The 288,358-nt window shown below is 37.8% G+C and overlaps 1 protein-coding gene and 1 pseudogene across 27 annotated transcripts, besides 5 other annotated features; both read right to left on the minus strand.

Annotated features, from left to right (window-relative positions):
- RUNX1T1 (RUNX1 partner transcriptional co-repressor 1) lies at nt 26,128-174,546 on the minus strand. Of its 27 annotated transcripts, NM_001198625.2 has the most exons (15): nt 166,508-166,639; nt 166,189-166,332; nt 152,395-152,454; nt 147,126-147,298; nt 133,707-133,788; nt 88,387-88,524; nt 85,740-85,981; nt 82,163-82,252; nt 76,277-76,458; nt 62,800-63,050; nt 58,048-58,133; nt 57,285-57,486; nt 47,066-47,134; nt 41,819-42,009; nt 26,133-31,678 (listed from the first exon to the last, which is right to left on the minus strand). In NM_001198625.2, the coding sequence occupies exons 5-15, from the start codon at nt 133,711-133,713 to the stop codon at nt 31,403-31,405; spliced, it is 1,734 nt and encodes a 577-aa protein (NP_001185554.1). In that variant the 5' UTR covers nt 133,714-133,788; nt 147,126-147,298; nt 152,395-152,454; nt 166,189-166,332; nt 166,508-166,639; the 3' UTR covers nt 26,133-31,402. The 27 variants fall into 27 exon arrangements, 26 of the variants coding, with proteins under 26 accessions (XP_011515653.1, XP_047278329.1, XP_024303086.1 ...); NM_001198627.2 differs by lacking the exon at nt 133,707-133,788; XM_011517351.3 differs by lacking the exons at nt 133,707-133,788; nt 166,189-166,332 and having other exon boundaries at nt 26,128-31,678; nt 166,508-166,794.
- Nucleotides 89,301-92,278: an enhancer, noted in NCBI's record as "VISTA enhancer hs1658". NCBI's record gives its function as "enhancer in: somite[6/10] | branchial arch[6/10] | heart[9/10]" and the evidence as "EXISTENCE:transgenic organism evidence [ECO:0001131][PMID:17130149]".
- Nucleotides 129,630-132,328: an enhancer, noted in NCBI's record as "VISTA enhancer hs1599". NCBI's record gives its function as "enhancer in: forebrain[5/7] | limb[3/7] | branchial arch[5/7] | facial mesenchyme[5/7]" and the evidence as "EXISTENCE:transgenic organism evidence [ECO:0001131][PMID:17130149]".
- Nucleotides 142,864-143,363: an enhancer, noted in NCBI's record as "H3K4me1 hESC enhancer chr8:93083931-93084430 (GRCh37/hg19 assembly coordinates)". NCBI's record gives its function as "activates a minimal SCP1, AML or CMV promoter by ChIP-STARR-seq in primed H9 embryonic stem cells {active_cell/tissue: H9 hESC(primed)}" and the evidence as "EXISTENCE:reporter gene assay evidence [ECO:0000049][PMID:30033119]".
- Nucleotides 153,782-154,076: a silencer, noted in NCBI's record as "tiled region #8891; K562 Repressive non-DNase unmatched - State 24:Quies". NCBI's record gives its function as "represses a minimal TATA promoter and a strong SV40 promoter by Sharpr-MPRA in K562 cells {active_cell/tissue: K562}" and the evidence as "EXISTENCE:reporter gene assay evidence [ECO:0000049][PMID:27701403]".
- Nucleotides 202,834-203,378: an enhancer, noted in NCBI's record as "OCT4-NANOG hESC enhancer chr8:93143901-93144445 (GRCh37/hg19 assembly coordinates)". NCBI's record gives its function as "activates a minimal SCP1, AML or CMV promoter by ChIP-STARR-seq in primed H9 embryonic stem cells {active_cell/tissue: H9 hESC(primed)}" and the evidence as "EXISTENCE:reporter gene assay evidence [ECO:0000049][PMID:30033119]".
- RPS26P10 (ribosomal protein S26 pseudogene 10) lies at nt 215,180-215,620 on the minus strand (annotated as a pseudogene).

Below are 288,358 nucleotides of genomic sequence, written 5' to 3' on the forward strand. Positions count from 1 at the left end.
CAGATAATCTCATGATAAATTGGAAATAGAAGGTTAATAATTTTTGTGCCTTTTTGCTTTCTGAACTACATTCAACTGAAGATCTTTCTGCTCAGAAAAATAATCAACTATCCAAAATAACTAGGAATTAAGATGTAAAAAAAAAAAAGACAGATTGAAGCATAAAAGAGACAGGACAAAAGCAAAATATCAAGGAATAGGATTAAATCAATAAAAAGCCTGAGGGAGAAATGTATATTTTTTTCATAACCAACCATGTTAAAGGAAAACTACTAGAACAACATAGTGTCTCGTAGAATCTGTTTAAAGTATGCCCACTGAATCATTACATTTATATGTTGTCATAGATATACATATGATAGATATGTCTATGATAGTCTATGTAGATATATCATAGACTACATATGTAGTCATAGATGTATCTAGTAATCATCACTACAAGTAGCAAATATATCAAACAGATGCTGAATAAGATTTTCCATGGCATTGACATGTTGCTTGGTCAGTTTTCTCATCAAGAATTTCAGAAACACAGATGCTCTAGTTTGTCAGTAGATTTTTCTTTATTTTTTTTCTTTTTACTTGTTTTTTGTTTTTGTTTTTATTTTTTTGTTTTTGTTTTTGTTTGAGGCAGGGTCTCACTCTGTCACCCCAGCTGGAGTGCTGTGGTCTGATCATGGCTCACTGCAGCCTCTACCTCCCTAGATCAAGGGATCCTCCTGCCTCAGCCTCCCAAGCAGCTGGAGCTACAGGCATGTGCCACCATGCCCAGCTGAATTTTTTTTTTTTTTTTTTTTTGTAGAGACATGGGTCCACTCTGTTGCTCAGGCTGGTCTCGAACTCCTGGGCTCAAGTGATCCTTCCGCCTCAGCCTGTAAAGTGCTGGAATAACAGGTCTGAGCTGCTGTATTTGACCTGCCAAGTGCTTTTTTAATATTGCTTAGTCCTGGTTGGGTATAATCAAGAAAAACATCAGAGACCAAAGAAAAAGAGGGTTTCATTGAAGGAAATGTGATAAAAATGCTATAATACATCTCTGTCCTGGAGGCACTTGCTATCTAGATAGGTAGCATAATCATACTCAAAGAAAATACATTATTTAACAAAAATGTACAGCTACAAAATACAAAGTAAATACTTATAATACCATTGGGAGGGAGAGATAAAGAAAATTAATTTATTCACATCAATAGGAATATCAAAATACAAGAACTTTCCACTCATATACTTGTTCACCAAATAATCTTACTTAAATCTGATTTTAATTTAAACATTTTTTCTAATATACATTAATATTAGAGTTTCACCTTGCATTCTTCATTTGCAATGTTAATTATTTATTTTTCACTTATTGGAACACTATGCCCTCATAATCAAGTAATCTGTTGGTAAGTTTCACTATTTATTTCTGAAATCAGTGGATTGGCCTTATGTTTATCAGTTCTTCACGTGAGAAAGAGGAGATTGTTGGCAAAATCAAATAAAATACAGTGGCTCTGAGCCTCTACCTACTTCATTCAGGACCTTAACATTTGCTGTCTCTTCTCTTCCTCATTAACTGTGGAAATCACAAAGGGGAGTGCTTAAAAGTGGTCTTTGAGCTACTGTCACCGCATGGGGTATTTGCGGCAGTTTTTTTCTCTCTTGTTTCAGTTTCTACTTTGTTGTGTCCACTGTATGAAGAGTGGCTTGAGTTATTCCCACCATTGCCAGTGCACCTCCTGTGTGAAGACAAATACCCACACCAGGATTAGAAGGGGGAAATCTACTGAAATGGCAGTGGGGAGGGATGGAAAGAACATACCCAGGAAGGCTGGAGAAGAGGCAGAAGATGAAAGCGGAGCCTGTATCCTGTCTCAAGTGAGGAGACAGGTTTATGAGATGGAGAGAGCACAGAAGGTGTTTTGAGAGAATTGTATTGTGCATGGGAGACCAAGAGTCACTGAAAACAACTCAAATTTTTGTTGTAATTTCTAAAAGAATGTTAAGGGGATACCTATTTTTAACCCATGTCAACATTTCTTAAATTTCTCTTTCTCAGAGCATTTCTTTTTTTTATTGAGGATAACAATCTTTTGTCACATAGATGTTGTAAATATGTTTACATGAGTTTTATATGATATAAGCATACCTTAATTGTATCATATGAAATTGTTTATATTCATAAGTTTTATAATTTTTGATAATCAAACCTTTTAATTTTCTATTATATTTTAGTATGAAGCTTACAAATATGTTCCTTTTGCCAAAATTTATGTAAATATTTGCCCATATATTTCTAGTTCTTCTACTATTTCATGTTTATGCTTAATTCTTTAATCAGTTGATTTTACCCATCTCACAGTCATTCATAAGGTAACCCAATATTTCTTACAATTTTAAAAATTACTTTTATTACATACTAAAGATTTAAACACTCTAAACTGTATTTGGAGGATTATATTCTGCTTCTCTAACCAATCATTTATTTTAGTACATGTATAATATTCGATTAATTTTTGTAGTTTTATAATATGTTATTTGGTGAAATAAACCCTCCTCAATCATTATTATTCCTCTCAACTTTTTCTTGTCCTTTTAAAAACATAGTGGTTAAATAAACATAACATAAAATTTGTAATTAACCGTTCTTGATGTGTACAATTCTGTGGTATTTAAGTACATTCAAAATATTGTGCAGCCATCACTTCTATTGGATTTGGATAAAAATCCAGAATATTTTCATCATCTCGGAAAGAAATCCTGTACCTATGAAGCAGTCACTCCTTTTTTCTGTCTCTCCTTAACCTGTGGCAACCACTAATCTACTTTCTGTCCCTAATGGATTTGCTTATGCAATTCCACTCCTAAAAGAATTGAATACAGGTATTCAAATAGAAAGTCATAGTGTTCATAGAGGCACTAATCACACCTGCCAAAAAGTGGAAACAACCTAAATGTTTATCAACCCATCAACAAATGAACTAAATTTGGTATATTCATACAATGGAATAGTATCCGATTATAGTAATGAAATGCTGATACACACCATTACATGGATGAACCTTGAAAACATTATGCTAAGTGAAATGAGCCAGATACACAGAGAACAAATATTATATGATTCCACTCATAAGCAAATCCATTAGGGACAGAAAAGATGTTGGATAGCAGGTATGAATATAATATCAGCCTCCCCGTACATCTCAATCAGAGCTTTTGGATGACCACATGCTTGTCAATGAGTAGTAATATTTTGAAAGTACTTTTTTTTCTGAGCATTAGGTCTAAACAGTGGGCTAAAAATATCCAGTAAACTATGCTGTAAACAGATGTACCATCATCCAGGCTTTGTTGATCCATTTAGAGAGCACAGGCAGAGTAGTTTAGCATCACTCTGAAAGACCCTAGGGTTTTCAGAATGGTAAATGAGCACAGGCTTCAACTTAAAAGTCATCAACTACATCAGCCCTTCAGAAGAGAGTCAGCCTATCTTTTGAAGCTTTGAAGGCAGGCATTGACTTTTCTCTAGTTATGAGAGTCTTAGATGGCATCTTCTTCCAATATAAAGTTGTTCTGTGAACCCCCGTCTTTACTAAAAATACAAAATTAGTTGAGTGTGGTGGTGCACACCTGTAATTCCAGCTACTCGGGAGGCTAAGGCAGGAGAATCGCATGAACCTGGGAGGCGGAGGTTGCAGTGAGCCAAGATTGCACCATTGCACTCCAGCCTGGGCGACAAGAGCAAAACTCCATCTCAAAAAACAAAACAAAACAAAACAAATAAAACCCCACAATTTGATACCACCTTTACTTCTGCCAGAATGGCCATAATGAAAAAGTGAAAAAACAGTAGATGTTGGTGTGGATGCAGGATCAGGGAACACTTCTACACTGCTGGTGGGAATGTAAGCTAGTAGAGCCACTGTGGCGAACAGTGTGGAGATTCCTTAAATAACTAAAAGTAGAACTACCATTTGATCGAGCAATCCCACTACTATTGGGTATCTATCCAGGGGAAAAGAAGTCATTATACATAAAAGATACTTGCCCACGCATGTTTATAGCAGCACAATTCGCAATTGCAAAATCATGGAATCCACCCAAATGCCCATCAATCAATGAATGGATAAAGAAACTGTAGTATATATATACATATATGATGCACTACTACTCAGCCACAAAAATCAATGAATTAATGGCATTTGCAGCGACCTGGCTGAGATTGGAGACTATTATTCTAAGTGAAGTAACTCAGGAATGGAAAACCAAACATCGTATGTTCTCACTGATAGGTGGGAGCTAAGCTATAAGGATACAAAGGCATAAGAATGATATAGTGGACTTTGGGGACTTGGGGAGAAGCATGGAAAGGGGGTGAAGGATAAAAGACTACAAATATGGTGCAGTGTATACTGCTGGGTGCACCAAAATCTCACAAATCACCACTAAAGGGCTTACTCATATAACCAAATACCACCTGTACCCCAATAACTTATGGAAAAATTTTTAAAAAAGAAATGACTTTTAGAATCTCATCCAGTTTAGATCAGGGAAGTAAATAGATAAGAATGATTGCTTTGGAAGTGGAATCAAGAGAGAAAAAGGGAAGAGAAAATGAGGAGAAAAATCAATAGCACTTGTTTAAAGTGTCCCTTTTTTGTGTGTCTGTATTCACTAACACACATAGGAAGTAATATATTAAGTAGAACTGTAGTAATATGTGTCTTCCAGATTCTTCTGGTGCCATTAGAAGTTGCAAACAACTGGTGCTGTGCCTTTTTATGAGGCATTAAAATACCAAGCCACTGTAACCCTAGACATAGTCAAATATAAAAGGCACACATGATACTAACATTGCAGAGCTCCTGAATTTTGTTCTAGCATGCTCTTTTTTATTGACCAAAATTTTTTCTAATTATTATAGTTGGAAAAATGATTTTTAAATTTTAAATCTGCTATTTAGCTGAATTGTAATTTATGTAAGTATAAATCTTTGGAAGAAGCATAAAGTCAGTACTTCTCTCTGAAATCACTATTATGTATCAAAAGTACTACATAAAAGGTATAATCATAAGAATTTTTCTACCCAATTCAGTGCACCAAAGCAAGCAAAAATATTTATAAATTTAGAACTAAAATTATATTTCCTTAACTCAGATGAAGTAGAACAGTAAACACATCTAAGACAAAAAGATAATTTCTTCTTTTGCATTATCTTTTTTTCTCACTCCTTCTCTCTCATGCACAAACACACACACACAATACATAGACAAACATACTTCCTATTTAAAGATACATTTGCTGATTGTGATGTGTATTCTTTTTCACTACATCCCATATGTAGTTTTTATAAGGCAGCATTCCATCAGGAGATGCTTCATAGGAAGAAACAAAGAATGCTAGAATCACATAAGTTTGACAAGCACTATTTGCCATATCACATTCTTGGAAATTCACAGTGCATGTTAGTGTAGTGAAGCCTTCCAGAGATCCTGAAGAAAAAAAAATTGTTTAAATTGGAATATCCCAAATTTAGTTGACCACAGGCCATTTTTATACCTAATACCTAACACAACACCATAGCAGTCAGGACATGCTTAGTCATGTCATAATAACAAGAAGCCCCAAAACATCAGTGACTTGCATTGTAAAGTTTGTTTCTCACTTAATACTACATATCTAATGTGGTTCTGAGGAAAGTTTTGCTTACTGTATCCACTCAGATAATCAGGTGAGTTGTTTTTTCCTTTCACAATCACTACAACAATGAGAAAGAAATTCAGGAAATCATGCACTACTTTTAAAACTTCCCCCAAGTGACATTACTCTTTTTTTTTTTTTTTTTTTTGTCAATCCCATTGGCCAAGGTGAATAATATTATTGCCATGCTCAACTTCAGTGTCAGAAGGGAAGGCTAATTCTACCATGTGTTCTGAAGAGAGGGAGTCAAATATTTTTGGTGAACAGCAGGACTACCACAAATAACACTTTAGAAAATGCTGGGCTGAAGAAACAGCTTTGGCACCTGTTATTCAATCACTCAGTGAACATACAAAATAAATACTCCTGGCAAGATAATAATCCTGGGCTTTGCCCAGTCGTCAGCATTGCCAACTTGGCTTCTTGGCTTTACCAGCTGCATAATGTGGTCTGTTCCAAGGGAGTTGCCCCATCTGTGACTCAAATACTGCCCTTTGCTGATGTTGCTTCCTGGCAAATAATGGCCATTATACTAACATAAAGCAGTTGTTCACCCATCTCCCTTGATACCAGCATTCCAACATACCTTATCGCCTCTAAACCTATTTTAGTTCTTATCTCATAGTCTCTGTCTTAGTGTATTCAACCTGCTATAGCAAAATATCATAAACTGGGTGACTTATAAACAACGGGAATTTATTTCTCACAGTTCTGGAGGCTGGGAAATCCAAGATCAGGGCACCAGCAGACTTGGCATTTTTGACATTCAGTATAGACCTGGCCCATTTCCTGGTTCATAGATGTCACCTTCCCACTGTGTCCTCACATGGTGAAAGGGGCATGGCAGCTCTCTGGGACCTCTTTTATAAGGGCACTAATCCCATTTATGAGGGCTCTGCCCTCATGATCTAATAATTACTTCCCAAAGACCCCATTTATTAATACCATCACCTTGTGGGTTAGCATTTCAACATATGAATTTTGGGGTACCACGAACATTCAGATCATAGCAATCTCCAAAGTTATTTTCAGAAAGGAGCTATTAATATATTACTTATCAGAGACCAATATATTGTAGTGGCCTCCATCCATGACAAATTAGACATGTACAAAATAATATTAAATAATAAAAGGGACTGCTTCCTTATCTCTAAAATTTTTAGATCTAGGAAAAGACGTTTTCAAAGCAGAGCTTGCTCCAAGAGAGGAAAGGACGCCATGTAGGTGGGGTTTGATTTTGCTTCCCTGGCTTCAACTCCCCTGCTTCTGGATTAATCTCCCTTGCGCACTTGGATTTCTTATATTACTTTGCCTATAATAAAGGTTCTTTGGATAAAAAAATATATTTTACCTATTGACTAAATGTTCCTTAAGGTCCTTTTCAATCTTGACATTTTAACATACTCTGATCACCAATAAGAAGAGATATTTGACATTCAGTATAGACAAGACAAATTGTCAGTTCAGCTGATGTGAGTTGCTTTCCCCAGGTTAACCATGGTTAGCCCAGTTTTAGTATGCCTTTCTGATGACAAAGAGGATAACATGCTCCCAAGAATATGAAACTGTGCTGATTTCTTTACTTTTGTGTCTGCTCTGTGACACTAGTTATTCTCCAAAAATTTGAGGAGCTTAGCTTATACCCCTAAAGAGACATAAACCACTGGAGTCAAACTAAAGACACACAGCTGGTGCAGAATGTGTACAAGGTCCAGACGCGCCATGTGCAGAGGTGACCCCTGAACTCTAGTGCAGTCTTTTCAGCTCCACCTAAGTCTGACTTAGGTGATGACACAAAGAATCTGAAGGATCCTGGGATCAACCCCTTACTGAGGACTGGAGGCTTAAATCCACTTAGTTTGAACAATGAAGCTTGGTATTTGGATGTTCTTCACTTCCCATTCCTCCTAATAGTTCTTTTAAATGAGGCCACCAAAGTTTACTATAAAGATCATGAAAGGGTTTTATCCAAGTGATAATTCTGATATGTTGAGAATACTACTGGAGATTGGATAAGGAAAGGATTCTGAGGTCAAGCACAGACCCAGCAGAAAATAATATGATTATTCATTAGTGATGTCAGCATGGCAGTGTTCATGCCACATATTTGTCATCCTGAGGTCCTTCTGATCCCATCACAAACTTTTGTCATCAAAATAATGACCTTCAAAGCAGTCCCTTTGTGTTTCCTATAACTGGAAGAGAAATGAATGATGTTCAAAGCATTAACACTCAAAATCCAGAGCAATAATAATGGATGTTCAACAAGGTGTCACAAATTGAATCTCATACTACTGTTTTGTGTTATTTTACCTTTGAATGGAGAATACATACTCTGTGTTTTTCACCTTTACTAAAAATATATAACTGGTATCATTTCTGTTGATTTCATGAGAATTCACATTTATTCCTTCAAAGTTAAACAGGAATGCATTGATGTTCTCTTCCCATTATTTTCTTTAATAAGTTTTTATTTTTAGGAATAAAAATTTACAGGATAAAATGTAAGACCATGGTAATATAGTTAGAGATAAATATTATTACTCAATAAATATTGATTATTTAGAGGCCTTCCATCTGCACAATTTACAAGCCCAAAGAGTAATCCCAATCAGAAAGCTGAGATTAAACCAGTTTGCTTCTGTTAGGTTAATCAGTCAATCTACTCTAAAAATGAAACTTCCAGATATGAGGATTTATATTTCTTTTCTTTTTTTGTGGGGGTGGGGGGGATGGAGTCTTGCTCTGTCACCCAGGCTGGAGTGCAGTGGCATGATCTTAACTCATTGAAACCTCCATCTGCAAGGTTCAAGCGATTCTCCTGCCTCAGCCTCCAAGTAGCTGGGACTACAGGCGCAAGTCACCATGCCCAGCTAATTTTTGTATTTTTTTTTTTAGTAAAGTCAGGTTTCACTATGTTGGCCAGGCTGGTCTCAAACTCCTGACCTCAGGTGATCTGCCTGCCTCAGCCTCCCATAGTGTTGGGATTATAGGCATGAGGTACTGTGCCCAGCCAAGAAGATTTATTTCTGATCATTAATATTATTCACACCTACATAAGCAGAATCTGAGTTTCTTTCTGTTCATTTTAACACAAAGATGCTCTCCAGTATGTGACAGCAGCCAAATCCAGCTATCATATTTATTCAGAATGAGCAAGAACTGAGACATATCTCTTCATAAGAGATAATTTTTGGTTGGGATTTACACTCATTGTCTGTATGAAACCCACTAGGAATCTCACAGAAGATTCAGATGGCAAAAAATTCTAAGCAAAATGCTGGATGCCGCTCCATCCCAATTTTGAAACTCAGCTCTATTTATCAAGACCAAAAAAGTGAAATAGGGTGCTGAACATAAGTTAGTTGTTCACTAAATTGTATCTCATTTCTTTCTGGGCGCAAGATTATACAACATATTCAAGCATTCCTTGCACTTAAATACAGCTATATGAGAGCAAATTGCATTCAATAGATTGTGGGCAGAGTGGCACATGCCACTCCCAGGCCTGGCCTCCTACACACAACCATCTGTTCTCCTTTCCCATTCTTGGTCTAAATGGAGGGAACTCCAAGAACCTAAAGAAGGGAAGAGATAAAATGCAGAAGGATCTAGGTCCCTTAGTTGCACATGGATGATAAGTGAGCAAAAATGAGTAGACTGTTTCCTAAGTACTAAATAAACTGTTAATGTGTTAAGCCTACCTCTGAGATTTTAGAGTTCTTTGTTGGATCAGTTATTCTGTCTTGATTAATCCAGCTAGTAAAACACAAGGAATCAATGATGATCTGGATCATATTGCCTCCATTAAGATTCCTGGATAATAAGCCAATACATAATAATTATTAACACATCATAAATATCAATGTGAATACCTATTTGTGGCACCATAAGGACAGCTTACATTTTCTGAGCACTCTTCATATGCCAAAAACGTGTAATTTTGCTATCCCTATTTACCGATCATAAATGAAAAGCCAAATGATTAAATAACTGGATCAAGATCTGTCAGTAAGTGGACCTTTAACTCAATTCCAACCTTTTTTTATTTTAATTCCTGAATCGTTAAGCACCAAGCCACATTGACTCTCAGTTCTCACATTCATCCTGACTCACTTTTCTGACAATCATACAAACAAATTGACCTGTCTGCTTTACCACATCAGAATATGCCTACCGATTGATATGATTCATTGTACTTGATATTCTTAAATTCTAAACCTGTTGAAAATTATAGCTTTGAAGTTTAAATCTATAATCACCAAAGATATTGCTTGCAAGTAGCATAACCCACTTAAGCTAGTTTAAGTAGAAAAAGAGTATATCACAGCATATTAGGAAACTCAGAGGCTTCAGTAGGCTTATCAGATTATATCCAAGAACAATTCCCAAATTGTACACTGAGCCTAACCAGTAGAGGTCCTTCTGGGTACAGGCATGGCTGGTCACACAGTGGCCACTGCATTTGTGCATATCATCACTATCCCAGGGACATCTGCCATTACTGCTTCAAAATGCCTGGTATCTCTCCTCTGTGCTCTGCCACTCTCATGAGAATATGGATTCTATGAAGCAACTGCACCTGTTTCTTCATGTTGTTCCATTCTAAATAAAACAATCTCAGGAGAATAGCTCTGTTGGGCAAAGCCTACATCCTAGCTGGAGGCTGGGAAATCGAGTTCTGGCTTCCATTGAGTAGGTGGATCTTATAGTGGAAAACCCTCCAAACATAAGAAGTCTGTTTGAAAGATTCTTGGTGACCAAAATGTATGTCCACTGAAATGACAACATAAAGTCATATGGAAACCAAAATCATGGGGGAACAGAAACAATGCTTCTTTTAGAGGAAGCAGGTTCAGAGAGAGAATAGAGCAGAGGTTCGTGGGGAAAAGCAGCAGCCTCAGGAAAGACAGGGCTGCTACATGATGACTCCTAAGTTTTGGTGAAGTCTGGCTGTCCTCGCTCTGATTGGCTTCCATGTATTTTTATAATATGAGGTCTCTGCAGTTCTTAAATGGCAAGTTCATAAATACATGCCAGGCTGTAAACACCTTCAAAATATTGACATGAATAAATAAATCTTAGAGTAAGATTCTCAGAGCTAGTGTAAGCAGAAAAATAGCTTATTAAAGGATATTATTATAATAGAAAACTCACAGAAGATTCATGAGGCTTAAAGGAGGGAGCAAGATGGAGAAATTTGTTTCTAAGGGATATAGAAATAACTCTTACATAGTGTTTAAGAGGATCACACTTAGCCCACACAATTGATTTGAATTCTGGCTCCACCCACTGACATCACTTCACTAAGTTGTAAATTCCATGAAATCATGGGTCATGTCTCACTCACATTTGTGCCAGTTATAGTCCCTGCGTTGCCACAGAACTTAGCAGTTAATATTTTGTAATGAATTCTTTCAACTGGTAGTAGCAAAAAGGATTTCATTTATTTAGATTAAATAGAACAAATAAGTGACTAGTTAGTAATTGGGAAGAAAAATACATTGACAATATGGGTTTCCAACAACTACAGAATGCTTGAGTTTATCATTTCTAGTAGGGTTGTTTTAGGGAATCAATTTTGTATCATTTTTAATTGCCACACATGCACAAATTGGCCTCAAAACACCATGTAATGATTATAATGGCTATAAATCACATTGACTGTGACATTGCTTCTTCTAAGTCCAGAAGTTAGTTAACATATAATATTCACTACTCTCTCTTTCCAATGTTTGTGTCCAAACATTGTTTCTTAAGTAGCCATATTGATTGTATTGATTAATACTCCTGGTAGAAATGATGAAAAATATCGATTTGCTCTTGTAAACCTCAGCTAAAACTAAAATATCTAGAGTATTGCTTCCTTGAACTCCATAAGAGCTCTCTTCTCAGGCTTCTTCCATTCTTGCTGATTACATCTACAGATGGAAATCAGGTGTGAAAATCCATTAAGATGCTTCACAACAAGACAAACTTTGACTCTTATTGAACTCTCATGTTCTCTCTTCCTTAATTAAGGCACAAGAACATTTTACCATGGAGAGAGAATGACTTAGATTATGGATCTTATTCCTTCTAAGGGCAATCATTTCACCCAATTGGGGGATAATACATTTCTTACTTCATTGCTTTGCAAAGAGCCTCTTACTCAGGTTTCTTCCAAGGGGAGAATAAAGAGTGTGGTTTTACTTATAGAGAGCTCTCAGTTATCCATGCCACAAAAGAAAAATGAAGCATACGGCTGTTCTCCCAAAATTATAACATATTTTTTCACTAAACATTTTAAAACACAAATAAAGAGTATCATTTAAATGAATTAGTGACATAGAATCTTATTTTAGAGCTGGAATAACCTTTAATGTTTGCAGCACAAAAAAGCAGTTGTGAGCACAGGCTTTGGAGTCAGATGACCTGGGTTAAAACCTCAGCTTCACATTTACCAGCTGTGTGACCTTAGGCAATTTACAAAACATCCTGTGTCTCAATCTTTTCTTCTGTATACTTTTAATTATGACTATACAAATAAATAATAAAATATAATAAGCAAGTTTAAGATAAATAAAAATAATAAAATGTAACAATAACTGTAATAATACCTTTCTCATAGGCTTGTTATGAAGGTTAACTGAGATAATGCAATCCAGCACCTAGCAGTCAATACATGTTCATTATTTTGCCTTTCACACTCTATGCACTTCTGTTCCATAAAGGCATAGCAAGTTAAAAGAAAACAAACAAACAAAAAACAAGTTTCTACAGCCTTTCCTGATCTTTAGTAATTAGATGAATAAGCCTCATAATTTTTGTTTTCTAAAGCTTCACCGACAATGTGAGATGTGAAAAAAATGTCATTGGTCTCTATGGAGAAAAAAAAAGGCAAAATGCAGAATTGACTCAGACTGATAGTTTAGTATAAAGATGCAAACAGGACAGTCTTCATGGTTCACATTTGCCAGTTTATTTTCACCAAACATATTCACAATAGCAGGATCACTAAATGAATATTCAGCCCACGAGTGTTTAGCTTTTGTGGATTCCCAAATTAAAATGATTACTAAGAACAAAAAATCATTATTACTAATATCCATGATAAATACTGGATCTACTTACTTGTACAGAAGTAAACACTGTATAAGCAAAAAGAAGAGCATTAGGAATTTGAAAGCCCAGCAAATGCAAATCAGATTGCATTTTAAAAAATATGGCTGCTATCATCTTCAATAAATTTCCAGGGATTCCAGGGAATCAGAGAAGGAATCAGAGGAATAGCAGAGCCATTTTCACTCCTGAATTATCTTCCTGCCTGTTTTTATATTTAGATTTTTAAAATGCAGTAATAATTATAACAGCTCTCAATTATTGAGTACTTACTATGAGCCAGGCATTCTGCTAAGTACTGTGCATGCATTATTTCATTTGATCCCCACAACATATATATGAGGAAGTCAATATCATTTTTCTATGTTTACAGATGAGGAAACTAAACATAGAAAGGTTGAGTTCCTTGTCTAGGGTCCTAGAGCCAGTAAACGGTTATTGAGTACTTTGGCTAGGTCCAAAGCCAGGTTCATTAGCCACTATGCAAGCTATTAACACTTCTACATAAAGAACACACTAACTGAGCAACCCAAAGACTTCCAACTACCTTGTCTATCCTGGAGCTTTGAGTCCAGTGAATATATAGGGACTGATACCAGCTGGGGGAGCAGATGTGTACATGAACTAACTCCATTCTTTTCCGTACACTCCTTCTCCATTGCCAGATGTGGACCTGAGGCTGTAGTTCTTAGAAGCTATCTTTCTCTCTGGATGCCACCAAAGGATAACAACTTGCTAATGAGGCAGTTGCCTTAGAGGTCCTGATGCTAAGTCCTGGGAAACATGGCTAGGCCATAAGATTACTCAGAGAAAGTAACCCCTTTGAAAACTGCTCCTTTACCTAAGTCTTGAAGCTGCTGTGGATTTTACTGATTTCAAGCAGTTGGAAGGCATTCAACTGAAGAGAGGTATTGTGCTATATAGGAATAAAGCTTCAAAAGCAATCCTGGGACAATATGAGGTTTTTCTGCTGGTTATCATAATGATAAAAAAAAGTAACTTATGAGGTTTTTCTGCTTATTATCATTATAATGACAAGAAAGTAACTTAACTCACCTGAATCTCTCTCTTTTTTTTTGTTTTTAGACAGTCTCACTCTGTCTCCCATGCTGGAGTGCAATGGTGCAATCTCAGCTCACTGCAAACTCTGCCTCCTGGGTTCAAGCGATTCTCATGCCTCAATCTCTCAAGTAGCTAGGATTACAGGTATGCACCACCAGTCCTGGATACTTTTTTTTTTTTTTTTGTATTTTTAGAAGAGACAGGGTTTTGCCATGTTAACTAGGCTGGTCTTGAACTCTTGGCCTCGTGATCCAACTGCATTGGCCTCCCAAAGTGCAGGGATTACAGGCGTGAGCCACCATTCAAGGCCTGAATGAATCTCATTTATAATAATGAAATAGTATATTTCATTTATTATGTGACACATCTTTTGGATTTTAACTTTTGAAATCTGAGGCTTTTTTTTTTATATGGGATCTCACTCTGTTGCCCAGGCTGGAGTACTGTGGTGCAATCACAGCTCACTGCAGCCCCTACCTCCTGGGCTCAAGTGATCCTCCCACTTCAGCCTCCTGCGTAACTGGGACTACAGGTGCCTGCCACCGTGCCTGGCTAATTTTTTTCTGTTTTTTTGTACAGATGAGGTCTCACTATGTTGCTCAGGCTGGTCTCGAACTCCTGACCTTAAGTGATCCTCTTGCCTCAACCTCTGAAAGTGCTGGGATTAAGGTGTGAGCCACCACATCAAGGCTCTGAGGCATCTTATAGCCAATAAATAGCATCGTCCAATGTTTGCTGGCCAGGCAGCAGTGGCGAGGTATTTGTCATGACTTGTGTATGTGCAAAAACAATTTGCAGAATGGGTAGCAATGGAGATGATAGAGCATTTGCTCCTTGAATCCCAAGGCACTATACAGGAAGGTATGGGAAGATGAAAGATAGGAATGCTTACAATGTGGTTAGAGATACAAAGAATAAATACATAAAATGTTTACCATAAATTCATGTTTAATTCATTGTATATTCTCATCTACTCCCAAAAAGGATTTGGGACAAAAAGAGGTTAGGTACTTTTGTCCAAGGTCACACAGTCAGGCAGACTGGAAAATGACCTAATTCCTATCCTATGCTATTCTTAACCACTCTAACTCCTCATTCTCCAACTGCCCACGATGCTGGAAGAAGCAGCACGGCACAATATGAAGAATTCAGAAAATGGGACGATATTGTTTGTGCTGAAGAGGAGGAGGAAGTGGGGTTGTTGAGTCAATGGGGACTCTTCTCACTGGAGCGGACTATCAAAAGCACTCTAATGGTGAAGAAGGTGTGAACAAAGGCCCAAGTAGAAGAAAAATAATTTGTAGGAATTGTAAGTTAGTAAGGCCGACAAGGACGTTTGTAAGGGTAGTAGTGGGACCTAGAGGTGGAAGGAAAGGAGGAGGAATCTTAAATCCAGACAGTGACTTTCAGCCTTTATTCTGAAGAGAGCTGCTATGGCCTGAATGTTTGTGCCCTTTCAAAATTCATGTGTTGAAACCTAATTCCCAATGTGACAGTATTAGGTGATGGGGCCTTGTAAGAAGTAATTAAGTCATGGCCGGGCGCGGAGGTTCACGCCTATAATCCCAGCATTTTGCGGGGCGGAGGCGGGTGGATCGCCTGAGATCAGGGGTTTGAGACCAGCCTGGCCAACATGGTACAACTCCGTCTCTACTAAAATTACAAAAATTAGCTGGGAATGGTGGCGTGTGCCTATAGTCCCAGCTACTCAGGAGGCCAAGGCAGGAGAATTGCTTGAACCTGAGAGGCAGAGGTTTCAGTGAGCTGAAATTGTGCCATTGTACTCCAGCCTTGGCAACAAGAGCGAAACTCCGTCTCAAAAAAAAAAAAAAAGAAAGAAAGAAAGAAAAGAAAAGAAGTAGTAATTAAGTTATGAGGGCTCTGCCCTTGTAAGTGAGATTTGTGCCTTTAGAAAAGGCTGAAGGGAGAGTGTTTGCCCCTTCCAGCATGTGAGGACACACAGAAAGCACCATCTATGAAGCAGAGTGAGCCCTCCCCAGACACTCAACCTGCCGGTGCCTTGATCTTGGACTTTCAAGCCTCCAGAACTGTGGCACAATAAATTTCTGTTTATAAATTACTCAGTATAATGTATTTTGTTATAGCAGATGAAATAAACGAAGACAACTGAGCTGCCAGTGAAGGTTTCTGAATTCATCTACTTTTAAAAGTTTAACTTGGGGAAGACTGGTCTGTCTTACGCGTATGCAGTTGGAGATGATAAAGAGCTAACTTCTGTGCTTTGTAAGTGCAACACAAGGGGAGAGACTGGTGAGATTTCTTTCTATGTGAGGTCTTGGTTGTGATAGATGTGACAGAGGAAAGGAAAAAATATGTTACAGAAATTCATATGAATAAGTGCCTGTGAAAATGTTCAAATAAGTTTGGGAAATGTTAGAATACACAAAACTCCCTGATTATTCCATTGTTAGACTTTTCAGATCCTTTAGGGCAGTGGTCCCCAATCTTTTTGGCACCAGGGACTGGTGTCATGGAAGACAATTTTTCCACAGACCAGGGTAGGGGGATGGTTTTGGGATAATTCAAGCGCATTACATTTATTGTGTACTTTATTTATATTATTATTACATTGTAATATATATGAAATAATTATACAACTCACCATAATGTAGAATCAGTGGGAGCCCTGAACTTATTCTCCTGGAACTCGAAGGTCCCATCTAGGGGTGATGGGAGACAGTGACAGATCAGCAGGCATTAGATTCTCATAAGGAGTGTACAACCTAGATCCCTCATGTACACAGTTCACAACAGGGTTCACGCTCTGTGAGAATCTAATGCTGCCACTGACCTGACAGGAGGCAGAGCTCAGGTGGTAATGCACATAATGGGGAGCGGCTGTAAATACAGATGAAGCTTCGCTTGCTTGCCCCTGCCTACCTCCTGCTTTGCAGCCTGGTTCCCAACAGGCCATGGTATTGGTCTGTGGCCTGGGAATTGGGGATCTCTGCTTTAGGCAATATAAATTATAACATTATCCACATGTTGATCATTGAGCACTTTTACACTTTTTCCCATAGGAAATTGCCTATTAATGACTTCTAGTTCCAAGTTCCAGTGAGCCTGGTTTGAGAAATGCTGAGTTACTAATATCCTAGTTAATGGCCAAGTTGCAGCTCTTTTATTATTTTTTATTCCAGCCTTGGATTATCAGCCTCAGACCTTTTATAAGCATATTTGTATTCGATTTAATATTTTTTACTTAGAATCATAGGTCAACAAGTTACTGAAATCAATTTAGATGACACCGTAAGAACATTTTATGGCCAAGAATAGTGGTGCTTGCCAATAATCCTAGCTACTTGGGAGGCTGAGGCAGGAGTATTATCTTAGCCCAGGAGTTTGAGACTAGCCTGGGCAACATAGCAAGATGCTTTACCAAGAGAAAAGCAAAACAAATAACACTTTATGAAAGTAGGTAGATCATGGACAGGCGTGGTGGCTCACGCTTGTAATTCCAGCACTATGGGAGGCCGAGACGGGTGGATCACGAGGTCAGGAGTTCGAGACCAGCCTAGCCAAGATGGTGAAACCCTGTCTCTTCCACAAATATAAAAATTAGCCAGGTGTGGTGGCAAGTGCCTGTAATTCCAGCTACTCAGGAGGCTGAGGCAGGAGAATCACTCAAACCTGGGAGGCAGAGGTTGCAGTGAGCTGAGATTGTGCCACTGCACTCCAGCCTGGGCAACAAGAGCGAGACTCCATCTCAAAAAAAAAAAAAAAAAAAAGAAAGTAGGTAGATCATAACTAATGTGAATATATATATAGTATATGCATGCATATGTATATATGTATGCTTATATTTATGTATATATATGTATATTTATGTATATATATTATATGTATATATATACATTGGTATATATAAATGTATATGTATTTGTGTGTATATGTGTGTGTGTATTCCTTATATTTAATTCCACAAAACTCAGTGATAGTTATTACCTTACACTTGCTTCATGAATAACATATTACATAGCAGAACAGTAGAAAGTACCTTGCTAACATTTTTAAAAGTCTTTGCTAACAGAGCAAAAAGAATGTATTACTTGCCATTAAAAATTGGTGGTTTGCACTTGCCTTAATTTTACTGCCTGAGACCTTGTCAGCAAAGTGCACAATTGTAATAAGCGGAATTGTAAAAGGCTGCTGTTGGGTTTTTTCAGACTTTCCATCTTTCATCACACCTTTAGAAGACAGGTTTTAAGTAGCAGTATACACCATCTAAAACAAGAGTTTGCAACAAGTTTAATTGGGAATACAGAATTCTTTCTGTCAAAGACAATGTTGACCTCGTTTTCAAGTAAGCAAAGAGTGAATGATTTATTTATTTACTTCTTGCACAGAATAACCAAGTCAAACCACCATCAGTCTTCTAAGAAAGGCTATTCTCGCAGGGTGTGGTGGCTCACGCCTGCTATCCCAGCATTTTGGGAGGCTGAGGCAGGTGGACCACCTGAGGTCAGGAGTTCAAGACCAGCCTGGCCAACATGGTGAAACCCTGTCTCTACTAAAAATACAAAAATTAACCGGGCATGGTGGTGTCTGGGTGTAATCCCAGCTACTCAGGAGGCTGAGGGAGGAGAATCACTTGAACCTGGGAGAGAGGTTGCAGTGAGCCGAGATTGCACCACTGCACTCCAACCTGGACAAGACAGTGAGACTCCTTCTAAAAAAAAAGAAAGAAAGATAGAATGGCTATTCTTATAAAAGTCTCCCTGCCTCTGGAAAAAAAATGCCTTGTCTTATATCTTACGTTTCTGCAAAATTCAGGAGTGTGTTCCTTCCCAGGCATGCCCTGTTGGTTCTGGCACCCGTGTCTGTCCTTGTGGGGTCACCTCAGAGAGGAGTGGTTCTCCCCCTCATTGCCTTGACTTTTTTTTTTTCTTTTGGCATCTCCTTGCCCTCATTCGCATGTTGCTCCTACTGAGAATTTTCCCTGAAGTTCAGAGCCTCCAACAGATGGGTTATTAACTGAACTGATTTGGAAAGCTTTACAGCCACTTCCCTCTGCTCCCTGCTGACTACTTGCCCACCCTAACCCTTTATCAGAAAGACTTAGGTCTCCAATAAGCACAAGGATAAACATGGCTTCACTATCACCATCAGTGGACCCTAAAGTTAGCTGTATGTGTTGCTTAGAAGGAAACAAAAATGTCACAACCTGCCTCCTGCTTAGCGTGATCTCATCCCTACCACCTTTTCTTACGCACACCGCCAACAGCTCCTAACTCCAGCTTGTCCTCACGCCGGCACCTTCACACTTGCTCCTCTCCTGGGATACTGTCTCCTGGGATGTTCATGTGCCCCATTCTACATCATTCAGGTTTCTTCTTAAATGTCACTTCCTTAGAGTGGTCTTCCTGGGCCTCCCAAATTAAATAGTGCTACCCTCAAGTCCATCACTCCTTATTCCCTAATCCTGCTTTAGGTTTCTTTTAGCATTTATCAATAATTTATCAATTATTGAATTACATGTTTATCTTTCTCTCTTATCAGAATATGAGTCTCAGGAGGACAGGGATTGGTCTTGTTCACAAACATCTCCATAGAGATTCTGATTCTGAAAGTCAGTTTTCCCAGGGCCTAAAAATCTTGTTTTAAAAAACAGACCGGCTGACTCTCTTTTCGGACTCAGCCCGCCTGCACCCAGGTGAAATAAACAGCCATGTTGCTCACACAAAGCCTGTTTGGTGGTCTCTTCGCACGGACGCACATGAAATTTGGTGCCGTGACTCGGATCGGGGGACCTCCCTTGGGAGATCAATCCCCCGTCCTCCTGCTCTTTGCTCCGTGAGAAAGATCCACATACGACCTCAGGTCCTCAGACCGACCAGCCCAAGAAACATCTCACCAATTTCAAATCCGGTAAGCGGCCTCTACTCTTCTCCAACCTCCCTCACTATCCCTCAACCTCTTTCTCCTTTCAATCTTGGCGCCACACTTCAATCTCTCCCTTCTCTTAATTTCAATTCCTTTCATTTTCTGGTAGAGACAAAAGAGACATGTTTTATCCGTGAACCCAAAACTCCGGCACCGGTCATGGACTGGGAAGGCAGCCTTCCCTTGGTGTTTAATCATTGCAGGGACGCCTCTCTGATGATACACTCACGTTTCAAGGGTGTCAGACCACGCAGGGACGCCTGCCTTGGTCCTTCACCCTTAGCGGCAAGTCCCGCTTTCCTGGGGCAGGGGCAAGTACCCCTCAACCCCTTCTCCTTTACCCTTAGCGGTAAGTCCCGCTTTCCTGGGGCAGGGGCAAGTACCCCTCAACCCCTTCTTCACCCTGAGTGGCAAGTCCCGCTTTCCTGGGGCAGGGGCAAGTACCCCTCAACCCCTTCTCCTTCACCCTTAGCAGCAAGTCCCACTTTCCTAGGGGGCAAGAACCCCCCAATCGCTTATTTCCGCACCCCAACCTCTTATCTCTGCGCCCCAATCCCTTATTTCCGCACCCTGACCTCTTATTTCCATGCCCCAACCCCTTCTCTGCTTTTCTGGAGGGCAAGAACCCCCCACCCCTTCTCCGTGTCTCTACTCTTTTCTCTGGGCTTGCCTCCTTCACGATGGGTAAGCTTCCACCTTCCATTCCTCCTTCTTCTTCCTTAGCCTGTGTTCTCAAAAACTTAAAACCTCTTCAACTCACACCTGACCTAAAACCTAAGTGCCTTATTTTCTTCTGCAATGCCGCTTGACTCCAATACAAGCTCGACAGTAGTTCCAAATAGCCGGAAAACGGCACTTTCCATTTTTCCATCCTACAAGATCTAAATAATTCTTGTCGTAAAATGGGCAAATGGTCTGAGTTGCCTGAAGTCCAGGCATTCCTTTACACATCAGTCCCTTCCTAGTCTCTGTGCCCAGTGCAACTCGTCCCAAATCTTTCTTCTTTCCCTCCCGCCTGTCCCCTCAGTCCCAACCCCAAGCGTCACTGAGTCTTTCTAATCTTCCCTTTCTACAGACCCATCTGACCTCTCCCCTCCCTGCCAGCCCAAGCTAGGTCCCAATTCTTCCTCAGCCTCTGCTCCTGCACCCTGCAATCTTTTTATCGCCTCCCCTCCTCACACCTGGTCCGGCTTACAGTTTCGTTCCATGACTAGCCCTCCCCCACCTGCCCAGCAATTTACTCTTAAAAAGGTGGCTGGAGCCAAAGGCATAGTCAAGGTTAATGCTCCTTTTTCTTTATCCCAAATCAGATAGCGTTTAGGCTCTTTTTCATCAAATATAACCCTGAGACGCTTTACAGACCTAGACCCTAAAAGGTCAAAAGGCCATCTTATTCTCAATATACATTTTATTACCCAATCTGCTCCCCACATTAAATAAAACTCCAAAAATTAAATTCCGGCCCTCAAACCCCACAACAGGATTTAATTAACCTCGCCTTCAAGGTGTACAATAATAGAAAAAGTTGCAATTCCTTGCCTCCACTGTGAGACAAACCCCAGCCACATCTCCAGCACATAAGAACTTCCAAACACCTGAACCGCAGCAGCCAGGTGTTCCTCCAGAACCTCCTCCCCCAGGAGCTTGCTACAAGTGCCAGAAATCTGACCACCAGGCCAAGGAATGCCTGCAGCCCAGGATTCCTCCTAAGCCGTGTCCCATCTGTGCGGGACCCCACTGGAAACTGGACTGTTCAACTCACCTGGCAGCCACTCCCAGAGCCCCTGGAACTCTGGCCCAAGGCTCTCTGACTGACTCCTTCTCGGCTTAGCGGCTGAAGATTGATGCTGCCCGATCGCCTCGGAAGCCCCGTAGACCATCACGGACGCCGAGCTTCCGGTAACTCTCACAGTGGAAGGTAAGCCCGTCCCCTTCTTAATCAATACGGAGGCTACCCACTCCACATTACCTTCTTTTCAAGGGCCTGTTTCCCTTGCCTCCATAACTGTTGTGGGTATTGACAGCCAGGCTTCTAAACCTCTTAAAACTCCCCCCATTCTGGTGCCAACTTGGACAACACTCTTGTATGCACTCTTTTTTAGTTATCCCCACCTGCCCAGTTCCCTTATTAGGCCAAGATATTTTAACCAAATTATCTGCTTCCCTGACTATTCCTGGAGTACAGCCACATCTCATTGCCGCCCTTCTCCCCAACCCAAAGCCTCCTTTGCGTCTTCCTCTCATATCCCCCCACCTTAACCCACAAATATGGGACATCTCTACTCCTTCCCTGGCAACTGATCACATGCCCATTACCATCCCATTAAAACCTAATCACCCTTAACCCGCTCAACGCCAATATCCCATCCCACAGCATGCTTTAAAAGGATTAAAGCCTGTTATCACTGGCCTGCTACAGCATGGGCTTCTAAAACCTATAAACTCTCCTTACAATTCCCCCATTTTACCTGTCCAAAAACCGGATAAGTCTTACAGATTAGTTCAGGATCTGCGTCTTATCAACCAAATTGTTTTGCCTATCCACCCTGTGGTGCCCAACCCGTACACTCTTTTGTCCTCAATACGTTCCTCCACAACTCACTATTCTGTTCTCCATCTTAAAGATGCTTTTTTCACTATTCCCCTGCACCCCTTGTCCCAGCCTCTCTTTGCTTTCACTTAGACTGACCCTGACACCCATTAGGCTCAGCAAATTACCAAGGCTGTACTGCTGTAAAGCTTCACAGACAGCCCCCATTATTTCAATCAAGCCCAAATTTCTTCCTCATCTGTTACCTATCTCGGCATAATTCTCATAAAAACACACGTGCCTTCCCTGCCAATTGTGTCCGACTGATCTCTCAAACCCCAGCACCTTCTACAAAACAACAACTCTTTTCCTTCCTAGGCATGGTTAGCGTGGTCGGAATTCTTACACAAGAGCCAGGACCACACCCTGTAGCTTTTCTGTCCAAACAACTTGACCTTACTGTTTTAGCCTAGCCCTCATGTCTGCGTGCAGCGGCTGCTGCTGCTTTAATACTTTCAGAGGCCCTCAAAATCACAAACTTTATCAGTCCTCCAGGCCCAAGTTGACTCTTTAGCTGCAGTTGTCCTCCAAAACCGCCGAGGCCTTGACTTACTTACTGCTGAAAAAGGAGGACTCTGCATATTCTTAAATGAGGAGTGTTGTTTTTACCTAAATCAGTCTGGCCTGGTGTATGACAACATAAAAAAACTCAAGGATAGAGCCCAAAAACTTGCCAACCAAGCAAGTAATTACGCTGAACCACCTTGGGCACTCTCTAATTGGATGTCCTGGGTCCTCCCAATTCTTAGTCCTTTAATACCCATTTTTCTCCTCTTTTTATTCTGACCTTGTATCTTCCATTTAGCTTCTCAATTCATTCAAAACCGTCTCCAGGCCATCACCAATCATTCTATACGACAAATGTTTCTTCTAACATCCCCACAATATCACCCCTTACCACAAGACCTCCCTTCAGCTTAATCTTTCCCACTTTAGGTTCCCACGCCGCCCCTAATCCCACTTGAAGCAGCCCTGAGAAACATCGCCCATTCTCTCTCCATATCACCCCCCAAAAATTTTCGCCACCCCTACACTTCAACACTATTTTGTTTTATTTGTCTTATTAATATAAGAAGGCAGGAATGTCAGGCCTCTGAGCCCAGGCCAGGCCATCGCATCCCCTGTGACTTGCACGTATACATCCAGATGGCCTGAAGTAACTGAAGATCCACAAAAGAAGTAAAAACAGCCTTAACTGATGACATTCCACCATTGTGATTTGTTCCTGCTCCACCCTAACTGATCAATGTACTTTGTAATCTCCCCCACCCTTAAGAAGGTACTTTGTAGTCTCCCCCACCCTTAAGAAGGTACTTTGTAGTCTCCCCCACCCTTAAGAAGGTTCTTTGTAATTCTCCCCACCCTTGAGAATGTACTTTGTGAGATCCACCCCTGCCCACCAGAGAAAAACCCCCTTTGACTGTAATTTTCCATTACCTTCCCAAATCCTATAAAATGGCTCCACCCCTATCTCCCTTCGCTGACTCTCTTTTTGGACTCAGCCCGCCTGCACCCAGGTGAAATAAACAGCCATGTTGCTCAACAACAACAACAAAAAAAACAGATGAGGTAATTTCTTTTTTCTTTTTATTGAAACAGGGGTCTCACTCTTTTTCTCAGGCTGGGCTCAAACTCATGATTCTCCCGCCTCAGTCTCCCAAGTAGCTGAGACTACAGGCACCCACCACCGTGCCCGATCAGCCCAGGTAATTTTGAAGCCACTAAGTTGAACAGCACTGGGAAGGCATGAATTGACACTAGACTTTCCCTAAGTCTGAGGTGGGCATTGTCGTTAGAGGCCTATTTTGTTGTTAGAGTCTTATTTTGTTGTTTTTTTTTTTAGTTTTTAAAGAAAGAAACAAAAGAGAAATGGCTTTCCCTTCCAAGTCCAGAAAGCCCGTGACTCAATGTTGTGGTGAATTGCCAGGAATCATTTACACAATAACAATAATAGTGTCAGAGGGAGGTGGAAAGCAGGAACTCCCTAGGTAAATGGTATTATCGCCAAGTAATTGGGAAGTGACTGTATATCAAGGAGAGTATATGCTACTGATTTACTGGACACCAGCACATGAAGTCTTATCATGGTCATATTTTGCCCATTTTTAGCTGCAATCACACAACGTTTACATGGAACATTCCTTCCTTTTCTTTTACCTTCAATGTCTATGTTATCATCACCAATTCCTCTTAAGTGATTTGGTGGGTTAGACTGATGTGTTTGAGGAAAGTACAGTCGAATCTTTAATTATAATGTAAACTGCCTGTGTTCATCTTTTCCAGGTCAGTAGTAGGTCTGGACTGAACCTGTGTCTCCTGCACCTCAGCTGTCCCCAGGTCTGCACTGTTGGAGCAACTAAGCGGTGGCAAGTCACCACCAGACTCACTGGCATCTGGGCCACACATTGCTGTGACTTTGGTTCAGAGAGACCAAGGGGAGCAGGTATCTTGCTCTTGATTTGGGAGAAGCTTCACAGAAGGGCCTTCATGGGATTTTAAGAAGGCAAGTATGACCTGATTAAGAAAGTATTAAGATAAAAAGAGGAAAATAGGGCTGGGCATGGTGGTTCATGCCTATAATCTCAGCACTTTGGGAGGCTGGCAGTTGGAGACCAGCCTGCTTAACATAGCAAGACCCCATCTCTACAATAAATTTAAAAAATAAATCAGCCAGGTGTGGTGGTGCACACCTGTAGTCCCAGCTACTTTGGAGGCTGAGGTGGGAGGATTGCTTGAGCCTAGGAATTTGAAGCTGCAGTGAGCTATAAGAGTGTCACTGCACTCCAGGCTGGGCAAGAGAGTGAGGCCCTCTCTCTTTAAATAAATAACTTTTTAAAAAGGGAAATAGTTACAAATATAAAAAGGCCCACTATTTGTAGAGTAGATGGAGGAAAAGAGAGGGAGGAAGACCTAAAGAGAGTGAAGGAAACTCAAGGTGAACAAACCAGTGAGAAGACGGAGTGGAAATAGGAATCTGGAAGGCAGAAGAGCCCTAAGTGGTCAGGAGAGAGACCATGAGGTCCTGACTGTACCACTGTTTTCACTGTGGGCTGTTAGATGCCTAAAATATTTTCTAATGCCTCATTGGCGGCATCTTATGTGAAGAAATTAACAGAAAACTGTAACAATTAACTATATGTTTCTCACCAGTAACCATCGTCAACCACCACATAATGAACTAGACAGTTCCCTCCCCACTGTGGCATTTATACCCTCTGATATTCGTAAACAGTGGTCACCTTGCCACACCTCATCACCGTCTGATCAAGCTACATATGGTTCCATCTTCCCTTTCTGACCCCTTCCTCCAGCCTGTTAAGTCATTTTCCTCGCTTTCTCTTCCTCCAGCCAATTTGTTCATTTCTGGGTAAAATGACACCACATTATTCTAGCTGCAGACTCATGATTGTATTTACAATTAATATTTATTGAGCGCGGTTGGCTCTGTATTAGGCACTGAAAACGAACACCAGACACCAGAGCGTTAGCACAGGGAACTACAAGCGGATATTCCTTCTTTTACCTGCCCTCTGTTTTCTTCCCCTTCAAATGTTATTTTTTTTATTGTTAAGTTTGATAATCATATTGTCTTGATCTCAAGGCATTCTCATAGGCTCCCCATGTACAATCTCAAAGTTTTCAGCAAATGCTATTTGAATCTGAAAATTTCAAAAGAAAAGAACTTTGGTCCTACCTCCTTGGTTGTGTGGCTGGAGAAGTGGGATGGGAAAATACATGTCTGCATTCCTCTGTTTCCCCAGTGTGACTGAGAATAGACTGACCAAGGACATGATTAGGCAAACACAACTTTATTTATTCACCTTGGAATAAGGGTATAGACACCCATACAGAACAGCACTCCTTTGCTCATTTCTTCCCCATCCATTCCAGGGAAATAGCTCAATGTTCTTTCACGGGAGACACATACTTTTATAATGTTATCAAATACATCATCAACACTTCTAAAAAAATGGCGTCCACCACCTGGAAGTCTCATACTGTTCGCGTAAACTAAAACTGTTTCCTATTTGTCCAACATATCCACTTGAATGAAAACGTCACAGAGGTGTTTGCAAGAACTTCTTATAAGGGAACTAAGTCAACGGGTTCCATTTCTATCTGCTAGTTTCTGGCCTTTTTCACTTTGAAGAGAAAATAAGATGCAGTAACACATTAAAAATAGGCAACTTGGGTCAGGCTGGCCTTTCTTCTGTGGAAAAAAAGAGTAACTATGAAATTAAATATCCAACCCTAACTGTCCAAAGTGTGGGAGTGAGGGTGTTTCCACTATTTAAAAAAAAATCTGTTCTGATACCTAGTTTTTCCTGGTGTGCACTACCAAATTCTTGGAAAAGCTACATTTCCCAGGAAGACAAGTTAGAGAAGCCTGGCCTTGAAACAGGAACCCAGCTGGCACAAGAAGGAAACTAGAGGGCTCCAAGTCACCCTCCCATGTAACCAGCATTCACCTTCATAACCTTTCTCCAGACACGGGCTCATGCACCTGCTGTGCCATCCTTGATTTTTTGCAACGATTATTTTGGTCTATAAAGTCAGAACATTCAGAGGAAACAGGAATTTCTGCTACAACACAGTATATAAGATAATCTGTGTTTTGAAAACTACACATAAAAACTAACAGCATTCACAGGGTAGGGGAGAAGGGTTTGTTTTTCAAACTCTAACAAACTTTGTAACTAGAGAATGAAAAAATATGTGTCAGAGGAGATAACTGGATGTCCCAGCAAGTTGGAGATAGCCACAGTGGATATTAACTACATAACCAAGAGTGACAATGGTAGCGACTTTTAATTAGAGGAGAGGGGACAAGGCAGATAGAGCAGTTCCATGTCATGTCAGCTGATCTGCCATTCGGGTATGCACAAGGCAGCCAAGCAACCTGACAAGAGTCAGAGCCTCATGAGGTTGGCACGAACCTCTCTGAGCAGAGTGATCCAGATTTAGGTACTCATTTCTAATTTTATCAAAACACAGCCAAAAGGGCCTCTGCTATCTATGCAGCAGCTAATCTAGGCAAGCCAAGCTCTCCTTTCCTATGGAAGGTAGTAATTCTCCTCCCACTCTTCCTACTCCTCCTGCCTGAGAAACATCCCCTTATGAATGAGCTCGACTTTTGCAAAGTTCTGACATCATTCCCTACTCAACACGCATGGATAAGCCAACTCCTGTTACAGAGCCACGCTTTGTAGCTGAATAAACTCTACAGATTTGATTCAGCACCATGGAGGATGGACTCCTCAGGCTGGGGTCACTGGTGGGCAACCATGGCACACCGGGGACGAGGGAGACAGAGGATCCAGATTTTTTTCAACTTTTTTATTACACAGTAAAGAATACAACAATACCTGAATCATACTTTAAAGATTCACAGGTTGACAGACCATACATTACAGTCCAACTAAGGAAAAAAGGATAAACAAGAAACCACAGTTCAGACATAGTAGACTTAAAAGCTCAAGAGTATGCTGACAAAAGCATGATGCCTAGACCCCACCCCCCAGTGTTAGTCTACCATTAACTTGTGGTACATGTCTGAATTAAGTATTGCACAACAACTTTAATTTTTCACAATGTCGCAGAACCCAAAATAATATTTTAAAAAAATTACTTCAAATCTGCATTTCAACAGTCTCCAATTTTTTTTCTGTCCCTTGAGGAATTCGGACAACATGGAGTCGCTTTCTTTCCCTAAGTATTCCAGACGTAGGCATGCTTTGCATAAGTAAACCAGCCTTGAAATTTTTAAATCCCCAAGACATGCACCTACACATAAAAAAAAAAAAAATTTAAGAAAAAAAAAAGACAGGTGGCCCTGTCACACACAGTCTCATGACAGAGAAAAAGAGAAAGAGAAAAGAGTAAGAGACAGAGATAAGAGCTAGAGGACGCCCTATTCCTATCAGCGACCACCATTCAATTCTATCCAATGAAGATAACTTTTTCTTAATGTGTTATACCTACAAATTATATTCTCACATAGCCTGTATATAAGTGACAAGCAAAAAAGGAAAGTAACAAAAGTTTTCTTTTCTTTCTCTTCTTTAGGTTTATGAGGTCTGCATTGTTACCAAGAAGTGATATGGTTTGCAGCTGTATGAGCTTAACTTTTGGTATCCTGGTTCTTTTGTGCCCATTTGGTTTGACTAGACCAGTTTTTGTTAGCTACTGGTGCAATATACATGCTGTCAGAGGTAGAGTGAAACTTTTTGCCACTGAGGAGAATGTAGCAAAACAGGAGGAGAGGAAGAGGAGGAAGAGGGGAAGGAGGAAGAGGAATCAGAGATAGAGCTCAGAGTTAGGGATTTTTTTTTGTATTTGTTTTCACTCAGGGTGCCCTGAATTAAAAAGTAATGAGACGTACTGTACTAATCCTTATTTTACACACTAGTGTTAAGAATAACAGTGCTGTTTCACATACATCACAGCTTCTAGAGATAAAGACGTGTGGGTATGACATACCTCATTTTTGGGATTATTTAACCCTTCGTAGCCTAGAACATATAATAGCTCTGTAAGAAAGGACTGTCCAGTGTCACAAGCAGACTAGAAAGCAGAGTGAGGTCAAAGGATTCTGGGAGCACCATGATAAAATATAACCCATTCAGAGCCTGGTTATGTGCTTTCATTTCACTTTAAGCAGGTGTGCTGGCAGATGGACTTCCAACATGTAGATAGATGTATTTATTTGCTCATCAGAACTTTCTAAACTAAAAAGTCATTTAAAAAAAATAACACCACCCAAACAAAATTAAAACCAACTTGTATATGAAAATACAGGGAAGAAATGCTTTTAAAAATGTTAGATTTAAGAGACTTAAAGCAAACCTTAGGATTGCCTCTATGCAGATACTTAAAAGCCACTTAAAACTGTTTCCAAGGCCTACATTTAACCCTCCCCCCACCCCCCGCCCCAAAGCTAATGGATTGTTTTTGATTTTAAAGAAATGCCTGGTGTATATGTATTTGGAGAAGTGTCTTCCCAGCCTTGTAAACTTTGGTTGTCTACACAGCCTGCAGCACTGCTGACTTTCCTAAAGCACACAACCACATCCTGGGCTACTGTTTTCAAAACTAACAAGTAGTTCTGGTCTGGACCCTGGACAACGAAGGGTTAATGGATTCATACTATACCTTGCTGAACATGTTTAACCTGCTGATCATTTGGAAAGTAGTACTGGTGCTTTTCAAAATTCCGATTTTGGTCCATCAGATCAGTCTTTGGCTGACTTCCCTTTTTGTAAGAATACTGTATAACCTGGCATTCAGCAGTGTTAAAGCTGTCAATCTACACCTCAGCATTTGGAGCTCTAATGATTTTTACTTTTGTAAAATTAGAAATACTTAAACGACCTTACAGCAATATGCATGCACTGTCCTTTTTTTTTAAAGTAGGATATCTTGTTATTTTATTTTTTTAAAAAAGTCCCTAATAATGATTTAAAAAAAAAAAAAAGAAAAATTCCACGACTACTCTATGCTACAGCTAAACTTGATGAAATGGCTCTAGCATATTTAAAAAGAATTTGCTCAAAAAAAAAAAAAAAAAAACAAAAAGCATGCCTAGGGAGTCATTGTGACAGTGCAAAATACATTTATGTACATCCCTCTTACAAAAACACCAATATGTTAGCATTCCGTGAAGCATGCTGGTTTTCAGGAAAAAAAAAAATCCTATAAGAGAGTGAAATAGCAGCTCCGAAAGATAGCTTTTCTTCTTTTCTTTTCTTGAGGACAACCAAAAAGAGTCTTTTTTTCCTTTTTTTTTTTTTAACTACTAGAGAAATATCACTAATACATACAGATATAAAAGCAGCATAGAAAGATACAGGTTTCTCACCAACTAGGAATAAAGAGACTAAATGTGGGCATATGGTTAAACTACAATGCATCTTCACATTTGTCCAACACATTTACAAGAAAAACACCATTGGGAAACCTCACAGGACAGAAGTGTTTTAACACCAAGAGAACTACTAGTTTTTAATTAAAAATCCAAACAGGGTGGGGTTGAAAAATTTTGGAAAGGGGCTGGAGCTGAAGCCACCATTTTTAAAATTATTTTTTTCAATATAAAATGAATGAGCTGGAATAGACCCAATGTCTTACTCTGTGGAACCTTGCAAAAGTGAAGAAACGTTGAAGGGTTATTTAGGGCAGCTGGCTGATGTCAAAACTGCCAGAATGCTAATTAACTGCAGGCTGAGTCTCTTACTTGTGTGTGTGTGTGTGTGTGTGTGTGTGTGTGTGTGTGTGTGTGTGTGTGTGTGTATATGTGCGTGTGTGTGTGTGTATATATATATATATATATATATATATGGAGCCTTTTGTATTATGGCATTTTTTTTTCTTGCTGCTGTATTCATACATCCCATTGCAAATCATCTTTCATTTTTCATTCTGTTGACCTGGATATTATTATTTCTTTTCAGAAACAGGAAAAAAACCGAACATCTGTGTCTCCTTCCAATCTGCTGCACATCTGCGCGTTTTGTAGCGGGTCTTCAAAGTTCAGTTAGCAACCCACGGACGCCATTCATCTTCTTGTTAAAATGTCTACTGCTGTATCCAATGCTCATGCCCTTGAGGGTTTTCCTCTTTTTTTTTTTTCCATTATTGTATATAAAGAACATTGTGACTTTTAATATTAGCATTTTTGCTTTCAACAGCAATTAGCAATCTCTTGGTTTGCTGTTTGGTAAAGCATCGGTTAATGAGGTCATCTAGTTTAAAATCCCAGCTACTTGAAAATAACAGGGAGGAGGTCAAATCTATCATTTCATGTTATATTCTCTGCTCTCTTTTCAGTTCTCTAAAGAAAAGATATCTTTGTTATCCACAATAAGTCATTACGACCCGTTACTGGCCCTCTGTGTTTTACTACCACCTCAAGATACAGTTAGGTTCTCTCTTGCTGAAGTACTGAAATAGGATAATTCATCTAATAAACAAACAAACAAAAAAAACAACTTTGAGCATCTGAGGATGAGGAATTGGTTTCGCGTTGGTTGTGTTGTCTTTCCTCCGACAGTTCTGAGTTCACGTCTAGCGAGGGGTTGTCTCTATGGTGGAAGGGGTTCCCGGGGTGGTTGACCTCGGAGTGGCTGCTGGTGGTGTGTCCATCGGGCTCCCAGCCCCGCTGTTGGGCGTGACAGAGGAGCTGACTGCAGGTGTGTCTCCCTGCTGCTGGGCCTGCAGGGTCTGTCCACAGATGTGATGGTGCTTCTCCCAGTCTTTGTGCTGGCAAAATGAGCCACAGTATCGGGCTGTGTTACAGCCACTGCAGGTTTCACTCGCTTTACGGCCACAATTCCAGCAACTCTAAAGGAGAAGGCAGAAGAAAGCAAGATCCCAAGTTAATACACTGTTAAGACAATAGTCTGACAAATATGTTAGGCATCACTGTAGCCTTATTTTCAAGAACTATACAGTCAGGATGAAAAATCCAGGTGTTCACGTATGGATACAAACACTAAACACAGAAGATGCAGGTTTTGATGGGATGGTTGTCCAAACTGCTCTGCCAACAACTACTATGGCATCTGACAAAGCAGTTGAAGACTTTTTAAGTTCTTACTATAACATCCTTTCTTTTTAGGTTTGGTTATCTTTGTATGTAAATTCTCCCTTCACTCATACTGACTAGCAATTACTATTTCCAAATCTTTTCCCAATACCTATACCACAATAGTCAGACACAGAGATATATCTGAGCAGAAGCTTCTTCCTTTTAGATACCAAAAGGAATCACAAAGAAACTACCAGAACCATATCTATATTGGATTCAAATAAATATAATAGAGTAGATAAGGGATTCTATTCCCTGCTCCTTCAGACTAGACAAGGTGAGGCAAAGTCCTTTAACCTCTCTATGTCTTTAGTTCTTTCAGTGCATCCATTCAGTGAACCTTACAACCAAATGCTAGGACTGTGTTAAAACAACCCCCTTTACCTCAGCTCCCTGGAGGACAGGATCCTCAGTTTGTTTTTTCTCCCTGTATCTGAAGCACCCAGAATGGGTGCCTGATAGATAGAAGTGTTCAATAAATATTTGTGAAATGAATGAATTAGACTACGCCTTATTTGGCTTTGAGAAATGAGAAATGCTAAAACCAGCCAAATAACAATTCTATTTGCACACAGTTCTTTCCAGCCAACGGAGCTGCTCTGCTGCTCCTGTGTGCCTCAGCAACTCTGGGAAGTCAGAAAAGCAGAGGGAACTGGGGCTCATTTGGGAGTGATGAGAACAAAACTCAAACCCTAGTAAGTTCACTGCCAGTTGTGGGCAGTGTTTTGCAAGACATGAGAAAAGTGGGACTGAGGCTGCCACCAGGATTTAAACTTTAAGATAAATGCATCACGAATTAGAGCACAAACATACCAGAGACAGAAGAGCACCTTTTGGGGACAGGCCCTAAGCAGGCAAGGAGGAATGAGGAAGAAACTAACCTTCAGGGATCCTCCTATGAGTGTGGTGGGGAGGGGGACCTCACAAAGCTGACTTTAAATGTTTAAATGTTCCTAGTTTCTTTGGCAAGACCGATCCCATTATGCAAAACTGTAGTAAGTAATCTTAGCTTTATGTCATTCAACTTTTTATTCTTTAACTTCATTGGTTTTGATTATGTCCTTGAAAAACAAACTTCTGACTACAATCTGGTAACCCCAAACAGCTGACGCTATGTGCTTGTGTGATAAGAAAGATTTTTAAAGCCCTGACATAGGTATTCACAGGTCTCCCTACTGTGTTCTCTACATTTGCTTTGCTTCCAGCATGCTGGTTGTGTGGCTTAAGGTAAGCTCATGAGCTGCTGACAATACTATACTCCTAGGAAACGTCAGCCCATCACCCTGTGTATGGCTTTACCACTGTGCAAAACGTGCAAGGGAATTTTTAGCAGCCATCCTAACATTGTTAACAAATAAATGGGCTCCCAGAGGCTGGCATGTGCTGAAAGCCTTTGAACTCAAGAACTCCAATTTAAAACTTTTAGAAAGAGCCCAGCTCCACGTTCTTATTTCTTTAACCATCAGACATTGCTATGTTGAGCAGAAAAGCTCAAACAAAAAACAGAAATAAAAAAGAAATTACAATCCAACACGGAAAAACAAAACAAAAACAAAACAAAAACTTAAAATCTCAAACTCTGGCCAATGACAGGTGTTTTAAGTGACTATTGCTGAGGAAATCTAGAAACTTGGTTGATATGTCAAAAAATGTCATAAGTTAAAATTTGAATGAATAGTAGTAGAACAAAACAATTTTTTCCTACTTCAATTAATTTAAGAAACTATCTCAAAAGATGTGAAGCTCTGATCGCAAGTCTCATTACCATAACAAGAAGCCTTTCTCTCTCAAAATTAATTCAACTGCATTGCATGTACAATGGTTCCACAAAGACGTGAGCAAACGTGGGCCTGGCCCACCCTTCAAAGCTGTGAGGTATAATACTCAGTGCTCAGAGTGAAGTTAACTTCCTTGAGGTTTAGGCTTTTAGAATAATGCCAGCTGGATCCTGGAACAAACTCAGCAAATAAGCTATATTCCTAAATTACATCAGAATATTCCAATTAGAGAACAGAGACTCACATCCAAAACAATATTTTAAGGAAATTAAACATCTAATCTGAGTCAAGTGGCTTCTTTAGGAAATACCCTGGTGTGAGTCCTATCCGTTTTTTGGCAGAGGCACGTTTTGGCAGACACAGGGTGGTAACTGTCCAATACTCAATGGCTCCTTCAGATTGAAATCAGATGTATGCAACATTCTCAATTTAAACTGATTAAACACACAGACTAAACCAGGTAATTACAGATGCATGTGCTGGGAAGTGGAAAGGGAGACAGAATGGGGGCTTCTTTATTTTTTAAAGTGTTTTCAAAGATGGGAACAATTTTACAAATAAAAAAGTGGAATTGTGCCAAATACAGAAACAGATGTTTTGGATCGTGAAGCTGCTGGGAATTGAGCCTTCTTGCATAGTATTGTCTGGTTCTGATCCAGGAGTTAAGGGGTCTGGCTAGTTTTACCTCTAGTTTCATTCTCAAGTTGTTTGATACTATTCATTTACCACCCACCACTGGGACAAAAGAAAAAACAACCTTCAGCTGTAGGAAGTTACAAAAAGAGCAATTTTAATGATCTGGTTAAAAAAAAATCTGCAAATTTTTATTTCTCTTGACATTGCATTGCAGTGAATGTGTAGGGAACTTTAGTGAGTGTTCAACTAACAAACGCTCCAATGCGCATATTCATTCTTAAAAGCTCATTAGAAAACTGAAAGAGCAATTTCTATTAATATATTTCTCTTGGATGCTCTAGTGAATTTACTGTTGGCTAATCCATACCTGCAAGACTGATGCCTGATCAGTGGCACTCAGCCCCTGAATAGTCACAATTCTGGAAACAGCGGAAGGTGCAGAATCTTTTGAGTACTCCAATTTGGATCATTCTAAGCTTTCTACTGTTCACAAAGGTGGAAATTGCAAACTGTGTCTAACAGCCACGTGTCTATCCACAAGGGCTGGGATAAAGGCAGTCAATGGCTTAATCTAATTTTACATTTTGCAGTTTGTGCATTTTATATTCAAGATACTATTTCCTGATAATTGTTTTATTTATTTATTTTTAAATGACTGAGCTTCCCTTTCAGGCCTCTAAGGAGTGATGTCACTGAAATTACCATAATAGTGTAGAAAGCTCACGGATATCCATATCACAGCAAATTTCATTCCCAAAGCTCATGGCACTTTATAGTATTCCTTTATTTGTGATAATGTTATTCCCTTTTTGGCATAAAGAATATTTTCCTCCCTATCTGAAAAGTAAGAATAAGTCAATTGACCAAAGTTAGGTTGTGACTCAGATGAAGAATTTGTGGCTGAACACGAACCTCCCCTTTGCTAAATATACTAAATACAAGGCTATATACAGAATCAATGGACTGAAGCTTTTGAATGCCAACACTGCATACTGAAGGTATTCGACACTTTGTTTCAAATCAGCATTTCTCTTTGTCCCTAAGAAAAACATTTAGAGAATGATCTTTCTGTCGTACAGGCATATATCCCTTCTGGTTCTTACTGCAGAAAAATCTTTTTCTGAAGGACAAAATATCTTTTATTTTGTCTCTGAACTGCTTTAAGTCTCTCCAGGTCTTACATATCTATAATTCTTCAGAAAAACTTGCACAAAATCGATGTGTAATAAATTTAAATATAATAGAATGATTGTAATTGAAACTCCTCAAATGTTAAGAATCCTACAGAAGGCAACACATTGACTTAAATTCACATTAAGATTGCATCATCATCTACTTGCATTGCACTTGACAATTTAAAATCATTTTCACATGATTGCAGTTTCAGAAACTGGGACCCTCAAAATAAATAATTTTCACAGTAAAAGGCTTGCCCCAAGTCACAAAAATATAAAATTACATAGCCAAAGTTTGATTCACCCAGATGTTTGGATTACAAATTAAAAATATTCTTTCTAAAATGCCACACTTTGTCAACTTCAGATCTTTTATTAGCTCTCATTGTGGCAAGAACAGGTTAGCAGGCACTTAACTCCCAAAAATGGACAGAAATTGAACCATAAAGTCAGAGGCAGCAAAGACAAGGTGTCAGAGTGTGTAATGAAAATGGCACAGGCTTCAAAAGCCAGGCCAACTTCATTTCATTTCCAACTTCATCACTTTGTGGCTTTAGAACCACAAGCCACTTACTTAACCCTTGGAGCAACAGAACATGTAAAGCAGGAATAATAACTGCAGGATTATTCAGGGTTATGTCAGTGCTAAGCACAGTGCATGATGTTCATAGGTCCTGAATAAATGGCAGGTACTACCACCACTCCCTCCTTTTGGTACTGACTGGAAGAAAGAGAGAGTAGATACAGTCCTTGCTCCAGATCCAGCACCTTACAACCTTTAGAATTAGAAGGCTGATGGTCCCATTCAAATTAAGTGCTATCACCCATGGGCACTGACAGCTACAGGAGAAGAACATTAACTTACTTCTCCTCATACTTCATTAGTGACTAATAATTTCTTCCGCAACTTCATTTGCTGTCCTCAAAATTTCTGAAGATTTACCATTGCTGATTACTTCCCCGTTCTTCCTTATTAAATGCCTCTTGTTGAAATTTCCCCTACTAAAATTCTCTTTCTTATACAATAACTTCTTCTGCTGTTTGTTCTTTTCCCTGTAGTTGACAGTGAGGGAGGGAGGGATGCTGGCATAAAGAAAAGGAATATCTTTTCCTTCTCATGCTGCCCCTTGTGAGATCTTGTGGTTTCAATGATCAGCTGTAAGCAAATTACTCTCAAACCTGTTTCTCCTTGTTATCTTCTTCCTGAGCTTTGTGCTCCTATTTCAACTGCCTGTTCTGTAGGTACCTCCACCAGGATGCTCCTCTAAGTCAGTATTCCCTAAACCCAACTCTGGTGGGTCCATTTCAGTCTTTGGCAACACTCATGCCCAAGACTTTGTCACTTTATTGCAAACCCCTCTTTCTTTAGCCCCTGGAACCATTCAGTGCCAAACCCCACAGACTACTTCTGTGGTCTCTCTCCTTTTCAATCGCATAGTCACTACTCTAATTCTCTCGCCACCCTTCCTGTTAGGATCATTTCTTAACTGTTTTTCTTCTCCGTTTTCCTCTTTCGTTCTTACATAGACACACTGCTCATTTGTAAGGTGACTTTTCTTTTAATAAAATACTTCTCCTCATCTCATTGGCACCTCTCCACCACCTTGCAAAGCAGGCAGATCACAGAAACGTTATCCCAAATTTTGCAGATGAGAAAACCAAAGCTTCAAGAGGTGAGCAACCAAAGGTCAATCCTAGCCCAGTGCCCTGTCTACTATACCATGAACATCTACGGAATCAAACAGCTGGCATATATATATATATTTATAAAATATATATATATAATTGTACATATTGTATATTGTATAACTATATATATATATATATGTAACATAGCATCATAGCTCATGCTCTGAGAGCTCCAAATTTTTCTGGGAATCAACTGGTCTGATGAGATTGTGAAGGCTTTGACAGGACCCATGCTGTGAGGTCCCTATGTTTTATTCAGAGTCTACACAGGTGGCATTTCCAGTTTGGGCCAAACTTCACAGATTCCACTGAGGTTGGTATAACTGTGCAGCTCTGCACCTATATAAGAATGATAAATAAAGGCTGTTTTAATCTGGGGGAAAAACATCACTTTGGTAGTTTAAAACTCTAAACTATTAGAACAATAAAAGTATTTATCTGTTTCTGTGCTCACTTGCAGTTTCTTGCTTCAATCACCTAAGCTAGTATAAGGTATGGATCTCAAAGAAAGCTGTAGAAGTTTCCTTGGAAATAGCTGCAATCTGAGAGCATTCATTGGAAAAAGCTTTATCTGTACACAGATAGGAAATGAAAAATAGAAATAAATATGGAGAAAATAAAAGAATTTAAGATGATCAGATTCAGTAAATTTCTGATTTATGCTAATGTTGGCATTATATTCTGGGTTAAATATATAATCCACTGGGAAAAGAGAAAGTACAGTAAGCATCACATTGCTTAGATATCTGCCGCAAGTCCAGTGTCATTCTAACTGATAGTAATACCAACTATCAGCCTATAAATCCAAGTAAAGTTTGAGAACTAGGTAGAAATAATCATGAAGTCCAGTGAAAAATAGATACAGTACACAATTAGGAAAAAACAAACAAACAAACAAACAAAAACCTCCCACTCCTGCCATGTAGCTACTAAGAAGGTGGCCTGAAAGTCGGGCTACCTGAACTAAGGACCAGCTCACACTTACTGACCATGAGACACTGAGCAAGTGGCCTAATCCCTTCAAGGCACAGCTTTTTATCAGTAAAATGAGGAAAGTAACACTACCTACTTTGTCAGAGCCGATGTGAGAAGTAAACGAGCTAAAGTATAGAAAGCACTTCATACCATGCCTGGTTCAGAGTTAAACACTCATCGTAGGTCGTCTTATTTCATCTCAGGCAAAACAAACTTCATGCAACCTCCGATAACTTGGCTGACTGTGGGTTCCCATGAGCCTGGGATGGCCTGGTTTACCGGACTGGTCTGTCTAAGCAAGAGCAGTCTTTCTTACTCCAAAAGGCATCCCAGTTTGGATGATAAATTTTACACGCCCCCCTCCCCCGCCCACCTACAAATAATATCCATGAGTTATTCATTCCTGCCTCCAAGCCTTCTTTCTGCTGGTCTCCCCAGTCAAATGTTCTCAACTCCTCTCCTCCTTCTGAAACATTTCCACTGCCAATCTTTCAGAACCACTGTTTTTTCTAAGCAGAATGAGCATCATTAGCTCCGTTTTATACATGTGAAAGAAAACTGAGATAGGAAGAGAAAGGGCAAATTCAGAAATTACAGAGAGAAGAATTCAGAGGTATCTAGAGTTAACACAAATAGCGCAGAAGAAACATAAATGGCCAAGCTAGGCCTAGAACTCTGGTCTTCTGATCGCGAATCTTAGATTCCTTCTTACAATCCCTATGAAGGAAAGAGAATAATAATGTGTGTATCTTACCACATATACGTTGTTTTAGATTTGGATTATATAGTTCATACCTGACCTAGGTAAGAGATGGGCAGATGTTTACAATAGGTGGTGGCTTCAAATAAAGAAAGGGAAAGGGAGGAAAGAATATTGTTTCAGTAGGAATACTTTAGTAAATACTGTGATTTTTTAAAAACTGTGGGAAATATGAGCAGATAATAATATATTGTGTTATAGCTTTCAAAAACACTATTTTAAAAATCTTTTAAACAACCTTGTAAGGTAAATGAATATCGTCCCATTCCTTAAGAAGAAATGGAGGCTGACAGGAATAAAATGAATTGCCGAAGGACCTCTGAGACAGTAACTGAGCTGGGGCCATAATTCAGGACTTCTGGGTCCTCCTCTCAGATACTTTCTGCCACACGTATCTGCCTCCGAGCTGTGCTAGCAGAAGACGATCATCTGATCAGATGAACATGGCCTTTAAGAGGTGGGACCATTCAACTTATCAATGAAGACAGGACACCTGACAGTGGAAGGGGGCGCTCGTAATAATTATATTGGGACACTAGGTGTCAATGGACAGCTCCACCCAAAGTGGGAGGTGTGGTTGCCCTGCACCCTAGGTTACAGTGCACTCTCCGGTAAGTTTTGCACATTAAACTTCTAAGAAATGAGAACATTCATTTTTCTTAGAAAACAGAACAATCCATAAAATACTTAAAGCACAAGGCAATATGGGCCTTATTGGGCGTAAAGAGATCTTTTTTTCCATCTTTCTTTCTTCTATTCTTGGGAAATTATTTACAGCATTTTTGGAGAAAAGAGGCTTAATCCTTCTAGAGATGATTCCTCCCCAAGTCTTAAAAGTGGTCCTTGCACTTTAAAGAATAAGAAAACAGACCTAAGCTGCCTGTCTTTATCTGCATACAAAAATTATCTTAATGATCCCTATGAAAAGATCCTTATTTCATTGTTACAAAACAACATAGGGACTGAAAGCATGCTGTGAGATCCTGTTGAGGCTCTGCCATTTCCTAGCTGTGTAACTTTAGCCAGGTAAGTTTCCTCATCCATAGCATGACTCAAGGTTCAAGCCATATACTAGACACTTCCACTCTTCTTCAGATCATGATAAAATTGAAGCTTTTACAGGTTCAGTGGTTTTCTCAAAAATCAAAGAATTGTAAGAATTGGAGCCAGGAATTAAGTTTGACCCTCTGAATTCCAAACCCTTTCCTCTACCATGGTCTGCTTTAAAATTCTTGGGGAAGTGTCACTGAAGACACTGGTAATGCTATATTAAAGATCAGTTCCCCCAAGAGGTCAAAAAAAAAAAGAAAAACAATTATTACAGAAGATCATTCTTACATTAGTAGTAGATATGACTGAATAACCTATCACAGATACTGTTTAACAGGGTTTATTTATAATGCTAAATATTGGTGTCAAGATCACATATTTTCTAAATAGGTTTTAGGAATAAAGACACAAAGCTTATAAATACTGAAGGAATACAGCATGTTACTGCCTGAGTACAAAGACTTAATTGACAATTTCTTCCTAGACATCTGTCTTTAGAATTTGGTGACCTAAAAAGTACTCTTAACATACCTAACAGCCCTAAAATGTTCATGTGAAAGTGACAGTTTTAATGATATGACATCAACTGTGCCTCACGATATTGCTCATTTGAACAGAGAAGGACAAATTCTCCTCAAAAGATGCTAATAATGTTTTTAAAATAAAAAACATAAAGTCCTTATATCTTAGCCACAAGATACCAATAAAACTGAATTTATGTCTAGTTTAATTGAACAATGGAAAAGTCAGCAGTTAAAGGGCAGATAAACTTCCCTTTGTCCCTCTTTTCCTGAGAAACTTTCAAATGTTGAAAATCAATTCCTTTTGTCCCCTTGTTATTCATCTGCTACACATTAAATAGAAACTCTGGGCATTGAGAGATTCCTGCAGAGTCTTTCATCTACAGAAAAGCCTGGTACAAATTAAATACTTACTCTCCCTCACAAATTATAGATATGTATTGTAGTAGACCATTGATTTATCAGTCCATGCCATTGTGAGTTCGGCTTGGTGAGAGCAGCCCATTGTAGTCCTTTATCTAAAGTTACTCTGGGGTTAAGGATCGTGATGCTATATTAATTAACGTGGAGCATTACTATTCTGCTGATTTTGCAGGCAATATTTTAAAAATCATGTTGTTAGATATTGTGTTTTAGTTACTTTGCAGATCTTTGAGCCATTTAGGCTAGCTGTGTGTGTGTGTGTGTGTGTGTGTTGTGTGTGTGTGTGTGAGAATTATTATACTGGAACAATAATATATGTAACATTACCTCTAGCAGCAATGTTATGCTATGAAATGACCATCATATGGGTTACCACAAATAATGTGGAAGTACAGACTGTCTCTAAGATCTCTTAGAAATATTCAGTTGATGCAAACATTGTTTTAGCATTGGACTTTAGGACCAATAGCTAAGGCAGTGATTTCAATCCCAAGCCTGCCAGATGGCTTTGGAGACCACAGCTTACACAGTATCTATTAAATCCCTTCAATTGGAAAGCAAGCATACACATATGCACATGCACACATACACAACAGACACACACAGCCAAGCTATGAGTCTCTAAATAATGCTGCGAAGTTATAAGAATTTCACTTTGATCGGTAACCTACCAAACATTCAAAACCTTTTTTGGCAAAGATTAGGTGTTCAATAAAAAGACAAATGTGATCAGCTCTTGGCAAATTTCATGAATACCTTGACTTTCCCCACACTGTTCTAAATTTTTTTCCAAATATTTATCTAAAGTGATCACCTTGAATGAAGAATGAGCACTCTAATGAATGAAAACTATCTTGTTTATTTGGAGCTTCCCAAGATGCCTCACCTCGCTTGAATCCTCCTGCTGATTGATAACTGCCAGTGCGTCCTCCGCCGCCTGCCGTTTGGCCTCGGCGACCGTGCGCTCCATCTTGGCCCTCTCTGTTGTGATCATGTCGTGGGCTTTCCGCTCCGCCTCAGACACGGCCTTCTGCAGCTCCGTCATCGCCTGGCGCTTCACCTCATTGACGGCCTCCTCTGTGTGCCAGTCAGGCCAAACCAGACAAGAAAACACCTCTCAGTTAGCCGAAGTCATTGGATACGGATTACTTTTCTTTTAATTTTTTTTTTCTTTCCGAGGCTGGTCTCGAACCCCTGGGCTCAAGTTATCCTCTGCATCAATTTCCCCTAGCAGCTGGAATTACAGGAGCCTTCCAGCCACCATGCCCACTATCTGATTACTTTTTTGTAGAATTCTATAGAAGAAGCATGACTCTCATCCAAATTATTGGGCAGTTCCAGCAGTCTAAAAACTAGCAGATCTTTTGACATACATTTAGGAAAACAAAGGGTGAAAATGTTTCTTTAACTTGAATTTATGGAAATATTTTTTGAAACTCCTATATCATTATTATAATTTTTTTAACCAAACTAATGCCTCCAGAAATGATTCTGAGACCAGATAAGAAGTTAAAGGACAAGGTCATTCGCAAGAAACCTGTCTGAATAATTCAGACACATAAAGTCAGTTTTCCACAATGCTATAAGTTAACATGAATATAGGAGGGTCCACAGGTCAAGAGTTCAGAAAAAAAAGAGAGGCCGAGAATGGATTTTACACATAAACAAATAAGTGCAAACTATTAGTTGCTGGCATAATCTACAACACAATAGTGAAAAGGTAACTCAGATAGCAATTAAGTTACTATAGACCTTTTAATGAAAAATCAATGCTATAATGGATGATCCAGTTTTACTTTTGAAAAGTCATTTCCTGAGTAATATAAATATGTGCCTTTATAGGTTAAATGATAGAGGTTTTAAAAAATAATCTCATTTTTACATTTTAAGCTGTTGTCCATTTACTTTACCAAATATATACAGTGGTTTTGCATAACCAACTGTTGCACTAGACAAATATAACTGAATCATACCACAGGCCAAAACAATCAGGCCTGACTATGAGTCTGCAAGGTGTCAAATAAGCTCTTTATTTTTGGCTGAGGAAAGGGTGCAAAGATTCAACTAATGTACAACATAAGACTGACAACTAAAACAAGTAATTTCCATTTTAAAAAATTAACTGTTCTAATTAACAGGGGAAAATATCCTCCCCCTGAATTAGTTTATCTAATTTTCATCTTTATTCAAAGCAAAATGACAATGATTAATTGAAAATTTAATAAGCAGTAATTATTAACTTGGCAAACCTAGTACCAATTAACACTCTATTAAAACTAATTATGACATGTTTCATTCAAGTGTTTGCACTTAATTGTTTCACCCACTTAAAAAGCACCTTAATTAAATGTTCTGTTTAATTAAAAACATAGATTCCTAATAAAAATGTTTTACTGTAGATTAAAAATGTAAGAGATGCAAGTACTCCTATTGTTTCTTCAATTCCTCTGGTTTATTTCACACATCTATTGTCCATGACTTGAGAGTCATCAGAAGCTCTCCACTAGTAATTAACTGTCATGACTTTTGTAGCCTCTGTCATTTTAGCAGCATTATATCTGAAGTACATTTCTTTGCAATTACTGTCTGCTAGGTTTTATAAACTAAAATATAAGTAAAAGATCCATAGTGGAAATATTAACTAAATTATATTAAGCCGTTGTTAGCTGCTTTAAGATATGCATTTAAAATCTGTACAGAATCAGAGTATTGCAAACAGCTTATAGCACCTTCTTCACCAGGAGGTGAAAAGATGCCTTTATTATCCTATCATAAATGACTTGGGGCACAAGGGAAGTACTGCCCTTCTAACTATACAGCCAGGGTCTAATTTAGTTTGAATATTCAAGGTGAATTAAAATTCTATCTAAGTGGTAGTACAGAACAATAATTTTTGCTTACGATCAAAGCTGTAGCTTGACTAATTGTATATGCAAATCAGGCAATTTACATTTAAATTATGCATTCCTATTCTAATCCCACAGGCATATACAGATCAGCAAAGAGAATTGGTAGGACATTTGCAAGGTGCTTGAATATTTATTACCAACTGCAAACATTCTCTGATCATGTAAAAAGAAATATACTGAAGAAAACATTGTTACAATTTTAAAACCATCTTTATGTTAGATTTTTTCCAGTTTCATAAAGACCTTTGTAACTTTTGAGTGCATTTGTTACTTTCGCTTTAAAAAATACTACTTTTAGAGGAGAATATGGCCTTGAACAATTTTTTGGATTTCTAATCTTTAAAAATGTGTGTTGTTATGTTATTATATTGTGTTATTGGGGGCAATGTGAAAGATTTGCATAGGGTCTGTAGATTAAATAATAGTCTTCTATCAGTGATAAAGTCTTGATTTGGTAACTGTACTGAAGTTATGTAGAATATTCTTGTTCTTGGTAAACTGACATTCAAATCATTTAAGGTAAAGAGAAATTATGTCTGCAACTTACTCTCAAATGATTAGAAATATATATATATTTAAGAGAAAGAAGAGGATGAAAGGGAGGAAAAGAGAAAATACTAAAGCAAATATGATAAAATAAGGGAATCTAGGTGAAAGTTATAGAGGAATTTTTTGTACTTTTTTTTTGCAACTTTCCTGCATGTTTGAAATCATTTCAAAATAAAATGATGCAAAAAGCTATATGATGTACTTTCAAGCACAGGGTATACTTGTAATTACAATTTTCTGTGAAAGTGGATGCATTTGTTATGCTACATCAAGTTTTGGGTGTTCTGCCCCTTTTGTATTTTTCAAATACTTTATTCACCTATGTTTTGCAACAAAGATAATGTATAATAATTTCATTGCAAAGACACACTTTATAGATTTTCTTCAAAAAATTTTTTTGCCCATAGCCAATTTTAGAAAGCTAGGATAAAAGCTTTCAAATTGTAACAAGCTGAGTGCAGATGTCACATTCTGCCCTTGGTGTTTTCATCATGTTGGATGCCTTGACACTGAACACTAGAAATGCCATTTAAGAAACCTATAAAGATAAATATTATAAGTAGTTACTGGAGATTTCTAGATGAAACTATCATCCATACTTTGTGGATTTAATATACTCCTTAAAATTTAGCATATATCCATAGAAAACTATTCCCAAACTGTTTTTAAGCAGCAGTTTAGGGATACCACTGTGAGAAGAATACAAATTTAATGTCATATTTTAGATTGAAAACCTACTGTAGATGATAGACACTGTAATAAATAATCTAAACACTTCCTAGATAAGGTTTAACCCTTCTTGGAGAGGGCAAGCACACAACAAAAACAAGTAGTGCTCTTTCTCTACTCTCTTAAGTCCCCAAAACCTAAATTACACCCAGAATTAGGTTTAAAAACCCCCAAAACAGACAGTAAAGAAAAATAATAGTGGAGTCAATAGATAACAATATGCCATGTAGGAAAAAATAAACAACTGATTAAGTGGAAAATACATAGTGCAGTTTTGAATCTGCGTCCAATTGCTTACCACTTATGGTAGGACTTCCTTTGTACATAGCTATTCAAGTTGACTTTCCAACAAAGGTGCTATATTCAGAAAAATCTATTCTCACTTAATAGCAGTCAAACAAAGACTTGAGCAGATAATAGCACAAAAAGAATTCGGATTACACAAGACCTTACTGGTAATTTTTCTCTATGAACTATCAAGAATTTAACTTAAATATACTTAAAAAGGGAAGTGCAGAGAAAAGACTCACTCCTCTGAACATAAAGTCACCCTTCTTCTGTCCAAAATCACAATTATTTGTACCTCTTATTGGAATAAGTTGCACTGACAGCTTAGAAATGGAAGAGAAAAATGGTCAGAAGGAAGATGTTGCCCGTCTTTTCAGGTAGGTGGTACTTGGCATATTTTTAACAGCTTGGGAATACTACATGACTATTACAGTAAATCTGGTAAAACTACACAGTTCAGCAACATATGTATTTTAACCTTTAAGCTAAATGGACCTATCTAATTTGCGTATTGGACGTGCAAGACAGCTTTCTAATTCTTAATCTGGGCTACTAAACCTAGAATGCTATCAGATTTTAAAGCTCATTATCACTCTTACAAAAACAGGTATTTCTTGGAAAATGTATAAAAATACTTGGATAAGATACATGTGACTAGAGAGTCAGCAAGTTACACAGAACTACAAACACAGCTGAGTGAAATCCCAAAGAGAAATCTTCTGTAGAAAAAAACAAAAAATCTGTCCCCTGACTCTTCAATTTGCACTGTTTGTAGAAGTAGCATTTCCCAGTTTCCCAACTCAAAAAGACAAACTGTTTTAAGAGCTGGAGTTACAGCAGCTGAAAGCCACAGTATGTTTTTCATGGCCTCTTTAACTCTTGAAACAGGTTTATGTTTCATCTCCTGAGTTGGTTTTCATAAAGGTTTTTGCTTGCTAGGTGGTTCCACCAAAATTCTCACAGATCTGGACTTCTTTAAGCCCAATAACAAGTCAGTGGGTCATGAGGAGCTTTAAATCTACTATTACAAAATATAGAGCAGCATCTTGTAATGGAAAGCAGATAGTGTATATGAAAAGCAAAAATAAATGTTTAGTAACTTTGTCATTTCACTTAAAGAGTAATTTAGCTCTGATCGTTGAATACTAATTAGTACAGAAGAACAACTTTAAAAGTCGATTGTAACCAAAAAATTATCTGAGTACTTTAACAAGTCAACTAGATTTGATGTTGGTTTCGTTTTTTTTTTTTTTGGATGCAGGAGAAAAGGCTGAAGTATGCAATTTAATTTCTAAGACACTGGAATTTTTTCATCAAAGAAAAAAATGCATGCAAGCTAAGACCTCCTATGCCAAGTTTCAGCCTGAAATCATTATGGCCCTGAAAAAAATGGAGTTTTATAATGGAAATATTGCCAGCTTCTCAATTATAGTGAAACTGGCAGATGTTACTAAAATAAAAATGATTTCATCTTGTAATCAGGCCTGGTTTAAGAATATTAATCAGGTGTTTTGTTTAGTGGTTTTTTTTGTTTTGTTTTGTTTTTGCTGTTGTTGTTGTTAGCAGTAAAGTCCTTTCTTGTCATTCCTCACATCACTACATTAACAACTGCACACAGCTGCCAGAACACGAAACTCATGTTTTTAAACAATTCTTACCAGCTTTCTTCCAGATCTCCTCTGGCACGTATCCAGACGCAGGCCTGTGAAGGAATTCCCGATGCGCGTCTATGAAAAGGATGGGAAGGGGGTGGAGAGAGGAGGAGAGTACTGTAAGCACACTTGTGTCATCGCACAGAGTGAAAGTAAGCAATGCCCATTCTCCTGGCTTCTCTACAAAAACGCAATTTTAAAAGGCTAAACATTTCACTTCTTGAAAACACATAAAAATAGCAAGGCCTGTCATCAGAGCCCAAGGAAAACAGAGGGTCATTGGTCTAAATGCCATGCATGCTCAAAGCCAAAGCAACTTGATTTCATTATACAATATGATGTTTGGGAACACTGTTCTCAGCACTTTCTGACTATGGAGACTTCTATAGATATATTTTGTTAAGGAATATAAATTGTATTTGGTAGTTTTCCTTTCATGAGTCAAACTGGTGGTTAAACAATCAAATGTTCAGGTAATGTAATTTCCACAGAGCTCTGATTCTGCCACCTTTCAATGAATAGCAAGCTCCACTCTATGGCTAACCAGTTCTCATACTTAATTCTTAAAAATCTCAGTGACCATTAAAATTTTTCACACAAATTAGATCATATGGATTTGACATACGTGAAAGCCAGAAAGACTCATCAGAATGGATTCACAGACATTCTGTTGAGCAGAGAGAATTAGCCCATGCTTTCCAGAAAAGGAAATGAAGTTCCACTTTAAATTAAATGCTGTGCTTACTAGGCGTCTCAAATTTTAAAAGTTTAAGAAAACAACTAATAACTTTGATATAGGAATGCTAACTTCTAAAATATGTTCATGGAATTAACACAAAACATTTTATAGTTCTTACATATGCTCAAAAGTAAACAAAGTGTATACCGTCTTCCATAGCTAAAATATGCATTTCATGTCTTCCATATTGGATTTTCAATAAAAGCCTCCTTATATAGAAGAGTTCGGTAAGAAAAAAATCATTTTAACTTTTATAAAACTTAATTAATAAGCCCATGATAAATTCTGAGGAAAACTGAAATTTTCTCTATGTGTACAGTAAATGTTGAGTAGCATATATTTTTAAATGCTTTATCTAATGGTTATGTTGAAGATGAAGACATTTAGTCCAGTCTCCTATATTTTATGGTGCTACACAATGTCAAAAATAAAGAAAAGCACGATGAGTTTAGCTAAGTATATGTTGTTACATTTGAATGCTTTAAATACATTTGAATGCTTTGAATTCTTGCAGGGCACACAGATTATCAACTGGCAAGAACATTAGATTTTCTCAACTATTCTGAATTAGCAAAAATTTACTACAGCTTGGTGAGGAATATATGGAAACTATATCATCTTTGCAATTTTTTAATCTAAAATTATTCCAAATATTTAAAAGTTTATTTTCAAAAGTTTACACTGTGATGTCATGACTACTTAATAATAGGATGGACTGGAAATATCTATGCATTCTCCTGTGTATATTCATTTCTATAAAGTAAATGACAAAAATAAAAACGTTTTTACTGAAGTAACTTTCATTCTTAAGGCGAGATAAAACTGCTGCATAAACAACCTAAAAGGAAATGTGATACAGCTAATTAGATTTATCAAGATTATCTTCCTTACCACTATAACTATTTCCAGAAGAAATAAAGTGCAATCAAGTTCATATTTAGCCATGTGACACAGTACAACACAGAGATTTACTTATGACATTAAAAGACAACTTTTAAGGAGAAAAGACTTGGATTTAAGCATAATTTATTGGATAAGAATAAGAACAGATCTGTAAAGTTTGAAGAAAGAAAAAAACGTGACTTCAAAGTAGCAATTTTTTTTTCATTTATTGTGTTAAGAAGAGACCTGTAGTTAATAAAAACTTATTTTTTTCTTTTTTCTTTTTTTGAGACGGAGTCATGCTCATTGCCCAGGCTGGAGTGCAGTGGCACGATCACAGCTCACTGCAACCTGTGCCTCCCAGGTCAAGAGAATCTCCTGCCTCAGCCTCCCGAGTAGCTCGGATTACAGGTGCATGCCACCAAGCCCAGCTAACCTGTATATTTTTAGTAGAGATGGGGTTTCACCATGTTGGCCAGGCTGGTCTCAAACTTCTGACGTCAGGTCACCTGACCTCCCAAAGTGCTGGAATTACAGGTGTGAGCCACCATGCCCAGCCTATAAACATTTTTTTTTTATTAAATAGTCAATCATTATGATAAAGAACAGGAAAGGTAATGTTTAGGTATCCAAAGTCCATGCATGAAAGATGCTAATTACCAGCCCCAGGCAACATAGGCTGAAGAAAGTTAGTTCTAGCACCCAGTGAAGCTAGCTATTGACCATGGAACACTGGGTATGTTAGTTTGTCCATGTCTCAGATGCCTCATCTATAATAAAGTGAGGACAATACTACTATTATTTGAGAGCACTGCTGTGAAGATTGAAGGAAGTACCTCCTATTACATACACATCCTAAACTCCCATTATCTGGTACTTGCTATTATCCTCATTATTATCATTATTATTACTTACTATGTGGTCTAGTAAGAATGGCTATATAATTATTTCCTTTTAAAGTTTATCTTTTCTCTCAATGTTAAAAATCCAAATACCACAAATTTTGAAGAGAACAAAGCCATTGAAGAAGTTTGGATTAAGCAATATACACCAAGTAATTTTTTAAACTCCCAGAATCTATGTCACTTGGAAATAGAAAATATTTCTATAGTTCACAATTCACTGCCTTTGTCCTTGGAAGCAAAATCTTCAAATTTCTTAGATGACACTTTCAAAAATTTTACTTGAGCCTCACCCATGAATGTTTATAACACCCAAATTGACTCAAATATTAACGTGCCAGGCTCAATTGACCTTCCACCTTCTATGGGCTGCACAGGTGTCTTGGGGGTACATATACCACACTGGAAAGTTGTGCAATGTTTCACTTTGGCTATACCTTCCTAAATTTCTCACTGACATACTGCCATGTCCACATAGGCCCAAACTTTAACTGACATAGAAACCCAATAGAAATGCTAAAGCCAATTATGCAAAAGTTTTCTTAATGCTAACCTACCTTCTAAAAGACAGTTTTTCAAAATAGCAGAATCTAAAGGGAAATAATTATATAAACGTGTTTTACAATATCCTCTCCAGTTCTAAGTTAGTGTACTTGATAAACATCAGGTCTACCAACAGAAAGAACAGAGTGATTGGTAGTAGGTATACTCCTCAGAAATCTATTTGATACCTTGATAAACACTACTTTAATAGATTCAGAAACCAAATGACTAATACATTTAATATCTCCTCTTCTGATTAAGCAGCAGCAATATCAAAATCTATATAGGGAAAACTGAGTTTGAAAAACAAAACAAGGGACAATTCTCTCCTAGGACTTTACTATTTTAGAATACTGGCTAATCTAAACACATCTACCTAAAACATCCTAAGATTCTAAGGCTTAGATTCAAAAGAAGCTAATTCTTACCCGTTAACTCTTAAGTACCTATAAAATATCAATTGCTAGAAAAAGGAATCATCATTCTAAAATGTAGTGGTAGATGCAAAGACAGAAGAACGTCTATGATATGGTCTAAAATGTTAAACGTATATATATATGCAACTACTGAAAGATGAAAACATTATAGAAAAGTCCTTCTAAATTAAGTCTAGCTTGCTTTGGGATGCAAATTGCTTGGGGCGGGGGGTGGTGGTGAGAGTGGATGAGGATGAAGGGAGCCTCTTGAAAATAATTCACATCTATGAAGAGAGGAGACCAGGTCAGAGTGACAGAAAATGGTGTAAGAAATGTGAAAGAACAGAAAGAGCAATCTATGATGTATGAAAGAGATGGAAGATGCACTACACTTACGACAGGATGGAGACCATTGGATACTAGATACTGCAAGGGCCGCCATCAATATACATGAAGGGATGAGCTGATAGCCTTTGGAGAAGCAATGTGACCTCATATGACCCAGGACAGCAATGCTCAAAGCTGGGCAGCACCTAGGTATGGCCTTCATCCTGTAGTGGGCAGAATGAGGCTGTGATCATGATAATATCTATTACAAAAACCATCAAAAGAAAGAAAGAGTTAAGTAATTTTATCTTTACAAATGCCACTTGTTTTTAAGGATAATACATTCAGAAATCTTCACACTAGGTTTCAGAAGCCCAAATCCAACCTAGAAGCTAGCAACTGCTTTAGGATTTCCATCTTTTACAACAAACATACTTAATGCTCCAGGAAGTAACCATCTCCTCTTAATTTTAAAAGATGGACATATTTAACTAATAGTCCCATATTTTTAAACCCAATATAGTTAAGTACAGTAGGCATTTGCATTATGAAGTCAGCTGAATGACTGTGAGATTAATTTCATGATGTGATTTAAAGAAATCAATACAAGGGTACAAAACTCCAAACATTTACATGCAAATATACACAGAATAACTTGTTTGTGGTTTTCATATTTTGAGAGTATAGAAGTTGAAATATTTCATTGGCTGGGAGAAATCTATTTTTCCATAGCCTTGTATTATGAATTAGGGTCCCAAAGGTACAACAGATTTACTACATTTAAGACAGGAATCTTTTCTAATCTCTGTGCCTATTAAAGAAGCCACCTGCTTAGAAGTACTTTGTAGATGAAAAAATACTTATGAATCCACTGTAACTTCACAATCTTGAATGCCAAGGAAAAACTTTACTAGTTTCATTTACCACTATTCTTTAAAGTTCTTTTTGATTTTATGTTTTAAATTTTTTAATTTTATATTTTGAGACAAGGTCTTGCTCTGTTGCCCAGGCTGCGGGGCAGTGGCATAAACGTGGCTCACTGTCACTTTGACCTCCTGGGCTCAAGGAATCCTCCCATCTTAGCCTCCTGAGCAACTGGGACCACAGGCATGCACCATCATGCCCAGCTAATTTTTTGATTTTTGGTAGAGATGGGGTCTCACTATGTTTTCCAGGCTGGTCTCAAACTCCTGGACTCAAGGGATCCTCTCACCTCAGCCTCCCAAAGTGCTGGGATTATAGGCATGAGACACTTCTACTCCCAGCAGAAAGTTCTTTTTGAGAATGCACATCTAAATAACAGCTAAGACATAACACTTCTACTATGTGTCAGGCACTGTCTCATATGTTTTTACCTATTAACTCATTATACAGAAATGCTTATGAAATATATATTACCATCCCCATTTTACACGAGGAAACTGAAGCACAAAGAGATTATGACCTGCCAAAGGCCACAAAACTAATATGAAGAGGAATGAGTAATTCGAATCTAGAAATTCTACTGACTGAGTTTGTGCTTTCAGTCTTCATGCTAGATTTCCCGGGGATTTAGAGAGCAATGAGAAATTCCATAATTCAATCATATGACAATCATAAAACTTGCCAGCTAGCAGTATTTTAAAATACTAATTCCTCTACCAACCCACTTGGGACAGGGGATGGTATTAATTCAACAAACTCCTAAGTTACTAAGCTTTTTTTTTTTTTTTTTTTTTTTTTTTTTTGAGGCAGTCTCGCTCTGTCCTCCAGGCTGGAGTACAGTGGCACAATCTTGGCTCACTGCAACCTCCTCCTCCAGGGTTCAAGCAATACTCCGGCCTCAGCCTCCCGAGTAGCTGGGACTACAGGGGTGCACCACCATTATCTGGCTAATTTTTTTTATTTTTAGCATAGACGGGGTTTCACCGTGTTAGCCAGGATGATCTCGATATCCTGACCTCATGATCTGCCCGCCTCGGCCTCCCCAAGTGCTGGGATTACAGGCGTCAGCCAACACTCCTGGCTCTAAGTTTCTTATAAATGCTAAGCTTGATTTTTCATTACACTTAAACAAACAAAACTTTTTGATATTTCTTTCTCTGGCAAATACTAAACTCTTAACAAAACAGAGTGAAGGTATTTTTCTAAATTTACTACCATGTCATCACAATGTTCATACATGTTTTAAAAGCACAGGGAAAGTGCATTTATATTTCAGAGTTTATGTCCAGCCCCTGACATTAGCCCTAAACCTATCATTAGAAAAAAATTTTGGCCAGGTACAGTGGATCACGCCTGTAATCCTAGCACTTTGGGAGGCCGAGGTAGGCAGATCCCTTGAGCTCAGGAGTTCAAAACCAGACTGGGCAATACGGCAAAACCCCACTCCTACAAAAAATACAAAAAAATTAGCTGGGTGTGGTGGTGGTCTACCTGTAGTCCCAATTACTTAGGGGGCTGAGGTGGGAGCCCAGAAGGTCAAGGCTGCAGTGAGCCGAGATTATGCCACCACACTCCACCCTGAGCAACAAAGTGAGACCCTGTCTCAAAAAAAAAAAAAAAAAAAATTAACCCTAACGATGTGGAAGACTTCTAGAAAACAAAAAGAGCGCACACAGATACAAGACAAACTACAGAAAGATTCTAGAATAGTCAAAAGCCAGTAAAAAGGAAAGTAGTTTAAAAGAAATAAAATGTCAGGAGCCAAGAAAGTGATGTGACAACATTCTGAGAGAAAAAGGAACCAAAGACAAAGAAAGGAAAAAGAGCTACTAAGGAGATTCTGACAAGCACTTCGGAAAACATACAAAGTGCTAACCAGCAACTGCCTTTCTATACATATAAAAGTAATTCTACTTCAATGGTCAAATCTGTCAATTCTGATCACATTATCTTGCTCTTCTGTGGAGCATACCATGTAATAAAACTTAAATGTATAAATAAGTCATACTTTGAAAATAGAGACAGCAGTGTTAAAATTTGCTTTCTAATTTTGTTAAGAGTTGGATACTTGGAGTTTTCCCTGGAAAGTAAATGAGTAACAACAGTAAAAACGATAAATATCTATTATTTCAAGAAAATCTATTTTATGAAAAGTCCTTCAAGATGTCAACTTGCATTTTATTTAAAGAATAGAAATACCATTATGAATTCAGTGTATACTCAGTGTTAAAAATTGTTTCAGTCAGAGGTTATTCAAAAAAGAGATTTTAATATCTTAGGAAAATACTTTTTTTTTTTTTTTTTTTTTTTTTTGGAGACAGAGTCTTGCCCTGTCGTCTAGGCTCGAGTGCAATGGCGTGATCTCGGCTCACTGCAACCTCTGCCTCCCAGGTTCAGGTGACTCTCCTGCCTCAGCCTCCCGAGTAGCTGGGATTACAGGCATGCGCCACCATGCCTGGCTAATTTTTTTTTTTTGTATCTTTAGTAGAGAAGGGGTTTCACCATGTTGGCCAGGCTGGTCTCCAACCCCCGACCTCGTGATCCGTCTGCCTCGGCCTCCCAAAGTGCTTGGATTACAGGTGTGAGCCACTGTGCCCAGCCAGGAAAACTCTTAAAATTCAATTAGTAATAGATTAATCGAGTTATTTTACTAACCCCCTATACTCACTCAATACTACAGATATATTTCAAAAGTGAGAATGGGATTGAGTTTAACAGGTACAACACATCAATCATGAAAGTTACATTCTCCCCTGTGCAGTCCCCAAATATAATTTTAAAATGCTAAGAATGTGTGTATGACTAAACGTTCCCAGTGTTTCCAAGTTAGGGATATAAGTAGGGCAATATTTTGAACCAAAGATATCTTCTATAATATATTCTGAAGATCTCATTTGAGACCAGACAGTAGTTTAAGAAGCAAAATAATTAGGCTAAAAGAAATACATACAACTGTGGGATACGGAGATCTAAATGTATATAAAGATATAGACATATCCATATCTTTATCTGCGCACATGCACTCCATTAAACACTTCCCAGTCACAGAAAATAGATTTATCAGCCAATAATCTCCAATCCTTTCATTACACACATCAATCCATTCAACTCCAAAGCCTGGAAGAGGGACTTAGAAAGCACTTAATGTAAATGATTGTGGCCCATAATTACAAACCACCTGTCCTCTTATTTACAGCCATAGCTCAGTCCCAGAAAATAGTACACAAGGCTGCAAGAATCAGCTAGTAAGGATGCACAGTGAAAAAAAACTGTAAAAGCACTACTGGATGCTAAAACTTGCACACTGCAGAGTTCTACACAGATTTTCTCTAAAGTTATGATAGTGTCTTAATGGCAACTTAGGATTCTGTGACAATAAAGAACATAATGTCTTAATGTTGTCTATAAACAAAGAAATTAAATGCTTGTACCCTTTGACTAATACAACCTACAAAAGCTTAAGGCCAAACAAATATCTCAGGTTTAACAAAAATATAAATCCATTGAACATCACTAAAAAATAGTATAGTTTGTATACTTTTAAAAAGGAGTTTTTTTAAACCAAGTTTATTCTTTTGGTTATGTAGCAGGGACAATGAACCTCTCTTCCTGGAGAACATGATATATACCTATATCACCAGAATCTGTGTGTAGTAGTAGTGACTATACACAAAATGGCCCTTGTTCTATGTGCTGATAACTCGCTTAGGTATGAAGTCTGATCAATTTCGGAGATGTTTCTTTTATAGTGGATGGCAGATAATAGCAATCTGGTCAGTTTGGCCGACTGAATTGAGGTAGCTATCCTATGGCTTGAACACTAGCTATTCCCTTGCCTTCTTCCACTAGACCCAAAGGCCCTCAAAGAAAGAAATGAAGACTTTTTCCTTCATTAGAATGCCTAGCACATTGCCTGGCACATAGTAAGTGCTCAATAAATAAGTACTGACTCAATGAATGTGTTCAATAGAATAAGCCAAACTAGATGTTTTAACTCCCTAAGTTTTATTTACTTTAAAGCTCTCAATTTTTGCCTAGACTGGACGGTTATAAATATCCCCTCTGTCCTAAGCAAATCTCTGATGATTAATCAATTTTTGTTCATAATAAGGAAATAAACACAAGATTTTTTTTTCCACTCTGCTCTAAATAGTTTGGCTTCGACCAATATTGGCTCAAACCAAACGTAATTCTGTTTTCGTTGCTTGCCTTAATGTGACCTGACAAATACAATTTTGTTTTTAAAATATGCTTCAGAATAATGCTTGTTAGGTAAATTAACTGCCTTAGACTCTTTCATTATTTAATACTTATGATAATAGGCATTCGGCATTCAGAGATCAGCAGAAATCTACAAACCTAAGTGCATAGGAAACTACACTGGCTGGGAACAAATTGAAAACAGTAATGTGATCAACAGATAATATACTTCAAGTTTTAAACTTTGGATAATCAGCCATGGTACTAATGAGGCCAAAATTATGAACTTAATCTGCACGTTTTGCAGCATGGACAGTAACTTGAGTTAGCAGATGGGTATGGGGCCAACGCATAAGATAATATGAGAGAACAAGAATCCACAGAAATCCACCTTCGTAAGTTTACTCAAAAAGTATTCACACGTAATGGGTGGCAATGTCAATGACAAAACCGTATTATTAATTTAGGTAAAAGTTCACAGGCCACACAAAAATTCTTTCAGGTTGAAGATTTCTTTCAACATATATGGGATTATATTCTATCTGTAACCCCAACAATTCCCAAATATCAATAAGAAATAGTTACATACTAACATTCCATTTCTAAGGCACAACTATATTATGAGTCCTATTATAAAACTAGATAAAACTAGAATTAATATAATCATGATTAAGTAATCTAAGTTAAGATCAAATCACAGGAAGGGTGCTACATCTTTATCATTAATTTTAAAATAGCTGTAGGCAAAATATATAGCTTCTAGGTCTCTCTTCCTGGAGGCGGGGGGTTGAGAAAAAAGTTTAAAATATAAATATATATATATATGATTCAACTAACAAGATTGTCTTACAGGCTGTTTTCTGAATTAATAATTTGAAACATACATCCCCATGTGCAGTGATAACATTGGTATGCAGTGGCAGAATTCACTAGAGACCTTGACGGAAGTGCCTAAGCCCCAGGCCCACTCCCTGAGATTGTTTTTGCTGTTTTGAGGCATTACGAAGGAGCACAAGTTTTAGTTATGCACATGAAAATCTGGTTCAGTGCTGAAACGCTGCCATCAGCTCAATACACTCACCTGGAAAAGGAATTTAAGTTTTGTGGCTATCTCTGTCTATGCCAATCTGCCCAAATTCCTAACAGATAGACAAGACATATTGGAGGATATGTAAATTGTTTATTGTCTTAAAATTCCTTGCATATCCTTTAATTTTAAAAATAAAAATGAAGTCAGCATTAACAGCATAAGAAATATGTGTTTTCGAGATACTCATCTGAAGAAAAGTTACCTAGTGCAACTGGGTCTGGGTTGACGGGACTCTGCTGCCTAGAGTGGCTGCTGCTACTGCCGCCACCTTTTTTTAAGTCCTCGGCGTCACTGTACCGCCGGATCCAGTAATTCAATTCTTCCCGGTCTGCTTCTTGACACCGCCTTAGTACGGTGAGAGATCGCCTTGTTTTTTCTACCATGTCCATTATGCAGTTTAACAGCTATTTGGGAAAGGGGAGAATAGGGAAGAGCATATAAATCATCACAATTAAAGATTTTGCTGAGTAGTGAAACAAACCATTTCAGGACAATGAAGGAAGCAATTTTATCCCTGAAGGTTTCAGTCTAGTATTTTCTATGACTAGATTTGAAATTCAGAGCCAATAGATGGAAAATTCAATGGGAATGAGAAGATAAGTGTTATGAACACGAGTCAGAAGGGAAATTTCACCTGAAGGCATTATAGCCAGTAAATCCACCTCTCCAAATACTAATCCCATTACTTTATAAATTAAATGACCTTTTCACAATAGAACAGTAGCCCACCGATCTGGCTTTGAGAATTCCTTTCCAAGATCTAAACATTTCTCTCAAGTGACTTTCATATCAATTTAGAAATCAAATCCTATATTCTACTTCAGATATTCTCGCTCATTTTTTTTTCAAGGATAGCAGGAAAAACAATGCCTTCAAAGGATCACCAAGCTTTTATTTTATCACATAACCTCACTCCAGTTGTTTTCCAAACATTTTTTAATCCCAAATGATTACTGATGTCTTACATGGTCAAGATGTTTCCACTCTTCTGCCCATTCTCTGTCTGTTAGTCTGTGATCAATCATTTCTTCTTGACGTGTGCCATGCAACCCTACAAAAATAGAGAAGGCTGAATAACCCTAAAGCATTCAGTACACAACCCATAAACACACAGACTCATAGCAAGGACTATGTGGGCAAACTCGATGTAAAAATACGTTTGATTTTGGATGGAGACATGAGTCATATTTAGATTCAGAATTACCTAACAGATTCCTCATAGAATGATAAAATACTAGAACTAGAAGGAATTTTAGAGGTCACCTGGTCAGAAGCCTTTATTTTACACATAAGGAGACAGTTAAGTGACACCAACTCCACAACTAGTTATCCATGCAACACTCTGTAAGTAAAAATATATTCTAACTCTTAATAAATACAAGAAACCACAAGTAGACATTAAGTGGTTTTTAAAGCATTGCTGTCCTGCATTAAAAATAAAGACAGCATAAGTCATTTTACATAGGAAGGGTTATGCTTTCCCAAAACAAGCATGGTAAATTTTTCTACATGTCAGCCTTGTGTAAATGAATACAATCCTAATACATATACCTCCGTGATAAAATTAGACCATGAAGAAAAGGCTTGTATAATATGGAGCTACATATACTCATTCAGTTTACCAAAAATTAAAAAATAAAAGTAAATTGGATATTCTTCAAAAAAAAATTAATATACCAGATATAATTTGACAAATATCATAAATCCAAGTGAACCAACTGAAAATCCTAATTTGAAGTCCATGAAAAAGTAATACATAAGTGTTTACCAAGTGAGCACCAATATTAATTAAGCGGTTAGCTAGGATGCTCATTAAAATAGGAAGTAAATGTGTCTCACTAAAAAGAGAGGCTGAAAGGCTCCGAACAGAGAAATCTGGAAACGTGTTATTCCTCTTACATATTCACTTTATATTCTACTGTATAGGAAAAGCCCCTGGGCTGTGGCATTATTTTGCATTTTAAATGATCAAAACTATTATTTTTGGTTACCAATTTTCAAAATGTTACTCTGAACAGCAAATAGAGTTTCTTATAGTTTGGTTTCTAGATAACTGGGCTTCCTCTCGTGGAACTTATGTATAAAGTTTCTTATAGTTTGGGTTTCTAGATAACTGAGCTATCTCTCTGTGGAACTTATGTAAGAATTAAATGACCATAGGAGTTATAAGACACTGAATTTTACTTTTTGTGAGATTTAAGTGGTTATAAATCCCTTTTTTTAGCTGATTTACACAAATAAAGATGAGTCACATGACTGTTCAGCCAACCACATAAAACGATTTCATTTACAACTGATGGAAGTGAACAAATTTATGATAGCCCCTTCTCAGACTAAATAAAAAGCTAAATATAAGATGCTTTGTACCATTCCTGTCCAATTAGAACATATTCTGAGATATATTTTAAAAGTTAAAATTGTCAATGCCACCTATTGGTAAAAAAGTAAAAGTGCAAATATGTTTTATTAATTTGCATAATATAAAGACATTGGGAAAGAATAGTATTTAGCTACTGCTCTGTTGTGATTATTTCAAGTTGAAATGTTTGCAAATATGTAATTTTTGTTAACTTATTTGTTGCCTGGGTTTTAGAGAAAAACCACTACTGTTAAAATTAGTCACCATACAAAACAACCAGAAAGTGATAAGGATATAAATGTGACAGTGACTTTCATGTTAGAGGCATCTGAATATTTGCCTTTAAGGACAAGAATTCCAGAGGTCTCAAAAGCTTGAAAAATTCAGCAGAAGAAATCAATAATGACACAAGCTGTAATGCCTGGAGTAATATTAATGAGCAACAGGATATCTGTGGTGGTGGGATTTCAGCATTTGTGAAACAGTACTAAGCTTCATCTCATTTTTAAAAAAATATTAAGTGCATTAGAAACATGTTTGAGCTCAAGTACTTGGTGAAAAAATGTAAGATTCATTTGCCGCTTTTGAACTTTGAAAGTCATTTGTTAGATATAATCAAATCTTTAAAAATAAAAAATAAATCAAGATTTTATGTTTATTAATTTCTCTATTTAAGATACTTAAATATTCAGCAGCACACAATTTTTATTTATAGTCATAATACCAGAGGGATGTACCGGGGGAAATATCTCGTAATCATTAAATAGCTCATAATCACATTTTCATTTGTGGGAAATTTGACACTAATGTTGAGTCTCAACTGATTATTTTGTTTTAGAATATTTTAACTAACTAGGATAAAACTCTAAGCTTACTTATAAACTAATGCTGCTAAGAAGTTACTTTACTGAAGGATTCTCGTGAGTATATGTCCCTACACATAATAGGCATTTATAAATCGTACCAGACTAAGTATATCTTTATGACAATTTTTATATTCTCAAAATGGCAGCCTGATGTAACACCATAATTTGTTGCTCATACATCAAGATTTTATTTTACATTAACACACACTAAACTCTGCCAGACTTTAGGGATGGTTTAGTAGCTGCACATATTTATAGAGATTAGCACTATTGGTTTTATAAGCTAATATAATTAAAAGGTAAGGAACATGGTCTGAAGAAAATCACATAAAACCAATGGATACAGATATAATTCATAAAGGGATATTTTATATTACTTGATGAAAACATAATCATTGCACATAAGTGTAATTACTTCCTTGCTGATTACTGTATAGTGCACTGGAACTAATATTTCACAAAATAGCACCTGCTGCCTAAGAAACAGGCCATTTGCTAACACATCTACAAAATGGGATCCCTTGAACTGGTCTCACCGTGACCTGAAGACTCCACTGCTATTTAAAAACATGCAATCATGGTTTTCAGTCCTTAAGTCATAAATAAGTGGTAAGGCTTTGTGTAGAAGGGAGTTGTTATCACATTTGATTTTGGGGTTAAAATATCAATCCAGATCAAGAAATAGCATAACCACCTTTGAAAGCTCTTCAGAAATGGTACCTGCGAGAACATTAGACAGACTGGCTATTAAGAAAGCACAAATTATATGCATAGCCATTTGTCTGACACACTATATAAACGTAGAAATTACTGTTGTGGAGAACCAGAACTACTAATTTACTGTCTTACAACCAAAGCCTCAATCACCCCTCCTCTCACCCTGACTCTCTTTCTGCTTTCTAAACATTTGGGGAGTTGGGTGTAGAAAGGTAAAAAAGGCCCTACACGTGGAGCCCCTGTTTGCTAGCAATGTAGTTGGAAATTGAATGTAAACTTCTATATATTAGGCTCTCTCTGCCTGTGGCAAAAAAACAAAAAAACAAACAAAAAAACAACCACCATCACTGTAATCAAGTAGTGAATATCTGGCTGGCTGCATTCCCCAGAATTCTGTATCCTCAGCTCCACTTTCTGGTTTTCTACTTGCATTTCATCCCTTGCTCTTTCCAGTGTCCAGGTCACTAAGTCGCCCTCATCAGGAAAGTTTGCCAGCAATTAGTTACAAGGTAGAGATTAAGTCCTGTTAGTGGGTGATGTGGACACAGGAGATGGAAAAAGAAGAGGAGACTGACTATTGCTCTCAGTGAGACTCATCACTAATTAGGAATTGAAGACATCCCAGTAACAGTGTACTTACTGATAACCCTCTGATACACTATCATCTCCACCACTGAACCACTGATCATATGTTTAAAAACTTACCTTGTTCATCTTCTCTCTCATTTTTCATGGTAGACATTTGTTCTATAGAAGGCAATGTCTTCAAAATGCTTTACTACTTTTTTTTTTTTTTCTGAGACAGGGTCTTGCTCTGCCACCCAGGCTGAGGTGCAGTGTGTGGGGTGCAGTGGCATGATCTCATCTAACTGTAACCTCTGCTTCCTGGGCTCAAGCGATCCTCCTGCCTCAGCCCCACAGGTAGCTGGGGCTAGAGGCATGCACCACCATGCCCGGCTAATTTTTGTACTTTTAGTAGAGACGGGATTTTGCCATAATGCCCAGGCTGGTCTCAAACTTCTGAGCTCAAACTCATCTATCTGTGTCAGCCTCCCAAAGTGCTGGGATTATAGGTGTGAGCCACTGCACCCAGACAAAATGCTTTACTTCTAATAGTTTTATGCAAAGAAGGAATGAACACAGGGAAATAGAACACATATTTGCCCAAATTCACTTCTTCTTCAGTATTCTGATCCTTGACCCAAAACTGTCAATATTAACTTTAATCACTGGCATTTTCAAGTAAAAAAAAGTACCAAATCATTCCTTGGGAAACATCTGTTAAGCCACAGATAGCATGCCATATCACACTTTGGAAATATGGAATATCATGGAGGCTCAAAAAAATCAAAATAAACGTAGAGACTATCTGAAACAAAAGATACAACACAAGAAAATCAAGTGATTTTTAAAAATATTTGTGGCAGGCAGACTGCATATGAAGTCTCATGTTGAAAGAGAATTCAAGCTAAAAATTTATTTTGCATTTGTTACCAACACAACAATTGAGGGTCTTGTATTAATCTAGATGCCCTCCTCCAAAGAAATTTAGTGTACTGTCTTAAAGAATACAAGTGATTAGGAGAGAGAAAGTACAGCTGTTAAAAGTCTATTAATACCAATCAAGTTTTTTTCATAAAGGAGACAATATAAAGCAAGATATGAGAATCTTCATCCCTATCACAGATTTCAAGCCTCAAGTTAAGTTCAGAAATAATGGTGCAAGTCTTCAAGCACCCAATCCCGTAAGAAGTGAACAGGTCCTTCAGTCTTACCCATAGGTCTGTTTCTGTCCCTGAGGTCCCTGTGGCTGGGGTGTCGATAGGAGTCCCTGTAGTGGTGGGCAATGGCCATATCATCCAAACGGTAATGCTGAGGTGGAGGTGGGGTAGGGTGAGGCAGGCCATTGGGCTGGTAGGATAAGCCGTTATTTGGACTGTACCGCTGGCCTGGGCTAATAGTGCATGGTCGCTTGCTTGGATGTTCTGAGTGCAAAGGCTCTCTGTCAAAGCCATTTTCTTTGGTTCTAAAGGGGGAAAAAACAAGAGTTTGTTTCATCATCTATTCAGAAACCAGCACAGTTCAGTCACTCATATTTGAGCTTGGAATAAAAACAGAATATTTTTTATTGGCCAGAAACCTTCTAAACTCAGCTTCCCAGAAAACATACGGGAATTCACTGAGACCTGTGTCGAGACCTAAATGATCACAAGCCTGCAGACAGGAAAAAATCCTTCACTTCTCATCAAATTAGCAAATATCTTTTCAGTTGAAGCTCATGTGGTTAAGTCACAAACAAGAGGAAACTCAAGACTCCTGTAGATAACATTTTCATTCAAAAAACAGTGCTTGATTTCTAACAAGTTACCCTAAGACCGACTGTATTTGATGAAGATTCATCAAGGTAAAACATCACTACTCTCTTGATGAACACTTAAGGTACACCTATTCCACTTGGTATCTGACTTCTGTGTCAGAGAATATCTAAGAACTGTGTTGTCCAATACAGTAGCTACATGTGGTTGTTTAACTTAAAATGTAAGTTACTTAAAATTAAATAAAGCTTAAAATTCAGTTCTTCAGTATCACTAGCCACATTTCATGTGCTCAACAGGTACGCTTGGCCAGTGGCTTCAGTAGTGGACTGCACAGATACATAACATTTCCATCATCACAGAAAGTTCTATAGGAAAGTAAGGATCAAACTGAGCAAATACCGTATGCAATGCAATGTCTGGGACCCTGACATTATCTTGAGTCACCAAGGTAATCAATCAGCAGTCATACAGAGCTAGCCTGGCCTAGAAGGAAGATCTAGGTCAACCCCCTTATTTTAAAGTTGAGGAAACACATACCCAGAGAGCTAATGTATCCTGTCTGGGGTTATCAGGTCACATGGCAGGACGGGAACACCCTGACGACACACCATCAGGTGATGCACAGAACTCTAAACTTGGCTTTCAGAAGGAATGCATTCTATAAATAAGACCTGATAACTAGTCACGATTCCTTGATTCTCAAATAAAAGTAGGAGTAAAGCAGTAATTTCTGGCTGTATATATTTCTACTGCATAGAGACTAGCCCCTAATATATTCAATAAGATAGAAACAAACCATATTCAAATTTGACTAATCACTGCTCCCAAACTTACTTTTTACTTACAAGACCAGCACTCTTATCTTTAGACAGGTGGTAACATCTATTTTCCCAGGGACGTTTTCTCATAAGAATTCTACCAGTTCACAGTGGCTGCAGACATCTACATGCCTTCTTTATTTTAGATAGTAAAACAACAGCATAGAGGCACTTCTTCTACTTTCCCGGCATCTAGTGATGGCATCCAGTCTTTGTCTGCTAACACTAGAGCAATTCAGGTGGAAACTGAATCAACAACAGAGATAATCAGGGGCAACAGGATTCTACAATGAACCATCCTTTATGGCCCTTTAGGGTGGGCGCCCCAGTGACAATTCATACACACCAGGTTGAGAAGAATAAAGGACTTAGAGACAGAAGGTATAGGCATAGAAAGAACTGAGGGTAAATCTTCAGAGTTTTATGTTAAAGAACATGCCCACTACATACTAAGAAGGATGCACTATTATGGAGCGGGCAGGGGACCCTTAGGACTCAGCCGTGTGACCTCCAGTTACTTAACTTTCTGGCTTCAATATTCTGCTCAGTAAAATGGGACTGATAGGAAACAACATTTGTAAAAACAAATTAAGAGGCAATCTAATTTATACTTTACCCTATCTCAGGCTTTTTTCCCCCCAGCTCCTCAATAACAGAAGCTGTAAACTATTACAGAAAGAAAATAAATGTCCTTTAAAAACTCTACATGAGGCCAGGTGCAGTGACTCACACCTGTAATCCCAGCACTTTGCGAGGCCGAGGCGGGAGGATCACCTGAGGTCAGGAATTCGAGACTAGCCTGGCCAACACTGTGAAACCTCGCCTCTACTAAATATACAAAAAGTAGCCGGGTGTAGTGGTGCATGCCTGTAGTCTCAGTTGCTCGGGAGGCTGAGGCAGGAGAATCACTTGAACCCCAGAGGCGGAAGATGCAGTGAGCCGAGATTGTGCCACTGCACTACAGCCTGGGCAACAAACTCAAAACTCTTTCTTAAAACAACAACAACAACAACAAAAAAACTGAGGGTAAATCTGCAGAGCTTAATGTTGAAGAACATGCCCACTACATACTAAGAGGGATGCACTATTCTGAATAGACTGGCCAATATTGGAAATGATGGCAAAGCATGGCCCCCAAGGGAGTGGTGGCCAGGAGTCCTAATGCTGCTCCCTTCAAAGTATGTGTCTACACTAAAACATACTGACTCCTTACATATTGATCACTGATATCAGACTAAAATATCCAATGTAGCTCAGACATTACCTAATTGCATTGCTTTAAAATAATTTTTAAAAGTAAACTGAAACATTCTAGATACTGATTTATCATCTAAGAATATACCCATGTGATTCTAATCTGTATTTGCATATCCCACAAATTTCTAAAAAATACACTTCAATATTCAATGCATATTATCAGCATAAATCAGCTGGAAAATACTGAAGACTATTAGTGGCTATGAACGTAATGCTAACACAGCACCTACCTTACTGGCATTGTGGTGTAGTGGAAAGAGCACTGGACTGGGAATCAAGAGACCTGAGATCTAGTCCTGGCTCTTCCATGACTAGCTGTGTGACCTTGGTCAAGTCACTTAACCTCTCTGGACCTCAGTTTATTCATCTGTAAAATGAAAGGGTTGGACTAGATCAGTGGTTTTCAAACTGTGCCACCTGAGGTGCTGAAGGTAGGCAATGAAGAACTTTTCCCCAAAACAATCAAGATTCTCAAGATTTAAAGTGCCAGAGGAACCCACTTCTTATTATTTGTTTCAATCACTGGGGTTCCACCTAAGATTTCATTTTTAAAGGAAAAAGTCTGCGGCTAAAATCAAGTTTGAAAACCACTGGACTAGATGATTTCTGCAGTCCCTTCTAGTTTGCAAACTCTGCAATTCAAGTATTCTATATTTACAACTAAATGCCATAGTTATGCAGATCAAAACACACAGTGCTGATAGTCCTCTGGCCAAACCATAAGTATCTAAGGCAACCACCTTAGCCAAGTTCTCCATTCCTTGGTTTGAACAATTTATTATTTATACCTTATTTTTTGTGCAAAAATTAGAAAATATCCTCTTATCTTAGGGCAGCCCCTGCAGAATTTCTAAATAATGAAACATCTTTGACTGATTTGGGTCAAACCACCCCAACTTACTAGTTTTCTCTCTCCTTGATCAATGAAGGCAAAAACAACAACACTGGAGTAATTTTAATAATTCTTAAATGGTTAGATACACAATTTATCTTCATCCTTAGATAAACCCTTTGTTCAGTGCTATTACTTCAATGACCCAATTAAATGGGAGGTAAAAAGCATTTTTTTTCTAAAGCAAGGGCAGTAATGTCCTAAAAGGCAGGCTAGGGCCTGAGTCTGTTCTCTCACTTCAATCAGGTCTTACTGTCCTATCCTGGGGCCCATCACCCTGCTAGCTACTGAAATAATAAAAGCTCATCACCTCATAAGGATAGTTTACATTCTAACAGTTGTGAAACATTAACACTTGCAGGGGTGTAGTGACTAATACCTGTAGTCCTGGCACTTTGGAAGGCTCAGGAGGAAGGACTGTTTGAGCCCAGGAGTTTAAGACCAGCCTGGGCAACACAGTGAGACCCTGTCTCTACAAAAATCAAAAAGTTGGCTGGACATGGTGACATACACCCATAGTTCTAACTACTCCAGAAGCTGGGGCAGGAGGATCACTTGAGCCCAAGAGATTGAGGCTGCAGTGAGCCATGATCACACCACTGCACTCCAGCCTGAGCAACAGAGTGAGACCCTGTCTCAAAAAAAAGGGGAAAAAAAGAAAACACAAAAACTTTCACTGTCCACAAAAATAAAGCTATGAAGGATCTCTCTGGTGCTTCCTCAAATTACTAATGTCTACTTACAAGGCCAGTTCTATTCAAAGCATGTATGTTCAGAAGGGTAACTCAAACAATTAATTGCCATTTGTCTGTCTGCTTCTTAGAAATGCCTACAACTACCTATATCTCATTTGCTCGGTTGAACTCCATATTTGCATTCTTCATTGCCCTTTTCAGTGTATCAGGCAAAATTAGCGAAGACTTTTCATTGTCCCATACCAGTATACCCTTGAAATAACTCAAATTCTAGTAGAAATCTGAAGTGAGAGGTAACTGTATTATGTCTTAAGGATTTCTGAAAGTTTTATTTTATTTGTTTTTTATTTTTTTTATTTTTATTTTTACTTTTTTTGAGACAGAGTCTCGCTCTGTCGCCCAGCCTGGAGTGCAGTGGTGCAATCTTGGCTCACTGCAAGCTCCACCTCCTGGGTTCACACCATTCTCCTGCCTCAGCCTCCTGAGTAGCTGGGACTACAGGCGCCCGCCACCACGCCTGGCTAACTTTTTGTATTTTTAGTAGAGACGGGGTTTCACCCTGTTAGCCAGGATGGTCTCGATATCCTGACCTCGCGATCCGCCCGCCTCGGCCTCCCAAAGTGCTGGGATTACAGGCGTGAGCCACAGCGCCCGGCTTATTTGTTTTTTAAGTCTACCTGAGGATGTTATATCTCCTTACCAGGAGACATTTTCCTCAACACAATCTAACCACTTCAACATTTAGATCCCAATCACTTCTCTCTCGAGGTTTAATGTTCTAAGCTCAGGGGATCCTTAGGACTCAGCCGTGTGATCTCCAGTTACTTAACTTTCTGGCTTCAGTATTCTGCTCAGTGAAATGGGACTAACAAATTAAGAGACAACCTAATTTATACTTTACCCTATCTCAGGCTCTTTTTTTTTTTCCAGCTCCTCAATAACAGAAACTGTAAACTATTAGGAAAAGAAAATAAATGTCCTTTAAAAACTACATGAGGCTGGACGCAGTGGCTCATGCCTGTAATCTCAGCACTTTGGGAGGGTGAGGTAGGTGGATCACTTGAGGTCAGGAGCTTGAGACCAGCCTGGCCGACATGGTGAAACCCCGTCTCTACTAAGAAAAAAAAAAAAAAATTAGCCAGGCATGGTGGAGCATGCCTGTATTCCCAGCTACTCTGAAGGCTGAAGCAAAAAAATCACTTGAACCTGAGGCACAGAGGTTGCAACGAACCAAGATCGCGCCACTGCACTCCAGCCTAGGTGACAGAGCGAGACTCCATCTCAAGGAAAAAATAAAAATAAATAAAAACAAAAACTCTACATGAAATATTTTTAAGATGATGATTAGCTAGTGTGTGCTGGTAATCCCTTTAGTAACATTTATATAAAACAGTGTATAACATTCAAGGAAACGGGGAAGTATGAAAAAATCCATCATAAAATCATGACATAAGTAGAACAAGAGGACAAATCTACATGGCAGAAGCGGGTGTAAGTTTTTTTCTCTACATTAACATTTTTTTTAATGTGAGGAACTACCACTATAAATATTGTTTTAGGGGAAGGCAAATTGGTAGAGCACAATAAACCTAAGAAAGAAGAAACTTAATTTCTAATATTCATCCTGTCATTTATTTATTTAAATAAATTATGTGCCTTACACACTCACTTATCTGAGTTTCGACAGACATTTCACAAGTCCAAACTGGCCTCATTTCTCTTTTGCTTTCTGTACCATCTTCTACCTAGTCACCCGAGTAGAAACTTGAAGTCACTCTACAACTTTCTTTTCCAAATCCAAGTCCTATTGCTGATCTCAAGCATCTCTATACGGGTCCCTCCTTCTTGCCCCAGGATACCTTTATCTTGGCCCTTGTCACACCATGGTCCCACTTTGCCAGTATCCCCCAGAGCCACAGGCCCCCAGATTTGTTTGCTGTTTGTCTCCACAGCCCAGCCAAGTCCCATCCCTAGACTGTAGCTCCTTGAAAAATGAGTAAGAGTGAGACACTGGGTCTAAAATTCTTTTAAGACCAGGCATTGAAGACTTACTTTATTTTATTCTTATATTTTAGAAGTCTGGAGACTTACTTTATTTTATTCTTATATTTTAGAAGTCTGTATCTAAATCTTAGGAAGGTAGTTCTATTAAACGCAGACCAAAGACATTAATAACATCAAACACATCTTCCTTTCCTTTTCTAACACGTGCAGTTTGTTAAGATTGCCATAGAATGACTAGACATTGAATCAAGGGGGGGAAAATCACTCTCATCATCATTATTTTTAAAACATAATTCAGCAAAAGATCTCTTCAGGAATTGTTAGGAAAGAGGTGACTTTAGATATGAATTTCACGTAACACACTTTTATTGGTATTGAATAAGGTATTGAAACAAAATACATTACAAATTCCCCAGCGTCCTTAAAAAGAAAATCAAACCTAATTCTTCATGACAACCTGCAGTGGTTTCTCTGTTTTGCTATCACTCTAGAGGGAGGGGGACATTTAGATGATGAAGAACAGAGAGCTGAATGCCACAGGACCATCATTATTGGGCCAGGTGGAGAGAAGCACCTTTAATCTCTCCATTGCTAAACAACCACCTAGCAGTGAGAACTTTCTGAGCAGTGTGCTAATACCTTTAGAAGTAAGTAAGAGGCAGATGGATACGTGCCACTCCAGACACACAAACGTGATGCCCAGACCTTCAAGGATTGCAATATGCAGGTTGGGGGAGCCATCTGAGCCTTCCCTCCAGCAGCGAGAAGGTGGAATGCTTCCGTCACGTGTCTGAAGCTGACCATCTGCTCAACAGTTAGGCTGTTACTGGCTGTTTCCCTTGCCTTTTCTAATCTCTGCCACTGCTGAAGCATTCAATTTTTGCTGCTCCTGCTGTTTGGAACTCTGCTTTCTTATTCGAATCTGTCACCTGTATGTTTCTATTGGAGCCCTCCAGTTTTTTCTGGTCAGTGAACCAATCACAGCATTTGGTTCCTGGGCTGTCTGTGGCTGTTTTTATTGTATTTCAGAGATGCATTTTTTAACTAAACAAAAAAATAAAGATGCCTGGAAGAGAGACCATTTAATACACTACTAAAAATGACTGCATTAAGTTTAATTTGAATTATTTGTTCAATAGTGGTTTTTGTTCTGTTTGTAGTGTTTTGCTTTGTTTTAGGTCCCCAGTATGTGTAATGCACTATCCTGCACTTCAGTGGCAGTACAAAGATGAGAGAAACATGGTCCCTCAACCTTCCATAAGATTATTATTTAGGGCAGACTTTAATTCTTTACCATTAAAATGATTTAATTGGAGCTACAAGACTTCTATACTTTCATACAGGACATGTATACAGAAGGTACCATTAAAAACAGAACAAATGTGGTATGTGAGAGCAGAATGAGAGATTACTCCAGAATGTGTACTCATAAGGACAGAGGTTTTGGAGTCACATAGAGATGGCTTCAAATTGTGGCTCTGCTATTTGCTGGCCATATAAACTCAAGAGGCTTAATCCTCTAAGAGCCTCAGTGTTTCTGCCTGCAAAATGGGAAATGATTATCTCAAAGCTATGGAGAGAACTATAGGAAAGAATCTAAGAAAAGAACCTAACATGAATTTGGCATTCAATAAGTTAATCAAAGCATTTTGTTTTCAAGCAGGGGCATTCAGAGGCTGATGATACAGAATCACGGCTATGAGAGCATGGGCATTTGAGTCTGAGAACCCAGGGTTAGAATCCCATTAGGGCTTCTGACAAGCCATGTGACTTCACACACATTATTTGGCCTTCTGGAATCTATGTCATAGGATAGTGAGGAAAGAAGTGCTATATGTTAGTCTGTCAATTATTTAGCACAGGGCCCAGCATATCTGAAGTGTTCAGTAAATAGTAACCATTATTATATTATTTATAATTGGGAAGCTTTCATTCAAATAGTAGATACTGAGTTAGGCCATGAGGTATTAATAGAATTATGGCATATAAGAATTAGGAAAGACAGCAGAAACCATCAGCTGGAATAGAGACTAAGGCGTGAGGAGTATGCAGTAAAGTTAGACCCTAACAAAGCAGCAAGAAATCAGGCTAACAAGTTAAAGTTGAAGCTGGAATGTGGAGAGAACAAAATGCCCCGTACAACTGTGTTATCTTTAACATATAAATGTAATTTTGTGGCTCGGTACAGTGGCTCATGCCTGTAATCCCAGCACTTTGGGAGGCCGAGATGGGTGGATCACCTGAGGTCAGGAGTTTGAGACCGGCCTGGCCAATATGGTGAAACCCCGTCTCTGGTAAAAATACAAAAAATTAGCCGGGCATGGTGGCAGGCATCTGATACCTCTCTACTTGGGAGGCTGAGACAGGAGAATTGCTTGAACCCAGGAGGTGGAGGTTGCAGTGAGCCCAGATCAGTCACTCCAGCCTGGGCAACAAGGGTGAAACTTCATCTCAAAAAAAATAAATAAATAAAAATAAATAAATGTAATTTTGTGCTATTTCACTGAAAGGCCTCCCAATTGATGTGATTAATATTTTTAAAAATCACTCCTTGCAACTGTGGAATACATAATAGATGCAACACAAACTAGAATAAATAAATGTGTCATAAAATCCCTACATTTTTTTCATAGAAAACCGAATGCAGGTTATACAAATTTAATTCTTATTTGCACAACTGACCCTACAATTCCTTGTAAAGTGTATCTATTTTTTCTTTTAGAAAGATAAAAATAGTGAAATCTCTTTCATTTTACAGAAACAAAAAAATGGACCTATTCAGTTTAGTTGGTGTGTACTGTCATAACAAATCTCACAAATACAACCAACATGATTTTAAAATGATTGCCTTTGATCCTCCAACCTTCAGCATTTTCTAACTGACTCATTAAGCCAGGAACACAGGCTAGCTGTGGCTCTTCTGTCGTTAAAAATATATATAAAACCTCAGAATGTTATACTATGGCATCTACCCACTTGAGCAACTATAGAAAATAAATGAGGGAAAGTAAGGTGAAAAAAGAGAAGCTTAAGTCTTAGTTGAGTTTCCTTATTTAAATTCTGCACATTAAAACATATTTTATGCAACTGGAAGATTTCAAGTATGCAAATATGCTTGTTTCTCCACTAAGAAGCTTTGCAACATTAGGCAATTTATTTGGGCCTTAGTTTGTGCAAGAATAAAAAGATGGGGGCCAGCTGGGTGTGGTGGTGCATACCTGTAGTCCTAGCTACTCAGGAGCCTGAGGCAGCAGGTTCACATGGGCCCAGGAGTTTAAGACCAGCCTGGGCAACATAGCGAGACACTGTCTTAAAAAAAAAAATACAGATAACATCCCATGAGCAAATCCATAAATTTAAAATATGTGTGATTTTTTTGTTTTGGTATGAAATGTAAAAAGGCAGGGTGTGGTGGCTCATGCCTATAATCTCAACACTTTGGGAGGCCAAGGTGGGAGGATCACATGAGCCCAGGAGTTTGAGACCAGCTTGGGCAACATTGCAGACCATGCCTAAGGAAAAAAAACATAAAAAGAATGGGGCCTGGTGTATCTATAAGATCCCTCCCAGCTGACAAATTACATAACTCTGAAGTTCAACCAATTATTTTTAGAGAATAATGTTTAACCCTTGGGGGAGGAGGAAATACATATTAATCCAACTACATGGCCTTTGCATTGAAAGTTTAGAAGCGTTAAACTGAGAGTAATGTAAAGCATAATTACATTAAAATAATGGCATATAAGAAGGGGATTCATACTTAACATCCATCATTTGAGATAGTAGGGGGTACAAAATGGGAAACAAAACAACCATGTTACCCACACAAAAGCAAAGATTATTTGGTTTGATTTCTTAAGCAAGAAAAATCCTAAACCAGAAAAGTAGCATAACAGGTGAGAACACAATACTGAAGGCAAATTAGATCGAAAAGCTGTGATATCAAAGCTCTGAGAAAAGAAAGACAGCAATGATAATCATCCTAACACAATTATTTTCTTTAAATCTTAATAATTTTAATCCATTCTGCAGTCTCAAAGAAAGAAAGCATTATCTAACAGTTCTTTTCCCTCTTCCTACACAAAAGTGCTTGTGTCTTTACGAGTCACCACGGTGAGCAGTTTTAAAGAGGGCTCTTAGCTTCTACTCTCTATCTGTAAGAGTGTTCATTTCGTTTACATGGCTCCAAAACAAACGATCACATTCCTTTCTTCAGCATCTCCCACCACAGAATGGTAAAAGAATAAATGTTTACTATAAATGACGTTTACATATTAACAAAGAATAGAAATCAGAATTTTCTACTTACTTTCCCTAATATTTTAGGAAAGAAATAACATAATTTTATAATAAAAATTATCTTTTTCTACTTTGGGTTCTACAATATTCTCTCACAGACCTACAAAATCAGTAACACTTGTTCAGAGACACTCCCCAGAGCTACATTTAAAAGAAAGTAGAAAACATTTCACTGTTCCATACAGGAACAAAAAACAAAAAACAAAAAACAATTTCATAGACTTCCCTAGAGTACTCATTTCTCTGTAAATAACAATAATGTTTAAAGAAAAAAAACATAACCAGTGACAATCATATTTAAGGACAAGAAGAAAGTTAAATTTGCCAAAACCCATCCCTGAAACACATGATGACTGTTTAGTACATTAACTCAGCAATCGTCACAGAATTTAAGCTCCCAAAGTTGTAAACAAAATATAGAGCGCTCTTTTGTTCATGACATGTCATGAACAAATTACCAAAATGTGTTTTCTCCTCAGGTGTCAGTTTTTCCCTCTTTTAGTGACTGATGGCTCCCAGTGTTATTACAGAAACAGATTGATCTTTTTAATGAGCCAGTTTAATAGACTCCAAAATCTCACCGTGGCTGCTCATCCATGTCAGACCATATGCACCAACAAAACATTCAGTAAAACAAAAAAAGCTCTGCTGTCAGACAGCTCCATACTCTATAAAATTTCATATAGTAGATCTGGATATACAGATAAATAACCAGAGAAGAGGAAAATGCATATGCAAACAAGATGCAGAAAATATATGCAAAAAGAAAAAATACTGTAGAGGCCCATATTTTCTTGGCTCTGATCAAATTCCCACAAGATACAAATGTATTTACACAACATATTCTCATTACCCTTCCTCCTAACTCTAAGGAAACCCATTTGCCATCTTTGAGATATAATGTATATTTCAGTGCCCCATTTGATAAAGAATGTTCCATCCAAAGATTAACCATGTGAACTCTGACTCTGGCAACCATCCATGAAAAACCAAAGGGAAAATCAGACCAAAGACTCTTTTTAGGAGAGTTCTACCTGACTGAATGCATACACTGATGCATGCACAGCGACAGAGCATCAAAACAAGAATGCTGAGCCTCTGTGGAATTTAAGATGAAGTTTTCATATCAGTGTTAACATACTGCCCAGCACTTACCTTAAGACTGTGCAAGGATAGTCAAAAGTCACAATACATTCAAATATGAAATACTGGGAAAGAGCTGGTGGGAAAATAGCTGGAAATACAGAGAAATGAATGAAACAGATTTTCATATTCCCTGTTATGGTTATTTAGCAGTTCAGAATGCCAGAGTAAGTTGTGTCCATTTTCAATTTTGCCTGCAGGATCATCTCTACATTTATCTTAGCTATCTAAATCTTTCCCTGTTACACTCTCCTCCACCCCAACAACCCTAAATAAATTTCCTTCTTCCAATTTTCCATCGAGTCTCTCCTTCATTCTTTTACCATGGAGCTAAAACATCTCAGTATCTGTATGTCATACTCATTTTCTGCAGGGTAAATCAGTTCAGGTCAAACAGGAATGCACATGTAAATCACCTATTGTTGAGCCACCTCTTGGTTTTCAGCATCATGTGGACATGCCACTCAGGCATCAGGATTAAGCAGTTCCCTTTAAAAGCTAAAGCACTAAGTGCTCTATTTTACTCTTAAATGTGACCAACAAAATATGATTTGCAAGAATAAGAAAGTAGCTCTGTTTGTAGGTCATATATGAAGGTAGGCCTACAATACGTCAAAAGGGGACTAATATTTAACTGTTTGCTTTAGGAATTTTAAACTATTAAGAGGTTCTATGTCAAGGGGAACAAAATTACAGAGATTGTAGCATAAAAACTGCTTAACAGAGGATTATGTAATAACAGTATGTAAACTGGCTGGCTTTTAAATAACATTCTGATTTGCAAAGCAGCTAATACATTTAAGGATAGCTAAGTCAGTCACAAATAGATGTCTCTGAGCAGCTCCAAAGATCTTAAGCTCCTATGAATGTGGAACATAACTGTGTCAGGGTGTTAACCTCTCAAAGGCTGTTATACCCATGCCTGATGAAATGCAGCAAAAGAGAACAGATAAGCAGAGAAAGAAAGCAAAGTATATGCTAAATAAGTTTTTGAATATAGTTTCATTGTAAAATTCTCCATATTTCAAAAACACTATGCAAAATGATGCTAATAAGACTTTGCATTCCTATATCAGAAGATAATTATAGATGAGGATGAGGTATTCATAAAAATTATTTTACTACGGTAAATGGGAAATTTCATGTGTATGCTTTATTCAACAATTACTCTGTAGGGTTTAATGGAGAAGTGGTTTTATTTTACATTTCTTAGAATTCTTAGTTATGAGAGCACAGTATCTGATAGAACAGTATCTAACAAGTAAAATTTTCAGCAAAAATACCATCTATTGTCTCTACTGTATAACTCTTATCTTCACTCAGTTCATCTAGTGTCCCAGAAGTTTTCTCTTAGTTCATATACAAACCAAAACAAATAACTACTGTACTGTGTTAAGAAATACATACAGACAAGCTTCCAAACCATCACATTTTAAGGAAACTAGGAACAGCCAATTTCAGAATATTGAAGTAAAATATGTGGTTGGGTTAAATTACATAATGAATGAGAATTTTAATATTGATGTGCATCTAAGAGCCATCAGTGGTACTTGGCAAATCAGAAAAATCATTCGTCTTCACCATTTCGCTTTAATACTACAAGCAGAAAAGATTAACCTACACAAAAGCCAAACTGTCCCAGGCCAGAGATTCAAAACTCTGTAAAATCCCAGGCCAGAGCCAGATTCTCAAGATGGCCACAATGGCTTATTGCTATTGTGCAAGAATGACATAGGCCAGCGGTTTAATTGTGACATGAAATGTTTCCTCATGCCACAGGTATGGGAAAAAGGTCATGGTTCATCCAGGCTCCTCCTCCCTCTCACCTGTCTGGAGTTCGCCTCTTCCCGTTTTCGTTCACATCGAGAAGCAGCTCTGAGGAGTCAACAGGTGAGGTGGTGCTGGCATCCAGAAGCAGCTGTTCATGCTGGGCGAGGTACTGGGCAGGGTTCTGTTTGGCCAGTCTTGCGCAGTGGAGGAGCTCACGCTGCAGCAGGGGCAAGTTGGCCTGCAAGGGAATGACAGGAATGAGAGGACGGACTGAAAGTTTTCTTCTGTCCTGTTGACTTACTCTGCTTTTCGAACACTGGAGAAGAGTATGCAATGCAGCTACATCAAAGGTCAAATGCATGCCATGGGCTGGAACCACAGGCACAATTCTCAGCACTGGGCTACCATGTGCGCAGATTGCCCTAAGTGTGAGGTGACTGACCCTTGTACATCACTTTACCTCTCTTTTATTTCTTCACTGATAACATTGCAAGTGGCACATTATTTTTAGGGTCCCTTTATACTTGAATGTATGTTCTACGGTATGTGAGAACCTAGCTCCAATCATAAGAACTTTTGTTCTCCACAGGGAAGATAGAGGGTATAAAAAATATATACACAGTCCAATTAATTTCAGAATAGTTTCCCTGACACACTCAATTTTGTATCTGGTGACTCACAAAGGTCAAGCAGGCTAATCCCAGAAAATATCTTTTGTCAAGTACTAACTTAATGAAAATACACTTAAAAATATAGACATGAACATAGAGATTATTTTCCATAGTCATCAAGTTCAGACAATAGTTAAGTAATGGCCTGGGTACAGTCACATATCCCAGATGGAATTAATGCATAAAGCAGTATATTCTAGTAGTCTACAAAAGTAAACTGCCTTCTTTGTATCAGTCTTATTCTAAGGAATGAATACACACACACACACACACACACACACACATATTTCTTCTAATGTTAGAAGAAATCCTGTATACTGGTCACTCTTCCTCCTCAGCTAGGTCAGCACCTTGAATAAAGAACGGGCTGGTTGATAGGCTGATCGGTAATTCTGGCAATTTCAAATGTAATAAGAGAGAAAGAGGCAATTTCACACATAGTAAAGGCATTAAAATGAAAACCTAAGAAGGCATTTTACTCTGAACTTACTTTGACATTATAAATCCAGATTGTCATTGCTTTCTCTTTCTCTTATTTTTATTATTGTTTGGGGAGGGGCAGTAAGGGAGAGGAAAGGAGAAGATACTGGGAAGAGTGAACAGCACTCATCCCCAATCACACTTAATTCCAGGAAAGATCAATCACATAAATCTCTTTGCAACTTGAAGATTTCATTTGTAGGAACCAGGTGCCATGTACACCGATTAACCCATCAGGTAGAAAAGCATTTCTGAATACAGGAGAGGTCCCAGCTGCCTCAATTTTTGGGCCCAACAGCCTTAAAAAATAGCCTTCTAGAGAATCATGGACAGGAACTACGGCTGGCTACTTGTACCTCAAATTCATTTTTTTTTTCCTTCAGTGCTCTTTATTTCTTTATGTAGAGCCAAGTTTCTGGCCTATATCATTTTCCTTTACTCTGAAGAACTCCTTTTAACTTTTTTTTTTTTTTTGAGTTCCAGGATACAGGTGCAGAGTGTGGAGGTTTGTTACATAAGTAGATGTGTGCCATGGTCGTTTGTTGCACCTATCAACCCATTATCTAGGTTTTAAGCCCCATATATGTTAGCTATTTGTCCTAATGCTTTCTCTCCCCTCACCCACCAACCGCCCTCAAGTCAGTTTTCTAAGAGTATTAATCAAGAAACCATCTCATAATCACACCAAAGCATATTTCTACACAAGATATAAAATACTAGGATATTTGCTAAAGATAAATGCATGCCATACACTGTAACAATGGAAATGACTTCCTACAGGATAACAATGCTAAAATTAAACTCTTTGTAATTAGTAAAGATGAACATGTGGGTAATATATTGTATATATTTTTTAAACTATTTTTTGTCCTCAGTAAAGAGAGAGCTTAGATACCTTGTGTCATAAAATAATAAAGCAAAAATAACATTTCTATGTGAACATTTTTAAAGTTTTTAAAATTCATCCTGGGCTGGGTGTAGTGGCTTGCTCACGCCTGTAATCCCAGCACTTCCAGAGGCTGAGGTGGGTGTATCACTTGAGGTCAGGAGTTCAAGACCAGCCTGGCCAACATGGTGAAACCCCATTCCTACTAAAAACACAAACAATTAGCTGGGTGTGGTGGCACGCACCTGTAATCCCAGCTACGTGGGAGTCTGAGGCAAGAGAATAGCTTGAAACCAGGAGATGGAGGTTGCAGTGAGCCGAGATTATACCACCACACTTGCCTGGGCAACAGAGCGAGACTCAGTCTAATTAAAAAAAAAAAAAATCATTCTGAAGTACAGTCATGCACTGATTAACAATGGGGATGCATTCTGAGAGATGCATTGTTACATGATTTCGTCACGCAAACATCAAAAGCGGGTACTTAAACCTAGTACTACACACCTAGAATATATGGTATAGTCTACGGCTCCTAGGCTATAAACATGTACAGCATGTACTGTACTGAATACTGTAGGCAACTATAGCACAATGACAAGTATTTACATCTCTGACCATAGAAAAACACTTCAGGAGGTCAAGGCAGGCAGGTCACTTAAGCCCAGGAGTTTGAGACCAGCCTGGGCAACATGGTGAAACCTCATCTCTACAAAAAATACAAAATCGGTTGGATGCAGTGGCCCATGCCTATAGTCCCTGCTATTGGGAGGCTAAAGTGAGAGGACTGTTTGAACCCAAGAGGTCGAGGCTCCAATGAGCCATGACCGTGCCACTGCACTCCAGCCTGGGTAACAGAGCGAGACTTTGTTTCAAAAAAAAAAAAAAAAAAAAGAAAGAAAGAAAAAGAAAAGGACACAATAAAAATATGATTTATAATCTTATGGGACTACCATTGTACATGCAGTCCATCATTGTCTGAAACATTATATGTAGCACATGACTGTATATGCATAAGATTTAAATTGTCCAAAACAATACACTGCAAAGCTCTCTGCTCTTGGTTCTTTAGGGATCCCAAAGATAAGAAATCCTAGAACAAGAAATGGAGTAACAAATGAGGAGACAAAAAACAGTATCTTCAGGACTCTATTAGCAGAGCATGATATTCAGAACGATGAGGAAGCGGGGGGGAAGTGAAGACTGTTGCTTGACTTTACTAATACTGTCTCCCACATTCTTCTTATCAAAAAGAATTATTTGGGTGCCACATATCTCTCTCTCTCTCTCTCTCTCACACACACACACACACACACACACACACACACACACACACGAGACTATGTGCCATTCTGTATTAAATAGAGTCAGCTGGGACCTCAGGTAAAGGCTCTATCTGAACATATAGAGACCTTTCTAAAACAATCATATTCCTTCTGTTAAGAATGCCAGCAATATTGAACCAAGCAGGCAAACATAGTTATGCCAGCTCAGAGAGACAAATTCCTGAATGATAATCAGGAGAATTGACTCACAGGCTGGACATCTTGTGTGCAGATGTCTTTTGGCAAAGCATTCGCTGGCTCCCATCCAGAAACAGCCTTAATATATTCAGTACAAGAGTTGATTTTTAAGATACATTAAATAGTACTTCTGGAGAGAAGTTATAAAATGCACATTTATTTGGCTATGTGTTATAGATAGATAGCAATTTCTTAGTTTCAGGATGAAGCAAATATATTTTCACAAAAGAGACTATAGAAATTGGGTGTGGTTAAAGCATAAACTTTTTCATTGATGTCTAAAAATTAAGATACTAATAAGAAAAGATGCTGTATCTATGACTGCTTTCACTGAAGAAGTTTTCTTTAGAATTCATCTTATCTGTGTTTTGGTAGGCTCCTAACCTCATGTTTAATACATTCATTGCCACACAGCTGAGTGACTAATGGGAAACATGCATGCCTCCAGTTTCAAATTTAAACGTATGGATGGTACAAGACAAGAGGCTTCCACACGTGGTACTCAGTTTAATTTAGCGATTCCATAAACATCTTCTTCCAATTTAAAAAATATGGTAATACAAAGCAATTTTGTTTGCTCTAATTCTGGTGCCAGATTAGGTAATTAGAATGGTGTCTAATATCCTTCCAGTAAATGTTTCTCCATAAATGCAAAATGGAATAGAGGGTCTGCGGGTTACATTAGCTTAATGAAAACAAGACTTTAATGCATATTGTTACAGCAGTGTTTGAATGCACTTATTAAGGCCCGAGTTCCCACAACCATATGGTTTTTGTCATTAATGTCTCCTTTGAGGAAAAGCACTAAAATTAGAAAAAAAAGTTATATCTTTGATTCCAATGATCCCAACTAAATGATATGGTAACCATATGGTGTGCAGCAGTGATAGAAGAATCTGGAAGTGTCCTTGTAAGCTTTTTAAATTTTTTTTGGCTGCCAACTTGACCCTGAAAGGAGCCTATTTTTTCTTTCTTCTTCTTCTTTTTTTTTTTTTCTTTTTTAGCACAGAAACCAGTGGTATTTGCACAGGAAATGGCATTCATATGATGAAATCTTTACAGAAAACAACGCTTTCTGAGAAAGGCAAAGATTCTAGTCTCAACAAACTTGTTCAAATTGTTCAACAAACAATTTGCTTTTAAATAAGAATATAGTATTATAGTATAAGCCATTTTGGGAGAAAACACTAACACATTATACCTTTAACCTTAAATGTACAACTTAGAAAAGAACGAAAAGAATATAATTGTAATCTGGGTTTCCACACAAACAGATCTAATTTCTGGTTTGTAGGTACTCACAAAGCAGAATATTTCATTTCACCTTAATAATAACAACAGGAAAGACTAATATCCAGAAAGTTCAGAATTGGGGCTCATTTCAGACAAACCTTTCTAGGCTTCTGGATACTTACTTGAACCTTATGTGTCTGATACAGTTTTAAAAATAGATGAAATTTCACACAGGATCTGATCAGTTATATTTCTGGTGTCTCCCAAACAAAGTTCTAGGAACCAGACAGAAAGGTAAATCCTCCTTGGCAAATAATTAAATCAGAGGCTTCCTTGAGTGCTCATTTTGAAAGTGACCTTCAAAGGGGAGTGCAAATGAAACTTTCACATTTATCAATCTGCTAAGCCCACTGTTAGTATAAACTTATTGAGAATCCACTATGCCCAAGCAATATGCTTACCCAAGTAAAAGGGATCTTAGTAATCTGCTTTTCTACCAAAACTACCAGTTATTTTAGTATCCATCAGTGAATTAACTACCCGCTATGCTGAATAAAAATGTTCCTTCTTTCTCTTGTGAACTTTGTGTTTGTTTGTTTTCCAGTTGCTTTACTGAAGCGGCAGCAGTTGGAGGAGACAGAAAGCTCACAGCAGAGACTTAAAAACCATTTCGAATCCCACACCTCAATCAGTCCTCAGCCAGGCACACCTTGGACATGTCACTTACTCCCAACTTCTTCACTGGCACAAAAGGATGACGGTCTGATCTTCCCGTTAAGTTGTTACAAAGATAAAATTAGGAGGATAAAAAAATCCTGAACAACTACAAAGCTCAACCAATCTTCTGTTCACTCTAAAGACAAGCAAAATGTAAAATAACATATCTCATATGACCAAAAAAATGAACAAAACCTTTATTCAAAGAGACTTCTAAACTCTTCTTCAAACTTTACTTCTTTTCAGGTAATTATTTAAAACACTCCTTGTAATTTTCAGACTACTTAGGAAATGGTCATAAATACAATCGATTCAGATAGTTTTCATCCATTAAATTAAATCAAAGAGCCCCTAAATGTACTAAAAAAGCACACAGTTATGACCTAGCAACAATATGGTTTAAAATACTTTACAGACCAGTGAACTGTGCAATACCTTCAAAAATGGGATGACAAAAGGTCTCAGTGGGAAGTTAGTAGCTTCTTGCAGTTTGGAATGAAATTCTTCAATTGTCAAAGTGGAGTTCTATGGAAGAAAATATGTAGTATAAATACATTAGCCTGTTGGTAAATAGTAAAAACACAAACAAATTAATTATTAAGACTGGTACAACACAGTGTAATAACAAGCAAACATACTGACAGAAACCAGTATTTTCAATAAAACCTATTGACTTTGTAAAAATGATCACACAGTTTATTGCATCACTCACTTCTAAAACCTACATCTGAAAATGAAACACATTATGTATAGTACTTTGAGGATAATGTGCATGATCACTAGCATGGTTTAATTATCAGAGAAGTCTTTGCAATTATGAAGAATCTTCTAATATTGCCTTTATGGAAAACAAACACACTTGGATGTATTTAAAAGCATAACAGATCACTTAAAGGACCGAGGGCAAGTGTCAGAATTCTCAGTCAAGATTTATCCCACGTGTCACATCAGCACTACTGCTGGTGGAAATATTCTTCTCCTCCTCCTGTATTTCCATCTTGTATTCTTTCTTTGTCTGCCAAAGCATCTTTGCTCAGGGTGAACATCAAAGTTGGGTAGTGTGCTATGCCAATAAAGCCAAAGAAAAGGTTTGACCCTTCTGTGAGTCAATGAGTTTTGTAGAAGGTGAAAGAAAAATCCCAATTATCGAAGACATTCCACTTATCCTAGAGGCAACTGCTTGACCCAAACAAGACTAAGCAAAATTAACTCAGATTCACTTCTAACCTACCTTATATAAAAAAACAAGCCCCAAATACTCAGGATTTGTATCCTACAATAGATAATGTGTGTTGGTAAAAGCATCTACTTAATGAACAACAAAGCAATTATAAAGGCATTGAGTAAATTAACCCTCATTTCATTCGTTTTCTTTAGTTTCTCAGGCAGGATCACAACTCATTCTCAACTTCTTCAGTCCCTTCAATAATTCTGATGACTGACAAAATTTGGGAATTTGTGACCTAACGTCATTACAATATTGCTCCACCCACTTTTTTGTGCATGTTTCCTTTTATAACAAAGTACACGAGCACCAAGTTCTAAGTTCTTCATACCCCCACACTCAAAACATCTTCATATGAAACTATGAATAAACAATAACTTCCTATGTGTAACAATAAATGTCAAGGAGCCAATTTTTTAAAATCTATCATTTTGTTTCTATGACTCCTTTTCAAAAGGACAGTACTTCCGGTCCAGTGCAGTGGCTCACGCCTGTAATCCCAGTAGCTTTGGGAGGCCAAGGTGGGAGTGTCACTTGAGCCCAGGAGTTTGAGACCAGCCAGAGCATCAAAGTGAGATGATGTCACAAAAAAATTAGCCAGGTGTGGTGGTGTGTGCCTCTAGTTTCAGGGGAGGCTGGGAAGGGAGGATTGCTTATGCTTGGAAGGTCAAGGCTGCGGTGAGCCTTGCTGGCACCGATGCGAATGCATTGGGTGACAGAGAACGGGTATGGGTGACAGAGAAAGACCCTGTCTCAAAAAAATTACTAAAAAAAAATGTTTAAAAGAAAAAACAAAAAAGACAGTACTTCCTAACATTTTCTTAACTCCACCTAAGCATCAGCATGATTTAGTACCTAGGTTCAAATCTGTCACTACCAGTTGGGTGGCCTTGCATATTTTACTTAACCTCTATAACCTCAGTTTGCCCATGTGTCAAATGTGTATAAAAATCACTCCCTCAAAAAAAAAAAAAATCACTCTCTCAAATGGTAGTCCTGAGAATTATGTAAAATGGCTTGTAAGCCAAATGTTTAACAGAAGTCTGCTACTCAATGAATATTTACTGCCTATTATATGCAAGTTATAATGAATTAATGTCCTCCCCTATTTTCCTCTCTAGGCTTTTAGATTTTAAAAAATATATTTTTTAAAAGTATTTCACGCAAAAGTATGCCACTTGGGAAAAATCTACTTAAAGCTACCAAGTTTTTCTGCATTTTCAATTATGGAACCACTGTTAATAAAGAACATGTCAAATTTATAAGGCAATTTTCAAAAAAAAAAAATTTTGCTAAGAACAACACATTCACCATTTACTTGATACAATTATTACTTTGGATTTACTTTGTGGTTCCTTGGTCTAACTTATTTACATGTTAAAAAAGCTTATTATGCAAATTCAAGAATGAATAAAAAGGAAAAGATAAGTGACTGACAAAAGTATCTGAAGTATGCCAACACACCTTTTGTGAAAATCACCTTCCTGTCTTGGAAGTTTATGAGGTGGAGCTGATGGACTGTGAGAAACATGGAAGTCTTTTGTTCTTGGAGTAGGGAGGAGAGGCAGTTAATGGTTAAAAATTAAATTGCAAAATCTCTGTCAAATGTGGGATATAGTGATTTGAAGCATGTCTTCTGAGCTAGTCTCTTACCCAGACTTCTAATTCTGAAACTTCTTTTGCAAAACACAACTGGTATGGCTTTGCCCCTGATAGGTCCATATAATAAAAATAAATAATCTATTTCAAGAAAGTGGAGACGACCATAACCCTGGACAATGAAAGAACTGCATATACGATTCATAGCTTCTCCGTGACTCAGTTTGATATGGGAGACTAGCCTTCCTAAATACTCGAAAATCCTCCACTTCTACAGAAAATCACAACACATGGAAAAGTGACTTAGAACGCAAAAAAAGATATATGTTCTATTTTCTAGTGTGACAATGTGCAGAACGTAGTGTAATATGCAAAAACCAACAGTTCTCTTCTCAAACTAGTGGTTTCGGTAATTCTACCTATAACAAAGATTTATTTTTTTTAACAAAAAAGAATTAGCGTTTACCAGGAGCTGGGGATAAAAGAGATGAGGAGTTACTGTTTTATGAATACAGAAGGTTTCGGATTGAGGTGATGAAAAAGTTCTGGAGATGGACAGTGGTGGTGGCTATACAGCAATGTGAATATACATAATGCCACCAAACTGTACACTTAAAAATGGTTAAAATGATGAACTGTATGTATATTTTACCACAATAAAAAATTTCAATGTTATTCATCTTAAAAATGACACTAGATAAAAGAAGAATGTGTTGTTACAAATTCTTGTTCATCTGGGCCAATGATAAAAATCCACTAAAGCAATGAAATTAAAATGAGCATCCAATTAGATTGAGTGACTCAACATAACAAAACCATTTTGTCATCATTGAAAACCACTAGGCATGCCAGGAAAGTGTACTTACTGAAATACTGAAATACACGTGCACATACACACACACACACACACACATTTATATATATAACATGTTTATGGCCAATATAACAATAAATTTGTATAACCATATCTTTATTAGTCAAACAGTGAGAAAAAAAACTCTGGTGGGGTCAATATATAATGCAGAATTTAAAAGACTGTCACTATAGCATGAATCAGACTTGCACACAATCTTCAGATGTAGAAACTATTATAACAAAATACTTGCGAGAACGGTGTCTACATGTCTGAGTCTCCCACCCACACTATCCCTTACACCAAGAAAACTGGGTTGGTTTCCATTTGCTTACCACTAGTCCCAGAACGAGGGTGCGAACTCTTTCTCCTATCTCGGGTGAAATGTCATTGCCAAACTGCTGCAGGGTAGTAAGGAACCTTTTCAGCTTGCTGAGTTGCCTGGCACCACAGGCTGGGGGCAGCTGTTGATTAGCCAGAGAGGAGGAGGAAGAAGAGGAAGGCCCATTGCTGAAGCCATTGGGTGGTGAGGGGGCGCCATTCAAGGCTGTAGGAGAATGGCTCGTGCCATTAGTTACTGTCAAGAGCACAAAATCAGAAGGAAGTCATAAACTTACAGAGAACATGCATGAGGAAATTGCCACCAAGTTTCCTACCTTTTACATCTACTAGTTTTATAAGTTTTTAAATGTTGGGACTTTTTAAAAATGCTTGGACTTCACAGGGTTACTACATTCTCAGGTACTCTATAACTAAATGGGTCTACTCCTCATACTGAGTGATGGTATCCTGCACAGAGGCTGACAATAAATGGAGTCTGCTGCAACCCAGGGCCAGCCCTGCCTCCCATGTGCACATATGCCAACCACCTGAAATGTTTCAAAAATAGAACAGACAGCTTCGGATGTCAGCTTTTTGTCGCAGGCTTACATCAATATAACAGGACTATTCCTTTCCAAACTGCTCCCCTAGAGAAAGTGTACATTTGGTGGAGACTAAATTTATCATTGAACATTTTTAATCATGTTTTGTACACACAACTGACAGCTGTGTTTATAGGAATAGGACTTTCAAGTTTTAACCTTCCACCACCCAATTAGAAGGCTATTTTCTCCCCCTCATACTTCTTAACCACTTCTTTAGGAAAAATGCATATTTTATGTACAAAGCCAAAATGGATATGGTGTTTAACAAGGAGTTACTTCAAGAAATCAAAAAGGGACACCTAAATCCAGCCAAGAGCATGGAGTGGTGATAATTCAGTAAATTCATTTCTGATAAAATTTGTTTGAACATCAAGACGATAATCCCTGTCACTCTGTAACCCATTAATATGTACATTAATAAGTACATAAAAAGAAAGCAAAAAGTTGATAATCCATAAGAACTAGAATTAAAAATCTGCATCGTTTGCATTAAAGAAAATGTTGATTTTATCATGTTAAGTCAATTAATTTGATAAGCAGACCTTTATCAAACCCATCTTTTTAATATAATTTTGATATAGTTTGAAAATGTTTTAAAGACCATGTTATGCTTAAAAGTTCAATTTTGACATAATAAAATGGTTCTCTTGTCACAACTGAGTATCATAATAACCTGTCAAGAAATGCCAGCTCACCAGGACATCTCACAGGAGACATATGCTTACCCCTGTGGCTTTGGGTAACAACAAACCAAATATAAGATGACACGGTTACAACTTGGCATTGCACAGTCACCTGCTCCTTACACATTTGGAAAGGTCTTTTAAATGGCAGTGCAACACTGCATAAACAGCCTGAGATGCGTACTTTGCTAATCCCTTATAGTCCCAAAGATCTACTTTTGCCTTTTAGTTATTTTTCATTCATATGGATTTCATGGCACATGGTGTGCAAAATAGCTGCAACCGATAACATTTATTAGTTTCACAATTCCTTGATGACAATTTCAACCAGGACTTTGAGATTTATTAAAACAGTTACTCACTATCCCTAATGAAATACACAGGAAAGAATGGGAAGTTGCAATTCTGTCAGAATTCTCTATCCTTTCCTTTGGACTGTACTGAAAGCAATACACTCTATTGAGAGAACTCAGAACTTGAGCCAAGCAGGAATGGAGTAAAGTTTTAATAAGAGTCTGACAGGTTCAAGACAAGAAAGACACGACCGGGTGCGGTGGCTCACGCCTGTAATCCCAGCACTTTGGGAGGCCGAGGTGGGAGCATCACGAGGTCGGAAGTTCAAGACCAGCCTGACCAACATGGTGAAACCCCGTATCTACTAAAAATATGAAAATTAGCTGGGCTCAGTGGCGCATGACTGTAATCCCAGCTACTCAGGAGGCTGAGGCAGGAGAATCGCTTGAACTTGGGAGGCAGAGGTTGCAGTGAGCTGAGATCGTGCCACTGCACTCCAGCCTGGGTGACAGAGCGAGATTCTGTCCTCCCCCTCCACCCAAAAAAAAGGGCAAGAAAGGCACTTCTCACTTCAGAAAGTTTTCTGTATGATATTGTTGCATATCAATACCCTTTTTAACACAAGGATATTATATTTTAACATTATTTGTAACCACTTGAAATAGATGAAAATGGTGTTAGAAGAAGTAACCTAGAAATAATAATAGCACATTTCCATGTTCCAAGTCATGCTGAACAAACTAAAATAAAGAGCTCCACATTAAGATGAATTAGAAGTTACAGTGGTAACAACTGGAATTACAGACCAAATGCTGCTTCATTTGCTAAAATCATAGCAGACTGCAACTTCGAAGCAATAATGAAAAGGAAGGCAAATATTGGCAGTCACACAAATTAGACCTAAGCTATGATACTTCTGTGCTCAGTACCTACTTACTGGCAAACAAATGATTTTTTTTGGTTCATTTCTGCATAATACATTGATGCTGAATTTTATTTTCCCTTGATTTTTCATTTGCAGAAAAAAATTTAATTTAAACTTTAAAACTGAAACTCAAAAGCCTGAAATGACTACTTACACGTTGTCGGTGTAAATGAACTGGTTCTTGGAGCTCCTTGAGTAGTTGGGGGAGGTGGCATTGTTGGAGGAGTCAGCCTAGATTGCGTCTTCACATCCACAGGTGAGTCTGGCATTGTGGAGTGCTTCTCAGTACGATCTGGAGGATGCCACCAGGAACATATTATTTTACTCCTTAAGCACCTCAGTTTTTCAAGTGGGGTTTATCTTTTTTAAAAGCAAGTGAACAGAAGAAATTCAACATCTTCTATCAATAAAATACACTTATCTACTGACGTTTAAATCAGGATTTTATCATCCAAACCCCACTTAAGAAGGTATAGCACAGATGGCAGGACCTCATTTGTAACTAGGTTATATTATATCCTATTGTTATTTCTGGCTTAGGCAGATGCTACCTTGGTAGTGTTATATGCAGCAGCACAACTGCACTGGAAGCTGAAGCCAATGTTAGCAAGAGGTAGAAAATAGATGAGGAAGTGGGATGATAATGAACCCCTCATGACAGCTCAGAAATAACAAAAACCTGAAGTCTGTTATGCAGGTGAGATACTGGTAGGAGCCAGCTCTTTGTAATGATTTTCTCTTACACCTGCCATCCCTGTGCTGTCCTTAGTTTTCTGGCCTATTAGATGAAATAGGTTATCGTCTTCCAGGCATATTTCGCATTTCAATTTTTCCTGCCCTGTTTTAAAAATCACTGCTACATAGGTGAAATGTGTTATACAATGAAGTGAAACTATTATTTACTTAAAAGGTGTAAATTTATGACCTGCCATTTTAAAAGCATGAAACCAATACTCCAATTAATAATCTCAAACAGAGTTAAGAATGTAAAAGTCCCAAACAGAGAACTAAAAAGAACTAGACACTGCTAATATTTTTTTCATGAGTATGTGGCAGATATGAAGAAATTTCCTGATTACCCAATAATGGACATTCATACTTCAGAACTGCTGTAAGTATACTTTTCCCTTGACATTCTGAACTGTTTTTCTCAATCTAATCTACTTATCAAAGCAACAGACCTTTTGATCTGTTCAAAGCAATTTCTTAACACTTTGGTTATAATAAACATTTAAAAGTTGAAATAATTTTGGTATCATTTTAAGGAAGCTGCAATAAAAGAATAAAAATAATCATCATTCAAATAAGAGCATTTGCACGATGAGCTAGTCAACAGCAGTATCAGAGTCTCTATTTTTGGTTCTTTAGATCTAATTCTTTCACAAATGTGTAGGCACGCACATGAACACACACACACCCAACGTATTTTGAGGCACCTCTTGCAGTTATAGACACAAATATCTCACACTTGGGCTTTTAGAAAAGTGAAGTAACTATTAAGAAAGAACAAGCCTTTAAAAATGTTATAATAACCACAGTGAGAAAATCTCAAAATCACTTAAAGGTCAATTATTGAAAGAAAAAGAAAAACCCAAATTACTACTATAACAATTCCAAATCTACCTCACTTTTGTTCAAAGCAATTGCTTAACACTTGGGTTGCAATAAAACACAACATTTAAAAGTTGAAATAATGTTGATATCACTTTAGGGAAGATGCAATAAGAGAATGAAAATAATCATCATTCTAATAAGAGTATTTGCACAATAAGCTGTTATTATTATTATTGATGAGTTAACAGCAATATCAGGGTCTCCATTTCTGAATCTATACTTCTGGCTGAATAACAACGGATGTCCCTATAGTGAATAAAAGTGTTCTGAGTGAAAGGATGGTAGAGACACACATGAAGAGCATTTTCACCTTTATCTATTGTTAAAAACTTGTCTTCAGATTGCTACAACCAGTAAGTCACTTATTCTAGAAAAATACAGAAGTTAGGCAGGCTTAAAACCGCTTCTTCAACAGTTAAATTCATTTGCACATTCTACTCACCTCAACCAACCTCAGCAACAAGGGAATAAATAGCTTCCCACTTATGTTGCAGCTGAGGGAAGAGGTACAGCAGCAAATACAAGTCTCCCTAAATAAAGGCAAATATTTCTGTCATGCCAAGGAGGGAGGGAAAAAGGGAGGCTTGCCAGAGTCGGCTGGGAGATAACAGTGGGAACTGCTGGTCCATCTGGTTTTCATTCTGCTAACACTCACACGGAACTGTTAGAGAAGGCAGTCCAGATACACAGATTTGAAGCACGTGGTTGCACAGACAGAGAAAGGAAGAGCAGGAGGGGGAGGGGAAGTGGGAGTAACAAAAAAATAAATAAAGCAATAGGAGGAAAAAGAAGAGGAGGAAAAAGAACAAAATAGAGAGACAAGAGCCTGATGGGGGAGTAAGTTACCCTCAACAGCTTCCTTTACCCTCAGTGTCTACAAGCTGGACCTTAATGTGCACAGCCCCCTACCTGACTCAAGTTTATAGAGTTAAGGAGCAATATCTAAACTTAAACATATTTGAAGGCTATTTTTCTTTCCTAAAATAGACCACCCTAAAAAAAATAAACTATAAATTTGACAATAAGTTTCCTCCTCAATTTTAAGTTTGTATTTAAGATAATCTTTGTATTCCTATCTTCTTCCCAATTTTAGAAAGTTTTTGGTATATTCATAATTTTGATTTGAAAACATCTGAATATTGTCTTGGTCCACACTTGTAACGACTCCTATCCAGAACAGCAACATCATCATCCATAGATTATTTTTTTAATTCTTGAAATGTCAACAATAACTACAGAGACAATGTATAGGAAACACCACTACTTCTAATAGGAATATGAACATTCTAGCCAGAATATATGTATATGTGCATATATTCAGGGTTTTTACATTAGCCAAATTTCTGCAATGGTTAGCTTCACTCTGATCAAATGGAGTTCCAGCCCAGAGGTCCTACAAACTGAGACAAAGTGGGACCATATGTAACTCATTCTGTGCTGTTCAGTGCAATCAATCCAGGATGGAGATAGATGGTGAAATAACCAGCCAGGCCTAATCCACATACACATGAACACTCTCTGGAGCACAGAGATTTAAGATAAATGCGGAAAATGTGTTTCAAGTATGCTGAGCCCTGTTGCATTTGTTTTGGATTATTTAAAAACTTTTTTTGAAATATATATTCTTGAAACTTTTATAGCAAACAGCACAAGCAAGCTGATTTAACCACAGAAGCATTTCACTCCATTTCAAATTAGAGGACATGGTAAAACCAATATTAAGTTATAATATTTCTTATATAATTTTTTAAGTTCATGGAAATTATAGTGTCCTGGTATGTAATTTCCATTTTTTAGTTGCAATAGGGGAGTTCTGACATATACTCAAAGACTGACACAAAATGATTAAAAGTCAAAAGAAAAAAGCAAAAGAAAAAACCTCCATCAGATCATGTAGCAAAGGTAAGTAAAATAAAAAAGGGCTGACTTTACTTCTACCTTAGCGATTCATACTACTTCTAAACAAGACGATCTTCCCTCTGTGTAACGTTTCTCTCACATGGCAAATATCCAACACATATGTACCAAAGATGGTTGATGCATGGAAAACAAATGTGGCATATATTAATACATTACCTATATGATTTCAATATCCAGTTCAGTGTCAGGGCCTTCTAGAAGTGGTATGTTTCCCATTTCCTTTTTTTTTTTTTTTTTCAATAAAAAGAAAAGGTATGGCATAATCTGCCATGGCACTTACTTTACTTTTAGTTAGTTCAAATAGCACCAGATGTGTTTCTAAGGTACAAAAAGTAGGTATTCTGCATTTTCCTTGTTTACATAGCATTCTAGAGAGGACCAGTATAAAACAACAACAACAACAACAAAAAGGGAGTTCAAGTATTGGTAGGTGGTACATCTTTTTCTATCAGTTTATCAGGTCAATTATCGAAGTCTCAGAGATGTTATGGATTAGGAGGAACTTCTTGGACAACTAGTAGTTAGTCTGAGTTAGTCATATTTGAATAAGTGTTGGCTAAGCTAGAAGGTATGTACTAGAGAGGATAAGCCAAAGTGAAATGCAAGTCCTGTAACAGGAAACAGGAAAGAAGAAGGAAGCTAGAGAGGCATCAAGGTGGGTATAGAACTTTAATTTTTATTTCACTGGAAAAGATGGCAAATACAGTTCTGAAAATGATGCTATGTAGTGACTCCAATGTCTGGGTGTCAGATGTTACAGGAGACTATCCATGGACCAGAACAATGGTGCTGGTCGCTTCTGCCCTCCATCCAGCCTCCACCCTTCCCTGATGAGCACTGTGGTAATGCCCATTCCTGCTCAGAACCCTTCTGCAATGCCCGAGAATGAAAGTCAAACACTAAGATGCTAAGAATCATGAAATGACACAGTGGGATACTTGGCATAACAGAATAACTTCCTAAGGCAGACTGGCTTCAAATGTTGACTCTCTCCACCATTAGTAGTGAGTTCTCAAGCAAGTTAGTTTTCCCGAGCCTCAGTCCCTCATCAGAAAAAAATGCAAAAATGATCCTCTGTCCCTCATAGGAATGTGGTGAAATTGAATGAGATTGCACGTTTTAAACCCTAGCACTGTGCCTACTTATATTAGGTACCAGCAGGTGTGAGCTTCATTCTCTTGTGTCTTCAACTCCATGATCCATTCCTGACTTTTCTCTCAATCCTAGGCTCTATCAAATACCAGCCACCTTGGTACTCCCTGGCTTTTCTGCCTTTCTTTTACTTGCTGTTTCCCTCATCTAGAATGACCCGTCCCACTTGCACATTCTTCACTGCTCACTGTAGATCACACATCCTCTTTCAGCTTCCCTCAACTGCCCCGAGCAACAGCCATATCACATTACCTCTGCCTTTCTTTTAACATTTATCACAGCCCTTCTGTATGATGGACACATGTATATATTATACACCCAAACATTCCAACCAATGCAAATGGTAAGCACTTGATGGCGATATTTTTTAAAATTCCTCCTGAGGAGGATTCTTAATAAATATGTAGTAATATAATTGTGGATAGTTACATTTCTAACTATTAGAAATCCATTCCCTATATTATTATCCGTTCAAAGATATCAAATTTCATGGTAAAAGACAAACACACACCATCAACAGTATACACAGAGAGAGGATAGAATGTAGATAACAATGGGAAGATGCTGGAGACCTGAAATTTAGTTCAACTTTGCAACTAACTTATATAGAATGACGTCTCACCTCATGTCTTATCACAGGTGCCGTGATCTGAATGTTTCCCAAAATTCATGTGTTGAAACTTAATCACCAATGTGATAATATTAAGAACTGGGGCCTTTGGGAGGCACTCAGCCCATAAGGGCTCTACCATCATGGATGGGATCGGTCTCTTACAAATGGGTTGGAGAGAGCTAAGGAGGCCACTTTTGCCCTTCCATCTCTTCTGCCATGTAAAAAGGCACTATTCTAGCAACAAGCTGCCATCTTGAGAGCAGAGACCAGGCCCTTACCCAACCTGTCAGTACCTTGATTTTGCATTTCCCAGCCTCCAGAAGTATGAGAAATAAATTTATCTTGTTTAAACTACCCAGTCTAAGGTACTGATATAGCAGCACAAATGGACTAAGACCATAGATGTTTTATGAATAGCATTTTTGCTGAAACACAAATAGGATCTTACCTATTCTCTGATCTAAAACCTTCAGGAGAGTCCCATTGTCCATGGAATAAAATATAAGCTCTTTAGCTTAGTCCATGTTGCAGACACTGTTGAGTTCTTAGCAATGCTTGTTGCTTTCTTCCTTGCTGGAGAGCCCTGACTTTGTTCAGGTACTCTTCCTCTTCCCACAATCTTTGGGGGCAAATTCTCCTTGTTGCACATTAGTCAGATTATCACAGTTTCTTTCTCAATAGCAGGCTTCAGAGGTGGGTGATGTGATTCGATTCTGGACAATGGGCCATGAAAGGAGGTCTACTGAAGAGGTTGTGAGAAAGACATCCTCACTTTCTAAACAGGGACCCAGGGAGCAAATAGTCCCTTCTCTTCTAATAGGCACTATTTTATCTGTAAGTAATTACTTCCCTTCACTTTTTTGAATTCTACTTTTCTTATCTATGAATTAAGCATATTAGGTTGTATTCTTTCTAAAGATCTTTTGCAAATACTAATATTCTCTGGTTTCTTTCTATAGATATGGCTTATGATCATTACAAACACAAAGATGACCACCCTGAAAACATATATTTGATAATGAAGTGACCACAAATACAATCACTTTGAAAGTGATGATCATAACTAGCCTTCTTCTGTTCACATAAATTTCCATGTCCACAAGAATGTCTGCATGTCCATTTTTCTCCCATAAACATTAAAATTAATGTCTACCTCCTCTTTTCAGATACATTTTCACTCCTCATCAATGATTTAGTTATAAAATAAGCATTCTAAAGTCCAATTCTCCCTCTTTAGTTGTCACCAAAACAATCACTAGGATTTTCTTTCATAGCCCAGGCTCTTAAAAGAGAATCTATAGTCACTTTCTCTGGTTCTTCATTTCCCACTCCATCTTCCATGCACTAGGAGCAGAAACCTATAAGACTGTCTGTCTAAACATTTCTCTTCCCATGCTGGAAACTGCCATTCCCTCTAATCTCATAACTACCTTGGGAACTACCATGTTCTTTCATGAACTTGTACCCAAGACACCAACAGGCCCAGACATAGCACCTAGTCCAAGATAGGCAGTATCAGTCCTTCTCCAAGATCTTTATATTTAGAGTTGAGGGTAGAAAACTGCACCATCTACTACCCTCCACATCTAGAAAGCAGGTCTACAGCACAAAAGCCAGCAACTAACAGGCAGAAAAAAGCAAAGAGAAGTAATGAGAGATTATCATGGTAGTAGTAAATAAAGTCCCTCATTCTAGTGAATACGAGGGACTTGTCATATCCGTAAAATTCCTACAATTTGGGTCTTCCAAACCTTCTACAGATTCCTAGTCAAACAATCCCTACTTTGCCTAAAACCGAGATTGAGCTGATTTTCACCAAAACCAAGAAATGCTGATAAAATAACCCTGGCATGCAAGGTGGAGTGCGGTAGCTCACGCCTGTAATTCCAGCATTTTGTGAGGTTGAGGTGGGTGGACCACTTGAGTACTGGAGTTCAAGACCACCCTGGCCAACATGGTAAAGCCCTGTCTCTACAAAAAATACAAAAATTAGCCAGGCATGGTGGCACATGCCTGTAGTTCCTGCTATGCAGGAGGTTGAGGCAGGAAAATTTTTTGAGCCTGGGAGGCAGAGGCTGCAGTGAGCCAAGATCCTGCCACTGGGGTAACAGAGTGAAACCCCAACTCAAAAAAAAAAAAAAAAAAAAAAAAAAGCAACCCTGGCATGTAGCATCAAGATATCCTCCTAAACTCCACTGAAATTCTTCTCAATTGTCTCTTTATTCTTAATCCAAGAAACATGTACACTACTTTATCTGACATCTCTGTAGCATCTGACACTTCCCTACTTCCTCCTTGAACCATTTGCATCCCCAGAATTCCATGAGTCTAATACTCTCTTTCTCTGGCTTTCCTCGCTTCTCCTTTTCAGTCTCTTAAGGGCTCCTCTTTTTCCTGCTCTGTGATAACTACTGACATTTTCCCCTAAGTTCCTTCTTAGACCCTTTTCAAATTTTCACTTTATACTCTTCCTTAGTGATTTCATTTGTGTTATCATTGGGCTTCAGAGACAGGACTGGAATTTGCCATCCTCTATGTAAAACTGGCCATGTTTTGCAACCCCTGTATTGTGGGAATAAACTCAAATAATGTGTATTGCATTCTTGGTCAAATGCCTGATACATGGTAAGCACTCCGGAAAGGGTGACTTTATTCACTCCGTGGCCAGTATGAGAATAACTCTAGTCAATATCCCTCCCAAATTCTAGACCCAAACTTCCAGAGGGCTACTCATTTCTACAACCTGAATCATCTACCATCTCTTGCCTGACCTATTCAACAAGTCATTGAATGGACTCCCACCCGTCTCTGATACATTCTCCAAACCACATCCAGTTATTTTTCTATGTATGCCAATGGTGTGACCAGAGATCCTGCCTCTCTCCTCTTGTAATCTTTAAACATCTCTTATAACCTTAAAGTCTGTGCTCCTTAACAGGACATAGAAAGACCTTTGTGACCCATCTGGTTCCTGCAGCTGCTCCAGACACATCTTCATTTCTGCCATCCACCCCATCCCCACCTCTGACCTCCATACTAGACAGCTGCAGTTCTCCAAATGCCCATGGTCACTCTGGCTTTCATACTCACTGCATCCCTTTCCTTGAATACTCTTCACCCCATCACCGCCTAATTAAGTCCATCATTCCTTTAAAACTTCCTTCAGGTGTCACTTCAGCCAGAAACCTTTTGCTGACAACCTTTCTATCCCCAGCTGGCCGGGTTTGTCCCAAGTTCTCATATTAGACTGTCTAGATCCCTCCTGCAGCACTGATCACACAGTATTTAGACCACAATTTACTTAAGAGCAATGATGACATTTTATTTGTTTTTATAGTCCCAGCACTTAGCAGTATCTGACACACAGCTTTAACTCAAGATGAAATCATCTATGTATCTCTTTTTTCCTCTCATCATCCAAAAAGAATTCCAAAAGAATTTTTATATTCTGGAAAAATTAATCACTAAAGATAAATCTAGAAAAATACTACTGGATTATTCAATTCACCAGTTTTCTAACAACTCTCAGTAACCACATATTTCCTGAGACTTTTTAGTATATGATATTAGAAAAAAAGTTTGTAAGGCAATTTATACACATATGATCTATGGCCTCTAAAAACTGTTTTACAATAGTAGTGTCAGTGTAGTCATACATGTACACATTCAAAACAAAGAGAAAAGCATATTGTGAACCAAAGACATACTTTTTTCTACATTCTACAAGTTTTCTGTTGTTTTGTCTGTGGATGGTGGTACAGGTTATGTTTATTTTCTTATTTTTCTCTGTTCTATAATGGGCATATTTTACATTTTACAAGCCAAAGAAATGCCCCAATAAACAACAACAACAACAAAACCCTATTAGGATAAATCAGCTACAATCAGGCTTAGGCATTGTGCCAAATGTTGGGCATGGTTTATCTCACTTTAAACCTCTCTATGAAAAGGTACTATAAATTTGCCCACTTTATAAAAAAGGAACTGAGGCTCAGAGGGATTGAAAAATTTGCCCAAGGTTTTAAGTCAGGTCTTAATCCATGCCTTCTCAAAGTTCATTATCCTCTAAAACTACTGTCATTTTATTCATGATCTGGAAAACTGGGATATGAACTGCACTCAGTAAACGTTAAATCTGTAGCTAGCATTACATTAAAACTGCATCTTCCGGCTGGGCACAGTGGCTCATGCCTGTAATCCCAGTACTTTGGGAGGCTGAGGCAGGCGGATCACGAGGTCAGGAGATTGAGACCATCCTGGCTAACACAGTGAAACCCCGTCTCTACGAAAAATATGAAAAAATTAGCCTGGCCTGGTGGCGGGCGCCTGTAGTCCAAGCTACTCAGGAGGTTGAGGCAGGAGAATGGCGTAAACCCGTGAGGTGGAGCTTGCAGTTAGCCAAGATCGTGCCACTGCACTCCAGCCTGGGCAAGAGAGCGAGACCCAGTCTCAAAAACAAACAAACGGCCGGGCGCGGTGGCTCACGCCTGTAATCCCAGCACTTTGGGAGGCCGAGACGGGCGGATCACGAGGTCAGGAGATCGAGACCATCCTGGCTGACACGGTGAAACCCTGTCTCTACTAAAAATACAAAAATTAGCCGGGCATGGTGGCGCGCGCCTGTAGTCCCAGCTACTCGGGAGGCTGAGGCAGGAGAATGGCGTGAACCCGGGAGGCGGAGCTTGCAGTGAGTCGAGATCGCGCCACTGCGCTCCAGCCTGGGCGACAGAGCGAAACTCCGTCTCAAAAAAAAAAAAAAAAAAAGAAAAACAAACAAACAAAAAAAGCATCTTCCAATACAGTAGCCACTAGCCACATGTGACTATTTAAATTTTAATTAAGATTAAATAAAATTTAAAATTTCGTTTCTCAGTCACACTAGCTGCATACTCAAATTTACATGTGCCTGATGGTTACTATGTTAGAAAGCTCAGTTATAAAACACTTCTGTCATCAGAAAAGGACAATGGCATCCTAGAACAATGACTCTGAAATGTTACCCTAGAAATAACAGCTCTGTGGCAGAAGTCCATGGAGGTGACAAGGCAGCCCAAAGGGATGGGGAGCAGGAGGATTGTCTGGAGCCTCATCCTAAACATCTTCCGCTGCCATTCAGACCTTTCAGTTGCTTTATATGCTGGGTTTCTACATTTGATGATGATGAGATAGGAAAAACAAGTCTGAAGCCCAAAGATATGTAAGCTATGAGCTCTGAAGAAGTGCCGGCACAAGACATTCTCAGTTCAGGTGATCAGTAAACATCAAGGTGACCATGCCAGTGAGGACAAGGCCACAGGCTCACAGTCCTGGGATGAGCCAGTCAGCAGCTGGCCCAGAATCAGAGATGACTGCAGCACATCCCTATGGTCTTTAATGGGAGTGAACTTGGATTAAGAGGGAAACCAGGTAAGAGAATGAGATAAATCTATGGCAATCGATTACTATTTTTGGAAAACTAATTTCAAAAAAATGTTTGGCTCATCTCCATACAGGGACAACAGGAATTCCCCTTCCCTTCCTCTATAGCACTTATCCGGCTAGCTATGCATGGCACATTTATCTTATTTTTGAATGTGTCCCCATCCATAATGTCAGCTTCGTGAACAGAGATTTTTCTCTGTTTTGTTAGCTCTGTAGCATTTAGAAAAGTGCCTGAAATAGTAGGCATTGGATGGACGGACAGATGGACAGACGGATGGAATAAATGGGGGGGGGGGTGGGAAGGAAGGAGGGAAAGAAGGGAGGGAGGAGGGGAGGGAGGGATGGATGAAAGGAAGGAAGAAAGGTTAGTTTCTGCCAAAACAGCTAGAGACATATTAGTAATTCTTTTTTTTTTTTTTTCAATTTTATCACTATTTTAATCAAATAACTTAGCTGTTTGAAACAAATCCTTAAGACAGTTCAATAGAGCAAATGGTGGTTCTGGACAGAAAAATAATACTCATTTCATGAAGTAAGGAAAGATCTGCTGTCATTGGAATACTGGTGGATGCCAGGCATTACTTGTATGTCTAAGTCCTTCAGAAATGTCATCCCTCCCACAGCTGTTACCACCTTTATTCCAGTGACTCTTGCTTCTTATTCTAATCACCACTTCTTGGAGGTACCTAAGGTACCAAATGGATATTAAGTGGCAGCCTGGGATCTAACGACTTCACTTCAAATAGCTTCAAATAGGTGAAGTCAATACACTTCAAATAGGCTAGTTCCAGGTTAATCTGACTTACACCCTGGTGTTCTATTTAAGATCTCATTTAAAAATAAGGGTCCTTGTTTAACAAAGAAAAGTTTAAAGCCCCTGGCACAGGCAAATAGCAAATGTCTACTTAAGGTTAACAATACTTAGGAAGGAAAACTAAGTTGCCCAAATAACAGAAGTCACTCCTCCTTGTCCAAAGAGAAGAGAAAGATGCATGTTATCACAAGGGCCCCAAAACTGAACATAAGCATGTATGTTAACATTTTGTTGTCAAACTGTAGTTCATTCTGGAAAGTAAAAAAAAACAAACAAAAAACAAAAACAAGTCATTAGTGATCCAAACCTTTTATCATCTAAAGAACTGACAATTATTACTCTAATAACATTTGTCTTATTTGACAAGGATAAAGAAGGTTATAGAGAAGGTTCAGAGAGCTGCTGCAGAAAAACGGTAGCACAGACACTCAGTAGAGTCAGTTATGATCATCCAGATAGTAATTAGCAAATCAAGAGAGACAATCAGGAAGGTGCCCAGGGTATGTACCTGTGGCTAAATCGTAGACAAGCAAACAGCAGGAGTTTAAATGAACATTTCTTGATTTTAATTGAATGTACTCTAGGGGGAAAAAAAGTACTGTTAGTTTAGTCTTTACATTATAGGCAATGAAAAGGCACTGAGATTTTAGGCAGCCAAATGAGATGTTCATTTCTATAGTGTATCTGAGAGCACAGTATGAATAGGATAAAAGTGGCAACAGGGCAGGAGTACTGGATAGCAATAGTCTAGGCAAGATAGAACACAGGCATTCAGTATGGAAATGGCTGTAAGACTGGAGAAAAGGGGAAAATTCAGGAGATATTTCAGAAGTATTGCTCAAGTTAACACAGCTCAGTAAGATGCCCTCGAATAAGTAGGAACCGAGAGGTGCATGGTGATGTTAAAAACCAATGCCAAAACCCAGCTGGAAGAAGTATTTGGAAAAAGGACAGGATAAGTTCAACTTCATCAATGGTACTGTGCTGTTCGTGTATAAAATATCCCAAGTAGCTTCGTCTCCCACACTTGCCACTATCAAATTATTCTGCCTCCTCCATGTGCCTCTCCATTTCCACTGCCACCACTAGCATACAAGCCACCACTATCTTCCACTTGGACTTTACAACCTCTCACACCACACTGCAATCTGTTTACATGAAACAACAGATGAAAACTTCTTGTAAAACCAAATGTTTCACTCATTTTTTTTAAAAAAAGCATTCATTCAAAAATATTTACTGAGCTATATAAAATGTGCTAGGTACTGTTAAACACTATGGACAGGTCAGTGAACAAAAATTCTTAAAAATCACTACACTCAAGAACTTTACATTCTAATGATCCGATCAAGTCATTCCCCTATTTAAAGTGTTTCAATGGTTTACCATAACTCTTAGTATAAAATCCAAACCTTCAAATGACCAACAACCTAGATAGATTTAATATGGGCCTCTCTTATCTCATCTCATGCCTCATTGGTTTAATCAGCTGCAAACTTCATCTCACCTCAGGGCCTTTCCCTCTCCCTAGAAAATCCATCTCAGCTCAAATTCACTTACTCAAGGAAGGCGTCCTTGACCTCTCCCCTATCCTACCCACTGTATTATAAGCAATATCGTACTACCTAATCTGTTTTTGTAGAGCTTACCACAACTGTTGTATATAATTGTATAATTATTTGTCTAACACCTCCTGCCAGAGAGTAGTGTCCCATAAGGAAATGGGGACATATCAATTCTTATCATATCAACTCAGTCCCAGAACGTATCACATTGCCAAGTACTTAGTATGAGTAAACAGTGGATATATAAGAAATTTCCTATTTAAAAATATAGATTTGAAGGTACAGGTAGAGCAAAACAATTGGACTCCTTATTCTCTTTAGAAGGGGTTCCGAAGTTTCTTCAGTAATAGAAAGAATAAAATAACAACTGACGATAATAATGAAATCACTTTCTCATATTTCAACCTCATTCCCACTGCAATGGGGCTTCTATCACTACTGTTCCACCTAAACCACCCCGGTGAAAAGACCAACTCTTTTGTGGTTAACCCAAAACATACCTTTCAGTCTTTATCTTACCTGTCCTCTGGGTGCCCTTTGATCTGTTTAGCCACTTCTCATTCTTCTTCTGCAGTGGCATCCTTCTCCTAGCTATCTCTAGGAGTGCAATGGAATTCTCTTGGACCCTGGCCCTTCCTCATCTCCTCATCTTCTGAACTGGCTTCAACCTGTCTGGCGTCTGACACAGGCCTTCACATCTCATGCAACAAATTCTGCCAGGTGTCCATATCTCCAAGGAAGGATACTTTCCTGAGGGCCAGACCAAGAGGTCTCACTGCTTTCTTAACAACTCTAGCTGGATATCCCATTGATAGTTATATGTGGAACCAAACCTAACATAGTCCTTTGGAAATGTGTGCCTCCTCCTATATTTCAATCTCTGGGCATAGCATTATTTTCCACTGAGCTAACCAAGCCAAAATACCACAATCATCCTAAGACTTCCTCTGGCTACAGTCCATCCCAATATTCTGTCAATTCCACTTCTAAATAACCTTTGCGATCCAGGATGCCTTATCTTTTCAATGCTGTATCTCCGGTGTCTAAACATAAGCATCTTGCACATAGTAGGCCCTTAGTTTTTTGTACTAAACCATCTAAAAAAGTTAACATAGTCGGGTGTCCATTCAACCCCTATTGTGTGTGTACTCAAATCATTACAAACAAAATACCAGTAGATTTTTTTCTAGAATTTTACAAATGTTTTAAAAGTTAATCTGAAATAAAAATGAAAATAACCAGGAAACACTTTGAAAATAAAGTGTGACAAGATTTAGCCTAATGTATGTATGTATGTAAGCATGTGTGTTTGTTTATTTGAGACAGGGTCTTGCTCTATTGCTTGGGCGGGAATACAGTGGTGTGAACATAGCTCACTGCAGCCTTGACCTCATGGGCTCTAGCGATCCTCCTTTAGCCTCTGGAGTAGCTGGGACTACAGGTGCATATCACCATACCAGACTAATTTAAATTTTTTTTTGTAGAGGTTTAGTTTCACTACGTTGCCCAGGCTGCTCTCAAACTCCTGGCCTCGAGCAATCCTCCTGCCTCGGCCTTCCAAAATGTTGGGATTATAGGCATAAACCAGTGCCCAGCAGCCTAAAGTTTATTTAAAGCATGACAAGGCCGGGCGTTTATTTAAAGCAAGACATGGCTCACTCCTGTAATCCCAGCACTTTGGGAGGCTGAGGCGGGCGGGTCACTTGAGCCCGGGAGTTCGAGAACAGCCTGGCCAACCTGGTGAAACCCCATCTCTACTAAAAATACAAAATAATTAGCCAGGCACGGGACTCACACCTGTAATCCCAGCTACCTGGGAGGCTGAGGCACGAGAATTTTTTGAACCTGGGAGGCAGAAGTTGCAGTGAGCCAAGATTGCACCACTGCACTCCAGCCTGGGCGGCAGAGCGAGAATCCTGTCTCAAAAAAAAAAAAAAAAAAAAAAAAAGCATGACAAAACTATAATGATTTCAACAGTGTGCTGCTAGTACATGAATAGATGGCCAACACAGCAGAATAAAAAAAAAATAGAAAAAATACTAAGTTCAGAAATGGATATACCTTTAAGAATTTAGTATACAATAATTTCTCATAGTAGTGAGAAAAAGACAAAGTAATTCAATAATTCAGTAATTCCCAAGCAACTACTAGACAGACAACAATTCATAAAAATAAACCCGTCTCATGCCATATATTCAAATTCACTCATTCTGTATGAATAAAAACTGCAGTAAAAAATTAAATATGTAAGTGCATATTTATTTAATCATAGAATGAGAAAAGAGACAATAACCATGATGAGCCAAGACCAATAATGGCACTTACTAATAAACATGAGTACAGCAAAATGTACCATAAATAAAGTAAAAGGAAAGTAAAAAGGCAAGTAACAAATGAAGAAAATATGATTGGTATACGGGCAACAATGGATTGATAGCCTTAATATAGAAATAGTTCCATCAGGCCAGATGCAGTGGCTCAATTCTGTAAACCCAGTGCTCTGCACAGCTAGGAAGGAAGATCACTTGGGCCCAGGAGTTCAAGGCTCCAGTGAGCTATGATCACGCCACTGCCTCCAGCCTGGGTGACAGAGTGAGGCCCTGTCTCTAAAAAATGAAATAGCTCCATCAAGTCAATAATTAAAAGTTCAACAGCCCAACAGAACAAAAATTGTAAAAGAACACAAATAGAAAATGTACAAAATAAATATTAATGACCCATAACCCTATAAGGGAAAGTTTAACCTCTCTAGTATTTTTTTAAATTAAAACAAGATCTTTTTTTCATCCAACAAAATGATAGTTTTTTAATTATAATATGGTATTAGAGTATAAATTGGCACTTCAATTAATATACTTTTCTAAAATAATAATTTTCCTGTAGGACAATTAGGCAATACATATCATCAATTGCCTCTAAATTATACATATCCTTTAATACACAAATTCCACTCTTTGGAAATTATTCCACATAAATAATATCAAGTATACAAAGAAATTCATAATGAGGAAACTGGAAACAGCCTAACTATTCAACAATAGGCATTTGGCAATTCAAATTCTAATACATCCACAGTGGAATACAATGTTGTGTATATTTACTTGGAAAGATCTTTAAAATATACTACTACCACATGGGGGGAAGTTACAAAGCAGTATGTTTTACAAGATCCTGTTTTTTAAGAAAACTATTTTAAGACAATTAGATGGATGTGTATGTGTTTGTAAAAAGACTAGAAGGGTACGTATAATAATGATCTCTATTAGAATACTGAGTAGCTATTTCTTAAGTTCGTGATTCAGAATGGGGCAGAACTTTCAAATATATTGTCAGGCCAGGCACAGTGGCTCATGCCTGTAATCTCGGCACTTTCGGACGGTGAGGCGGGCTGATCACTTGAGCCCAGGAGTTCAAGACCAGCCTGGCCAACATGGCAAAACCCTGTCTCAGCCTCCCAAGTAGCTGGGACTACAGATGTGAACCACCATGCCCAGCTAAATACAAAAATTAAAATTTTTTGGCTGGGTGCGGTGGCTCACGCCTATAATCCGAGAACTTTGGGAGGCTGAAGCGGGCGGATCATGAGGTTAGGAGTTCAAGACCAGCCTGGCCAATATGGTGAAACCCCGTCTCCACTAAAAATACAAAAATTAGCCGGGTGTGGTGGCATGCTCCTGTAGTCCCAGCTACTAGGAGGCTGAGGCAGAAGAATTGTTTGAACCTGGGAGGTGGAGGTTGCAGTGAGCTGAGACTGCACCACCGCACTCCAGCCTGGGCAATAGAGCGAGACTCTGTCTCAAAAAAAAAAAATTTTTTTTTTAAATTTGGAACTCTACCAAGGCTATTCAGCTTTGGAGTGAAGGGGTAAAAAGCAGGATTCAAGACAACCAAAAGGGAAGAGAAGGGGTTAAAGAGGCGGAGTTATCTATAGCGGTTGGAGCACAAGAAAGCCCGTGAACACACACGAGTAGAAAAAGTGCCTTATTCACCTTTGTATCCCATTCATATAACAGTGCCTAGCATCAATGTTCACTGAATAAAAGAATGAATATTATTTTAGTAAGAAAAAGGTCCACAAACACTAGCTGACTGAGAGGAAAAGACTAGAGATCACCTTGGGGAAAAATCCAAAAGTACACTAGAGCACCATAAGAATACAATCCCCCAAAAAATGATCAGATTCTTCAGAAAGCATTTAGTAAGTGCCATGTGACAAAATGGAACCCACCCCATAAAGCAGTTTCACTAAAAGTTGAGGCCTCTGGAAGGGCTCCCAAAGACAAATTTGAACAGCCTGTGACTTATATTAGCAAATTCTTTACATATAATTATATTGATGCATTAATTGAGAACGAAAGATATGCATTTAACGGAGATTTCCTTCTTATATCAAAAAGATACCTGCACTCCTAGTTTATTGCAGCACTATTCACAACAGCAACACAAGGAATCAAACTAAGTATCCATCAACAGACGACTAAAGAAAATGGCATATATATATGTGTGTGTGTGTGTGTGTGTATACATGTATACATATATATACACATATATATACACACGTATACATATATATACACATATATATACACACATATACATATATATACACATATATATATACATATATACACACACACACACACACACACACACACACACACACACACCATGGAATACCACCCAGCCATTAAAAACAATCAAATCATGTATTTTGCAGCAACCCGGATGGAACTGGAGGCTATTATCCTAAGTGAAATACCTTAGAAACAGAAAGTCAAATACTGCATGTTCTCATTTATAAGTAGGAGCTAAATAATGGGTACACATGTAACGAATGGGATAGGCTGGTACAGTGGCTCATGCCCTGTAATCCCAGCACTTTGGGAGGCCAAGGAGGGCGGATCACCTGAGGTCAGGAGTTCGAGACCAGCCTGGCCAACGTGGTGAAACGCCGTCTCTACTAAAAGTATAAAAATTAGCTGGGTGTGATGGCGGGCACCTGTAATCCCAGCTACTTGGGAGGCTGAGGCAGGAGAATCGCTTGAACCCGGGAAGCAGAGGTTGCAGTGAGCCAATATCGCGCCATTGCCCTCCCGTCTGAGCGATAAGAGTGAAATTCCATTTCAAAAAAAAAAAAAAATAAGAGTGGGATAATAGGTATCCCACTGGAGACTCCAAAAAGTGGGAGGGTGGGAGGGAGGTGAGAGTTGAAAAATTACCTTTTAGGTATAATGATCACATTTGGTACACTAAAAGCCTCGGCTTTACCACCACACAATATATGCATGTAAGAAATGCATCTGCACTTGTACACTCTAAATACATAAAAAAAAATTTTAAAGGCGATTTTCTCTTGGCTTAATATGGTCAATATAAAGGGAGATCAACTCCATATATTTTATACGGTTGTTTCAATTTCATATTTATCATTTCTTAATAGAGTTTCTACATCAGTGAATACTTTGCATAATACAACTTTTCATGGAAACCCATGACCTTACTTAATAAAGTAATTCAGAGAAGTTACCCTAAATAATTAATTGCTAATAAATATTCCCTAAGGACAGAAAATCAAGATTGCCTTAGCAGGAAATATCTGCATATATATATATATATATTCAAAAGCATCTAAGTAAGTCTACTTTCACCTTCCATATTTCCAGACAATGTAAAAGCAAGCATACCTTTTAATACCAGGAAAACCATTGGGGAACCTAGAACCATAAAATTCTGGCTAGTTACAATTTGAATGACACATTTTTACAATTCAGACACCACCTTAAGTTCCAGGGAAGTGTCTCAAGTGAACACATACATAAATTTAATGTTAGTAAGTTCTTAATGTAGCCTCATTTCTATTTATACTGTAAATATGGGTATATATGTTATTAAATTAAGATGACAGTCTAAATTCCCATCCACTTACTAGGAATCATTTATATTTCATATAGCACTAGAGATGTCTTCTCTGAGCTTATGAAGAATTATAATGGCGAGAATCAAACCAAACATTGATGGACAACTGCAAAGAGCATTCCACATATAAATGAAAAATGTTGCTTGCTAAAGATCTATAAGGTTGTTTTCAGAAACACAACCTTCTTGATATTATTTGTCAGATAAATTAATTATGAAAGCAATAAATGTCTAAATATACAGGAAAGTGTTCTCAATTTTCTAAGTTCATTGTGTTATTAACTTGTTACTAACAATAACTCAAGTTAGGATATATCCAAAACCATTCCTATGATAATATCACTAGTACTTCCCTAAAAGGCAAAGGGATAGAATTTTTGGAATGTGATCAACACTATCACAGAAGACCACTGTGATCGTCAATGTCAACATTCCTTGAGTGACAGCAAGAAAAACTGTTGGGAACTTCTGTTTTGAGGGATCAACACAGCACCTTTGAATACCTTTCCTTTTCAGGAGAACTTGCCAGGATGCCTCCGGAAGGTTTCTGAAGCCTAATAAACCATTACACAAATTCTACTCTTTATCTCCTTTTTTCTAAAGAACAATAACTTACTTGTACAAGTTTGGGCTTCAAGAAAACACTAGATTTTGCCCTGGAAAATGTGGTTATGTCAACTTATTTGAGCTGACTCTAGACAAAATTATGAGGTCAGCACAGTTAACCTTCAGTGTTTCCTTGTTCTCCTTTGCTTAGCTTCCTTTCAGTACCTCCCTCTAACTCCGATCTCCAAGAAATCTGGAACTCTTATATTGTTCCCTAGCTAAAGATACTAAATAGTGACACCCATCTAGGCTCAATGTCCTGAGCTTCAGATTTGTCCCAAATGTCTACTTCTGGGACTGAAGTTCCAATAGTCATTTCAACTAATTCATATAATGGTGATGGGCTAATGATGGCAACTTCATATACATACCTACACCCTCATCGCCTCATGAAATAAAAATTGATGATTTTCAACTGGGTTGGGAGAATGGGCTACTGAATCAGAATTACCTGAGAAATTCTGAAATAAACTTTCTCATCAATGTGTAAATTTATAACCCCGTGTCCTGTGGATGACCAATGCCTTGAGAAGCCACAGATGCTGATGTTGAGAAGGAGGGAGGGCAGAAACATCATCCAACTAAGTGAAAGAAATGTTCAGGTGCCTTGTTCTTCCCTCTGCCCATAAATACATAGTAGGTATTCAGTAACAGCTGCATTTCCAGTCAATATTTTTTTAAAAATACATAAACAAGTCCTTCTCATCAGGTGCGGTGACTCATGCCTGTAATCCCAGCACTTTGGGAGGCTGAGGCAGGCAGATCACTTGAGGCCAGGAGTTCAAGACCAGCCTGGCCAACATGGCGAAACCCTGTCTCTACAGAAAAATGCAAAAATGAGCCAGGCATGGTGGCATGCATCTGTAGTCCCAGCTACTCAGGTGGCTAATGTGGGAGGACTGCTTGAGACCGGGAGGTCAAGGCTGCAGTGAGCCATAATCACACCACTGCACTCCAGCCTGGGTGACAGAGGGAATCCATCTCAAAAAAAATAAATTTAAAAAGTAAAAAAAATCCTCTGCTTTAAAAGCAGAGGAGTATAATCTGTTACAGGTCTTCTATGGAGCTTTCAGGAACCAAGGAAAGACCAGTAGGGAAGACCCAAGAGTACCACAAACAGCTCCAGGCAGTTAATCCAATACTTATGGAATGTCTATTTATGAAAACAATAAATATTTTTTAAGACTTACTATTTCCCTTCTCCCTTCTGCAAATGGTTAGCTCATTTTCACCTTTATCTTTCAACATCAATGTCACCTTCTCATGGAATCAATCCTCTCCTGACCATCCTATCTCATGGAGAATTTTCACCCCTTTGTTTCCTTCCCAATACTTACACAACTCAAAATTCTTCTTTATTTATTTATTTATTTATTTATGTATTCTGTGAGACAGGGTCTCACTCTGTTGTACAGGCTAGAGAGCCATGGCACAATTTCGGCTCACTGCACCCTCAACCTCAACCTCCCACCTCAGCCTCCCGGGTAGATGGGACTATAGGCATGTGCCACCACACCCAGCTAATCAAAATTCTTTTATATCCTTTTAATTGGAGTTTAATCTCTCTCCCAGAGCACTGTTATATCCCAGTCCTAGTACAGTGTCTGGCATAGAAGTATTAAAAAAAACTGTATAAAAAAGCATAAAAAATCCTGAAGGCAGGATTCTAACTTTTAAAAGGACAATGGAGAGTGAATTGGTTATAAACCCAGTAAGAAAAGAAACAAGGAGATGTCATTAAAAAACAGAAACACAAAGGGAGGGTGAATAGTTACGAGTTCATGCTGTGGTCAAGGTTAGATGTGAGGTGGGATAAAGCAAAGAGGAAAAGCCAAACAGGACACAGGAAATGAAGAACGAAGGCTTTCGAGATTAAATGAGCCCAAGCATATCCAACATGGTACAGCCCCGGACAAGGTGAGGCAAGAAAGTCATCCAGTAAAAAAACCAGGTTGCATTCATCTCAAAGACACTGACTCATCTCAATTCTCCAGCCAAACTCTGCTACTCTCCTCTGCAGATAACCTCATAGTCTACTTAATATAGCAAAGTAAGGTCATGGGTCCTACATCTCTGCAAACTCTGCCCTCGAAACTCCTCTGTATCTGCACCTATGCCTCTAGGCTCAGAAGAGGCACCCTTCTGCCTCTAGGGGCTTCACTCTCCCAGAAATTACTCTCTCTCTTATCTTCAACTTGTTTGGCCCTAACCACTCCTTCTCAAAACCTAGGCTTGCTGGAGTCTCTCTCATCCAGAAAAATTAACACCCCTCCCCTTTATTGTAGACTATACTGGCACATCCTCCATTCTCCCACTGCCTGGCTTCTTAAGGGCAGACCTCAGGGGCTCCATCCACTTTGCAATCCACCACAAAAAAGTTCCAACAAAAGGACAAAGTTACCTGCTACTTTCCTTCCAGGTGGCCAAATCCAAAAGGCAATTTTTGTTGTTGTTTTTTTTTTTTTTTTGAGACAGAGTCTCACTTAGGCTGAAGGGCAGTGATGAGGTTTCACTATGTTGCCCAGGCTGGTCTCGAACTCCTGAGCTCAAGTGATCCAACCGCCTTGGTCTCCCCAAGTGCTGGGATCATAGGCATGAGCCACCACGCCTGGCCCAAAAGGCTATCTTGACCCCTCTTCTGTTCCTGGTCCCTTTGTAGTGCTTCACCCCGTACACCACTCCCTTTGTGAAACTCTTTGTTGTTTTAACAATACCTGACTCTCTCAAAACCTCCATAACAGTTCCTTCTCCTCTCTTCATCTTTTCTGGTGCCCTGGTATTCCCATATTCTTTTCAAGCCTTTCCTCTCTTTATACCACTTGTTTTCTTCCTGAATGAGCAACTCAAAAGGTTTTAGCTATCGCCAGTGACTCCAAATGATGATTTTTCACTGTATACATCTGTACCTCACAAACCTGTGATCCACCTTGCCATTGAGTATCTCTGCACTAATACACCAAATAAAACTGAAAGTTAACATTTCAAAGTGAACTCACTGTCTTCTCTCGATGTATTATTCCCCATTCTGGTTGATGGCAACCAATTGCTCATATCAGAATCCAGAGTCACTCTAGACACCACTGCTCACCATACCTGGCTCCATACCAACTGATCATTGGAGCCCCTCAGTTCTGTTTATTTGGTACTTCTAGAGCCTGTACCTTCCTCCCTTCCCTTCTTGCTCATTGACACTGTGGCCCATCAGGTCCTCATGTTCTCTCACCTAGCGTACTACAAATCTCATCTTCTTCAATCTACCCTTCCCTTCACTCCTAGAGTGATGTTAACGTTCAAACCCAGCAATGTGACTCCTCTGCTTAAAAGCATCCAGTGGCTTCCCTTTCTACCACTTCTACTTATAAGACTTGACATTTCCCTCTGTTACTTTCTCACAGCATATGCTCCAGCCCTGGCAATTCATACCAGGTCATGGTCTTCCCTGATTTTGAAATGTACCTTGACTACAACAAGCTTATGATCTTTCAAGACACAGAACAAGTGCCACCTCTCCCATGAAGGCTTCCCAAATTACCCCTGCCCCATATTCAGAGCAAAGAGTTGATCATTACCTTCTTTGGGCTCTATTTTACATACATTTATTAGCAAACTTAGCATCACTTATTACAACTATTATATTTGCAGGTGTGTGTCCCGTGTGTATACTATATACACATACACACGGACACACATGTTCCTTAAAAGGCCGAGTCTACATCCTATTGATTATTCCATCCCCAGCATTCTGCACAATGCTTAGCACACAGCTAATTCTGAATAAATACACTGTGGCAAACTGCTGTTAAGTCAAAGAACACCAGGATTTAGGGCATCAAATAAGTTATCAAGTTTTAAAAAAACAAAAAAGGTGAAAAGGAAAACAGTGTTGCTGCACCAGAACCTTCCCTGAACCAACTGGGAGTTAGGTCTGGCTCTACTGTGCTTTCAAAGCCCTCCATTTCTTCCCCATCATACAACTCACATCTTATTGTAAAAATCTTTGTACATGCCTTCCTCGTCAGGGTGAAATACAATTACTGCTAGAAATATTTATAATGTAATTTTTTTTAGCCTGTGTAATGGCATGTGCCTACAGTCACAGCTATTTAAGAGGCTGGGGCAGGAGGATCACTTGTGCCCAGGTGTTAAAAGCTGCAGTGAGATATGATCAAAAAAAATAAAATAATATAAATTTTTTTTTCAAATACGAGGTCTTACTCTGTTGCCCAGGCTAGTCTCAAATTCCTGGGTTCAAACAATCCTCCCACTTCAGCCTCCCAAAGTGCTGGGATTACAAGCATTAGCCACTGCACCCAGGCTATTTCTAATTATCTTAATAGCAGTTAATACTCACCGAGCATTTACCAAGTGCCAGTTATCTTGCTAAGTGCTTTACATGAGTTAACTCATTTAATTTTCACTATAAGACAATGCAATAGATCTTATTCATATTACCATTTTCAGGTGAAAAAACTGAGCTTTAAAAAGAATAAATAATTTGTCCATTGTCCCACAGCAAATGAACAGCATGCAAAGCCAAGGGGCATGCATGATTTCACGGCCCATGCTCCGGGTTTAACTACTATACTATTCGACTAACACCTCCCACCAATAACCCACCATCAAATACATGACTAAAGGCCAGCAGGATTTCACAAAGGCCGGGGCTTTGTTTGGCTTACTTGCTACTTGGCACATAGTAGATACTCAGTAAATATTTGATGGTTGATTGGCTGGCTGAATGAAAAACTGTTTAAAACTTTGGGTATGGCTGGGCACTGTGGCTCACGCCTGTAATCCCAACAATTTGGGAGGCTGAGGTGGGCAGATCACTTGAGGCCAGGAGTTCAAGATCAGCCTGGCCAAAGTGGTGAAACCCCATCCCTACTAAAAATGCAAAAAATTAGCTGGGCGTGGTGGCATGCGCCTGTAACCCCAGCTACTCGGGAGACTGAGGCAGAAGAATCACTTGAACCCAGGCAGCAGAGGTTGTAGTAAGCCGAGATCACGCAACTGCACTCCAGCCTGGGTGACAGAGCACTACTCTGTCCCAAATAACAAAACAAAACAAAACAAAAACCTTTGGGCTTATTTATTTTATTTTTTTAAGCTAAAAAATGAAGGGGTGGGTTTTTTTTTTTTTTTAATTGAGATAGTCTCTCTCTGTTGTCCAGGCTGGAATGCAGTGGTGAGATCTCGGCTTACTGCAACCTCTGCCTCCCAGATTCAAGCAATTCCCATGCCTCAGCCTCCTGAATAGCTGGGATTACAGGCAACCACCACCATACACAGCTAATTTTTTTTTGTATTTTTAGTAAAGACAGGGCTTCGCCACCTTGGCCAGGCTGGTCTCCAGCTCCTGACCTCAAGAGGTCCACCTGCCTCAGCCTCCCGAAGTGCTGGGATTACAGGTGTGATCTGTGCCTGGCCTGAAGGGGTGGTTCTTTATCTCTTTCATATGTAAACATTCTCTGGTTTTATTATTTGAAGGTAAAGTGCCTGCTGCCTATGATATCATGATGATACGCAGAAACAGTCCAGATAGGTTGTTAAGAGCATGAGTTTGAGATCACTAAACTTTAAATGGAATCCCAGACCAACTTCTTAAACTGGGCAAATTACTGGATTTCTTTTTTCTTTGTTTGAGACAGGTTCTCACTGTTGCCCAGGCTGGATTGCAATGGTGTCATCATGGCTCACTGTAGCCTCTAATGCCTGGACTCAAGTGATCCTCCCACCTCGGCCTTCTGACCGACTGGCTAGGACTACAGGCGTATGCCACCATGCCCAGCTAATTTTTTAATTTTTCTTTTGTAGAGATGGTGTCTTGTTATGTTGGCCAGGCTGGTTTCGAAGGGCCTCAAGTGATCCTTTGTCCTTGGCTTCCCGAAGTGCTGGAATTACAGGCATGGGGCACCATGCCCACCCACTTGATCTGCTTTCCCTCACCTTAAAGTAAGGGTGGTCCTGGCAACTGCCTCTGTAAGTGATTTCTAAAGATTAAATGAGAGAATATGGATGTGAAAAATTTATGCAACAGCTGGAACATAATAAAGCACTAATAAATGGCAGCTATTACTGTAATCTGAGAATCTGAACAGAAATGATACACGCACACACAAAGGAAAAGATAAGCATCCACTGTTTAAATAAACACAGCTTTTCCTTGGGAAGACTATGTGCCATTTCATTATTTTAGTGCCCTGAGCTGTGTTTGGATTCAAGCATGTCAGTTACCCAAAAAAGACTTGAAAAAACAACCACATTTTTATTCAAGCATGTGAGCTTTCTCACACCTTTCTCCTGTGTCCCTAATTTGTTCATATCCAGACAATTCACCTGGACCTCAGTCTCTCCTATTTCTCATTTCTCTCACATGAAGGCATATGTCTTATTGGTTATAAAGTTAATGGGTGAATGTGGAGAAAGAGGTGTTCTAAGGAAGAATTTCAATCTATACATATTTCTCAGACCTCTTTGCTAGTGACTATATAGCATTCTGCCCCCTCCAAAAAAATAAAGTTTCCACAAAAAGTTAATTTTATTCAATTTAAAAATTATTTTAAGAAAACTGACATCCATTTTCCAAGATTAGATGAGATATCCTCAAGTGTCCCCAAATTAAGTTTGTGAAATCCCTTACCAAAAATGAAACAGAGTTCTTTTCCTCTCTGAGTCCCAGTCTTAACAACCAAAAAAGTATATATACTAAGGAAGGAAAAAAAAACTAACTAGTTCTAGCAAACTATCACAAAAGTAGAGAAAACTTTATTAAAAGTCATTATACATTATCATTTCATAAAATTTAATATAAATTTACATAAAATTTTAAAATAAATGAAATAATAAAAAGTATGATTATTTTATATCTTTTATAGTAACAAACATACAGAGTGTTACACTAAAGATGGTATACATAAAATTTTCAGCTGTAATTTCCTTGGAATTTTGGAGTGACAGTATTAAAATCACAATTTAAAAAATAATTATAATCATAAAAACCTTAGCCGGGTGCGGTGGCTCACACCTGTAATCCCAGCACTCTGGTAGGCTGAGGCGGATGGATCACCTGAGGTCAGAAGTTCGAGACCAGCCTGGCTAACATGGTGAAACCCCATCTCTACTAAAAATACAAAAAATTAGGTGGGCATGTTGACAGGCACCTGTAATCCCAGCTACCTGGGAGGCTGAGGCAGGAGAATCGCTTGAACCCAGGAGGCAGAGGTTGCAGTGAGCTGAGATCAAGCCATTGCACTCCAGCCTGGGCAACAAGAGTGAAACTCCGTCTCAAAAAAAAAAAAAAAAAAACCTTAAGCTGAATTTATGCCAAAGTTTCTAAATTCTTTATCAGATAGTGCTTATTTGGTTTATCTTACTATCCATGATAACAGGAGTCAGGGGAACAGCATAGATGTATGGATAGACAGACAAAACAAAACTCAGAAAAGCCCATGGTAAATAATGCACCTTCGCTACCTGCTCTTAAAAATCCTTGATAAGTAGCTAAAATGAACCAATATGCACTCGCTTACACAAAAATTCAATAGTAGCGATATGGGCAGAAGACAGGCAGCAGGAAAGAAAAAGCCAAAATTTAGTCACTCTGAATAAACAAGCTGTAACTGACAGTTGGCTGTATTCATGTTTTGTGAATGAGTAAACCAATGTGACTTCTGCAAGTTCTCACAGAAAGGTAGGTGTGAAAAAGTCAATTCCAGACTTGGAGGTGCATCTATGGTAAAAAATGAGTGAAGAAGACCAAGAGGGTATAAGTCTGTTGTGTCTCAATCAGTCTATCCAAGAGATGGCAAAAAGAGCACAGAGCACCATGAAGAGGTGGGCTGAGCAACCACTAAACTCATGTTCCATTGCGGGACTCTATTCTACTTCACATCTCCATGCCTGCAATATGCAGAAGCATGGATAAACCTAATGAGTTTTGGAATAAATATTATTACTGTCATTCTCATCACCACTACTGCCTTTCACCAACCACTTATTGAGGACCAACATGTATGGTTTTCCATTATTTCATTTAATCCTCAAGAGAATCAGGTGAGAAAATTCAGGCACAAAAAGCAAGTAAAAGGAGGGAAGATGAGAAAATCATACCTAGTTTTGTTTGACTGCAAAGTCCAACTTCTTAACCACTATATTACCCTCCACCTGGAAACCATGTTGATTCAAGCAAGGATACTCAGGAGTCAATTAATTCCACTATGAGGAAGCTATGCACAAGTAACAGAAAGTAATAAAATAGACCAGGTGCAGGGGCCTAAGCCTGTAATCCTAGCACTTTGGGTGGCCAAGGTGGGAGGATTGCTTGAAGCCAAGAGTTCGAGACCAGCCTGGGCAATATAGTGAGACACTGGCTCTACAAAAAAAAAAAAAAAGATATCGATATATATATTATACATATATTTTATTTTCCATATGGAAAATAAAAGTATAGAACACAAATAGGAAGGATATAAAAGTTAATTACCAAGTGGGAATTTATGCACCGCCAAAATAAACCATAATATAATTGCAATGGAATTTCAAAGCTTCGATAATGAGATTAAGGATAACACCCATTTAGTATTTTCCATTTTCTCAAAATTGTCTATCCATCACATAAATGTACAATTTTTTCCACTTTAGTTTATATCTCAGGACTCAATTCCTCACCCAAACTACCATGATACATTCCCAACTGTAGGCAAGATGGATCCTACTATTGTAAGAGTCTCCAATTCAACCTATCAGTGAGATTATTCTTTCTGCAAAACGAGTTCTTCCTGCTTTCTTATTTCCACTGAGGCAAGACCACTCTGCCAATTACGCAGGCTCAAAATTCAAACAGTACCCTTGATTCCACTCTCACCTTTTCTCCCAAATAATGACACTCATTCAATGAATTTCAATCATGGACTTCAACTCAATGCTTTCAAAATCCTCTCATGTTGATTTGGAACCTGCGCTACCTCTTGTAATTTCTCCCTAATCAGTCTCCACTTTTCTGCCTCTCAATCCTTCAATCTCCTTCTATATCCCCTACTACACTTAAGTTCCTTAAGTGCCAGGACTGTGTCTTCCTCTCTTTAAAACCCCTGCTACGCTTAGTAGAAAGTCGTTCCCAGAATCAGTACTCAAATATTTTTATATTGAATTGAATCCTGTTTATTGTGCAGCCACTAAAACTCAAAAGTTATACTTTGAGAGGATACCTATATAGCCACTTAAGTTCAGTAGATTTTATTTTTTTCAGGTACTTTTAGACGGTGCAGCAACTTCATGGAGGTCAGAAAATTTAAGTGGGTCCAAGGAAATTACTCAAATAATTTAAACTGAACATGCCTGTATTACATAGGAAGCCTACCCCATGGCCTGTGCTCTCCTAAAGAACACAGATATTTCACCCCTACCTGCCGACTCATGTATCATTTCAGACTGTCACCACCTTGAAAGAAAAGAATGATTTGTATCACACATTTGACTTTTAATATGTTCATGGATACTAGTGTAACTTGTACCAGCTTAACTCACTGCAGGGGAATGAGGAAAGCTGACAAGACAAGTCTTCGGTATGTGTGCTGCTTACTAAGAGAAATGTGGAAGCAGATTCTAGATCACGGTTTATAATAAGACTCTCAAATAATGCCCCTTAGTATGAACACATGATTAATACAAAGATTAAAAAAAATTTAAGACAAAATCTCACTATGTCACCCAGGCTACATAGAGCGCAGTGGCACAATCATAGCTTACTGCAACGTCCATCTCCCAGGATCCAGTGATCCTCCCACCTCAGCCTCCCAAGTAACTGGCACTACAGGCCTGTACCACCATGTCCCACCAATTTCTTTATTTTTAGTAGAGACAGGGTTTCACCATTTTGGCCAGGCTGGTCTCAAACTTCTAGGCTCAAGCAATCCGCCTGCCTCAGCCTCCCAAAGTGCTGGAACTACAGGTGTGAGCCACAGTGCCTGGCCAAGATTTTTAATATTACTGCAGCCTGACTGTTAGTTTACCTTCAGCAAATGCCTGTTTTGGGTATCTTATATCTAAAATGAGTTTAAAAGCACTAAAACATAGCAGTCAAAACCAAGAAAGACTTAACATGCAGCCTTGACTAGCACTACATAGAACAGTGTTTAGGTTAAAGAATGCAGCTGCCATACAACAACAAATAAAACAGAAAACACAAATTGGATTGGATGACAGTAAATATCTGGAGGCATGGAATAATAAATGACGGGAGTAACCATGAGGCCCAGTGAGGTCTTCAGAATGATATGATGTTTAAGCATCTGATTTTATGACATTATGCAGGGAAGAATAAGAATATACTCAACCAAGCGCTGGGCAGCGGGTATGTGGGATGGATGTTAAATGGATTGGACAGGGAAGTCCTGACAATGGCCTTCAAGAACCCTCCATGAGCTATCTGCCCCTCACGCTCCCTGCTACTCTCTGGTCTCATCTCCAGGTGTTCTTTCATCCTCATACCAGTCTAACCTGGCCACGTTGTCTTTCTTCCCATTCCTCAAACAATCCACACCACACTCTACCCTCTGCCTGGAAGGTGCTTCTCCCATATATCTCTACATGGCCGCTTCCCTCATCTCCCTCAAATCTCTGCTCAAAAGTCCCTTCTCAAAGAGGTGCATTTCAATTACCCAAATTTAAACTGTAACCTGACCCCTGCTCCAACAGCCCTACAGACCCTCCTTATCCTGATTTTCCATAATTATCACCATCCAACAAACCACAGAACTCACTTATATTTTATGTTTATCATTTATTGTCTGCTCCTGTTCACTCCCACACCCCACCCACCTCACATACACTAGAATGTAAGTTCTATGAGGGCAAAAAATGTTGCCTGTTTTATTCACTGATTCATCCCAGTAACTAGAAAAAAGTATAGCATGTATTAAGAGTTCAATAAATACTTGCTGCATGACTGATTAAATGAATATATGACTTACAGACCTATCATAACTGAGCTACAGGGTATTTTTATGAAACATGCATCATCCATATTATGTGTAAAACACTGTACTAGGCACTATGGATTTAAAAAAAAAAAAAAGATACAAAGGAAGAAAAGACAAGAGTCCTTAACCTCAAACAATTTGCTCCAAAATTGCCTCTTAGGTTATTTTAGGACACCACACCCACTTAATCTTATCTACCCACTTCCTCCAACATCTGCTACAGACCTTTGTAAACTGCACAAGTTTACAATGGAAAGGATGCATGTCAGGGATCTGAGCTTTGAGCAGCTGAGTAGTCCTTTAAGAAAAGTTCTCACATAATTTTTTTACAACTCCATTGCACTGCTTATCAAGAAGGACCACATAAAAAGTATAACTTGTGTATGCTCAATATCTGCTGTTATCAAAATGTTGTCAAACGTTTAGCTCACCAAATGAACTAATTCAAATGATCCATTTTCAATAAACAATTAACTTTAAATGTAAACATTTACAACTGATAGACTGCTTAAATGAACATTCAATACACTTGTTTTAGACGTTTAAGGACTTCTAGTTTCCTCAAAATATAAATGAGGTGTCAGTAAATAACATATAGGCCCTATTTCCTTTCAATTTTATCAAGGAAAAAGTGTGTCAGATCATTATTAAACCCTGTGTATGCAACGTGATTTGACAATGACCAAAGCTTGTTACGGATTTTAATTCCTAAAAATATTACAACTGGCGGGGTATGGTGGCTCATACCTGTAATCTCAACACTTTGAGAACCCAAGGCAGGAGGACTGCTTGAGCCCAGGAGTTCAAGACCAGCCTGGACAACACAGTGAGACCCCATCTCTCTTTTTAAAAAATTTTTAAATATATAGTACAACATCTGTTTTAAAGTTTATTGTGGGAGGAAGAAAGGGAGGGGTGGGGAAAAGTAAGAAGATAGAAAGACAGACAGAACCATATATTTGACACTCAACCTGGTCTTTGGAGGGTGAGATGATGGTCATTTTACTTAAGTACATTGTATCTCGTATATCCTTTAATATCCTAAGAAAGCAAGTTTTGTGAGGGTGACAAAGAGCTCTTTCTATTATTGGAATCTGAAAAACATGTGAGAGAAATGGTCAAAATAAAGGCCACATTGGCCAAGTAACTGAAATTGAAAATAATTACAAATTGGGTATTATACAAGATAATGGTCATTGTCCTTAAGAGACAAGAGAGGAGAAATCTAGCAGTGTAGTTTGCAATATTATAGCGCCTAAGCCAAACAAATTAAAATGAGGAGGTATGGTGGCTACGTCACATGCGACTCTGTATCATGCAGGTCTCTTCTGGAGGCCTGTGGCCCAGCACACCTAGCACAGATTAGCAAAATGTACCTATCTCACCTGATCAGCTGGTTTTTCTTTCCCTCTCTTTCTAGTGGAACACAAATACTACCTAAGTCTCTGTATTTGCGGCATCCTGCAGAAGAGAATGAAAATACATATAAGGTGTGGACAGACAATATCTGTGATGGCCTACAAAGTTTCACAAAGGCTGTTTCTCAGCAAGGCAACTATCTTTTTCGAATTACCCTCAAACCTCACAAGCCTATCACTCTTCTAAGATGGTGTTAAGAATTCAATTGGGGCTTACCTAAAGAAAATGATACATCTTAGGATGTAAAGTCAGATGCCTTATTCTGAACTGTGATGCCCACCTCCCAATCTTCTGTGGCCTTTTTCTGTGGCTTTCCCTCTTTTTCTGACATTCCAGCAAGAATACAGCAGCCATAAATGTGACTTCTCTCACAGAACATGCAGATGTTAACAGCTCTCTACAGTTCTGCAGGACATCAAAAAACATTTCAAGAATCTCATAAGTGCTGACTAAACTTGCCTGAATTACCCACACTACCTCCTCCACATTCCTTAAGCATTATTTGTTTTCCTGAATATCTGTAGGCAAAACACAAAACAATCTACCAACTGAGGAGGGGAAGAACCTCTACCCCAAAACAAATACCAAATAACTTATCCAACCTATATATTCAAAAAATTATGCCTAACACAATAAGTCGAACTCTATTTAGATATTCAATCCCCAACACTATCTGCTCCTACTCATAATCCCACAATCCTTCTACAGAAAGTTTGAGAAGCTAAACATTACCTCATAGACTATGAAAATAGTTGAAGGACTGTTCTTGCTATTAAGTGCATAATTTAGGCAAAAACTAAGAAACTCCTTATTTTGTCCATTACGGTATATTTAAAAAATTATCTTTGAAAGGCTTATGTCTAATAACTATGCAACTAATAAGGTTACTATTTTATGAATTAAAATTCTGCATTGTAACCTTCATATATATAACCACAATTTTCATTCCAATTAATAAGGCAGTTTGGCTTCTTCAATGTTAAACATGTCTTGAGGAAAAAAAAAGAAAATATATTTAAAGTAAATGATAGACTGTTATTCGTAAAAGAAATCAAATTCACTGAAATACATTTTTGTTAAGAAGAAGAAATCAGGGGGAGGAAAATCTAGGTTGTTTCACTGGGCATAGATTTTGCCATATAATTCCTTGAGTATTTTTTCTTAAATAATTCTAGATCAAGAGCAACAAACTACAGATGTTAAGTGCTACTATCATGGTAATATTTGAAGTGTTTTATTAAGAAGATAACAGTACCAGAAACAGATTTCCAACTGGACACTGCCAACTGTTTAAATGTTCCTTGAAACTATCCCAAAAGTTTTATTATGATCCCTATGTCAGTGATAGATCAGGTACCTATTAAAAACTGAGCACTGTGCTGGGTCTCCTAACAAATTATCTCATTTAATTTTCACAATAATGCCATGGCCTTAAGGTATTAATTTTCCCTTTCAACGGATGAGAAACATACGCTAAATAACTGGTTAAATAACTGCTCAAAATCAAACATAAAGCAAATGGCCAGGCCAGAATCCAACAGACATTTTACTGATCTTAAAACTCATGCTAATTCCAATTAAACATGGTGCGTCAATGGATTTAAAGGCTCATCTCATTCTTTCCAGGGTTAGTTAGTGACTACTAAGTGCAAGACACACAACAGCTCAAGTTATCCTTTTAAAGGGGGCAATTTAGATCATGTCACTTCCTAGCTTAACCCTCTGATGGCTTCCAGACATGCTTAGAATAAATCCCCAACTTCTAGCAATGGACTGGCCCCTGAACTTGGCTCAAGCTACCCTGACCTTTGAAAATGGCAATCGTTTTCATCTCAAGGCTTTACGGTTGCTATTCCTCTGTCACTAAATCTTCCCATCACTCAGCTCTCAGCAAAAATCTCACCTATTTAAAGGTGTCTTCCTTGACAATCTAATCTAAATGAGCTCCCCACCTAGTAAGTCACTCTCCAGCCTTTTTTTTTATTGTACTTATCCCTATCTGAAATCATCTTTTTCATTTTTCTGTTTCTTTGTTTACTGTCTGTCTCCTCCCAGTTCCAATACAAATGCCTGGAGAGGAGGGACTCACCAGTCTTGCTCACTATTGATTCCTCAGCATCTATAACAGTGTCAGACCCATAGTGTGAGCTCAATAAATAAATATTTGTTAAATGGATGACTGAACTCTAGGTGCCATGGAGACACAAACATAATTAGGTACCAGCCCAACCCTCGAAAAGTGTTCAATCTATAGGAGGACAACCATACAAATGATTCCACAAGGCAAAATGTTTTAAGTGCCGTACGTGAAATAACAAAGTAGTACATGGTTTCAAATAAGAAAAAAAATTTAAAAATTATATACCAACATAATATTAAAAACTACTTAATTTCATCACAAAAAAGAGAGGAAGATAAATTAATGGAGAGAATACATACACATACATTCTCTCTTGCACATGCTCTCTCTCTCTCACATACACACACTCTCTCTCTCACACACACACACACACTCTCTCTCTCTCTCTCTCTCACTCTCTCTCTCTCTCTCTCAAGTTATTCCTCAGAGCGGAAATGCTCAGTTCAGACGCGGCTTGGAAGATATAAACATCATTGAAATTCAAAAGCAGTTCTGAAAGAGAGGATGCCTCAATTGGTATGCAAGGGATGTTTCCTCCCCCTGAATACATTATGAACTTGCAGCATGCTAATATGCCATGCTATCATAAGCACCAGATGGGGCAGTAGGCAGTACATGTCCCATCAAACCTCAAGAAGATGTATTAATGTTCATGCTCTTTAAAAAAAAAAAAAAATCCTTTGCCTGTGTCCCTAGACTTCCACATTTCTTAGCATTCAGTCACTTTCTCTCAAAGCACAGTCCTCCAGGGCTGCTCCTCTTCACCAGATGGTGCCAGGAATCATTTCAATCTATTTTATCACAGGAGGCAGAGGCCACAAAGCGTGTCAGACTACACTTACTGAAGGCCTACCAAGCACAAAAGAGAACAACAGAAGATATGGGAGACATCAGAAATAAATCTTCTCAAGGCATTACCAATGAAACATTTTTTAATTACATTGAATGCTTATTTATGTTGAACAGAGAAAAATAAAAGAAAATCTTTGTATATCCAAACTTCCAAGACTAACTGATATTACTGTGAAATTGAAGTCTACCTAAATATTCTACTCATTTGTTTACAAGTAACTATCAGAACAAACCAACAAACCAGAATTCAAGTCGAAAAGCACCCTCCCTTGATTCTCAGTCAACTTAGCTGTGTGGGCATCTGAATACACTGTCAGAAACCAAGGCATAATTAAACAAATACATAATTTGTAATCTCTCAAGTATTTTTAAAAATACATCATTTAAAATAAATCATATTTCTCTACACAAGTCCACAAAAATAAAAAGAAAAAATAAGATTAAATGAACAATATTGATTTCCATACTTTTAGGACCTAACCTGGCTTATTTATGACCAAAAAGGGGCATTATCTATAGAATATAAAAGGACACAAAAAATATAATTTACAAAAGTGGTTCTCCACTTGAATATGCTTAAGAATCCTCTGAGGGCTTGTTCAAACACACGTTACTGGGTCTACCCACAGAGTTTCTGACTCAGTAGGCTTGGGAGGGGGCAGAGAATTTGTATTTCCAACAAATTCTCTGGTGAGGCAGACACTGTTGGTCCCCTTGACCCCATGTTGAGAACGTGGCTACACCATCCTGTACCATGCTTCCAAAGTGCTTGACTGACCCTGTGAGAGTCTTTAATCTGTTTAGAAAATCAGCAACATTCTTGTATTAGGAAACTCAACAGATGAGCTAAACTGACCTTCCAAGAATTTTTATAATGCATGAATTAAGAGAAATGCTTACAAAGTATCTGCCGAATTAGCAAAGATTATTCTTTTAAGAGATACTGAAACTCAAAAGTCTTACCCTATTCCTTTCAAATGATCCAATGCAAATGTTGAAAAAATGATAAAAGGGCAGAAACATTCAAAGAGAGCAGCAATTAAAATCATTCAAATTTTTAAAGAAAATATATATTATATATAGAATGAATTATTCTAGCAATCGCTCTAGAGTCTTTAAGATAAATTTTACCTGTCTATCAAATTGTTACTTACCTAGGATTATTGATATAAGAAACTATTGGCTAAATTTATCATGTAAAAGATAAAAATATTTCATTAATACTTCTCTTTGCTAAAATCTTACCCAGTATGCCTGATGGGAGACTGAAACATTATACCCATCCTCCACTAGGTGACAAGAATGAAAAATGGCCAAACTACATGAAAATGCCCAGGTGGAGGGAGAGTCCATTTCCAAAATATCACACACACTGTCAAAAGCCCTTTGTTTCTAATTTTAGTAATTATGCCAGAAAGTTTTAAGTGTTGTATGTTGCATTATACTTTCAGTAAGTATAATCAGGATAAATTACATTGAATTTTAACATGCAGCTAGCCACCAATAAAGTTGTGGGCCACAAAATATATGTATTTTCCTTAACTCTGAAAGAAAATTCTCATTCGTAAAGACCACTTACTGAAAATTTTTATAAGATTCATTTCTTAATTTTTCCCCTTGTTAATTAACATGCTTTGTGTATTATTTCTTTCTTTTGAAATCTCTGTGAGTCCCAGTCTACCTCTCATCCACTCACTTATTCATTAAGCAAATATTTGCTGATTGCATACTCTATGCCAGGCTCACAGGTAGCCTGGAATGGAATTATTAGAACTAGAAAATCAAGATCTGAACATAAATGGCAGCTTTATCAAGGGGAGTTGATGATGTTTAAAATGTCTATTTTAAACAGTGAAGAAAAGAAGCTGTATCTTGGGATAACACAGAAGTGGAGTAAAAGGTTATACAGAATTCAGCTCTCCAGCAAAACCACCTACAAAGAAACATGAAAATCAGTAGGGGTGGGGTGGGGAAGAAGTGGGGGACAGACTCAGTGATGTAAATTGATGCCACAAATTAAAAGTGCCACTTATTAGTACCTGGAAAAAAAAAAAAAAAAGACAGGCTTTTCAGGCTCTCACTTAAGCATGTGTTTTATTATGTGATCACCATTCTAAGTTTGGTTATCTGGTTTCCACATTTGCAAATAACTGGGATGTGTAAAAGGGTGGCACACTGATAGAGAAGGGGTAAACCGCTGACATAAAGATGAGGCAGAAAATCCTATCAAGCATAGGCAAAACTCAGAAAATTTCATCTAACCTAGACAATGTGCATCAAGCATAACACTTGGCACTGTTTTGTGGGGGGTTAAACACTGTCTCCTATTTTTTAACTCCAGACAGCATCGCTGTCTATAAAGAGGTTTAATAACCTCTTTATACAGGTACACAGCATATCTACAATCACTATTGCCATCCTGTGAAAGTTAGCAAGGCAGAATAACTGTTTCTACTTTTAAGACAAAGAGAGTGAAACTCTGGCAGACTGTAAATGGAAGAGCACTGATTCACAATCAGGCATTGACATTCTCGATGCTCTGTGTTTTTGATAGATGGCCTCATAAAATATAATATATTAATTGCTCATAATATAAACCCAAGTCACAAAGCTAAAGATAAAATACATTCAGCACAGGGCCAGGCGCGGCGGCTCATGCCTATAATCCCAGCACTTTGGGAGGCGGGCGGATCACGAGATCAGGAGACTGAGACCATCCTGGCCAACATGGTGAAACCCCCTCTCTACTAAAATACAACAACAACAACAAAAATTAGCCGGGCGTGGTGGCGCTTACCTTTAGCCCCAGCTACTAGGGAGGCTGAAGCAGGGGAACTGCTTGAACCCGGGAGATGGAGGTTGCAGTGAGCCAAGATTGCGCCACTGCACTCCAGCCTGGGCGACAGAGTGAGACTCCGTCTCAAAATAAATAAATAAATTAAAAAAATAAAAAAATACACTCAGCACAAACTGATCAGCTTGTGATTAGTAAGTACAACAATTTTAAACAGTGAATGAAAGTAACTATGGCTTAAAGAGATAATCTTGCTCTTGAGAAACACTACAAAATGATTCAATTCTCCAAGATGTTTTGGGAAAAAGTTTATTAACTTCACAATGACATGGTACCAAATGTTTTACACTCAGAAAATATGATCAAAATATAGATAAAGATAAAAAACCAAATGGAAACACACTCCTCTATGTAGTAAGTAGTTAAACAATGTCAACAACAGGTAACTCTTCCTTTTAAAGATGTTCTTTAGAAAGATTCCTAAATTGTACAAAATAGAAAACATTTTGAAAACCTAGTCATGCCTAGGCTTACCAACTTTGGGAGGCACTTCGCGTTTGTATTAATTTATTAATTTTTTTTTGAGACAGGGTTTCACTGTGTTGCTCAGGCTGGAGTGTCATGGGGCGATCATAGCTCACTGCAAACTTGAACTTCTGGATGCAAGCGATCCTCTTGCCTCAGCCTCCAGAGCGGCTAGGACTACAAGCACGTGCCACCACGCCTGGCTTCCACTTTATGTTTAGCAAGCAAACACTGGTATATAAAGAATGCCTGGATAACTAAAAAGTTGGGTTTTGCCTCTGACTTCTATCATTTTCTATATTTTCTAAATCAACTATGTATTTGGAATATTCTAGGAAGTTAGAAGAAAATAAATATTGAATAGAAAGTTTAACAAGTGTTTTCTATAGACAAAAATATTTGTTTTGATTTCCTCTACGTATTTTGTCTGTAGGCTATACAAATATAATGCTAAAGCAAAAAGAAAGAAAATAAATGTTAACAGGCCTTTCAAATGAAGTGTTACTGTAACTGCTAAGTATATAGGTTCAGATACAACCATAACAACTAAGAAACAATGTCCATTTCACAGGGAAAATGTCAGGATCACAGCCTTTCTTCCTTCCAGTCTTATCCTCATTAGGACATATTTAAATTTCAAATGCAGGAGTATATAAATTGTTACCTCAGGACCCTCAAATTTTACTATGTATTTTCCTCCTAATAACCTGAGAATCATTAAAGCAAACAAGTCCTGAGGAAGGTGGTGAAGTTAAATGAGGGAAAGTTCAAACGTAAAATAACGAGACTCTCAAAAGCACAGCAATTGTCTTTTTTAAAGTTAGCACCCCCATCAAAATCATCCCAGATTGTGAAAAATGCTCAGTTTACTTTGTCAAACTCTTTAAGACTCTTGTTAAAGTCATAAACACATGATAAAGACACCCTCCTACATCCCTTCTTCCTAAAAAGCATTTCACCTAGCTGATTATATAGCTCTTAAAGTGAAACTCTTCCCAGTATCATGTTCTCATAGGTACTTTTAAAATTATTTTCTTCCATGAGTGTCAAGTACTCTGTATAATGTTAATAAACCACATAAAATTAAAAGAATCCCTCTAATAAAGTGAGCCAGACTACACTTATCACTTAGCCTTTAAAAGCGAAATGTGGAAAACAAAATCAAGCCTTCTAGAGAAAGCATCCCACAATTTTAAAAATCAACTGCTTTTTTTTTTTTCTTTGCAGGAGGTGGGGGATGGCAAAAAAAGATATCTGCTTTCTTAAGAATGTACTCATCTACTGGAAACACTGTGCCTGCTTGTCTAGGAGCTCCTGGGGGCAGAGCCATGGATACCCACCAGTCTCACCACCAAAAAACGTGCTTTTTTTTAGCTACACAATTTTTAACAATTTTGTCTGCCAAGGTGTTGAATATATTATTTGCTTTCTAATTTTCTACTAATCCAAAACACAGAAAACCATCCATCTGACCTTCCGATTAACAAAAGATAGCCAGGATGACCACATTCCAAAAGCCAAGAAAGGTGATATTTCAGTTAACCTGTATAGCTCTGTCAGGGAGTAAATTTATGATTTCTTTTTTGTTCCTGTATCTTAATGTGCCCTATGATTTCTATTAGGCTTTTCAAAATAATAACATTAAGTCTCCTGATGCCTATTAATTCCATTGTTCTCTTTCAAGAGGAATAGTAATACACAGAGAAATAACCAGCATGCTAACCTGTTTTATCCAAGATCATTCTTGATGATGAAGGCTAATGCTTTTTCTGTTTTTATTTTTCAGCAAAAAGAACTCTACCTTCTATGCTACTATAATTCAGATTCAAACATTCCCCTTTAAATGTTCCATCTAGCCTTCATTACAAAAGATCCTGCCATCAAGCCACAACATACCCAACCCCTCTCAAAAATAAAATAAGGAAACAAAAAGAGAATTCAAAGTCCAGGGAATCCCATCTCTACCATTTAACTTTACCTATGTCCTTGGGCAAACTGCTTAATTTATCTGATCTTCAGGCTTCAAATAGATCACATGGTAACAGAAACAATTTGCAAAGCTGTAGTGAAAATCAGAAAGTATACACAGTGCCTAGCCCACAGCCTGGCATATATAGGCTTTCAATAAAAGGCTGCTCTTAGTATACTATCAGAGATTTATTCCGTTCAGAGACAGCAGTTATATATTCCCTTTGAGATTAAGAGGATTTTCTGATTCCTTTGATTGGAACTCTATGGGTTGAAAAATATAATTAAGCTAGACCTTCTCAGAAAGTACATTTACATTAATATTAATTAATGCAAACAGCTGTTTGAGAAAGCCAGCACGATAAACCTGTTTCTTGGTCAGGTGTGAAATCCTATTGTTCTCAAGTTATGAGTCATTTAAGTTAATGATTTATTCCTCTAGATATGGTTAGCTATCAAAGAACTGCAACTGTACACAAAGAAATAGCTTTCAAGAAATACTACACCCACTGCCACACACAGAAATTAAAATCTAATAAAAACCAAAATGAATGCCCTATCCTTAGTATAAGAAGAACAAACCAAAAAATGCTAAGTTACATGAACTGAGATCCAATCTGCAGCAAGTAGAAGGAGCCAGGCAAGGCATTCCAATAGGCGTTCGTGTAGCCCATTGTGCATCCTTCCCCTATGTCCCTGACTCCTAATCCAGGTGGGTATCTACCCCTCTGGGCTCCTGCATGATCTACTATGTTCAGGCCCTGTTTACTTCTCTGCTGGGAACACTAGAACTCCAAACTTTTGGAGGGCATGGAGGGACTGAATCATGGTTATCTGGTATCTGGCACATTTTGAGCAACCTACAAATGTCTACTACCCAACTTTCCTCATTACAGTAACTTTCTGTTGTCGTAGCCTTACATTTTTGGTTCTGCTTAATACTCTCTTAATTAACTATATATAGGTTCCCTAATTCCCAAACAATTATAAAATAAATTTAATAGGCACACTTTTGCCATAGGCCAAGTGATTATTGTCACAGAATTTTCTCCCAGGTAGCTCTGCAATCCTAGAGTGGGAGGGGAGAAAGCATACGATGAGAGCGATCCAGGACTGAAGATAAAAGACAACAAAGTAAGACTGACACTAATATGCTAACATGATTTAATGTACATTTGAGATTTACAAACAGCACAGTTAAGAAAATGTCCTCAAAAGATCTTCTTACTTTCATAAACTACCTGAACAAGTCCCTTAATCTCTAGGAGCCTCAGTTTCAACATCTGTAAACTGAAGGTGCTCGCAAGATAAACCTTCAAGCTCTAAAATATATATATCTGTTCCCCTGATGGCTCAGAAGGCTTTTCAGAAAATTATAATTACAGCATCTTCTTTGCAAACATCCATTAACAATGTAGTGATAAGATAGTTAATAAACATTTCTAGGCTATATAATGTCTACTAAGCAAATGTTTACTTTAAGAAATAAAAATAAACAAGTAGTTGTCTTATGAAAGCTTAAGATGTCATAACCATCACCCCCTTCAAGAAAAAGATTAAACAATTATCATTTTCAATAGACCATTAACTGCACAGGAAGATGGCCTGTGAAAGTTTCCAAATATCATTTTACATACACAGAACTAAAAGGCCAAGTACTCTGAAATATTAACAGAAAAGAATGTAAAGAGAAGGGAGAGGGTTTCAGGGTTTGAAGGGAAGCTGGACTGTCTACATTTCTGCTACAAAAAAGTAATGCTGCATAATCTACATTTATAATTGGGTATTTACAACTTACATAGTTTTCTTCTATAGTTGGCACAAGGGTTGTTTGATACAGCAAAGAGCCTAATATAATGGCAAACCAACTTGCAAAGTAAAATAGAGTGTCAGTGAATGGACTGCTGTGAGTGTTTTTATTCTTGCATAATAGCATTTAGATGCATCTATTAAAAAAAAATCCAAGTGCATTATCCAAATGTTCAGTTACTAGGGATACTAACAGTTGTCTGTCCATGGCAATTTCATTTCTGTTTTTTTACACAAATCATCGCTTGCAAGCATTGATGTTAAAAACAGAAAAATAGTCTAGTACACAGTGGCTATAAATGCCAAATCAATTTTCAGCAAATAATAAAGTCCATGTTTTACAATCAGCAATGCACTGTTTTACTACCCAAAAATGTAAGCTAATAATATATAGCTCTACTAAATGGAAAATGCAGATATGCTGTTAAAAAATGGGCCGGCTGTGAGAGGATGGATCATTTCTGCAGGGACCTTCTTAAAGCTATGTGTAAGTGTTTTGAAAATATCACATGATGTGGCCATGTGTTAAAAATTACAGCCAGTTAAGTTCTCTGCTAAGGAAAATATGTGGGCAATTTATGAAATGCACTCCAGGATGGAGATGTCTTAAGTAAAACCAGATTTTGAAAACAAACCTTTTTTTTCTCTCTTTTGGAAACTTGAACTTAAAAAAAAGTTCCAGGCACATCTGGAGAGCAGGACCATTGAGAAAGGGTGGTCTGACCTAATACTAGCCATCTTCTAAAAGAAAAAGCACTATTTCTGGGCTACAGGGACTGTGCTCACTTATTGTCCTTTTAAGGAAATAGTCCTGAAAGCATTTTGTAGGTCAACATATGTTCTTTGATAATATTATACAAAGATTCATAAAAATATAAGTGTTTCAGAAAGCTTGGAGTCACTGCCTCCTGAAACAATATAATGCCCAAGGTCTCCCAGCCTTCTCATAAGAAAACATTTTCCTTTTCTTAAACACAAGGATCTAGTTGTTACAAAAGTGACAGGTAGTAAAATGATATTTCTTTATAATGAGTTAAACAATTTTGAAATAATCTATTTCTTTAAAGCATCCTTAGCCTCTTTTGACTTATATAGTTCATTTTGAAACAATATGCTAGCAACATCTTTAAAAACATGTTTTTTAAAACCAAAATAGTTCTAGAACCCCTTAAACTAAGACTTTTTTACTTACCCACCCCCAAAGATTGGGATGTCTGAATAAGATCAGTTTGTGCACATCTGTTTCCAGGGATCCTCAATTTTATAAAAAAAGGCCCTAGATATGGCAATTGTTACATCATGTCTGAGACAACCAGGAATTAGTTCTGATACTTCAACTACCAAATATATATATATATATATATATATATATATATGTGTGTGTGTGTGTGTGTGTGTGTGTGTGTGTATGTTGATATATAGTCATTTAAGCAGTAGATGATATCAGAGTGCATAGAACACAACCTTTTAATCTTCTACACATAATGTCTTACTTAAAAATATAAAACCTGCCCAAGATGGCTAAAATCATCCATTAAAATGAACCTATATATATGGACTAAAATAAGCTAAAAACATATTTAGAGGTAGTCCATCCAATAGTAGAATTTAAAAACTACAGATGGGTGTCAAAAATAGCCAAGTGTCAAATCTGCTCAAGTATCGCCATTCTGGCACATGCTCATAGTCACAGCTGTTAATATATTCTATGTATCCAAGTACAAGGTTTTCTAACACAGTTGATGAGAGAGAGAGAGAGAGAGAGAGAGAGAAGCAGTGCCCACACTTCAGGCTATTGCTGTAGAACCAGATGTATTAACAACAACACTAAAACAAACTTATCAATGACTCTAAATCCCTAAATATAGTTCAATGCTTTTTAAATAAGGGTGCTTTGAAGCTTAGTTTAAAATGATGCAATTAGCTAGAAGTAGCAAGGGTCCTAACTAATCTCGTTCACCTATTATAATTCACAAATGGCTTTGGTTTATTATGGGGTTTTGTTTTACAAAATTAACATATAGACTCTTCAAAATGCTGATAAATCAGATCATTTAACACGTTTATTAACAGCATAAAAAAGATCTGAATTATGACATAAAAATCAGATAAATGTGCTCAATATTCTGGTGAAATAAAAAACACAGGCACTTTCACACTGATTCTGTATTATATACCCAGGGCACATTACATCTTTAGTTGCATGGTGCATATAAATCAAGATGAAAGCTTAAAGAGTTAAAATGACCTTTCAAAGACCTCAGTCATTGTCTTTTTGTAAATTGATTTTCCCCATAATTCAGCTACATACATTCCTAGTCTACTAATGAAAAAGTGCAATTCTGCCACAAATGCATCCTTTCTGCATATATATCAATAATGATTAGGATGGACGAGACACATCCTAAAGGGAAAAACATTCTTCAAACAACTGGCAATACCTACACACAACTGTGGTTGCAGAAAACTGGCAGATAATGTTTCAAAACACCATCTGTGAGGTGTACAAACTCTGTGACCAAGCACAGCCTCTTCTGCCTGTCCTACCCAAATAATCCACATAAATCGGCCAGCTGGAGGATCTCTATCTGCCCTGTCTTTTTTATCTGAAGATAGGAAGCTCCAAATTAGGCACAGGGCAATTTAGACAGTTCTTGAGAACAGCCGAAACAACCCTTTCCCCGGCCAGCCTTCTCCACAAGCAGAGCCTTCACTGGCAACGATCACAGAAACACTCCAGGCTCCAAAAATAATATTTTTCAGAGGAAACTGACATGCACTAAATTTCCAGGACAAGAGCTTCACTAATTCAGCAGGCTTTTTATTTTAATTAACTGATTTCAATTATTTGTCTGATGACATCTAAGGGCTGTGATTTAGGACAAGACTGAAATTCCTTGTAGTTCCAAAGCTTCCTTCACTTTCTCTGACATAAACAGCTTTTTAAAGAGATCTTATTCCAGGATTCTGCCATAATCTGAAAACTCTCTCCACAGATGAAATTTCCAGGACACCAAGTACAGATGATAGTCACAAAATTCTGAACAGAAACAATACTTCTTACTTGAGCTAAAACCCTCAAGTAAATTACTCCGACAAACATCCGTGGCTGTACGACCCCCTCAACCTTTAAAATACATCTCCCAAATTTTAAAAGCAAGGGCTCCACACCCTGTACCCCTCCATGTATCAAGATCTTTGTGGTTCTCTTTATGCTACCTTCCAATCACACCTCTGTCACCCCCAGCCTCTTCCTGCCCACATCAGATACAACACGCTGTGGGGCAGAAGGTATTTTCCATGCATAATAGAAAGTAAGCTTTCTTCATTGGAAAAACAGAGAGAACACAGAACAGGGCTAACTCACCAGGCATCCTTGAATCCAGCGTACCACACAGAAAGTGGCTGTCTCCTAAAAGCAAGCGCGTTCCGGGCTCATGCCTCCTGTTCTGGAATGAGTGGCAGCAGAGAGGAGGGCCATCAGAGGGGCTGGGGCGGCATCGCCGGAGGCAGGGTGCTGGGCGCGTGCGCCTGCCAGGCAGAGACAGATGGAGAGCTGACACTCCGGATTGCACTTGGAGCAGAAATGTGGAGGATGACAGGAGCACATGTGGCCTTGAACCCAGCCCTGTCTCTTTAGGCAGAACAATGACAGGGATGTGTGTGCAAAGTATCACAACCCCTACCCTCCCCTTAGCACTCCACCTCTCTCTGCAAGTTTCAGAGCACCAAAAAGCAAAAAGTGAAATTCAGAATGATAAGCTAAATGCCGAATAATTTATTCACCACCACCCCCATCCTGTTCAAGGTTAACCCTTATTTTGCCAAAAGATAGAAATGTAGACCTGGCCCCCTACCACCCCTCACAATAAAAGGCTTCCCTTCATCTTCTCATTTTCATAGCCATAATTGGGAACTGTATTAAAAAAAAAAAGGTACAGAACTCAAAGCCTGTTTATTCAACTGGAAATCCCAAACAGCCTACAAACATTTTTATAAGACTTTGTATATTGTGCCAGTTTATCATCCTGCACAAAGTATCAGAATCATTCCTTTTGTCAGCTTCTCAGTAGTATGTGTAAAATAGAACACTTTTTAGAAGCTGAGCCGACCACTTTTATTTTACTCGAGTGCTTTTAACCCCCTGGGATCCCCGGGTTGATATGCTCCAAACATTTTCAGCTTACTTTCCTCTACCTTGCATAGAGATCCATGGGAGATAAAAACAAAATCTTCATTGTAAAGCCTTTTCAAAAGCTGAACAATCATGTCCTCCTGATTCCTGATTTCTTTGCACACCCCTAAATGTTTATCCTTCCCATGAATAACACATACCCAGCCAGGTTCAATGGACTCTTCCCTATTAAGCTTTAATGGACACCATGATATATAAAACTAGAAGCCTTTGTTATAGTGCTTTATCTAAAGCTGGCTATTTTCTTCTCAGCAGTCCCTCTTTAGTCCTTTGTAAAACATCCCTGCCTCATAGGAGAAACACACGCCTGCCTGCCTTGCATGCCTCTTCTAAACACACAACAATGCCAGGCAGAAGGAAAATACTGTTCTCTCCTAAAACTCTTTCTCAGTTTTACACTTGCAAATCTTTCCTAGGTCTGTGTTTGTTTCAACAACAGGGCACATGATGAGGTAGCTGCCTCAGGCTTTACCTTTCCATCGTATGCACAATCCACTATCAACACAGAAACAATTCCACTCAGGGTCCTCTGATCAGCCTGCAAGCTCAATGAACATGATAGACAGGAGCATTCCCGTTAACTCTTGCTATTCCTTCAGTCCTCAACATGTCCTTTACTTACTCTACACTTTCCATATGCTTTTAGCCCTTGTCAGATGGATTTCCACACTACTTGCTATCTCCAAAAATTTCTGAAAACAGAGGCAATAACTCTGACTTCTACCTACTCAATCTTCCTACACCTCTTCCCAAGAGTGCACACAACCTGTTTCAAAGCATACCCACACACACTCTCCGCACAAACTAAAAATATATTCTCTTGATAAACAGTGTCAATCAATAAGAACTTCTACAGCCCCTAAATACTGTACCCAAGAAGGGCTGCTTTATCCAGCGAACCCCTCAAAAATCCATCATTGTCAGAGACAACTTGTAAAAAGACCACAATTCATAACGATTACTCTGTTCTGTCACTAATAGTATACTGCACCCTATTTATGAGGCCAATCTTTTTGTTCATCTTAGTTAGATGTCACTTGTAATGAGGTTCTCTGTAATGGATTTCAGTACAGTTAAGCACCAAGCTCAAACATTCTTATGATAGAAAGCTTTATAGCAGGCATGAGTGTGATAATCAATTAAGTCCTGCTATAAGGGCCTTTATGGAATCCAGCATCCTAAATTAGTAGACTTTCATTTTTAAAGAGAGTATTTTTGAAAAGCCACTTAATGCTACATGCCACTGATTTTTTTTTTAGTACTATACTTATGTTAGAAAGAAAACATTTTCACAGTGGGAAACCCAACCTTTCATCAATATGCATGGTGAATCACTTCTAAAATAGAAAATCATATGACAAAATGCAATACACTTTTGAGAAAACTGGATGATATCCGGCTTTAAAATGGGGTCTTAATATCGGTACACTGCAAGTCCCTAAACCGCAGCTCAGACAATTGAACTTCCATATGCTGTGTGATTATGTATCTTTTCTATGTGTAAAAAGGCTTTTTAAGCTGTTATCTGACTACAGTAATTGCCACTTTAAATTGATCCACATCAACAAAACCTGGATCCCTGGAGATTCTCACCTAGAAGTCTGACTGCAGCGGGGCCTAGCTGAATGTGTGTGCATCTGAGACTAGTTCAGCATTTTCTCAAGAAACCAGTTTCCTCCTCTTATTCTTTAATCCATGGAGGCAAGAAAAGCAGAACCCCATTTGGCAGTTCTCCCTGAATAGGGAAACCTGGATATGTAGTTCTACACAGTTACTCAGACAGAATAACTTTTCGTTCATAAAAATAAATAAATAAATAAATAAAAGGAGGATATGGAGCCAAGATCTCTAACATCCAAATTGTATAATAAAAATAGACAATCAATAACATGATGAATGCATTTATGCAAGTGAATGGAGAAAAACAATACATATTGCAAAAGTTTTCTCCAGTACAAAACACTGTCATAAGGAAACATATTTTATAAAACTAAAATATATCCCAATAACAAAGAATACATTACTCACCAATTAAGTACTTCCTCAGGAGAACCTCATCGGTTAATGTATGTCACTGAATTAAGAACACAGTCCATTTTTAAGGCAATTTTTTAGAGAGAGTCATCTAAATCAACACTTTCCAAACCAGTAAGTTTAGTCAACAACAAAATGCTGGGCTCCCACAAAAGCAAATACATAAGTTGTTTTCTGACAACTTTAGATCATTCATTAGAAAGGCATTATGGTATTGTATGATTCCAAGGTATTTTTCACTTATGTCCACCACAAACCTTTCATGAAATACAAATTTTTCCTCTGTTCAAACCTGACTTAGCAACAGGGACCAGCAGTCTACTGACATGGGCTGCAGTTCAGGAAAGCTCTCTACATTGGTGAAGGGAGAATTTGAGTTAAAGCCTTTCCACAGGTCTTCTCAACTTTCCTCTCGGCTTCTAGCAGGCTGTTGTGATACACTGTGACTTCACACAGTGGGTATTAAGTGAGTTAATTCAAAGGAGCTGAAACCTCATTGATCCTAATTGAAAGCAATACACCCAACCAAATACTTTCCTACCCCATCTGCTCTGGCCTGCCACCAACTATTCAATACAAGAGAATTAATAGTTTCAGATATTCTAACCGACCCAATAAAGGCACTCATTTAAGCAGGGCTGCATTAACAAAGTGAAAAAACAAGGGCAAAATGGGTTCAAATGGAGCATTTTACTCCTAGTTGGCTTTAACAAAGCTGAATAAGGCTTATTCTGACTTTTTATGTGCAAGACTTGATAAACTGAATGAGAAGGCACTCAATGATCACCCAACGAGCATTGATGAATGGTCATTAAGACCCCCCTGCTCTTAGAGGAGACCCTTCCACAAAGTGGCACACCAGCTTGAAAGGGCAGACTCACTCATGTCCAGATTTCTCCGCTTGCTTGTCCCACTTTCAATTTCAGACCACTGGCCACCAAATGAGGCTGACATATTGGAAAATAATGTTTTATGGGCGAGTGGTAAAAAATAAAATGGAGGCATTAGCTCTGCTTTCAAATTCAAATCTGCTAGTTTTGTCAGACCCCAAAGGTTTTGATTTTCCACCCAGCTGGAAGCTATTAGTGTTTTCTAAAGGCATCCCACTGATAAGGCAAACCTACCTAATGTGTGAGTTGTTGGGCTAAGGGAGATGGACCTCTCTTTTGGATGATTTCCTAACTTCTCATCACTTTGACAGTCAATTAAATAGATACAACACCTAATAAAAATGTACATTAATTTGTTTCTGCCACTGAAAGCCATCTGAAACTGTATTAAATAAAAGCCATAATAGATTGTCCCCTGACAAAGATAAATCCAATTATACTTTGTCTGCAAAAAAACACAAATGGTTTATGTTTTAGTTAGGCTACAATGTAAGATACAGCTAACCACAAGAAATAAGTGGGATAGAGGGGGAAAGAAAAAACTAAGTGAAAAAGTTCATTGAAGTATTCCATCAAGGTTAAGAGGTTATCTGTCATTTTAGCTCCCTTACATAAATGTCTGTTGTAAACAACTAAACACATTTACGCTATTCCCTCAAATATTTCCTTTGGGGGAAATGATTGGCAAGCATTTGCACCTCCTCAACTTTCAGCCAGCCCGCAGAACTCACAAGAACTTTGCTTAGATGACAAAAGAACAGGAGACATTATTGCCATCTTAAGAATTTGAAGGGTGTATAAACATCATGAGGTTAAAGGTTTATTTAGGGCTGTCCAAGAGAGCCTAAGTGCTAGCAATGAGATGGAGTCAAGTAAAAGAAAACATGCTGGATAGAGGAAACCTATCTTAATAGGTGATTATACAGACATTACAGACGCGGAAAAGCTTTACTGCCTCAATCACATGCAACTAGTCAGACAAAGCACTATAGAACACAGTGGCCCATGGAGGACATGCTGTAGGTCTGTTTAGAAATCCTCATCTACCAGGGCAAGTGGCAGGCTGAGAGCTAGAAGTCACAACCCCTAGCCTTCACCTATGACTTATGTAAAACTCATGGTCTCAGGTCACTTTGATTTTTGCATCTCCATCAGTTAAAGTAAGTTAATAATGGACTCTACGACTGTACTTTGAAGATTCCAATGTTAAAATATTTTAAATAATGACTTCCTAAACTGATAAACCAAATAGTCTCTATGATATTCTTTTTTCCATCTTCAATGTCTACAGAATAAAATATTAGTGATATCATTCTGACAGTTTTTCAAGCAATATATTTGACTTTTAACTCTGGTTGAAGTACAATGTCCTCTTATACATGAATAAAAAGATGTGTATTAGTATATTTAAGTTGTGTGTGCATTTATGTGTATGTGTACAAAAATGAAGTCTGTTTAAGACAAAATATCACACTGAAAGTAAACAAAATCTATATCTGTAATTATTACAAATTGTTTCTGATAGTGCCAATGCCTTTAAAATATGACAATATATTGTAGTTCATTTCCACCAACTTATTTTCAACGTCTAATATTTTAAAATTTTTTGAAATGCTATAACAGCTTTTAACACTTGCACTGATTAAATTTTATGCTATTTAAACACAAATTTTAAACATACTATAATAATACAGTTAAAGGTAGATTCCTACATAGGCACTAGCAAGGGGTTAAATTATGTTAAAATTTTTTAAGTAAAACACTTCCTTATTAATCCACAAGCTGAACACTAGCTATGTTAACTGCTGTTTTTTTTCAAGTAAAAGCATTTCCCATAAAACAATTCCTAAAAACTATACATTTGCAATGTAAATCTGCAAATAAGTTACCATTTACAGTTTTCTCATATTTTGTACAGCTACAAAAATCACTCAGGTAACATGGAAGACATCCTAACTACCCATCTCTTATTCATTTGACAAGGACTGTAACACTATATAGAAAACCTTTGTTTCAATGTCACCACCTCCTCATCTTGACTAATGGCGAGTTAGTTTTGTTAAAACGCAAGGGTGATGGCATATGCTCCAATGAACTTTCCCTCCTCTCAGCAACAGAGACAAAAACCTGCAGCTCTGCTCTGTGCAGGCAGCCATCTGGACAGCTTTCCCTCAAAGCCCAGCCCACACCACACTGCAGGCAAAATCGGAGGGCTCGAGAGCTCTGTGGGGCTATTCATGACATACCAATTTCACATTTTCTGCTTGTACGCTTGCAACAATAAATGCTAATGAGGACTATGAATGACAATTTTAAAGACAATAAAAAGGTCTCCAAATCCCTTGCATATGGAGACACTGTTTTCAAAACTTCACCTTCTGTTACAGAGCTGTGAGAGACTGCAGGAGAAAAAAAGAATAACCTAAGGAAAACAATAAGATGATCAAAGCACAACTGAATCCTTAAGATTTTCAGAGAAAGCAATCTGTGTGAGCCCAGCAAACAACAGATCTTACCACCGCTATGAACAACCCTATGAATACATGAGATACCTTTAATCTCACTACCTTTGCCTTCTGTAGACATGCAGCTTAATAAAAGCAATTCTTGATGAACTTGATTATATTCATTATTTTGGAGCCTGGGAATTCTAAGGATAGTATTTGTCCAAAAATAATTATAGTAATAATCATCATCATCATACTTTGGCATAATATTTAACATTCCAGATATCTTTAAATAAATTCAAATGCAAACTGGTTCTCTTCTGATAATGTCTATTCTTAAAAATAATGCAATTGTGGGTGGTGAAATTATATACAATATTTATTCCCTATTTTTTTATTTTTCTGTATTTCCCAAATCTTCTAAAATGAGCATGTATTATATTTTGAAAAAAAAAAAAGTTACTTTCAATGCATTGAAAGAACTGAACAAATGACACATAAATGTTTTGACCTAGATAGGAATTAAACTATTTTACACAGCAACAAAAATAAAACAAAAGATTTCCCTATAGTTCAGAGAAATTGTCTAAAGAGTGTTCTTTTCATTAACAAGGATTAAAACACTTTCAACAAAATCCACCAGGTGGAGCAAATACACAGCAATAAAAAAAAAAATCCCAGAATTTTTTTCATCATATTTTCTTTCACAGGACTTTCATCTCTAATAAATTCTCCACTTATATCTCTCCACATTGCAAATTATCAAAATCTATGCACACATACTAATCTGCCACGTTTATAAACAATTCAAAGTTACTCAAAAATGAATTTTAGTTACAATGAATTCTATTACAAATGTTCACTCCAAAACTGCTCTATTTGTTCAAATAATACCCAGCATAGTATATTTGCTTTTATATCAATGTAAATTTTTAAATTAATGTTTTACAGTGACCCTACAGGGTTTTACCAGGCAAAAGAGAATTTAATGCTGTATATGTTGAAATACACTCAAGAATGGTTAAAGCCTATAAATCTCAATGCAATTCCCTTACTCTATATGGAAATTTTTACTCTTACTTTCATTTATTAAAATTCTCCTTAACTGCATATACCATAATCTTATTAAAATTATGGATTATTGTACCTTTTTTACCCATTATACCTAAATGTCCTTTTTTCATTCCTATTGATAAATTGACACAAGTCCACAATTAGTTATATGTTTTCCCTTCACTTTCCAGAGTAATTCACTGCCTCCGATTCTCTTCTCTCACAGATTGTTTTTCTTGCATTTCAGTCCACACTTACTGAGCACCCTCAGTGCAAGTCTCCAAACCCAAATTCTTTCATTTCTGACACCACCTGCAAACCACAATTCTCCCCATTCAGTTTTCAGTCTTCCACATTTTTCTCACATTATACACTCTCTGCTGCCAAAGCTTAAAGCTACACATGGTCCTAATGTTACTATTGTTACCTGCATTTAAGAAGACTCCACGTGGACAGAACTACAAAAAAGTTGGAGCTTGAAAGAAACCTGCCAAGAGTTTGTTGGTGGAGGAGAACACTAGTTAGGAATATTGGCTGTGGCTTAAAATATATTTATATGTTTTCTTTTTTCATATTTATACTGATGTTGAAAAGAGAAATACTCTAAAAGAAATGCAGCAGGCTGATACATAAATAAACACGCACATGCCTGAGGATACACATAACACTTATGGCAGAGCTACTTACGCTGTGCATAATAGATCACGATGATGCCAGCTCCATCACAAGGCGCACCAGGCTAATGCAATTATTTAAATTATTATATATGTTTTACTGGAGTGGTAAACAAATATATAAAATATTGACATTACTTCCATGTGATATGCAAAACAAGTTTTTAAAATAATTCCCACCAAAATCTTCCCTGCAAAGCCCAATCTCTATTCTTTGCAAAGGACAGAATCAATTCCTTGGAGCTGTGCTTATGCACTAGGCAAAGGTATATACTGCTCTCTTTACATGCCCATAACTCCTATTAACATTAATGGGAGGCACATATGTGCATCTAAAGGGTAAATGCCCTTCAGTCTGCATGACAGAATCCTAATGAAGTAGTTGGAAAAACCAAATCACTGCACATGTAGTCACACTTTCCCCTGCCTTTGCAGGAAACACCACCACCACCACCTTTGTTTCCCAACCCACAGCAAAGACATTTCATCAGCCCACTGTGTGGACAGATTTCCTCTTGGTAAGATAAAATCCTCTTATATTCATGGGATCTCCCAAATGGCTCCATCTCCAAGCACTTCTCAGAATATTTATCCCATGTTACCCTCAAATTGGCCACACATTACTGTGCAAATATTATTTCTCACCACCTCCAGCTTCGTCAAAGAGTATGGCCCTTCCCACAGCAAATGTCAAAGACCATATTCCAATTCCAAGAAAAGGAAAAAACATTCAAGTGCAAAAGTTCTATCACCTTTTTTTAAAAGTGGACTATTCTATTTTCATGGGCAGATGAAGATTCCAAAACCGCCTCATAAAAGCAATCTCTGAGCTACTAGCTCCACACCAGACTACTAATGAGTCTGACTGGAAAAGAGCAACACACATAGGACACTATATAATGGGAACTCAGAAAATAAGAACCCAACAAACTAAGGCCAGCCCTCTACTGGTTAACGTCTGTTGCTGCTGAAACAGATTGTTTCATAGCAAGGCCAGAAGTGTAAAATAGAGCCAAATTCTTAGATCTTTTTTTTTTTTAATCAAGCATGTCTGTCAGTGTGGTCCACAAGGGGAGAGCAGGGGACACAGCATTGGCAGGAACCTCAAATTCCTGACCAAACCCTCTTCCACACAATGCCTCCCGAAAGAAAGGAACCCAGGGTTTGAGCCAGCCTGACGCTGGCGGACAGACAGGGCTGGCCTTGCAGGATGTCAGAGCGCCAGGCGGCTGTGAGAGATACTGGGTTTTCACACACTCCCAGCCTGACTGTTTTGCTCTTCAGGTAATTAAACAAGGAAGCAGGGCTGCTGGGTATGAGCCTGACCCCGAAGCTGCGGCTCCATGGTTCTGCATATCAACTTCCGCAAGAACTGCCCGGAGCATCAACAGAACATTCTCCTCTCACTCTCTCTCATTTCCTTCTCCACCTCTTCCTAAAGCTGACCCAGAAACAAGTCCTGCCTATAAAAACATCCAGAGAAAGGTCTGATTTTATTTGTCATAAAAATCTCTATGCTATTCCCAGTCATTACCCTCCAAATTTTAAAAAACAAAAAAGTACCTTAATGGCAGAAACTTCATAAAAATTCATATACAGCAAATCTGTGTAAAACGCTGGTATCTTAATCAAGATGGATCAAAGAAAATTGTACTCAAATAATTATAATTTTTAACATGCTTGATTAAAGTGTAAATCTTCAAATTCAAAGAAGGCTCACCAAGAAATAAATGATTTTGATAGTCCAGTTTACAAATTAAACATTTGTTGTGTTACATAATTAACATTGTTATTTTAAATTTTGATAGTGGTAATTAATGTAAGCAAATACCATCTATGATCTGGTTTATTATGTTTCACCAAAAATTTTATTTAAACAAAACTCTAAAATATTTTGTGTGTGCAAAGTCACCAAACTCAGGAATATCAAACATATCCTTTAAAAGATAAGAAAGTGGTATATTTATATACATATATATAATTAAACAATGATTAGAATCATATAAATGATATACTCTTCTTTCATCTCAAAATCCATACAGTAAAATATTGGCTGAAAGAGACAGAGACCAAAAGAGAGAAGAATACAAAAGCATGCCTGCTTGTCTGTGTTCAACACAAAGAACATTAAATGAAAACAACTGGCATGCTGCCAAATTCCTATAGAGGCAAAGAGATTCAAATAAATTGATTTCACGCATCACACTGACCTGGGATCAGTGTGCAGTGCTACAATAAGCTCAAAGCTCCATGTGGGGTAAAGCCCATTAATGCTATCAGACCCCTCAAACATGACCAAGAAAAACTAAAAATAAGAGCAGATACTCTCTAAAAGCAGCAATTTTACTTAATAAAATAACTTTCCTCTTCCTAACAAAGATACCAATATATAAAGGTGCACAGCATCATCTATATCAGCATTTTAAAAATACCTCTTTTTCAAAATACAAATGTGGCTTTTGAAACCCACACAATATGTAAAAATTGATACTACCTATATATCCCATTCCATGATATGCATGAACATAAACAGGCACTCTTTGCAAAAAAAGTTTCCTGTCATTCTTTCCTCCCAAGCTGCTTCCTCTTACATCTTTTAGAAAACATATGGATCTTTTTAATATGTCAAATACTACACCCTTCTTAGAATTGTCCTCAATGGCTTATGATAGCAAGCTCCTCAGGCCAGACTACCACTCCTAGGTGTCCCAAATCTGTCTGGTCCCTACAATGGCAGGCATTACAGGAGAACGGCTCCAAATGGCATTCTAGAGGACCAAGCACTGTGTGTACCTTGGGTATGCTTTAAAACACCAGGTGGGAAACACAACAGCGTTCTCATTTTACCAGCTTCCACCCAAGCTGGTGGCATACCCCTTTAGTATCATTTCCCACCCTCCTGCCCCCCAGCCTCTGCCCTAACAGAGGCCCATCTCCAGGAGACCCCAGCCTGCTTCAAACTTGCTACGCAGACCAGACTCTCTGGCGCCACCTCAGGCCATTCTCACTCACAATGCCGACTGTTCAGCCATGGATAGTCCTTTGCTTTATCTGCTTCTAAATTACAACTCCAAAACTCTAAGAGCCCAATGGATTCCAGGTGTTCTAAAATGTAAAGTATGTGATTTCTGTTTTCCCAACTTCTTGAGTTTGAACCCCATATTTCTATACACCTAATATTATTACAAAGAGGAAAAAAAAATTAGGAGTAATTATTATTGTTAGTATATTTTTTCATTTATTTAAAAACAGGGCCTTGCTGTTGCCCAGGCAGGAGTAAAACGGTGCAATCATCGCTCACTGCAGCCACGAATTCCTGGGCTCGAGCAATCCTCCCACTTTAGCCTCCCAAGTAGCTGGGACTACAGGCATGTGCCATCACACTCGCCTGAATTTTTAATTTTTTTGTAGAGATGGGGTCTCACTTTGTTGCCCAGACTGGTCTAGAACTCCTGAGTTCAAGCAATCCTCCTGCCTCAGCCCCTCAAAGTGCTGGGATTATAGGTATGAGCCACCATGCCTGGCCTAGAAGTAAATTTTTAATGCCACATGGAAAACAAAGAAAACCCAACAGTTACAAAATAGGTCAATACAAATATGTATATGTGTATACAGACATCATGTTTAAAGTATGTACACACACCACACATACAGGAGAGTAGGAGAGACAGAGAAGAAAAAAAGAAGAAATTGCACATTGTGTTTCTGATACATGATGCTGGGGGTTCCGTACATGAATAACAAATAAATGCATTCCAAATTATATTAAGATATGTGTTCTTGTCATGCATTTTTGCTTTCAATATAGATCTTCCATGCTGCAATGGTTCATTGCCAGCAGGCCACAGATATATTCCACATGACCAGAAAGGAATAGATTGTGATGGAATGCGAGTGGGTAAAGATAGTAACTCTATGTATCTGCAATATGTTCAAGCTTTAAAGTCCAATATCCTTTTTGATTTTTAATCTGCATCTTAGATATCTTTATCATATTAATACAAACTCCACGCAGATACATAAGGCAGAAACCAAGGAGTTCCACAGACACATTAAGCCCAAGCTTAATGTGGAAGCCCAAACTGGTGGAAGATGACAAGAAAACAATTCTAAAGCGGGATGGTTATTATTATTAGATTTTTCCTTTAAGATATTGATACCTTTTCTTTTTCTCTATGCAAGACTTTAGCAGGCTAATCAACCAAGATCTGAGTTCTCAAAAAACCAATGTTTAGTAACAACAGTGCATAAGGTTAAGAAAAGAGAAGTAGTCATGGGAGATGTCTCAACTGCTTAAACAATTGAACTCCTTGCCTTCTCTTTTGAATTGATGTCTCTCATTAATTGTATTAAAAGAACATCATCACAGTATGAAGAAGGAGGAATGAAAAGAAGGGAAATACAGACACAGAAACCAAATCATGATTAAGGCTTCCCCAAAGGAGTGTATCATCCTACAGGGAATTATTTCATTTTCTCTGGTCTTTCAAGAAAAAAAAACAACAACTTTATTTTCCAACACCTTCCTGAGAACTTTAAGAACAAGCCTATAAGCATTTGTAAAAATGGCAAGAGTAGACATTGTGGGGTGGATGCTAGCAGTGATGTTTCCAGAACAGTGGTCACCAAGGGTGAGTATTTCGCTCCCCCTCTTTCTACGTAGTCAGTCAGTCAGTCACAGAACTTAAAATCTCTTCCCAACCACTAGAGTGCCAACCAGTATCACACAACATTTGTGTTGACTCTCAACTTTTTCTTAGCAGTGGATCCTTATGCCCTGGTGCTTCTGCACAAGTCCACTATCCACTAAACCTGGAACAGAGCTGGCTACAGGAGACATGAACTCTCTCCCATAATTCAGGGCTTCCTTGAATTTTCAAATATTGCAGACTTTAAGAAGTCTCTTGCCAAATGGCAATACATTTAGTTTATATTTGCTGTTTTCCTAAATTAAGATATCACCTTTTTTCTTAATGTGTCTATGGAATGAACTCTGCTTAGGAAGTGACATTTGCCTAAAAGTTTTTTAAAAATCCAAATACATCAGAAGAAATAATAAACTGAAAGGCAGTTTTTTGCCTATTTAGTCAACAAACTGTTTCAGAAAACACCATCTCCTCGTTACAATAAACACAGAAATCATGGCATAGTTTTTACTCTTTAACTCCAAGTATTGCTCAGCTTATAACAGATGTATTATGAAACATGGCAAGAAGCACTGCAACAAGAAGAGGGTGAAAAAATTTGGTACTTGATCATTTGATATATTCAGACCCAAAACTATCAAACAGGGTTCCCACCACCAGATTGATCCCCACCCAATCCCCACACCCAAAGATTTCAAAGACAAATGTTTAAAACATACAATAGAACAGGCACTAGAAGAAGGAAGAAAAAAGAAAATCTTTACAATTATAATTTATTGGAAAAAATAGATTGATTTTTCTGGTACGTAAGTAAATTGCAAAATCAAAATATTTGTCTGTTCCTTACCTTGACAATATTCAAAGTTCCCTTTTTTCCGGCAGTCACCTATTACTAAACTCAGTGCTCTCCAAGTGTTTCTTTTGACAGATATCATTCTCCACCAATCGCTCTGCTAATTTCCTCTCTCCTTTTCTGACTGGGACAGAGATTATGTTCACCAGCCCAGAGATCAATCTTTTCTATTGACAACAACAAAGGGAAAAAAAATGCATATATCACAACCAGTCTGAAGTATCATACCCATCTGTTTACATGATAACACTAGGCCAGTTTTGTTATGTTTTGTTTAAAAAAAAAACAGATACAAGCTCTTCTAAATTTTAGAAGAATCCAAAACAATCCCCATTGTCTCAGTTCCTATCATGATGTTTTCTAAAGGACTCTTAATTTTCCAATCATCTGACTCAAAGCTGGATACATTCTCACCCTGAAAGCTCTTCTTTTCTTAAATTGGTTTTAAAGATATGCACATCAATACCCTAAGAGAATGTTACATTTTACCTGTTTCAAAAAAATAAATAATCTGTCAGATATTATGTTTTCTTTAGAAAACAATTTAGACATTATTATTTATGGAATTTTACACACAAGTTAATCCTGTTTCAAAACAAAGTGGTTTGTTTCATTATTCAAATTTTGTTTCGCTGTTCTGAAATTTCAGTATTGCCATTATTAGCACACATAGTTTAAAACAACAGTGAAGAATAATCCTTATGTAATAGAATAGTTAAAAAATATTAATGAAACAAATATTGTTGAATTATTTTACCAAATCAACAAACTTCTACACCTTTTCTTCCTTTTAATAATATAAATTTTCTCATTTTTCCTGCTATATTTGACAAACTTAGAATTTGTTCATTCACAATATTTATTGTCTATTCCTCACCTACTATGATTAAAAATGAGACCACTACTATCACTACTATGAATAGAAAAAGTATTGCTATGTAATTCTTACAAACTAGGAAATATAAGGGTCCAGCACAATCATACACATATAAGGTAGGAACTCAACAAATGCAAGGGAAGAAAGATTTCTAAAAGCAGTCTCAAAAGGAATTACTAAGGCTGTAGCTATTATTTTTTGAGACCAAATTACTTCCTAGAAATTAAAATCGGTGAACATATTCTGATGTAAATAAAACAAGCAGGTTCTATTTTTTAAAAAATCAATGTAGTTTATGTGCCACATTATGATTCTTTTGTGATGCAATCAGTTGTTTCTTGCTCTTTAAGGTTTAAAAATTAAATAAGTACTGATTAATTAAAATACATTACTAGATATTTCTTAGTTGGGAATTGCCTTGCAGTAAGCAAAGATCATTAAAGACAATCAGCTGGATCTTGGAAACATTTAGCTTACTATAAATACTAACAATTTTATTAACAAATGATAAAGCAAAAAATTTCAATGCTATAACCAAGATACATAAATATATGTACACGTATAGGTTGTGTAAGTACTCAAATAGTGGAGTGGGGGAGGGTGCACACAGCGGGGAAGACTGAAAGTAAATACATCTAGATGTTAAATATGATTATTTCTGGAAGATGGCAATGTGAGTAACTTTTCTGCACAATTCTGTTATTTCCAATGTTTCTGTACAAAGGTAAAAAACATTTTATATAGGCTAAACAAATATTGGGAAAAAAGAAAATGTATACTCTTCTTAGATTCAATCATAATATATATTTTGTGCTTCAGCAACCATCAACAAAGGCCATCAGAGAGCCTGACAAAAGTGGATCATGCCCCTATATGAGCCATAGTTAATAATCTCTACTGAGCAAACGAACCAGGCAAAGCATATACAAATCCTCTAGAGTCTAAGTCTATATCTTCCTTCTCATGACTGCTAAATATCAGACCAATGTCTGGGTTTAACAAAAATGGGGTACTTAATCTTGGTTTTGAGGCACATAAAATTACCATGTGATAAACTTTAAGACAAATTTCTCAATTAAAAATGATCTCTCAATTTGGAATATACTGCTTTACTTTTTAACTTCACTTGTATCTATTTTAATCAGAGTTTTTTGAAGTGAATGAAGAAAATTGGCAGGAACATGGTGATAACAAAGTATTTTAAATGTGCATATTTATAAATTCTTAAATGTTAACATAGTGTACAAATACAGTTTCAAACAATATACAATGTAAATCTAAAGTCACCCATGAGGATTTTCACCACTTAACTATTTTATATATGAAACAATATATCACAATCAAAAGGGTAACTAAAAAAAAAAAAAGAGCTAATCTTTGGATTTTTCAAAACAATGACTGGAGTGTCACATTTGTGCTTCATATCTCCAACACATTAAATGCCCTTCCAATATGAAATAATAATAAAATAAGTAATGGTAATAAGCACGATGTTCAGGTATTTCTGAGACCTATTCCGCACTGAAGTCTGTCACATGGAAGTGATAATAAAATCTCTCTATCTTTAATAATTGCTTTGTTCAGATCTGGATGCTCAGCCCTCAAATTTGTAAAACCTCATTACGAGGGGAACATACTGAGAAAAGTTTAAAAGCTAAGCTCCACCAAGAGCAGAATGCCTCAAACAATTTGTAGTTCTACAAGTGTTATTTAAAAGGCTCAACATGTTGTATTACCATGGAAATTGTGGAAAACATACATTCCCAAACAAATATTACTTTTTCTCAATGGTATGAAGTAATGAAAACCACATGTGCAAATCTGCGATCCGTGCAGTAGTTCAAGCTGCAACTAATAGAAAATACAGAAAGTGAACTCTGCTATATAAAGGATTCTTGTTACAGAAATATAATGTGAAAACCAGATGCAGACAGAAAACCTTAATCACAGATGGGAATGTAATCATTGGCATACAGAATACTTTTTTGATCAATCTTAACCATATGCGCAATGTATTTATTTTCTAAGGAATGCAATAACTTGAGAGAACCTTCTATTTGAATTCAGTTAACCTCATATGGCCTTGGCAAATCATTCTTGTATCAGTTTATCTTTCAAAAATTTAATAGGATGTAAAGACTACACACATCAGAATCAACCTCAAAAGAGATCAAGTGCAGTTCCCCATTACTGTATTTCTCAATCACTGCCAGGAATCCTTTCACTGCCTAAACACATTTCTCTAGAGAATTCTATCAACATTTGGGGCACTTTTTCCTTTAGTAAATGATACATGGTTATTCCAAAAATGAGCATTTAAACACACCTCTTTTTATCTATCAACCTGGGTTGAATCAAACCTTAACTCTAACTCTTTTCTTTTCCTTCATAGAAACATTTTATATCATAAAAGCTATTATTTTACATGAACAAATGTACACTTAGTTTTTGTTTCCAAGGGGAATCACCATAAAAGGAACCTGTTATAGCATATCTGACTTAGGAAATATTACCTTGGTAAGTACAGTTTCTGGCACTGGACTGTAGCTTACCTTTGTCAAAGCTTCACCATTTCTTTGTAAGCAATTGTGTGTCCCTCTAATTTGAAGGAGTAGTGAACAGAGCACCATCTATGCCTCACTTCAGGACTATACTCAACTTCCAACAGGAAGTAACTGAGACACTGTGTGATTTGGGTGCCCCTCATCGCAGGTCATGTGAACTAAATGTCATTATCCTAGTTTCACAAGCTTCCTTAAGCTTCCATGCATACACTCATCCAGATTCTCCTTCTCTCTTCTAACTACTCATCTCCTACATTCACACACAGAAACACACAGTCCTTATTCTTGCCTAATCTCACATACAAGACCCTCCATCACTTGGCACTCATCTACAGTTTTCAGCCTCCACTCCAACCACGCCCTTCCAGAGTGCAGCTCTTCTCTGGCTGGATAAACTCCCTGATGGAACACTTCCTCTCATGCTGGTGGCTTCGTTCACTGACTTCACGGCCCTTCCCATAGACTGCTGCACGGCCAGTTCTTCCTCAACCCTCAGGCTTTAGTTCAAGAGTCACCACCTGACAGATGATTTCCCCAACCATTTGAAATAAAGTCTCACTACCATGTCCCCCCACCCTCTGCATCATTCTAACATTGTTTCTTAATTGTCTTAATTATATTTAGCACTACATGAAATAATCTTAGTAACTTCTTTTTTATCTTTCTCCCTCCCCCACCCAAACTGCAAGCTCTGTGAGAGCTAGGGTCTCATCTGGGGGGTGCTCATTACTCTACCCTCCACATTTGGAACTGGACTAGGAACCTAGTTGTAGCCCCAAATGAAAAGAAAAACAAATGAATCCCACTCAATGAAATGCCACAAAAGCCCAATTCAATCCCCATGACTTTGGCAAACCTTTCCGTGGCTACTTCTGTGACCTGTGATCTTTTTCTCTTCTTTATACTATAGTACTTTGGGTCTACATCAGGCTCTGCAACCTTTTACCTGCCAGGTACTGTTCACAGAAGCCCATTCCCACTGGTGCTGTATAGAGATAGGGCAGCATGGAAATCACCCACGACATCCACGGCTATGAAGCCAGCCCTTTGTCCCACACTGAGCAGCAGGACACTGTGACTGGGAACTGCAGCAGAGTCCATACAACCTTTAAGGCATAAGTGCACTCTAGCAGCTTTTTATGCATTGGATTATCTCACAATTGAGCATGTCAGCTGTTGTAGAAATGAGATCCAATCTTAATTTCTTACACCTTTGGACCCTACATTGATGCACTCTATTCATTCCATTGGCAGGGCTGCAAGAGCATGGCCATGTTTATTCAACAATGCCCATACCCAGTGCCTAGCACAGTGCCTGGCACACAAAAGGTGTTCACTAAATACTGACTGAGTAAACAGGGAATAACTGATAATGGAATATGATCTGGTCTTTCTTCAAGCCCCTTTCTCTTGTGATAAGGCATTATTTCAAAATCCTACAAATATTTTTAAGTAACAAATTAATCAGAAGGTAGGCAACCAACTAAGTATCAACAACGCAATATGACCAGTGAGTTAACAAACCAGGCAATTTTAAATGGTAGGAAGCTCTTAAATATCTTCTCTGTTGCAGATATAATTTAATTTTCAAAAAATAAAGTGTTATAAATGACTGTGGCCTACACACGCGGGCCATTTAGAAGCCCACTGTATACGCACTCTGGCTGGATTGGAATCTCAGTTCTTACACTTACTCATCAGCTATTTGACCTTGGACAAGTCACTTAACCTCTCTAAGCTTCAGATTTAAATCTCCAAAGTAAGATAATAACACCTAACTTATCAGGATGATATGAGGAGATAATACTTGTAAAGCGCCTACCTTAGTGCTCCCAGTGCAAGTATTATTTCATCCAGTGTGCTCAGTTCTTATCATTTGATACTAGAAAAGAGGTAGTACCTATTTTAATATAATTAAATATGAAATAAATGAAAGCAAAGGTCACTACTCAAAAATATCAGTACAATCATAATCTTTTTCTTTCTGAAAGTAATTACTGCACTATTAGTGATAAAAACAAAATACCTAGGATCAGTCAACAAAACCAAAATATGTGGAATTAAGCTGCAGGCTCTAAAACATTTTGGTGTGATGAAAAAAAAAACATAAACTGATGTTTGGTAGTTTTTTTTTTTTTTTTTAAATCTAATTTCATCTGGGAAAGACTCTCTCTAGGGAATAAGAGGAGACAGAACCAGAATCATTTACAAAGACTGTTTTCTCCAAATAAAGGCATCTGTTCCATGCCAGCAATTTCCACCTGGAAAAAAAAAAATGGAACTTTGGAAATATCTGCATTCGTGGTTGATGGTCACACATCTCAAGAGGCTATAACAACTGTCCAGTTGCCAGCATGGCCTGGTTGCTGCTGCTCCTATCAACTGATCTCTCTCTCTCTTTTTCCCCCTTTCCTCTCTTCCTCCCTCCCTTTGTCTCTTGTCTCTCAGAAACTTGGAAAGTTGTGGTATTTTATTTATTTATTTATTTATTTGAGATGGAGTCTCACTCTGTCGCCCAGGCTGGAGTGAAGTGGCGCAATCTCCACTCACTGCAAGCTCCGCCTCCCAGGTTCACGCCATTCTCCTGCCTCAGCCTCCCAAGTAGCTGGGACTACAGGCACCTGCCACCACGCCCGGCTAATTTTTTGTATTTTTAGTAGGGACGGGATTTTGCCGTGTTAGCCAGGATGGTCTCGATCTCCTGACCTCGTGATCCGCCCGCCTCAGCCTCCCAAAGTACTGGGATTACAGGCTTGAGCCACCGCGCCTGGCCTAAGTTGTGGTATTTTTGTACTGTAAACAGTAACTTTTCTAAGTGCAGTGAAAGGTTTTGATAGTTTTCCATTTGTACTTTAGTATCATTCCCTGCTGTAATTAGTGTGGCTGACCCTGTTCATGTAGAAAATTCCTACGTGGTAGGGTTTGAAGAATTCCAGGAGAGTAGTAAGCTCTGGAATAGTGAAGTCTTGAAGAAAATCTAGGTTCAGACCTTGCCCCGTCATGTGCACAGGGTCATCTTGGGTAAGAGAGTAGATCTCTAAGAGTGACTTACAAAATTAGCTCACTCACAAGTCGATATTAAGACAATATGAAAACATCATTCCATCAAGTCCTCCCTTGAGGCCCCACACACAGCTGTCTAAAATTGTCCAGTCACTTGCATTAAGAAACTGAAGGCTGCACTGCCGAAACTGTCTCTTTCAATAAAAAGGTTTCCTGAAGAAAAAACAGTGAGACTCTTTACCATTTCCGCATTGTGAGCCACGGCATCTCAGGCTGAGATGGACCTACCTCACTGTTCAGTACCATCTGTGGTTCTGAAGCTGATTCATCAGGCAGTAGAGCAGCTGGAATCCCACACAATGTCAGACAAAAGACCAGACTGGATGGGAAGGAATGTCGGGGGAAGGGTCCTGGAGGAAGAGTACTCAGACTGGGGATCTGTCCAGAAAGCAGATATGGGTATCCAGAGGAAGAGAGGAGGGAGAGAAGGAGGAGGGAGAGAAGGAAGAGGGAGACCGTGGCAACTAAGGGACAACTGGAGGGAATCTGGTAGGGAAAATCTGGAAGCCACTACAATGGTTTTCAGCCTTGTTCGGACCCTTGATCAAAGAAATTGTTCGATCTCATAAAAATGTCCATATACATAAAATTTTGCTTATAATTTCAAGAAGCTTATCCTTTATTAAAGCCCATTTATGAACTTCAGGGTAAGAAAATAAAATAAAAAGTTACAGTGTGCATCTATGAAGATCCAAGTGGCTTGACCACTTCGCAGTTTGCCTAAAGATGGGGTATTTTCCAAAAGCAATGGCAACAAAAGCCAAACTTGACAAATGGGATCTAATTAAACTAAAGAGCTTCTGAACAGCAAAAGAAACTACCATCAGAGTGAACAGGCAACCTACAGAATGGGAGAAAATTTTTGCAATCTACCCATCTGACAAAGGGCTAATATCCAGAATCTACAAGGAACTTAAACAAATTTACAAGAAAAAAACAACCCCATCAAAAAGTGTGTGAAGCATATCAACAGACACTTCTCAAAATAAGACATTTATACAGACAATGAACATGAAAACAAGCTCATCCATCACCACTGGGCATTAAAGAAATGCAAATCAAAACCACAATGAGATACCATCTCACACCAGTTAGAATGGTGATCATTAAAAAGTCAGGAAACAACAGATACTGGAGAGGATGTGGAGAAACAGGAATACTTTTACACTGTTGGTGGGGGTATAAATTAGTTCAACCATTGTGAAAGACAATGTGGCAATTCCTCAAGGGTCTAGAACCAGAAATACCATTTGACCCAGCAATCCCATTGCTGGGTATATACCCAAAGGATTGTAAGTCATTCTACTATAAAGACACATGCACACATATGTTTATTGCAGCACTGTTCACAATAGCAAAGACTTGGAACCAACCCAAACGCCCATCAATGACAGACCGGATAAAGAAAATGTGGCACATATCCACCATGGAATACTACGCAGCCATAAAAAAGAATGAGTTCATGTCCTTTGCAGGGACATGGATGAAGCTGGAAACCATCATTCTCAGCAAACTATCACAAGATCAGAAAGCCAAACAATGCATGTTCTCACTCATAAGTGGGAGTTGAACAATGAGAACACATGGACACAGGGAGGGGAACATCACACACCGGGGCCTGTCGGGGTGGGGGGCTAAGGGAGGGACAGCATTAGGAGAAACACCTCATGTAGATGACAGGTTGATGGTTGCTGCAAACCACCATGGCACATGTATACCTATGTAACAAACCTGCACGTTCTGCACATATATCCCAGAACTTAAAGTATAATAAAAATAAAAATAAAAATAAAAGATGGGGTGTTTTGTTTGGAGTAGGAGGTGGGGGTGGGGGTGGATTTTGCTTTTGTTTTATTGTATGTTTTTTAGTTGCCAAAACTTATAAGCCAAAATATAACAGCAATAAATTGTGCATTCTTTGACAAGAGAACGCAATGAAAGCGACCAAGGTGGAAAGAGGTTGAGAAAAAAAACAACATGCTGTTGGAACCAAAGATTTCACTTTAGTCTCAGCAGTGAAATATTTCAGGACAGTTTCAAGTAAATCACTTGAGTTCAAGGCATGAGCTCTCAATAATTATTTAACAAAGCATTAGAAAGTACCCCAACTGTTCCAGACTCCCACTTTTGAAGGTCTTACAAACCAGCAGAGAAGTCTGAATTGCACGGATGATAGCAGAGTTGGATGTAATAAATTCTATCTTTGGGGAGGAAGGGTCATGAAAGTGTCACCAGAGGCTTAGGAGAGGACAAAGTGAGCCAAGCTTGGCTTCCCTGCAGAAAGAGCTTAGGTGTCCAAACGTGAAGCAACCCAGGGTTTTAGAGAAGGCTGAGAGAGAGAGGTCCAGGAAAGGCCTGGCAAAGCAGGGTGTCATTTGTCTTCAACATCCTCATATCCCCCAGTGTCCATCAGGGCCAGATCGTCTATTAAGCATTTGCTGAATGAAGAAGCAGCCAAAGAGAGACTACTGGGGTTTAGAGAAGGAAGTGATGAACAGTTCCATAGCCATCAAGTCAGATGCCAAGAAAAAGCAACCCTTTACTGAAGGTTGTGCTTCACACATATCACGTCATCCTCATGACCACCCTATGAGGCCATGCCATTATTATCCAGATGAAAATTATTTCTAGATGAAAAGGGTAGCTAAAGGAGATAAATGGTAAAGCACTTGGGAGTTAGGTCTCTTCATCACTATACTCGACTGCCTTCTGGCAGGGAAGAGCAGCATCACTTCCCTCTGGAAGGGCAGAGGCCCAGACCAGTCAACCTGGGCGACACAGGCAAAAGATTTGTAAAATGACTCAGAGTACCAAAGGACATACAGCAAAAAGGCTCCTTCCACCACTACTTCCTGGCCCTGCTTTCTTCCCTAACAGCAAGCACTATTGTCAGATTCTTGTATATACTTGCACAAGTAGAATTCTATGCATTTTTTTGTACAAACACAGCATTCTACAGACATTCTTCTGCTCCTTGCTTTGCTCATTTAATGATATATCTCAGGAACGATTCTGTATCAACACACATAAATGTTTCATTCTTTAAAAAAGATTGATTTCTTTATGCTTAATAATTAGTTCTTATCAAGCATAATTCACTACAGAGGGAGAAGTCTTAAAAAATCCAATTCTGACAGATTTTAGAACAAAACCACAAACTCCAAATATGGTTAAAGTTCAAAAAATAAAAAGAATTGCCAGCATGTTTTTAAATTAAGTGTTATCAGACAAAACAAGATAAAGACCTTGAAATAATATTATCTTAATGAACCATATCCTAAAAGTCCTCACCCAGGTAGATTTTTTTGTTGTTTCTTCCAATAACTAAAATCTCTCACATAGGGGTCAACTAAGAGTGAGCAATAAGGATTGACGGCTCTTTAACATGTTAAAGAAATTCCTTTACTTTTCCAAAACAACTCCTCCATTTAAAAAAAGTATGGCTCAGCACATCATAGTATTTAGTTTACTATCTGTTAATTGTAAAATGGATAGACATTTCTATTAAACTCAGTAGATTTTAATGCATTTTTTGTTCTTTTCATTTAGAGTAGATTTGAAAAATATCATCACATGAAAAAGTATTTGGTCTACAGACAGTGCTTGGGGTACTGAACAAATGAATCTAGATTCAAAAGCACCTTTAAATAACCAAGCTCCCTCTTCCTCCAAGAGCACTGAGCCCAAGTCTGAGGCCTGCTGGTTTACAAGCACTGCTTTCATCAGCTACTCCTTAACTCCATATGCTGTCATCTCTACCTTCTCTCCTTCTTACCATGTTAGAATTCAAAGAAGTTTTATAAATTATTTTACAAACAAAGTCCAATGTTTGAAATTTATAAAGCAGGCTGCACTGGTCAAATGAGAAGTTAAGGGTCCCAGAACCCAGCCCACCTGACCACTTTGCATTCTCCTGCACGGCCTGAGGGCACCTGCAAAAGAGAAACTCAAAGAAGAGTTTGAAATCTGTGGAAAGAGGCAAAACACATGAGGGAGCCAAGTCCTACAGTGGTAAATAACAGATCTTTTATGTAACAACCGCATTTTAAGGAACACCCACCACTTGACAGCCCTGTCACCATCTCCGAAAGGCAGCTGGGACCACCAGAAGCCCTGGGACCGAGGTCTGCAAATGGATTCTGAAGCTCTTCTCTAGAAGCTGTGATTCTATGAGTCTGGGGTAGGGTAACAAAGCTGCCTCTAAACAAACACCTGAAGTGAGTCCCAGCTTCTGGCAAGTTAAGAGCACTTGATAGTAAATCCAGGTTGGTATTAATAACTTCCCCCTCTCTAAATCCACTGCTCTATCCAAGTGCTAATTATTTTTCCTTTGCAATACCTCCTGCCCCTGCCTCTTCCTTCTCATCCCACAAACCCAACGCTGGTCATCCTTCTGCAATATCTAAAACCTAAACTGCAGCAACAAGCTTCTCGCCTGGCCTTGGCCTCCAGTCCATCTGGCCCCTCACATTAGGACCAACTCTTTGCAAACATAACTGTTATTGGATGCAGGGTTTCCTTTTGCCTAGCTCAATTTTTATTTTAACCTTGGTTTTATAAAGATCTATTTTATCACAGACTCCTCTGTTCAAAAGACGCCCAGCTAGAAAATCAAATATATAAAGCAATTTATTATAAAAGCAGAGCTATTCTGCTTTTATGGTGGTTAGGGGATGGAAGACCCTGTGCCCAATCTGGGTACCCTCCATCCCACCTCCCAACCCTGAGGCACTCCACAGGACACAGCTGAAAAATGTCTGGTGAATTCAGAAGTTGAAGCTTAAATCAAAATGCTTGATATTCAAGACATTTATGATCTTTCTGCTCTCATTTCCCACTCAACACCCAAGGGCCCTTTTTGCTGCAGCCACAGTATTAATTTATTCTCTCTCCACCCCTACTCCACCCCAATACTCCTCCAAAGTCTTTTCCACATCTAGGCTTCTGCATTCCCTATTCCTATTGTATAACCTACCACAATCCTATTACAATAACTTTGCCTTGATGAATCCTACCTGTCTCAAGACAAGCTTAAATTCCAATTCACACCTGCCTCTAAAATCTCACTTGCTGCACCATTTAATTGGTAACTGATCAAGCTCCACGATCTATGTAGCTATTTAATTTGTCCTGAGTTTATCATTCAGTGGGAACTGAGCCGACTACCTGCTTGTGTCTACATCTAGCACACAGCTTTACACATAGAAAACATTTACTAAATATTTATCCATGTACTTCAGATTCACTCCCAAGAGTAAACATTTTACTTTTCTATCAGATGCTGTAAAAGGTGTCTTTACCATGGCTACCAAAACAGCATGTGACTTTCTTTATAAGTAGTCAAATCAGGTTTAATGGGTTGTTCACATTTTATTGCTCTTCACCTATATTTTCCTCCAATATTTTATACCTGCTCTCTCGAGCCAACTCAAATCTTAGGCACATCAATGGAGACTGATCACATTAACTCTTCCTTTAGACATGAACTGACCTACCTACCTTTATTTAAACAAAAGGATGAGAATTCATTGTCCACATTTGTTTCTCATCAGAGGTCAAATGCGGAACTCATTTCTAAATAAATCTAGCTGAACCGGAGAATGAAAATGTGTGACAGGTGGGCAAAGGAGCTGTGGAGTAAAGCACACTCCTTGTGTGACACATGATAAAAGTTACAAAAGTTACAGAATCCCAGCAGTCACTTAAAAAGAACACTTTCACAGGAAAGGAGGATTACTATGTCAGTCTGATAAACACCCAGTTCCAATCCCAATATCATCTGCTGTTCTTCCCAGCTGTATTTGCTCATCACTGTGTACATAACATATGCATAGACTCAGAAAATAAGCTATTAGTCTTCCCTGACCTGTCTTACAGTTCACATGCCCCTGTATCTTGAGGTTAGGGAAAGGGGTATAGTACTTCTAGTTTAAGCTAGTCTAATCAACTTCCCAAGACTGCATTTAAAGCGCAGCTTGTACCATGCTTATAACCAGTGGGGATAACTTCCTAATTTCTGATACTCCACTTGTCAATGTGCATTTGAAGTATTTTCCACAATACAGCTGTGCTATTTCCCTGGCACCATGATCTGTGCCAACCCTTTTAGGTACCATTATAGATCTGCTTTCCTAATATTAGGCTCTGGTCTCCTCACTAAGAGTTACTAGGTGGATTCTCCAAAAAGTCTAGTGGAAGAGTCCTCCCAGATACTCTTTATAATAACATCTCACAGCTAGTTCTCTCTCCTAGTGCTCTAATTATCTCATTACGTGGCCATGTCTAGCTCATTACTGCTCTGACACTGTTTCCCTTCATATTATCGGTGGCCACCCATCTCTTGAGCTTCTTTAGACAAATTACCATTACTGCTGCTAATATTTTATCTAATATTTCTCTGACATAATATTCAACCCAGTTAGTACCAACTACGAGTTCACTGTATATATACGCTTAAGACATTCTCCTTTGTGGCAAAGAACTTCAATTTGACTTCCCATTGAACTCTGAATACCAATGCAAAAATTTTCTACAGCCTATGAAGCAACAGTGCTTCCTCTGACATCCATTTCTAATGTCAGATGAAAATATCATTACTTCCAAGCCAAACCAATCCCTGACATCCTAGTAAACAGTAAGCTTCCACTGTCATTTTGGATGATGAGGAAGTGCTCACCTTGATCAAACCAGAAGAATGCCAATAACTCTTAAGTTCAAAAGAAACCCTAGCCTGGGTTTACTATTTATAACCACCCAAATTAGAATCAAATCTCTAATAATGTCTATATTTTAATCACCTACATCAGTTTTACAAACTAAAGTACAAAATCAATAGGTAATAATTGAATTATTTAATTATTTTAGAAGCAATAGCAAACTATTTCTTCAGACAAAAAGAGAATTGTTTAGTCTTTCCTGAGATCTGATTCCTAGCCAGATGATAATGTGCCCATGTTCAATTAAACAAGCTACCAGGTTCTCTCCAAAAAATGGCTTAAAGAGGTCATTTTCTAAATTTCCCAAGTGAAGCGAGTCCAAACTTTGAGACCGGGGGTATGGTGAATGCCTGGCTAAACACAAGCAACCCCATCCACCTCAGCCCCTAGCCCCTCACTCCCACCCCTAGGCGCTGAGTTCATCATCTTGTCCAGTAACTATGAGGCGAAAGCATAAAGGCAATTTTCCTTGGACAAGACCCAGACTCTTTAGTTCCCTCCTCACTACATAAACAGATTTATTCCTACATCATTCACCTCTGAAAAAGGAATCGTAAAAACAAAAATTTCAGATAATCATCTAAGATTTAGGATAGCTATGGAAAGAATGGCTCCCTAGTCCATAATGGCTCTTCTTTATGATGGAGAAGACTGGAATGATAGTAATATTCCACACTGATCCCTTTCCCAGTTAGATGAAGATTTATAGTGTCACCCACCCCAATCCCTGAATTTAAAAAAAAAAAAAAAAAAAAAAAAGCATTTTTTTTTCACTCTCCTAACCCTGGGAAAGCCCCAAAGCCTACTTTCAGTATCACACAGAGACTTGTCCGTATGAGAGTTGGGAAGCCTAAGAATCACCAAGTCTGCCCTTCGCCTTCTGAGAAATTTGCCTGAGGGCTGGAATGCACCCCAGGCCACCCAGCAAGTCAGTGATTGAACTGGAAAGGGAACTTCAGTTTGCCTATTAGTCAAGCGACTGCACACAGACACCAGGTCCTTTTTTTTTTTTTTCTAATACGGAGAAAGCTTTACACTATGAAACTAGTTACAAACTCTTTTTTTCCAGCAGTAAAGGTGGTGTACAAGTCCTCTAACCTTATCTTAAGAGGTAACCAGGAAGTTGAACCTGGCCAACTGGGAAATGCTGAGATCAAGATATAATGGAGTGACCAACTACGAAAGGAACAAGACTCAAGAACTAAGGACTGGGCAGAAAATCACTCCAGCATACTGGATAAGTTCAACAACAACAACAACAAAAACAGATTAAATCCTCATGGCCTCAGTGCAGTGTAGAATGAAGGTATTCTGATGCAGGAACAGAATTTGGTAATAGAGAAGCCTGGATCAGGTGGTACTGAGGAATATAGACTAGCACACACTTGTGAGTATCCAAGGATATGTCAGCTAGAAGCCAACTCTGATTCCTAAGTGGGGGTGAAGAGGGGATAACTGAAAGAAAACAATGGATGAGTAGAAATGGCCACTGAAGAGAATATGCAGCCAATTTTTCAGAGAATAAGGTCCTAAATAATTACTAAAGCTCAGGCACAAAGTAAGTCATTAATTTGGGGAATACGAAGAAACCTCAATTTTCTAAATTGGGGCAAAAGATCAAGCCAGAAGAGTAACTATGGCAAGAGTCTCAGAGCAATGGGCTGGAGTTCTTTGAAATGAAGAAAGTGAAACACTGGTTAATCAATTACTTAAAATCAGTGATGAGAATGTATGTGAAGGTTGGTGAAGGACAGGCTCATAGTAGGTCTCTAGTATTTATCAATTCCTCTCCTCTCTCCCAAGACCAACAACTAAGTAGCAGCCCTCAAGAGCCCTGAGCACACTTAGAAGTGGTCTGTGCCCCAGGTGTTAAAAGATTAATGAACCCAGTCAATCACATTCCCCAAGGCACTTAGAGGTGCTTAGATTGCTGGAGACACAACGGGAAAACTTCACATTTGTGCCCTCTGCATTCCTCTTCTACAAGATCTATATTCTAAAGGCCCTATTCATCCAAATAGTGATTTGCTTTAGAGGCCTTGATCGATATGAAACCGACCAAAACAAATGCCTGCTTTATTCCTTCATGAATTACTTTATAAAGGTAATCACAATTAGAACTATTAAAGGAGATGATTTTAAGTTGGTATCTCTTGGTCCTTGAAAATATTAGTAGTTGTAGGCAACATTGACAGTTTTAAGCTCTTTCAAACAAGCAGGTCTTACACTTTAAACATCAACCATGGGACATTACTTTACCAGTAGTTCTGATGTAAGAGCCTGGACATGATTTCATCAAGTATCAACATTTCAAAAAGAGGCACAGGAATCTCCCCTGTTGGTGTCATGTAAGGTACCGTGGCTTCAAAAACAACTCTCATTAGAAGATCACATCCCAAGTGAAGGGATTATGTCTGTGAATAAACTTTTTGTACACTGATATGTGATTCAGCATCTTTTCTTAAAAGTGTCAGAAACTGGTGCTATATTGGAGGAAATAGCCGCATGATGCCCAGCTCTCTTTAAGATATGCCAGCATGACATGCCATACTGAACTGTTCTTTGGGCTTGAAACTGGAAACTGCATTCCTTAAAAGCATACTTCTTTGGTTGGTTCCATACATGTAATCGCAAATACTCACATTCAACATTGTTCTTCAAACTACCTCTTCTTTTGAGTTGGTGTTTTAGAAGAAACACTGCATTTGTTAATATCAAACATGCTAAGGTGTCACTGTGCCTGCCTTCCCCTTTATACATTCCTGAAATATTTTGAGTTTATCTGTGAAGAGTGTGTCTAGCAATTCACATGTGAAGCCACAAACTCAGCTAATTGATCCTCAGCAGTGATCAGGTCTCACCCCAGACAAATTACTATAGCCACAAGCCCACCAAACTGCAATCCAAGGTTGAGTCAGTATTGAACCTCATCCAAATTTCACCAGTCTTCCTTCCTTCTAGTTTAATTCTCTCTGCCCATGTTTTATATGGATAGCGTTGCCATTCACTTTCTTGTTATAAGGACGCAGTATTATTTTTATTATGATTATTTAAGACATCTTAAGAGTTTCCTTTTTAATTAAAATTAGATAATTTTAAAAGAACATGTCTTTCCTAGCAATGTCACTAGTAAAATGCATCCAATTTTTCTCTATGTGGTGCTTTCCCTGTCCATAAAACTTATTTGATTAGCAGTACTATAGAAGCTAAAGCTTTTGTATGCAGGCACTCAAGCATAATTTAATCATTTTATTTAAGCATGGAAAAGATTATTCTGAAAGCCCTGTTAGTAAAATATCCCTGATTAGTTTAAACTTACATTTGCAGGTATATTAAAGGTAAAATAAATCTCGGAATGCTCAGTATGCAAGAACAGTGTTAACTTTGTTACAACAGTCCGGCAGTAAGTTAAAAATTGTAGTATTAGAGAATGTAAGGAATAACTATCTGATTTTCAATACATGTATTTAAACAGGTTATTTTAAAATAAATTTTGTTTTGTGTGAACCCCTTTTTATTACCAGGATTTTCACCTATGGAAACCTCTTTTATAGTCAAACAAGATGAGGTCTTAATTGCATACTACCATTTATCTGCTGAGGATAAAAGTGCCAACAAATGAAAATGCACATTAGGCAAGAGATTGTCAGAATAGAAAATTTTTTTTTTATTTTTTTGTTTTTTTGTTTTTAAATAACCCACTCACATTAACAAAAGACTGCAGTAGCTTCCAAATTATAGGTTGTTATTTTTAGTGGAAGTAGTTCAATATTCATATTGGAGCAGATGTAGCAGTTTAACAAAACAGCTCTTCAAATCCCGCACAAATTGAAAACAGGAAAACTGATTGCATTTTCTCTTATCACTTTCCTTTTCTGAATTGACACTTTTGGCCTTCTGAAAATTTACACATGGCTTTCATCTCAACAGCACCTGCTGATCAAACAGAAACCTAACATTTTCATGAAAATTGTATAAAGGACTAGTTTTGTTCTAAACACTGTAAAGGGCATCAGTTGCCTACTTGATGGCAACAATTGTCATGTATAAGTCATAGTCAAAATAGATTTATATTTTCATAAATTTCTTTAACATAAAAATATGTTAAGTCCCTTCTGGTTTTTTTTTTCATATTCACTCTCTGTATGGTTCAAATTTCTTTGACTCAATGTCTGCCTAATGCTTAGTTTTGTTATTTAAAGACTATGCAAAATGTGTGAAAGGGTAAATTACACCAAGATAACAAATACTTAGTATTTCTCTGCCTTTGCTTGAAATACACATATTAATCTATATAAGTTATTGTCTATGCATGCACTTGAGTGTAAAATACATACATCTCACTTTGTATTGAACCCATTATCGCTTCTCGGCCTTTTGGCTAAGATCAAGTGTATTCCACCCACTAAAAGAAAACTGGAAACAAAAAGTCAGAGTCAGGCCCTATTTTTGAAGGGAACTTACACATTATTTTATGAGATATAGATTTAGCAGGTGCCTGGCTGTTTCAGTACCCGACTGGAAAAGAATGAATGTCACTCATGCAACAAACTGGTCACCTAAATAGTGACTGACCACTCACTGTAAATAACTCCAGGTAAAGGTAAATCTTGAAAATGGATATCCTTCTATATAAAATATGCAAGATCTATGGCTAGCATGCTTTTCATATTTTTAAACGTGCTCCACCTATTTCTCTGTAACATCCAATTCGGGGTAGAATTAAAGATGTTCCTAAGACATGCTATCTGCTAGTTTCTTAGCCAAAAGAGCTCTACCCTTTCTGAAAGATTCCAGGCTGTCCTTTTCCATTCTGTCTGGGTGATAAGGTAACCTGAAGGCAGAAATGACATACAGTAATATATGTGCCACTCTGGCCAGTTGGTCTGTGAATTTCAGTGTTTCATCATGCTCACTGAGGCAACAGCAAACCTGAAATGTCAATATGTTCAGTCAATGGAAGTAAAATAATGGGACTCTATTGTCTTACCCAATCGATCTGCTGCTGTCAACAAGGAAACATGCCCCCCTGGCTTTAAACAAATTTTAATTAGGCTTTTAGTTACTGGATCATATCTATCTATCTATGAAAACACCTATTTTGACAATGTGTAGAAGGCAAAACAACCATCTTTTCCACTTTTCTTCATTTTAAGAACCTTCTAAAGTTGATATTACAATGTTTCAAATACTTGTGAGTCAATAAGACATGTTTTCTCCTTTTTTTAAACTAGCTCCAACCAAAAGATTTCATGGTTCAAATCCAAAATACAAATCTACCTAACAGACTTGTAGTGATTTTTTTTTCTCCTCTAGGCTGAGTTGAGCCATACTATAAAGTCAACTAATTCCATATTAAAAGTAGGCTTCATTTGCTTTTCTTACTCATTCAAGTACCGTCAGCATCAATTTATCACGCATTTAAAACAAGTCACACAAAACCAAACATTAATGATCAATCCCAAAGCCTTTACCCTCTTTTCTCAGTTCATCAATCCTAAATGCAAGGGGTAAACGAAACTCCTGTTAAATCAGGGAGGTGCATGGTGCTGAGAAGGGTAGGGGGTTGTCGGGAGAGGAAATAAGACATTTTAAGTCATTCAAATTGCACCAAAGTTCTCTAGCCCTTCCTTCCACCAAAAGAGAGACAGTCTCACCTTAAAATAAAAATGAACTAATCAAGTTGTTAAGCAGCTTTGTCTCTCCCTTCTTCATCTAAAGGCTTCAGCGTCCAGTCAATAAATAATCTATTGTTCCCCCTTTATCGAGTCTCTTTAAACCTATTCAGACTGGCAAAACTAAACCCAATTAAAGATAAGGCCCTCCGGTATTCTCACCTCGGTGAGTCCTGTCTGGATAGCAGAGGTGATGGGAGATAGCGTCAAGGCCAGGGGTAGATGCCTCCTCCTCACCCCACACAACAAAAGGCAGATTTCTCTTTCTCACTCTGCTAATCTTTAAATGTAAATTCTCTCCGCCAGCTAAGAGGAGCGACAGATAACATGTTACATCTTCACTTCTCCTGGTCTTATCGACTTCTGAATCATTTGGAAAGGGAGAGAGGGAGAGAGAAAAGCCGCCTCCCCACGCCCCCCTTCCTCCTGGCCACCCCTCCTTCCTCCCTGCTCGCCTCCCTCCCCTGTTCACGGAGATTACCTTCTGGCAAAGGAGCGCGGGAGAGCGGCCGCGGCCGAGGCGGCACCCAGACCGCGGCTTTGTATTCATTAAACACACATTGGAGCTTATCAGAAGTAAAAGCCTTGTCAGGATGGCACATTGTGTGTGAGTGAGTGTGTGAGCGCAGGAGGGAGAGGAGAGAAGCCAACGTGCATCAGGGTGATTACAATATCAGCAGGGCCCAGATGGAGGCAGGAAAATAAACAGAGGGTGCGTGTGAGACGGAGCGGGAGAGGGAGGAAAAGTGGGAGAGAGAGAGAGAAGACAGAAAGGGACAGGCAGGAGGGAAGGAGAGACACAGGCAGGAGGGAAGGAGGGATGGAGGAGGGGGCGGGGGCTCAGACCCCAGGATGGGGCCAGAAAGTGGGGGAGAGCTACCCTAAGGCTATCTGGGAATGAGAGGCAGGCTAGAAGTCGCCTGCATGCCCAAATCTGCCCCTACCACCCAAAGAAGGGAGGAATCCAGCAAACTGTATTTCCCTGCTCCAGGGCTAGGCTGGAACATGTTCGAGATTCTGTCAAGGTCAGAGGAGGATCAAGAGCTCTCTTTTGGCAGAGCCTAAGGAGACAGTCGCCATCTCACCTCCATCCAAACAGCCACATTTTGCAAAACAAACCTACTGAGTCTATAGAGCAGTTAAGCTGCCTTCCAGACCAACCTCAAGTCGGAGTTCTTGTCCCTTTCTTTGCTAACCCCAATACTCCTAAATTCCAGCCCCTGCACATTCACACACTCAGAGATATAAAATAGCTTCTGTCCCTGAACTTTAATGTGTCCCAGCTGAAGACTCCTGCAGCCAGCATCATTGTGATAAGGAGGAACACTTGTGATTGGTAGCCACAGGTGACTCTTAGAGACCTGCTCCACCTCCAGAAATTGTGTTGGGGGAGGAGGCTCCTTATGTGTGCATCTGAGAGTCTATTTTGGAGGTGGGAATCTGAAATTGAGGCAATCAATCTCGGCTTGAGCTGCCTCATGGCTCTTCACCCACCCAGAGCCAGAGAATCAATCAGAGAACAAGCAAGGGCTAATGCTTGTCCGTCAGTCCAGAGTTCATCCCCCTCCCCAGCAGGGTCAGGAAGGAGACACACCTGAGTAGTCCCTTGGGAGTCCCTTTTCACTTTTAAATACACCCATCAGACAATGTGAACATCTGATCAGCTCCTTAATGGAGTGCAGATAATGCAGCAAAGGAGGTTATTTTATTGGGGGAGGGGAAGTATTTGGTTGTGCTGTGTTTCAAGGCACTGAAGCTTGGTTAAGAAGCTCTCACTACAGCATCAAGAGTGAGTTCAGAATGAAGGAGCCAATAAATTACACAATTGTTCATGGTGTGCACTGTAGCCCTAGCTGCTGTGAAACTTCAGGTTATAAAATAGTTTTATGCAGGGGGTCTCCCTAGAAAGGAATAAAATGGGGATGAAGGGTAAGGCTAGTGAGTAGAAAAAAAAACAATAGCAAGAGAACTAGCCCCTGCCTTTTAAGGGAACCATATTTTAAGAGGCCCTTTAGAAAATGAGGAGAAGCATTGTTTAATCAGGCACTCCCCTCCAAATCACTTGGCCAAAAATCGGTTTTATGTATAGTTGAGCACCGCCCCCTCTCCCCCACCCCACCCAAACACACACACACCAATGTTCCAACCCCAAGAATAGAATTAAAAGAAATTTGATAGGTAACACAAAGTGAAAAAAGCTGGGCATAGGTGGGGGAAGGGCATGTGTGAAAATCTTGTCATGCAATGAATGTCAGATAAAAAGGGGTCTGCCACAATCCTCCAGTAATCCAATAACGTGGAAAACCTCATGGTATCACTGAGACGAGAACAAGGTAATATTTCTCCATAAATCTTCAAAAAGTGACCAGGTTCAATAGTTAGAGAAGGGTGCAAGGATAGGAAGTAAAACACTTGGCTGGCTACATTACAAAATCCAGTGAGCTTTAAATGGGTGAAAATCTGTCATTCTTACATGTTTTAAATTTAATAACAGATTTCTAGCGTATCACTTTAGCTCTCATAAAAGGTCACCTTTCACCTTTTCTCTAGCTATTCTAGAAAAATGCATTCAGAGTAACCGAAAGCAACCACACATACCCCCACCCTTTATTGCATTTTAGTTAGATCAGCTTGGACACAGACTACATACAAACACCTAAAAATCCAAGAAAACTCCAGAGGAAGAAAAATACAATTTACAAGTGCCCCCCTGATTTTTCCATTACATGCTCTTTTAAGAAATGCTATTTTTTTAAAAAAAATTGCATTACTATTGCTTTCAAACCCAGAAAAGGTTTGCTTTTTTTAAAAGGGGCATCCCAAATACTAGAGGCATAAAGAAATCTGTTCAAAAGCTAATCTGCCAGTGGTCTTATTTTGTAAATGCACAGTATTTCTATTAGTACCTTGTTTGTTCATTGACTTTTGGCTCACAGTTATAGAAAAGATCAACCAATTCTCAAATGGGAAGAATCCATGACTCTCTTCCAAAGCAAACACTTTGCTGCAAAGCTTTCAATTAAAAGAAAAAAACAGCAATACAATAATCAAGAAGTATAATCACAGAAGTGTAAAACAGAAAGTGGTTTCTATAATCACAGCTGTCTTAAAGTCCAGGCTAGAGACTAGAAATCTTAATTTCAACTAGTTCTTTTCTTAATAATAGGTTACCTTCCTATAAAAGGAAGAAGTCCATCTGCCCCAGGCAGATAAGTTTTGAAGCATTAATTCAGATAAAAATCTAGCATTTTCTTTCTTTCTTTGAGTATGTGAATTCTAGTGTGCTATAATGTGAGAATTCCAACATATGACCATTATGGCATAATATCTCATTGCTCAGCTTGTCATTATTTCATTTGTAATTCTTATGTTAATTATGTTCATAATTACTATAAACAGATGTGGTAGACATTCATGTGACCTTTTATTGCAGAATGCATTCTTCACTCATTTTGCTTTAATTTCTCATGGATACAAAGCTGAAATGCAGGAAAAAGAAAAAGCCTTTCCAATTTTCCAATGTTTTATATGCATAAGCTAAAACAGAACCTACCTTCTACTTCATCTGCATTTCAGAATATCATAATATTCTTAATGTTTAAGCTGCTTTATACAGCACATTTCTAAATTGCACACTGAACCTCACTGCTGCTCACTAAATTGTAGCTATGGATGCCAAACAAAGGCTAACATCCATGTCTAAGTTGTTTGTCTTTTTTTTAATATCAAAGGTTAATGCAGCAGAATTGTGCTTCAAAACCAAGTGCCTAGCAGCTACATAGCGATTTATTCACTCAGAACTCAACCATCACCCTCTTTACATAAAACGCATTTACAATAAAATCAGTATGGATTTCATTAGCTGAAAACCTCCTCGAATTTCATTTCTTTGGCCCTAATCTATAATTAGTTTGGACAGACAGGTGCAAACCCTTCTCTTCTACAGATGGCTACTGGAAATGGTGCAAAGTAGCTCCTTCTGTTTAAACAACACAGAGATAACCTGCTCTGTCTTATCACTTACAATTACCTCCATTAAACTGAACTAATGTTTGCTTTAATAAAATGTTCACTGTTCTTTAAACATTATTTAGGAACTCTTATATTAATGGCTGTGGAAAAAAAGTGAAGTTGGAAGGTGTCTCTAGATAATAATAAATAGCTTATTCTGGATAAAATGTTCCCACTGACAGATAATACTTAGGTTCACAGAGGTGTTTTAGTTGATTGAATATTTGTTATTTTGCATAAATAGAGTCAAATTTGATTTTTAAAAGGCAAACATAATTTAACAAGTTGGGGGAGACAACATTTTTCTTGAATTTAGAAAAAGAATAAATTTTTTTCTTATAGATTTTAAGTTGTTATTAACATGTAGAAATTAAAATCCTTATTTTCAAAGGATATGTTAACTTAGTTTTATGCATTTAACTTCTGATAGATTATTCTCAAAGTTGAATGAGTTCATTCTTTCAAGGCACATCTTAAAAATTAACTATGAATGTAAGTGCACTCTGCAAGCACATGGTTAAAAGCAACTCCATTCCATAATAAATAACTTCTATAAAGCCAGAGCTCACTTCTCCCTGCTTCTGCTATCAATAAAGTCTGTGGATCACTATATGATGAATAAGGTGTCCATAAAACAAAGAACCTTTAAATGCCCAAACAGCAACAAATAAATAGCCTTTCTCACTGAACTTACATAACTTACAGTAATAGACTCCGGCAAAATGCAACTGACTCCGTTTTTTTCACATGCAAATCCTGCAGGTGCCAATTTTTCAGACTGCTTTGCTATGAAGGGCTATGTTGCCTGCATAAAACCTCAGTGAAGAAGGCTTTGCATTCAGTGCCTGTCAGCTGATGTTCATATCAAAGAAGTGAGAAACAGGATTTGACAGTGAAGAATGTCCTAAACTGACAACCACTGACCAGCATTCCTATTGGAAGCATTTCTTTCTTGTGATCCTTTTTCAGTGTTTAAAGAAATGCAAGATTTTTTGGCTACGGTTCGATTTGACAATAAAATAAATTATAATGGCACCTTAAATGTGTGTAGTTCTTTGCAATTTATGAAGTGCTCTTTTATCTACAAATATTTAGACTAACACCTCAATGGGAGAGCACATCATCAAATACTAACATCAAGAGCAATATTTTACTCCTCTCAGGAAAAGAAAATTGTGCAAATATTAAAAAGCTGCAGTCCCATAGCTGCAAAAATACTGTCCTTGCAATTTAATAGTGCAATGTATTGTATTGCACATAGAATGATTTTTATTAGAAAGGACCTTTTAAAGATCATTTTAACACAAATTATTAGCAGGTATTAACGGACCACAGAGACTAAGTCCACAAAGGAAAATATCATTTCAAAGACTTCTAGTCTGCTTTGAGTTGTACAAACATAAAAGAAAAAATAGACTGTTTTCTCCACTGCTTTTATTAGGTATAAACTGGACACTGGAGAAACTGAGTATTGAAATTCTCCCATGCAATATTTAGCTTTTCAAATAAAGTCACTGCTATCTAGTTTATAATAAAATTATTAATGACTGAACAAAAATATTTAATAAAAAGTTAACCTCAGTATTAAAAAAGTCCGTTTTTATGCACCCAGTATAAGACTGATTGGTTGTTTTGTTGGAATTTCATCTTTTAAAATAATAAACCAACAAAATATAAAATGCTGAACACAGCACAAGAAATAATGGACTTCAACTTCTTCAGCATCCATCCTGGCTGCAAAAAAAGCCCGGATCAAACCAAGATTCCCTGATTACTATTGGGTGAGATTGTCAGACTTCTCTGAAACAAACAAAAAAATCAGTAAAGGAAAAAAACGAAAATGAAATCAAATAACCCTATCTTTATTATCTGAAAATCATAATATTACAAACTAGACTTTAAGGATAAAAGAGAGGGAAATCCACAGAATTATAAATTTGCTTCTGTGTATACACATCACAGCTGACATAAACACTCAGGTTGGGGCTATGTTAGTTTAAGAAACAATGGTGTTTGGTGACCTTTTCTAAAGAATTGTGTGACAGGAGAAACTGGGCACAACAGAATACTCACATGGTCAAGGCAAACGCTGCCATAAACTAAAAGGAGGCCCCCAACACTAACAAACCGTTTATCACAGAGAAGCTGGTCAATTTGTATTCTAGGGAGTGTGGACTCACTGGGCACAGACCCAGTTCCACTCCTGTTCTATGCAAAGGAGGGCAATGATAATAAAAGCTACTGAGTGCACTTAAAAATGGTACAGATGTTGAAAAGGAGACTAGGAGAGGGAAAAAAATCCCTGTAAAACACATTTCAGTTCACACAGAAGGTATAAGGAATGCTTTGGTCAGAAACCCGACCTTTATCAGGAGATAAATCAATCTGCAGCAGCTGCGGACAGCCATTTATATACAGGCTCTGGGCAGATTAATTAAGAAAAGCGAAGTTAAAGATTCAAGGGGCCTCAGAGTTACATTAAGCACATGAAGTTTGTCTGGAGTGGCCTCTCCAGCTCTCCTGGTCTTCACTCCCTAGCTCTGGCCTCGGGCACTATTCTGCAGGACCTCCTCCACGGGAATCCTAGCTATTCCTTAAAGCGACCTTCTGCAGATTCCCCCAGGAAGCAGCAGCCAGACTAGGGCACGGTGGAATTTGTGGTGCCCAGTCTTCAAGGGTTTCTCCGTTACGCTTTGCAAGGAATGAGACCATGGGCTGCACGGCCGCCCAGCCAAATCCTCCAAACTGAAAGGCCTTTTGGGGGAGAGGGGGAGGGAAGGCGGCTATTTTTAGTAACAGTTGTGGCTCACATCCTACTTCCCGGAATCATAGTACTCAAACTTTTCCAAGGGTTGACCGCCCTTACAAAAAATAAAAAATAGCACGTTTCAAAAAATGGATCTGAGCGCCTTGTGCTGACCTAGCCGTATTTGCTCAAAGCACCCCAGTCAGCGCCAGGTCCCCCCCGGGAAAGAGGTCTGGGTGCGCCAACCAACCCGGTCCTTTCAGGTTCGCAAAGAGGGCGGTGAGCGGCGGGCCCTGGAGCGCGTCTCCACTGGCCCGGGGGCTTCACCAGAGGGGTTTCTGGAAAACGAAAGGAATTATCCGGACGTGGCTCCAAGTCTGGACCCCTTCGGGCGGGAGCTACAGGGCACAAGGTTGTGCTCCCCACTCAGAAGAAGCGGGCACCGAGTCGGGGCCGCGACGGGAACACCCAGGAGGGCCGGGGCGGCTGAGTCCAGAGCGCGCAGAGGTCGGGCGGGGACGACTCTCCCCATCGGCCCCTGACTGCGAAGCCCGGGACCAGCCTCGGGCGGGAGCCGCCGTCCGCCCGCTCACCCAGGAGCTTCCCAGTCCAGCACCCCAAACGGCCAGGAGTAACAAGGAAAGTTCGCAGGCAGGCGCAGAGCGCCTGGGTACCTCTAAGCAAACCCCCACCCTAGTTGCAGCCGGGTCCCAAAGTTAAGATCCCGCCTCTTTACTCCTTAGGGCTAAGTTTTCCACCATCAAAACAAGTCTTTGCTTCCAGTTTACAGAAAAAGAAAAGAAAAAAAAAAAAAAGAAAGGAAAAGAAAAAAACCCACGATGCGGGCATAGGGCCACCTGCCAAATGCACTGTGGGCACCTCGATCGGTTGTTTTGTCGGGGGAGAAACCCACTCGTCATCTTCCTGCTCGCATACCGTGACTATGGAGAGGGAAGAAAAATTATTTTTAAAAGACACTGTGGGGAATATAATAGTAAAAACTGCATCCTCGGCTGACCCGCGAAGTTCAGTGTCATCGCAGACCGGAGTCACCCGCGATGTTCCTCTTTGCCCTGGTGCGTAGTCCTACCCTAATTGAGCGACAAGTACAGCCTGGAGCCTCGCGGTCGAATAATCCAAACGAAGATGACGGTCATCGGAACAGTAATTAATAACAGTCAGGGGCCCGACCCCGCCGCCCGCCCGCCGGCCAAGCCCTACCGCGGACACTTACACTGCACAGGGCCGGAGAGTCCCACCATCCGCCACAGGCTCCGAGCTGCAAATAAAACTTCCCGTCGTCTCGGCCGGCCCGCGGGGCGACGGGGCGAGGACGCGGCGCGGCTTCCCTCGCGAGGCCAGAGTGTCCGCGGCCACTCGCCCACGCGCGCTCGCCACGAGACCGCGGAGTCGCGCCGCGGAGCGACTACGGCCGCCCGGCGCTGCGCAGAGAGAGCTGCCGTGCAAAAAGCCCGGGGTCGGGGACGCCAGCCAAACGCAACCTCCACGCAGAGCCCAAGACTTGCGGAGCTCTGCTCCCCTCCTCCCGCCTCCCTCCCTCCCTCCGCTTTTCTGTTGTTGCTGCTGTGGCAGACAAATGTGATGTGGGGCGCAGGGAATTGCCACTGTCACAGGCGGCGTCTGCGTCTCCCTCGCCCGCCCTCGCTCACTCTCGAGGAAGGCGACGCATTTATCTGCAGGGCGGCCGGGCGTCCGCCGGGGAGCAGGAGCGCCGCGCGCTGTGCGCCGAGAGCGCCCGCATCAGGCCGGCTCCGGCGCACGCTCGCGCCAGGGGCGCCGCGGCCGGTCGGGAGGGAGGCGGCTGCGCGGCCGCTACCAGGTGCAGGGGGGAGGACCCGCGGCGGGGCGTGGGGGAGGTGGAGGTGGGAGACATCTGTGTTGTGCGGGGGTCACGGAGGTCAAGTATATGTTAACAATGGGCAGGCCCGGCACGCTAGGGCGCGCGGGCTGGCGGGCGGCCTCCCTCCCGGCCTCGCCCTCTCCCATGCAGGCTGGACGTGGGGTTGGCTCCCTAATGATGCCTTCCCGGGCCGCCAGCTCTCAGGCGGCCCGAGTGCCCTGCAGTAACCCAAGACGACCACTTTCCCCGGCCATCTGGAGCGCTCCCGGCTGCCCTGCCTGTGTCTCATCACTGGCTGAAGAGACAGCTCTGCTAGAAATCAAGCCACTCTCAGATCTCCTCTCTAATCCCCTTCTGTTAGCTGATTTCCAGACTGACTATTTGCTTTCGCATTAGATAATAGCCTTAGAGAAAACAATTATCATTTTCTTTTATTCTCTTTGTTTTTCTACTTCTCCCATAGTATACCATTAAGAGGGACGGCTTTCTATCTCAGGTTTTTGTTAGATGTGTCCCCCTCCCCCAGACATTAATATCAATACTTGGGGGCAGTGTGGGGGGTAGTCCCGGAGGAAAAGATAGGGTGAAAGAATTCCAGATATTTCCAGAGTAAATAAATAATCTCGGTGAAGAGGACTGACAATTTGTACAGAGCCAAAAAGGGCTTGAATAATAATGAAAATATTAATATGTAGGTCAAATATGATCAGATAATGGCTTGCAATGATAAGTAAAATGAAATCTTTTAAAATTACTATGGAACGGTACCCTGACTGCAAATGTTATTGTATTTAGTGGAACTATTTGAAATCCTACTCTGAACCATGTTTTCTCCAACTAGCCTAAATCAATGTAAGATGTCCTGAATACGTGTTTTAAAATCTCATTTTTACAAAGGAAAAAAGGCATCAGATAGAGTCTGAGTCGGTCTGATGCAGTTGAGAACTGATGAGACATTTGTGGGTTTTATTTTCTGAAGTGGTGTTTCAAATATTTAATAGTGAGTAAAATCCCTTCCCCCATCCTTTTAAACCCAGCTGGAGCTTCCAATTCTGAAGTCTTTTCAGACTCTACTAATTTTTAGCAATTCATTTCCAGAAAACACTCATTGTACATTCTCCCCTCTCCTTGGGACATTTGTCTAATGAATTATAATAGATTAATGAATTGCAATGTTAAGTCTTGGTATTTGATATTATGATGCTCTTAATTTGAATCTCATTTTATCAAGGTGTACATTCTATAATAATTTCTGTATTACAGTTCTTTATATTTTGCTATAGTCGCAAATCTTAATAGCATGAATAATCTTAAACTATAAAATTTTATGTACACCATACTAATATAACTCCTTTGTGTAGAAAATTATGTCAAAGCTTACTATTGTTCTTAAAAGAATAAAATCATGTTGACATTTTATTATTCTATTACCTGTATTATCTCTTCTGTCCCCCAAATTGAAACCAAATAATTTGGATTCTGGAGGCATATAGTCATCTTTATTTAAAATTTAAAAAGTGATACCTGAATCAGGAATGATTCTTGTGAAATAGTGTTACTTCTAAAATCATAATTTAAAATATAGAAAAAGTAAATCAGCAATAGTTTTATGATATAAAAAAGCAGGGACAGAAATAAAATAGAAATGTTAGCTGCATTTTTCTTCTGTCTGTAAATTGTGCCAGTGTAGGTGTAAAATTATGGTAGAAACTTTGAACTTCTAAATCAATGAAAAGTAACTTGCAGGAAATCAAATCAGAATTGTACACAATCAAGATACATTCATGACACCAAGGCATATTTTGTAAGATGCCACAAACCTTAAAGGATCTTCCTTTTTGCTAGTCATACTTCTGGAAAAATAATGATCATTCTTTAGTTATACTTCTTAAAAATTCTCGATTTGGTTTTATATCAGATAGAATATATCACAACTTGAGTTGTTTTCCAAATTCTGATAAAAGCAGTGGAAGAACCTGTATCCTTGAGTTGATGTATAAAGATTATTCAATATATTCCTTAATCCCACTTGCTACCTCCTTGAAAGGCCTGTGTTCTACAAAATGTAGAACATATTTTCCTGTAGGGTTTATCCTCGTATTATCTCCTAACTCCTTTATTTGGAGCAAATAATAACTATAGGGGCCAACTCAAGCATAGGATGATTCTTGAATTGCAAAATCTAGGAAAATAAAACATATTAAATGAAAAGGGAGGAACTGGTTGATACCGTGTGGTGCGAGAGTATGAATTACCTGAAAACAGTACAGGGCCATAAAATATTTGGCTAACCTTAGACTTGGGGTGGCAGATACACATGACAATGTTCAAAACAAAATAAACTATTAATTGATTTTTTAAAAAATCCAAGGAGACAGGATGAATAATAAGTCTTCATATCTGTACACTCACAGGAAAGATAAGGTTTCTGTACCCTCAAGGCTAGTTTACTAAAAGCAAACAAACAAACAAAAACATGTAAGCACTTACCTACCACAACAAAACCACTAAATTAAAAGAAAAAATACCTAATAATGTCTTAAAATATTTTTAAAAACCCTTGCTAACAACTTTATTTTTTCACACTTTAGAAGATATTTTTCTCACATCATCAAATTTTTATTATTGTAAAAATACTGAGTTCTTTCAATTTACAGGGTGGTTTGCTTTTTTTTTTTTTTTTCAGTAATGCTGCCTAAGGATGCTTTTTGTTTTCCTTTAAACCAATCTTTTAAAAAAGCAGAGCTTTCAATACAAATTTCAGATGAGTGCTTATTACCTTCTTTAGAGATGTGTGATTCACCTTTCACAAAAAGGAATTCCTATACAAAATGTTAACAAGTACTTAATTAGCATGTTTAAAATTCCTCCTTATAGATCTTAAAGTTTAAATGACTCCCAAGCTGTGATTTTCTATTCCTTGAAAAAGTCCTCCTGTTTGCCTAGGTTGAGGAAAATCCTTAATTACCACGTTACTTACTTCTAACAAAATTATTTATTATCGTATTTGTACAAAAAAAGAATATGATAAACATAAAGAATGGCAAGCCATAATTAAGTTTTCATAAATTTAGACTTACCCACTATTTGCAATTTCTCTCCCTTTTGCTGTATAATTTTATATAATTTACTTTTTGAGCTTTACATGAACAAGTTTTATTCCAAATCTTTGCAGTTTTGTTTTTTTTAACTTGTTTAATGTTTCATTTTAGAATGTGGACCAAAAAAAGAATACATTTCAGAGATCTTTTCATTTTATTGTATAGTAGTTGAGCCACATACACTTAGTACATGTTCAATATGCTATACACATACATTAGTTGTTTGTGGACTTTTAACCTAAGCTAATAAACATACTTCATTAAGTAGAAAAATTATAAATTAAAAATAGCTTCCATCATCCCCCCAAATAAACTGATCAATTGGTATGATTTAGCTGCAAACCTGCAGACACTGGGTTGATTTTTGTTTATGATTCCTATGTGTTCAGATAGTCATGTTTTTCTGTACTACTTTAAAACCACTTTGCATCCCCAAAGCCAAAGTTTTAAAATTTCAATTACTTATTTAATTTGAAAAAAAAGACTTTGAAAAGTTTTGAAAAAAATACATATTAGTGTTTCTTTAGAAAATGAGTTTTAATTTTTAAATATTTAAATATTTGTGTTTGTTAGATTTTGACACATTAAACTCTGCAAGAACTCATTTATTGCATAAAATGAAACACACATGCATACTTGTCATACATGTATGTATTTTTATATGTACAACTATCTGTAATCTAGTAATTATCGCATGTGATCTTTTATAGCTAATTCATGAAAAATAACAATGCCAAATAAAATATTTTATTCACGTTCTCATTTAAATTGAATATTTCCCACCCCCATTTTTGAAATTTGATTTTTTAAAATACCATAAACCAGAATAAAATCATACAATATCCCCCCATGGAAATCCAATATTCCACATTTTTCGTTGAATGTGTTTAGTGAAGATCTTTTTCTTTTTTACTATATTTTGTACTGGTTATTCTGTCTATATAATTCTCAATTAGGTGTATATTATTGGGCTGTAACTGCACAAAGACAATGGTCATTGCTCACTGAATGGTGCTTAGCACATACTAGGTGCTCAATAAATAGTTGTTGAATAATGAATGAATAAGAGGTTTAAAAAGTTCCTACTTAGATGTCTTATCTAAATAAATAAAACAAATGCTACCAACTTGACTTCTTTTTGACTGAAGTATTAAGAAACCTAAGATTTTAACATTACCAAGATTTTAAATGAAAAATATGTGGATATCAATTTGTTGTTGTTTTATATGTGCATATAGATACTTTCATGTTGTTTTATATGTGCATATCAATACTTCTTGTAATAATGGTGAATTTGATGTGAAAAAGATATATGCTTATGTGTTTTTGTTTTAACTGTGTATAAAATTCTTTTAGATTTTACAATAAACCACAAATTTTTCTGAAAATTCACTGTACTTTCTACAATAAACTAGAATTTTTTAAAAAAACACTACAAAAAGAACTTCAAGCCAGCAGGATCTTAAAGATAAGTAATTCTTTCCTTCTAGTCTCCTATAGTAGTTAAAACATGTATTCTTCAGCATACACATCAATATGCAGTAAAAATTTGTTTAATTTGTCTGGGGCATGCTCTCATTCTTTCATTTAATTATTATATCGCTGATAGTGTATATAATCCAGATTGTTTAAATGGTTTTAAATGGTGTTTATACTTGGTAAAGAATCATTTTTATTTGGAAATTTATGCCTTTGTTATGCAAGATCAGTATATCTATGTCCATATTAAATCTACTCTTCAAAAGATGCATATGTATTTTAATCATCTCATTTTTCCTAATCCTTTAAAAATATCAATTTACTCCATAGTGCACTCCAGTCTGATGAATCCCATATCACCTCATAAGAGTGTTTTCATGCAGGAATTACCACATCACTGTAGTGCATCCACCTCTGGGGAGAAAACAGAAGCCAACTGGCTCACAGCACAGCAGTGGGAAGGGAAGAAATTTTTGGCCAACAAATCTGTAGCAAATATAGACTGCTGTTAATCATGTTCAGTTCTTTGCTCAGTTCTTACTTTTTTCTTGCTTATATTTTTTTCTCAACAGGCCTAGCCACCAACTGAGCTATCTCTTTGTCCCACTGGAAGACAACATAGTTAGAAAGGGCATAGCCATTGCCCAAGTCCAGTTTAGTTAACCTTCCTAAGGTTTCCCCCCAGACTTCATCTGTGCCTTTGAGAAAATCATTTGATCAGTGTAACCTCTAGATGAGGCACTGGTAAAACCACAGGATTGGTCATGTCAACCACCCAGTTTACCCCACATACCTTGCAATTTGGTCCAATTTCTTTGAAGGAAAAAACATTCTACAAGATAGGAAATTTTGGTTTGTCATGTTTTCTGGAAAAAACAAAACAAAACAAAGCAAAAAACACTTCTAGACTGACATTTGCCCAAAATCTTAAAATTTGTATTATATATATAGCAGTCTTACTACATCTCAAAGAAACTAGGCATTCTTTCTTTTCTTTTTTTTTTTTTTTTTTTTTGAGATGGAGTCTCGCTCTGTCACCCAGGCTGGAGTGCAGTGGCGCGATCTTGGCTCACTGCAACCTCCGCCCCCCAGGTTCAAGCGATTCTCCTGCCTCAGCCTCCCGAGTAGCTGGGGTTACAGGCGCGCTGTAATTTTTGTGCTTTTAGTAGAGACGGGGTTTCACCATCTTGGCCAGGCTGGTCTTGAACTCCTGACCTCATGGTCCACCTGCCTCGGCCTCCCAAAGTCCTGGGATTACAGGCGTGAGCCACCGTGTCCGGCCAAAAGTAGGCATTCTTTCTAATACAGAAGAACAAATATATTACTTAAGAGCTGTGCAGCTAAACTTTAATATGCATACTAACTACTTGGGGATTATATTAAAATGCAAAATCCGAGTCAATGGGTCTGAGCTGGGGCCTGAGATTCTACATATCTAATAAGTTTCCAGATAATGCCTGGAATTCCAGGTAATGCTCCTGATAGTGTGGACCAGTGATGCTGTTCCCCACTATCAGGAACAAGATTTTAAACATTACAAGAAGCATTGAGAACATCATACCTTACCATCCTCCTTCTATATGCAGAGCTCCATTTTCACAGTTTGCATAAAGGCCCACAGCATTCATGCACTCACAAAATATACAGAACACCATAGAGGACACTGCATCCATGACAGGAGAAAACAGGCTCACACATGAATAAGGTCCCTAACGTCCCCACCTGCTGTTCAGGCACCTGCAATCCACAATGGAGGTCCATTATCAGACTAATAAAATAAGCAGTCACAAAGCTGTTTATCTAAACAAGACTGAAAGCTCTTCAAAAGTTGAACTCTGAATGATTACTGCAGAAGAGTTGTGACTCTCATTTAAGAGGTCATTGATAGTTGTCCCTTGCCAGGGACTATATTCGCCTAGTATTTAACTAGGTTCACGGGCCACCTGCAGTGTGTAACTAAGTAAAAGTACTATGTACCAATGAATTCAAGGTGTGCAATTTATTACTACTTCCTGGTGCATAGCCACAGGCCACTCCAACACCCCAGTCCCTTGTAGTAGTGAACAGAGGTCTTCAGTCAGAGATTGTGCACCATCTACTATGCAAGGCAGGGCTCAGCCTCTGGTTAATTCAACTCACCTATTTATGAAATTAGTTTGCTTCATCCTATTGACATCTTATGACAATTATGCATAGTGCACTGGTTTAACTGAAATGCATAGTGCTTTTAAAGTTTAATGACAATTGAAGACTCAGAAGAAAAGAGAAACATATTTTTCATAAAGGCAGTCACGTATACATTTTCACTTTTAAGCATTCTGTTTGGGTCTTAGAGGAGACTTGAATACTGAGAGGAAGACTAAGCCAGGTTTATTTCTTGTAATTGATTTTGAATCTTTTGAGCAGGAGAAGCACCCATTCAAGTCCCTTGCAACTGAAAAAAATTAAGTACATGTGATTTGACGGTAATTCTAACACACTCTCTCTCCCTATCAATAATTGGATATATTTTTGTGCTACAAGCCTCCATTGTTTTCACCTCATTGGGTACCATAATAGCAAACAATTTATGTTCAGTCTACCAAAAATGCTACTTCTTTAGCTTAAAAAAAAAAGTGTTGTAACCAGGAACTCTTAATAACAATTCTTTGCTGCAATCTGATTGAATCCATACTTTTCTCACTTCTTGCTACTGTTTCTAATATTGAAGGAGGATTTATATTTTTTCTGAACAATAGTTTTTAATTAAGAAGATTTATTAAAGACAGTTTTCCTTCTTATGATTACATTTCCAGTTCCAGAGACACCTGCATTTCAAAACGCACCACATATTTTCATAAATATTCCACAATTCCCTTAGAGCTTTTGGTATTTTAATTTCCTCCAACCTCTTCTTAACATCTTCACTTTCACTTGTGGGTTCCATCTATTTGTACACATTCAGAATTAGACATTTCTTCACACAGGTATAAAATAGAATTGCATTAGAAAGAAAATTCAAAGCATTCCTGTTCTTTCTGAATCAAGACTTTTAAAAGGAACAAAGAGAAATTAAGCTCAGTAACAAATGTCTGACAAAATATCTAGATATCTTACAGAAGTACTTAGAGTGGCAGAGTAAACAACCAGGCTGAGTTTGCTTTGAAGTTTCAATCATTGTTATTTTAATAGAGTAGAAAATTCATTTAGATAGTAGAATCTGATAGTTACCCAATTAAAGCCCTTTTTGTCTATGTTAATGTAGTTTCAAATTTTTTGGTTTTGAAACCCACTTTTGCCAGAGAATTATCTAAAGATAGAAGCAGCTCGAGCAGTTGACTTTAGGTGTACCTCATGAGTGACAGTAAATTGTCAATTAGACCTTTTAAGCCTTTAGTATAAAATTGTAAGCCAATGTATTAAGCTTGATCAAGGTGCAAAGAACAGAGATGCACTCAGGTTATCTCACTTAGTTCACGGAGTTGGCTGTAAGGCTATAGAGGAAATGTAGAAGGCAGGAAACCACCAGTATACACCCAGACCTCACTGGAGAGACCACAATAGCAGTGACTCAGTTATCCCTTCTCATCCTTCTTCAGCAGCCTACCTTAATGCCTCACTGGCATTGGGCCTGAATGTCCCAGCCTTATTGCCACCAGTGCTCTCCATGTCTCTGCACCTGCTCCTTCCACTGTCGACTCACTTCTTGGTCCTCTCTGTTTTACAAAATCTGCTCACTCATTGCTTGGACTGTTCTGTGATCTCTAATAACTCATGGCTTATGTTTATTGTCATGTCTGTGTCTTTCTTTTTTATTTTTAATTATCCATTTATTTATTTTTTAGAGATAAGATATGTTGCTTAGGCTGGCCTTGAACTCCAGAACTCAACTGATCCTCCCGCCTCAACCTCCTGAGCAGCTGGGTTTATAGGCACCTGCCACCACACCTGGCTTCATGTCTGTATTTTCCAACTTCTGTTTTTCTACTAACAGACATACATTATTATAAAATAGAAAGACAGAGAGACTGCATCAGTCAACCACCATCTATACTTTGGAACAAGACCATCTCATTGCCTGAAGGCTGGGGTTGGGAGCTCATCTCTGATGAGCTGCCAACTGTGGTCAGAGTAGCCAGGTCCTGTGGACAACTTTCCTTGAAGGAAGCCCCTCCTGAAATACAGTGGTTTTCTCTTCAATACAAAATAACGCTAATGGGCTTTTGAAAAAACTAGGATTGTTTTAAACTGTAGATATGTGATGGAAAGTTTTCCAGTTTTTTTGCTTGTTGATTTGTTTCTTCTCATCATTCATAATGACATGAAGGTTTTTCAGTTTTTATCTTGGTGTTCAGTACCTCCATAAGGACAGGACAGTATGGAGAAAGATCATGGCTAGCATGGGCAACATGACAAGACCTCATCTCTACAAAAAAGTAAAAGATCAGGTGGGTGTGGTGTCACAAGCCTGTAGTCCCAGCTACCAGGGAGGCTAAGACTGGAGGATCACTTGAGCCCAGGAGTTCTAGGTTACAGTGAGCTACGATTACACCACTACAATCCAGCCTGGGCAACAGAGCAAGACCCTGTCAAAGAAAAAAGAAAAGAAAAGAAAAGAAAAGGAAAGAAAAGAAAGGAAAAGAAAAGGAAAAGAAAAGGAAAAGAAAAAAGAGAAGAAAAGAAAAGAAAAGAAGAAAAGAGGGGAGGGGAGGGGAGGAAAGAGGAGGAATCTTAAGCTTTGTGGTCTATGAGACCTGGAATTGAATTCCTTTTCTGCCACTTGTCAGCTGGGTGGCCTTAAGACACTTAACTTTCTTTTAAGTTCCCATTTTTCTCACCTGGAAGTGCTTACTTCACAGGAAGTCTAGCATTCATTAGCATTTGTTTTATATGTCTTCAAAGTAGATGTGAGCTGGTATTCAGCCTTGGTGTGAAGGATAGTGGGCTTTTTAAATAATTTGCTGCTGCTTCTTAGGAAAGGGAAATCTAAATACTTTCCACTTTGGCTTTCTTGCCTAGTAGATAGGATGGGAAATGTGCTCATCACCTCCCTTCCTATGCTTAATTTTTTTGCTCTGTTTCAGCTTGTATTATATCAGGAATCTGGTTTTTTTCTTTCTATGAACTGCAGCTATGATATTGTTATTATTATTATGGACTTTAAAATGGAAAATGTAAAAGACATAGTGGTGAGAGTGGGGGAATGAAGCACAGGTAGCAGATGATACATAGTTTATATGGCCCATTTTTATTACAATTTTCACTTTCTCAGCCATTTACTCCAAAATTTAATGGCACATATAACACACACATCACTGTGCTAACAGTTGGGAAATAAGACAACTAACTGGCTGTCACAGGAGTTAAAATTGAGAGCTATATAATAGGTTTATGGCCATGTTGAATTGTTTTTTTCATAGAGAAACACACGCGCATATATCCACATGCAGAAACACATAAGCAAAAATGTATGTACTTCAATGTATTTTTACACATGTATATACCTAAAATGCCTAAACATATGCATACACCTATAAATACATAGAATATAAATTTTCTTTCATGTCTCCATTTTCTTTAAGTGAAATTATGCCTGTCTCTCTAGTCCCTATCTCACCAATCACTGAAAATCCAATTGAGAGGGTCGTCTCGTACTTCTTGGATTCTGCAGAAGTCTCTGAGTTTCACTCAGAAAACATCTGAAGACACCAGTTCATCTTTCATTCACACTGGTTACTACCGAAGTTCCTCTTGCCTTAGTTATATTGGCCTCATGAAATCAACAACCTGACTCCAATACCTCAGTGAGGGGAAACAAATGTTTGCCAAGGTGGTAAATGCCCTACCTCTCCATAGTTCATACCATGTGCTGGGCTCTGTTCTATGCATCACGTTCCAGGTATTACCTCATGAATTCCTGAAACAATAGTGAGAGAGTGGTACTATTATGTCCAAGGAAAATGAATCCCAGGCTGGGAGTAACCTCCCTAAGGCTTCGCAGCTCATAAATGGCAGATGCAGGATTTGAACCATGGTGGTCTGGGTTAAGATATGTCTGACCCAGTCTCTAAGGACTTGCTACGGCTTCCCCTACTTCTCCAGAAGTCACGGCTCAAGTTTCTGGGGTCCGGGGTTTTTAAACACCAATACGAAAATCTTGTTTTCTTTTCCTAAACTTCTCAGGTCAAGTCCAAGGGTATAGAAAAATGAAAGAACTCAGTTTCACTGATATCTAATTCTAAGAGCAAGCCCTTCTGGAATCAAAAGGCAAACACCACGGCAGTCCTCTGAAATTCGAGTTCTCTCTATGGGGTCACAAATCTCAAAACCTGGAACCTCAGAAACTGCCTCCAGTTCTTAAAAGGGAGCTGGCAGAATGCTAGTAAAACAACCAACTGTTGGCTGCTAATTTGGATGGAGAAAAACTCAACATTGCTCCAAAGAGGGAAGAAGTATCTCCTTTTTCTCAGGGCCTTCTTAAGGAAGGAGATCCTTGAATTAAGAGGGTTTTGTTTATTGATACATAATATTTGCACATATTTATGGCACACACGTGATATTTTGATACACACATAGAATGTGTAATGATCAAATCAGGGTGTTTAGGATCTCCTTCAACATGGCAGTTATCATTTCTTTGTGTTAGGAACATTTCAAGTCTTCTCTTCTAGCTATTTTTGAAATATGCAATATATTGTTGTTAACTATAGTCACCTGTCACCCTACTGTGCTAGCAAACGCTGGAACTTTTTTATTCTAACTCTACCTATCTTGTACCTGCTAACTAACCTTTCTTCACCTGTCTCTCCCTCCCAGTCCCTGGTAACTATCATTCTACTTTCTACCTCCATAAGATTTCACATATGAGTGAGGACATGCGATATTTGCCTTTCTATTCCTGGCTTATTTCACTTAACATAATGACCTCCAGTCCAAACATGTTTGCAAACTTGCAAATGACAGGATTTCATTCTTATTTATGACTGAATAGTATTCCATTGTGTATATACACCACATTTTCTTTATTCATTCGTTGATAGACACTTAAGTTGATTCCATATTTTAGCCATATTGAATAGTGTTGTGGTTAACATGGAGGTGCAGGTGTCCTTTTAATGTAATGATTTCCTTTCCTTTGGATAAATTCCCAGAAGTGGGATTGCTGGATCATAGGTAATTCTATTTTTAGTTTTTTGAGAAACCTTCATACTGTTTTCCTTAATGGCTGTACTAATTTACAATTTCACCACCAGTGTATAAGAGTTCCCTTTTCTCTGCATCCTTGCCAGCATTTGTTATTTTTTTCTTTTTTTCTTTTTTTTTTTTTTTTTAGATGGGATCTTGCTCTCACCCAGGCTGGAGGGCAGTGGCACAATCGATCTCAGCTCACTGCAACCTCTGCCTCCCAGGTTCAAGAGATTCTCTTGCCTCAGCCTCCCGAGTAGCTGGGATTACAGGTGCATGCCACCATACTTAGCTAATTTTTGTATTTTTAGTAGAGACAGGGTTTCACTGTGTCGGCCAGGCTGGTCTCCAACTTGTGACCTCAACTGATGCACCTGCCCTGGCCTCCCAAAGTGCTGGGATTACAGGCATGAGCCACGAAGCCTGGCCTATTTTTTGTCTTTTTGACAATAGTATTTTAATTGGGGTGAGATTATATTTCATTATGGTTTTGATTTGCATTTTTCTGATGATTACTGATGTTGAGCATTTTTTTACATACCTGTTGCCTATTTGTCTGTCTTCTTTTGAGAAATATCTGTTCAGATCTTTTGCCCACTTACTAAAGGTGATTATTTATTTCTTTTGCTATTGAGTTGTTCAAGTCACCTATATTCTGAATATTCATCTCTTGTAGGCTGAATACTCTGAAAATATTTTCTCCCATTTAGCAGGTTGTCTCTTCACTTTTGATTGTTTACTTTGCTGTACAGAAGGTTTTTGGTTTAATATAGTCACACTTGTCTGTTTTTTGACTCTGTTGCCTGTGCTTTTGAGGTCTTAGCCATGAAGTCTGTGCCTAGACCAATGCCCTGTAGCATCCACTCTGTGTTTTCTTCTAGTAGTAGTATACTTTTGGGTCTTATGTTTAAGTGTTGACCCCATTTTGACTTGATTTCTGTTTATGGTAAGAGATGGGTGTCTAGCTTATTCTTCTGAATATGAATATTTAGTTGTGCCAGCACCATTTCTTGAAGAGGGTATCCTTTCCCCAGTATATATTCTTGGTGATTTTGTCAAAGATCACTTGACTATAAATATATGAATTTATTTCTGGGTTCTATATTCTGTTCCATTTGTCTATGTGTCTGTTTTTATACCAGTCACATGTTATTTTGGTTATGGTAGCTTTGTAGGATATTTTAAAATCAGGTAGTGTGATGCCTCCACCTTTATTCTTTTTTCTCAGATTGCTTTGACTATTTAGGCTCTTTTGTGGTTCTACACAAATTTTAGGCTTTTTCTTTTTTCTATTTCTGTGAAGAATGTCATTGGTATTTCAAGAGATTGCATTAAATCTGTAGATTGCTTTGAGTAGTATGATCATTTTAACAATATTATTTTGATAATAACACTTTTAAAAAAGGAGTTGGCAGAATTCTGGTAAAATGTTAACTAGTGGCTGCTAACCTGGGCAGAGAAAAACTCAAGGTTGTTCCAATGAGGGAAGTAGTGTCTACCTCCTTTTTCTCAGGACCTTCCTATGGAAGAAGATTCTTGAGTTACGAGTTTTCAAAATTACTCCTACTCTCAAACAAAAATAAAAAAGAAGGAAAGGTGCAACTGTCTCTGAGATTTTAGGAAAAACTGGCAGGGTATAATGCAAACATGAGTATTGTCTCTAGAGATCTGTAGTCACCGAGTCACTACACTTCCCCAAGGTGAAGGTGTTTCATTCCACTAAGGTGAAGATGTTTCAACTCATCAGCCTTCCTCTCAGTAAAAGGGAATGTACCCTCCAAAACACAGACTTTCCCTCTAGAGGAAGTCTTTCTGATTTTCTTAATCACCTCTCTTTGTTCTCTCTAACTGCCTGAGACAAGTGGGAGGGTCTGGATCCCATTATCCCCTGGGACAGACTTATTCATTCACAACCGTAAGGCTTAGGCCCCTGGAGATGTTCTAACTACTAACTGTATAAATTAGGTAACAGATATGGGTGATTAACACAGAGGATGTACATCCTACATATATGTATACTTTATATACAATTGGATTTTCTGTTTTATCCTTTTTAGTCACTACAATGTTATTGTCCCTAAAGTAACAAGTATTTTCATTTTCTGCGCTATTACTGTTCTAGTTAAAGTGCCCTTTCTAGCTCACCTGTAGTCCCAGCTACTTGGGAGGCTGAGACACAAGAATCACTTGAACCCAGGAGGTGGAGGTTGCACTGAGCCGAGATCGCACCACTGCAATCCAGCCTGGGTGACAGAGCGAAACTCCATCTCAAAATAAATAAATTAATTAATTACTTGATTAAATTAAAAAATAAAGTGCTCTTAGGGGAAAAAAAGATAAGAGACTCAAATATATTCAGAGATGTTACCTAGCATTTAGACTCTTGAAAATGTACATATTAGTACTTGGAAATACATTTTTTAAAAAAAGATTAGCTGCCTAATTACAGATTTCACACATAATCTGTCATTGGTTAAATATGTGCTGACTGTCATTAAGCTGTTCAGTGAAAGATGAGTAGAGGGCTGGCCTGCTGCTCCTCTCAGAAGTACAAGGAGTTGTCTCTTAAAGGAAAAAAAAAAAAATAAGAATACTATCTCTATTCTCATTTTGCAGAGTAGCTAAAATAACCCACAATTTAACTTCCTTTTGAGCCACTAACAAGTTATGATGGCAATTGATTTACTTTAAAAAATACAGATTTACTGGCCTCTTTTCAGATTTATTAAATCAAAATTTACATGAATTGAATCTTGAAACTTTGTATTTTTAACACCTTACCCAGTGAGTCTTATGCCACAAGCATACCATTTCTCCATTTGGAAGCCACTGAAACTTAACCAATGGTCTTCAAGATTTGACTGTCATTGGCCAACAGCGTGACCTCAGTCAAGTCACTTCATCTCTTAGGCTCTTAATTTTTGCATCTGCAAAGTTTGCGCTAAATAATCTTTAAAATGTTCTCCAAATCTGTGTCCTATAATGAGTCTATATAGGACAATTCAAAAGCACATGGCTTTGAATAAGATTGAGAATGTGATAATAATAGCTTACATTTGAGTAGCACTTCAGAATTTTAAGATGCTTCCACTTTATATATCTCATCTGAGCCTGATAGTGTTGAAAGGAGAAAGGCAAGCATTACTATGCTCTTTTTACAGATGAAAAAAAGCCTCTTAAGTTTTGTGTAAAAAAGGAAAGAAAGAAAGGGATGTTTTCAAGGTTAAATAGTAAGTGAGGTGCTAGACTAAAATCCTGGTCTCTAGATAACTACACTTTTCCATATTCACATGCATTTTTACCTGACAATAATCAAAGTAACACTATAAAATCAGTGTCACCGAAATTTCACTTTTGTCTTGTATGTTTCCAGGAAGAAGGTAAAAACACAAGTCTAGAAAGTGGTGATTGAATTTTCAAAATTAATGTATTTAAATTCAAATTATGAACTTTTCTTAACCACTATTCTTCATTCACCTATTCCTTTGCAGCAAAGACAATATCATGCACTACTAAAATAATTTCACATTTTTTTCTCGGAACACAGCTAAACTATTTTCGCCAGCATCCTTGTAGTTAGGATATGGCTCCGGGACTGGCTTCTGGCTAATGAAATATGAGGATAAGTGACATCCATTACTTTCAAAGCTGATCTGTAAAAGTCTCGTGGCGCCCTCGTCCATTCTGTTTCCTGCTTCTGTAGTGACCTTGGAGGCCACAAGTTGAAGATAGCAGAGCCATTAGAAGGAGACAATCTGCCCCCTTTCATGAATTTAAGGAGCAGCAACCAATATTTCCACTCTCAACTCTGTCAACTCCATTGGACTGTATTATCAGTGTGCAATAAACTTCTATGGTGTTAAGCTACTGAGATTTTGAAGTGGCTTGTTACAGCAGTTAAGCTGCCTTGATTAATAATGTCCTTAAATTATGTTCATTGTTTTTCCAATTTTTCCTGCTATTAGTTGGTAATTTATATACTCCATTTACAGTGTTATAAATGATTTCTCTGGAAATTACACATTCATCCTTGACTTACTGATATTTTTGCCCCCTTCACAAACAAAGCAAGTACTTTAGAAAACTTTTTAAGTTCTATTACACTCTATTGTTTTTGAAAATTTTAATAATATTCTCTCTCTCATCATACAGTCCTTGACTTACAATGACTCAGCTTAACAATGATTCAGCTTACAAGTTTTCAACTTTATCATGGGTTTACCAGGGTATTAAATCCATTTTCAACTTGCGATATTTTCTACCTATGTGTATATATATATATATATATATATATATATATATATATATATACACAGATGCCCCTGAGGTTATGTCTCGATAAACCCATCATAGGTAGAAAATGCAAGATTATTACATGTATACGTACATACATAAATATATATACATATAAATACATATATACATATATTTACATATCATATATACATGCACATGTATATACAGTCACGTGTCACTCAATGACAGAGATACCTTCTGAGAAACACATTGTTAGTTTATTTTTGCCATTATGTAAATATCACAGAATGTACTTACACTAACTTGGTGTAGCCTGCTGCATACCCAGGCTATATGTTATAGCCTATTGCTCCTGGGCTAAAAACCTGTATGGCAGGTTACTGTAATAAATATTGTAGGTAAATGTAACACAATGCTATGTATTTGTGTATCTAAATATATCTAAACATAGAAAACATACAGTAAAAATATGCTGTTATAATCTTATGGGACTGTTGTTGTATACGCAGTTGATTATTGACCAAAATATTGTTATGTGGTGCATGAGTTTACACATAATCCCACAAGACATTATTATTGTTTTATATAGTCAATATTCACATAGATTGATCCACGTATTTATTATTTTCATTGATTTTTCATTCTTTTGCAACCATCAATTTTCTCTAGGATAATTTTCCTTCTGCCTAAAGAACATTCTTTAGAATTTTTTAAAAATATAGATCTGCTTCCCTGGAGTCCATGAGGATGTTAGAAAAAAATGTATATTTTATATAGATCTGCTGGTGGCAAAATATATCTGGTATTTGTTTTGTTTTGGTGAGAAAATTTATTTGACCTCTGTTCTTGAAGAATATAGAATTCTAGATTGAAACTTATTTTCTTTAAGCCCATTGAATATATTTCTCATCTTTCAGTTGCTGTTGAGAATCAATTCTCAATCTAACTGTTTTCCTTTGATTTTAATCTGTTCTTTCTCTGTGTCTGCTTTAAAAATTGTTCTCTATTGGGCCTCAGAAATAACACTACACATCTACAACCATCTGATCTTTGACAAACCTGACAAAAACAAGCAATGGGGAAAGGATTCTCTATTTAATAAATGGTGTTGGGAAAACTGGCTAGCCATATGCAGAAAACTGAAACTAGACCCCTTCCTTACACCTTATACAAAAAATAACTCAGGATGGATTAAAGATTTAAACATAAGACCTAAAGCCATAAAAACCCTAGAAGAAAACCTAGGTAATACCATTCAGGACATAGGCATGGGAAAATCTGCGTGACTAAAACACCAAAAGCAATGACAACATAAGCCAAAATTGACAAATGGGATCTAATTAAACTAAAGAACTTCTGCACAGCAAAAGAAACTATCATCAGTGTGAACAGGTAACTTACAGAATGGGAGAAAATTTTTGCAATCTGTCCATCTGTCAAAGGGCTAATATCTAGAATCTACAAAGAACTTAAACAAATTTACAAGAAAAAAAACAACCCCATCAAAAAGTGGGCAAAGGATATGAACAGACACTTTTCAAAAGGAGACATTTATGTGGCCAACAGACATATGAAAAAAAGCTTATCATCACTGGTCATTTAGAGAAATGCAAATCAAAACCACAATGAGATACCATCTCACACCAGTTAGAATGGTGATCATTAAAAAGTCAGGAAACAACAGATGTTGGAGAGGATGTGGAGAAATAGGAATGCTTTTTCACTGTTGGTGGGAGTGTAAATTAGTTCAACCATTGTGGAAAACAGTGTGGCAACTCATTAAGGATCTGGAACTAGAAACACCATTTGACCCAGTGATCCCATTACTGGGTATATCCCAAAGGATTATAAATCATTCTACTATAAAACACATGCACACATATGTTTATTGGAGCACTGTTCAAGATAGAAAAGACTTGAAACCAATCCAAATGCCCATCAATGATAGACTGGATAAAGAAAATGTGGCACATATACACAATGGAATACTATGCAGCCATAAAAAACAATGAGTTCATGTCCTTTGCAGGAACATGGATGAAGCTGGAAACCATCATTCTCAGCAAACTAACACAGGAACAGAAAACCAAACACCACACGTTCTCACTCATAAGTGGGAATTGAACAATGAGAACATATGGGCACAGGAAGGGAACATCACACACCAGGGCCTGTCAGGGGGTGGGGGGCAAGAGAAGGGATAGCATTAGGAGAAATACCTAATGTACATGATAGGTTGATGGGTGCAGCAGACCACCATGGCATGCGTATACTTATGTAACAAACCTGCACGTTCTGCACATGTATCCCAGAATTTAAAGTCTAATTAAAAAAAAAAATTTTCTCTGTTTTTAACTTCTTCCTTCCGTTTACTGTTATTTTTTCTCTTGTTGTTTTTTTTCCTTTGTTTTTTCCCCCTCACATTTCTTCTTTCCTTAATTTTACTTGTGCTTTACTGTGGATTTCTTCTTGTTTATTATACTTGAGATTTGTTGGCCTTCTTGAATCTTTGGTTTAATTTCTCTCATTGGTCTTGGAAAATCCTAAACCATTACTTTTACAATTATTGCTTTTAAAACTTTCTCTCCATTTTGGGGGGGACTCCAACTAAACATGTGTTAAGCCTCTTTATTTTCTTTTGGGACTCCAACTAAGATGCATTAGACCTTTCATGGCATTATTTTTCTGCATTCCCTCATCTATATTTTCCCACTGTTAGACTTTTCATACTTTATTCTGAATAATTTCCCCTTATATTTTATTTTACCAGTTTTCTCTTCAGTTGTTTCTTTTTTGTTTGTTTGTTTTTGTTTTGTTTTTTTTTTTAGACAGAGTCTTGCTCTGTCACCCCAGCTGCAGTGAAGTGGTGCAGTCTCGGCTCACTGCAACCTCTGCCTCGTGGGTTCAAAAAATTCTCCTGTCTTCAGCCTCCCAAGGAGCTGGGATTATAGGTGTGTACCAGCACACTTGGCTAATGTTTGTATTTTTAGTAGAGATGGGGGTTTCCCCATGTTGGCCAGGCTGGTCTCGAACTCCTGTCCTCAGGTGATCTGCCTGCCTGGGCCTCCCAAAGCACTGGGATTACAGATGTGAGTCACCATGCCTGGCCCAGTTGTTTCTTATCTGCTATAAAGCACATTTATTTATTTATTTTCTGTTTGATTCCTTTTCTTTCTTTTTTTTTCTTTTAGATGGAGTCTTGCTCTGTTGCCCAGGCTGGAGTGCAGTGGTGCGATCTTGGCTCACTGCAACCTCCACCTCCCAGATTCAAGCGATTCTCCTGCCTCAGCCTCCTAAGTAGCTAGGACTACAGGCATGTGCCACCATGCCTGGCTGATTTTTTTTTTTGTATTTTCAGTATTTTTCAGTAGAAACAGGGTTTCTCCATGTTGGCCAGGCTGGTCTCAAACTCCTGACCTCAGGTGATCTGCCTGCCTCTGCCTCCCAAATTGCTGGGATTACAAACATGAGCAACTGTACTTGGCTTGATTATTTAAAAAATTGTTATAACACTACAGTTTCTAACTAGATGCCAAAATTCTCATTTGAGCTTTATTTCATAACAAGCATAGTCTGTGGTCTTAGGTTTATAATAAGCACAGCCTTATGGTCTGTGTCTTATAATTCAAAATTAGGGGTTACCATAGGTCTCTTTCTGTTGCTTATTTTTTCTGTTGATTCTTGCTGTCAGTGTTTGCTTTTTTTATGTGACAAGTTATCACTACATGCTGGATGTTATATTTGAATAATTATAAATGGAAGCACATTTGGACCAAGATGTTATCCTTCTCCAGAAGAAATTTTTATGTATTCCTGTCAGGTATCTAGAGACATTTTCCATCTGGGATCACTGTAATCCAGTTTAAGAATTTAGGATTTTTTCATTTTTTGAAAACTGCCCATAGGCTCTCATAGAACTAGTTTATTTCTGACTCACCCTTATGCTAAAGATGTACCCTTTCAGCATTTCACTGTAAAATGAATGGTGGTTTATCAGGATTCCCACCCTTGGTAGGTCCTGGATTTCAGCTACTTCCATGAGACTAACTAAACCTTAGCTTGGACTTTCAGATGACTTTTATTTTTAAAAAATAAACTGTATTGTGTATATTTGAGGTTTATAGCATGATGGTATGGGACACACATAGATAGTAAAATGGTTACCTCAGTGGAGCAGATTAATATACCTATTATCTAATACAGTTACTTTTTTGTGACAAGAGCAGTTAAAATCTACGTATTTAACAAAATCCCTAATACAATATAGTTTTATTAACTATAGCCCTCATGCTGTACATTAGATCTCTAGGCTTGTTCATTCTGCATGTCTGCTACTTTGTCTTTTCTTTTTGTCTTTTGAGATGAAGTCTCACTCTGTTGCCCAAGCTGGAGTGCAGTGAGGAGATCTTGGCTCACTGTAGCCTCAGTCTCCCAGGTTCAGATGATTCTCCTGTCTTAGCCTCCCTAGTAGCTAGAATTATAGGCACGTGTTAACATGCACTGCTAATTTTTGTATTTTTTGTAGAGATGGGGTTTCACCACGTTAGGCTGGTCTTGAACTCCTGACCTCAAGTGATCCACCCGCCTCGTACTTTGTCTTCTCTTAATCAATAAATCCCCATAGGGAAAAAAAAACAACCTCATAGGTTTACCTCTTTGGATTTTCATCTCTCCAAAATTTTAGTCTGACATTTCTTCGCTTTTTTGTGAAAGAATTGATATAATATTATTGATATAACTGATATTATTGATATAATAAGTGGCATGGCCTGGAATGAATGCAGCTCTACCTGACTCCAAACTATGCTGTTAACTATATTTTCATGCTTTCTCCCAAAATTTGTTTCTCATGTAAATTTTTCTGTATATAATTCCAAAACCAATTTCAGGCACTTTTCGTCACCTATATCATAATGTGGATTAAAATACAATGAAATGAAAACCACCATGTAAAGTTAATTTGCAATAAACAATATAAGCCAGAGGTAGAATGCTATAATGATATAGTAAGCTTTGGCATTAGAGAGACATGTGTTTGACCCTTAGCTTGATCTAACTGCTTTTGACCTTGAGCAAGTTGCTTTGTCCTGTCTGAACTGCAGTTTTATCTTTTATAAGGACAGATGAGACCTAACTTGCCAGACTCATACAATGTACCAATGTCGCCAAAGTGTACTTCACTTAAAGTCATAAAGGATGCCTTTTGCTTTTGTGCTCCATCATCTCAGAAAGTATTTCAGAGCAAGAGCTCACAATGTTTCTATCACTACGCAAATACTCTAAATTCAAGTTTTCAGGAAACATCAGATTATCTTTCACAAGATTTATGGATCTAATTTATTGATCTTCTTTTGCAGTTTACACTAGCTTCAGTGGTTAAGAATGTAAGTGAATAAATTACTTAAAAAGAGGCAACAATGTGTTCTACAGAAATAGAAATATCTGTATTCAAAGGGAATTAAATGACTTTAAAAATTTAACTTTATATTTATTTTTCTATTTCTTTTTATTATTTAATCTTTTTTAAAAAAATTATTTACTTCTGGCCTTACTGAATCATATATTTAATTATTTATTCGCTTAAAAAAATTTTTTTTTTTTGAGATGGAGTCTCGCTCTGTCCCTCAGACTGGAGTGCCGTGGCGCAATCTCGGCTCGCTGCAAGCTCCACCTTCCGGGTTCACACCATTCTCCTGCCTCAGCCTCCCGAGTAGCTGGGACTACAGGCTCCCGCCACCATGCCCGGCTAATTTTTTGTATTTTTAGTAGAGACGGGGTTTCACCGTGTTAGCCAGGATGGTCTCGATCTCCTGACCTCATGATCCGCCCGTCTCGGCCTCCCAAAGTGCTGGGATTACAGGAGTGAGCCACTGCGCCAGGCCCATATACTTATTTTTAAAACTAGTCTTTGATTAGCCTCCTTGAGTGAATTTTACAGTAACTTCAAAATGCTCAAAACTAACAGAGAATCTGATTCATGTTATAAGATAGATCTTGTGATAAAAAAGAATAGAAGAACCACAGTTTCTTTCTGAAGTTTTCTGAAGCAAAAACAATGTGAGCATTTATTTTTGCAGAGAGGCTAACAATGTATGTAAGAGAGGAGTTCAGTTTTAGGAGGAAGAATCACTTTCTACTTTCTCATCTTTAGGAACAATTCTTCAACAACAAAATAACTGACAAAAATTTTGGGGAACATTGTTCCTGACTGAAGAACAAATAAGAACTGGAGCTCAGTTTGAGGGAAATAGCATCATAGATCACTGAATGAAAACCATTCTTAGAGGCTGGGTGCGGTGGCTCACGCTTATAATCCCGGCACCTTGGGAGGCTGAGGTGGGAGAATCACTTGAGCCCTGGAGTTCAAGAACAACCTGGACAACTTAGTGAGACCCTGTTTCTAAAAAAAAAAAAAATTTTACGAGGTGTGGTGGTATACGCGCCTGTAGTCCCAGCTTCTCAAGAGGCTGAGGTGGGAGGATAGCTTGAGCCCGGGACGTCAAGGCTATAGGGAGCTGTGATTATTTCACCATTGCTCTCCCAGCCTGGGTGACAGAGCGACACCTTCTCTCAAAAAGAAAAGAAGAGAAAAGAAAAGAAAAGGGAAGGGAAGGGAAAAAAGGGAAGAGAAGAGAAAAAGAGAAGAGAAGAGAAGAGAAAGCCATTCTTAGTAATTTTGTACCTGTGGTCTTTTTGCTGGTGCACCCTTATTTACTTCCTAACTGTCTCTGACTTTAAGAGATCTGAAGAAGACATGAGTTTTACAGTCACTTATCTCCTTTCCACTCTTGCAGATTTAGGAAACCCTGGAGACCTGAATCTAATCTACAAATTCTACAAAATTTCCTAAAACACTTAACTCACACTTATCTACTTGTCATGTCATACTCCATCTCTCTCTTTGTCTCTATGACTCTCTCTCTCTCACACACACACACACACACACACACACACCCTTCCTTCTCCTTTCCCATTTGTCTCAGAAATTCAGGAAGGAAGAATGGTGACAGTGTTAGGTTACTATTTCAGAGCAACTGTAATGGTGAAATTTGGTACTGTTATCTTGGGTGGGAAGAGGCTATGGTTACAGCCATGATTATGGCTATGGTGTGACTTGGGAAGTTGTTTTCTCCTCCTGATTATCCGCCCCCGCCCCCCACCCCCCCACCAAAAAAAAAGCTTCCAGGTCCTCTTGTCCTGCTGGGAATTGAACAACAATTCTAAGGATCTGATTCTTTTAGAGGATCCTCAAACTTAATTTTGATTACAGCCCAAAACAGGAATCAATGCTATTTATTTCTTTTGTCACGACTCCCTCATTTAACAAATTTATTGAGCAACTTCTTTGTTGTAGGCATTGTGCTAGGAGCTTGGAGTATATGAATATGTAGTGTTAAACAAGACGGACTCATATCCTCACGGAATTTAAAGTCCAGAATAGAGGTTGGCAAACTTTTTTTCTTGTTTTTTTTTGTTTTTTTTGTTTTTTTTTTTTGAGAAGGAGTCTCACTCTGTCGCCCAGGCTGGAGTGCAGTGGCGCAATCTCGGCTCACTGCAATCTCCGCCTCCCAGATTCAAGTGATTCTCCTGCCTCAGCCTCCCGAGTAGCTGGGATTACAGGCGCCTGCCACCATGCCTGGCTAATTTTTGTATTTTTAGTAGAGATGGGGTTTCACCATCTTGGCCAGGCTGGTCTCGAACTCTTGACCTCGTGATCCACCCACCTCGGCCTCCCAAAGTGCTGGGATTACAAGCGTGAGCCACCGTGCCCGGCCTTTTTTTTTTTCTGTAAAGAGGCAGATAGTAAATACTTTTGGCTTTGACGTCATATAATCTCTGTTGCAGCTACTCAACTCTGTCATGGTAGCACACAAGTAGCCACAGACAATGCATAAATGGGTAAGTGCAGCCGTGTTCTAACAAAACTTTATTTATGGGCACTGAAATTTGAATTTCACGTAATTTTTACTTGCTACAAAATGTCATTCTTTTGATTTTTTTCAACCTTTTACTTATGTAAAAACCATTCTTAGTTTGCAGGCCATATAAAAACAAGTGGCAGGCCTGATTCGGCCCATGGGCCACAGTTTACCAGCTCCTAATTTAGAAGGAAAGACAGATATTAACAAACAATCCTTTTGACAAATGCATGGTTGCAAACTGTGATAAATGCCATGAATAACAAGTACAGAATGGGAAAGTAGACCAAGGGGCCCAGACTAGATGGGGGGTGATGAACTGATGTTTAGCCTGAGGTCTGAGGCACGAATGGGAATTATTTCACTCATCCAGCCATGCATGGCTTGGAAGCATTTGCCAAGAAATTTTTTGGCAATCTATGATTATCTTAGTGTTTTGATCCACTCTACAATTCATCCAAACTTTTGGCCTTTTGTCTGTGCCTTCCGGAATTTGACTCTCTTTTCTTTGCCAGAAGGCAGCATCAATATGTGAGTGGTTGAGTCACAGTTAGAACTTCAGTACAGCCAGTAATAAATTTACAATATGTTTTGATCAACCACGAGATTATGAGGGTGGTTTGGAAATAGCACCCTTGTAGAATATTGAAGATACTAAATCTGATAATTTTGCTTTGCACTTAGAACACTGGCCTCAGTTGTTTGTTGTTGATTTTGGATTACTTTTGTTTTGTTTTGTCAGTTACTAGACATTAACAAAAGCTAATATTTGAAATAGAGGATTACTCTAAAAGAGATCAAAGAAACAAAACCTACAATAGACCACCTTTAAACCAATAACCAGGGAGAAACATGCTCATCTGTTTTAATTACCACAGTGCCATTGCTATTCCATAGGATTTCCTCCCACCTCAAATGCTGAGCATAATGACTCACTGGGCAGGGAATCAATAGGCTCCATAGTTAACGTGGGTCTGCTGAAATGCCTCTTGTGCCCACCTTTCATAATGGGCTGGCTGCTGTTTGGCAATCAGCAAACTGCAGAAACAATCCTATCCAATATGAGTCACTGCTTCAGTGACCAGAACTGAGACTCTCCCTTGGGAGTCTCCTTTATTTGTTATGCATGTTTCTTGTGGTGGTTGTTCTGAATCCTTTGAAATTATGCTTTTATGCAAAAAAAATGCCACTGATTATTTTAGTCTTCAAATGATGCGAACTAGGCCTGTGTCCTGGAAAACTTAGACAGCTGCCAGGTTAATCTGAAACTTAGCAACGTGAAATAGGTTATTCTGCCAAACAGAACTCCTGGAAAGACCAAGTCAGTAGATACAAACTGCAAATATCTATGTGGAAACAGTATGTCTTAGTTTGTATCAGGTACTATGATTCATATTTACATGTATTATTTAATAAATCTTCAGGACAAAAAATAGTGAGTTATTGAAGTATGATCATGAAGAGCAGAGACTTTGTTCTAAACTACATGGGTTCAAGGACTAACTCTACCTGTTGGTAGTTATGTGACCTTGGACAGTAATGTAATACTCTGTGCCTTAGTTTCTTCATTTATGTAATCAGGATAACCCCTCAGTGGTAGTTGTGATGATTATAGGAGATAATTTTAAAAGTGCTCGGTGCAGAATCTGTTAAATGGTAAGCACTAATTATAAGATATCAGCTATTATCCTCACTTAACAGATGAAGAAACTAAGGTTCAAAGTGTTTATCTGATTTGCCCAAATTCACGTAGCCAGTACGTGGGAGCGCTAAGATTTGAACTCAGTTTGACTCTAGAGTCCTTCAACATAACAACCACGTTATTATCTTCATCACTATTGCCCTCATTATTATTAGCTATAATTAATGGTCTTAGCAACAAGCCAAAGGAAATCCTTGCCAGGCATACAATGCGGGGTGTGTGCACAAGGCTGCAGAGAATTATTTTTAGTCACAATAACAGACAGGAAGAAAAATCACTACAAGTATGAGGAACTTTGAATACAAAGTTATCAAGATCTATAGTCTACACATTTGTTAAGAAAGATTAACCACCATCACCAACCTCTCCTTGTACTATAGGAATAGATAATTAAAATAGATTCATATAAAAGAATTTATTTGTTCACAAAAACTATTCACTGGAGTACAACCACAATTCAGCAACTACAATAACACAACAAAAAACTGCAATTTTTAACGTGAAACTCTTAAACCAGGGCTCTTTGACAACTAGTATACTTTTGAATAGGCTGAAAGGCCATGAACTCCTAGAATTTGTGTACAATATTTAGGAAGTGTAAGTTTAAGTGTGTTTTTCTGGTGAGAGAGGCTATGATCATCATTAGATTCTCGTAGGGGTCTGTGACTCCAAAAATTTTAAGAACCACTGGTTTCTTTTCTTTTCTTTTTTTTTTAAATTATACTTTAAGTTCTAGGGTACATGTGCGCAAAGTGCAGGTTTGTTACATATGTATACATGTGCCATGTTGGTGTGCTGCACCCATTAACTCGTCATTTACTTTAGGTTTATCTCCTAATGCTATCCCTCCCCCCTCTCCCCACCCAAGAACCACTGGTTTCAACTGAAGGCTCTTCTTATAGTCCAGTTACAATGGTGGTTCCTGAAAGCCTGGTCAGCCACTGGTCCAAGAGAGGTTCCACATTCCTTTCTCTGCTACTAGTGACAATTCTCCTGTGCTTTGTCATTCAAGAGAGTACAGGAATTTAACTTACAACAAAAGTATTCAACACAATACTTCATATGTGATAAGCAATTCGTGTTAGTTAAATCTAGACTAACGCAGTTAGGATGCAGTTAGGATGCAGTTCAGGAGTCAGTCAACTGCAGCTTGTGCCTATTTTTGTAAATAAAGTGTTATTGGAACATAGCCATTCTCATTAATTTACATATTGCCTATGCCCAATTTTGAGGTGCAAGGGCAGATTTAAGTGGTTGTGACAGAACATACGAATCTCAAAGTTTAAAATATTTACTCTCTGGCCCTTGACAGAAAACATTTGCTGACCCCTGATGCTGTTGAAAGAATCTTGGGGTTATAGTCAGGGTGAGCTTGAGATCTGTCTCTATTACTACATGTGTGCCATTGCACAAGATGCTTTATTTTGAACTTCAGTTTTTCATGTAAAAAATGGAGATAACTTCCATCTACTTTGCAGACCCTTCATAGTTACTATCAAGATCAAATGTAATAATGTATGCGAAAGTAAAATACACATTATTAGTACTAAGATCATCATCCCTAAATTACCTACATATGGTGACACAGATTGTTTCTCAGAAAAGGATAGAGAAAAATCATTGCAAAGCATTAAACACAATAGCAATTACCTATTATGCCACAAAATTGTTACTCTTTGTGAGATTTGCCTCCCAAGGCAACTAATATTAGGTGTTGCTTTTTAGGGAAGAAAAACAAATATTTCCTGAATAAATTGCCAAATGAAATACTGAATAGAAATAATAAGCCCAAAATACATTTTCTCATTCAAATATGTGTTTAGTTGAGATGTTGCCCTTGATTTTAGGCATTGCTGTTCATCACCAGAGACAGAAAAATGCTGCAATAGTGTAAATTATGAAATATGAGCTCTCCGTACTTTAGGTAGCCTTTGAAGACTTCGCAGCTTCTGCATTTTTAAAAGTCATATATTTTTCAATAACTTTGATAAATCCTTGAAGTTTTAAAAGGAAATGGAATTGCTTATGCACCAATTTTTGTGAAGGAAGTGAATGATTTATCCATAATCTCACATATCCAGTTAAAGTTAATGGGAAGACTCAAAGTCTCCTGAAAAAAAATAGATAATATTTATCCCACCATTTCCCACAATTCAAGCAATACCATAGAAATTGAAAACACATGTTTTTTCTTTCTATTAAATTAATGAATGATATATTCTCTTTCCCCTTTACTGAAATGGGTGGTTGCTATTTCTAAATTATTTAATTGTATCAATGATATTATTTGGTTTGAGACCAAATAATTCTTTGAGTTAACTTCTCCTTCATCTATAGGATGTGGTACAATAAGACAAAATCAGAAAGAAAGAACCAACCTCTGGGCATTAAGGTAGTAATCTGGGAGTTGAAAGGATATATGCAAATTCGAGTGTTTTGAAACATATTCTACTAATACTAGTCAGATTGTAACCCAATTTTCTAAGCAATGAAGCTACAATTTTGGCCACCAGTTTCTACCTTACTATAGAAGGAGTGCCAATAAAGTATTGTATTAGTCCGTTCCTACATTACTATAAACAACTACTTGAGACTGGGTAATTTATAAAGAAAAGAGATTTAATTGGCTCACGATTCCACAGGCTGTACAGGAAGCATGGCTGGGGAGGCCTCAGGAAACTTACAATCATGGCAGAAGATGAAAGGAAAGCAGGCACATTTTTACATGTCTAGAGCAGGAGGAAGAGAGTTAAGGGGGAGGTGCTACACTTTTAAACAACCAGATCTCACTCATTATCACAAGAATAGGAAGGGGAAAATCCACCCCCATGATCCCATCACCTCCCAGCAGGCCCCTCCACCAACATTGGGAATTACAATTCAACCTGAGATTTGGGCCTTGGGCCGGGACCCATATCCAAACTATATCGTTCGGTCTCTGGCCCCTCCCAAATCTCATGTTGTTCTCACATTGCAAAACACAATCATCCCGTCTCAACAGTCCCCCAACTCTTAACTCATTTTAGCATTAACTCAAAAGTCCATAGTCCAAAGTCTTATCTGAGAAAAGTCCCTTCTGTCTATATGCCTGCACAATTAAAAACAAGTTAGTTACTTCCAAGATACAATGGGAGTACAAGCACTGGGTAAATACACCCATTCTAAAAGGGAGAAATAGTGAAAACAAAGGGGCTACAGCCCACATGCAAGTCCAAAACGCAGCAGGGTAGTCATTAAATCTTAAAGCTCCAAAATAATCTCCTTGACTCCATGTCTCACATCCACACCACACTGATGCAAAGGGTGGGCTCCCAAGGCTGTGAGCAACTATATTACAAGGCAACCAGGTCTGGGTCCTGGTTTCATCTTGAGAAATTTACTTATATGAAAATAATCCTATGTGTTAAAGAATTGAAGAGAGAGCTGGGGAACTACTCTCAAACAATGACAGGTGTTAGGTCAGCATTGGAGGTACAGATCATAGTAAACAATTGAGTGTCAGCAGGTCATTGCTGCAGTAATGGACCAGCTTCAGTGGCGTTTTCTAGCGTCATATTACCCCATTTAAGATGCAGGTTCTGGAGAATGCATAGATCTAGCTTAAGTTTCATGTCTATCTGTTGACTAGAGATAAGGTAGAACCCTTTTATTAGGGCTTATGCCCAATCTGAGGCTACATCCAAAGGGAGAAAGCTAGTCACCAAAGAAAATCAGAATTCTGTTAACAAAAGAAGGAGATATATGGACCTTGGGATGCCTGAAACAGTTACAAAGATAATCATGCCTGCCTCTTCAGGTTTTTAAACATATTAAAAGAGGCAACATATTTAAAATATATATCACAGAGATATCCACTTTAGAAAAGTAGCTGAATAGCAACTTCAATCAAGTCTCCTCTAACTTATAGAAAGCAATAAAAACACACATTATCATGGAGAAAAAAGACTTCCTTCAACTCAAAGCATAGCTATATTTTGTTTCACGAAACAGAAATTACCTTAACACAGCTAGAAAGACATTATTTGTCATACTCTATATTTGCCCCATTTCCAATGGTATATACAGCTAGAACACAAGGTAGCCATTCCTCCTCTGCATGAATACTGCTTTTCAGAAGACCACAGTGCTGCTTTCCACTACTACTGCTATCTTTCTGCATTCTTGTGGAAAGAGTCACCTAAAACAACTGGACAGAACAGAGGGGTCATGCAAATCTGGACACAATTCTGAGACAAAAACTGTTTGTTACATTTTGTTGAATTGGGAAGTTGAGATCACATAAATGAGGCATTGCAAGTGTGGGTGTGGAGACAGAAAAAATACTTGTAATCCTACAAATTAGGAACTGTAGAATTTCCTCTCCTCCATCAGTTTGCAACATTAGAGAATCAGCCACTGAAGTTAGAAGAAGAAGTAAGAGTTATCAGAAACCAGGATTTAGAGAACATTAGCCAGTCTATATATACTCCAGCGATAGGCCAATAAAGGTGATTTAACCAACACCAAGCAGAAAGCGCACACCACCAATAATGACTCCATTTCACTTGCATTTACTGAGTCTTGGAAGCTCTCTTTTCACTAACACATATGGATTGAGAAATCTGAGTGGGGCCTGTGAAAAATATTATAGGACAAGGCAAAGTTGCTTTTAGGATTAGTGAGTTGTATTAAAAGTACTTTATGACGGGGGTGAGGGGTGGGGAGGATGTTGAGTACAAACAGGAAAAGAGGCAGAGCACACCTCTGAAAATGACCTATTGAAAGGATCAGAGGACATTTCAGAAAATGGCTTGGCATGAAGAGGAAGCTCTATATCTTATATAAATTGGCATCCAAGGCAATTTATGCTGTTTGCTCTGCGGACTCTGGGCCCTCTGTTGGTTCTTGCCATAGTTCCCAGGCAGGTGCTTTGAGGCCCCTGCTTTACTCATTCTAGCCATGCTTACAGCAGGCTCTGTGTAGGATTTTATTGGGTTGACTATCAGCACCCCTCAAGTGGTTCCATATGCCAACCCTGGCTTTACTACCACTTTCCACTGATCCTTTACTCAGAGTTCCAAGTCTTTTCAGACTTTTAATCTGGGTTCCTGTGGCTTTTCCCCCTTGGCTGCTGGTGGCCTAATAGCCTTTCTTCCTCCTGTGGCTCTGCTTCATAGCCCTGCTCGAAAGCAGATGCTCTGGCTCCTTCCACAACGCATACTGCCAGTTTCATGGCATTTTCTTGCTGCTTTTGGCTGTAACTCTCAACTTCCCAAGGCCCAATTGTAAGACACCATGTGGGACAGACCCAAGAGGAGGGATATGGTGGGTGGGGGAAGGGGATATTGTGTAGAAGATGTGAAATGAGACTGAATTTATTGTCAAGGCATAAGGAACATTTTTCTATCAACTTGGTTTTCACACGATTCAGATGCAAATTGGTTAAAATGAACACTTTTCTTGTGGGATGGGAAAGATATGTTTCAGTGGAGACTGTCCTTTTAAGGAATGAAATTTAGGGGCCTGCTTTTGGCAAATGTCCTGTCTTTAATCTTGGCTTCCGCATGTCCTCTGTTTACCTTCCAGTTGAGAGGCAGTCTGCCATCTCCCTATCTCCCTGTATTATCACCTTTCAGTTGTTTCCAGCTGCCTCCGCAGTGCCCATATTTTGTCCTTGATTTTCCGTTTCGAATATGGATCATTTTACTATTGACACAGGATAAGCTTTTAATCCACTTTTTGCCTTTTCTTTTTGTCTTTCTCTCTTTTATTTCTTTTTTTTTTTTTTTTTTTTTTTGCTTTTTTTTGTTTTTTTGAGACAGAGTCTTGCTCGATCATCTAGGCTGGAGTGCAGTGGCACAATCACCGCTCACTGCAGCCTCCACCTCTGGGCTCAAGCAGTTCTCCGGCTTCAATCTCCCAAGCTTTTTGTTTCATTTCCTTTTCTTCATACTCTCCCTACATAGGCAACTGCCTCTACTATAAAAGGCAATATGGTCCAGCGAGGAGGTCAGCAATTAAAAGAAAATGAACTTCAATTGCCAGCAACAACTCTGAGAAATGATGGTGACTAACCATGGACCCTTTATTATGGAGCAAAATGGAATGAGGGAACAGGAGGTCATCACTGAAAACAATGGGGAGGGCCAAGACAGAGAATGATGATCAGACTTATTGCTGTTAGGCGTACCACTTTCCTGGGCTATATCTTTATATCTGTGGTTCTTGATTTTGCCTCTCAAGGATCATTTGGCAATGTCTGGAGACATCTTCATTTGTTACAGCTGGGGAGGGATATGTTATTGACTATCTGGTAGGTAGAGGCCAGGGATGCTGCCATGCATCCTACGATATACAGGAGAGCCCCTGACTTTAAAAAAGCTATCCAACCCCAAATATCAATAGTGGCAAAGTTGATATACCCCCTGTGCATACAGCTTCTTACAGCCATGGTTAGGTCTTGAGAGATTTTAGCCAGGAGATATGAATGCTAGTCCCTTGGGGGACTTCATCCCTATGCATTAGGTCATTTGTCACTAACCCTGTAAGCATAAAACCAAAACCAAAGTCAATTCCAAAGGGCAAAAAGTAAGTGATTTTTTTTTTATTTATTTCTTTTTGGTGGGGGTGGGTGCATAGTCTCTCTCTGTCACCCAGGCTGGAATGCAGTGGCGTCATCTTGGCTTGCTGCAACCTCTGCCTCCCCAGTTCAGCAATTCTCCCACCTCAGCTTCCCGAGTAGCTGGGATTACAGGCATGTGCCACCACACCCAGCTAATTTTTTTTTTTGCATTTTTAGTAGAGATGGGGTTTCACCATGTTGGCTGGGCTGGTCTCTAACTCCTGACCCAGGTGATCTGCCTGCCTCCACCTCCCAAAGTGCTGAGATTACAGGCATGAGCCACTGAGCCTGGCCAAAAAGTAAGTCATTTAACTCCTTGGTGCCATGATGTCTGAGTCTATTTAGTGTTGCTGTAACAAAATATCTGAGGTTGGGCCCCTTATGAAGAAAAGAGATTTATTTGGCTCATGATTCTGGTGGCTGGAATGTTCAAGATTGGGCATCTGGTGAGGACCTCACACTGCTTCAACTCATGGTGGAAAGTGGAAGGGGAGCTGGGGTGTATGAAGAGATCACATAGTGAGAGAGGAAGCAAGAGAGAGAGAAACTGAGGAAGCCACACAGACAGAGAATCTGTGCTAAAGGGAACTAATCCATTCCCAGTAGAGGGAGCCCTCACTCGCCCCAGTGGGAGGGCATTAATCTACTCATGAGGAAGCTGCCCCCATGACCCTAGCACCTCACACTAGACCCCACCTCCTGACACTGCCACACTGGGGATCAAATTTCAACATGAGTTTTTTCATGAACAAATCACATCCAAATCATAGCATATGATATATTTCTCCTTTCTTTTCTATTACTCCTTGGAGCCTACAATGGCTCATCTTAGTTCCCTGTAGTCAAAAGTGCCTCCTTAGTTGCATCTCAACTCAGATGCAAACTGGAAAACAAATAAAAAGAGAGAGAAAGGCATAGAGACATACATATTTTAGAATTTCTTTGGTGCTGTATCCTGTACGCCCCCTTCCCTGACATCTCCCTGTCTTCACTCCCACCCTGTTTACCTTAGCCCCACTTCACTTTCATCTCCTGTCACTATTCTTCAATATTGCCTTCTGCAGAACAGATAGAACGCCTTCCTTAGGTAGGAAAAAGGGAAAAACCTTTCAAGGAGCCAGCCTATGCTGTTCTGAGTAAGTCAGTCAGTCATCTCAAGTACAGAATCACATAGACTATGTGTTGTTAAGTATTAATATGATTTCATTGTTTTGGTATTTCGAATACCATGGGCATGGTCAGTATTTTACCCTTGTCATCTCAGTTTTTAACTAGAAAGAAATGCTATAAAGATTAGGGGAGATGATATTTATGAATCCCTTAGAGACTTAGATTTTCAAAAGGTGCTATTTAGAAAATAATGTTATTTTAATTATGTTTATGATTTCTACAAATAGGCCTAATTTTCGATGATCTGACACAAGGAAGGGAGGTAATAGGATATTTGCTTTGAGTAAATGAGGCTCTCCTAGCTAAGCTACCCCAGTTATTGATGAGTGACTGACAAAAATCTTCAGGTAGCATGTTCTGCTTTAGCCAGGATTCAGGGGGTGCTATGACATGGGGCAAGATCTACAGACTGAGCACATATGTCCTCTGAAAGCTGCCTTTCCTTTAGTTATTCACCTGTGTCCAATAATTTTTTTATTTTGGTAATTATGAAAACGATTCACTAAGGCTAATTTATATGTGTGAGTTTTAGCTCAAGATTATCTTTTCTTTATTTGATTTTGGAAAGAAGCAAAGTAGCTCTTTGGAATAAAAAACTTGCTGGAGAGTCCTATGCCCTAGGACATATAATATCTTGTCCTCCTCCCCTCCCAAACTCCATTCACCCCCTCCATAACATCCTCCCAAATCAGGTACTATGTAGCCAGGTATGTTAACACTCAACTTTTACCAGATGAATGAAATCAATCCCTATTGTGGCTGAAAAATACGTGCAATTAATTTACACATATAGAAGCTCTGCAGCTTGTGGTCATTATTTTACTTTGTTTTTATTGATCAAGGTAAATCCATTATCTGTTGATCAATACTAACTGAAATGATACAGTGTCAGAGAATTAAGTAATATTAGATGAGGAGATAAGAAATATGTTCCTGTTTTGCCATTATCTAGCCCTGTGTCTTTGGATAAGGCATTTTACTTTGCACCTTAGTTTTCTCATACGTAAAGTGAGGGAGATAGCCTGGAAAACTTCTATGGTGTTTTCAGCTCCAAAATTTTAAATTCTATGACTTTATAGTTGAAATATAAACTTTATAAGGATATGACATATTTACAATTATGGCTTTTTGAGTAGAAGGAAAACTTGAGTAGAAGGAAATCTTCAATTACATAATATATTTAACTTGTACACATAAAAACCCCCCAAACCTTGAGATAATTGATTTTACCTAAATGTTCATCCCTTTCCCTATTTTCAGCCAGCTCTATACCCATATTATGTTTATGACATAGTTTCAAGCTATTTGCCATGTATCCACCAACAGAAATTTACAGAAGAGAGTACTTTCTAGAATTTACCCATTACGGTTACAAAAATAAATTATTTTGTTGTATAAAATGAGGGAAAAATAATGTGAGGTTTTCATGAAAAACTTCAAAGTCTAATGGAAGAATAAGGCAGGATGTGGTTCTATTTATTTAAAACTGTTTAACTTTTTAGGTCCAAGGAGTGATATGAATTCCAAAAGGAATGATTTCCAGGAGGAAGAGAAACTTTTGATGGTTGGCCTAATAAAATAGAACTACACATTAGTGAAACTGAATTCAAAGGCGCTTCCAACGCTGCTGCACACAGATGAGCCCTCTCGCTGGATCCCGTCCAACCCCAACGGCTGCGCGCACTGTAACCACCATGTGTCATCTGCAAACCAGATAGTTTCTGTGCGGGAAAGACCAGCCAGCTTTCTTGGCCAAGCTGCTGCCATAAAACACACTAGTGATTTGGTTTTTCATGTTTTTTTTTTAAGATATGCTTTGATGCACAGGATACGTTTGGTCTCACATTGTCCAGAGCACTATCAGAAATGACTAGTTGATGAATGTTGTACCAGAATCAGGTCACATTTTGACAGGTTGTTTTGTGTCACTGCAAATCATTGCTTTACAATATGGACTTTTTTTCCCCCTTAACTTTTAAATCTTAAGCGTAAGAATATAAAGTGCGGCTAAACACTCTCAAACATTAGGAGTAATCTGCCTTTAACAACTTATATGCATCAGCTGCCTTTTGATATCGTTTGCAAAAAGCAAAGGCATCATGGGATCTCTTAAAAGAACTGGAAAACTAAATGTCAGAACTGCATTTTTACACTCAGCTAGAGAAATTCCTGCCTCGTATAAAACACCTACGTTCTAACACCTCGTGTTTGCTTTGGAGACTTACAAAGAGTTAATACAGCTTGTTTGGCATCAGATATTGGTATAATGGGCTTTTACTGAAGTAATTAAAATTTGTTTATAATTAATACAGATGAATTGGTTTCTGCACAATAATAGTTAGGAGATTAACAAAGGCCACATTTTGGCAACAGGACTACATTCTTTTCCAAGTGCTGTGGGACCTTATCCAATGAATGTCTGTCCAATCCGGCTGATTCTTCAGAGATGCCATATGGCACAGCTATGCATTATGACTTTTTTTTTCAAAAAGGCAGCCATATGACATAACTGATCTTTAAAACGTTGTCAGAAGGCATTACCTGGGTAGGCTTTGAGCTGCTTTCCAAAAACTTAGCAAGCACAGGGGCTATTAATTATGAGCAAAAGAAATGTGCACGCGCACACTGGAAATTTGGCATTCTTTCCTCCCTAGTCACGGCTGATCATCTCTCAAGCCGTTCTACTTGGGGAAGTAAGGAGTCTTTTTAAAAAAAATGTCTAACAGTGAAAAAAGAACATATTCTGCATTAAAATACGTATTCAGCAATTTCACTACAAAATGTCTTTGTACTTGACCCAAACATGCACACATTTTGCTACCTGTACTTTCACCATATTCACTAATTTAAAAAATATATATAATGCTATTTACAACCAAAAGTTTCACAATATTTGAGGTACTAATATGGTGCAGAAAAAGAATTTTTTTTTTTTGAGACGGACTCTTGGAGTGCAGTGGCTCAATCTCTGCTCACTGTAACCTCTGTCTCCCAGGTTTCAAGCGATTCTCCTGCCTCAGCCTCCTGAGTAGCTGGGATTACAGGCAAGTGCCACCACGCCTGGCTAATTTTTGTATTTTTTTTTTTAGTGGAGACGGGGTTTCACCATGTTGGTCAGGCTAGACTCAAACTCCTGACCTCATGATCTGCCCACCTTGGGCTCCCAAAGTGCTGGGATTACAGGAGTGAACCACTGCGCCCGGCAGAGAAAAAGAATTTTTGTGTGTGTTTGTGTGGTGGTAGTAGTTGATTTCTATTTGACATCTTTATTTTCTGCACTCAATTTCAGATAGCAGAAAATATAAATTGCCCAAGTATTTTCTTTCCAATGTCCTCAGAAAATTGGGTTGTGCAGAGGGGGACATTCATTTTAAACTTTCCATTTTTGTATGTGCTTAGAAAGAGTTGATTGCATTAATTTCCATTTTTAAACACTGTATTAAAATTTGGAGAACTCTATACGCTAGGAGAAGGGGAATAGAGAACAAATCAATGGAATCAGTGGACTGGATGCAGCTACAGCCTGGATGAGCAGAGCTACCTCTGCATTATTCTATGCTCACTCCTTCTAGCCTACTGCTGCTCTGTACGTATTCTGATAATGTTTACTGGACTTCTCCATTCCGATCTCAAATTCAATGTATGTCATATAAAACTCCCTCAGGCCAGGTGCAGTGGCTCGTGCCTGTAATCCCAGCACTTGAGGAGGCCGAGGCGGGTGGATCACGAGGTCAGGAGTTCAAGACCAGCCTAACCAATATGGTGAAACCCCGTCTCTACTAAAAATACAAAAATTAGCTGGGCGTGGTGGTGTGCGCCTGTAGATCCAGCTGACTTGGGAGGCTGAGGCAGGAGAATTGCTTGAACCCGGGAGGCAGAGGTTGCAGTGAGCCGAGATTGCGCCACTGCACTGCAGCCTGGACGACAGAGGGAGACTCTGTCTCAAAACAGAGGACAAAAAACTCCCTCAAACTTGTTCCTTTCACCGTCTTCCTTTTCTCTGTTAATGTCCACTCCATCCTTTTAGTAAATCAGTTTTTCAGTCATCTTTGACTTCTCTTTTTTCCCTCATGCCCCATTTCACCCACCATCAGATCCAGTGAACTTTAACCCCCAAAATGCAGTCAGCCCTCCATATCTGTGGGTACTGCATTGCAGATTCAACCAATCACAGATTAAAAAATTTCAGAAAAAATAATAAATACAACACAAATTTAAAAAATACAAATAAAAATAATACAGTATAACAACTATTTACATTGCATTAAGTATTATGAGGTAATCTAGAGATGATTTAAAACATAAGGGAGAATATATGTAGATTATATGCAAATACTACATCATATTATATCGGGGACTTGAGTGTCTGTGAATTTAGTTATCTGCATGGGTCCTGGAACCAATCCCCCATGGACACCAAGGGACAACTGTATACCCTGAATTACTTTACTTCTAGCTACCTTTACTGCTAGGATTCTAGTTGTAAGCACTACCATCTTTCTCTTTTGTTATTATAGTAGCCTTCTGTTTCCCTGTTTCTACCCCTCCTTGCCTAAAAGTTTTCAAGACAGCATTCCCAGTGATCTCATCAAAGTAAATGTTAGATCATGTCTCTTTCCTGATCAAACTTTTCCAATGGCATCCAAGCTCACTTGGAATAAAAGTCAAAGTCCTTACCAGACCTACAGGCCCTACACGGTTGGGTCTCTTGTTACTTTGATAGGCACAGTATGCACCTTCTGCCTCAGGGCTCCTGCATCTACTGCTTATTCTCTCAGTGGTGTTTCGGGGTGCAATCCTACTGACTTGTGGGTGAATTGTTAAATTGTCGGGAATTGTGCTAGCTGGTTGTAAACCAGTGGTAGCTGGAAATCAGCCAAAGTGGGAGCATTTACACCAAGGAAACTGGCAAAATCTAAAAATTAGGTCTCCTCATCCCATGAAGAGCTCGTTGTTAAGCATTTCCCAGAACGCCACTGTATTTTCCCTTCCTGGAATGTTCTCCTATTACAGGAGCACCTCCTCCACTTCTTCAACATTTTTCAGGTCTTTACTTACTGAAGACTATTTAATAGTCAGGTCCCCTGTGACTATCCCATTTAAACTATAACCACCTCTCAACCCCCTCTTCTGTATCCCCTCATTATTTTTCTCCATTAAACTTGTTATTTATATATTTATTTTTAGTTTATTTTGTGTCTTCCTGCAATAGCATATGGAATGAATGCATAATTGAATGAATTAATACTCCATCATATATCTTCCGATGCTGATAACCAGATAATAGCTATCAGAGTTCTACTTCACCATATAGCGCCTGAAGTGCTAATTTTTAAGAACTAATTATTTGGAAATAATTTATTTTATTTGAAATAATTTTGATTTCATAGAAGAGTTGCAAGAACTGTATTTTAAAAAAAATTTTGTATACCCTTCACTCAGATTCAGTAGTTACTAACATTTTGCCACATCTATCTATCTAGGGTTTTTTTTTTTTTTTTTTAAGCAGAACTATTTTAGATGCTTTGTCCACATCACAAACCTTTATTTTAGCTAGAATCTTTTCAGAAAAAGGATATTCTCTTATATAACCACAAAATTATGGTTACCCTTAAGATATTTATCGTTGACAAAATAGTATTATTTAATACGGTTTTCATGTTTAAATTTTGCTACCTGCTCCCAAAATGTCCTTTTTTTTTCTTTTCTTTTTTTTTTGAGATGGAGTCTCACTCTGTCACCCAGGCTGGAGTGCAACTGTGCAATCTTGGCTTACTGCAACCTCCGCCTCCTGGGTTCAAGTGATTCTCCTGCCTCAGCCTCCTGAGTAGCTGGGATCACAGGTGTACACCACCACGTGGGGCCAATTTTTGTATTTTTAGTAGATACGGGGTTTCACCATCTTAGGCTGGTCTCGAACTCCTGACCTCATGATCCGGCCGCCTCAGCTTCCCAAAGTGCTGGGATTACAGGCATGAGCCACTGTGCCCAGCATCTAAAATGTCCTTTTAACACTTTCTTCTCTCCAGCTCAGCATCCAATCCAGCACCATAAATTGCATGTTATGCGTTGTTTCACAGTTCATTGATAATTCTTGCCTGATGGTCATACGATGGTGATTTTAAAAATTCTCTTATTCTTTCTACACTTATTATTTGTCATTCTATTATAAGGAAGAGCTTTTCCTTTTCCCTAATATACTGTCAGTATGAACTAACATAATTCACCTTATTTGATGCCTTACAATCTATTATTGTTATTATTTTGATGTAAAATTGTCCCAGATTTGTTCAGTGAGATCCTCTTTCAATGAATCCTTATGTCCCTTTGAGATTACATGTCCCTGTCTTTCTTTAGAGTACTTCCTCACATTTTTGTATAACAAGATTTTTTAAGGTTAATCTTGTAGTTTTCCTGCCCCAGCGTGAAATCAACCATTTTTCAAAGAAGTGTGACTTTTTCTAGTGAAAAATGGTATTTATAAGCCAACATATGAGCCCTGGATGTTTTCATTGCTACCAAGGTACCATTTCTTCTAGGCCTTTTCAGTAGGCAGAATTGGAAAAAAAAGGCATTGCTTATGAACCATAAATCTATGTGTATGTGTATGTGCATGTATAAAATATGTAAAATAATGTTCCTTTCCCTCCTCCAAGTCACTCTGTCTACATATGTGTATTTGTGTGTGTGTGTGTTTGTGTCTGTGTGTCTTTGTATGTAATCATTAAGATTTTTGGAACACCATATAAATATATGTGTGTAGATGAGCATGTGTATGAATAAAATCATGAGTTAATGATAACTCTAATTCCAAATTAGCAGCAAAGGGTTCTTTCTTATTTTCTACCATTATGTGTTTGTATTTTTCTTCTCTCACAGTAAGAACTCTATCTCCCAAGGATATTAACATACTCATTTGGTCAATTCTATGATACACACAACATAGATTCAGAATCACTATGTCCACACTGCTCTGGAAGCAAGAAACAAACTTTCTAGGTAGAGTTCAAGATGTGTTGGAAATTTCCTTTGCTTTTAAAATGATTTATAATTAAAGTACTATGTTCAAAAGCTACTTGGTTTTTTTTCCTCTTTCCTTCAAAGTGGTTATATTGTTTCTTTTTTTTTTCTTTTTTTTTTTTTTAAGTACAATTTCCATTTTATTTTTCTCCAGAGAATAGTCTGTCTTCAGTCTTTAAGAACTCAGCTCCTTACATGGGCTTTGATGGGGGACGTGGGGCAGCACCCGCAGGTCTAAATCGGGGTGGGGGTGTTCGGTCCTTGCGGGCTTCACGAGATCGATTCCTGACTATTTTGCGGTGAACTGCACAACTCACGCAGTAATGTAGCTTCACATACAGCTTGGGAAGCACACAGGCATCGAAGACGCTAGCTTCAGAAATGTCCCTGACTGCTGCGGCCTCCACTATGTTTCGAATGACGAATTTCTTAATGGCCTTGCCCTTGGGCACACATCGGGCACAGTTAGTGCGGCGAATAGGCTGCGCGTGGTGGCGGCCCTTTTTGGCACGACCGTTGTTCCTTCTTTTCTTTGTCATCTTGGAGGCACGGACCGGAGAGAGATATTATTTCTTTATAATATAGTTAGGGTCTTTTTTTCTGTTTGTATGTAGTTTGACTTTGTCTTCCCATCCTTGTTTATTTAATTTTAAATTTCAAATATGTAAAACATCAAAATAGTTCAAAAATTCAAAACTATGCAAAAACAAAGTTCTCACTCAGAAAAGTGTTGCTCCTTCTGCTGCTGCTTTCATCTCATTCCCAACTACCCCATGTAAGAAATCAGTTTTGTTAGTTTCTGGTTTACCCTTTCTGCCTATTTATGTTTGTTTGCAAAAATAAACAGATAGCATGAGTATTTTAAAATTCTTCCTTCTTCCTTACACAAAAGGTAGAGGCTGGGCATGGTGGCTCATGCCTGTAATTCCAAAACTTTGGTAGGCTGAGGCAAGAAGATTGCCTGAACCCAGGAGTAGGAGACCAGCTGAGCAACATAGTGAGACCTCATCTTTACAAGACACCTAAAAAATTAGCTGGGTGTGGTAGCGCATGCCTGCAGTCCCAGGTGCTTGGGAAGCTGAGGTGGGAGGACTGCTTGAGCCCATGAGGTCAAGGCTGCAGTGAGCTGAGATGGTGCCACTGAATTCCAGCCTGTGTGACAGAGCAAGATCCTGTCTCGAGAAATAAAAATAAAATAATAATAATAATAAGTAGAAGATTATACATTCTTTCTTGTACTTTTTATTTAATTTTTAAACAATATACACTAGAAACCACTTCAAGTCAGTTCACACAGATTTTCCTCACAGAAATTTTCCTCATACCTTTTCCTCAGTCTCCCCGTTTTTATTTTATTTATTTATTAATCTATTTATTTGTTTATTTATTGAGACAGAGTCTTGTTCTGTCACTCAGGATGGAGTGCAGAGGTGTGATCTCGGCTCACTACAGCCTTGACCTCCCAGGCTCAAGTGATCCTTCTACCTCGGCTCCCAAGTGGCTGGATCTACAGGCACACACACCAGTACACCCAGCTAATTTTTAAATTTTTCATAGAAACAAGGCCTCACTGTGTTGCCCAGGCTGGTCTCAAACTCTTGGGCTAAAACAACCCTCCCACCTCAGCCTCCCAAAATTCTGGGATTATAGGCGTGAGCCACCATGCTTGTCCTATTCTTCCCCTTTTAAAAAAGTAACTGCATAGTACCTCATGACCTCATATGGTGTATGAACCATAGTTCATTCAACCTATCTACTACATATGAACATTTACATTGTTTCCACTATTTGGCAATTACAAATAATGCTATAGTGATAAAGTCCTAAATTTTAAGAGTTTAGTTTTCTTAGTTTCAGATTACTGTTAAAATAAGATAAGCCTGGAAACCATGACTATTGAAGTTACTTTCAGTCATTTATGTCACACTGTGAATGCATGATAGGACAGCATTCTTTCATGGTAATGTAAGAAACATGGCAGCACACAAATTCATTGAGTGCGTAGGCAGTGTGTATGTGTGGGAGTGGGCAAGAATCCACTGAGGGGGGATTTAGGGCAGGGAGGGAAAGTGGGTAAAGCAAATTTCTTCTACTGTCAAGTTGGATTGAAGCCTAGTTTGTGCTTGATGTTTTATTTATTTAACAGATACTTATAGAGAACGTGTCCTTTGTTAGGTGCTTTTTAAGACCCCAGGAGAGGTTGGGCACGGTGGCTCACGCCTGTAATCCCAGCGCTTTGGGAGGCCGAGGTGGGCGGATCATTTGAGGTCAGGAGTTCGAGACCAGTCTGACTAACATGGTGAAACCTCGTCTCTACTAGAAATACAAAAAAAAAAAAATAGCCAGGTGTGGTGGCTGGCATCTGTAATCCCAGCTACTCAGGAGGCTGAAGCAGGAGAATTGCTTGAACCCAGGAGGTGGAAGTTGCAATGAGCAGAGATCGCACCACTGCACTCCAGCCTGGGCGACAGAGCGAGACTCCGTCTCGGGAAAAAAAAAAAAAAAAAAAAAAATATATATATATATATATATATATATATATATATATATATATATATATGATGAGGTGCTGGAGAAGACCTTTTGCAGAGGTAAACTTTGAACAGAGACCTAAATAGTGTGTGGGTAAAAAGCCAAAAAAAAAAAAAAAAAAAGGATTTTGGGAAGGATTATTCCAGGCAAAGAAAATAAGTGCGAAGGTAGGCACTGAGGTTGAATTTCTCTTGGTGAATTCTAGGAACTTGAACTAAGTGAAAGAGAAGTGGTCTGTGAGGAGGAGGCTTCTAAAGTGCCATAATCCAGTTTCCTTTTTTTTTTTAGATCACCTTTCCTACCATGTGAAGAAAAAACTGCAAGTGTGCAGAAGTGGAAGCAGGAACTACACACTGAAGCCTAGGTCAGAGAACATGGTGGCTTGAGCTAAGGTGGGCTCAGTATAGATAATGAGAAATAATCATATTTAAGCTAAATTTTAAAACAGGACCCATAGGGCTTTCTAATGGATTGTAGAGGGTGAGGGAGAGAAATCAAAGATAACTCCTAGATTTTATCTTAATCTAGTCTGGGGAATGATACAATTGTGCTCTTTCACAAGCTGTCAGAGATATAGCCTACTTTAATAGCTTTATGTTATCACAACGCTTGTTAGTTAAAGCCCTGTCAACTTATTGCATCCTTGCTATAGATAAAGATTTTCCTAAAAACAAGTGGCATTGTGGGAAGAAGGAAATATATGAACTATGAGAAATGAATGAGAACAAAATTCTGTTAAAAATAATCTATAACAAAAAACAAGTCAGTCCTTAATGATTCAGTAATTGATTCATTCATTGTTTTTCAATTCAAATTTTTAATCCAATGACGATTGAATGCTTGCCCATCCCAGCCACTGTCCTGGGTCTTGGGGATATACTGTAGAACAACACAGATATGGACTCCATTGTTATGGAGCTTACAGTCGAGTGTGGAGACCAACATTAACCTAATCACACCCTCCTCATGGAACCTAGTACTCGATAGACACTATGCTCCATCTTTATTAATTTGAGATTATTTATCACATGACAAAACAGTTGGCTGATCAAATTATACTAATGTGTGAGGCACAAACAGTCTTCTTTATTGGTGATATTTGCTTTAACTGAGAACCAATGAATTTCTGAATACTATTTTATAGAACTCCCTTTTCTGGCAAGGCTCGGGGGCTCAGGCCTGTAATCCCAGCACATTGGGAGGCTGAGGTGGGTGGATCACGAGGTCAAGAAATCCAGATCATTTTGACCAACATGGTGAAACCCCGTCTCTACTAAAATACAAAAAATTAGCTGGGCGTGGTGGTGCACACCTGTAATCCCAGCTACTCAGGAGGCTGAGGAAGGAGAATTGCTTGAATCCGGGAGGCGGAGGTTTCAGTGAGCCGGGATTGCACCGCTGCACTCCAGCTTGGGTGACAGAGCTAGACTCCGTCTCAAAAAAAAAAAAAAAAAAAAAAGAACTTCCTTTTCTGGTGCCCTTTGTAGAGAATAAAAGAACATAAATCTTCAACTAAATAATGTATTTTATGACAGCTGACCATTCCTTTTTCAGAATATGACCAAAAACAAAAGAGCAGGTAAAAAATATTTTTAAAGTTCTTAAAAGGACTTAAATGACAAGTAATCATTCCTGGAAAAAGCTTAGGAAGGTATTAGAATGTCTCCTCCTTTCATGGTAAATATTTAGCATGGTTATACTAACTGAAGATGGTTGCAAGATCACCTTACCTATTTCAAGTATAAAGTGTTATACTCATTGGTGTAGATGTTTACTCCATTGTCGATATTTGGATTGGATGATTTGCAGGACAGGTAATGGTCTAAAACTGATTCTAAAACTGATTCTCAGTGTTGTTCCTATACTAGCCACATGAGCATTAACTGAAAACTTGTTAGAAATGCAAATTTGGGGGCTTTATTACAGACCTAGTAAATCAGAAACTTGGGGAAGGGGTATGTGGAGGGGTAGTAATCTGTCATAACAAACCCTCCAGGTAATTCTGATGCTTAATGAAGTCTGAGGCTATTGGAATAAATAAAGGACATATTTTCCATTCATTCATCCAGCACAGTTTCACTGATTACTTAATGTGCACTTGGCACTCTCCTAGGTACTAGGATGTAGCAGTAAACAAGGCAAGCTGGATTCCAGTCAGAAAGTATATTGTGTCAGTTAGGTCCAATTAGGAAAACCCAAACTGCTTTAAATATTCAAAACAGATGAAGTTTAATTGATTACACAGGAAATGGAATTGCTGTGAAGACAATAGGAAATAGTGAGAAAACTGAGATTAGCAACAGCAAGAAGTCACTACTGCCCCTGGGCTGCAGGGCAAAAGCTAATAGTGCTATCAGAGCTCAGGGGCCAAGGTCACCTGGCAGGTCTGTCTGTAGGTAGCTGGAGGCACAAAGGTGTGGCAAGTGCTGCTTCACACCTGAGGCCACTTGGGCAGAGAGGGATGGGGAGATATATCCTAGCTTCTTTCTTCTTTCTTCCTACCAGTACCTCCCATTGACCAAACCTAGCAGGAAACCTGCTGTTGCAGGGCCTGAGATATTCAGCCGCAGGTAATGATCCACTGTGATACAGAACAGAGCTGAGGAGGCTGGAGAAGCAAGAGGGCAAACAGCTTAGCATTAGCACATGTGCATTCTAGGGGATTCAGAGGATTGCTTGAATGCTCTACGCAGACTCCTCCTTGCACCTGTAATTTGCAGATAAAAGTTGAGAAACATTTGAAACTTGCACAATATATGAGAAGTCTGAGTAAATTAAAAACAAGGGGTATTGCAGGGAAAATAAAAGTTCTAATTTATTTTTTATTCTGTCATTGTAATACATTTGTATTCTCTCCTAAACGAATGAGATATTTAGCATGAAAAGATGTTCATGTGCAAATAGAATAGGTGGATTAATTATACCACATTTACTATCAATTCATTTTTTAATACTGACTACAGTGATTTAAGCTTTCAAAAAGCTAAGCGCTCACACAAATCATGTCTCCAGAGACTTTGTGCTTTGTGCTGATCAATAATTATTCTGTTAATTATGGAGATATAAGCAAAATTAGGCCATTTATAATTCTGCATGCACAAGAACAACTCTTCAAAGCTGAAATTACCTTTCTGTTTAGGTTGGCTTAATACTCTGGAAGATGATTAGACCATATTCTCAATTAATCTTTTGGCAAGTACTATTTTCTTATTTTTCTACCAAATATATTGTGATTTTGAAAGAATAAAAACTAAAAATCACCATCAACCTAAATATATATATTTTTCCTATTGGGTTTATATCTACCCTGAAAACATTTTTTGTGAAGAGATCTTTTATTCATTCAACAAATGTTTAGTGCATGCTTATTTAGTGTAAAATATTGTGGGGGATTAAAATAACTTTAAGAGTAAAGTTTGTGTATAGAGAAAAAACAAGGCTGGGTTTTAAACAACTTTCCAGTCAGAAAGATTTTGATTGTTAGATTTGTGACCTTACTTTAATTAGTTAACTTGTCTGAATTTGTTTTTTCCTCTGCAAAATGGGGACCATCACATCTATCTCACAAAGAGCTGTGAGAATTTAGGAGAACAATATACATTTGTATGGGTCTACTGCTGTGTTTGGAAGACACTGAGGATAGTTGTAACGATAAATGCCAGCCCATTTCCTAAATTCTCTGCATACTTTTCCTCTTCCTAGATAATTTCATTTCTTTGCATTTGTTCTTTAATGCTGCCTAGCTTCCTCTGCACCTTTCTTGTAGCCTTCCTCTATTTTTCACTATTAGAATAATTGACCATCATTGGCGGTTAATCCCAATGGAGAGAAAAGCTCTCTTTCTCATTCACGTCCTACTTTGATATTGGCTTCATCCATTCATTCATTCAAAGATATTTATTGAGGATCTACTATGTTCCAAGTACTCTTCTGAATGAGAGGCCTAAGTTCTACTTAAACTAAACAAGATGTTTTCCTCATTCAATTAAAAAGGGCATTTCAACATCTATTTACTAAGTGTATACCAAGAGCCAGGTTTTGTTCTAAGCACTGGGAGTATAGCAGGGGAAAAAATAAGACTTTGCTCCCATGGAGTGGATGCATTCCAATTAGCAAAGACCAACAACGGTGACTCATGCCTGTAATCCCAGCACTATGGGAGGCTGAGGTGGGCGGATCACCTGAGGTTAGGAGTTCCGGACCAGCCTTGCCAAGATGGTGAAACCCATCTCTACTAAAAATACAAAAAATCAGCTGGGTGTGCTGGCTCATGCCTGTAATCCCTGCTACTTGGGAAGCTGAGGCAGGAGAATCGCTTGAACCCAGGAGGCGGAGGTTGCAGCGAGCTGAGATCATGCCACTGCACTCCAGCCTGGGCAACAGAGTAAGACTCTGTCTGGGGTGGGGGTGGAGGGGGCAGGGGGAAGAAAGAAAGAAAGAAGTGAGGGGGTGAGCACTGTGAAAGTGATCATCTTCAAGAAGAGGGGCTGCAGACAGTGTGGGCACCAAATGTCATGGCCAAGTGCCAGCGCAAGCCTGGAATGCTGCATGGTGGAGGCTGGTGATAAAAGAAAGAACAAAGGTGCAGGATTAGGAGAGGAGAATGAGAGGTATCAGGGTCCATTTGCATGAGCACTATTCTTCCTTCTGTAAGATATGGAAAGTGAAGAGGAACATTTTCGATTTTTGATTGCCAGAGGATCATTCTGGCTACTTGGTAAAAGAAGGTCTGTAGGAGTAAGGAGGCGGTAATCAGGGACAGAGATGATGGCTTCAACTACCTTCAGAGTGCTAAAAATGGTGAAAAGGGGAGCAGATTCAGGATACATTTTCAGGATAGAGCCAATAGAATTTGCTGATAATTGGACATGGGAACTGAGAGAAAGAGAGCAGGCAAGCGTGACTTCAAGGATTTTGATTTGAGTAACTGGAAAAAAATCTCTGGTGGAATATAGACACTGGTGAGGGAGAAAGGCAGCAAACAAATGAGCCCTAATGAATTGCAGTTACTAATTTGATGGGACTTGTGGGGGGTCAGGAGTGATGTAGCCAAAGTGGTATTTAAATTGGAATCTGAAAGATGAGTAAGAGTTAGTTGTGTGAAGTGCGGTGTGTCTTCAGGGGTGGAGTCAGTGGAGGTTATAAATTTTAACATATACAAAGACCCTGAGTCAGGGAAGAGCTTTTTTTTTCCGTTTTTTCTTCTTCTTTTGTTTTTTCTTTCTCTTTTCTTCTTCTTCTTCTTTTTTTTTAGATGGAGTTTTGCTCTTGTTGCCCAGGCTGGAGTGTAATGGCACGATCTCAGCTCACCGCAACCAGAACCTCCTGGGTTCAAGCAATTCTCTTGCCTCAGCCTCCTGAGTAGCTGGGATTACAGGCATGTGCTACCACACCCAGCTACCTTTTTTGTATTATTTTTAGTAGAGATGGGGTTTCTCCATGTTAGTCAGGCTGTTCTCGAACTCCCGACCTCAGGTGATCCGCCCACCTCGGCCTCCCAAAGTGCTGGGATTACAGGCGTGAGCCACTGCGCCCAGCCAGAGTCAGGGAAGAGCCTTAAAGCATGTAAGTTTATAGCATACTGTAGACTCAACAAAATAATCCAACCTACAGTCTTCATTTGTATCTCCTCCACTATTGATGCACTAGTATTGCCCAGGTCCACATATACCAAAATCCTTGTGTTTATTTCTCATTCACCAAAATTCTAGTTATAAGCCCTGGTTATAGAGCTATCTCATTTAAAAAAATATTTTACTTTGGGAAATAAATAAAAAGTTCAAAGGACAATAAAACACTCCTATTCCCACCGCCCAAAATTAATATCTATTTAATCATACCATTTTCCTGTCTTTTCAAAAATAGAAATAAGAAATTACATATGGAGCCAACTTCTCTTAAACCATCATCCACACTATTTCTTTCTTTTTGCCCTCAATGCAAGCAACTATGAATTTGATGCTTTTTCTTCTGGTTGACTTTATATGTTTTTACGTACATGTATATAATCACTTCTGTATGTACACCAATAGAATATTTTTGCTTTTGTCAGTTTTTTAAATAATTTACACAAATATACACTACATTTACTATTAAGCATCTTCTTTTCTATTTTATTGTTTTAGTTTATGTTACTACTTCTTTATTTCCTGGTTTACTCTTTATTTATTGACTTCCTACTATAGAAGTTGAGAATACATATGTTTTTTCTTATTATCGTTGACACACATAGCATCATTTCCATTCTCCTCATAAAAATTTGTATTTAATAATTTTATTATGATGATTATGTAAATGCTATTCACAACTGGCCACAGGGTATACCATATTTATTTATTTTTTCTCCTGTAAACCACTTGCTTTTCCTGGAGTTAATAATTGCCTTTTGTTTGTTTCCCTGTTTTTTTTAAAAATATTTTGTGTACTTAACACTAGTGTAACCACAAACTCTGCATTCTGTTTATCAATCTCATGGTTCAGGCACTTCAGACGTTCTATCCATTTCATTTTCTGTTGGAATCACTTTGGAGAACTTTGACTACTTCAATCCTGGCTGGCAGTTTCTGCATCTATTATAAAACTTATATTCTGGGACCTTCTTTCATCACCAATCCAGGGATTCCTTTCATCTTCCTTCATCTCCCTCTTCCTGCTGTACACCTGTCTCCCTGTATCCTATGTCCTCTTTCTTCTTTTTTCTTTTTCTTTTTTTTTTTTTTTTTTTTTTTACCATTTCCCCATTTGGATGATGCTATTTTTCAGTCGCATTGTGAGAAAGAATGCATAGGAAACACATATTGATACTTTATATGCTTTATTTTAGCTGTACACTTGTTACAAATATTTGTGTGCCTCTGCTTCTATGCTGTATTGGAAATTCTTTGAGGACAGAGACTCTTAGTGATCTTTGTGTCTCCAGAGGGCCAAGTACAACTGAACTATTAAAAATAATAACAATTGGTAAATTGTATAAAATATACGTGGTGTCTATCAAGATCCTGTATTTGGACACAGATTGTGAAATTTAAACTATTATAGAGATATTTCCAAATATCTGTACACGTGGCATCATATTGACTGTGATGGTTAATACTGAGTGTCAACTTGATTGGATTAAAGGATGCAAAGTATTATTCTTGGGTGTGTCTGTGAGGGTGGTGCCAAAGGAGATTAACATTTGAATCAGTGGACTGGGAAAAGCAGACCCACCCTCAATCTGGGTGGGGACAATCTAATCAGCTGCCAGCATGGCCAGAATAAAAGCAGGCAGGAGAACATGGAGAGATTAGACTGGCTTAGCCTCCCAGCCTGCATCTTTCTCCCATGCTGGATGCTTCCTTCCCTCAAACATTGGACCCCAAGTTCTTCAGCTTTGGTACTTGGACTGGCTTCCTTGCTCCTCAGCTTGCAGACAGCCTATTGTGGGAGCTTGTGATCGTGTGAGTTAATGCTCCTTAATAAACTCCCATATATATATTATCCTATTAGTTCTGTCCCTCTAGAGAACCCTGACTAATGACTAACAGTACAGAAATTTGATTGAGATTTTTAGAATTCATATGGATGTTTGATGTTACATAGACATCTAGGCACATTGTTAGATTTTATTTAATGGTTGATAATTTCCACTGAAGAACATTTAATATATATGAGTCAACACCATTTTTGGTTAAAATTTTTACTATATTTTATTGTGGTGAAGATATATAACAACATTTGCATGTAATAATATTTTAAATATTGGTACTTAATATAAAATTTGTGAATCTAAGGCAATTTATATCTCATAGGACCAAAGAAAAGACAAGATTGAAATTCACAGGGCAATAATGATAAAAAGATTTGTGCTCTTGATTTTATTTAGTTATTTTAACAAAAGGTCAGTATGATGTTTGTTGCATGGAAATAATTACAAACAGTCAACATGAGATACTATTAGATAAAAAGTGAAGTAGTAATATATGCATATATTACATATTATACATAAGCAAATTATAATAGTAACCCAAATTTATTGGGCTATTGGTATTTGCTCACACTGTTCTTAGTGCTTTACATATGTTAACTTATTTTTTAATTTTATCCTCATAAAAATGATGAATTAAATATTATTGTTTTTCTCCTTTTTTATATATGAGGCATAGGAAGGTTAGGCAAAAAGTCCAAAGTTACATAGTATTTTGTGGTCTGGCCAGGAATTGAACCAAAGCAGTCTGACTCTACAAACTGGAATCCTAACTGCTAGGCAATACTGCCCAGGTTACAATTCATTTTTATGGTTTTGGAATGAGAAATTGATTTAGATTCAAAAGATTAAGACATAGGTTCAAATCTCAGCCACACCAATTACTATCTTTGTAAACTTGGCTCCAACTCACATAACCTCATTCGAAAGAAATGGAAATAAATAAGATGAATTTCTAGCAAAAATTCACCATGGCAGTAAATAATAGCATTTTTATTGTGACTTCGAAATTCATCTCAATAGATATTGAATAGATATTGCCTTATAATCAAGCACTAGTATATTTTTGAAAACAATATTTTTAACTAACAATCGACAGTCAAAATCAGTTAAGCAACCACGTCCTTTAGAACTAGCATATATTTACTTTCTTGAGGAGTCAAAAGATAGATATGTGATTCACAGACATCCCATTAATAGTTTACCAGGACACGAACAGTCAAAAAAATTAATTACATATGATTATCACACAAAAGGAGGTGACTACATTACTTGAATGACAAAAGGAAAAGTATTCATTGAAGACAAAAAGCACGAGCACTGTAAACTGATAAAAACAAATTTACTCACGGTTAGATTAGAAACAGTGCAGTTTAGTTTCTATTTTCACAGTAATGTTAAAATAATGCATTTTCCATTTCCTTAAGCATTAATGCATCTCTTCAAGAAGCATAGAGTTATTATTAAGCCTTCATTTTTCCCCTCCATTTTAAAAACATCCTTTACTAGAGAAACGTATGAAAGAAACAATCTAGTGGCCTCAAAGGTGATAAATACTAATGGGCAACTGGACCATATTCGAGTCACACATACTATCTTCTTAGTTTCTACTCATCCTTCTAGAGTCAGTTTAAGTACCATTTTCTCTAGACGCTTTGCTTGGCTTCCTAGATTATTAGGTCCGTCATAAAAATATGCTCTGAGAAAACTCTGTTCTACTTTCACAGAACTTAAAATCACATCTGTTTGCTGGTTTAAGAATTTGCCCTCTGGACTGTAAGCTTGCTCGGTAAGGAGAGGGCCATGTTGACTTGGTCAGTGCTCTATCCAGGGCTTGGCACAGTGCCTGGCATTTAGAATGCTCTAAAAAATTAGTTGTTTTGGCCTGGTGGGGTGGCTCATGCCTGTAATCCCAGCACTTTGGGAGACCAAGGCGGGTGGATCACAAGGTCAGGAGTTCAAGACCAGCCAGGCCAAGATGGTGAAACCCCGTCTCTACTAAAAATACAACAATTAGCTGGGTGTGGTGGTGGGCGCATGTAATCCCAGCTACTCGGGAGGCTGAGGCAGAGAATTACTTCCACCCAGGAGGTGGAGGTTACAGTGAGCCGAAGTCCCACCACTGCACTTCAGCCTGGGCAACAGAGTGAGACTCTGTCTCAAAATATATAAATAAATTTAAAAATAATAATAATAATTGTTTATTTGAGACATAATCCCAATTTGATATACATGTTTTCTTGTCTCATTCTCCTTCCTCTCTAATCTCCAGACCACTTCATAGAGTACTCCTAAAATTCTTCAAAAAGGCAGAGGGAGAAAATAAATTATGAAAAACTTTCATCTCTGGACACTGCCTTGTCGCTGTGACACCCCACCATCCTTGAAATCATGTTACCACCAAGCAATTTACTTTTCATTATATCAAATTTACCATGGGGTCAGCCATAATAAGAACTGTAGTGTAGCTGTCAGAGTTTTCTATTTCATCTTATAGTCTGGTATTCCAGAGTTTCTTCTGTAGCATTTTCTTTGCAAATAAAGTACATTGTCATTCAATGTTCCATTGACTTGGTTATTTATTCATTGGGACCTACTGAGTATTAAAAACTGGTCACAAAGATGAATAAAAAAGCTGAAATTCAGGATGCAAAATAACAATTAGACAGGAGGAATAAGTACAGGAGATTTATTGTACAGCTTTGTGATTACAGTTACCGATGAAATATTGTATTCTTGAAAACGCTGGTAGAGTGGATGGTAAGTGTTCTCACCACAAAAATGATAACTTTGTGAGGTAATGCATATGTTAATTAGCTAGATTTAACCATGTCACAATATATATATTCTTCAAAACACCTTATTGTATACAATAAATACATGTAAATTTATCTATCATCTTAAACAAATAAATACATTTAAAAAAATGAAGAGATGTAATTTTCAGGTTTGCTGCAAAGTCAGACAATAAAGAAATAGAAAAAATAGTCAAAATAGGAATACATTTCTTTGCTCCCTATTTACAAGAGAGAAATAAAAGAATTGTCTGTTTGTTCTCTCCATATTCCTCTCATTTTCTCTTGAGCTTGCTTTCATCAGGCTTTTGTCCATATCCAACTAAGGAGCTCTTGCCAAGATTGCTAACGACTTCTCATGTTACTAAATCCAATGGGTAATTCTGAGTGTGCATTTTAGCTGAACTTCTTAGCATTTGGAACAAATAATTTCTGAAATGCTTTCTTGACCTGGTTTCAGGGCCACCACTAAAACGTTATAAACTGATGACCTATTTTAGACCTCACTCTTGTACACTAGACCCATTTGTCCAAGTGCTTCCATAAGTTTTTCACTTGGATAGTATTTCCAAAATGGAACTTATGGTTTTCCTCTTCAAGTCTACTCCTCTGCCACATCCGCCACTTCAGTTAGTGGCCCCCTGATTCATCTTATAACTTATGTCACAAACCTTAGAGTCATCCTTTGCTCTTCTCATTTTTTTCATATATCTTTATCCCAGCAAAATATGTTTTTAATCTAATCTTTTATCACCACCTCCTCTATACTCTTTGGTCCTCGCCAACATCATCACTTTTAGACTACTGCAATAGCTTCCTAACTGGTTTTACTCTCCTTCTCTGTTCCCACTACCCACATACACCCACCCAATTTATTCTTGTAGCAACCAGAGTGATCTTTTAAATGTATTAATCCATTTAACTTACTGGTTCAAAACTCTTTCCATGACTTCCTTAGAATACATTTCAAGTTGTAACAGTGATATAGAACCTGGTCCATAATTGGACATCCATCTACCTGATTTCCACCACTCTCTGTGCTCACTTTGTTTCACCTGCTACCCCTCAAACACACCATGCTCACTCATGTCACGAAGCCTCTGCATTTGTTGTTCTTTCTGCTGCAATGCTCTCCACTCAAATATTCACAGGGCCTACTCTCATTTCGTTTAGATCCCTGTCAAATATCACTTTCCTATTTAAAATAGCATCCACTTATCACTCTGTATCCCCTCAGCAGCTTTAATTGTCTGCATGGTATTTATTACTACTTGACATTGTATTATGTTTTCTGTTTGTTTGATTATTGTTCCTTTCCCTGATTAAACATAAACTCCATGACAGTAAGGATTTTGTTTCGTTCACTGTATCCTCAGTGCCTAGAACAGGGTCTGGCAACAGAGTAGGTGCTAAACAAGTCTGTATTAAATTGATGAAGGAATTTATAGAATCCTAGAAGTGGTGGTGATGGAATATAATTATATTTAAAGTACTAAAGAAAACATAAGTGCCTTCTTTCAACAAACCTATTTGAGTGTCTATTATGTACCTAACATTGCGCTCAGTGCTTGAGATATAAAGACACATAAAAAACAAATTTTGTCTTCAGAGTTCTCGAAGATTCTTGAGGGATAAACATGGCAACTTTCATATTAATCACCAAAGAACCAGGGACATAATGTTCCCATCGGTATTTCTTACACTGACCTTTCAGTTTTGCTCCTTTCTTCATATTGAAATTATGTATCTTCATAATAAATGTATCAATGCACTATCAACCAGGATGAAACCAGGCATTTTATTTTGCCCTCAACCAAAGCAGTGCCACATGGGGCTGTAGATTCTGTGATTGCATTCAGAGTAGAAGCAAAGTTTCAAAAAGTGGAGTAGCTGGATTATTATCTGGGTAGTTTTAACAATTCAGACAATTTTGAGACTTGGTTTATGGATAAAAATTTTCTTTAAAAAGACATTCTTCCACATCTAGCCGGGTGCAGTGGCTCATGCCTGTAATCCCAGCATTTTGGGAGGCTGAGGTTGACGGATCACTTGAGGTCAGGAGTTTGAGATCAGCTTGGTCAACAAGGTGAAACCCCATCTCTGCCAAAAAAAGAAGAAAAAAAAAATTAGCTGGGCATGGTGGCACGCTATGGGAGGCTGAGGTAGGAGAATCACTTGAACCTGGGAGGCAGAGGTTGCAGTGAGTCAAGATGGAGCCACTGTACTCCAGCCTGGGTGACAGAGTGAAATTTCATCTCAAAAAAAAAATAATAATAATAAAATAAAAAGACATTCATTCACACATTGACTAATCAATTCACTTTGCTATTGTAGAGTTAGTAAATATCAAGGTCTTCATCTAAAATAGTGTTCAAATTCCATTGGTTAAACATTAAAACCCAAACAAAAGGCTTTAATATAACATCTATGTGAGGATAGTTTATATAATTGTCATGCCTTCTAACACAATAAATAATGTTTATTATACTAAGTAAGAACTATGAAGTGTGCTAGTTCAGGGATGAAGGAGTAGGAAGACAGGAGAGGAGATTTCTCAAATAACTTAAGACAGTACTACTATTTGACTCAGCAATCCCATTACTGGGTATATACCCAAAAGAATATAAATTTTGCTACCCAAAAGACACATGCATTTATATGTTCATTGAAACACTATTCACAAAAGCAAAGACATGAAATCAACTTACCTGACCATCAATGGTGGACTGGATAAAGAAAATGTGGTACATATATACCGTGGAATACTATGTAGCCATGAAAAAGAACTAAATCTTGTCCTTTGGAACAACATGGGTGCAGATGGAGACTGTATCCTTAGAAAATTAATGCATGAGGAGAAAACCAAATACCACGTTCTTACTTATAAGTGGGAGCTAAACATTGAGTACACATGGACACAAAGAGAGGAAAAATAGACTGGGGCTTACTTGAGAGTGGAGGGTGGGAGGAAGGTGAATGTTGAAAAACTGCCTATAGGATACTATGCTCATTACCTGGGTAACAAAATCATCTGTACACCAAACCCCAGCTACATGCAATTTACCCATGTAACAAACCTGTGCATGAACCTAAAATAAAAGTTGAAAAAGGAAAAAAGATTCTCCCAGAAGAGAAGGGAATCAGGGGTTTTAGTTGACATCAGTGCAGAATTCTCTAGGTTCAGAGCCCTAGATAAGGATTCTTGCAGTAGTCTAGCACAGGAAGCCATAGTAAGTCAGAGCATTAAAATTCAGACTAATAGAAGATAGCAACACAGATGCAAAATAGAGGCTGTGTTTTTTAAATCAAGATAATCAGTATCTCATGTTGCAAATCTTTCATACGTCCTACTCAGAGTCAAGTTAACCTGTTTTCCAAGTGGACAGTTTAATTCCTGAGAGTAGAAACTAGTGAGTCACATGAATGGATTAATGGTAAACTACACTGGCTCAAGTGAGGGTCTGGTAACAGAAGTAAAGGCAAAAATTGACGGTTCTAATCTAGTTTATAGCTTAGTAGATTACAATTTATGTATTGTATTTTTAAGCCACATCTATGCTTTCAGATTCCATCAGCACCTCAAACATCCCAGCCATTAACCCCAAGTCCAAAACGATGTAGTAAGGAAAAACACTATGCTAAAGACCCAGCATCTAGGAGGAGAAAGAGGTTCATGATGCTTCTCTTTTCTTATTTCTATTGACTTATTAATAAACTATAGAGACAACTGGTCTCATCTCTGTTTATTCTACAACTCCTGAAGATTAGGAATATGATTTTAAGCAAACTATTAATTTTTAACACAATTATATTTCAATAATTCTTGATTTCCTATGGAGTTTATTACAGTGGGGGGTTTACTTGAATTAAAAATAGTTTTGTAGCAACACTTGTCACACTTTATATAGACTAAATTATATGACAGGATGCAAACAGTGAGAAAAATCTTAAAAGTAATTTACCCACTCCATGTTTAAATTCCTTTTGGAATATTTTCATCATGGAATCACCCATTCTTGTGCTTGAACACCTTGATAAGGGGGGACTCACTTTATGAAGAGGCAGTTCATTTAATTTTTTGGACAACTCTAAATTTTACAAAGTTCTTTCCTAAACTAAGCCAAAATTCATTTGGAGCTTTTATCTAAAGTAGTACTTCATTTGGTAGAAGGTAGTAGAAGTACTAACATCATCTTATGTACTTTCTGTGATATTTTCTCTTCCTCTGCTTCTTCCTCTAATTTTCTATCTTCTTTTATTTTTTCCTATTTTATATACATGCCTTTTGAGTTAGAAAGAAAAACAATAAAAATTTTAAGTTATTTAGAAATGAATGATAATGATGGTTACATATAAAAAACTATAAATTAGATACTAAGGGCTATTCAGGGGAAAGAAAGTTTTAAATACATCTAGTTTTTAAAAAGCATAAGTTGAAAATAAATTAGTTAAGTATTTCACTCAAGAAGCTAAAATTGACTGGGCTTGCTGGCTCATGCTTATAATCCTAGCCCTTTGGGAGGCTGAGGTGAGAAGGTCGCTGGAAACCAGAAGTTCAAGGATGCAATGAACCATGATAACATCACTGTATTCCAGCCTGGGTAACAGAGAGAGACCTTGTCACACACACACAAAATTCTAAGTGAATAAAAGACAGAAGTGAATGGAGATCAAATAGATACTAATGAAATAGAAGGCAAAATAAATATTAGATTTGCCTAATAGGGTTCCAACTTTTAAAAAGAATACACTGCAATAAAGACAGATTTTGTAAATCTCTTCTAAGATAATGAGAGTATGTGAGAGGCAAGTCACAAAAAACATTAGGATGAGGAAAGGACAAAACTTAAAAAAATTTAAAAATATTATGAGATAATAGCCTGTATATATTTACATGAATACAGTTGTAAAACAAGATGTAATGGACATTCTTTCTAGGAAAATATAAATGACCATGACCAATAAGAGTTGGTAGATAATAGTGGATGAACAATTACATAAGATATTAAGAAGTTAGTAAAATACCTAATTCCTAAATAAATGACAGGTCTTCATAAATTTCACATAACTGTCAGATCAAAAATAAGTGTTATTTAAATTGTAAACACTTAGAAGACAATAGGAAAATATGGATAACTGACTAATATAGTCCATGTGCATTACATAATCCTGATACAAAGTCTGGATAAACATAGCACAACTAAAGACCGATATCGCCTACTATTATAGATGCCAAAATGCTAAATAAAATACTGCAGCAGTGTATTAAAAGAATTACACATTATAACTAAGATATATTTCCAGAATACAAGATCATTGAATGTGTGAAGTAATATTAAACTATCCACATGACACAGTAAAGAATGTCAAAATTATTACGTAAAAGGAAATACGTATTAATCATAAAAGCTCTTCCTGAGCCCTTATCATAACTAAAGATACCCCCAATACCCAAAAGCAAACATTACACTTTAATGATGAATCATTAAATTATTTCTGTTAAAGTAAATTAAATAATACTCTCTTTGTGAGTGTTCTTTTCCTTTTATGGAAGGAGAGGGGCTGGTGCTTTTATCTTAATTTAATTTTACATAAAAATATTAAAATATAGAGACAAAGTCTCAACATGTTGCCCAGGCTGGTCTTGAACTCTTGGGCTCAGGCAGTCCTCCCGCCTTGGCCTCCCAAAGTGTTGAGATTACAGGCGTAAGCCACTGTGCCTGGCTGAGAAGCTGATGTTTTTAAAGAAAGAAAGAATATGGAAGGAAGAAATGAATTGTAAACTTTAAATACTGGAAAGGAAGAGGCAAAACTGTTATTATTTTAGTTTAATTCTTCCTAAAAAAATCTAAGGAATTAGAAAATGTAGAAGGATATATTTATATAAGAATTAGGACATTGAGTATATATTTATATAAGAATTAGGAAATTGAGTAAGCAGTGCTTATTAAAGTGGTAAGATAAATATATGTAACAACAATAGCCTAACTGGATAGTATAATAATAATAATTTTTAAAAATGCCAACTAAAAAATCAGCAAAAATCATAACTACTAGGAAATAATCTATGCAAAAGCATAGAGTAATGATTAAAAGGATGAATTATATTATTACATAATCTTTACAAGTCCAGTCTTTAACCTTTACTAGCTGTGAGTCCTCGGGCAAAATATTTAATTTCTTTGTACCATGTGGTTTTTTGTAAATAAGGATAAAAATAGTACTTATTTCATAGGCTTGTAGGAAGATAAAAAGACAATATATAAAAAGTGCTTAGAATGACATTTAGCACATAGTAACTGCTTGATTAAATATTTTTATTATTGCTATTTTAAAAAGCTAAATAACTTTAAGACATGAAGAAAGAAATGAATAAATTATGGGAATTTTCCACACCTGAATTGGAACAGTGAATATTTTAGATATGTAAATTCAGCAAAATCCTATATAATCTCCAGAGAGTTTTTCAATAAAAACATTTCAAGACATTTTAAAAGGTGACTGAGTAAGAATAAGCTAGAAAGATTTGGAAAGAAGTATAACCACAGGGCGCTTTCCTCAGTACATATTAACATATGCTTTAAAACTAATATTCTTTCTGTATTTGTATACAAATGAATGTATGAAACAGAATAAGGGATTTGTAAAGAGAAAAAAATGGGAAATTAGCATATTATAAAATTTTTATTAATATTAGATGAGGAAGTATAAAATATTTGAAACGGATGCTGAGATATTTAGATATTGATTTAGAAAAAATGGATTTTTAATTCATACTACACCTACAAATAAGTTTGAGGTGGAGCAAAGAGCTAAATGTAAAATAAACACACAACAAAACTCTCCAGAAGTAATATTATTGTGAACTGTGCACAGAGAAAGATCCAACTCTGTAAGGTAGAAAACCCTGTAGACATAAAATTATATTCATATGTGTAAGTAAACACAACTTAGAATCTTCTGTAAGAGGTGAGTAACAGAACAACATAAAGCATTTTTCCAGCATGGATAACAGGCAAAGGTTAGTATCCATAATATATAAAGAAATTTATGACTCCATAAGAAAGCGATAACCAAACTTTGTTAACTGGTAATTTATAGAGACACATAATAAATATGCCTAAAGAACATATAAGATGTTGTTCAAAGCTTACTGGAAATCTAGAAAGTGCAAATTAAAGCAACAATTTTGTAGATTTTTTTTTTCGTCCATCATATTCATGAACTTTACAAAGTTTACCAAAGTTTTAGGATAAGTGATCGTTTATGTGCTATTTGGAAGAGTATATACTGGAACAACTTTAATGTCAGGCGATATAGAACTATCTACTAAGTTTTGAATGCTTATATACTCTTCTTGGCTCAGTAATTCCATCTCTAGAAATCTATTCTGCAAAAATATTTCCCTGTGTGCATAAACATAAATGCCGAAAGGTAATCATTGCAATATTGATTACAGTAGTAAAAAGTTGGGCACAATGTAAAGGAGAACAATAAATAAATAATGATTCTTTCATACTATAGAAAACAATGGAACATTTTAAATAATGAAATAAATCGGACACAAACAAAAATATTGTATAATCTCACTTATATGTGAAATCTTTTTTAAAAAGGTTAAGTTACAGATAGAGAATTAGAATGACATTTAGCACATAGTATAGCATATGTAGCAGTGGTTACCAGGGTCCAGAGTAAGGGAGAAAATGGGGAGTAGGTGAAAGGATTAAAGCAGCAAATATGTAGGATGAGCAAGTTGTATGTACAATGTACGATGTGGGGACTAATAATAGTGTATTGTCTTCAGGATTTTTGCTCAGTAGACTATAACTGCTCTTGGCGGGAGACACAGGGGAATGAGGAGGGAATGCGCAACCATGTAACCATGTGAGATGATGAATATGTTAATTTGTTTCACTGTAGTAACCATTTTGTTATATGTATGTGTATCTTTTTTTTTTTTTTTTGAGATGGAGTTTTGCTCTTGTTGCCCAGGCTGGAGTGCAATGGTGCGATCTCTGCTCACCACAACCTCCACCTCCTGGGTGCAAGCAATTCTCCTGCCTCAGCCTCCTGAGTAGCTGGGATTACAGGTATGCGCCACCACGCCCAGCTAATTTTGTATTTTTAGTGAAGACGGGGTTTCTACATGTTGGCCAGGCTGGTCTCTAACTCCTGACCTCAGGTGATCCGCCCGCCTCGGCCTCCCAGAGTGCTGGGATTACAGGCGTAAGCCACCGCTCCCGGATGTATGTGTATCTTATAACATCATATTGTATACCTTAAGCATACATAATAAAGTATGTTTTTAAAAACCAGCTAGATGGAGAGAGCTGATAGATGGAGTTGTAACAACAAAAAGTCGTAGGATAGTAGGCCCACTATGTTCACATAAATGTTGAATATACATGCAAATATATACAAAATAACTGCAAGGATAGTAGTTAATTTAACAAATATTAGTGAACACCTATATATGCTATCCTAGATGTCAGATTTATGGCTGTGACTAAACAGGCAGATGAACAGTATTAATTTTATTTACCTTTATGGTGTTGGATTGTGATCGTGAAAAGGGACTTTCATTGCTATTCTATATGTGGTTGTATTGGTTGATTTTTTTTTCTTTTTTTCTTTTTCTTTTTTTTTTTTTTTTTGAGACGGAGTCTCTCTCTAGCTCAGGCTGCAGTGCAGTGGCGCAATCTCGGCTCACTGCAACCTCCACCTCCCGGGTTGAAGCAATTCTCTGCCTCAGCCTCCCAAGTAGCTGGGATTACAGGTGTCTGCCACCGCGCCCGGCTAATTTTTGTATTTTTAGTAGAGACTGAGTTTCACCATCTTGGCCAGGCTTCTCTTGAACTCCTGACCTGGTGATCCACCCACCTTGGCTTCCGAAAATGCTGGGATTAGAGGCGTGAGGCATTGTGCCAGGCAATTTTTGTGTGTGTTTTTTTTTTTTTCTTGAGACGGAGTCTCGCTCTGTCGCCCAGGCTGGAGTGCAGTGGCGCAATCTCGGCTCACTGCAAGCTCCGCCTCCCAGGTTCACACCATTCTCCTGCCTCAGCCTCCCGAGTAGCTGGGACTACTGGCACCTGCCACCATGCCCGGCTAATTTTTTGTATTTTTAGTAGAGACGGGGTTTCACCGTGTTAGCCAGGATGGTCTTGATCTCCTGATCCCGTGATTCACCCGCCTCGGCCTTCCAAAGTGCTGGGATTACAGGCGTGAGCCACCGCGCCAGGACAGTTTTTGTGTTTTTAATAGAGACGGGGTTTCACCATGTTGGCCAGGCTGGTCCCGAATTCTTGACCTCAGGTGATCCGCCAGCCTCAGTTTCCCAAGGGTTACAGGCATGAGCCACCGCACCCGTGTACTACTTTTATAAATTTAAAATAAAAGAGAAAAAGAAGAGAAAAGGTAAACCCACATGTAGTCCTTGTCCACTTGAAACTGAGGATTCTATTGGCATGGAACTGAATTTAACTAACCTGATATTTATGTATTTAGATACTTTGGCATTCATGTTTGCTAATTCATCTAACAGCAAGGGACTAAAAGGGTGTTTATGCACCATGAGATACATAGGATTAAAAATGTAGTGTGCAGCCAGGTGCAGCGGCTCACGCCTGTAATCCCAGCACTTTGGGAGGCCGAGGCAGGCGGATCACCAGAGGTCAGGAGTTCGAGACCAGCCTGGCCAACATAGTGAAACCCCGTCTCTACTAAAAATACAAAAATTAGCTGGGCATGGTGGCGTGCACCTGTAGTCCCAGCTACTAGGGAGGCTGAGGCAGGAGGATCGCTTGAACCCAGGAGGTGGAGGCTGCAGTGAGCTGAGATGATCACGCCACTGTACTCCAGCCTGGCGACAGAGCGAGACTTGCCTAAAAAAAAAAAAAAAGAAGTTGAATTATTGAAAAGTTAACATCATCTTGCTTATATTCATCTTCAAATTCCTTTCCTTAGCCTCAGAGTCATTACTCAGATATAAACAGGCTCAAAATGCAAGTGTGTCAATCATACAACTGAATCTCTAAACTTTGTTTATTGATTTTGCTTGAAAATATTTTATAATTTAGTGAATTACCTGTTCAATCTGATTGCAACTGAAAATTTGAGAGTCCTACTAACCTGCAATATTTCTTTTAAAGAAATGTGACAACTTGCAGCAATTATATCTTCTAGCCAAGTGTACTCACTGAATACACATGTCCTTTATAATACAGATCTGTGGTTTATTTGGTTGATATCAAATTTGGTTTGGATATTCACTTCTTTTTTTTTTTTGTCTTTTTTTTTGAGACGGAGTCTTGCTCTGTCACCAGGCTTGAGTGCAGTGGCGCGATCTCAGCTCACTGCAACCTCCGCCTCCTGGGTTCAAGCGATTCTCCTGCCTCAGCCTCCCGAGCAGCTGGGACTACAGGTGTGTGCCACCACGCCCGGCTAATTTTTTTGTATTTTAGTAGAGACGGGGTTTCACCAGGTTGGCCAGGATGGTCTCTATCTCCTTGACCTCGTGAGCTGGCCACCTTGGGCTCTCAAAGTGCTGGGATTACAGGCATGAGCCACCACGCCCAGCCCCAGAGATTCACTTCTTAAGGTGATTTTAAAAATCTTCAACTTTAAATATGTTGTTTACTTTGGTGAAACTAAGTCAATAAAAGCACTACTATTTCTTCTATGCTATGCTGGTTTTTACACCCGAGAAGATTTAGAAATTGTTCAGATAAGCTTCAGAGTAGTTATATTAGTGTTTTTGGAATTATTCAGTTTCTCCCATCCAAGTACTAACCAGGCCCGACCCTGCTTAGCTTCCGAGATCAGACGAGATCGGGCGCGTTCAGGGTGGTATGGCCATAGACAATTATTCAGTTTCTAACAATAAGTTTTTTTTTCCAGAAGGGTGAAGTTATACTTTTTATGAGCTGCCTTATGTGGCTTTACCAATGGAAATGATCAAATAAATCGAGTGCCAAGTTTACTCTTAATTTCTTCATGCTACATAGATTCAGTTAGTCTAAAAAGTTGTTTGGTTGAATTTACACAAGTTTAGCAATGTGTGCATTAAATCTGCATTTCCCCAGAATAAAGAGCTGATTTCTTAGACCCTAAATCACACCAGGAGTTAAATACCACTTATCCAGTCAAATAAGAGGTATTTTTGAAGCACTACAAAAAGAAAGAATAGACAAATATTATGGTCCAGTGATTCTGATAAATACAAATGATCCGAAACCTTCAACCTGGGAATCAAGTGTAAGCAATGCTCAGTTTTTTTTCCTGAACTCCCTGGAGAAGATATCATGGAAATAATTATAATGCTGGAGAAAAGCTTAGCAAATAAGACTCTAGCTAGGTTCCCTTCACAGTCTCTTGCAATGAAAAAAAGAATTTAAAGAGCCTCACACATGATGTAGGTGAGTGTTGGAAGTTCTGATTGCTTATCTGAACTCTCAAACCTTTGGCTGCATGCCCACCTCCAGGGTGAACCCTGTCATCTTTTGCATGAAACAGAATGAGGTGATTTGAACCTCGGAGTCTATTTCTTCCCTAGATGCATGTGTACAATTTCTATTAATTTTAATGAGAATTATGTTTGCACATTGAGGCAGGATAAATCCCTTCGGGAGGAATCTTGCCCTTGGATGCATACTGTAATTTCCATTAAAGGGATAAAACCCCAGGGGATCCATACATGGGCGCCTGAGGGCAAGATCTGACCCTCTGCATAAAAAACACTGCACAAATCACCAGGTCATCCTAGACATGTAGATGCCAAAAATATAAGAGGTTAGCAAGCATTTATTTTAGCCTGTATTCAGGTGATGTGAGTTTCTCAGAGTTACGCCTTTAACCTGCGGTTCCTGTAAGGAAGAAATAACTACCAAGCAATAGAGTCTACTCTTTCAATAAGGATATTGCTAAAGAACAATAACCAATGTAAGATGAACAATATTGTATATATTTTAAAAAGAAATAATACAAGTAAAATAAAAGAGACAATGAAAGTTGTGTTAATTAAGAAAGTGACCTACTTTACTACTCTTGTTTCCACAGGAGACATTGAAGATTATGGACAATTTAAGTCTATTCATCAGTGAATCCTGCGTGAAAACTTTTTAAGTGGCCCTAATACATTATGAATAATCTCAGGGCAGAGATCTGTTTTGAAGGAGATATGATTGATGGTCTATCATTCCTAATTCACTGTTTATACTGGTAGCCAGCCTACTGGGAAAATACCTCATTCATCAGGGTATTAGTGAATTCAACCAACGTATGGCACCTTCATTTTAACAAACTAAAGGAGAAAAGCTAAATGGGGGAAATTGACAACCATCTCTGATTCTATGATAATGCAATTAGGCTGCTCCTCTCCAGAGCTTTTGCTAATTCACAAAACAGCTTCAGTCGGCAGGTCATAAATATATGATCATTTTTCACACTTTGAAAAGTAATGATGCCTTGACATGAATCAATAGATCTTGGTGAAGTCCTTTATACTTTTATGTTCAGCATGCAAGTCAGTTTTAAAACTCGTGTGTATTAAATCTGACTTGCTATCCAGCCTGTGTTTACATAATCTAATTTAACAAAGTCTCAAATAAACGTGTAAATGAAGTGTTTATAGTAAGCACAAGGAAAGTTTCCCTTTCATTGAGAAAGTGTGATATGGTGCATCAAACTATTTTAATTTGCACCCTGAAATACCCATATTTGCAAATGTGCCACATACAGAGAGCTGTTGCTCCTAAAATTTGGTAGTTTCTATATTGAGTTTGCATATTATGCTCAATAGCTGAATTAAAAAAAATTCTACTGCATATGACACAGTGTGTAATGCATTATTTATCTAAAATGGATCTGGTACAAAACATCCAGAAAAGATTAATAACTATCTCCCAGACACCCCTCCAAAAGGGCTTGCTCATCTTTTTAAAACAATTGCATAAAAATACATGGTGAACATAGATACATGTATTAAGTAGCAAAGATACACAGCAGCACAACCTTTTTCTAACAATCATAGTTCCACATGCTCTACAGGGAATAGGAAGATGGACAGGCTAATGAATACAGCAGGTAGCAAGTGGTTGAGGTTTGCTTAAGAATGAATTATCAAACAGCTACAAATTGCCAATTTAAAGAGGTTATACTCTACTGTACATAGCATTTTATTTTTTATTCCTGGAATGGTTGACAATTTTCCTGGATGAAAAGTGAAATGATACTAAATCATAAATGTACCTGCTGTGCTGTCATTCCCATTAACTCCCCCCTTTGTTTTGTTTATTCACTGTTCATGGTTGCAAAAACTGATGTGCTTTATAACAGCATGGACAAAGCCACATTTTCATCAAAGACCTAGATGACAATATATTTTTAAATTAAAACTAAAACAATTGGTGTTTTTCTCCTGAGTCTTTCACAGTCATTTGGAACTGCCGATGAAAATAAATATTGCATAGAAAATTGTTTTTGAAGTGTTCATGTGTTGTGCGTAATCTCCATTATTTGATATTTGCTATGATGAGTAATTGATATGATACACTGTCTATAAATAGATTGTGTCTTCACAATACAACATCAAGGGGGTGATGGAACATCGATACCACTGATTGAAATTTCCATTTTGTCTTGTGCTCTGTAAATCTAGCCTTAAGCATATATATTCCCTAGAGGCGCATGATACTAAGCAAAAGTAGGCAATGGCTAGCACAGGTTCTTAGTAACTTTAATTCTTTAAAATCAGATTATTAAATCACAAACCACCTCCTAGAGGTAATTTGGCAAAGCCATTTTGAGAATGTCCTTCGAATGTTCACAAAGGGATACCAATTGGTACTTGACAGTTAATATTATTTATAGAGGAATTTATAGTCTTCAGATCCATGCACAACACATTGAACCCTCACGCATTTCTTGTTACAGAGGATCCTGGTTCGATTTCCAGGTAAAATATGCAGTTCTCTCCAAAATAACCGCAGTTACTTCAAAACAGGCTGTGAAAAGCCATGTGAAACAACCTCTAACATTATTTTACTGAATCCTCTTTGCCCTCTAATTCTGATCATGAGTCTGTTGGAGGCCTGGCATCTATTTTATGAAGGTTTTTGCAAGGAAAATATTTAGATTAATGATATAATTTAATGATAATTTAGTGACAGTAGATCTAACCTCAGCTGAGTGACAATAGAATTGAAAAAGTAAACCAGTGGGAGAGACGAGACAGTGGCTGTTGGGGCAGCAGCAGGGAGGCTGCAAGGGTCACTCTGATTGGCATTGTCACTTTCCCCATTCATCAAGCGAGGACAGACTTCCCGAATCATTTCCCAGATGGGGCAGCTCATCAGTTTAAACACCTGATATGAAGCCATCCGTCATCTGATAACATGATCCTTGGGCTGCAGCTGGCTGGGTGCTCTGCAGCCCGAGTGCACATGTGATGGACTCAAGCCAGGGAGGCAGGCTTAGTTGGGCTGCCCTCCCTTGATAGGATTTGCAGTCCTCCACTGGACCATGGAACAGGTGGAGGCTGAGAGAGAATGAAAAAATTACCATGTGTTGCAGGGATTAGAGCCTTACACACTCACCACTCCACTTGAATACCAATCAAAGCCAGACAACCAACCTTGGGTGAGACCAACTTCAGGCCTGGCCATAGAACAGAGAAAGAGAAGATATGCAGATCAAGCTGGGAAACCTGGTTTCCTGCAGTAAGAACAACTTTTAACATTCAAAACCTGCCTACGTTTTTTTTTAGAAACCAAAAACCTGAGATGAGATTTTTCTCTGAAATCCAACTTTCTTTTTCTTTCTCTTAAAAAAATAAACAAAGCATCTTGAACATTTTTGAAAGACAGAGGAAAAAAGAGTAATCTCTGGGGAATCATCACAAATCCTGTTATTTTATGCTCACCATGGTGAAAAACTAATGCAACAAAGACAGTCAGACAAAGAGACAAATTATGCGCACTTAAACTGAAAGTGTTTATTGCCATGTGAAATATAATTATGCTGATTTAAAATGTTCACTGCTCAGACAGTCTAGAGCTTATTGGAATAAGGACTAACCTTTCACAGGAGAATGAGGCTTTTGCAGAATTCCATGGTAGCATGATAAACTGGGCTGTGTAAAAGTGTGGCCTCCTTTCTCACTCTGGTGGACCATTGTGTGAAACCATCCTTTTATTTGTAAAAATTAAAATCCCTCAATTGGAGAGTCCATAACTGAGATAACAAGTTAACTAGTAAAGACCTAATCCTCTTATGTCCTTAGTGGAATAATATAGAGAAGTTTATTCTGCTTACCATATGACACACCTTATTGTTATAATTCCTGGTGAGGATCTATTCGGGCTTATTTGCTGTTCTCTGCTAACATTGAGCAAGCTCTCTCTCTTTTTCTCTCTCTGTCTCTCATTCTGTCTTAGATGAATGATTTGGTGTTTTCACCCCAAACGACTTGTGTCTCTAAAAAACCTCTCTATGGACAAGACTCTTGCAGCTGCAAGAGTGTGGAGCCATTTCCGGTGCAGATTCTACATCTCATTTACATCTCTTCTTCTTCACATTTTCTGTTCAGGGCACTATGTTTATCTCCTGGAAATACATATGGTAGTATCTGTCTGCTCCTACTTAGATGAAAACTTTAAATGATCATTCATATGTACACAAAAAACAGATCAGAACTTTCAATCTTCTAAATTGGTGAGCCTTTTTGTCTTCTCTCCCCTTTCTTCTCCCCATAGTTAGAGTTAAATTTTATACCTGGGTAGTTGATCTAGAATGTCACAAAGATGTTACTGAGAAGAAGTAAGGGAAAGATAGGCCAATGGACAAAAAGTTAGGAAGCCAGGCCGGGCACGGTGGCTCACGCCTGTAATCCCAGCACTTTGGGAGGCCGATGAGGGCAGATCATGAGGTCAGGAAATCGAGACCATCCTGGCTAACATGGTGAAACCCTGTCTCTACTAAAAATTCATGAAATTAGCCAGGCATGATGGTGGGCGCCTGTAGTCCCAGCTACTTGGGAGGCTGAGGCAGGAGAATGGCATGAACCCAGGAGGTGGAGCTTGCAGTGAGCCGAGATTGTGCCACTGCACTCTAGCCTGGGTGACAGAGGGAGACTCTGTCTCAAAAAAAAAAAAAAAAAAAAAAAGTTAGGAAGTCATACATGGCACAGAGATTGTGGAGAGGAAGGACAAAGGGTTAGAAGTCAGACCCACCCAGGTTCAGATCTTAGTAATGCTGCGACTTACTAGGTAACTTCAGGTAAGTTATTTAACTTCCCTGAACTGAAAGTTTTTTTATGTATAAAATGTGATTATTTAATATTTTTATTATTAAATACCTTTCTTAATTGTTTAGAACATTAAGCATGATACTGCATTTTAGTAGTTAACATAGTAAGATCTGTGTTAATAGTGATTGTTATTATATTGCTCTATAAATAGTGTGTAGATAACAGCAAGACAACTCATTCATAACAGGCAGGGAACATTTTTGCATTTTGGTTCAATAATATTCATTAAAGCTTACATTGTACCTGTTGCCTTGCCAGGAATTAGAGATAAAAAGATATTTATGACTTAGTTCTACATCAGGAGTCTAGGACAACGTTGCTAAGCTTGTACAAGAATTTTTTTTTTTCATTTTATAAAACTTAAACATGTATCAGAGCAAAATGCTTATCCAAAATTGTGTACACCTAACTATATTCCTTAATAGAATAGATTTGAATTTTCAAGCTTCAAGTTTGTACTTACTATTTTTGCCTTCCTTTCTTTAACTTCCTCCCTAGTTGGTCTTTACCCTAGAAAGGGAATTTAAGGTAATAGGTTAAAATAAGACATCACCTTTTTAGAAACGGTATTTGTTTAAATTCATATAATTCAAAGAAAACCAAGCACATATTTATAACAATATGACTACAACAACCCACTTCTATTATATTTAAAGGTTATATCTGTCATTGTAGAATTTAAATCACAAACTTTTCCCATAATATTGGTGTAACTCATAAAATGGGTCTACCACTGCCTTGATTAATGTAAAATATTTTCACATTGTAGTGCATATGTTAGAGTAGATAAGTTTAGGGATTAAAATAGTGTATTCTCCTGCTCTGTGGTTCATAGCAATTCATTTTACAAATATTTGAGAATACACAAATGCAGTTCATGGTACAAGGTATGAATAATGCCTTATACCATTATAGTTAAAGTGGGGATTCACAATTAGCTACAGTGACAAGCATAAAGATAATTGCTATGTAATATGAAATATGCAATTAAAAAGGTTTTTAATAGGCAAAATGAGGAAATAGAGAGAAAATAATTTTGTGAAGGGGATATGGTCATTAGGTAAATTTTTGTAGGGGAGATAATATTTGAATAATGAATACAATTGAAAAGAGACAAAATTCATTCTAGGTTGAGAGAACAGCACAGGCAAATGCTGGGAGGGACACTTAACAATGCAAAGACCATTTTATTTATTCACTCAACAAATATTTGAAAACAAACATGTATCAACTTTCATCTGAGATTGCCTTGTAAATGCACACTTTGAAGTACCCTTCTGTTCCACACGTACAAACACGATAGATAAATTTTTAAAGCAAAAATTTAGAAAAGATACAGCTGTACTAAAACAGTAAAGTAAAACAAAACAAACATCTCTGTGGAAAAGACATAAAATAGAAGTGTTTGGTGGTTGGTGGAGGTGCAGATGTGGGACTAGGTCTGCCCATCCCTGGGCAGAGAGCCCAGCAGCTCAGGCTTGTGAGAGAAATTGCTCCCTTGGAAGTGATAGGTCAGAGCCAGGCTCACACCTGAAGCCAGGACCTACCTCTCTTCTGAAAGAGAGAGCGAAAAAAAAAGTGGCATATATAAAGCATGGGAGACAGAAAGAAGCACACACAGCCTTGTGACCAGATAGGAACCAAGCCCCAAAATGGTTTTGTGACAGTGTCTGTGAAATTCTTGATATCCATGTTATGCAAGATTTAATCTTCAACGTAAGACATAACTCACGTTATGAGGGAGAGGTTAGGGTAGAAGCCCTACAAAATCAGGTATGGAGGGCTAAACAGAGAAAGAAATCCTGGAGATAATTTCCAAATACATCAGGGAAGTAAATCTAATATAGAGAAAGCAGTCCACAAAACAGAAACTTTGTATATAAATTTGGCCCATAAAAACTCATGTAGTATGATGGATATGCTAATTTATGTATAAAATGTGATTTTATACACCCTGATATGATCACTACATATCATATATATCAAAATATCACTATGTACCTCATAAATATGTATCATTATTATGTGTCCACTAAAAACAGAAAAAATTTATAAATAAGAAAAAAAATTTATGTAATAGAACAACCTGATACATATTTCAAAATAAATATGTTTAGGATATTTAGGGAGATGAATGAAGGAAAAACCTCCATAATGAGCAAATAATTGAACAAAACCCAGCACAAAGTGAAACAAAAGAGATGTGGATATAAAAAATAATTTAAAATTCTAGAAATAAATAATATAGTCAGTGAAATTAAAAACTTTATAGATGAGATATACTCTAGATTAGACGTAGGCAAAAAGGAATTAATAAATTGGAAGAAAGTAATAAATAATTCACCCAGAAGGCAACAGTTAGAGATGAAATATATATGAGAGGGTGTTTAAGGTATTTGGAGAATACACTGACAGACTCCTATAGACATCTAACAGCAGTTCCAGAAGGAAAAAAAATACATTGCCCCAAATGCAAAGGAAGAATAGTTAGGCTGAGAGCAAACCTCTTCTCAGAAACAGAATATGTCAGAGACACATCAATACAGTCAGCTGAAGGAAAATAACTGCCATTAGGTAGAATTTTATACCTAATTAGATTATTATTTAACACTGAGGTTAAAATCAAGACATATCAAGCATACAAAGACTGAGAGGGACTGCAATAATCAGACACTAAACGAACTGCTAAACAGGAAGGGATGGAACACGTGCAAACAATAGTGAGCAAAGAATAATAATATACTACTTGTAACATATAATAAATGTTTTATGTATGTGTGTGTTTCAAACAAAAATAGCGATGGTCATTGGGTAGCTAGAGCAGGCTAAAAGCTTTGTAATTTGAGAAAAATAGAACTTTGAATAATTTTGGACTATTAAGACAATTTTCCATACCTGACAGGAGTATTGGATGCTTATGACTCAAAGCTGAGGTCCTATCAGTAAATTTTCTCCTCATCTAAGGTTATGCTCCCTTCCTAGGGCATATGGGGCAGCCCACATCCAATAACTGGTTGATGTGGGAATATAAAGGCCTGACATTTTTGCCTCAAAACTGGGCAACTGTAAAGGATCATCTCAACTCCATAATGTCTCATAAGATCTGTTGAGGCCTCTGTTGCAACTGCCTCTCAGTTCAACTTTTCTCTCTGTCCAATCCTGTTTCCCTTATTCCTTATAGGATTTCCCAGAACCACTCAGTATGTAAACCTCTGTGTCACAGTCTGTTTCCAGGGAGTCTGACCTAACACAATTGGAAACTGGTCCTAGGAATCCATGTCTAAAATGGGACATTAGAGCTGAGCCGCCCACCAGCCCGCTGGTAGTTAAGAACTCCATCACTGGTGGTAAATGGAATACTGATAACCTCCGAAATGATGTAGCAGTGAAGTATTAAAAGTTTACCAGTGGTGACCTGGGATGGGTTATCAGTGGAAGACAACACATTAGCAAGGATATTATCTTAGGCAGAGGGAGATTTAGGGAAAGTAAGCATATAGACTATAAATGGATGGCTTTTGTCATTAGAAAGAAGGAAGCACAATGCTTAGTAGGTCTCTTTGAGTTCTTGAGGAAGCATATTTCACATTGGAGAATGAAGCTGTTTTCTGCATCTATACTTCATTATAGAAACTGCCTCTGGACCCAGGTTATGGGAACTCAAATAATCCTATGGCCAGAGGTGAGTCATGAGCTGCATTCTATTACAACCACCATGTTATAAAGTTGGGAAGTCCCAGTGCAATCCATTAGTAACACGGAAGTGGGATCAGGCAAGATCGGGACAGGAAGCTTCAAGAAAGTATCAAAGCAGGGGGCTCAGAACACCGTGTTACCCACCACATACAGGAAGGAAGAAAAATGTCTAGTATGATTTGTGAATGAGTTAACTCACTCTGTGGTTTTAGGTTGAAAATGGACTATGCAGAAGTGGCCCTGAAAGAAAGTTGTGAGGAAAAATCTTCTCAATGGGAAGAGATTTGGGTGGTACCTCTGGTCATCTACTTTAAGTGGAAAGTGAAGAAGAACAAGGAAGAATTACATGAACTCATGGATAGTGATGAATAACTTGATGAGTTGGGTAGGGGCCTAGGGAGAGAAAGATTGGAAGATTGAGGAGGTCTAGAGGGGAATGTGGATGAATCCATGGAAGCTGGTATGAGATCTTTACATCACAATTGTATGGAACAGAGACCACCCATATAATGGATGGAAGAGAGGCACAAAACAGTCAAGTAGACTGACTCAGGCATTTGAACTCAGCCAGCTGTTGTCATTGGCTACCCCAGTGTCAGAAAAACGGGCTTGTGAATGGAGTAGCCACAGTGACCAGGGCAGAGTCTGCACACGGGCTGTAAAGAAAGGGTTCCCATTCACCAAGACTGATTAGCCACTGCTGCTGCCAAATGTCCAGCCTACCAGCAACAGAGATCAAGGCTGAACCCCTGTAACAGTACTGTCCCTTGAGGAGACGAATCTGCCACTTGATGGCAAGTTGACTATATGGGACCTTTTCTTTCCTGGAGGGGGCAGCAATTCATTTTGGTCATAATTGACATATATTTTGTATATGGATTTGCCCTTTTTGCCCCTAGAGCCTTAGCCAGTACAGATTGTCTAGTTCAGTGACACAGAGTACGACAAATATCACCTCAGGTCCATGGATCCACTTTATAGCAAGGGAAGTATGGGTGTGGCACATGGCTGTGGGTCCAATCAGACTCCCCCCACATCTCCCAGAAGCTGCTGGCCTGGTAGAGCATGAGCAGTATTACTGAATAGTTTTCCATTTTATGGATATATATTGTGAATTATAATATATCAGGATTATTTCCCATAATTTTGGCTATTACAAATAATAAAGCTTCTATGAATTCTCATGTGGAAGTCTTTGTGTGGATGTAGGTTTGCATTTCTCTGGGGTAGATGTCCACAAGTATAATTGCTGGGTTGCATGGTAGATGAATATTTAACTTCATAAGAAATTGCCAAACTATTTTCCAAATATCATGTTGCATTCCTAAGAGCAATGTATGAATGTTCTAGTTGCTTCACTTCCTTGCTGGAAATTGGTATTGCCAGTTAAAAAAAACCTTAGTCATTCTATTAGATGTATAGTAGTATTTCATTTTGTTTTTATTTTGTACTTCAGTAATGAAGAGTAATGTTGAGTATCATTTTCTGTGCATATTTGCCATCTACTTCTCTTCTTGGGTGAAGTGTCTAAATCTTTTGATTATTTAATTATTTTGCCTACTGATTGAACAATAAGAGTTCCTCATATATTCTTGATTCAAGTATTTGATCAGATACCTGTTTTTCAAGCATTTTATCCCAGTTTGTGGTTTATCTTTTCATTTTCTTAACACTGTGTTTTGAAGACCAGAAGTTTTAAATTTTGATAAAGTGCAATTTATCAGTTTTTCTTTTATAAAAGCACTTTATAAAAGTAAGTAATTATTACCTAAACTAAGGTAACATTTTGTTTTTTTGAGATAGGGTCTCTCTTTGTCACCCAGGCTGGAGTGCAGTGGTGCATGGTCATGGCTCATTGCAGCCTCGGCCTCCCAGACTCAAGCAATTGATCCTCCCACCCCAGTCTCCTGTGTAGCTGATACTGCAGGCATGAACCACTACAACTGGCTAATTTTTAAAAATTTTGTACAGACAGAGTCTCCCTATGTTCTCCAGGCTGCTCTTAAACTCCTGGACTCAAGTGATCCTCCTGCCTTGGCCTCCCAGTGTGTTGGGATTGCAAGTGTTAGCCACCACAAACTAGCCCAGGGGCACAATATTTAAGATTTTTCTTCCATGTTTTTGTCTAGAAGTTTCATAATTTTCAGGTTATACATTTAGGTCTGAGATCTTTTTCAAGTTAAATATTTTATATGGTTCTAGGGAAGGTGGGGCTTTATTTATTTATTTATTTATTTATCTCTGCATATAGATGTTCTAACATCATTTGTTGAAAACAATCTCTCTATTGGTGGGGCATGGTGGCTTAAGCCTGTAATCCCAGCACTTTGGGAGGCTGACACAGGTGGATCACCTGTGGTCAGGAGTTCGAGACCAGCCTGACCAACATGGTGAAACCGTGTCTCTACTAAAAATACAAAAAATTAGCTGGGCCTGGTGGCAGGCACCTGTAATCCTAGCTACTCCGGAGGCTGAAGCAGGAGAATCACTTGAACCCGGGAGGCTGAGGTTGTAGTGAGCCGAGATCGCACCATTGCACTCCAGCCTGGGCAACAAGAGCGAAACTCTGTCTAAAAAAAAAAAAAAAAAAAAAGAAAACAATATCTCTCTATTGAATCAACTTGACACATTTGTCAAAAAGAGATCACATATATGTAGGTGGCCTAAGACAGCTTTACAAAGAATTAATGGATTTTGCTTTCTAGTACAGCTTTAGATTGACAGAATTGAGCAGATAGTACATACAATTCCATACACCTACGCCCTCCCTGCACACAGTTTTCCTTATTATTAACATCTTGCAGCCGGGCGCAGGCGCGGTGGCTCACGCCTGTAATCCCAGCACTTTGGGAGGCCGAGGCGGGCAGATCACAAGTTCAGGAGATTGAGACCATCCTGGCTAACACGGTGAAACTCCATCTGTACTAAAAATACAAAAAATTAGCCGGGCTTGGTGGCGGGTGCCTGTAGTCCCAGCTACTTGGGAGGCTGAGGCAGGAGAATGGAGTGAACCTGGGAGGTGGAGCTTGCAGTGAGCAGAGATCGCGCCACTGCACTCCAACCTGGGCGACTGAGCGAGACTCCGTCTCAAAAACAAACAAACAAACAAAAAAACAACCATCTTGCACTACAGTAGTATACTCATTACAGTAGATAAACTAATTTTGATACTGATGATTCACTATAGTCAATGGTTTACATTAAGCTTTATTCTTGTGGTCCACAGTTCTAGGTTCACTGAACTGCATTGCACAATTCAAAATGCATAATGACATGTATCCACCATTGCAGCAGTTTCATACAGAAAAGTTTCACCACCCTAAAAATCTGTGCTCCAGATATTCATCCACTTCTCCCTTAGGAGAAGCCCACTGATTGCCTAGGATTCAAGGATTCTCCTAGAATCCTTGGCAACTAGTGATTTTTAGACAAGCTAGAATCCTTGGCAACAAGTGATCTTCTTACTATGTCTATAGTTTTGTTTGTTTCAAAATTTCATATAGCTGGAATCATATGGTATGTAGCTTTTTTGGACAGGTTTCATTTACATATCAATATACATTTAAGGTTCACCCATGTCTTTTCATGTCTTGACAGCTTATTTATTTTTGTCACGGAAAAATATTCCATGGTAAGGATGTATCAGTTTGTTTATCCATTCACCTATTGAAGAACATCTGGAAAAATCCCAGTTTTTAGTGATTATGAATAAAGCTGATGTAAATAATCATGTACATGTTTCTGTATAGACATGTTTTTAATTCAATTGGATAATTATTTGCTAGTACAACTGCTATATTGCAAGGTTTAGCTATATTTAGCTTTGGTAGAAACTATCTTCCAAAGTGGCTGTGCCATTTTGCATTTTCACCAGCAATAAATGAGAGTTCCTTTGGCTCCACATTCTTGTCAGCATTTGGTATTGTCAGTTCTTTGAATTTTAGCCATTCTTATAGGCGTGCAGTGTTGTTTAAATTTGCAATTTCCTAATGACATATGGTTCTGGGCATATTTTCATATATTTATTTACCACCCATATATCTTCTTTGATGAAATATCTGTTCAGATATTTTACCCATCTTTAAAATTGGAGTGTTTGTTTTCTTATTGCTAGGCTTTGAAAGTTCTTGTACAGTTTGGATACAAATTCTTTATTGGAAATGTCTTTTGCAAATATTTTCTCCCAATTTGTGGCTTGTCTTCTTATCTAAGAAAACTTTAAATTTCTATATCTAACTACAAAAAAGTGACTAAGAGAAATTAATGCTTCCAAATCAGTATAGAAAATAAGACAGCATTAGAAAACAGTATTAATCCAGAGATAGAAGAAAGTAACGAAAAAGAAGTAAACACAAAATGGTGACTGGAAAGTGAAAAACAGAAAATGTAGATATAGCCACATATATCAATAACAGTAAGAGTAAACACATTAACTTTCCTATTAAAATGCTTCTAGAATCAAACTGGATCAAAAATGTGTTACTTAGAACAAATAGAAGAGTTGAACAAAAAATAGAAACTTTTAAAAGATTGTTTATACTTAAAAATAATAATCCAAATTAAATTATTTTAGCAATATTAATATTAGACAAAATAAACTTATGACATCCCTGGAATTCATCATCAGAAAAAATATAATAACACAACACATCATACTGATAGTTTAAAGGAGAAGCCATAAAATTATATCAATGGATACATAAGCATACATAAGTTGACAAAATTTAACATTTTGAGATAGTTGTATAATGCTGCTTGTAGCAGTTAAAATCAATCAATTAAATGCTAAATGCATTCCACTATGGATATATTTTTGAAATGTAATGTTGAAAAATGATACCATTTATATAAAGAACTTACTAAGCAGGATATCATCCTGTTTATTGATATTTAATCTATTGCATCGAAAAATGTGTAGAAAAATATCCACAGGGAGGAAAGAAACTAAATAGTGATTACTTCTGGGGAGGGGTGAGTTTGCAAAGGGTTTCAGCTCTATCTCTAATATACCTAATTAAAATATAAAGCAATAGCAACATTAAGAAATATTTAATTGAATTTCTACTTTTTGGAAGACATTTTTGAGACATTGAGGATATTGAGATGAGTGGGTCTTGATTTCTGCCTTCAGAATATTCTCATTTTAGGGTATGGGATGCAATTATATCCAATATAGACAATATAAGGCCCTTATTAATTTTCACCTGAATTGTTACAATAGCACTTCTACTAAATGCACCATTAAGTGTTAGTTGTTATTACTATTAAGAGAACTAAGTAACTTACATGGACATTATTACTAATAATTGCACATGCAGCTTCAACTTACTGCTTGTATTAGGAGAAAAAATGTAAATCTTAAGTCTACTTTCTAGTAAAAGATAATATTTTGTACATTGTACTTTATGAGACCATCAATTCCTATATAACAGACTATAATAGTCCACCTCCTCTCCAGCTTTTAATCTAGGTAAATGGCCCTAGTATTCAGTACAATAAGATGTAATAGTGAAATCAGCCTATAATTGGCCTGTTACTGTGAGAGATAATTAAATTGAGAAACACAGTAGAAGGAAGATAGACAAGTGCTAGGAACAGAATCCAGGAAACAGACTGAGACAGTGTCAAAGGCCATCTGGCCCTGGGAAAGACCCCCATTTCACAAAACTGGAAGTAAGAAAAAAAGAATATATATATATATATATATATTTCTTTTAAAAGAATATTTATATATAAAATACATAAATATGTATGTTACAAATCTTTTCTTTATGTCACTTGTAACAAAATTTTTCTCTTTATTTAGTGAAGCATTTATTCTTTCTCATGGTTAATTGCCCCAAATTAAATAAAACGTTTCTCAGAAATATCATGAAATACATTTAGAAATTTTTCTATATTATTGAAATACTACTAAAAGCCATTTACAGCCCTTAAAATGATGTGCTCCATTTACACTTCAGGTTTTGTAAATGAAACAGAGTCAACAAAATATTTCATAGCTCTGAATATATTTAGTAAAATTGGTCCTCTCAAACAACATATACCTATGCCAAACACTGAAATTTATCTTATGTCCAAACTACTCGAAATGAAATACAACGGTGCAGGGAAAACCCAGGAAATAGTGTAAATACACGGAGAGTAGAACAACCATTTATGGTAGATTTCAGAACAATTTTCTTGTGTTGCTTCATAATTTAACATATATGAACAAAAAATTAGATATGATTTTCTTTTGCAAGATAACTAAGAATTAAAGTGAATTAAAAAGTATGTTTTATTCCATCACCTCTGGAGTTTTCAAAATAGGTGTATGTAGAAAAAATCTGAAGCCAAATATCTGTTATTTTTAGTAGTCCTAAGATATGCCTTTTCACCAGAGCAGATATTTCTATGTTTTTTAACCATAGAAGACATTTTAGAAAAATTGTGTATGTGTGTGTAATGTATATTAAAAATTGTGTATGTGTGTGTGTAATGTATAATAGCAAAAGCTAGTGATCCACAGTTTCTCCTTTAAATAAGCATCAGATATTTGAAGAAGCCTAGATGAAATTCTTGTGTATTTTTCTTTTTAAGATAGAGTGACACAGGTACATAGGACAGTATAAAAATAAAAATTTTAATTGCCTTAAAATAAAAATTGACAAATAAACATTTTCTATGTTTTTGGAATGCCTTAAGCATATACATGTGGACTTTTGTGGAAGGTTACAGAATTTAGGTTTGTTTGGCTTGCATATTAGAAAGATGAAGGGTTATTATGAGAAGAATATTCTCCATCTCCACAGAGGGCAAAGCGAGAGGAAATGAGCTTAAATTGTTTTAAAAGAGGCTGAGTCAACACTGCCAAACTTCAAGAATATTTTGACTGATTTGACCAGTTAACAGGGTTTCAATTAAGTGATGGATTAGATCGATTCAACAAATAATCTACTAACCAGTTATTTTGGCAAAGAACGTGAATGCAAAGCCTTTAATTAGGAGGAAGCACTCGTTTAATTAAACATTAGGGCAGGAGTTCAAATAAGATTATAGTCTCTAACCCTAAAGGTCTTTCCAATTTGAGTAGATAGCTAGAGATTGAATAGTTTAATCTGTCAATGGATATTTATTTAGCACCCACTTTGCTCCTAACATTGAACATCTTATACAATCCCTCCTATTCAAAACAAGGGACTGTATAAGAGAATCAACTGAAATAATTTATAGCCTGTTATGGACTGAATTATATCCCCCTACCAAAAGATATATTGAAATCCTAATCCATAGTATCTTTGAATGTGACCTTATTTAGAAATAGTCTTCACAAATTTAATAAGGTTAAGATGAGGTCATTAAGATAGGCCCTAAGCTGATATGACTGGGTTCTTATAAAAAAGAGACAGCAAGAGAAAGAGAGAGAGAGGGACAGAGAAGATGTCCACGTGCAGTCAGAGAGGGAGAATGCCATGTGATGTTGTAGATAGAGATTTTTGGAGTGATGCATCTACAAGCCACAGAACATTAAGGATTGCCAGCAACTACTGGAAGCTAAGAGAGAGGCGTGGAACAGATTCTCCTTCAGAACTTCCAGAAGGAACCATCCCTGCTGACACCTGACTTAGAACTTCTAGCCTCCAGAACTATGAGGCAATACATTTCTGTTTTAAGCCACCCAGTTTGTAATACTGTTACAGCAACCCTAGGAAACTAATACACAGTCTAAAAATTATTTTTCTACATTAAAATACAGTATCATCTTTTATAAGTAATGAATGCTTTTTAAAAACTAATTTCTTTAAAAAAACTTTATTGAGGTATAATTCACATGCCGTACAATTAAATCTATCTATGGAATGTGTATATGTCAGTAAATTTTAGAATATTCACAGAATTACACAACTATCACTACAATCTAATTTTGGAACATTTTCAACACCCCAGTTATTCTTCATTTCCCTCTCCTCCAGCCCCTGGCAACCATTTATCTACTCTCTGTCTCTGGATTTACCAATTCTGAAAACTTCATATAAAGGAAATCATATATTAATAATGTGTGGTCTTTTCTAACTGACTCCTATCAATGAGCATAATGTTTTCAAGGCTTATCTATGTGGTAGCCTGTATTAGTACTTCATATTTTATTACCAAATAATATACCATTGTATGGATATACCATATTTCATTGATTCACTAATCAATTAATGGACATTTAGGTTGTTTCTACTTTATGGTTATTGTGAATAACGCTGTTCTGAACATTTGCACAAGTTTTCGTATGGACATATGTTTTCATTTTTTCTGGTAAACCCATTCATTTTTCCTGTTATAACCCAAGAGTGGAACTGTTGTGTTGTATGGTAACTCTGTTTAACATTTTGAGGAAGCGTCAAACTCTTTTCCAAAGTGGCCACATCATTTTACATCCTCACCCGCAAAGTATGAGGGTTCCAATGTCTCCACAGCTTCACTAATATTTTTTACTATTTGTTTTTAAATTATAATTATTTTAGTGGGTTTTTTAAAATTTACATTTCTCTGATGACTAACATTGTGGCCATTTGTATGTCGTTGTTTGAGAAATGTCTGTTCAAGTCTTCTGCCAATATTGAAATTAGTTTGTCTTTTTACTGTTGAGTTGTAAGAGTTTTTGTTTATTTCTTTTTTCTAGAGACCAGGTCTTGCTATGTTGCCCAGGCTGGTCTCGAATTCTTAGGTTCAAGTAATCCTCTTGCCTCAGCTGCCCAAAGTGCTGGGATTACAGATGTGAGCCACCACACCTGGCCAAGACTTTTTATACATTCTGGATAGGAGTCCAATGTCAGACATATAATTTGAACATATTGTATTTTCTCTCATTCTGTAGGATATCTTTTTTACTTTTCCTATGATATTCTTTGACACAAAGTTTTTAAATTTGATGGGGTCCAATTTATATATTTTTTTCTTTTATTACTCATGCTTTTGGTGTTGTGTCTAAGAAACTATTCCCTAATCCAAGGTTACAGTCCACATGCCTGTTTTCTTCTAGGAGTTGTATAGTTTTAGTTATTACATTTAGCTCTATGATCCATTTTGAGTTTATTTTTATATACAATTGAAGGAGGTGGTCCAGTTTCATTCTTTGCATGTGGATATTCAGTTGTCTCTGCACCATTTGAAAGAGACTATCCTTCCCCCTATAGAAGTGTTCTGACACCCTCGTCAAATATCAACTGACAATAAATGTGAGGGATTATTTATGGATTCTCAATTCCATTCCACTGGTCTATCTGTCTCTCCTCATGGCTGTACCACACAGTCTTGTGGGGAGCTGCACAGGGCGCACATGGTCTTAGCTTGGAAGCTGAAGAAGATTCTGAACGTCCCTACTCACATCTGGGGCTGTTAATAAGTTGCACTCCTGTAGCAGTCACTCCATGACCGTCACACTCTGTTTTACAGGTAAGCAAAATGAGATTTAGAAAAGTAAAATGCTAGGCAAGTCATGCATAAATCTTAGATTTGAATCCAGTTCTGAGTCTAGAGCCTATATTCTGAGTTGTTGTGCTATATTACCTCTATTTCCTTAAGTACATGGGCTTAAAGAAATGGTAACTTATCAACAAATATTTATAGATTAAATAGATGGTTCTTTTTGAATAACACCACCATCTTTCCAGTTGTCCAATCCAGTAACCTGGAGTCATCTTCAATTTCCTGCCTTGCCTATTTCCTCTACTTTTAATTGGTGACCTCTTCCTGTCCATCTTAACTCTTTAACATTTTTATAATTTGTCTCCTCATCTCCAGTGTTGCAGTCTTTGTCAGAACATCTTTCACCTAAGCCACTTCAATGGCTTTCTAACTGGTGTTCATGCCTCTAACCTTCCCCACGCCCCATTCTCCTCATCAATTTTCTACAGAATAAAATTACAAAATTATACCTTAGCATAGAATTCTTGAATATCTTTCTACTTCTCCATTTGGAATTATGTAGTACCGTAAATTAAGCCGAGTTTTTGTGCATACTAATACATTCATTAGTAATGTCCTCCTTTCTTTGTCCACTTATTGAACAGCTGCTTATCTTCTAATACTTGCTTTACATTTTGTATCTTCTAGGAATTATTTATAAATTATTGAATATACCTATGCTCACATTAAACACTTAATTTGACCATAAATAATTTACTTCATATTGTGGTTTTGGTCATTATGAAGGAATCTTTTTCTATTTTCATTATGAATGAGTGTTCCCATTTACCTTTACAGGTTAAAAAAATAGTTTCTTGTATATTTAAGGATTTTAACAAAGAGTTTGGTTAGCTAGTTAAGCAGCACCCTCAGACTAGATGATAACTGCTTAGCATCATAGCAGACTGTGTCAAAGCTAGTGGTGAGGGATCTCGTGAGACATTTGTACCAAGTAATAATTAAAGCCCTAAAGTTTTTATGATAATTATTTCTAAGTCAGAGTGGATTTGTGATAATGTTATGCTCCCATTCTCGCCTTTGGTTATACTTTCTTAAGTGAGAAAGAAAAGGATGGAATAATGGCTATTCAATAGAAAATTATTACCATGAAAATGTGGTACTCATGAATACGCCTTGTGGTAGAAAAAAATAGTGAGCAATGCCACCTACAAAGTGTGTCACACAGTTCACATTATTGGGTAGTACATTGAAGATCGTGTAAAAATACCTTCACAGGCACATAAGAAAGAGGAACCTCCTGTGAATTCTCCTTCTGACATTTTCCTGTTTGACTAGGTTTATGTCTGGTTTGGGGAAACCCTTGCCAGAAGTCAGTGCAGCAGCTGTGAGACTAATATTCATTGCCAATTCCATGAAGTCAGACTCTGACCCAGCTCACCCTGATTAGATTTCCTTTGAGGGCTGTGTGCTTGAGCCATGCAAAAGTAGAGTGGTCCCCACACAAAACCTCTCTCCTTAATCCTTAATTACTTCCTCTACATGGACATGCTTCAAAGAACCTGGATTGGTTGCAAAACAGGAAGTTGCCCAAGGGTCTCTGCCATTGATTGTAACAGATTGACTTTTTTTGTAGGCATCCTGAATTTTCAATACTTTTTCTTCTATGCAAGGTCTACCTTCATGAGTATTCCTCAGAGCCTTTCTAAATGCTGAGGTTTCTGAAACACCCCTCCACCTCTCTAGGGAAAAAAACCCCTCCTCTTTTTTTTCATACACACTTTTGAAGGTGTCTTGACTGTTAATTCTTTAAACACCATTACTATTTCATAAACAGAACTCTGGGTGATAGAGTACCACTGGCTTACCACAGTGTTCAAGGCAGGAGGACTGGCAAGAAGTGTGGGCATGGAGAAGTGAGATTCCCAAATTGCTTTTACTGTTCCCTGTTGATTTTTTTGCTTTATTTTTCCCTGTTGATTTTGTTTGATTTGAACACTCTGTAAGACCCAGAAGATACTTTATTTCTTGACAACATTAAGGGTGACTTCTTAGATCCAGGGAGCCATGCTCCCAAACCAGCATGAGCAGAGTACATGATATTAAACTTATTGCATTATCAATTAAGTAATCTTTATTAGGAGTTCATATGGGTAGAAACAGCACTAAAAATGGAAGTAATGGTGATTTCCATACTGACATGGGTCATAATAAAGTTTATAATATTAAAATACCTTTCTTCTAAGGGAGTTTCTTATCCCTGAGCCCCCTCCCTTAGAGCAGAGGGCCCTCAGCTTCTTACTGGAGAAGAACTAGCTGGTGAACTTATCCCAGGAAACGGGCTTAGGGGTGTGTGGGGTGAGGCTGGGGACTGTTTAAGAGGGGTCTAGGGATTTTTTAAAATAAAAACAAAATTTTCATTAAAAAAATTACATGTACATGATTGTAAATGCAAAACAAAAATAAAAGATATAGAGTGAAAAAATAGAGTATTATGAAGTCTCTCATGATTTCTTTAGCAGTGTGTATGAGTTTCCTAAGACTGCCATAAAAATTACAACAAACTTGGGTGGCTTAAAACAACAGAAATATATTCTTTCACAGAAGGCCAAAAGTCTGAAATCAGGCTGTTAGCAGGAACCTGCTCTTCCTGGTAGCTTTTGGTGGTTGCTGGTAATCTTTGGCATTCCTTTGTTTGCAGCTGCATAACTTCAGTCCCTGCCTCCGTAGTCATGTGCCTTTCTCCGTGTGTGTGTTTGTCTTCACATCAGGTTCTCTTCTGTGTGTCTGTCTCTGTATCTCTTCTCTTCTTATAAGGCAACCAGTTATATTGGGTTAAGGGCCCACCCTGCTTCGGCGTGACCGAATCTTAATATATATCTTAATTATATCTGTAAAAACCCCATTTCCAAATAAGGTCACATTCATAGATAACAGTGGTTAGGACTTCAGTGTATCTTTTCGGGGCATACAAATCAGCTTACAACACAATCTATTGCTATCACAAAAGGACACCTCCATTGTTATTAGTTTCTGATGGTCTTTTTGGACTTAGGTTCATGTGGTATGATCAAAAGAAAGTGCCAGATATTAAGACAAATGCTAACAATTGTAAATTGATATTATTGTTATTCTCATTGAAGTAGCTATACAGGAAACCAAATTCTTGTTCTATTAATGCTTCCTTTGCTCAATATTTTTGGGAATTTCTCTTTGTAAAATGACTTAAGAGAAATGGTGAGAGTGGGCTTGGTGGCTTGTGCCTGTTATTGCTGCTACTTAGGAGGCTGAAGTGGTAGGAGGATTTGTTGAGGCCAAGGGTTTGAGACCAGCCTGGGCAAAATTGTGAGACCCTGTATCTAAAAACAAAAACAAACAAACAACAACAACAACAACAAACAAAAAAAGAAAGAAGGGAAAGAGAGAGAGAATTATTTGAACATCTTCAAATTGTGGCACATGTGCATTGTTTGAAGCTGTGCTAGGGAAAGAGGTTAGACTAGGTTGGCCAAGAGCTGGGGCTTCAACTTCCCAGCTGAGTGACTGTGTTAAGCTCTGGCTATTACCTCCAAGCAGAGGAAAACTAAAGAATCTTCTCATGCCAACGAGTCATTTCTCTGTGGCTTCAACCATAAAGTTTCTATGTTTCACTGTTAAAAAGCAGGAACCTGGCCACCTCAGTCCTTTTTTCCTGGTCTGCTGTCCGCTGATTGTGGTGGCCAGGGCACATAGCCGCATTTGAGATGGGTGACCCGGTATTAAGAAAAGTATTCGCTTGACATGAGGCCCTCACAGATGCTGCCTAGCAAGATTTGCTTGGGTCCAAGGACGGAACAAGACGTCTCCCTTCCTCAGGGTCTCTCAGTTCTTATAGATTCATTTTCCACCACAGTGTGTGTTCTTTAGTCAAAGCAATCTCTTTACATGTATGCATAACCCTCATCTCTTACGTTTGCCGGACATGTGTGCTCTGATACACCCCATGTCCAGGAACACCCTCTTCTAATCTTAGGATATCTGCTGGAGGGCAAAGGAAGCCCTCCCCACATCTGTCCTGTGACCCACCTCTATTACCATTTGGACATGGTGCAGGGAGAGTTTTAGAATGTGGGTCTGGTGGCAGACTGCTGAAATTTGAACTGTTTTTGTGCTGTACTATCAGTGGGATGTTGTGTAATTTACTTAACCACACTGTCACTTAGTATAATGAACTTTATAGTGGGGTAATAACAGTATCTACCCGATAGGGTTGGTATGAGGAACCTATGAAATAATACTCAGAACAACTCCTGGCTCTGTTCAATGAATTCTTCCAATTAATAACAGTAGTGACAGTAATAATCACATCTTGACTTCCAGTCTCTCCTATTTTTCTCCCCCTGTCCCCAGATCCCCTTTTTGGATCTTTGTTTTTCTCCTGTGATTGGCCGGGAACTGGAGGTTGAGAATCCCAGGACCCTGTTCTGGGTACCCTAGTTCAGTAGGTACCCAGTAAGGCACCATTACCTTTGCCAGGGGTAAGGGGTGAGGAAAGGATAAACAGGCAGAGCACATAGGATGTTAATGGCAGTGAAAATAGTCTGTACGATACCATTAATGATGGCTACATGTTATTATACTCTTGTCCAAACCCATAAAATGTACAACAACAAAAGGGATCCCTAATATAACCTATGGATTTGGGTAAAAATGACATGCCAATGTAGGTTCATCAATTGTAACAAGTGTGTACCATTCTGGTGGGAGATATCGATGATGGGGGAGGCTATGCATGCGTGAGGGGAGGGAATATATGGGATATCTTTGTACGGTCATCTTAATTTTGCTGTGAGTCTAAAACCACTCTAAAAAATAAAGTCTTTAAAAAATAGTAAGTTAAAAAACGCACATTTTGTATTCTGTTCCATAATACATAATTTTTGTTTTAATATACAGTTTCTCCAAAAATTTCAAGTAAAAATGACATTTTATAATAATGAAATTTGCTGGTAGTAGGTGAAAGCAGCACAGAGTAAATGTTCAATTAATGTTAATTAATTTTATTTTATCGTCTTCCTTTCCAGAGAGGGGTGCTCTGAGGAACAAATATTATTTAGGTTCCTACATATGTACATGGAAAGAAAAAAGTCTGGAATATAATGGCAGGATAAGTAACTTCCAGCAAGAGGATGGGAGCAGGAAGAGGTACTTCAAACCTTTGTTCTACTTATTCGTGTGTAGTTTGGATTTTTAAAAACGTTTCTAATCAACATGTTCATATATTACATGTGTGTTTAGAAATAAATTATAAGAAGCAAAAAAAAGAATAAAAACTCAATTTCTTTATAAAAAATAAGAAAATTGGAGAAATTTAGGACTAACATAAGGTTAGTAGATAAGAAGTGACTATAATTTGAATTGGTACTGATTTTATCTCTTTGATTCTAAGGTACATGATCTGATGTTTAAAAAAATAAACAGCTTTCTGTTCATTGTAGCAGCTGTTTACTTGAAAAAATCTAAAAAATATAGCCAATTAATAAGCTATTTAGAGCATATTATGAAGAATAAAAGAAATGATTAATTTTCTTAATCCCAGTTGGTCGCGATTATTAGAAAATTAAATGGCTTAAAGGAATTTCTCAAAAGGAAGTTTTCAGAGTGATTGCAATTTAGAACCAAAGGAAAATCAGTTGCAAGTAAAGTTTCGACAATGTTTATACAAATAGCTATCTTGCTTGTATGTTTTCATGTCTATGTCTGGATAACGTCATGAAAACAAGAAACATAAACATGATAGTGCAATTTTGAATATTATTTTCTTAAGGGTTTTATTTAATGTTGTAATAGATTAGCCTTTAAAAAAACCTGATTATTATATGAAAAACTTAAAAATTTTTATTTTATTTTCCTATTCATTTCATTTATTTTTGTCTTAGTTTTGTAATCAAGTGATTTTATGTATGAAAATTAACACAAAAATTGAGGATAAAATTACCTCATATGCTTTATTTATTATTTTAAAGTTTCACTTTAATTTTTCACTTTTTAAAAGCAAGTTTTCTTTTTTCTCTTTTTCCTTACACCAGTTCTAATAACTTTTTAAAAGTGAGATAGGCCATTTTGGAGAAGAAGAAATACTTCCGTGTGATTATTTGACACCAACAATGCAATGAATGCGGAGAGGTGCGTTTAAATTATTTTTTCAATTCGAATACAATAATCTGTGGAAATCACATGGGGACAGATGCTCCTGAGAAATTACTATATTTCTAAACAAGGTTGGAATTTCCTACAGAATGAGAATTAAGCATTGTTAAGCACTTCAAAATTAACAACTCAGCAGAAATCATGCAACTAGGTATAAAAAAAATGTTCAAATTCAATAATATAAAAATTCTAATTAAAAATTAAAGAGAAACTATTATTAATAAAGTTTAAGTATATAATTCAGCCATAATCTTTATCCTGTTTCCAAATTTCAAACAGGTAGGCCGGGCATGATGGCTCATGCCTGTAATCCCAGCACTTTGGGAGGCCAAGGTGGGCAGATCACCTGAGGTCAGGAGTTCAAGACTAGCCTGGTCAACATGGCAAAACCCCATCTCTACTAAAAATGTAAAAAAAAAATAGCCGGGCATTGTGGTGGGTGCCTGTAATCCCAGCTACTCAGGAGGCTGAGGCACAAGAATTGCTTGAATTTGGGAGGCAGAGGTTGCAGTGGGCTGAGACTGCATCACTGCACTCCAGCCTGGGTGACAGAGTGAGACTCCGTCTCAAAAACAAAACAAAAACACCCAAAAAAATCCCCAAATTTCAAATAGGTAATAAAATTTCTATGATATTATTGTCATAATGTTAAGTAATTATAAAAGTCCCCAAATTATACATAAATGATTATTATAAATGTATTATAATAAAGTAGTTATTTTTGTAAAATATTGTGATTGCTTTTTAAATTCAGGACATAATAAATGTTATGACTATCAATGACATCAGCAGTGTCTTGTACAAGATCAAACTTGAGATGATGTGAATAAAACCACAAGCAATCTTACATTATTTTCAATGAATTTCTACATAAGATGAGAGAACAGTCATGCTTGAAGCTTGTTTTTGTAACAAATTATGAATAGGTATTAAAATAAATGCTTATTATCATAGCTGGAAAAGATCCATTGCATATGGATGTTCAAATTGTTCCATATTATCTAGTTTGATATATAAAATCTTGTGATATCAGTAGAACAGGTAAAATTAGTCCTCATTTCATAGATGAAGTAAAATTTGAGTTTAAATGACTTGCTCAAGTCAAACAATTGGCTACTGAATAAGGAAGCAGGGACTAAAGGCCAGGTTTGCTGACCTTGGTTTAGTAAGTTTCATTTCCATTATTCCACCAGGAAATTTACATATAATTAAATGTACTTCTTTTAGTATACTTTGTTTTCTGAAAAAGTTTGTGTAGAATTGGTATTATTATTATTATTATTATTTGAGACTGAGTCTTGCTCTGTCACCCAGGCTGGAGTGCAGTGGCGCCATCTCGGCTCACTGCAACCTCCGCCTCCCGGGTTCAAGTGATTCTTCTGCCTCAGCCTCCTGAGTAGTTGGGATTACAGGCACACAGCACCATGCCCGGCTAATTTTTGTATTTTTAGTAGAGACAGGATTTCACCCTGTTGTTCATGCTGGCCTTGAACTCCTGACCTCATGATCCACCCTCCTCGGCCTCCGAAAGTGCTGGGATTACAGGCGTGAGCCACTGCGCCCAGCCTATTATTATTTTTAAATGCGTGCTTTTATTAGGTTGGTGCAAAAGTAATTGCAGTTTTGGACCATTAATTTTAAATCATTATAACTAGGCTCAAACACATCTTTATCAATCAAAATAGGAACCATTACAATCAACACATTTTTGAGAAATGTGTGTTTAATCCTGTAGAGTAAAAATCCATACTTTGAGGTTCAATGAACTCTTGGTAAGCATTTTCTGCATTATGCTGGTTGTGGAAGTGTTTTCCCTGCAAAATGTTGTGGAGGTGCTTGAAGCGGTAGTAGGCAGCCAAAGGTTAGGTAAATATGGCAGATGAGGCAAGATTTCGTAGCCAAATTTGAAGCGTTGGTTGGGCAACGTGCGGTTAGGTGTTGTTGTGGAGAATTGGGCCCTTTCTGTTGACCAATTCTGGCTTCAGGCATTGCAATTTTCGGTGCATCTCATCGATTTGCTGAGCATGCTTCATGCTTCTCAGATGTAATGGTTTTGCTGGGATTCAGAAAGCTGTAGCGGGTCAGACTGGCAGCAGACCACCAAACAGTCACTATGACCTTTTTTTGGTGCAAGTTTGGCTTTGGGAAGTGCTTTGAAGATTCTTCTTGGTCCAACCACTGAGCTGGTCATCGCTGGTTGTCATAGAAAATCTCCTTTTTTATCATATGTCACAATCCAATAGAGAAATGGTTCATATTGTTGCGTAGAAGAGGAGAAGACGAAACTTAAAAACGACGAAGTTTTTTGATTTTCGATCAGCTCATGAGACACCCACTTATGGAGCTTTTCCACCTTTCCAATTTCGGCTTCAATGATTGCTCTCGATTAGTCGTTATCAACTTCTGATGGCCAGACACTGCGCTCCTCATCTTCAAGGCTCCTAGCTCCTTTGCAAAACTTGACCCACCACTGCACTGTATGTTTATTAGCGGTTCCTGGGCCAAACGCGTTGTTGATATTGCGAGTTGTCTCCGCTGCTTTACGACCCATTTTGAACTCAAATAAGAAAACTGTTCGAATTTGCTTTTTCTCTAATTTCCATAGTCTAAAATAAACACAAATTAAACAGCAAACAATAAGTTATTAGCAAAAATAAATAAATAGAGAGATACCCATTAAAATGATGTATAACATAACCACATCTATTTAAGAGTGTATTCCAATATCAAATGGCAAATTTCAGCAATGCAAAACCCACAATTATTAATATGTTTGCACTCATCTAATAGTTATAGAACCTCTTTCTGAACCTTAAATTTTCTCTATGGCAAGATATTAAGTGAAAAATTATATTTCTGTAATAAATATATGGTTCTGTAGGTTTTGTATTTATTTTCTCTTTAGTGAGCTTAGGTAATTAGTATCATTAGAGGAATTTGTCCATTCATCCAAGGTGTCCAATCTGTGGGCCCAAAGTTGTTGGTAGTATTTCTTTATTATCTTTTAAACATTCATAAGGGCTGTAGTTATATTCCCCTTTTCATTCCTGAAACTTTTTTCTGTATGTCTGGCTATAAGTTTATAATATTTTTGGTCTTTCTAAAGCATTAGGTTTTGGTTTAATTATTTTTTCTCCATTCTTCACTGTTTTCCAGGAAAAAATTATGTTTATCACATAATATTTAATAGAGAACTGTCAAAAGTTGTGTCATGTCTGCCCCACAAGGCAATTGGGAAGGTCAAAATATGATGTTTTACATGCTACAATTTTGAGACATCGATTTAGTTTAATATATAATAATTATTAATTTAGTAGTAAAATCAAATTTAATATATGCAAAATGGTTAATAGTAAAATGGTATTTAAAGGCTTATAATGAAAAACAAGTATTCTCTTTTCTACCCACCACCACCTTGGTTGCTCTCCCAAAAGCAACTACTTTTAATTTTTTAACTGTTTCTCCTATTAGGTACATTAAAGCTTAGCAGTGTAAAAAAATCAAATAACCAGAATAATTCTAAATAGCCCTAACATTACTGAATCTGAAATGATTCAGTGATTCAGAACCTTAGGGCCATTAGTAAGAATATCAATTGTCATTTTATAAAAGTGCTGATCAATACATTTACATAAGACATGGTGGTGGACAACAAAGACCTTTTTGTGTATAGAATTTTTATTTTCACTGAAGACAAAAGTCATCTCTATATCAGGATACACAGAGAAAATTATATTGGCATATACTGTTCTTAGGATTGTCTCAACAGCAAAATTGCATATATCCAATAAATGTTTCCTTAAAGTACATTTTGGAAATCTTTGTCTCAGTAAAGGCGATTCTCTAGTCACATTGCCTAGTCATGGTCTTGTGAGAGTAACAGTTAGTGGATCCAGGCTTTGAACTCTGCTTTATACAGACCTAGTAATCTAGGCAGAGACTGGATTGAATCCTGTTCACAGTAAGCTTTCCGTTGTCCATGGGTACTTCTGGGATCTAGTAAGCAGAAAGGAGTGTAAGGTCTCTCTCACACTATCAAAGTTTTATGCTGTTGTCAACACTACATCTTCAAGTTTTATCTGAAGGGGTAGGGACCCAGTTTCAGGGGATACGTTTTTATCTTGTACAAGATGTCTTATTTTTATTACCTGCCTTGAAATCTTAAGGGACAAGATGTGGGAAGCAAGCATCACTTACTGTTTTTATGATCATATATTAAAAATGGATTGTTAATCTTCATCTTAGTTTCATGATCATATGCTGAAAAATGTGCTGTCAAGTTACTCCCAGAGATCACAGAATTTAAATAAAGAAGGATCTTATATTTACAATGGTACTATTGGAACTTTTTTTTTTTTTTTTTGCATTAAAGTGGCACGGGAAAAGCTAAAACTGCTTAAATGATGCTGAAAAGACTGCTTAAGTAATTGGATACGTTGTCAGTGGCTGTCAGGAAGAAGGTCATAGAATACCACAATTCAGTGGTTCTTTATCTGGGTTCGGTGATAAATGCCAGGCTCAGTTCATTCAGTCAGCTTGCCTCCCTAATGATATGCGGAAGCATTAAAAATGGATTTCTTCTTTGTCAACAGTACATCATGTATAGCTAAAATGAGTGGCAGTTTTCCACTCTAATTTAGTTCTTAGAATTTTTTTTTAAGTAAGTTGGTACATAAACTTGGCATGTGACATTGGCTATGACTACAGATTTTGAAAAATTTGTGGGTGTAACTGAAAGATCAAGATTAGCCAGAATCCTTGGGTTAGAGTACTTGCTACTAACTACTGTGTAAACTGGTTAACTAACTAGTAATCTCCCTAAACTTCAGTTTTATTTTATTTTTTATGTATTTATTTATTTGTTTTTTATTTATTTATTTTTTTGAGATGAAGTCTCGCTCTGTCACCCAGGCTGGAGCGCAATGGTGCAATCTCGGCTCACTGCAACCTCCACCTCCCAGGTTCAAGTGATTCTCCTGCCTCAGCCTCCCAAGTAGCTGAGATTACAGGCGTAAGCCCCCAAGCCTGGTTAATTTTTGTATTTTTAGTAGAGATGGGGTTTTACCATGTTAGTCAGTCTGGTCTCGAATTATTGACCTCAGGTGATCCACCCTCCTCAGCCTCCCAAATTGCTGGGATTACAGGTGTGAGCCACCGTGCCTGGACCAAACTTCAGTTTTCTCAACTATAAACCTGTGATTAAAATATCTTTCTCATAGGAGATTAGGATGGTTAAATAGAATGACATAGGTGTAATACGTAATAGGTACTCCAAAATGTCTATCTGACCCAAGATAGTAATGCCTTTAAAACAATTTCAAAAAATTATTTTGTGATGTTCAGTTGAAATTTTTCTAAATAAATCAGACTGGACAATAGCAATTATTGGCAGGCTATAGAGCAACACTATAGAGCAACAGGAACACTCATACAAAGCTGATGAGAGTGAACATTGGCTCAATCACTTAGGAAACATTCTGGCATTACCTAAAGAATATGAAAGGGCCTACCTTACAGTCCAGTAGTTCTGATCCTAGCTATACAGTACTTCCACACATAGAGAAATCTTTGCCATATGCGCCTGGAGACATAAATCATGCATGATTTTAGCAGCACTGTTTGTAATAGAAAGGAAAGTAGGAATAACCCATATATCCATCAAAAACAGAATAAACAATAGAATAAACAGCAATAAAAGTGAACTACATCTATCTAAATGAGCATAAAATTACCTCAGACATAATATTGAGCCAAAAGGAAAGTTAGAATAATATGCAGTATGTGCAGTGTTCCACTTTATAGAAAGTATCAAAACAGGCAAAACTAAACTACATATTTTAGATTATCTATTTATCTGTCATTGAATTACCTGTCATTTATCTCTCTCTTTCTATCATTTATCTATCTATGCTTAAATAATAAAGGGAAAAAGAAAACAATTAACATAAAATTTAGGATAGCAGCTACTTTTGGAAAGAAAGAAATGACAGTGGTGGGGGGAACACCAAGGAAACGTCTAAGAAGCTGGTTTTATCTATTTTTTTAGGGGAAAGTCTGGTATGTAGGTGTACAGGTGACCCTTGAACAACACAGGTTTTAACTGCAGCGACCCTCTTACTTGCAGATTTTTTCAATAAATACATCAGAAAAGTTTTGGAGATTTTCAACAATTTGAAAAAACTCACAGATGAACCACACAACCTAGAAATATTGAAAGAATTAAGAAAACGTTAGGTATGTCATGAATGCATAAAAATATGTAGATACTGGTCTATTTTATCATTTACTTGCATAAAATATACACCAATCAATTATAAAACATTAACATGTATGAAAACTTACACATACAAACATAGACTGTACATGGCACCATTCTCAGTCCAGAGAAATGTAACCAAACATAAAGATGCTGTATTAAATCATAACTTTATAAAATTAACTGTAGTATGTACTGTACTACTGTAATAATTTTGCAGCCACCCCGTCACTGTTGTGATGCAATCAAGTGTTGTGAGTATCCACTTAAATAGCCATGTGACCCTTATCATCTCTGCGTAAGCAGTTTGTCTATCCGGTAAATTGCATATTGAAGTGAAATGATCTCTCATGATTTCTTTTGTATTTTTCATCGTGCTTAGTACAATATAATAAACCTTGAATAACACCATTTGACCCATACGAAGTGCCACTAGTGATGCTTGGAAGTGCTCCCCAAAACACAGAAAAGTCATGACATAACAAGAAAAAGTGGAATTGCTTAATATGTACCATGATTGAGGTCTGCAACTGTGGTTGCCATTTCAGACAGACATCTTGTAAACAGACAATGTAAACTTATGGAACTGGTAAATACAATACTGTAAATGTATTTGCTCCTCCTTATGATTTTCTTAACAACATTTTCTTTTCTCTACATTACTTTATTTTAACAATACAGCATATAATACTTATAACATTCAAAATATGTGTTAATAAACTGTTTCTGTTATTGGTAAGGCTCCCAGTCAACAGTAGGCTATTCGTTGTTAAGTTTTTGGGGAGTCAAAAGATATACATGGGTATGGGGAGAGGGGCTGTCACCCCTAACCCTTGGGTTGTTCATAGGTCAACTGTGTTAGCTTTCTAGGGTTGCTGTAACAAATTACCATGACCTGGGTGGCTTAAGACAACAGAAATCTATGCTGTCATGGTTCTGAAGGCCAGAAGTCTGAAATCAAGGTGTCAGCAGGGTTGTTCCTTTTCAGAGGCTCTAAAGGAGAATCTTTTTCCTGCTTCACTTCTAGCTTTGTAGGCTGCTGGCAATCCTTGACATTCCTTAGCTGGTAGATGCATCACTCCAACCTCTGCCTCCATCTTCACACTGCCTTCTCCTCTTACATTGCCCTGTGTTCTCCTCTTCTATCTTTTATAAGGACATGTGTCATTGAAGTTAGGGCCCTCCCTAATCCAGGTTGATCTACCTCATCTCAAAATCCTTAACTTAATTACATCTGCAAAGAGGCTTCAAATAGACATACCTCTTAGGGAGTCTATTATTCAACACATTACAGTAGGTGTACATTTTATCATTAGTAGATGACTGTACATAGACATTATGTATACATTCCTTTGGATGTTAGATATATATATTTTCAAAAAAGATAAATTTGCTTAAAATTAAAATGTGAAAGAAAATAGAGGACAGAAGATTCTAATGTCAATTTTAAGGTTAGATTATCTCCCTAACTTGACTACCTAAAATATAATTTTCTCAATAAAAAGAAGCATTTTCCTAATATTATATGGTAAAATAATTTTTTTATATATTTCTATTTATGTACATACATATATATTGCATATTTCATTTTCAGCATAGCCTAATTAAAAAATATGCTGAAGCTGAGTTTTCTATTCCTATGTTCTTAATAGAAGCAACATTAAATCTGATTTTATATTTGAGGTTGTTTCTAATTTTCATGGTTAGTTTTCCAGATTCAAATAATAAAGAATTAAGAATTTTCAGTTGATTTATAAGTAATCTCTTTTTTTTTTTTTTGAGATGGAGTTTCGCTCTTGTTGCCCAGGTTGGAGTGTGCAATGGCACCATCTCGGCTCACTGCAACCTCCACCTCCTGGGTTCAATCCATTCTCCTGCCTCAGCCTCTCAAGTAGCTGGGATTACAGGTGCCCGCCACCATGCCCAGCTAATTTTTATATTTTTAGTAGAGATGGGGTTTCATTATGTTGGCCAGGCTGGTCTCAATCTCCTGACCTCAGGCGATCCACCCTCCTCGGCCTTCCAAAGTGTTGGGATTATAGGGGTGAGCCACCGTGCCAGGCCAGTAGTCTCTTTTGATATTACTGAACAATTGACAAAAAAGGGGGAAAAAGGATGAATAATCCTCTGAAAGAAATAGACTCATCTGGTCTCATCCAAGAAGTGCACGTTTCCATTTTTGGCCATCATGTTGACAACTAATTTTTAAAATATTAATTACTTATGTTGGAGAGGATGTGAATATACGGACATCCTTTTACATTTTTGGTGGGAATATAATTTGTCGTAATCTTTCTAAAATGAAATTTGGCAGTACATATCAAGAATCTTTATAGTATTTATATCCTTCACCCTAGTAATTATATTTCTAGAAATTTATACTGAAGAAATAACCAGATATTCATCTAGATTTATATGCAAATATGTTTAACCATAATTATTAGCAACAGTGTAAAACTGAAAATAACCTAATTTTCCAAAAATAGGGTAAATTAACTATCATTTTCAGGTTCCAGTCATCTATTGTTGTGTAACAAACTACACCTAACTTAGTGGCTTAAGATAAAAATTGATTATGACATCTCAGATTCATGTGTGAGAGCACGGCAAGGATGGACTATATCTCTGCTCCACAATGTCTGGGACCTCAGGTAGGTTAACTCAAAAGCTAGGGGCTGGGCCATATAGCTGGGGAATGGCCAGGCATCTGTCCTTCTCTCTACCTGGTTTCTTCATGTGGCTAGTTTGGGCTTTCTCACAGCATGGCGGGCTTTGTATAGTTGGAAATTTCACACAGCAACTCAGCGGTTCAAAAAGAAGAAATTGAAGCTGCCATTTTCTTATGGCCTATCTGGCATCTGACAGTGTCTGTCACTTCCTCCATATTCTCATGGTCAAACCAGTGAGAGGGCCCACTCAAACTCATGAGAGGGGACACAGTTCTAACTTTTGATGAAAGGAATACTGCAGTAGTCCGTTTTCATGCTGCTAATAAAGACATACCTGAGACTGGGCAATTTACAAAAGAAAGAGGTTTAACTGGACTCACAGTTCCACATGGCCAGGGAGGCCTCACAATCATGGCGGAAGGCAAGGAGGAGCAAGTCACATCTTACATGAATGGCAGCAGGCAAAGAGAGCTTGTGCAGAGAAACTCCTGTTTTTAAAACCATCAGATCTCTAACAATTCCCGTTTTTAAAACCAAAAACTCTCATTTTAAAAACCATCATTCACTATCATGAGAACAGCCCACCCCCATGATTCAGTCATTTCCCACTGGGTCTCTCCCACAACACGTGGGAATTATGGGAGCTACAAGATGAGATTTGGGTGGGGACACAGAGCCAAACCATATCAAGTACCAAGGAATTTGTGGCGATCTGTAAGCTGCCACACTTTATAATGTAATAGTGGCCATTAAAAAGTATTATACTGCTAATTATTGAATAGCAAAGAGGATGATCATTTTGAGTAACATTATTTTGGTTGTGATTATAAGCAAAATAATTTGATTTTCAAGGAAATTCTAAAAGAAGAAAAATATATTACATAATGGTGGAATGTTTAATAAGTAAAATAAAATAAAATGCTTCTATGACAATTCCTTTGAAGACCAGCAGGTATTTATAATGTTTTGAAAAGTTTATGCAAGCTGTTATCATTTTTATAGCTTTATTCTTGTGGGGATCAGAATAAATTGAACTTCATATAACTTCAAAGTAAAAGAGAAAACAGGGACAGAAATTAGTTGAGGACAGAAGAGAATGCTGACATGTTTCTAGGAAAATCTATAGCCTAAGGGGATGGGAAGGAATGTAGAGTTAGAAAAGAAAAATATATACAAAAATAATGCATAAAGAGGACAAAGGAGAAAAATTTTAAGGCACATTCTAAGAAGAGAAAATATGATCACTTACAAGGAAATTAGTGAAACTTGTAGAATATTGGATTCTTATAATCTCACTATTAGGAACTTATGTGAGTAAAATTTTAAGGTCATTGCTGTTTCAGAAATATCTGTGGAAACAAAACTTTAAAGATAGAAAGAATGATCAAACAAAATGATTAGAGTAATGGTCAGTAACCTATGGAATATCAATTTATTGAAATATTATCTAACAATACATTTGAAAGTTTAAAGACTAAGAAAAACTTTATATAACAAACCTAATTGAAAAAGTAGAATATAAAGTGTAAGCTCATTAGAATTAGCATTGTATAGGCCAGGCATGGTGGCTCATGCCTATAATCCTAGCACTTTGGGAGGCAGAAGCAGGTGGATTGCCTGAGCTCAGGAGTTCGAGACCAACCTGGGCAACATGGTGAAACTCCATCTCTACTAAAAATACAAAAAAAAAAAAAAAAAATTAACTGGGCATGGTGGAGCATGCCTGTAGTCCCAGCTACTTGGGAGGCTGAGGCATGAGAATCACTTGAACCCAGGAGGCAGAGGTTGCAGTGAACCAGACACTGCACTCCAGCCTGGGTGACAGAGCAAGACTCTATCAAAACAAAACCAAAAACAAAAACAATGTATAAAATATACAAATAATAAAAATTCGTAGACAATTTAGACACGAAAATACAATGGAGGACTAGGGATAATTGTTTTAGTAGTTTTGCATAGTGTTACAAATTTTATATTATTACATAAGGAAGACTTAAACCAATTACTAAATATAGGAGAGTAAACCTTGGAATTTAAATTTTAAAAGCTTTTTACGTTTTATTTTATAGTCAAATGATTTGTATTTTTCAATATTATTTTAAAATATAAGGAGAAAAAGAAAATACAAAATTATATAGATCCAAAATGGTAAGATACCAATTTTATAAAATCACTCTCATTCTTAAGCAATCGTGGTTTTGCCAACTACAGTATTCTAGTGGTAAAACAAAACTAACATCTTTTTAAGGACATACAGTTCAGTTCAGTACCCTTTAGCCACAAAGTACAACAACTGTTGCCCTTCAATCACATAGAAGGAGAAAATAATTATTCATAGGTTACTTCCTTAATACACGGCAATAAAACTAGGTCTCTAAAAATTCACTTTATATGTTAATTTGTGAATAGAAAAAAACTATGCTGAGAGCATTTTTTTCTCTTATCTGGGAAGATCAACTAAGGGAGAATGCAAGTATTAGTTGTATAATTTCAAGCCAGTAAAGCATTTAACACGTAGAATCTGAATATCATAAATCTTGTAAGTATCTGCTTCAGATCATGTTATCCATAGACAATGTAAAAATCACTTTGTTTTTTTTTTGTTGTTGTTGTTTCCTTTTGTTTTTAAAGTGAAAGCAAGTTTATTAAGAAAGTAAAAGAATAAAAGAATGGCTTCTCCATAGACAGAGCAGCCCCAGGGCTACTTGTGGTCCATTTTTATGGTATTTCTTGATTATATGCTAAACAAGGGGTGGATTATTTATGCCTCCCCTTTTTAGACCATATAAGGTAACTTCCATGACATTGTCATGACATGTAAATTGTCATGGTGCTGATGACAGTGTAGCAGTGAGGACGACCAGAGGTTACTCTCATCACCATCTTGGTTTTGGTGGGTTGCAGCTTTACTGTAACCTGTTTTATCAGCAAAGTCTTTATGATCTGTATCTTGTCCTTACCTCCTATCTCATCCTGTGATTTAGACTGTCTAACCATCTGGGAATGCAGCCCATTAGGTCTCAGCCTTATTTTACCCAGCTCCTACTCAAGATGGAGTTGCTCTAGTTCAAACACCTCTGACATTTCCCCCCTCCCTTTTATAAGAGAACCCTTTAATCCTAAGGGTTGCAGTGGGATGAAGATTCATCTTCTATAAATTCTTCATGCTGAATAGGGGTGATGATATTTCTGCCTACCAGGGTCTCTTATATTCAGGATAGAGCTGGGCTCAATCAGAAAGCATCAGTATGATGAGGGCCATACGTAACTCTTGAGTTCCAACAAAAGGTGTTATCTGGAAGATTAATAAATATTTAATTTAAGAAAATGTTGAGTAAGCTTATTCTGCATTCCTGCACAGACAGTACAACAGCAATATATTCCACAAGAGTAAAACAAACTAAGTGATATTATCCCAAGTAAACTAAATAAGAAGGCTTTCCATGAACTGGACAACTGTTGGAACTGGGATGATATGGAGCTGAATTGCTTCATATCAGAATTAGATTATTGATTCAGATTTTTACATTACCCATCCCTCTTGTTTCCTCTGAGCTGCAGTTAGAGATCACTGATTGTTTCACAGGAATAAGCAGTCAGTCTAAATTGCAGAAAAAAATCAAAAACAACCAATGAGACTCTAAATTAATAACAAGCATACCTACCATAGTTCTTGAAACTTAATTTTTCTCTCTCCAGTCTCCCATTTTTAGTAAAGACAAATCATGGTAAAACTGATTTGCTTTATTATACTTGGCCTGATTATATTCATAAAGTTCAGCAAGGATAATTATTTTTCACATAAGCCATTTTTAAATCATCTTTGATGGAACTCTGTTCCACAGAAGGAATCTCAGATAAGACTTCTTTTTAAAGCCAAGCCCAGTCATGGGTGTGTACCCTCAGATACCTATGAATTAGATAAATCCCTCTTCTTTTGAAGTTCCAAGGTTACTTGGGGCTCCTGGGCCTATCAGAAAGTGACAATCTTTACTTACCACAGGTCAGGAACCTTGTACAGGGACTGTGTAGACAAGGTATGAGGCCAGTTTTCCCAAGGGGCTTTCATTGGCTCTACAAGTCAAGTTCCATTCCTTAAAGGAAAGCATGCCATTCCAGTCAAAGCCTTGGTAAAATAACCGGTTTCTCCAATTGTGTCCTGTCACAAAAGAAAGCATATTCTTTTTTTTTTTCTTTTTTTGAGATGGAGTCTCACTTTATTGCCAGGCTAGAGTGCAGTGGCTCAATCTCAGCTCACTGCAACCTCCGCCTCCCAGGTACATGAGATTCTCTTGCCTCAGCTTCCCGAGTAGCTGGGATTACAGGCAACTGCCACCATGCCCAGCTAATTTTTTTGCATTTTTAGTAGAGATGGGGTTTCACTGTGTTATCCAGGATGGTCTCAAACTCTGGACCTCATGATCCACCTGCCTCGGCCTCCCAAAGTGCTGGGATTACAGGCATCAGCCACCACACCTGGCCAAAGAAAGCAGATTCATATTGCACTTATGCAAATAACTGTATTGTCATAAGTCAAAAATACTCACAACTAGTTTCCAAATTTTGGAGAAATCAGGTAGAGAGAAACAAATATGCTCCAAATTTTATTTACAGGGGTATACTTTACTCAATAGCCATAGGCTGTAAATAGCTCAAAAGAAAAGTTTCATTGACTCTGAAAAACAAAACAAAGGATCAGAAACATTTAAAGCAAAGTAAAAAAGATTACTTCAGTTTTCTATTAGCTTAGTCCATGCAGTTAGCTCCTGTTCTGTTTGATATTCATGAACATTTCAGCTCTCCATGTGAGTCTTGAAAGTTTTTCCTCTATTCTAATGTTACAATTTCCGAAGTTACCAGAAACCTGGATTTAAAAACACATGTCAAAGTCCTATAGCTGACTATAAACCACCTTTTGAAGAGGATCAAAACAAGACAAGAATTGTTTGTGGATGACAAAGTCTTAGGACAGCCGCTAGTAAAGCCACAGTTGACTAGGAAATTTTGGTCACCTCTATGGCACACAATGATTTTATGTAACAATTTTAATTATTACATTAAGCCATATCAGAATTATAGGAGTTTCTCATAATTTTGGAACACAAACCAATAACACATTTATACAAATACAGCCCAAAGAAAGCCAGTTTAATATTTGACAATGCTTCCTCTATGACTTTCATACCAAATAAGCCAAATGTCACTGTTGCATTGGTGCATTATTAATGTCAGACCCAATTCTCTATAAAACCTTATAGATAAATCTATCCTATTTTAATGTAAGATTCTCATAAACCTTTTATAACTCTTTACAATTTTTTGTTATACAGCAGATCAGTGCTCTAAGAGAAATCTGTTGTGCTTTTATTTCAATGTTCAATTTACAGAAAAAGTGATTAATACCCCTTTGGTTCTAGCCAATATGTTCACACACATAATTTCTTTTACAAGATTAATTTTTCACAAACCTTCCACAACTTGCTCAAACCTTCAGCTTTATCTTATCTAACTTAAAACAATCCTTGAACCCTTTAATTTAGGCAAAAAAATTCATATTTCCATGCCTTCTTCTAATCTTTTACCAAAAGTATATTCTTCTTTTCTTACATGTCTTGCATGTAAAATCATTTCTTTAGTAGTCTCAATTACATGTTACAATGTTAACTCTTAGCAACTTTTACTTTTGGTGAAAACCTTGATAAGTAAGGGATTTTAATTATGTACTAGATGTGGAGTCTAGGACATCAGACAGAAGTGCAGATAAGGGCTGACTCTCCAGACTAGCTAGGGGCCATGGCTCTCCACATGTCCCCAGGCTTTATCTAGAATCTAACACTCCAAAGTAGGTAAGCTGAACAATTTTTAAAAGTAAAAGAAGCAGCTTATGACCTTAAAGCATTTAGCAAACCTAATATCTGACCTGCATAATTTAGACCAAATGTTTACATGTTTGAAGATATTTTTATTTTACCAATAATCTTTAAAACTGTCTTTATTTCCCAAAGAGTACTAAAGTCACATGAATTACAATGCATTATGCTTTTAACTTTTCTGACAAAATATTTTAAGCACTTATTATTTTAAAATTAATTAAAGCTTTTTTTTATATCACACATACAACACATGTAAATACACAGACAGACAGAAGATTCAGTAGCTGCAAAATTTTTCATTTGCCAATTTTAGTTTCTTAATTGGATTACTGGCTTCAGGGTGGAGCCCTTAGAGGAACAGGGCCAGGACATCATGCAGTTTTTATAGCCTAATAAGAAAGCACAGCTAGAAGGCAAAAACAGATCTCTAGAAATTAAGGGTCCCATTTTTATACCAGATGCTAGATCCCCCCAAAAAGAGGGAATCAGCCCATCCCCATGCGAGTCTTATCTCTCAGTGGGGAGTGGGGACATCTTGATACTTCCTAGGTGACCAAGAGCATGCTTCTCTGATCCAAACGTGTGAAGAGCTGCATATCCTCCATAACTTCCATTAGCTATGCCCAAAGGTATATCTCCTACCTAGTTATTAGGTAAGAGTTATTAGTTATTACACACCAAAGCTCTCTCATACTGCAAAGTAATTTCCGATATCCCCAAAAGTTAAAACCATCAGACAATGAAATGCAAAACAGAACAGAACCTTAGATTTTGAGAGGGATCTATCCACTTCCAGTTCTTGGGGTTTCATGAGGGAAACAGAGACTTTTCCCAAAATGGGATCTGTGGTGCCTCCTCCATTTTTCCCAAGGAGTCCCAGGCTGTTAGAGCTTGAATATCCATTTTTAATTAAGCTGACTTTTAACCATTGTGCTCTTAAAAAAGTCCTTTTAAATTTCTTATTACCCGACTTTAGCCAGGCCGAATGGCCAATATTTCTGTGCTCAGAGAAAGGAAAATTTAAGATGGTTTGTGAAGGGGAAGAGAATCAACAAATGTAAAGGTCAAACAGATATCAAGTCAGAAAGGACTCATTTCCTAAGCCAGGGATTGAATCCTGAACCCGGGCTGCCATTGTGAAAAGAGAAAGCATGGCCACATTGTTACAAGGTCAAGCTTCCAAGGACATACAAGACAAGAGGGAGACCTTATCCAGTTTCTTTTCAGGGACCTGCAACAAAGTTTGTATTAACAACTGACCAGTTTGCTGGGCCATCTTGAACAGTGGACTTATGGGGTCCTAGGCCCACATTCTATCTTAAGGTGCCCCTCTTTCTATAGAAAAATATAGAAACACAAATTCACAGTACAAAGTAGAACAGATTCACTACAGCTTAAGACTAGCCTCACAAATACCATTCATTCAACAAGTTTGCACACACAGAGAGAGAATGAGAGAGAGGGGCCAGAAATTTGACTGGTAAGAAATTCTTACCCTTTTACTGGCAATATTACCTCATGGTAATATTGGCAGTATTACAGAGTAAGTTCCTAATTAAGTAGACAGCTTGACTGACTTTCTTTTTTTAGTACGATGTGTCTCAGTGTTTTCAGATCCCTTGGCCTACAGATTTGTATTTGCCAGGTTTCTAGGTTCCCTTTCCCTGAGCTTCCTTAGTGACCCAGCTGGCTGCACCACAGCCCAGGGGGTCAAGCCACAACACAAAGGAAAATTATTTTTTCCGTTCTGGCCAGAGCAAAATACGTGTGTCAAAACATAGACACTGGCTACTCCACTTAGAGCCCAATATCAAACTGGAGAGACTCAAATTTGCCCCTGATTGGGCCCCATAATCGTTAATCCAACCTCCAACAAGGATTTTCAACATGTGGTCTCTGGGCAAGATGGTCACCTCAAAGTCAGCCTATTGGTGCACTCAGATGATTTTTCCTTTGGGTCAGGGGTCTCCTTGGTATTGTCCCTCTTCCATGGTTTGCTAGAAAGATGTTATCAGACCCCTCCACTTACCCAAAGTTAGCCTTTGGGTCAGGGGTTTCCTCAGTATTGTCCCTTCTGTGGTCACCAGAAAGATGTTACCGGAAAGGGGTCCCCATCCAGAACCCAAGAGAGGGTTCTTGGATCTTGTGCAAGAAATAATTTGAGATGAGTCCATAGAGTAAAGTGAAAATAAGTTTATTAAGAAAGTAAAGGGATAAAAGAATGGCTGCTCCATAGACAGAATAGCCTTGTCTTTTCTTTGAATCTTGAAGGGTAGTTATGTCCTCTAATAGTTATAGGGACAAAGTTTTCTGAGCATAGACAAAAGAAATTTTACCAATAGTTCAATTTCTAGGAACCTAAGAGATACAGCCTGTGATGGTTAATTTCATTTAACATGACTGAGTTCAGGAATCTTCAGGTAGTTGGTAAAACATTATTCTGGGTGCATTTGTGTGGGGCTTTCTAGAAGAGATTAGCATTTCCAACAGTACACTGGGAAAGATCACTTTCACCAATGTGAGTAGGCATCATGCAATCCGAGGACCCACATAGAACAAGGCAGAGGAAAAGTGAATTCTCTCTGTTCTTCAGCCAGGACAATCACCTTGCTGTTGGATATTGGAACTCCTGGCTCTCTGGCCTTCACACTCAAGGACTTACACCCCCCAACCCCCGTTGGGTTTCTCAGGCCTTTGGCTTTGCACCAAGTTACACCACTAGCTCCCCTGGCTCCCAGGTCTTTGTGGTGAGACCAAATTAATTACCCCAACAGTTGTTCTGGTTCTCCAGCTTGCAGAACTCCTATTAGACATAGGAGTTCCAGAAACTTCTTAGTCTTTATTTCCTATTTCTTTTTTTTTTTTTTTTGAGATGGAGTCTCGCTCTGTTGCCCAGGCTGGAGTGCAGTGGCGTGATCTCGGCTCACTGCAAGCTCTGCCTCCCGGATTCATGCTATTCTTCTGCCTCAGCCTCCTGAGTAGCTGGTACTACAGGCATCCGCCACCATGCCCGGCTAACTTTTTTTTGTATTTTTAGTAGAGACGGGGTTTCACCATGTTAGCCAGGATGGTCTCCATCTCTTGACCTCATGATCCGCCCGCCTCGGCCTCCCAAAGTGCTGGGATTACAGGTGTGAGCTATGGCGCCCCGCCTATTTCCTATTTCTCTTATGTTATTTCATTACATTTTTTTTTGCTTCTCATGTTTCATTGTGGGTAAGTTCCTCAATGTGACATTCCAGTTTACTGTTTTTCATTTGATTGTGCCTGTCAGTAATTTACCCTATTTATTATGTTTTCAAAAGTTGAACAATCATATTTTTATTTTAAATGTTTTTATTGGTTTTTCCTCATATTTGCCTATTATTATTTTTTTCTGTCTGCTTTTGTGTCATGTAAGTTATGTGAGTCTGTAAGCTTGTTAGTTTATGGTAGGCTCAACAATTTAACATATAGATCATGAAATGTGATTAATAAATCATAATAATTTTATTTCTCATTCACAGCCTACTACACTGTATTTGGTCCAGGTCATAGGGTACCTGTCTTTCCCACATTAATTTAGGAACTCAGTGACCTTCTGTTTTGTGGCTTTCATCTGTTAGAACCAAAGCTGAGTCTGAAATACAGATGTAAAAGGGAGATAAAAGCAAGGAAGAAGCATAACCCTGTCTACTACTAGCTTAAAATCTCTGGCATGAAATTGGCCCATATCAGTTCTGCTCGATTCCATTAACCCAAACTTACTCATACTGCCCCATCTGCAAGGGAAGCAGAGACATGTAATCTAACCAGGGACCCAGCCATAAGGGGAGAATGGATTTTTTTTTAAATTTTTTTTGATTCCTAGCAGTGTCTGCACAAATGTGGCCATTCTTCTTCTTCTTGTTCAGTGGGTGTTATTCTTACACGTACATTTTGAGCATTTCTCATTATATGTTATGAAAATCTTTGTGAAGATTTTCTACAAAATTAATTCCATCTGGAGTGAATTTGTATTATAAATTTTTCTGGCTATTTTTCTCATTTTTTTTTGGTGCTTTACATATTGGATTGCATACTCATTTTTGAGGACGGAGTTGTTTTCATTTGTGTTTCTTTAGTTTTTTCCTCTGGCTTATCCTCCCTGTCCATTTATTGTTCAGGTGACTGTAACTCAGCCATTAAGGCTTTCATTCCAAATCCATTTTTATGTTTCTAGAAGTCATTTGAGATCTTATTCCTCATGGTAATATTGGCAGTATTACAGAATAAGTTCCTAATTCAGCAGGTGGCTTGCCTTACTTTCTTTTTCAGTATGATGTGTCTCAGTCTTTTCAGATCCCTTGGCCTACAGATTTGTATGAAGTTATGTGCTCTGTATGTGGATAATCTGAGTTGTTATTTCACAGTTGCCTTTTAGGAACCTATACAGATGCATCTGAAGCCAAAGTGCAATGCTCTGAATGCATTACACTCTCTTTTATAATAATATTAATCTGCATAAAGCAACTGCTAATAAATATTAATTAATAATATTAATTATACATGTATGTCATAATAGTAGAGGAGGATTTAGTTGAAAATATGTACATTAATTATTAAAGCATTTTACTCACTTATAGTGCATATTATAGACAATGTTGAATTGAATCTTATGTATATTTGCCCCCTCATTCAATTTAGATGATTGTTAAAAAATCTGCTACTCTGGGAATTTAACAAAAACTGCACAAAGTATTCTAACAAGAAATGGCTCAAAGGCATGAACTGATATTTTTACATGCTGACATTCTGGTTTATTCCTTTTATTTTTTCAACAGGTTCTCTAAACAGCTTGCTTTGAAATGGGCAGGTCAATTCATAAAAGTTTAGTATTCAAATTCAAATTTATTTTTCCCCAAAGTGAGAATTGTAAGTTTTAAAAGCAATTTAATATCATTTAAAACATAAAAAAGATGGACAGAATTCTTTGCATGAATGAGTGAATTATTTGTTCATTTAGTTTTTGTCATGATAGTCACAAAGTCGATGTAGAAACAAGAGAAAAAGGCAAACTTTCTACTTTTTCTAGAGCCTCATAGTCTGGTGGGGCAAAAGCCATGTAAAGGGTGGTTTATAACATGATTAGTTAAGTCTTATAGTAGATTATGACATGAACAATGTTCTGTAAGCCCAGTAGAGGAGGAAGTGAACCATTTTTAAAGAACTGTTGTGCTGAGAAAGTCATATTTAAACTAGGTTTTGAACATTGTGCAGAAATCTGCAAGTGCACTGGAGATAAGTGTAACAATATTTGAAAAGGCCCAGAGTCGTCCAACAGAATGATCTCTTCTAGAAATGGTGAGGTGAGAAGGAGATGGAAGGGGCAGGAATCTGGGTTGAGCCCTCATTACTATTTAGGATGAGATTGTGAAGATCACTGTAAACCATGGTCTTCATGATTGGATTTCATCATGTCATAGCAAGAAAACAATGGGGACAATTAAGGAATATCACATAGTTGAAAATGATCAGTGATAGCATAGAGAATTGAATGAGAGAACTAGAAAGGAAATTTGGATACTATCCACATCCCACCTCTTTATTTTAAAGATATGTAATCAGAAAAAAAGTTCAATGACTGCCAACACTCATATAGTTCACTGGTAGCAGGATTGGGATTAAACATCATGGCTCAGAATTAATCAAGTTTTATCTCCATTTACTAGGTTCATCTCTGATATGAGACTTACCATTGGTAAAAAAAAAATCAAATTCAATACAGAATTGATGGTGGAAATACGGTGGTGAACAAGTCAGATATTTCTATTCTGTACATAGAAAGGGTAAAGTCCTTCTTTTAGAGAAATTAACACAGGTAATTGGTAATAAAGGTGAGACTAGAATCCAAGTCTCAAATTGTCAATAATGTTCTCTTTTTATTTCACAATGGGTTCTCTTGCTCTGACTAAAAACAAATGAGAATTCAGCACATATTGTGAATGTGACCATAAGAAAAAAGCCTCAGTCTAAGTTATAGCTTTGGAGAAGAGGTTTCTAATTAGTAGATTGCATTATTGGTTAATGTGAAAGCTACTTAATGAAATATCTTTATTTAAATGTGAATTAAATTATCACTATAATAATGTATTATGATACCAAATGATAAATTGCTGATAATAAAATAAGGATATATTAACTACACATGCAGAGTATATTTTAAAAATTGATTAATAATATTTCTCACCACTTACAGTTATACAGATATAGTTCACATATCATAAAATTCACTCTTTTCAAATCTGGTTTAATGGGTTTTAGTATATTTACAGAGTTATGTGACCATCACCACTATCTAATGTTAGCACATTTTTATCACTCCAAATAGGAGCCCCACATCCATTAGCAGACATTCCCCATTCCCTTCTCCCCTTGGCCCTGGCAATGGCTAATCTACTTTCTATTTCTGTGGAATTGCCTCTCTTGGACATTTTACATTATTTGAATTATACTATATGTGATTGACTTCTTTTGTTTAGCATAGTGTTCTCAAGATTTTTCCATATAGCACTGTCATGTATTAGTTCATTCCTTTTTATTGCTAAAATAATATACCACTGCATGGGATACCACCTAAGCATCAGTGGATTGACATATAGGCTGTTTCACTTTTTGGCTATTATGAATAACGCTGCTGTGAACATTTATGTACAGGTTTTGGGTGGCCATGTTCTTTCAGTTTCCTTCAGTTTATGTCTAGGAGTGTAACTGCCGGGTTATGCAGTAATTCTATATTAAACATTTTAAGAAACTGCCAAACTATTTTCCAAAGTGGCTATACAATTTTTCAACCTACAAGAAATGTACGAGTGCTCCAATTTTTCTGCATCCTAGCCAACACTAATTATCATCTGTCTTTTTTATTGTAGCCATCCTAGTGGGTATAAAATGGTAATCACATCATGGTTTTGATTTGTATTTCCCTAATGACTAATCATGTTGAGCATCTTTTCATGTGCTTATTAGCCATTTGCATGTCTTCCTTGGAGAAATGCCTATTCAAATACTTTGCCCATTTTTAAATTGGGTTGTCTTTTTATTGATGAGCTGCTAAGAGCTTTTTTTATGTATAGTATGAATCCAAGTCTGTTATCAGAGATATGAGTTGCAAAAATGTTCTCCCAATCTATAGATTGTCCTTTTACTTTCTTAATTGCACAAACTTTAAAAGTTGTGAGGTACAATTTATCTATTATTTTCTTTTGTGGTCTGTGCTTTTGGTGCTATATGTAAGAATCCATTCCCTAACTCATGTTCACAAATATTTACTCTTACTTTTTCTTCTAACAGTTGTATAGTTTTAGATCTTACATTAAAGTCTATGCTGTATTTTGAATTGATTTTTTGTTTATAGTATGAGGTAGAAGTTAAAATTTATTCTTTTGCATGTGAATATTCAGTTTTCCCGGCACCATTTACTGAGAAACTATTATTACCCCCATTAAATTGTACTGGTACCTCTGTGGAAAATCAGTTGACATAAATATACAGTTTATTTCTGGACACTGAATTCTGTTTCATTGTCCTATATTTCAAGTCTCATTGCAGTCCCAAATAATCTTGATTACTGTGGTAGTAAGTTTTTAAATTGGAAAGTGTTAATTATCAAGATTTGTTTTCCTTTTTTGTTTTTGCTATTCTGAGACCCTTGAAATTCCATATGAAATTTAAGACCAGCTTGTCCATTTCTGGAAAGCAGCCATCCTTTGATAATGATAAAGATGCAGATTTTAATAAAGATTGTATTAAATCTGTAGATCATTTTGGAGAGTATTGCTATCTTAATATTAAGTTTTCGGATCCATCAATATTGCATGTCTTTTTTTTTTAATACCTTAAGTTTTGGGATATATGTGCAGAATGTGCAGGTTTGTTACATAGATATACATGTGTCATGGTGGTTTGCTGCACCCATCAACCCATCATCTATATTAGGTATTTCTCCTAATGTTATTCCTCCCCTCGACCCCCACTACCAACAGGCCCTGGTGTGTGATGTTCCCCTCCCTGTGTCCATGTGTTCTCATTGTTCAACTCCCATTTATGAGTGAGAACATGTGGTGTTTGGTTTTCGGTTCTTGTGTTAGCTTGATGAGAATGATGGTTTCCAGCTTCATCCATGTCCCTGAAAAGGACATGAACTCATCCTTTTTATGGCTGCATAGTATCCCATGGTGTATATGTGCCACATTTTCTTTATCCAGTCTATCATTGATGGGCATTTGGGTTGGTTCCAACTCTTTGCTATTGTGAATAGTGCTGCAATAAACGTATGTGTACATGTGTCTTTATAGTAGAATAATTTATAATCCTTTGGGTATATCCCCAGTAAGGGAATTGCTGGGTCAAATGGTATTTCTGGTTCTGATCCTTGAGGAATTACCACACTGTTTTCCATAATGGTTGAACTAATTTACACTCCCACCAACAGTGTAAAAGCATTCCTATTTCTCCACATCCTCTCCAGCATCTGTTGCTTCCTGACTTTTTAATGATCACTATTCTAACAGGTGTGAGATGGTATCTCATTGTGGTTTTGATTTGCATTTCTCTAATGACCAGTGATGATGGATGAGCTTGTTTTCATGTTTGTTTTCCACATAAATGTCTTATTTTGAGAAGTGTCTGTTTATATGCTTCACACACTTTTTGATGGTGTTGTTTGTTTTTGTCTTGTAAATTTGTTTAAGTTCCTTGTAGAGTCTGGATATTAGCCCTTTGTCAGATGGATAGATTGCAAACATTTTCTCTCATTCTGTAAGTTGCACATTCATTCTGATGATAGTTTCTCTTGCTGTGCAGAAGCTCTTTAATTTAATTAGATCCCATTTGTCAATTCTGGCTTTTGTTGCCATTGCTTTTGGTGTTTTAGTCATGAAGATTTTACTGAAGCTTATGTTGTGAATGGTACTGCCTAGGTTTTCTTCTAGGGCTTTTATGGTTTTAGGTTGTACATTCAAGTCTTCTTTTTTTTTACTTTTTTAAAATTATGCTTTAATTCTAGGGTACATGTGCACAACATGCAGGTTTGTTACGTATGTATACATGTGCCATATTGGTGTGCTGCACCCGTTAACTCGTCATTTACATTAGGTATGTTGCCTAATGCTATCCGTTCACCCTCTCCCCATCCCACGATAGGCCCCGGTGTATGATGTTCCCCACCCCGTGTCCAAGTGTTCTCATTGTTCAATTCCCACCTATAAGTGAGACATGCAGTGTTTGGTTTTCTGTGCTTGCAATAGTTTGCTGAGAATGATGGTTTCCAGTTTCATCCATGTCTCTACAAAGGACATGAACTCATCCTTTTGTATGGCTGCAATAGTATTCTATGGTGTATATGTGCCACATTTTCTTAATCCAGTTTATCATTGATGGACATTTGGGATGGTTCCAAGTTTTTGCTATTGTGAATAGTGCTGCAATAAACATACGTGTGCATGTGACTTTATAGCAGCATGATTTATAATCCTTTGGGTATATACCTAGTAATGGGATGGCAGGGTCAAATGGTATTTCTATTTCTAGATCCTTGAGGAATTGCCACACTGTCTTTCACAATGGTTGAACTTGGTTACAGTCCCACCAACAGTGTAAAAGTGTTCCTATTTCTCCACATCCTCTCCAGTATCTGTTTTTTCCTGACATTTTAAGGATCGCCATTCTAACTGGTGTGAGATGGTATCTCATTGTGGTTTTGATTTGCATTTCTCTGATGGCCAGTGATGATGAGCATTTTTTCATGTGTTTTTTGGCTGCGTAAATGTCTTCTTTTGAGAAGTATCTGTTCATATCCTTCACCCAATTTTTGACGGGGTTGTTTGATTTTTTCTTGTAAATTTGTTTAAGTTCTTTTTGGATTCTGGATCTTAGACCTTTGTCAGATGGGTAGATTGTAAAAATTTTCTCCCATTCTGTAGGTTGCCTGTTCACTCTGATGGTAGTTTCTTTTGCTGTGCAGAAGCTCCTTAGTTTAATTAGATCCCATTTGTCAATTTTGGCTTTTGTTGTCATTGCTTTTGGTGTTTTAGTCATGAAGTTTTTGCCCATGCCTATGTCTTGAATGGTATTGTCTAGGTTTTCTTCTAGGGTTTTTATGG

This window comes from Homo sapiens, chromosome 8 (assembly GCF_000001405.40).
Source record: "Homo sapiens chromosome 8, GRCh38.p14 Primary Assembly".
Classification (NCBI taxonomy): domain Eukaryota; kingdom Metazoa; phylum Chordata; class Mammalia; order Primates; family Hominidae; genus Homo; species Homo sapiens.

What these genes read in the sequence shown, in the direction of transcription:
- RUNX1T1 (NM_001198679.3), bottom strand. Translation starts at nt 166,628, where the DNA reads ATGTGCCATCCTGACAAGGCTTTTACTTCTGATAAGCTCCAATGTGTG. An exon ending in CCGCGCTCCTTTGCCAGAAG is followed by an intron (nt 166,333 to 166,507) that starts GTAATCTCCGTG and finishes CGCTCCTCTTAG; the next exon opens with CTGGCGGAGAGAATTTACAT. An exon ending in TCCAGACAGGACTCACCGAG is followed by an intron (nt 88,525 to 166,188) that starts GTGAGAATACCG and finishes GGCATCCTCCAG; the next exon opens with ATCGTACTGAGAAGCACTCC.